The following is a 280,737-nucleotide window of genomic DNA, read 5'->3' as shown; positions in this document are numbered from 1 at the left end:
TGATGTATTGTTAAGTAAAACACCCAGTATGAAACAATCCAATTAGAGGCCATAGCCCATGAGTCTTCGTAGGATTGGAGCGTATTTCCCATTAAAGGGGTGGTTCCCCTTTAAGGTAACTATTAGTATGTTATAGAATGGCCAGTTCCAATGAATTTTTCAGTTGGTCTATGTTATTTATTCTTTATGGTTTTTTATTATTTGCCTTCTCTTTGCAGCTGTCAAATGAGAGTCTCTGACCCCAGCAGCCAAAAACATATTGCTCTGTGAGGCTACAATTGTATTAGTATTTTTGCTTTTAATACAGTATTCTTCTATTCATGTCCTACTATTCATTTTCCAGTCTCTAATTCATACCACTTCCTGGTTGCTAAGGTAATTTAGATCCTAGCAACCAGATAGCTGCTGCAGCTCCAAACAGGAATGCTGCTGAACAAACAGTGAAGTTACTAGAAAACTACACATACTAAAAAATGAAGAACAATTGCAAATTGTCTCAGAATACTATTCTCTACATCCTACTAAAAGGTAACTCAAAGGTGAATAACCCCTTTAACAGCTTGTTTCTGAAAGATATATATATATATATATATATATATAGCAGAATAAAACTGAAACCTTTATATTCCTCTTGTCCAACTGTTTTTATTTAATTGTGTGATACAGTTACTTATTAAGGATTTAGCTAAGGTTACAGTCTATGTTATAGTGACACAGACAAACAAACGTGTAGAGGAACAGTGAAACGCAGTACATTGCTTTAATTCAGACGGGACATGTTTTTTCTCTTTATGTAGCATAGAGTATTAGCATTAGTATTCCCTGCACAGTGAGTGCAGAAATTATTGAAGAGGAGAGAGTGGTGAAGTCAGAACCTTGGACTTTGATTCAGCAGGGCGCAGCACAAAAACAAGATTGGGAAGCCCCTATCCCATCTGCTTCTTCATATAGTTACATCCCATGTGCCTAACAATGCAATGTTTAGGCAAGGCGTAAAAGAAAAAGTTTCTGCTTTGGATACAAAAACAAGAATATCAAAACAAGAATATCAAACAGCTTAAATTCCATTCACATCTAATGAGCAAAGGATGGCGAGGGCCCCACTGGCATAGCTGATATCTAATGTAGATAGCTACCTGGAGCACCTTGGTTTTATCAGCTTGGTACTGCTCTAGGCAACACCCCATGGAAATCACAGCTGATCTTGGGCAGGATTTGTATTCTATGCAACAATAAGCTATTCAGCATGTGATCTGCAGTGTTGGCTTACTGCTCAGTATTTTCCCAGCAGCAAACAAGTTTTGGGGACAAGAGCCTGCAACATCTACCACCCAGACATTTTTTTATGTACAAGGTTGAGCAAAGTAAGCTGACTCTTCAGAATTTCTCCTACTACTAACAAATATAGGGCTCACAAATTAGGGAACTGCATCCACTGTATATCACCAAGTAGCTGCTGGGTGCAAGACAGCAATTCCCTTGCCAGGGGTCTGTAAAATTTTGCAACACTGATGCAGCACTACTTTTGCCAAGTAAAAAAAACTGTATTTATTAATATCACTAAATGGCAATGTTTTGAGCCTTATATCACACTTTCTCAAGACTTACGTTCCTTCACAGAGGCTACTCTCTGCATCACCACGGGTATTGACAGCCAATGTGAAAACTTCTACTGCCATGTTGAGCTTTCCCATACTATTTCTACCAATAAGCTAAGCTGTTTTGCTGTGCCTTGGGAACCCCCAAAGCCAACTCTGTCTTTTAGAGAACTGCCTATTCTGTATGCTGTTCTCAAGCCAGAAAACCAACAAAGGCAGCTGTATTTTGTATTAATATGTTTTTTCCTGAAATATTTTGATGTGGCTCTGTTATTTAAGAGGACTGTTTGAGATTGCTCCCTATGAGGCAGGTCTGGGATTGCATTATATAACTAGAGAGGTACATTTCCTGAAGAAAATGTGAGTGGTGCTTGCCGTGGCAAAACTCGTGCCCCAATATTACAATGTTTCCTTCAGTTCTCTGTGACAATTGCCCCTGCTGGGGCAATTAACCGTCCACCCCTCAGAAAAGTCATAGCACCCCATTCCCGAATAAGCCGCACGGTTTGACACCTCATTCATGGGTCTACGACAAACGGTGCGGGACTCAGTCAAAGTTGGTCTCAATGTTAAGTCTACGGGCGGATATTTGCCCCCTGCTGGGGCAATTAACCGCCCACCCCTCAGAAAAGTCACAGTACCCAATTCCCGAATAAGTCGCACGGTTTGACACCTCATTCATGGGTCTACAACAAACGGTGCGGGAATCAGTCAAAGTTGGTCTCAATGTTAAGTCTGCAGGCGGATAATTTCCCCCTGCTGGGGCAATTAACCGCCCACCCTTCAGAAAAGTCATAGCACCCCATTCCTGAATAAGCCGCACAGTTTGACACCTCATTCATGGGTCTACGACAAACGGTGGTTAATTGCCCCCTTCTGGGGCAATTAACCTCCCAACCCTCAGAAAAGTCATTGCACCCCATTCCCGAATAGGCCGCACAGTTTGACACCTCATTCATGGGTCTACGACAAACAGTGCGGGACTCAGTCAAAGTTGGTCTCAATGTTAAGTCTATGGGTGGATAATTGCCCCCTGCTGGGGCAATTAACCGCCCAGCCCTCAGAAAAGTCATAGCACCCCATTCCCGAATAAGCCGCACGGTTTGACACCTCATTCATGGGTCTACGACAAACGGTGGTTAATTGTTCCCTGCTGGGGCAATTAACCTCCCACCCCTCAGAAAAGTCATAGCACCCCATTCCCGAATAAGCCGCACGGTTTGACACCTCATTCATGGGTCTATGGCAAAAAGTGGTTAATTGCCCCCTGCTGGGGCAATTAACCGCCCACCCCTAAGAAAAGTCATAGCACCCCATTCCCGAATAAGCCGCACGGTTTGACACCTCATTAATGCGTCTACAACAAACTAGTTATTTGCCAAAATCCCCATTATAAGTCAATAGGGCAAATTTGGGGACCTCTCTTGCCCCGGGGGTAAACTTATACCCTTGTGCGGGGTATCTTCTGACACAGGTTGCAAACCTCTTCAAATGTGGTAAATTTCACGTTTCTAAAAAATTCCCTCTCTGCGCTAAAATCATTCATTTCATTCAGTCGATTAGGATAGGCCAACTGCCAATATGACGCTGACAAGCGGACGAAAAAAACATCCTACAAGCGGGAGGAGCAAGCGTAGCCTAGTGGTCAAGGCACCCGCCTTAAGCCAGCCAGCCAGTAGTTCTAATCCCCCCATAGCTAGAAATATGCCTCACCACAGGTTACGCCCTTGTGACCCCTGGACAGAAGTCACTTAACCTCCCTATGTCCCGGTGACCGCTTGGCCCAGAAATGGGCTGATGCGGTTGTCGTTATGACTTTTTCAATGGCTACATTTCCCCACAAATCCTCTGTTTTGCACTTTCAAGGGCAGATCACGATTTATGATACAGGTTTGGGACCTGTTATCCAGAATGCTCGGGACCTGGAGTTTCTTTCTGTAATTTGGATCTCCATACCTTAAGTCAACTAAAAATAATTTAAACATTAATGAAACCCAATGGGATTATTTTGCCTCCAGTATGGATTAATGGTATCTTAGTTGGGATCAAGTACAAACTCACTGTTTTATTGATACAGAGAAAAAGGAAATTATTTAAAAAAAATTAGAATTATTTGCTTATAATGGAGTCTATGGGAGATGGCCTCTCCGTAATTTGGAACTTTCTGGATAATGGGAGAGTAATAGAGATATTCTCTGAGCCGTATAATAGTGCCCAGCTGGTATGTAATACATGAGATATCCTGTGAGCGCTCTCTGTTATCCCCAGCTGGTATATGGTACAGGAGATTCACCCTACTTCTATGCATAATCAGGAACTCTTCAGCCAGTATATAATTCAGCAGGGGGTACGCTAACCATTTAGCTGTTTTGCCTAGACAACTGCCCCAGTATTGAGTATGTTGCAGACTACACTGATTCCCAAGCAGCCACGGCTCATGTATCTAAATGGATTACTAATGAACTCTGAGCAGCGAATTGCCTTTGTGTCTTTATACAAAATGAATAATAAAGTGGTCAGGTTCCATTTGCCAAAACACTTAACCGCCCACCCCTCAGAAAAGTCATAGCACCCCATTCCTGAATGGGTCTACAACAAACGATATGGGACTCAGTCAAAGTTGGTCTCAATGTTAAGTCTATGGGTGGATAATTGCCCCCTGCTGGGGCAATTAACCGCCAACCCCTCAGAAAAGTCATAGCACCCCATTCCCGAATAAGCCGCACGGTTTGACACCTCATTCATGGGTCTACGACAAACGGTGGTTAATTGCCCCCTGCTGGGGCAATTAACCGCCCACCCCTCAGAAAAGTCATAGCACCCCATTCCCGAATAAACTGCATGGTTTGGCACCTCATTTATGGGTCTACGACAAACGGTGCGGGACTCAGTCAAAGTTGGTCTCAATGTTAAGTCTATGGGCGGATAATTGCCCCCTGCTGGGGCGATTAACCGCCCGGCCCTCAGAAAAGTCATAGTACCCCATTCCTGAATAAGCCGCACGGTTTGACACCTCATTCATGGGTCTACGACAAACGGTGGTTAATTGCCCCCTGCTGGGGCAATTAACCTCCTACCCCTCAGAAAAGTCATAGCACCCCATTCCCGAATAAGCTGCACGGTTTGACACCTCATTCATGGGTCTACGACAAATGGTGCGGGACTCAGTTAAAGTTGGTCTCAATGTTAAGTCTATGGGCGGATAATTGCCCCCTGCTGGGGCAATTAACCGCCCACCCCTCAGAAAAGTCATAGCACCCCATTCCCAAATAAGCCACGCGGTTTGACACCTCATTCATGGGTCTACGACAAACGGTGCGGGAATCAGTCAAAGTTGGTCTCAATGTTAAGTCTATGGGTGGATAATTGCCCCCTGCTGGGGCAATTAACCGCCCACCCCTCAGAAAAGTCATAGCACCCCATTCCCGAATAAGCCGCACAGTTTGACACATAACTAGTTTGTCGTAGACCCATGAATGAGGTGTCAAACCGTGCGGCTTATTCTTCCTAGAATAAAAAAGAAGTTGAGGCTCTCGTCGTGGTAAGCAGAGAAGAACTGGTTGACACAATATAATGATCACAATGTGCTCACTATTTGTGCTATTCCAGCCATTGGATTTACAATAATAATTTGCCATTTTTGCTCATTTATATTTGCAATAATACACGTTTTTATTCTTTCTAGAAACACCAAGACGAGAACATCGACAACATCATTGTGGTAAGCAGCAATTTGGGCAAAACTAAATTAAAAAACAAAATTCTCCTATTTGTGTTATTGAAACCTTATTATTTACTGACCTGTAGATTTATATGTGGCGTTGTCCAAAGACCTTGATGACGCTGAGTATTTACTAGTACATTCACTACTGACCACATTCTCCCGTCATCTCTCCTTTCCCACTTTTAGACCTATAATTAAAAAACAAAATCATTCATTACCACAAGCCATATATGGCACATTCTATAACATATGAATATATATAATAGATTTTTTATTGTTGAAACCTTTTTAAATCTGTTCTTTTTCCCTGGCAAGAGATAGTCCCTTCACCTTTGAATTGATATCAGAATAAATAGATGCCTATCTTCTATCAATAATAATTCTATAAAATAACATCACTTTTTTTTTAATCTCATACCCAGGCTCTTCCAGAGACCACAACAATCTGCCTGCCCCCTGGTATTAACATCAGCCAGGTAAGTAGTAAAGAAACAATTGTTTTATTTTCTGAAACTGAGTAAATTTTCTTTAGTAAAGGGAATGAACTACAGAACTAAAGGAAGTTGATCACATAACTAATTGTATCCCTCTTTATCAGGAGGAGCAAGAGCAGATTATCCCTGGCAATGAGGAGCGCCCAATGACATCTGGTACGGAGACCTGCCAGGTAAGAAGAAATAATATGATAAAAACACCAAAAATAATTTTAGGGAATGTCTAAAAATCCTCATTACTACATTGAATTGATCTGATATGGGCCCTTTTCATGTCTTCACTAGGAGGAACCCGAAGAACCCTCAAACTGTAACATCTGTCACGTAAGTAAAAGGGAAGGGAGACAAATATTGAAACCGCCATCTCTACGTATTGTGTATTGCGAATGTACTACTTTCTTTTATAGAAGTTTTGTTTCAGAATGTTTCATGGGGCTAAGTTAATACAATATCATTCTTTTTTATCTCCAAAACTAGGAGGGTCCAGGTGAAGCTCAGACCCAGGTAAGCAGCAATGGGCAAATGATGTTACTTTTATATGTTGTGTTGCACTGCAATACTCCGTCCATGTTTTAATCATTTTAACGGAGCTGAGTTTAATCCCCTCTTTCTGTATTTTCATTAGGAGTGTCAAGATCAAACAGAGGAGCTCCCTGATGATGTAAGCAGAAAAAAAACCTTTTACAAACTTTGCATTCAGTTGTGCTGTGAAATATTTGTTTCTGATCTTCTCTCTGTTTTCACCAGGATTCATCATCTTCATCAGTTCACTCGTGTCACTGCGAGGTAAGCAGAAAATAATCAGTGAGCCGAAAAGTCTCATTAAAGAAATGTTTAAGATTTGTTTTATCATATTCTCTACTGATCTGAGTTGATCTCATAAAATGATGTTTTCTTATCTTAACCAGGAAAACAGGCGGGACATGCCACCGTTCCAGCCTGCCTTTGAGGTAACCAGCAACGACAATTATATTATAACTTCGAATAGTTTTTATATGTTGTGTTAGACTGTAATATACAGACTGTAGTCTAAAGATTTTAATATTTGAATCCCCTTTTCCTGTCTTTTCAACAGGACTCAGAGGAGTACGGCAGTAATACGAGTGTAAGCAGAAAAAAGACTTTTACAAACTTTGCATTCATTTGCCCTGTGAAATATTCATTTTTGATCTTCTCTCTTTTATAAACAGGATGAGGACAGCGAGGACTACTGTTGGGGCTTGATGGACATTGATTTTGGTTTTTTCTAAAGCCAGGTCCAGAGAGCCCCTGGCAATAAGATCAGCCAGCCTGAGGTAGGGATAATATTACATATTTTATTGTATCCATTATATATATCAGCGCTGTCCAACTGGCGGCCCCCCTCTGTGTGGCCCCCCACCTGTCTGGCTGCTTTGATGGCTTACTCTTGTGTAAGCTTTAAATGGTATCAGTACTGTGATTAACTGTCCCCCCCTGCATGGTTCTCACCTCAGATTCAGGCTGTAATCAGGCTGTATTGTTTAAATATGTAATCCCCTGTGTTGTTCACACCTTTTAATCTCTGCATTGTTCACCCCCTGCAGTGTTCACACCTCAGGATCAGGCTGTAATCACCCCCATTGTTACCCTGTTCACACCTCAGGAGCAGTAGAAACCCACAAATAATCCCTGCATACTACAAAAAGAACATATACTGAGGTGGTACTGCAATTAAAAAGTTTTTTAATATATAGTTATTGTGCAGACTGTAGGAGCAGTGCCAGCATTGTGTCACTGTAGGCTGCCTGTGTGTGCCATACAGTATGGCACACACAGGCAGAGTAGGGAAGGCTGAGTATGGCACACACAGGCAGAGTAGGGCAGGCAGAGTATGGCACACACAGGCCAAGTTTGGCACAAACCAGCCAAGAATGGCACACACAGTGAAAGTATGGCACACGCAGGCAGGGTAGGGAAGGCAGAGTATGGCACACACAGGCAGGGTAGGGCAGGCAGAGTATGGCACACACAGGCCAAGTATGGCACAAACCAGCCAAGAATGGCACACACAGTGAAAGTATGGCACGCAGGCAGGGTAGGGCAGGCAGAGTATGGCACACACAGGCAGGGTAGGGTAGGCAGAGTATGGCACACAGGCAGGGTAGGGCAGGCAGAGTATGGCAGGTTTTTGCTGTACTACAACCATTAATATGGGTATGGTCATGTGATAACATGGGTGTGGTTTCAAGTGGGTGCGGTTTCAAAAAGGGGAGTGGTCAAAACTGGCTTCCATTATCGGCCCTCCACCACGTAGGTCGGAAAAATTCCGGCCCTCGGTACAACAGAAGTTGGACAGCACTGATATATATCATTGGCTAATTTCTTTGTTTTTCTACATTTAATAAACTCACATATCGAAAGCTCTTATTTATTAATGAGTAAAACTCAAATACCTCAAAATTTTATATATACTATACTAATTTGAAAATAACATGGCATGACTTTGCCTAGGACAACTCCCATTTACTTCTATATAAACTCACATTTAGATGGTGACGTTTCACAATTGTGTTTCAGGTCTTTTTGCACTTAGTAAATAACAGACATCATCAAAATCAAACTCAAACTATTTATATATTTCCCCCTAGATGTGAGAACCCAACTAAAATTTTACCTAAGATAATGATACACCAACAGTGATTTAACCATTCCTTGGTCTTTATATATTTATTGTAACACTTTACCTAATACACTGAATTCATATAATAAAACCCTTTTCTCTTCCTCAGGTTGAGCAACATCTGGAGGCAGAATGTAGTAGAATTATGTCTAAAGCAACTGGACTTTTCGGAGTTCATCTTGGAAACTTTTCACCAACTCATCCCAGTGGCTTCTTCAGTTCAGATGACTGGTAGGGAATTCCCCGGCATTTGAACCCTTGAGGGCAATACACTCACAGACATCCAATCACAACGGTTCCATTGAATTTGTTCAGTTAGGTGTAGATAGATTGCGGAGTCTTCTCCTTTTTGTTCCAGTCACAACGGTACCAGGATTCTTTTTGATGCAGGCGTTAACCCTTCAATGAACATAACTGGAAGTGTGAACTGTTGTGAAACCACCGCGGTAAAGACGTCAAAGCGGCATTGTATGTTGATGCCAAGCGGTGTCTCAGGGCCCCTCTTCTGCTAAGGGATGTTTTCTCCAGCCTGGTGTACTGTGTTCCCTAAGTTCAGGTTCGGACTGGAGGGTGCAGGGCCCACCGGGGCTTCTGCCTTAGAGCCAAGACACACGGGGAGATAAGTCGCGACTAATCTCCCCGCAATGCCATCCCGGCTAGAATGTAAATTGCAATGGGATGGAATACGCTGCGTCAAGTTTTGCCAAAGTAGCCGAAGTTTCCCCCGAAGGCAGTACACCCCATTCAGAACTCAATGGGCTTTGTCAAAAACATGCAGGAGATAAAGCTGGAAATTGATGAAACAATGGTGTCCTACGACGTTACCCCTCTGTTCACACACATGCCCACTACAGAGGCAATTAAACCAGCGATGAAATGGCTGAAACAAGACTCCACCCTCAGCAGCAGAACAAAGCTGAATTGAGAACAAGTTTGAGCTGTATCTCAATACCACTTACTCCAAGCACAAGGAAGTTTCCTATAGGCAAAAACATGGCTGTGCCATGGGTTTGCCTGTTTCTCCAGTTGTAGCGAACCCTTACATGGAAAAAGTGGAAAAGAAAGCCGTAGACACCTTCAAGGGAACAATACCAAGATATGTGGATGACACCTGGACAAAAACATCAGGTTGACAAGAGAAGATGTGAAAGACAGGAAACTGGCATTTTTGGGCTGTGTAATAGTCACCAAAGAGGGGAGGAACCTGGATATTGAAGTGTACAGGAAACAAAAAGGAGAAGACTCAGCAATCTATCTACACCTAACTGAATAAGTCCAATGGAACCATTGCGATTGGATGTCTGTGACTGTACTACCCTCAAGGGTTTGAGTGCCGAGAATGTCCCTACCAGTCATCCCAAGATAGATTCAGATAAGTCCAGTTGTTTAAAACTAAATTCTACTACAGGGCAGCCATCGGGGGGGGGGGGGGGTAGGGGCACAGGGGCCCATTTGTCATCCTTGGGCCCCACAATAACATCTGGTCCCCGATGGCTAGCCTCTTCTGCAACAAAGGAAAGAAATATGGAATTCAGAAAACACTTGCCAAGTGCATCTGATGCTAAATCAAATAAAAGCCTGACAAGAATATTACATATTTTCTCTTTTTTTATTTTATGTATACAATAAATGTTCCATTGTTGTGTGACATTGAGCAGCTCTGTTTGCTTATTAGAGAGACAGGGAAAGGTTGGTGGAACAGGGAAGGGGGACTGGAGTTTTAGTTGCTGAGACAACCGAGAAACTATGGGGGGCCATTTGCTAACCGGCTTTTTCGGGTCAGGTTTTTGACACAAAAATGTCTCAAACCTCTCAAAATTTAGATTTTTTTGAGACTGTGACTTTCTATTACAGAGAAATCTTATAGGCCCTTGTCTAGAAAAATTGTGCATTTTTTTTTTAATTCAATTTTATAAGTGTTTAAATATCCATTCTATTATTAACCTTTATTTATATAGTGCTGACACATTCACATTCACTATGGTCAGTTCTATCAGGAACCATAGATAGACGGACAGACAGACAGACATACCCTAGGGCTGCTAAAAAATAATTCAAACATTAATTAAACTCTATTATTGTCCAGTAAGGATTAATTACATCTTAGTTAGAATCTTATTATTGTATTTTATAATTACAGATTAAAAGGAAATCAATTTAGAATTATTTGATTAAATTGAGTCTATTAGAGATGACCTTTCCTTAATTCTGAATTTTCTGGATAACAGATCCCATACCTGTATAATGTAGAGAATGCTATTTTAAGACAATTTGAAATTGGTCTATATTTGTTACTATTTGTGCTCTTTGGATGTTTAGCTTGATGTTCAAGAGCTCACTAGTTTGGAATTTCATTAGCTATCTGGTTGCTAGGGTGCAATTTAACCCAGCAACAAGGCAGTGGTTTGATATAGAGATAGGAATATGATTAAAGAAGGTCCTAAATAGAAGTATAAGTAATAACAAGAAACAATGACAATTAGCTGCCGGGTCCCCCATTTAAAAGATGAAAAGAGTCAGAAGATGATGCATTGCCTTGATATATAAAAAAAAAAAAAAAAATGCCCCCCCTTGCCCCTGTGTATCTCTGCCAGCCAGCATCCAGTGCAGCCACATAAAATATTTAGTCCCCCTCTCTTATTGCCCTCTTAACCTGTGCCACTATCCAGGGCAGCCACATAAAATATTTAGCCCCCTCCTTGCAGCCACTTAATTAACCAGTACCTTCCCTTGCTCCCCCGTGTACCTGTGCCAGCATCCAGCATTAGTGTGTAGCCATATATTTTTTTAGCCCCCACTTTTCCCTGCTTTATAACTTTTAAAGCTGTCAAAATGGGCAGAATCCCTATATTCTTTGCAACAGGATTTTATTGGAGCAATAATAATAACTAGAGAGGTACATTTCCTGAAGAAAATGTGAGTGGTGCTTGCCGTGGCAAAACTCGTGCCCAATATTACAATGTTTCCTTCAGTGCCCCAATATTACAATGTTTCCTGTTGGGGCAATTAACCGCCCACCCCCTAGAAAAGTCATTGCACCCCATTCCCGAATAAGCCGCACGGTTTGACAGCTCATTCATGGGTCTACGACAAACGGTGGTTAATTGCCCCCTGCTGGGGCAATTAACCGCCCACCCCTCAGAAAAGTCATAGCACCCCATTCCCGAAAGAGTCGCACGGTTTGACACCTCATTCATGGGTCTATGACAAACTAGTTATTTGCAAAAATCCCCATTATAAGTCAATGGGGCAAATTTGGGGACCTCTCTTGCCCCGGGGGTAAAACTTATACCCTTGTGCGGGGTATCTTCTGACACAGGTTGCAAACCTCTTCAAATGTGGTAAATTTCACGTTTCTAAAAAAATCCCTTATGCGCTACAATCCTGCGGGGGCAATTAACCGCCCACCCCTTAGAAAAGTCATAGCACCCCATTCCCGAATAGGCCGCACGATTTGACACCTCACTCATGGGTCTACGACAAATGGTGCGGGACAAGTAGCGTGCCGAACTTTTGTACGGAAGAAGAAGAAAAAGAAGAAGAAGAAGAAGAAGAAGAAGAAGAAAAATAAGCCTGTGAGATAACAGTAGTGACGCTTTGCTTCGCAAGCACCACTAATAATAAGGCTATGAGATAACAATAGTGATGCTTTGCTTCGCAAGCACCCCTAAAAATAAGCCTGTGAGATAACAGTAGTGACGCTTTGCTTCGCAAGCACCACTAATTATTTACAGCGGTGCTTGATTCTGAGGTGTTGACCAATGGATTATTTATCATGTAGCTCAGTGCTGTCCAACTTCTACGGTGCCGAGGGCCGGAATTTCTCTAGCATACATGGTGGAGGGCCGCTAATGGAAGCCAGTTTTGACCACTCCCCTTTTTGAAACCACACCCACTTCAAACCACACCTATTTTATCACAGTGGTGGTAGCACAGCAAAATCATAAATGCTTGGTCCTTACTGTGGGGATATCAACCATCATTCATATGTGAAAGAATTATGTCATATTAAGATATACCTTTAAATTCCATATGCCTCCTTCTCCCCTGTGGATAGCACAGCAACCCCCAGTACATAATTACACACCTTAGGGTCCATTTAATGGCTATTTCCAACTGCTAACAAACTCCCACAACAAACCCCTGCCAGGTTCACCTCCCACAAGCAGCATAGGGCAAGCAGAGTATGGCACACACAGGCAGCACTCTGCCTGTCCTATGCTGTCTGTGTGTGCCATACTCTGCCTGTCCTACCCTGCCTGTGTGTGCCATACTCTGCCTTCTCTATGCTGCCTCTGTGTGCCACACTCTGCCTGCCCTACCCTGCCTGTGTGTGCCATACTCTGCCTGCCCTACCCTGACTGTGTGTGCCAAACTCTGCCTGCCCTACCCTGACTGTGTGTGCCATACTCTGCCTGCCCTACCCTTCCTGTGTGTGCCATACCCTCCCTGACCTATGCTGCCTGTGTGTGCCATACTCTACCTGCCCTATGCTGGCTGTATGTGCCATACTCTACCTGCCCTATGCTGGCTGTATGTGCCATACTCTGCCTACAGTACCTATGTCTGAGGTGTGAAGAAGTGAACAATGGGAGTGATTACAGTCTGAGCCTAAGGTGTGAACACTGCAGGGGTTGAACAATGCAGGTATTAAAAGGTGTGAAAAACACAGGGGATTACATATTTAAACAATACAGCCCGATTACAGCCTGAATCTGAGGTGAGAACCATGCAGGGGGCCAGTTAATCTCAGTACTGATACCATTTAATGCTTACTCAAAGGTAAGCCATCAAAGCAGCCAGACAGGTGGGGGGCCACACAGAGGGCGGGCCGCCAGTTGGACAGCACTGATGTAGCTCATGGTGATTCAATGCACAGAACAGAGGACTATTTGTGGGGTTTGATTCCAGCCAAGGTGCTATCTGCAAGGAGTTAGTATGTTCTCCCTGTGGGTTTCCTCCAGATACATACAGACAGGTTAATTGGCTCCTTATAAAATTGTCCATAAGTGCTAGGGACCTTTGATTGTAAATTCCATTGGGGCAGTGAATGATATATAATCTCTCTGCGTCCTCTCTGTGTAAATGTGTCAGTGCTATGTAAATATTAGATAATGAATTAAATAAATCTCAGCAACTGATTTATACATTTGAACAACTGACAGTAGTGAAATGTTGCCATGTCAACCTCTAATTCTCTTGACAACTACTGTTGCAATTTCCCTTTTAGCCTTTGTCATCTGTCGCTCAGATAATCTACATTAATTCACTATCTTAACTTCTATATAAAACTCATTATCAGTGCTTGCTACTTTTGAGATAACCTGGAATTCTGTGTAGGGATTGACTTGCTAAGGAAATGAAGGCTAAAATACCTTTAAATATTTGATCTAGAGTAATATATTAGTGATATTTTTCCCATGCTTAATAATTAAAAACTCAACATTGCTCCATAGTTATATTTCCCTGTATCAGTGGACCTCCATCATGGCCTCAGTGTATTGGTAGTTTAAATCTGGCCATACTCTTAAAGATCCACTAGTCTGGCATTCCCACCAAAAGAATATTCATTGCCTGATTCCACCCAATCAGACAGATCCAATTTAGCCAACGATCAGATTATACTGTGGGCCTACGGCGACCCAGTCGATGAGGACTGTATTAATATTTTTATGTGGTTTCTGTGTGCCAGATATCAGTCAGGCAGCCTATCGAGGGGCCTCGGTTCAGAGGAACCAGGTCACCAGTTTTTATTAGGGTTTTGGAAAAGCTGAATGTGGTGGATGTATGTTTTTTTCGTTTATATACGTCTGTTTTATGTATATAAACGTATATTTTACTTTAATATTACCCCTGTAAGCTCTATATTTGTCTAGTACCCTCCATTTCTTGATCCTATTAGTGTGGCCGTAAATAATGGCTTAGGCAGTTGGTCAATTTCAGCCTTACTTCTAAACCATTATGTTAGGCACTTAGCATTACAGGACTGAGACCTGATGAACATTGCCACAGTGTAACCAAACAAAGGCATGCATGCAATATATCTGCTTTTCCAATCCAATCATAAATAGTTATTTTTGCTACAGAACGGAATGTTTAATTACTAAGCTCCATCTGCCTTACAACTTCGACCTACTGCAAAAATGAATGCACGCTATGAATCCCATACTGACTGCTGATAGTACTAGAAGAAAAAGATCATTAACCAGTGGGTGGTTTGCCTGCTGTTGAAATCTAAGTCTGCCATACAACAGAGAATCATAATTCACGATCACTGAATGAACACCTATCCCTTCTTCAGGTGTAACATATACAGCCATTTATCAAAGCAGATAGCTGTGTCACTTTGTCCGAATGGCTTCCACTGTTTTGAAGACAAACTCCTTCATTTTAAATGGGTGCTGAGCACTAACACCCACCTGAAACGATCATCTCATGGCAAATCATATGTTGGCATTAACAAATCTGACAATGGTTTTTCCCATAGTAAAGAATCATTTCAGCACAGAAAATAAAATGTTATTTTAATAAATTGGCATCTGAATAGCAGAAAAATATGAAATATGTTAATATACTGTATATGTTAATATGTTTGATTTTTCTAGTTCTTTCATTGTTTATTCTATTTTCTATAAACCTTTCAATAAACCTACAGTTCCATAGCCTGTATAATATTTTGTATAAGCCTCATACATTTATGTGGTCATGGGTCACGGTGGGACTGGACAGCGGGGTCCTCACCAGCTTTCAGGTAGGAGAGCAGGGATATATATGCAAGGGTGGGGGGAATGGGCCCTAGTAGCGTTTGCTGCTCTGAGCTGGGCCCCTCTGAAGATTTTTTGCAGGGGGAGCAGTTTAGAGTAGTTACACCACCGGTCATGGAGCTCCACAATGACTTCTAATATTGGTTTACTTTACAATAAGGAGTTCTCTGATAGAAATATATATGTAGTGCCAACATTACACACATCAATTGTTCATCATTCACATGCATCCCTGGTCCTAATACATACACACATACTCACTAAGGTCAGCGTTACCTACCTGTATGGTTTTGGAGGAAACTAGACAACCCCAAGAAAACCTACAAAGTCTCCAAGACATACAAATTACTTAAGTTGAGTCAAACCCAGGCTTCTAGCATAGAGCGGTGCACACTTCATTAATTAAAATAGTGGCAAACATTTATTTTTCCTAAATCCATATAAAAAATCTTCAAGAATTTTGTGGTCTCACAACATTCCTTTATGGTAAAAAAATGTACCAGCCCAGGATACTTAACCTAAACACTGAGCACCATGTAACCATGTAATCTTCGGTCCCTCCATAGAGATACAGTATACTGCAGTTGTCCTGGAACATTTGCAGTTAAGTAATATTTGCTACTTTAATTTACTGCGCAGGAGACTAAAGTGACTCAAGATATTCTGATGCAGGCCACAGCCAAGAGAATTTTTAAAGCTTCTGAACAGATATCTGGCAATTCCCAGATCAGATACACTCTCACACACAGACTAATAAGATGCCAGAGGGGCAGAGTAGGAACCAGATATCTTTCTCTGTACTTTGCCTCTGCTGCTTTGCCCCCAGGGACATGGCGGCTGCCCCTACCTGCACTCCCTACAGACAGGTCTGCTAGCTCCACAGCAGTAACAAGTGGGCAGAAAGCTAGGCAATGTCTCCTGTAGAGCGCTTACTAATAATCCTATTCCCTGCGAGTGCCATTTCACACTCAGGTTGTTCTTTCCTGCAGAAAAACATTTTGTTCTGTCACACAGCACCGGGCTATAGGCACCGAGAGAATTGTACTGTAATGATGTCTGCTGTTTGCTGTGACTTGTAATCTCCTTCTCTGTACTTACAGCCATGCCTCGTATTCATTAGGCGAACGTATTTATTTCTGCTTCTTCTTGCTTGTAATTGTTATTCCAATTGATCAACATGTTTGAGATCCCTGCAGAGAGGTTATGTAAGGCCTGTAAATATTAGCCACGAGATCCCTGCCACATACTGTAACAGTAATTACAAAGACAGCTATATTTCAGTCAGCATGTAGTGACATGGGACTCGTATGTCTTCGCAAACCAATTAACCTGGCGCAATAGCCTTGAACAGCGGGGTGATTGGGTTTGCTAACAAAAATATTTACTTTCACACAATGGCTTGTTGTAAATACAGATATGCAGAACAATAAATCATTATTGGCATTACTGAAAAGCAATGCAGGAAGAAGAAAATATGAAAATTCAGTGTAAAGAAATTGGCCCATACCCACAGCACCATAACTGTAATACAATTTATTGTATAATTTACTTTTTTGAGTTACTGAAAGGAAATAGAAGATCACGGGGATCCCATTTATTATTTAGTTACTAAGAAGGGAAATACTTTAATGTGTAAACTGGTAGAAACGATTCCACTGTGTGTGTTCACATATCAGTATCATACTGTGATTTTTATTATTTTATGATACTGATATGTAAAGTGGCAATATCTTTTAGGTGCCATAAGTCAGGGATCAAGCCTGGAACTGGGATTAAAAAGAGTCCCTGGCATTTGAAGTACACAGAGGCCCAAACAGCCTCCACCAGCCCTCTAAATAGTGACTGTCTATGGCATCTTACAGCAGCCCCTCTGGCATTTGCCAGAATCCACAGATTGCCAGTCTGGGCCTGGCAGGTAGTAAGGACAGGGCCCTGTTGCAACTTGCATCCCCTCCTGTTCCCTGACTTGTGTATCTGCATGATGTGCAACTTACGGGACCTATGTGCTCCCCCCCCACACTTTTAAATAGAGTTCTATTGAACACAGAAAATGTTCTACAATGTATTCAAGAGAGAAGCCATAGGTCTCTGTGCTCTGCAGTAGCAGCATGCAGCGTGCAAAGTACAAAAAAATGCATAGGGGTCATTTATGACCATTTGGTCAATGTGCAAAGTGCAAAAAATGGACCAGATAAGACAATTTTTGCACAATACCTTCTACACTGACCTTCACTTGCTTGTTGGTAAGAGTATGGCTTAAAAGGCCATTCCCTTAAGTTCTTAAGAATCATGGTCAGTGCTGTATGTAGGTCCAGTGCCTAGGGTGGCTCCCAGTGTGTGGAAGTGATGCATGCATGCTTGTGACAACACTTCTGGCTATCCATGATGTCACGTCCTGTTATGCGTGATGTCACTTCTGCTGCAGACAAGCTATAACACACCTGATGCCCCTAACCCCCCAGCTCCACAGCTGGGGAGAGTTTTATTTTTCTTCTAAAAAAATGAATCTATTATATAGGCACCCAAGCGCAGTCCTCCAAAGCTGCCGCCCTAAGCATTGTTCCTTGCCTCTGTATATTAATACAGCCCTGATCATGCTCGGAACAGGTAGACACATGATGGCATAGTTACCAATTACCTTTGTGTTATCACATTCCCAGTCAAAAGATACAATGGCTTTAAGTTCTAAGTAAAGGTCCCCATACACAGGCCGATAGTAGCTGCCAATATCAGTCCCTTGGATGCCCGTGTATGGGCACTACCGACGGGCCTGCCCGACCGATATCTGGCCTGAAATCGGACAGATCTCGATCAGGCAGGTTAGAAAATCTAGTCGGATCGGGGACCACATCGACTCATTGATGCGGTCCCCGGACCGACTTTACCTATGCCCGTCTTTATAATTAATATAATTACCCTGGATTCTCCCGATATTGCCCACACGTAGGTCGGGGATATCGGGAGAAGATCCGCTCGCTTGGCAACATCGCCAAGCGAATGGATCTGCCAGTGTATGGGGACCTTTAGCATAAGGTCGCCCAACCTGAGACCATGGCTACTAAAGCAATGTTCAGTCTACAAGCTGAGCAGCTAAAATATCTATAAATTCACCTCTTAATGTTTCCAACAGATGAATTAAAAAATGAAAATAAAGAAGGTAGGGTGGTCCTTCTAAGGCCTGGGGTTGGAACAAAATCCAATCTAAATACCAGGGCAGTGGTAAAACCATAGCAATAAAATGTTGCAGTTATGTGAACTATAACTCTCACAAGCACACCCTGGCCCTTCCACTAATATTTCACCTGGTGCTCAGTATTTGGTGAGGGATCGGCACCCTCCAAATTTGCAAAAATACTGGCACAACAGTTATGTGAAGCAACATTGAGAATGAGGTATATAAAAGCCCCACTATATTTAAGATAATCAATAAACTTTTGAATGAGTCAGTTACTGCTGACCAAACCTAAGGAACAACTGTGGACACGAAGACAAAAAAAAATAATAATGATATATGTAATATATACCCTTTTATGTCAAACAAAACCTCAATATCTGTGAGAATGACAAAAGGAAAGCACTTAGGAAAGGTCGCCAAGTGAACAGCTTGATCCCCATTATGTTTCAGGCAGTCGGCATCAGTGATATTTAATCCCAGCTGTTGGACACTGCTTCTCCCAGCATGCCCAGGGCTCCAGCAAAAACACTTTGTAGGATGTAGCTGCACTGAGAAACCTTTTATTTACATGGAATCTTTCCTAACACAAAACCAGTGCTGCACTTTTAGAAATATTAACGTCCAACAACTTCACCACTCACACAGGACATGGTTTAGTTGCCAGTGGATGTTTAAGGAGAAGATTAAAGAACAGAACAGTCCTCTCATACTGTGACATTAAAATGTAAAGTGCAACACAATTATTGTAGTTAGAAACAGAATCAAGTAAACTCATTTTACAAAGAAATTTACCCAAATCGATGCTGAGAGACTGCAGTAGTTGATCTTGTACAGTACAGGTATGGGACCTGTTATCCAGAATGCTCAGGACCTGGGGTTTTCCAGAAAAGGGATCTTTCCACAATTTGGATCTCTATAACGTAAGTCTGCTAAGAATAATTGAAATATTGAATAAACCCAATAGGCTTGTTTTACCTCCAATAGGGATTAATTATATCTTAGTTGGGATCAAGTACAAGGTACTGTTTTATTATTACAGAGAAAAATAATTATTTTCTTATAATGCAGTCTATGGAACATGGCCTTTCCGTAATTCAGAACTTTCTGGATAACGGGTTTGTGATCCCATACCTGTATAAGATAATATTATAAGGGCCTATATATATATTATATATATATTATAAGGGCTTTTAAGTTTTATCATTTTGTAGAATGGCCAATTCTAAACAACTTTTTAACTGGTCTTCATTATTTATTTTGTATAGTTTTTGAATTATTTGCCTCCTTCTTCTGGACACTTTCCTACTTCCCAATGGGGGTCACTGACCCTAGCGGCCAAAAACTATTGCTCTGTGAGGCTACAATTTTATTGTTCATTTTTATTACTGGTTTTTCTATTCAGACCCTCTCCTATTCATATTCCAATTTCTCATTGCAACTCTACCTTAGCAAGTCCTTCATTGCTAAGGTAATTTGGACCCTAGTAAACAGGTAACGGCTAAAATTCCAAACTGGAGAGTTGCTAAACAAAAAAACAATAATAAAAAAACACAAATAATAAAAAATGAAGACCAACTGCAAATTGTCCCACTCTCTACACTACTAACTCAAAGGTGAACATCCCCTTTAAGGTGGCCATACACGGCAGATTTAAGATGCCAATTTGTATCCTTCAGACTGATTTGGCAGTTTATATGCCCATTTATTTGGTCCTTCGTCAGGCCTCCCAGAAGTGAGAATCACATTGTTCCATTTATTTTTAATGAGGCCGAAAAACTCGAATGTTAATAAACTGTTAATAAGTTAAAGGAGAAGGAAAGGCTAATAAAGAGTTAATCTCAAGCTGCAGGCATACCTTCAGTTGTCTCAATAGTGCCCTTAAGTCTCCCCATATTTCTCCTCTTCAGATGATCAGAAGCCAAACAGGAAGAAAAAATGCTGTGTAAAGAAAGTTCCCATAATGCCTTGCTCCTGCACAGACAGCAGGACCAAGTGAACATGCTCAGTTAGTAAGACTATGAGTCAGCTTCCTGCTGATTGGCTCAGATCCACATTCCTAAGGGGGGGAGTGAGTTCTTAGCATTCTTGAGGGGGGGGTGGGAGAGAGGAGACAGCAGAGAGCTGGTGTCTGTGGCACAGGAATTACAGACACAAGAAATCTTTTGACAGAGAAGTCAGTGCAGCGTTTCTGTGAATGCTTATGGCTGTATTTACATAGACCTTTCTGATAAAGCTTACTTAGTTTTTACCTTTCCTTCTCCTTTAATAAACTGGAAAAATAAATTAGCAAAGTTGTTAGGGAATATTCCCATTGACGTCTATACCACCACGCCAGCTTTTACTTTCCTGATTCTTTCTGGAAAGTTTTTTTGATAAATCAGCCCGTAAGAATTTTATTCTTTTATACTTGAAATATCTTATTCATGGTATCAAACAGAAAGAGATGGTTTCAGAGTTACTAGACACTTACAGCAGGGCAATTATTTCACTGGCCATGCCTGGTGATATCAGGCCATAGCATTTGACTGTATTGCCACTCTGGCTCCTGGTTTCCATTGGAACATTATCAGCAGGGTCAGACTGGGCCACCGGGACACTGGGAAAAACCAGCTGCTCCCCAGGCCGCCGGTGTCCTCCCCTGACGTGTTTCACTTATGCACGCTCAGGGGAGGACGTTGGGAGGGGGCACCTGCGGGGGGTTAGGGGGGGCGTGTGGGGGGACAGAGCACGGCTGGGACACCAAGTTTGACCCTGATTATCAGACTGAAAGGAAGCTTTTGGGCAAAGATAAAGAGGATTGTGGAGAAACAAGTTAACAGCACAATAATAACCATATAAATGGCAGGACAACCCTCAAACATATGTATATTTATAAATTAATCTCTTAACTGTTTAACTGCTATTGGCAAACAAAAGGGACACTAAAAACATAAGTGGTTCATTAAAATTAAACACACTTTGCTGTTGGTCATGGCTAATTCTGAAATACTTTGCCTGTAACTAAATTTTCTCCAAACAATGTTTTCACTTGGGATGTACTAAATCCATCATATTTTAGTTTGACTAAATACAGAATGCTCTGCTTGATCAAAAATCTGCCACTTGGTGCATTGACCAGAGGGCACTGTAGGCTGTCTAGGCTGTGCCTCCTGATGCTCCCTAACATTCCCATCTGAATAAGTTCAACATTCCCATCTAAAGTGAGGGGACCTTATCCTTACCGCCCTTCCCTGCTCCTCACCAATACAGAGCAAAACACATTGTGCAAATTGCACAAAACTAGCCACTGTAAATGACAACCAAGACGTGCACAAGAAATGTACTGGGATTGTGCCAAATCCCAAACTGAATCCCTTAAGTTTAATGCTAATAATAAGGCCCCACATGATGCTGTGGACTCTAAGTCCACATAAGACTGTGATCCTTCCTTAAATATTAAGGCTCATCTGTAAATACCGCTACTAGTTTCTTAGAATTAAAGTTACTATAACCATCAGAGCAAACCTTTTCCTAACTCACTGAATTTTTGTTGCTGCAAATGTTTGTGTCAGTTTTGTGAAATATGCCAAAATGCAAAATTTTGCTGCAAATCCATGCCTGGCAAAAAAAAAAATAGCTCATGGTTATTTAAGAAAGATGGTGGGATTTGATTCCATTCAGTCACAAAAGCATTGGGGAAACTGGCAAATGATGTTGGTAATCAAGCCTGGTTTGCATTCGCCATTCCAATTCTGTTTGTGGGCTAAAACAGAAAAGCATTTGCAAAATTGGAAAACTTTATCACTGCCATGATGCACTGAGGCATGTAGTGTTCTTCTGGCAACTGCCAAATCCAGGTTTTTTATCAGAATACCAGATGGTGAAATGCTATTTATCACTCCAGAGGGCTTGTTTCCTCTGTTCCAGAGTTTAGTGTGACCTTTACACCACTCCAGGTGCCGCTTGTTATTGTACAGGGTGTTGTTAGGTCTGTCACCCATAAAAACCACATGCTCCCTACAAATTATTCTTGTGCTGACACTGCTTCCCCAGACAGCTTGGAACTCAGCAGTGAGGGTTTCAGCTGAGGAGATGTCTTTTTAGACAGTGTCTGGGTACTTTTTACTAAGAATTATTCTGGGTGATTTTGACTATACATCAGGTGGCACACTGTGAAATATGGAGAGGTGAATTCACCTCACTATACATACCGCACTTTGACACAAAGTCTTTACTTTTTAAAAATATACAGGTATGGGATGCGTCAAGAAAACTCAGAATATGGGAAGGCCATCTAGACTCCATATTAATCAAATATTTACATTTTAAACAATAATGTATTTTTTCTCTGTAACAATAAAAGAGTACATTGCACTTGAATATGATTAAGATGTAATCAATACTTAATGAAGGCAAGGCAATCCTTTTTTGTTTAAATCATACTCAGTTATTTTTCATGGTATGGAAGTATGGAAATCCAAATTTCAGAAAGACCCCTTATCCAGATCACATATCTGTAATATGATGTTACATATTGAAACCAGGAGATGCTGCCCACTGCAGTAGAGGCTCTTTATAATATTTTATTCACATCAGTTTTATTGCAAATATTTTCAAATCACAAGTAGAAAACAGGTTTCTATTTCAATTAGTTAGATGAAATAAAGCCAAGAGAAGGTGCCAGAACATATATTGTCTTTTTTCTTCCATTAAAATGAGAAGAGATATAGCATAAATGTTCTTGAGAATTCGTATAATGTTCTTGAGAATGCATATAATGCTCCATACTGTATCTGTATTACTCTAGACTACGAATTGGGTTTCTTTCTTCCTGTACTGCATAATGGATAAAGCCACACAACATGTTTATGTCCATTACTCTGTATTTGGAATCTTTATATTGGCAGTCAGCAGGGATTTTCAGATGCCTTCAGGCAGTTCTTACAATATAAATTCAGCCGTCCGCTTGGAAGGATTTGCTCACAGAATATAAATATACTTCATGCAACATGAAGGGACTTCTAAAAACTTGTGATTAATAAGTTCTGCGTCAGCATCCCTATGGAACGTGGAGTAGATATAACTAGGGTTGTCCCAGCTCAGCTCATACTAGAGATGTCTCTTGTAGGACATGGAATTTGGTTCCCCATAACAGACTCATTTAAACAAATCATGGATTATTTCAGATTATATAATATTATTTTAATATTCTATGGATATTGTCCTATGTAGTTAGTGCTTATGATCCTGATACTATTGGTCTATTGTCCATTATAAGATAAAGCCAACAATAACGCTCAACCCCATTTTTCACCTGCATCTAAATTCACTCTTGGTCAAATACAGTGTTGAAATGATATGTTTTCCTCCCAGAAAGATCTCTGCATCCACCTTAAAGCTAACAAGAGAAAATCAGTCATAAAAATGCACGGCAAACATTGCTGTGAGCACAGAAATAAAGTAATATTGTTCTTGTAGGCGCATAGGCTGCTGAAGATTTCTGAAGAAATCGATGACTTTCATCTGCTTAGAGTTTTTTTGCCCTTGCTTAGAGCTGGAATAATTAATCTGCTATACTATTTTACATCCTGTGTATAACTAGAATGTTTTATAGAATAAATATAAAAAAAACAAGTTTAATAGGTCCAACAAAATGTAATGTATATTGTATAATGTAATTAGAGGCCTTAGTTTAGAAATGATAAAAAGTGATACTGACAACTAAAAATGTGTCTTCAAAATATGAATGTACTTTAACAGTTACTGTCCCTATAGGTCATGTTGATTGTTTTTCTCTGATAGGGCTGCTTTTGTAAGTAATTGTTACTTCGAGTTCCTAAACCTGACTGATTGCCAACCTGACTGTCCCTTCTCAGTCTGTCAGTTATAGCTTCTAATGCTAACGGCCTCTGGCAGCCCCCTCATAGAGGAACATGGGGGATCAGAGAGACAATGTAAGAACATCAAGCAAAACTTATAAGAAACCTTTATAAAGTGCATGCAAAGATAATTTTACATTAGATTTAAAAAAGGTTTAATTTCTGGCATCAGTATCTCTTTAAGGAAAGTTATTTTGGCATTTTACTGCCAATAGATTCACCACATTAGTGCCACCTAGAATGCTATATTTAATCTGCAGAAAGCATTATCATACTGACTAAGCCTAATGCCAGACGAGGCGTAGGGAGGATATTTTTGGCAAGTGGAAAAGCGCTTGACAAAAATACCACCCTACCCTCCTACCTGTGACTGCACCCGAATGAATGGAATACGCTCGAGTGCAGGCACATGTAGCTGAAATACACATAAAAATGCGAGAGAATGCAGGGAGCCCTAGAAGCTCCCTCCGTTTGTTTAAAATAGCAGCTGCCATTTTAGCTTGGTCTCCGTAGCTTCCTGCTGTAGCTCTAGCTGTTGGGAGCTCAGATCACACATTCTGATGGGAGGGGGGGGGGAGTAAATTCTAGTGAATTCTTATGGGAGCGGGGGCAGGAGAAGGGAGAGAGGAGAGAGCTGCGCAGACTGAGAGATGATGTCAGATACCCAAAAACATGTTTACGAAAAAGGAGACAAGAAATCCTGTGTTTCTTTTGATAGAGGACTCAGTGTAGCGTTTCTGTGAGTGCTTATGGACGTTTTTACATAGACCTTTCTGATAAAGCTAACTTTGTTTTTACTTTTCCTTCTTCTTTAAGGCACTAAAAATTCAGGGTATATTTTACATTTTCATAATTTTAACACTTTACAAACCAATGCCCAAATCCCATAGTAACCTTCTTGAGCAAATAAGTATATAACAATATAATATAATGTTAGGCTGAAAAAGACCTGTCTATTAATTTTTAACCTATATATAACCTGCCTAACTGCTTGCTGATCCAGAGGAAGGCAAAAAACCCTTCTGAAGCCTCTCCAATTTGCCTCAGAGGGGGAAAATTCCTTTTTGACTCCAAGATGGCAATTGGACCAGTACTAAATACTGTTTTCAACAACCCTGTTTTTTCTCACTTTCTTAAGTAGGTGGCTTAATTGGGGGTTAATTGAAGGTTCCATATTTCAGTACTTAAGACATGTAGGGCTTATTTATGACTACAAGTACAGTGAACAAAGGGGCGTATTTATTAACATTGGAAACAAACATCACCTGTGACGTTGCCCATAGCAACCAATCAGATCTTTGCTTAGATTTTTTAGCTTGTAGGGGGCTTTTCAAATCAAACTGTTGATTAGTTGCTATGGTCAACATCACTGGTCATGTGTCTCCGCTGTTAATAAATACTCAACAAAGTGTAATTTTGAGTGCAATCACAATGTTTTTTTTCCCACAATGCAGTCGATTCCTTAAACATTAGTCCTTTTGGTATCCCAAAACAAATGGTATATATAATACCAAAACTCAGCGCTCTCTGTGGAAAATCTTGGAAAAGCCAAACTCTTCCGTGCTGTTTTGAAAAATTCAAATCGATATGCAGCTCCCTCTTTAGCCAACCCCTTTGATTGGGTCTCAGAAGTGTAGACAAAAGTAGTGATGGAAGCGCATGAAAGAAATAAAAATAAAAAACATCTGGTGCAATACATATATGAATTAACCGCAGTGCAAAGTGTGAACAGTGAATCCACTCCCACTTATACTGTCACTCTATCAGCTTACCAGATGGCAGCGAATAAGGGCCAAATATAAATGGAATGACTTTTGCTTGAATGGAACGCCAGGATCCTCAATGCAGTGAAATAGAAAGGGAAAGCAGCGAATAGTGTAATAACATTTATTAAAAATAAATATAAATACAACCAGCTACTCACAATTTGAAGTAATAAAGCAGGCAAAAATAGAGTGTAACGCGACGCGTTTCGCGTGCTGAACAGCAAGCTTCCTCAGGAGCAAAAAATTGTACACAGTCCCCCAACAGATATATATAGGGTAAATACAATTGAAACCCAGCCCCCAAACGCCCAGCCTACAAGAAGTGATTGTATGCACCGCATGTGTACGTATAACCGTAAGTTACACATTTGCTGCTATGCTACTATTGAACACGCCTTTCTATGCACTACCCTTCTTGTGATGTTATGCCATTACTGAACACACCCTCCTTCTCACTTCTGGTTATCTGTACACATGCGGTGCATACAATCACTTCCTGTTGGCCGGGCGTTTGGGGGCTGAGTTTCAATTGTATTTACCCTATATATATATCTGTTGGGGGACTGTGCACAACTTTTTGCTCCTGAGGAAGCGTGCCATTCAGCACGCGAAACGCGTCGAGCTACATTCTATTTTTGCCTGGTTTATTACTTTAAATTGTGAGTAGCTGGTTGTATTTATATTTATTTTTAATAAATGTTATCACACTATTCGCTGCTTTCCCTTTCTATTTCACTGTAATTAATTGTATTAATTCTCGCGCAGAAATAATACTAACGCATGATTCACAAACACATAGACACGCTAAATATCGTATTACTCTGTGCGAAAATTAACACCTACTTGGGGCAGGCGGTAATTATAGAAAATTGTGGTTTGTGAGCTTTTGGCAACACAACATGGACTTGGCAGTGGGATTTTTTCAAGTATGGGGGACAATTATTTATATATGAATGCTCCTAGCATATTTTCTACGATATTTCGTACTTTTCGCGACAATTTCGTACTTTGCGACAAAATTTGTGGGAAAAAATCGTATTGTTGCGCCGAGTACGAAAGTTTCGGATTCATTCAAGCTTCGGTATCGTGACTTTCCATTGGCCAGGTTGGAGCTGCAGAGTGCCATTGAGCCCTATGGGAGGCTTTCCTTGGGCCAGGTTGGAGCTGCAGAGTGCCATTGAGCCCTATGGGACACTTTCCTTGGGCCAGGTTGGAGCTGCAGAGTGCCATTGAGCCCTATGGGAGACTTTCCTTGGGCCGGGTTGGAGCTGCAGAGTGCCATTGAGCCCTATGGGAGACTTTCCTTGGGCCAGGTTGGAGCTGCAGAGTGCCATTGAGCCCTATGGGAGACTTTCCTTGGGCCAGGTTGGAGCTGCAGAGTGCCATTGAGCCCTATGGGAGGCTTTCCTTGGGCCAGGTTGGAGCTGCAGAGTGCCATTGAGCCCTATGGGAGACTTTCCTTGGGCCAGGTTGGAGCTGCAGAGTGCCATTGAGCCCTATGGGAGTCTTTCCTTGGGCCACGTTGGAGCTGCAGAGTGCCATTGAGCCCTATGGGAGACTTTCCTTGGGCCGGGTTGGAGCTGCAGAGTACCATTGAGCCCTATGGGAGGCTTTCCTTGGGCCAGGTTGGAGCTGCAGAGTGCCATTGAGCCCTATGGGAGACTTTCCTTGGGCCAGGTTGGAGCTGCAGAGTGCCATTGAGCCCTATGGGAGGCTTTCCTTGGGCCAGGTTGGAGCTGCAGAGTGCCATTGAGCCCTATGGGAGGCTTTCCTTGGGCCAGGTTGGAGCTGCAGAGTGCCATTGAGCCCTATGGGAGACTTTCCTTGGGCCAGGTTGGAGCTGCAGAGTGCCATTGAGCCCTATGGGAGTCTTTCCTTGGGCCAGGTTGGAGCTGCAGAGTGCCATTGAGCCCTATGGGAGACTTTCCTTGGGCCGGGTTGGAGCTGCAGAGTACCATTGAGCCCTATGGGAGACTTTCCTTGGGCCGGGTGGAGCTGCAGAGTGCCATTGAGCCCTATGGGAGACTTTCCTTGGGCCGGGTTGGAGCTGCAGAGTGCCACTGAGCCCTATGGGAGACTTTCCTTGGGCCAGGTTGGAGCTGCAGAGCGCCATTGAGTCCTATGGGAGACTTTCCTTGGGCCGGGTTGGAGCTGCAGAGTGCCATTGAGCCCTATGGGAGACTTTCCTTGGGCCAGGTTGGAGCTGCAGAGTGCCATTGAGCCCTATGGGAGACTTTCCTTGGGCCAGGTTGGAGCTGCAGAGTGCCATTGAGCCCTATGGGAGACTTTCCTTGGGCCGGGTTGGAGCTGCAGAGTGCCATTGAGCCCTATGGGAGACTTTCCTTGGGCCAGGTTGGAGCTGCAGAGTGCCATTGAGCCCTATGGGAGACTTTCCTTGGGCCGGGTTGGAGCTGCAGAGCGCCATTGAGTCCTATGGGAGGCTTCCAAAATCATGCACCGAAGGATCAAAGTCGAAATCCAGGATCCAGCCGTTTATGATCGTTAAATACGAAAATTTTGTGATTTTCGGATCGCCAATACGATATTATCGTGACTAAACCGCTCATCGTGAGTATCCTTTTAGTGAATCGTGCGTTAAGTCGCAAAAATAAGAAGCAATAAAATTTTTAACGCATAGTATAAATAGCGCTCGTTTTATCAAACTTTAGTGAATCAACCCTTTTGTTTCTTATTGGAAATCTATTCCCATGAACAGTGTTGGTCTCTATAGAAATAAATTACATAAAACAGCTCATATGTAAAAACCCTGCTTCATCTCAATAAACCATTTTTATTAAAATATACTTTTCTCTAGTAATATGTGCAATTGGGTGATCCTAAACAGAAAATTGCCATTGTAAGTACTAAGGCCCCCCTTCCCCCCTTAACATACATTAGGTCACATCAGCCAATTAATCGACACAGTGTTTTCCAATAAAATCTAGGACAGAGTGTATGGGCTGATGCCTAATGCCACCCTAGATGCTCTTAAGGGCCAGTGCTTTGGGCCCCACTAGGGGGGCAGCTGCAAATGTTGGGAAACTATGTAAGGGTGAAGTTTGCAGGGCACGCTATCTATTTTTCTGAATGACACTAAGCTCCTAAGGCATCACGTCTTAATGGTTAGAGTTTGAATTTTCTCTTTTAATTGTTCATTGTGAGAAAGATACAGATGTGACTTTTGACTGCAAGGGCAATGCTCTGTGATGCCTCTCCGTGTCTCATTTGCAATTGCCAGCCCTTAGGACCGCCCTTCTGTGCTTTCCAGATCCCTAACTGTAACATTATGCAAATGCATCAGATCTGACTGGTAAATAGAGGCTTTAAAGCAAAACAATAATTTTTCTTACCCTATGTAACATGTTGTAAATGTTATTTCTTGTGTTTTATCCTAAAGGTTTAGTGGCTCAGTTCATCTGTTCTTCATCAGCTCCTCATTTCTTTCTATATTCTAAACTTTTCACAGTGTAATACACAAACAAACTATCTCAACTATGCACAACCAAGCTTTGGTCAGCCTCAGCCCCCTTTATTGAATCATGGCCCAACAAGATGGTGCTGCCAGGTCTCATCCCATTTTGGCTCTCGTATATGCCTGTTCTTGCCAATGCCCCTATGAGATGCAAATCTTTGTGCCTTTGGTGTGGGCACCTAGTGCACATTTAATTCAAATACCAGTCACCTCAGCCCCCTTTATTGGGCAAGTCAGTCTGTGTAAGGCCTAACCAATATGAATCTGCTTGCTCTCCTACCATTTTGGTCTTTGTAAGATGTAAATTACAAGGACCAGGTATCATCCCATTTTGGTCCCTATGAGGTGCAAATCTTTTGCCTCTGGTATGGACAACCCCTATAATGCTGGGGTGCTCAAGTAAAAAACCAGCCCCCTTTATTGAACCATGGCTTGAGTCAGCCTGTGGAAGGCCTAACCAATTTGGTGCTGCCAGGTCGCACCCCATTTTGGTTTATGTGAGGTGCAAATCACAAGGACCAGGTTTCATCCCTAGGTTTGATCCCTAACCTTGTGCCTTTGGTATGGGCAACCCCTGTGATGCTGGGGTGCTCAAGTCAAATACTAGCTCATTTTATTAGACCAAGTTCCAACAGTCAGCCTGCCAGATCTTATAACATTTTAGTCCTTGTGTTTGCCTGGGTTTTGCCTATGCCCCTATGAGGTACAAACTTGTGGCTTTGATAGGGGCATCCCTGATGTATATACTGAGAGTATGCTTTGCACTTTTATCTTCTCCCCCTAATGGACTCCTGTGTTGCTGCAATAATACCCTCACTAAAACCAGCCCTGCACCGATGCTGTGATCAACTGAGCCCACCTATACGGTGTATGTTTCTGGCATTCCTAATGAGGCTATTGCATTTAGGAAAAAAATTAATATTGGCTTGAGCTGAAATAGGCTATGCATTTATAATGTGATTTTATACTGATATCTGTCAGTGCTGCCAGAACCAGGGGAAAGAGGGATTGTTTAATCACATAAGCATTTGCATGGCCTCAATCCACGTTCCACCAGAAAACTCCATTCTCTGCAGTAAAGATCATTTGTTGCTGTTAATCATGAAATCTTCTTGGTGCCTTCACAGGTTTTTCTTTCAATCCCATCTACTATCTATTAGATATTTATTTTTCCTTATGACACGCTGGCAATGTTCTGGACGTGATGTACTTGCCTTGGTCACTGACATGTTACTATGGATACTGCTGCTGATGTGAACAGAATTAGGATTCTTTAAATGTTTTTTTTTTTTTTTTTGGTTCAGTTGCTTTTAATAAAGATTTCAGTCATTTGTTCCAAAGCCTGGGAAATAAACTTTTCTTAAATCAGACAACTTATATTTTAAGCAGACGTATAGCTAGTCAGGCACTGCCTCTCAAGCAGGCATATTTGGTACATTTTAAGGGATATAATTGCATGTGATGAAGGGTAAACACATTTGCATTGATTAGACATGATTACTTCAATGCAAAATCCCAGCCTTGTCTATACATTGAGTGATGCATCTTGGCTTATTCTAGCGGCTGCAGGACTAGTGATGATTCATGAATGATGTATTTAGAACAGCAAAACAAACCGCATGATAAATGCTTTTCATCTGCTCTCAGCGACTGATAGATCCCACTGTTTGGCATCAGGGAACTCGGGCCTTGCACTTAATGGGTACATATTGCATTTAATTACTGGGTGCTCATTCCTGCCTGTCACAGGCAATTCTACCTGACCATCCTGACCAGCATTTACATGACCATACTAGGATTTTTTTTCTTTTGCAAAAATTTACTTAATTGCCATTTTTTTCCCTTCGGTGCCTAATCACTTTTAGAGGAAGCGTGTGTCGTAAAAATTGGTGTATAGAAAGTAATCATGGATTAATGGGAGATGGGTGTTGGCTTATAGGAGAAGGAAAGGTAAACACTAAGGGGTATATTGATCACGCAGTGTAAAACGTAGAGTGAAGTTGCCCAGGGCAACCAATCAGCAATTAGATTTCCACAGTTAGAAATCCAAAGCAAAGCATCTGATTGGCTGCTATTAGCAACATCACCGGTAATGTTTTACTCCACTTTTTACACAGCATGATAAATGTACCCTAAGTAAGCTTTATCAGAATGGTCTATGCAAATACAGCCATAAGCACTCACAGAGAGTCCTCTAGCAAAAGAAACACAGGATTTCTTATCTCCTTTTTTGTAAATATGTTGTTTGGATGTCTGACTTCCTTTCTCAGAAAAATCATTAAATCCCTGGGCCAGAGTCTGAGCAGTTCTCTCCCCTCTCCTGCTTCCCCCTTCCCATGAGAATGCTAAGAACTCCCTGCCCCCTCCCTTAGCAATGTGTGATCTAAGCTATAACAGCTAGACTGCAAACAGGAAGCTACTTAAAATGGCAGCTGCTGTCTTAGGAGAACGCTTCTAGGGCTTTTTACTCAGATATGGTAATGGTTTCTACAGAATAAATATATTGTTCTAGTTGGCAATAATGTGGCAAATCTATTGGCAGTAAAATGCCAAAATGACTTTCCCTCTCTTTGAAAAAATAGGTATTATAGGCATTAGGTAAAGCCTAACCCTTTTCTAAGCTCTGCAGTATATATGAAAATATGAATATATAGACTACAAGAGCCCCTCTGCTCTCACCCATTATTAATAGATACAGTATAAGACATTACAATATATTAAGCTACCAAAAATGCCCTTCCCTATAAGCAAAACAGGGACAAATATTGCAATATATTCGAGCTGACCAACTACGTCAAAGTCATCCCCAGTCTGGCCAGTCCTATACTCACTTTTTATCTGATTCATTAAGAATTCTACCTGCAATCTGTTTGCTTTCAGGGTTAAAACTCCTAAATGGTTGAATCTTGTACTGCAGTTCCCTACAGGTATCTATCAAAGCCAGGTGCAGAACTGTAGAGGAAACGGACACAGCAACTGCTAATGAAACAGTCACGACAAAGGGTGAATGGAGGGTTTGTACACTGGAAATCTAATTATCTTCCATGTCCCTGTTTAGCTCAAGAAATAACAGCAGCCATGGTCAAAAAAATAGACAAAAAGTCTGTGCAACGCAAGCCCCATTTGAGCAAGGAGATATACTTCCCCTAAGAGAAGATGGAGTAGTCTGGGGAATTAGGAACAGAAGATGTGAGTGAGACTGAGATATAATGCTTTCTTGCATTTAAAGTTTGGACAAGTAAACTCTGTTCTTTTCCTCATTATAGAATACTGTGCTTGGCGGGTTATTTAATATAAAATGTTTAATTGACTATTGTATATGGATGGTTTGAGATAATGTCTTATTTACACTCCAGTGCTGTGTACTTTAGTGTACATACAATTAATAACATTTAATTGTGCTTTGAAAAATAATATTATTGTTGTGAACAATTCCTCCATTATATCACCAACTGGTTAGATAATCATCATTACTTTATTTCAATTAAATTTGTTTTGTTTCTGCTTGGCTGGCAAAGCCATCTTCATTGCTAGTCTTATTTAAATGTTAATCTTGTAGCGAGTAATTAGATGGAAAAAGTCAGAGTGGCTTCGCAGTGGGAGATAATACTTAACAACCTTGTATGCGGATTTCACATTTGGATGGGTAGTAACATGGGAATCCTAAAACCTTACCTGAAAATTCTTTGTATTGGTGATTGTGTAATATCTCAGTCTGGGCCTAAAGCTGGCCAGTAACCCAGTAGAATCTCATTGTAAGGTTGTGTATATGGGGAGTGGAAAGGGTTTGTAGGGTGGGGTTGCTAATGGGAAGGAATAGGACGGAAGCTTTAGGGGGGCAGCCCTTGGATGCCTATATGGTAAATAGAATTTTTTGTGAAAAAAACCTCTTTCTACTACCAGTGGATTCTTTCCTATGAAATCCGGTGTCAGAGGTGGGGGGCACCTGTCTGGCACTGCTCTGAGATTGATGTTACGTGCCCAAAAGTTACATCAGACGCAGCACATTGCAGGATGATGTTGGCACTTTAAAGGGCGCAGTGGTGGTCCGGTGCCTAGGGCAGCAGCAGAACGGAATACAGGCTTGGCTGGATGACTGAAAAGTAAGCTATTCAGATGCAGGTTACATGGATGTCTAGAAATTAGTTCAGCCTGCAACATGCATGTGTGTGTATTACTAATTAGGCACATAACATGTGGATTTTATATGTTGCTGATATGAGGAGGCAGCCACATTCATGCTGCAGTATTATAGCATAGATGCTTACTTAGAAAACAGTGCAGTCTGCAGTATTCATTTACTGTATGCTGAATACTAATTAGACTTATACCATGAAGATTGTATATGTTTCTGATGTAGAAACTAAGTGCACATTGCAGCATATATATATTTATATAATTATGGCTATTCCAAAATACTTTGTAGAGATATGGGATCTATTATATTTAGGGTTGCCATGTTGTGGTTGGGTCCTGAGAGCTGTGGAGCGGGACTAAAGGTGGCCATACACGGGCGATTTCAGCTGCCGATATTGTTCCTTAGACTGATTCAGCAGCTTGTGTGCCCGGGCACTTATGGGCCCCACTGATGGGCCTCCCTGATTGACATCTGGCCTAAAATTGGGCAGATTTCGATTGGGCAGGTTTGATTTTTCCGTTGCAATGGGAACCAAAATGGCTTGTTAACCATAACTATAGGGCCTAACGACCTATATATACGTTACTGGGCACTTTTGTACAGGTCATGGAATCCCTCGATGACTTATAATATCCACATCTTTTACAACAGGGGGACATTATTTATTACAATACAGAAGTTTCAGTGAGTCATGTGACAGAAATTGCATCACTAAGCTCTGATTATAGCTGATGACATCACCAAACACCAATTATAAGGATATAATCTACAGAATATTCACGGCTCTTGTGTATGAGAAACTCCTTAATAAAAACATTTGCACCATTTCATTTCACATTGGTTTAACTGGAATTAAAGTGTCATGTGAACAATGATTCAATTTCAGAATTTGTGGTGTGTGCCCTCGGTGCTTGAATCACTTTAGCGCGCAGCATACAATCAGTGCTCACATTTCTGGGCTGCTCACGTTTTAAAATGCCATTTCTGTACAGTACATGGGTAGCATGCTAAGCAAGGGCACTGCTGAAAAGAATAGAGTTCTGTTTCATGCAAATCAATGTCCCGCTCTTCTGCCAGTCAGATCAGAAGCTTTGCGGAATATCAATAGACATAAGTCAAATGTTTTCAAGGCTGCCGCCTTCAGTCTCCTGTGGAATACAATTCCCAGCATCCCCAGCCAGCCGCCAGATGATGGAATTAGTAGTTCACAGCAGCTGCAAGCCTGTTATATGTGATATTGAAATCCCAGCCTTGCACCGAGCACTGTTATCCAGCTCCGTGTCTGAATTACTTTCACAGTTCTACAGTTCCGTGGCATTCATGTCTTCATCACGAGGTGATATTAAGAGTGCGCAGATGGGACAGAAATGATGGATTACATAACACTTTGCTAAAAGGCTTTCCGTGAAACCTTATCAAACTAAATGGAAGTGACTTGCCTTTTCTTGTTTATCTCTGGCTGCATTCTGCCTGCCATTTGTATTGTATGTATGCATGAAAGGAAGAAGCAAGAGCCACATTCTTTTCCTTTATAGGTTAACAGTTGGCAGGTTCAGCTTTGGGATAGGAGAGAGGGAGGTTTATGGCTCCCAATCCAAAAAAGGGGCAGAAAATATGCCTTGTAAATATGCCTATTCCTATTCCTTTCCATTTCATCCAAGTCATGATATCCAGTAGTAGTCATAAGTCTAAAGCAAGTTCAATTACTATAGACTTATCACTACTAGACATTTTCTTACCATGGGGCACAAGTGCAAGAGCCCACCCCTTAGTGCTAATTTACAGGGTCTTTGCACTGAGTGCCAGATCAAAAATCTGATGCTCGGTACATAAAGCGGCATCAGGAGGCACAGCTAGCCCTGCCCTTACGCCTGCCTTTGGGCATTGGAAGCAGCCTAACAACACCGGGTTGGGCCCTCCCACAAAAAATATTTGGAACGGCTGAGTGGGAGGGATTTCTTACAGCTAGAGAGAACTCAGACCCCATGGTCTACCCCTCACATCTGTGGGCTCTGCTTCGTCTATAGTTACCCCATAGAGAATATATAAAAAAATATATGAAATTTGAGTTTGTGAATTTTTAGGTTTTTTTAATCAAAGAAAAAAAAAAAAAATCACAAAACTTAAAAAGTGGGAATTTTAATTAAATCTCAAATTTAGAAAACCTCAAAGATGCAGTACAATTGCATTCTACTTGAAAACTGAAATTGAATAAATCGCTTCCATTACCCTAGGACAACTCCCATAGAATTGTACAGCTTTTAGATGCAGATTTTTTCCATGATATCACTCAGACAGGTTTCCCCTACTTTATAGATATTATTATTGCCTCAGCTTTAAAAAGAAAAAAATAGTGAAATTATCGTTTTTTTATAAGAAATGTTAAAATTCACAGCTCAGATTCACCTGGATATATGTGTGTTTGTGAGAAGGTGATGGCTCATCTTGAAATTCTTACATTTTCAGCACAAATATTTTGGAAGACAATAAATCCATATAAAGTGTCATTTTACCCGGCATTATTTTTTAAAAACTTAAGGAAAGAGATTCCATTGGTTGAGGGTTCCTGCCTTTCTCTCTTCTGACATCTGCTCGGAATGGTAAACTGATAGAAATGTGCTTAATAATATGATACTATGTAAGACACCTGCTTAACATGGAAAGGATAAGGGGACCGTTTATTTACGTGACACTCTGTCCAGTCCCTGCTCAGTAGCACAATGCTAGGATGTGGTTGAGTGATATTATTGTTTGGCTATGAAGTCTTCCTTACTGCTTCATTTACCAGGATAATTCATTTTCTTCTCTACTGCCATATCCTCTACCTAAGTAAGCTTGTATCTCCTCCTTGTCTTTTATTATATATAAATATGTTGTGCCATGTTGGACTTTAATTTCATTCGATTACCGACATTTCAATCAATGTATGAATGGCTTAGACATGGCTTTGATGTCTGCAGGGATTAATGTGTGATTTGCAAGCAGAGATAGGATTCCCTGATCATGGCTTCAAATGAGTGAAATCAGTTTGTAGTCCAAACATGGACAGTATGCTCACTAGTATTACTGACTGGGACCCTAGAGCTAGCTGTACTGAAGGATAACTTCAGCTTCTGTTCAGACTAATGACAATCTATTTGTAGAAGCAGTACTGCACCTGGCAGACTAGGAACTGGTTGCAGTCCATTCACTGTTTTTCTACATGATTTTGGCACAGTTGTTGCCTATAAGGATGTGATGCACAAAGTCACACACAGGTTATTAATATACTTTGGAGCGTTGGACTGTTATTTGAGCGTTGGACTGTATTAGATAATGAGTTTCTGCATTTCATGACCTTTTCGCCTTGACTTGTCTTTCTTCCTTGAGCAGCAACCAATTTGATTTTCTAAGCAAGTTAAAAACATCCAAACTTTTCTTTCAAGTACTTATCATCCTTATTTATATTCTGCTATGATTTCTTCAGTGCATCTTTGAGCATCATTACTCTTTCATCTTCCTCCCTTTTATCTTCTTAATGACCTTATCTCTTCACAAGAAGTCCCATTATTATTTACCCTAGAGTTTTCTCTTTTGTGATGTATATGAGATAGTATGTTCCCCGGTCACCTGAAACAATTACTGCCCTTGCTTTTCAATATTCTGTCTCCTTATTTGCTTTAATAACTATATTAGAAATTCATCCAACGGAATTAAGGTGCTCTTCTAAATGAATTTTCTATTGATATAGCTCCCTTGAGAGGCTTGTGAATGCCACTGCTATGGTGATTGTACCGTAGCCTAATACACAGGTTTATGTAATTGTACAAACCAGAGAGATGAAAATCTGTCCCACTTCCAATTTACAGAAGTGACTTTGAATGCTTAAAATAAATTGCAAAACAAGAGGCTGCAGTGAGTAATTGAGCCAGTGGGGAAATGCCTGTCATCTTTTGCTAAAATAATCAAATCTTATGCTGCGGTCTCTGCGGCCTACTAGAAGATATTCGATTTTGGGAACCAAAATTAAGGAAATACATTATTCATTTCTGAGCACAGGAAAAGGAAATGCAGGTTAACAGAGGTGAGTTGGAAATGTTTTACAGGGTGACGTTTTAATGTATAGGTGTAATAGTATGAGCTTGCCTTGGGTGGGAGGAGTTGAACATGCATCACTGATGGGCCATCATAGCAGCTTTTATATATATATACATGGGGCTACAGTGATGTTGGGAATGATAATCCTCTGGGGGGTGGGGGGAAGTCACATTGTTGTGGTTAAAAAGGAAAGGTTCAACAAAATCTATCTAATTGATCATAAATCTATTTTGATAATCTACCATTTTTTATTTGTTGCATCACCCATGATTTGTCTGTGAACTATTTTCCCCCATCTCAGCTTCTAAATGAAAATCTGTGTTAATGTTATGTCATTTGGCAACATCAGTAAGTCCAAAAGGACTCTAGAAGTCAAAGTGAGAATCCTGGCAAATAATAACCTTTTTTATCAGAGGCTAAAGAAAATGTTGAAATTATGAAACAATTGGGATAGCACACGTTCAAAATGGAATAGATTTTTCTATTTTTCTATTATAGAAGTACTGAGTAAATATAAATGTATGTATGCTGGGTAATTACAGCCCGTTAATTAAGATCTGCACCAGTCTTTTTTCAATCAAATGTTAAAAGAAAAAAATAATGAAAATTTGTGAAAATATGGCAGCTTATATTCCGCTAATGTTATATGGTTTCAAAGTTGTATTGATTTTTATATTGTCATTTACTGTACTGTGGTATTTTTTTCTTTATCTTTTCACATTTAGAAAAATCAATAAAAAAAAAACACAGCCTAGGTTTTAGTATTTCAGTTTTTCTTTATTTCTGTGATGTGTAAAAAAATGTAAAGAAAGTGGAAATAAAAATATCCATAAAACGTATAATTGATAGCGCAACACCGTTCACTCAGTTCCTATGAACGTGTTTTTTTGTCACGTAAAACACAAGCTACCGTTGCATTCAAATTAAAGGAACAGAATCATTTGGGTTAAAATCAGCAGTTGACAAACCTTTTTTTTTTTTACCCCCACTTTCATTATTAAAGCAATGATGTTTAATTTCCTATATACAATATTTCCCTATACACAGAATGCATTTCAAATCTTAGCGCACCCCAGAACAAGAGCAGTTTTTCAAATATATACAGAAATGTACAGAAATGTTTACAGTTCCTGATGTCTGCCCCCTTGCACTAACCCAGACCTGCCGGAGAGGCCAGCAACACGCTGTACACTTCTCTGCCTATGATCAGAATAATGATACAGAGACATGGAAACATTCACACATACAATACCCGCAACCACTGCAGAATGACTGTGTCTGGGCACAAAACTCTGCTTGTAGTACAATCCTTATAGCAGTTTTGTTCAAACTCAGACCCTCCATCTGTTGTTGGGTTACCATCCCAAGCCTACCGTGACCTTCTGAGAGCTGCTGGAAGTTACAGGTCAGCAATAGCTAGAAAATCATAGAACAGCTCGTATTGTAGCTTTTGGCAGAATAGTGTGGCACTTTTTGGAGTTTAGTCGAACATTGGCAAGTTTTTTCCTTTTTTATCTTTAAACAATACAGGTATGGGATCCCATATCCTGAAACCCGTTATCCAGAAAGTTCCAAATTACGGAAAGGCCGTCTCCAATAGACTCTATTATAAGCAAATAATTCTAATTTTTAAAAATAATTTCCTTTTTCTCTGTAATAATAAAACAGTGCTTTGTACTTGATCCCAACTAAGATATAATTAATCCTTATTGGAGGCAAAACACTCTTATTGAGTTTATTCAATATTGAAATGATTTTTAATAGACTTAAGTTATGGAGATCCAAATTACAGAAAGATCCCTTATTCGAAAAACCCCAAGTCCCTAGCATTCTGGATAACAGGTCCCATACCTGTACAGGTATAGGACCCGTTATCCAGAATGCTCGGGACCAAGGGTATTCCGGATAAGTTGTCTTTCTGTAATTAGGATCTTCATACCTTAAGTCTACTAAGAAATCAATAAAACATTAATTAAACCCAATAGGATAATTTTGCATCCAGTAAGGATTAATTATATCTTAGTTGGGATCAAATACAAAGCACTGTTTTATTTTTATAGAGAAAAGGGAAATCAATTTTAAAATTATTTGAGTCAAATGGAGTCTATGGGAGACAGGCTTTCCGTAGTTCGGAGCTTTCTGGATATCGGGTTTCCGGATAACGGATCCCATACCTGTACTATAAAACCCATGTACTACCTGGGTTAAACCATTCTAGCTATTGTGCCCTACAACTTCTATGCCCTGCACAACAACCTTAGGGCTTTGAGTCAATCCTGTTTCAGACAAACATTCTGCATTGAAATATTCAAGACAAGTATTTGGCACAATTTACAAACAATTACAAAAGCTAGATACAAATAATTAACAGACAGAACAAACTGTTTTTTTTTTAATGGGATATAAAATTGTATAGTCCAGTTTCAGACTCGAAAAGATCTTTTACACATTCCGTTATCTCAATTAAATATAAAAAATATTAAAATCCTTTATATGTGTACAAAGGGTAGAAATTTGTCTCTAGCTAGAACATACCTTAAAGACAGCAGCATTAAATGCGTTTCCCTTACACCGTGATATTTATTTTTAGATTTGTTTAGTGCGTGAAACTATAACATCAGCATTGTGTATTTAAGAAAAATGCTTCTTTTTCAGTTTCTGCAGTGAACAATGAACACCTTGTGTCCTTCCGGAACTGAAATTACTGACTCAGTGTCCTTGCTTGATCCAGTTGGAGCACATTGTAAGCCATGGATCAAACACATTCTCTCTCTTGGACTGACTTTTGTGTCTCTGATATCTATACATATCTTTATATCTATCTATTGATCTATCTATAGATATCTATAGAGAGAGAGAGAGAGAGAGAGAGAGAGAGAGAGAGAATTCCCAATATGTAATAAGAAGACTATAGTTGAATTTGTTTAGAATACATGTCTGGAGCAGCCCCAAGTGATAACTTTTGGTCTCCTATTTGCCTGTGTATACTCTATATGCCCAATATAGAAATTATAGGCAGATTAGTGGACAATAATTCTGAAGACATGACTCCACCAAGAAGCTTCTATGGAAGATCAATGGGGCTGTAATCATTGAGACCACGCTGGAACCACAGGCAGCATCCATACTTTCCACTTGCGTAGTACATTGATCGGAATTAACCTGAATAAAAGTCACCTCGCTATCTCTCATTACAAAAATTAGATACATCCAGCAATGCTTTTAATTGTCCCCAAAAGATACAGGTACAGTACTGTGCAGTGTTGGATACAAATCTCTATGCTCTATTGCAAAGTGGGCATGCACCCATGCATTAGTGCTTTATGTTATGCCTTGTGTCTTCTAAAAGATGTCGTCATAGTATATGGTTGTCTGACTTACACAATAAGCCAGCTTTGGCATGTAACCAAAATATGGGTTGCATTAGAAATATGATACATTCTTGTACTAACTTTAACCATAACATTGGTTTTCTACCTCTGGCAAATTGGGGGTAATTTTATATGTGCTACAGTTTGGCCAGTTTCAGTAACCTTTAGTATCTAGTCAGATGATTAACTTGATTATTCTTAGTTATTTGTTGGTTGCTAGGCTTATCTACATCAACAAAACAGGTTTGGGGGCACTGAGAGCAACATCCAAGGGGTTGGGGAGCAACATGTTGCCCCAAGACATTGGTTGGGGATCACTGTGCTAGGTGGACTGGCAGCCTACAGGAGACTCTGTTTGACAGTACATCTGGTTTTTATGCAACCAAAACTTGCCTCCAAGCCAGGAATTCAAAAATAAGCACTTGCTTTGAGCCCTCTGGGAGCAACATCCAAAGGGTTGGGGAGCTGGTCGGGGATCACTTGGATAAGGTATCCACTGAATTTGGATAAGGTATCCATTGATAGAATCTAGGTTGACAGCGTAATGTGCATTAAAATGTAAGTTTTTGATTTATTTAGCACTAATTGGCTGTTTGCTACAGTGCATTGTGTCAGTATATTCACAATACAGTTTGTAAGAGAGTGATTACTGACTGCGGCACCGGCATTCACATGGAGCACTGCAATGTATCCGCTCAGTTTTCTGACTGCTGCTCATGTTTCTTGGCAGCACATCATACTCTATGTGTTTGCATTTTGCAGGACAATGTAGGGACTCTTTATCTTGTAATTATGACAAGCTGTAATGCAAGCAATTATACACCCTGTGAAAAACATATGAAAATGATCAAATTGTACATTACGTTGTATATGGAGAAGACCAACACTGACAATACACGTTTCATGGAAAAGGATGAATTTCAACATATACTGTATCAGTCAGTAAAAGGCTTTTTAAAAGGGCAACATACAACTTTACCTTACTTTTACCTTACTATTAATCAGTGATACTGGTACCATGAAGGATAATGATAATCCATTCAAACCTTTACTTAACATACATAATTCCTTTCTTTTACAGAATCTAGCATTTATTTCAGTCTACACTGAGTTAGAAACTAATTATCCAATTCTGTTTATATAAAAAAAATAGTGCTCCCCTTCATTTGGCTGCAAACAAACCATTCCCTGGTTCCTTCACACACTGCAGTATATGATCCTTTGTTTGGGCCTACCCTGTCAATTGTATTCATATCCTACCTGTCAGGGAACAACTATTGTAAAGTAATTGTAAATACTATAATTTGGCAGTGGATGGGAATTCAACCTTAATAATTGCAGAATAAATGAAAAGCTTAGGGCCTAAACCACTGCCTATTCTCAGCAGGCTCTCCTAAATAGTGGGTTCAATAGAGTATGCACATTGAGCTACACAATAATTATGTCTCCATTTTAGACTAGTGTCTTTATTGCACATCATTTATATAGACCTCACACAGTATGACTGACTATGTGCCGGCACTTGAAAAAAAAACCAATTACAAAATGATAGGTCTGTGATGTTTCAGTTCATCTACATCATGATATACATTAGCTACTAAAGGGAAGTCTAAAACAACTGCATATCCTGAGTGATTTTGAAAACATTTCACAACATGTAATTGATTCAATCAAATTTATTCAGGAAGGTTTTAGTTGAAACCTATTAAGGTGTAAAGGTTTACAAAGACTACCGTAATCTGGTCACAATTATGCCTTCAAAGTCATTGAGGCAGGTGTCAATAGTTGCTGTTATATGACTGTAGGTGTGAAATGTCTACCATCATAGATCCCTTGGTACCAGACAGTGTCCTGTGATATTACATAACTGTAAACAAACATACCCACTACAGAGGGGCTCATCTGAGACATGGAGGGAACAACTATAACAAGGCAACACCCTTTGGAGCTGGACAGAGCTCAACTAAACTGGACCTGGGCTTAAGTTCAAATACTACTTTCTGTAGTTCAAGCAGAAGGATAACTTTTATAGGCAAATCATGGCTGTGGCAAGTGTTGACTTGTGTCTCTCAACATGACCAACCTTCATCTGAAAGAAGTGGAGAAGAGAACCTTGAACACATTTATGGGAACATCACAAAAACATCTAGCCATAACTGGGCTAAAAAACTCATCTGAGAGCTTCACAACAAGGGAAAATGTACGAGACAATAATATGACGTGGTGGAGAACCTTGAATACATTTAAGGGAACAAAATCAAGACATGGGTTCAGATATATAGATGACACCTGGATAAAACTCGAACTGGCTCATTCGATAAGTTCACAAGGAAAATGTACAATAAGTAAAATTACCTTTTTGGACAGTGATATATATCAATTTGGTAACATAATCATAAAATGATACAGGAAACCAACTCATACCCATCAGTATTTGCTGTTTAATTCCAGCCACCCACCAAAACAAACACTTGGGTCATAAGAAATTTATTGTAGCAGGCTAAAACTGTGGCAATCAATACAAAGTCTAAGAACATGCAAGCATCAGAAGCTTTTAAAGGTTTTGCCATCCAGATTGGGGTTTTTGGTCAAGCAGGAACACCGTACTATCATGAAGAATGAAGAGGAACATCTAAGGAAATAATATATAATATAATTGGGGACAATGTAGACAACTGGTTTAAAAGAGGTGTGAAGGAGAACATTTATTTCAAGCTAGAACAACCATCCCTAAACAGAGGGGAGGTGGGCTTGTGGCACGACCCGTTGGCCACATACAGTGCCATTCTAACACATTTTCTTTAGCTTTACAACATTTCAAACCTACAGTCATGTAACTAGACTTACAACAAGCAAAACAATGACTGCATGGGCAAGGTTAAAACTACAAGCTGAGTCAGTTATACATTCTCAAAAGAATGAGAGAATACACCAAACAGAGAATACATATACTTTCAGCTCCTACTAAATACATTAGGGAAACAAAAAATGGTATATTAGCCCTTTAACCTCAGGGTTGGGACTAAAAATCAAGTTGCCATATTAAGGGTAGTTCAACATAATCCCCATAATACAGTGAAATATCTTGCTACAATAGACAACAGAAATTACAATGAGTTAAATATAAATATCTAAATTAATTATTGCATCACAAAATGGACTGGGAGTTTATCAGTGTCTCTTGAGAAAGAGGCACCAATGAATTATTACTACCATTTATATGTTGACACAATATGTATAATATTTGTATTTACATGCACTCCTGGGTAAAATACAACTGTAAAGTACTGATCTATTTCACGGACAGGTACCATGTATTTTATACTCCCTGTTCAAGGTGACTAAGGAGAGCTAATAGAGGTATGTGGAGCAGGTAGGGTGTAAATACAGTCACTCTCCATCCCTCTGTAACATACAGGCTCCAGTACAATGGACTATGTGAAGTACTATACTCGGTTAACTCAGATGAAGTACTGTAACCCTTCATAAGGCACTATGTTCAGCCATAAGCTTGGTTATTATGATACATTATGATCATTTAGTAGAAAAAGAAATGTTCAGCTTTTTATTGGTGCATATATAGAGAAACTATCTTTACACACACAAATTTGGCAACATGAATGTATTGGTTTGGAATCATGGACACTTGATCAATTTTTTTGGCAGGTACCTTAAATGGTTTTGTAATACACATGTTAAAGAGCTACTGACACCAGAAATTAAATCTTTTTTTTTACATCTATCATAACATTGTCTTGGCAAGAACTTTATAATTTTGCCATAAAACTATTTGCCTGATGCTTTTACATTACCTGTCTGATCCCCCATGTTGCATTAGAAGCTATAACTGACAGGTTGGGAAGGGACAGTCAGGAACTTCAAGTAACAATTACTTACAACAGCAAACATGTCAGCAAAAAACCGTCAACACGACCTATAGGTAACTTTTTATGTATATTCATATTTAAAAAGTAGTTTTTTTCGTGTCAGTATCACTTTAAACAAATGAAGACCATTGTTATATATTCTATGAAATGAAAGTATGGCATATGTTTCTGTGATGTGCTTTAAAGAAAACAATTTTGGCTTATTATCAGTAGACTGTACAGTAGTTTCATATAGACTATGAAATAAGTATTTATTGGGTGTTCTCTGTATAAAAAATTGGTGATGCTATATTCTTTTTCTTAGCACAGACATTATATTCTTTTGGATGTATTCCTGCAGGTTGGAGAACATGCCTCAGCTGAGGCTAGCAGTGTGGCACCCTCAAATGATAGAATGTATCATACAAATAAAAAACTTTAGTATATCCACCATTTGCCACACTGCTAGCCTCAGCTGAGGTATATTCTGCAACCTGCAGGAATACATCCAAAAAGATATAATGCCTCGGCTCATAGAATGCAGAGGACAACTAATAAAAACTCTCTTTATACATTATATTCTATTGCCAATAGATCAAATGCTAAAATGATTCCTTCATAACACTGGTATTTAATATTTAACCCCCTTGAGTTTCCTGTCTCAAAAACAAGCACCACTGCAGTTATTCCTCCTATTTACAGCCCTATTTTTCTTTCTTAGTGCAGACATTTTATATGAAACCAACAGATATCACAATTTTTTTTTCATAATTCTACTGTTCTCATTTGAGCATTTTGTAAACTTTGTGAATTCAGTATTTAAGTTTCCATTTCATTCAGCAATATCTGATAATGCAAGGTAGCAAATGTTTCATATTATATGGGGCCGATTTTCGATTCTGTGGTTAAAACTCAGTTAGACAATACTTCTATGCCTCTGTTACAATTCACAAAAAGTTGAACAACTCAAAGACTCGCCAATAGACTTGCAATAAAATATTATTTTTTATGCAGGCTGTTGATAAATTGGTTAAATGCATCTGCTGAACTCACAGTCTGATTAATTTCAGACTGCTGGAAATCCCTAGTTTGAATTTGTAACACATCTGCCCCTATGTGACTAATCCCCAAGTCAACATTTTTGGACATCAGCAGAAACAGAAATGTAGCTAAAATAATTTGTGGTTAAAATAATGAATATTATTCTCTAAGACCATAACATGTACAGCTTAGACATAAGAAAGTTGATATGTGATATGAAGGAATTAAAGGGATTTTGTCACAGGAAAACGTGTTTTGTTTTGTTTTTTTATACAAAACTCATCAGTTAATAGAGCTTCTCCAACAGAATCTTTCATTGAAATCGGGTTTTCAAAAGAGCAAACAGATTTTTTTATATTTAATTTTGAAATGTGATATGTGGATAGCCATATTCTGAGTTTCCCTGGTGCCCTCAGCCATGTGACTTGTAGCAGCCTATCAGAACAGTGAGAAAGTAGCAAGGGTGCAGCTTTCTGAGCTCCCTGACACCTGTATTGCTAAGAATGCTCCAATGACCTAGTGGTAGGTATGATAATAGCACTCAATAGTAAAAACCCAAGTCCAGCTCACCCAATTCATGACGCCTCCAGTTACAATAAATAGGAGAAACAATACCTTATCTGAAAGCAGTTCTATTGCGTAGTGCTTTCTCTGTCTAAGAGCTCGGAAACAAGTACAATGACCTAAGATGGCTGCCTACACACCAACATTACAGCTAAAAAAATATATTTTTTGGTAAACAGTAGAATGAATTATTGGTAATACATACAGTGTAGTTGAGTAATAAAAACTACACCATAAAAATCATGAGAGAATCCCTTTAAGAAGGCTGTGGAAGGAAGCATTTTCCCCACTTCAGATCTTGGAGAGTAAGGAACATTAAAAGGTAACGTAAGGAAGCACTTATTTACAGAAAGGAAATAGCCAGTCTCCTGGTATGGTGGGAAGTAACTCAGCATGCTATGTATATATTTATTAAACAATTTATGTTTTTAAAACCAACTTTGTGAATGATGCCAAATGGGCTAGTTGATTATTTTCTGCCTTTAAATTGTATATTCCTATCTCTTACAGAGCTAAACAAAATATATAATTTTTAGGTCAAGGTCATATAAGGTTCCTTGCATTAGTGATCAAACACCAAAGGACTGGCAATAAAGGTCTGATGTACTAGAAGGTTTATTTCTGGCCTGGCTAGCCACGAGACTCTCCAGCTTTCAATGCACAAGGAAAGACAATATATGCAGACCTTGGCTCATGTAAGTCATTCTTATTATTTCCCATTGACTATTTTGATTGACACCCTTGTTCCCTATTAGAATCCTATAGTAAAAAGATCATTCTGGCTCCCTCATTGCGGCACCATATTAGAGGAGATGGGGAAAGCAGCAGTGTGATTTAATATTGGCTGCATGAAATCTGCTCCAGTCCTAGGTGGTCCTTTTGTGGAGTTTCCAAACAATAATCAATGCATAATATATAGTTATCAGCCTCTTTATATTAGGTAGTCAGAGTTGTAATATGCTTGTTGCTGACGTCTGTACTAGGGCATTAGTGGAACTTGATTGTCTCACTCATGATGACTTTTTTAATGTGCTGGCGCCATGAATCGATGTACTATGACTAGCACCTCAGGAATATTCATGTGTTTTCACCTGACTCTTTAGGTTTACCAGTTAGCGATTGTCAGAGCAAGAGAAGCACCACTTTACAAGTTAGCTGCTTGTGGCCAGAAACTTCATTCTTGACCCTTTAAGGCCTCATTGATAAATGTCCTCATTGTAACATGTCTGGATTATTTGATTTTAAGAAAGCAGATCTGTGTTATTTGCATGGACTGTGCTAATACTATGTATTTACACTTATCTTGTTTGAATCTTGCCAGCAATGTATAACCAATGCATGAAGATGGCTGGAACAAGCTAACAATCCCTCAGGACTGATTTTGTTATGGTTACAAATAAACTCTAGTTCTCCACCAAGGCTTTACATGCTTATCATAGCCAACAACTGAGGGTCACCCACCTTAAATATCCCTATACTGCATTACAATCAGGGTCACAGGTGTCTGTCAGACATTTGTGACATTGCAGCCACAGAAAACAAACCAGAGCAATGTAATGCAATGTTTCTCACTCTAGAACTTGCAGCAGCTCCTGCCATGTATATGAAACGGGGAGTCGACTTGTGCTTGATTAGATTTGCAAATATGTCTCATGGGTGAGGCTTTGGCTATGTACCCTCAGGTCCCTACTTCTTTCTGTCACTTTGCTTGTTGGGAGCACATTCTGAATCTAAAGACAGGATTTAAGGATCAGGATTGCTTTTTTCCACTAAATCCAGAACCATAAGAAATAGTTATGAGATGCAAGTTATACTGAAAAGTCCCTCTCTTTATTAGGCAATACTGACTTATTCGGTGTGCCCTGAGACACTGTTGGTCAAGGCTGAAATTTATAGCAGGATTACATCCTAAGAGCAATAATAACTTGGCTCACATACCTGTAAAATGTAGCCTTAAAAATGGTGCTGGTGATGCCACTACTGCCACACAAATCATAGAAACTTTGATTAATGTACTCCCAATTGTAATATATAAGGATGCTTGAAGTCATGGTGGAGTTTGGTGTTAAAGCTCTCAGTCTGCTGCCTCTTGCCTTCCGAACTTCTTGAAAATGTCTGATATCCTTACACTTTACGATAGGGGGTGCACTATTTCCTATACCTTTGTATGAAAGGGGACAGAAGTCCAAAGTACTAGAGGGCTCTCATTCAGCAAGCACTTTTCCCCCAGTCTGGCTGTGGTCTGAACCTCGCTCTAGATTTAAAAATCCGGTGTGCGGTGCAGACCTATCAAAGACTTATCACCCTTTATCAAAGGGTGAACTTTCACTTTCCCTCACTGATTAATACTCCCACTAGTGGACTGTGGTGAGCTCTAATTTAACTCTTTGAAAAACATACTCCTAAGAGAGAAAATAAACAAGCTGCTCTGTAGCCCACCCTAGGGCCAATATGAGAAGCCTGACTGCCATATTAGTGAGTATTGGACACTCACATACAATATGATGGAAAAGGCACTGAGTTTGCCCAGTAGTAGTAACCCATTGCAACCAATTAGATGTTTGCTATCCAACAGGTGACCAGTAAATTCTACCAGCTGATTGGTAGCTATGGGTTGCTGTATATGGCAAACATAATGCCTTTTATTACATAACCCCTCATGTCTCTTATTCGGAAGAAAGAGAAGGTGCCAGTAGGTAAGACTGTTTTGTTCACTTCTCCCTGATTGCAATCTCAAAAACCAACAGTATTGCCTTTATGCAGTAGCATACAAACATCACACCATTCATATATTTGTACACGTCCCAATCACTGCAGTGCCATTACAATTGTAACCTATACTGTACTGAAGGCGAATATCTAATATCTCAACAACCATTTTATGTTGTATATGAAAAAACAAAGCTCATTTAGAGGCAATTACCTTGTAGCGCTTGTGTTAGTGCTGAATGAGGATTTCAGTGGCTGGGAGATCCAATTAGCACAGATAATAAGACACCAACTTGGGGATTTTTAAAATCCAAGGTTTGTAACTTTTGTTCTCTGTACCAAACTATCATCTCACTGCTGAGCTACTGACTGAAAAGCCCAAATTAGATTAGATCTTACGGACAATATATCAGGGGATAATCACATTTATTTTTATAAACATATGGTGTTACTTGGTGGGGGTGGGTATTGGATGTTTAAAAAAAAAAAAATAAATAAAAAAAAGTATATATATATATATATATATATACACACATTTATATATATATATATATATATATATATATATATATATATATTTTTTATTTTTTTTCATATCTATTATATACACACACACACACATTCCTTTAAAGGTTACGGTAATGAAGGATTACTCAATCCTTCTGTGAAGAACTTGTATAGGGCGTTATATTCAGTGAGGCAGGTGTCACTGCTCTGATACAGTGCTACATTGCTATTATCATTTATAATAATGTATAAAAAATGTATTGATCTATTAGTCAACAGAAACAAAAATATTTTTTTAATAAAAATAGACATTTCATATTTTCTTCAAAATTATAACATCTCTGCCAAAGTAAATAAACATTGTAGCTATATGAATGATGCAAAACAAGTGGACAATTAATATGTATATAACACCATCACTTGCAACAGACTTTTTGGTCCTTGCTTGGACCTGTAGTACTGGTTTTCCTGGATTTGACATAAAAATATACTTGAACAGATGGAGATCCACACCCAGAGTACTTTATTATAAAATCATGGCTTTACACAATATTTCAGGTCACTACTTAAGAAAGTGTCCTGATGATCGGTTATGCAGGTCATGATATTATAATAAAGTGAACACAGGCTGGGACTGGCAATCTGTGGGTTCTGGCAAATGCCAGAGGGGCTGCTGTAAGACTCCATAGACACTCACTATTTATTTATTGAAACCCCAGCAAATCCCTTTATCTAAAACTAGCTTTGGTTACTGGGCTATAACATCTAGCATCTGTTATTATGTACTGGTGGTGGGAATATACATCAATATCATTCTACCTCTGCTTTTACACTGGCGAGCTGAGACCCGAGCAGGACACTTACTCAGGCTGTAGGATCATTGCTGGGAAGGTGCTGAAGTCATTAGGAAAGATGATTGATTTCTGTACATAATTTTACCTTTTCATTCAAAATATATCCAGACAAATATCCTTCTATGTTGCATGTTCATCACACGGCTCTTTAAGACTATTATGGCAACAATCAGTCAATTACAATCAATCAGACCCATAAATCTGTTCATGTATTTGGTGTGAAGTTCACAGAAAAACGCGTTACTGTGTATTGTAAACTTTTCAGTTTCTTCCGAAGGAACTTGTATTAGCAATGTGTTTCGTTATACACCAAAAAAAGAACAAAATAGTCTAAGGACAAAGTATCCTGCGACATCAGATATACCCCCCCCGTGATATAGGAGTTCAGTGTAACCACTTCTATGCACGGTATTGCTGGCCACTCCGGCAGAGAAGGGGTTAAGAGATACATACACTGCCAACACAGTTATAAAGCTTTTTTTCTTACCTTGATGTATTGGAATAATTGTTGTTTTTCACTCTCTCAAGCCCCAGATGGAACCCCCCAAGGGTACCCCCTGGCACTCAAGAAGTCAAAAACGTTAAATCTGGAAAGAGAGTAAAGCTTTATCTTTCTAGAAACGGTCGTCTCAGAAAATGCTGTGTGCAGAACACTGAAATCAGTTTGATGGCTGAATACCTTACCTTGCAGCATTATTGCTAATGCAGTCCTTTCAGCATCAGAAAAATAGACCTAAGATTCTCAGGAAGGTGCCAACTGCATCATTTAGTGTATATAGTAAAGCCAATAGACAACATTAAAAAAAGCAAAAGCAACAGGGAATATCATCCTCGACCATCTGTCTATGCCATTCACATCAGTCAAATCAGGAATCTTAATTTTAATCTGAGATGCCCTTCTCCTTAAGCGCCCCTTTTTGTGAACCACGTGCCTATCTAAAGTGCTTCTGCTGTACATATCTCTGTTGGCCACCGGCTTGCGGTACTGGATGCTTGCGCTGTCGTATGAGAACATGGTGGCTCTTGGGTCGCTGATGCTTGTTAGCACTTCCGAGCCGCTGACTTCATTTCTTAGTTCGAGAGTTGTAAGGAGAATGTTTCCGTGAGCGTCGACCTGCAGAACAAAATAAAAAGGGCATTGTTCATGACAATTATTTTTATTACGTTATGTGTTTAGGACCCATTCAACAGCTTCAATGAAAGTATACAGTAGACTTAGTTGCAGTGTGATACTAGTGTTAGTGGTGTAATATGCATCACAATGGGGGTTATGTAATAAAAGGCACTATGTTTGCCCAGGAACAGTAACCCATTGCAACCAATCAGTAGGCAGCATTTACTGGTCACCTGTTTAAAAGCAAACATCTTATTGATTGTTATGGGTTTCAACTCCTGGACAAAATGCTTTTTATTACATATGGGGGAATGTTTTGGGGGAAAATTTCCCCCTTGTACCCCTAAAATATTGTCTTTCACCAGTGTGTCTAGGAAAGCTTGTATCAAACACTTAAGCAATGTAAAGCCTACTACAGGTATGGGACCTGTTATCCATAATGCTCGGGACTTGGGGTTTTTCCCAGATTGTGCATGGGGCACAGGTGAAGACGGAAAAGAAAGCGCAGGACAGCGGAAGGGTTTAATCAGTAAATCCTAAAATGCAAAACAAAGTTTCATGCCCTCACACAGTTCCCAACAAAAACAGCTTTAGTGTTCAAAAATGCTACAATTTAGATGATAATACACCATACGAATAATTTAGCATTCTCGCCTGAAGCAATGAAGGTGTTTCTATCACTGAGTTGGGAATTACATCTTAAACTATGAGCATGAAACACAGCCATAAACATAATAGCTCTGGCACAACAGTTGTTTCATTTTGAATATTTGCTGTTAAGGTTATTATTAGCTTTGCTAAACTACAAGAAGTCTTTTTCTCAATTGTTTTAGCCTCTAAATGCTATCCTGGCGTTCCAATCCTATAATGTGTTTTTCCTCATTAACAGATATTGTTTGCCCAAATGGCAAATATGAAAGATCTACTGATTATATCAGTTATTATTATTATAGAAAGTCACTATCCACAAGAGAACTAGCAGTCAGAACAATTACATGAGCTAAGGACACAGTTCCCTCAAAGAAGAGCAAAGTATTAGTGATAGGGATTAGGCAGCTCCTTATTAGTTACACATTCTGCTGAGAGTCATTACCAATCAGTTTCCCTTGAACAGTATGAGCGATAAAAGGAAAACGCCACCCAAATAAAGAAAAAATGACATTAACATAATGACAGACAAATGTAACTCCAAGTAAATTTGCAATATTCTCATTCATTACAATCATGTCAGATGTGTACAGTATGTGCTATGGAGCAGCATCCTACAATTATCTGCACTGATTGCCCTTACAGGTATGGGATCTATTACACCAAATGCTTGGAACCGGGGTTTTTAAGGGATGTTCCTGTAATTTAGATCGGCATACCATAAGTCTCCTAAAAAAAACATTTATTCATTAAATAAACCCAGTAGTTTGCCTCCAATATGGATTGTTGCAGCCCAGTTACTATCAAGTACAAGCTACTGCTTTATTATTACAGAGAAAATGTAGTAATTTTTCAAAATTAATTGCTTCAAATAAACTCTATGGCAGATGGCCTTCCCGTATTTTGGAGCTTTCTGGATAACAGGGTTCCGGATAGGGGATTCCAAACCTGTACTACTGAAATTTGAAACATTGGGTTCTATTATTGATAGTGAGCTCTTTTAAAGGGCTTAGATGGCAATCCTATTTATGACAGACCTAAGGAAAAAAAACTCCAACAATATAAGTAGAATATGTAAAAATAATATGTAGTTGTGATGAATAACATATTGGATTAGTATGTAAGGGGGTGAAAAGGATTTCGCAAAAGTTATTTTGGGGCAATTACCGAGTTCTGCCACTAGACGGTAGTGTAGAGTTTACAAACTCAAATTCAAAATCTCAAACTTAAAATCTCAAATTCAAAATATGGCTTGACTTTGCCTTGGACAACTCACATTGACTTCTATATAAACCCACAAGCTTTTAGATGCTGAAGTTTTACATTTGAGCTTCTAGGTTTTTTGCACTTAAAAAATACCAGAAATTTGAGTAGTTGAACCATATTTCGAACTGTGCCAATTTTAGCTCTAAAAAAAATCATTCGAATGTTGATAAATCACCTCCTTACTGTGTGAACCAGATCAGGACAGTGAGCATGGGCAGCTAAAAGCCCCACTGATTAGTGGGTGGGTACCCTGCCAGTTAGGGTTGACATGAATAGGAAAGGGTATTGTTAGGCCCAGCAGAATCCTGTATTGAAATCTGTTTTTCAAAAACACAAACAGATTTTTCAATATTTAATTTTGAAACTTCACATGGGGCCAACCATATTCTTCATTTCCCAGGGTGCCACAGCCATGTGACTTGTGCTCTGATAAACTTCAGTCACACTTTACTGCTGAGCTGCAAATTATAGTGATCTCACTCTCCTCCCTGCAGCCAATCAGCAGAACAATGGGAAGGGAGCAAGATAGCAGCTCCCAGTAGGTATCAGAATAGCACTCAATAGTAAGAAATCCAAGTCCGGTTATTCACTAAACACAGGAAACAATACTACCAACATGGCCTAGAAACTATAAATAAAACACTACCCTTATGGTCAGGATCTCAGTTAGTGACTTGCTGGGCTCCTGATAACATTGTTTCATAAGAACCAAAAACTGCCACAGACAGGTTCTGTTGAAAGATTCGCAAATTTTTCGGCGAAGCGAAACGGGATAATTTCGCTCATCACTAGTTTTGGCCAGTCAGTTAACTGGGTTGCTTTCCAAGGTTTTCTGGGCTACAAATATAATTGCCAGATCTGAGTTCATCCATAGATCTAATAATATTTAGAATCTACTGTACAGCGCTGTGTACATAAGTAGCGCTTTATAAATAAAGATATACATACATACAATCAGTCATAATAATATACGAAATTCTCTATACCTGAACTTTGTTCATTTCCAGCTTTGTCTTTTCATTATTTGCTTTTTCAGCCTTTTCTGCTGCTTTCTTCTGAAGCTGAGGACCTTTACCAAAGAATATATAGTTGACAAAGGCATATTCCAGCAAAGCTAAGAACACAAATACGAAACATCCCATCAGATAGATATCTATAGCTTTCACATAGGGGATTTTGGGCAGAGTCTCTCTGAGATGAGTGCTGATCGTTGTCATGGTCAGTACAGTTGTTATCCCTGTGAAGGCAATCACATGAGCATTATTATAAATGTTAACACACATAATAATATATCACTTTATTAATAAATAACACATAGTAATACAACAGTGTAAGTATAGGTATTATAAAGTCTTTATAAAGCACCAACATATTATTTCCTATTTCTGAAAATTACAAAATACAGTGGTAAAAATATAGACAATAAGGACATAGATGTCTCGAAGGTAACTGGCACAATCTAGGCAACTAACGCCTGGCACAAAAGGGATTGGATGATTACAATACAATTCTAAGGGGTGTGATTTTAGCAACAACGGCACACATTGCTCAAAGCTCCAAAATGTGATCTTTATGATCTGTATCAGTGGCTCAGGAGCAACAGGGTGCTCGCTAACTAGTGAAGGGCGAAATGTTTCACCAGGCATGGATTCGCGGCGAATTTCTGCGTTTCGCCATTGGCGGATTGTTTGGCGAAACGGATAAAAAAATTCGCCATAGAAAAATTCGCCACATGTCCAAAAATTGTCGCGCGACAAAATAATAGCCGGGGGCGACACAATAATAGCTGCGGGCGACAAAAGAATAGTGGGCGACATTTTTTTTGATGTGTGACATTTTCGCCGTTTCGCGAATTTTCCGCTGTTTCATGAATCTTTTGAAAGATTCGCTCAACACTATCTTTAACCATTTGGATGTTGCTTCCAGTGGCCTCAAAGCAGGTGCTTTTTTAAATTTCTGGCTTAGATGCAAGTTTTAGTTGCAAAAAAACAAAATGTACTGCCAAACAGAGTCTCCTGTAGGCTGCCAGTCCATATAGGGCTACCAAATAGCCAATCACAACCCTTTTTGGCACCCCCAGGTACATTTTTTCGTACTTGTGTTGCTCCCCAACTGTTTTTAAATTTGAATGTGGTTCTCGGATAAAAAAAAGGATGAGGACCCCTGATCTAAGTGTTAACAACATTATCAAGGACAAAATGTATGGGGAGGGGGAGAGGAGTATGGTATATAATTATTCATAATGCAGAATGGAACTTGTCTTTAGTTTTCTGCAATGGTTAATAAAGTGGCACATAAAAGGATTTTGGGGGGCTGAGGAACCTTCCCAAGATGGCTTATTTCAATCACCAGAGACAGACCTGTAAGTATGTATGAGTGAGCATATGTAATAGAATACAATACCTAAAGCAACTCTTGCAGCCGACGCATCGTAATTGATCCAGAAGGAGACCCATGACAGGATAGTAATCAATGTAGAAGGCATATAGGTTTGCAAAATGAAGTATCCAATATTTCTTTTCAGGCGAAAACTAAGCGACAGCCGAGGATAGGCACCTGTGGTAGAAAGAAAAGCGCTGTAAGCAAAGCATGGCAGCCGGCCCCAGAATGAGTTCCGCCGCGCAGGATGCTTACCAGTGGAGAAAATGACGTTCCTTGAAACCATTTTATAGTCGATAATAGAAAACTGAGGCAGCTCAATCTTTTCAACTCCTGTGATGGCTTTGTCCCCTCCGTTCCAGTAAAACTTGATGTCATCTGTCGTGTAGCCATCTGGTATGAGAGAACACAAGGTAGGGGTTAAACTTTCATTCACTTTTAGGCAGGGAAGAGTCAGCTGATGTGTTTTTTTCTGGTCAGTTCTAAGCAAAGCAACATAACACGACTTTCCTAATTTCGCTTAAATGGGTGGTTTATTCCTGGCAACTTTTCAATCAGTCTTTTTTAATTTCTTATAATTTTAAAATTGTCTTTTTAATCTCCCTCTTTCCAGTTGTCGGATGGACCCTTAGCAGCCAAAAAAACTATTGTTCTATTAGGCTACAATTTTATTGTTGTTGCTCATTCGTCTTCCTTTCTATTAAGGACCTGTCCCGTTCATCTATCAGCCTCTTATTCAAACCACTGCCAGGTTGCTGGGCCCTAGCAACCAGTTTGCTGCTAAAATTGCAGAGCTGCCAAAGAAAAAGCTAAATAATTTAAAAAACCATAAAAAATATAAAATGAAAACTACAATCACAATTTGGAATAGGAATGTCTACATCACACTAAGGGACACATTTACTAATCAATTTTAAGAAAAAGTTGATTTTTTTTTACTTCTAGATATTTTCCAGATTTACGATCTCACCGCCCCCGGACCCGCTCCTGCGCTCAGAAGGTAAGCGCTGGGGAGCGGGGGGGGGGGGGGGGGGGCATCCAGGAGCCGCCTCAGGCGGCGATATGTCCAGAATCGCCCCTGAAGGTAATCACCTCATTGTTTTCTGTTTCACCCAGTTTCAAAGGGAAGGTAATCACCTCATTGTTTTCTGTTTGAACCAGTTTCAAGGGGAACTTAATCCCATCATTGTTTTCTATTTTACCCAGTTTCAAGTGAAACTTAAATACATTATTGTTTTCCAAGAATGAGTGCCAGTGCTCCTAAAATGGCTGCTGGAGCAATTCCTGTTTGGGAAAAATAAAGAGGATTCATGGAAACAAAAGTTTGTTTAATATAAATACAATGATCTCATTTAATTCGAATTTATACCATGTAGAGTTTATACAACTTTTAAGGCCAGGAAAAAACTAATTTTAGTAAATCAGCCCCTAAACGTTAATTTTCTTACAACTGAAGCCAATTGGCCGACTGAGCAGCAGGTAGTACTATTGTTTTAATGGCAGTGTAAATCTGCTAATATCTTGATTATGAAAATGATTGTAAATTGTAAAGGTGCTTAGAAAAAAAAGCACTGAGCAATATTACATTCATTTGTTTTCAGAGTTCCCATTTCCTTTATGGCATGATCTTGAAGGCAGTTTTCTATGTATAGTATGTATAGTTGTCATGTACTGTTGCACCATCAAATTGCTGTCATCATCTATATTTTGTGAGTTGTAGTCACATTCTACCTCTTAGCCTGTTCATCTGGAGGTCTGGATACTCTTAAATTAGACTGATGTTGTTAAGAAGACAAATGGAGTTACATAGTAACATTGGCAGATCTTTCCTTGTTCCAGTACCTCATAACAACAAACCATCAGTTAGCTTTAGTTGCTTTAGTTGGCACACTGTGGTCAGATTAGTGGCAGAAAACATCTCATAAGTGATGGGACAGAGGTAAACATTTGGATCTCCATACCTTAAGTATACTAAGAAATCATTTAAACATTGAGAATAAACCCAATAAAATTGTTTTGCTTCTTTTGCTTCCAAAAAGGATTAATTCTATTTTAGTTGGAATCAAGTACAAGGTACTATTTTATTATTACAGAAAAAAAGGAAATAATTTTGAAATCAAATTTTAATTATTTGATTAAAATGGAGTCTATGGGAGATGGCCTTCCTGTAATCTGGAGCTTACTGGATAATGGGTTTCCAGATAATAGATGCCATACCTGTATATGCACTATATGGAAGAAGTGGATCAGTTTAGCTCTAAGGAGTTATGTGGAACGTTATGTGAATTATTTATATTATTTTCCAGTAAAAGAGAAGAAGGAACACGTTTCAGAAGTAAAATTGTGAGATGACATTTTCCTCTCGCGCTAACATGGACTTCCCAGCAACGTGTAGGCACTCAGTAGCAATTTGATGCTTTTGCTTGCATGGCTAGTGATGTGTAATGACACTTTGGCTTACAAGGATGTGTGCAACAGAAGCCATCGATGGCAATCAACATATTGTTACAGACAGATGGGTGTCTCAGGTAAATCTGTCCTGTCTTCTTCATCTTCTTCCTCTGGGTGTCACAAAACACATCATTTGTGCCTGCTTAGCCCCATGATAAATAAGCACCTGCTGCTGCCTGCTAGATAAGATCAAGCGACATCAAGAGCTTTTTCTGTTGTAGAGTTGTTACTATATTGTTTATTAGCATTATTATAACTGAGGAATAAAGGAGCACCTAAAGCCCGAATTTGAGATGCAAATGTCACTTTTATTGACCAGGGAAGATGTGTAGGGAACACTTTCCGAGTGGGGTTGCCTCACCTTCAAAATGCATCCAAATCGGGGGGCGCAACTCTGTTGCATCTATTGATACATCCCGCTGTGAAAGCTCTTGAGCTACCTTCAGGTCCAAGGTGGCAGTAGCTTCAGGGTTCCCCAGTATTAATATGGGTAGTTGCACACCAAAGGGGTTGTTCACCAATATTTTAAGACAATTTGCAATTTTTTTTTTTATTATTTGTGGTATTTTAATGATCTTCACTTTTTGTTCAGCAACTCTCCAGTTTGGAATTTTAGCAGTTATCTGGTTGCTAAGGTTTAAAATATCTTAGCAACCAGGGAGTGGCTTGAAAGAGAGAGCAGCAGCTGCAAGGGCAAACAAGGTTTTGAGCTGTATTAAAAGGGGCATAGATTCACGGGAGGAGGGGGTTATTCTTCCCCTTTACAGAGCGCTGGTAAGGCCCCATCTAGAATATGCTGTTCAGTTTTGGTCTCCAGTGCTCAAACGGGACATTATTGAGTTAGAGAGGGTCCAGAGAAGGGCAACTAAGCTGGTAAAGGGTATGGAAAGTCTCAGTTATGAAGAAAGACTGGCCAAGTTGGGTTTGTTTACACGGGAGAAGAGGCGCTTAAGGGGTGACATGATAACTATGTATAAATATATAAGGGGATCATATAATAACCTTTCTAATGTTTTATTTACCAGTAGGTCCTTCCAACGGACACGAGGGCACCCACTCCGTTTAGAAGAAGGGAGGTTCCATTTAAATGTTCGGAAAGGATTTTTTTACTGTGAGAGCTGTGAAGTTGTGGAATTCCCTCCCCGAATCAGTCGTACTGGCTGATACATTATATACTGTAGCTTTAAGAAGGGGCTGGATGGATTCTTAGCAAGTGAGGGAATACAGGGTTATGGGAGATAGCTCTCAGTACAAGTGAGGGAATACAGGGTTATGGGAGATAGCTCTCAGTACAAGTGAGGGAATACAGGGTTATGGGAGATAGCTCTCAGTACAAGTGAGGGAATACAGGGTTATGGGAGATAGCTCTCAGTACTAGTTGATCCAGGGACTGGTCTGATTGCCATCTTGGAGTCAGGAAGGAATTTTTTCCCAAATTAGAGAGGCTTTAGATGGGGTTTTTTGCCTTCCTCTGGATCAACTTGTAGTTAGGCAGGTTATATATAGGCATTATGGTTGAACGTGATGGACGTACGTCTTTTTTCAACCTAACTTACTATGTTACTATGAATAAGAGCAGGCCTGAATATAAAAATAAGTATTAAAAAGCAACAATAACAATAAAATCGTCTCACATAGTTGGGGTTGCTGGGGTTCAAATTACCTTAGCAACCAGGGAGTGGTTTGAAATAGAGACTGGAATATGAAGAGGAGAGCGAGGGCCTGAATATAAAAATATGTAGTAAAATGTAACAATAACAATAAAAACATCAGTGACCCCCATATGAAAGGAGAGAGTCAAAAGAGTTAAAAAAAAAAAACTATAAAAAAAAATAAATACCAGCTGAAAATTGCTTAGAATTGGCCATTCTACAACATAGTAAAAGATAAGCTTTAATCAGAAAGAGCAGGATGGAGGCTTTTGCAGCCATGTGGAAGTTCAGGAGTGTCTTTTGAAAGTACCTTTATGCACCTCAATATACACTTTACTTTGGGTCTATTTTTTAGCACCTACACTTGTGGGCGTGTCCATATATGACCCCTTTAGATTTGGGGGAGAGACTAGTTTGGGGTCCAAGATATTCTTGAAACTACAGCTAGATGACTGATGTAAGTATTTCTATATAATTTCTATGCCCTTTTATTTGCTGGTTTCTGTTATGAAATGCATCCAATTCTAACTTTGTTTTAGGGGGTAGGGAAGTACTGTTTTGTTTCTTTTGCCTTTCTAAGCATTATTTCAATCACTCAACTCATTAAACCATAATATAACAATAATAACATAAGATAAAGCCTTTTTAGCAGAATATGTGTAAAACACTGAAGGCATCAGAGTACGACAGTAAAGGCATAATAATAATTTCTATGCTCATCTCTCCCAGCTATACACAAAGCAGAATCATAAGTGGGTTATAGGAGTTTATGTTCCTACAAAGTATTGTTCTCACTGCCAAAGTAGACAGAAAAACTCAGGGTGTCATTAAATGTGATTCCCTAACAATACATCTGGCAGGATAACAGAGAAAATCAAAGCTCAATCCTTTCTCTCTGTATGCGGCCAGCAACAAAGCTCTGCAGGACAGAATCTATTTCCCTGAGGCATACATACCATTGTGTAGTACCAGAATCCCCCTACAGTGCCTGTGTACTTTATATAATGCAGAGAAAGCTTGATTAAAACGCAAGGCCTGACGTCAGGCCGAGCTGCTCGCTTGAAATCGCCAATTGTGCACTCAGGAGCGAAATTAAATAATCTATACAAGATGTGTTGGAAATACATCTCAGGCAATGGATTTGCAATGGGTTGAGTATGGGATGAACTACTCTAAACAAAAAAGTTAGGAACATTTGACTGAAAATATACTGAAAGCACATTCTATTATAGATAACACAAGGTAATTGTAGGCTGAAAGAAAAATATAGATTTCTAGCACATTTCAAGAACAGAGTTGCCTTTAGTGGTGGTGATGCCAGGGGCAACAGTCTGTTCAAGGCAGCATTATTTATACAAAGCAGCATTATGTATACTGGAAGTATTATTTATACAAAGCAGCATTATTTATACTGGCAGTATTATTTATACAAAGCAGCATTATTTATACTGGCAGTATTATTTACACTGTGCAGGCTTATGACCATTTAGCAGTTGCTTACCCCCAACTTTCCCCTTAAAAAACTGATGGTTAATAGCACCTCCCTATGTTAAGAAGCCAGATATAAAGCTAGCACCGTCTTCAAAAATCAGCAATAACTGTTGTTAATATATCTGTATGCAAGTATAGAAATGATGCCTTCTCTAATGTTCCCTACAAGTAGTCCATATAGAAAATATACAGTAAGGACTTGCAATTTTAAGACAGTAACATACTTTATTTTTACAAAGATATGACGGTTTTTTGCCAGAGGTTGTAGGCAGAATTTCTAGGTGGTGGTCTATTTTGGGGCAGTTTCCAGTTCATAAGTAGAATTCAGTTGTATACATACAGTTCTCTGTTTAGGTCAATCTTGAATTTCTCTGTCTTAAAATAACAAACAAATAAAAAGCTAAATGTGAGCTTAGAACATTCTATCATTGTAAATTTGTATTCAAGCACATTTTTCTGTACGGTTTATCTATGATACTAGAGCCTTCCTGCCTTCCTTCCTCCCTCACTCCCTCTCTCCATCTTTACCTTTTTATTTCTAGTTCGTTGTTTCTTTTTTTGTTCTCTTTCTTCTCTTGTTTATTCATATCTGACTACTTATAACAAGACTGTGCAATAGCAGATTTGTTTTTTAGAAGGCCCAGCCCTTACATGAATAAAAATTCTAAGGATAAACAGAATAATCTCCTCTGACACATTAATACTTGCTTCCTTCTGCCTCAATGAAAATGATTGTTGGGGATAACTCCGTTGCCAAGAGGAGAGCTGCAAGCTCAGATCAGTGATCTTCAAAATTGATTATTTACATAATCTCCATGAGACAAACTTGCATTTGGTTAGATTTCATCTGGTTTTCTGCTAGGTTGGGTAACAGAAATTAATGTCTTAACGTTATAAATATTTAGCTTTCTAGGTATATGCAAACAACATTTAAATGTGCAAAAGAATAAAAGTAATTGAGTTAGGGTATCTTCACAGATCTATATCAAATCTGATTTCCTTTTTTGAAGCGTAACATCAGGATGTTTACATTTCCATTATGATTGATAAAAGTATCCAGTAGTAAAACCTACCGTCGGGAGTAGGAGAAGGCACCTATGTGCCTCCTTCAGTTTGGTGCAAGAGAAAAACTAATAATGTCTAACGTAATAACAGATGTCTAACATAATAACCAGAACACTACTTACTCCTTTCAGCTCTCTAAGCTGTTAGCAGTCAGTAATCAATCAGTGACTTGAGAGGGGGGTGGGGCATTTGGGACATAACTGTTAAGTTAGTTTGCTTTTGAATCTGACCTGAGTGCTCACAAACTAACTGAACAGTTATATCCCATGTGCCCCCCCCCCCAAAGTAACCAACTAACTAAGAAGTTAGAGAGCTGAAAGTAGGAAGTAGTGTTCTGGCTATTATGTTAGACAATGTAGGACCAGTATGCATAATTTATCAGTCCAGTTAATTAATTGTACACGCAGTATTAAGATGACCTGCTGTGGGAACTTCTACTAATGTTATAGAAAAGTAATCAAGATCCATATAGCCATAGACACCAGTATGACCACTATTTATCTCTATCACTATAATACCACTAGTACAGTAGGGTTGGCTTGATAAAGCCAATAAATAAATGGCACTGGTTGCATTTAAATTTACACATGATCTGTACAGTAGATATTCTCATCTATATAGGGCATCTCAAAGCTCCCTCAAGTCATTGTTATTCAGCAGCTGAACAGATGTCCATGGTCACTTGCAAAATTAAGCTATTGGATCGATTATAGCATTTATCCATGTTATTAGTAGACTTAAGACACGGCGAGAGAGACCCTTATCTGGAATACCCCAGGTTTGCACCATTCTGGCCAGGATTCTATACTTAATAAAACTTTTTAGTACCTTTACAATTCACCTTCAATTTGATATTAAAACCTCTCCTTGCAGAACAAGTAATGACATAGGAACCAGTTGTATCTGCGCACGCATTTAGAAATCTCATCTTTCATTTATTGGAATGTAGGTCTGTTGCATTTGGCTAATGTGTAATGACTTATTTATGCAGAACACTTGTATCCACGACCTGTTCTTTCATCAGCCGTCATATTTTCAAGAGCTCTCCAGCTCTATTAGTTGCAATTAGATGGTGATTTTGGTGCTATTATGGATAGGGCACTGCACATCTAAAGAAAGCTGGATATCATCACACTTTTTGTAGTCTTTATAATGCTAACTTATATGCTAACTTATAATTTATCTTTAATGAAGCACCAAAGTACTAAAGCTATGTAATATCTGAACTTCATCCATATTACACATGCCAGAGGGATTCAGTGACACATGAAGCCTAAATCCTAGCAACCATAGTAGATAAATAAAAGTTCTTCATAGAAAGGGTATTTCCATTCCACAGATATGGTTACAAGAGCTTTGGTTGCTGTTTCAGACCAAAGGATAGCATATATACTAAAAACTGGTTTACTGGCTGACCATTTCACTTTATTTAATTTCTCCAAACAAAAGGGCTATGGTGAAAATAAATAGACATCGATCACATACTGCACCTTACAGAAAATCAATACACATTTTATCTCTTCTGTTAAAATGTTCATACAGGGATTTTTCTTTTTGCTCCATTTTTCCCGCTGACCCACGGCTCAATGGACCTCTCATGTTCTCTGGGTGGTAAACGGTGTATTGGGCAAACCGTAAACCTCATTAATGGTTCAATTCAACTCCCTTAAAGGAACAGTAACACCAAAAAATGAAAGTGTATAAAAGTAATTACTATATAATATAATGCTGCCCTGCACTGGTACAACTGGTGTGTTTTCCTTAGAAATACTACTATAGTTTATATAAATAAAGCTTCTGTGTAGCCATGGAGGCAGCCATTTACAGGAGAAAAGGCACAGGTTACTTAGCAGATAACGGATAAAACCCCATTATATTCTACAGAGCTTATCTGTTATCTGCTATGTGTCTGTGCCTTTTCTCCTTTTTCCCAGCTTCAATGGCTGCCCCCGTGTTGACAGAGCGGCTCATTTATATAAACTATAGTAGCATTTCTGTTGCAAACTTACCAGTTTTACCAGCGCAGGGCAACTGTACATTATATTTTAATTACTTTAAAACACTTTCATTTTTTGGTGTTACTGTTCCTTTAATGATAGGCCATTAATGAGGTTTAAGGTTTGCCCAATAGCCATTTACCACCCAAAGAACATAGCCTATGAGAGGTCCGTTGAGCCGTGGGTCAGCGGGTGGGGGTGCAGTGACTGAGCTGGGAACCAGCAGTTAGGCTCACCTCACTGGTATTTAGCGCTTGACCTACGGTGGTCAACAGATAGTTGAACCTTGGCTCGGGTTTGTACCCATTATATACATATTGTATATAGTGTATATATAGATGAATTGGGGCCCCCCCCCCTTGTGTTACCCTTATTTTTCCGGTTTTAGTTAGAATTGGGACACTAAAGCACTGAGTGATTAATTGTGAAAGTAATTAAAAAGAGTGTCAACCGGAAACAATTTATTGATTTTAGTCTTATTATTTTTTTAGAATTGAGTGACGTTTAATGAATTGGTTATTTGATTAAATATTAGTTTTTTTAATTTATGAATTGTATCAATAAAATAAATTTTAAGGTAAAGCACAAAGGGCCTGATTCACTAAAGGGCGATAAAACGTGCGCTATTTTTATTGTGCGCTAAAATTTTTACCGCGGCTTAATTTTGGCGATTTTTCACACGATTCACTATAAGCATACTTGCGCTTTTTTACGCGCGATATCGCGCGCAAATTATTTTGCGTTTTTTAACGCGAAAAAGCGTGCGATAATTTTTATCGCCCTTTAGTGAATCAGGCCCAAAATCTCTTATTTTTGGACGTGCGTTGAATTTTTTCATGCGTTTTGCAAAACAATCCGCCAATGGCAAAACGCATGAAAAAATTCGCCACGCAAAAATTCAACGCACATCCAAAAATTTATACAAGCGTCAAAAACTAAACAGCACAACATTTTTGCCGTTTCGTGGATCTTTCAAAAGATTTGCTAATTTTTCACTAAAGATAACCAGAACACATTTGCTCATCACTAGTGGCTACTATTTATAAGCATCTACTATTTATATGCTACCATTTATATGCTACTATTTATATGTGGCTAATATTTATATACACCATTTATATGCAGCGACAATTTTTATACACTATTTCTAAGCTACCATTCATATGCGGCGACTATTCGCGTGTGTAATTTAGTGCATGTACCGGCAAATACTGCATTGAAATAGTCTTCGCGAGTTAAATACCGCATGCAATATCGCGCGTAAAAAAGCGCAAGTATGCTTATAGTGAATCGTGCGAAAAATCGCCAAAATTAAGACGGGGTAAAATTTATAGCGCACACTAAAAATAGCGCACATTTTATCGCACTTTAGTGAATCAGGCCCAATACGGCACATGGATTTAGTAATATGTCTATGAAGATACTCATTCATCCAGGTCATGATATACAGTATCTAGTAGAATTAAGTCTAACACAACTGGACTTTTCTGAGTTTTTCTTGAAAACATTTCGCCACTCATCCAAATGGCTTCTTCAGTTCAAATGCATTTAGTAATGTTGCTTGGAAACACTGTCTGCTGGCCACAAATTGTACACATAAAAGTTTGGCTTTATGGTATATGAGAGAATCTATAATGTGTTGTATGTTGCAAAACAAGTTAAGGTTGAGTACTAGTAAGATAGTTAAGTGATAGGTGTGTAAAGGGCTGCTACAATTGTGTTGTCCTGAGAGGAGAATGTGAGACTTTCTGGTCTTTCTGAGTGTGTAAGAGAGAACATTAGATGTAGAGAACGGCCTTGGTTGAGAAGGTGTTGTCTGAAAAGAAGACTTGGATTCTGGCTGTATGTCCTGTCTGATTAAGAACGGGGAGAAGCTAATGACTGTCATGTTGAACTGTAAGTAATGGTGTTCCAGTTCCAGGTGATGTTTGCATCACAATGAGGGATAAACAAACTTTATCACCTGGTACAGTTTATGGCAAAATTCACGTTTTCGCTACCAGCAAATATTGTAGCAAATCTGTGTCCAAATCTGTTTCTCCATGCATTTTGCTTAGCTGTATTTTGTTTTCTCCAGAAAAAAAATGTTGACCTGCGAAATAACTAAAGAACTAAAGAAGAGTATGTGAGCAACTGGTATCTATTTTCAATATTCCTATAATAATTTGTTATCAGTGCATGTAGTTATTTATTTTGCTGTATGAGTTTCCATTAAAGAAATAATACTCTGGATATAGTTCATAAGGAATATGAAGCCCCTCTATCTATACTGTGTAGAGTATTGAATACTGGTGGTCCAACAGCTTGCCATGATACACTAACCTCAAAATATTTAGTAAAAAGCTCATTGTGCATTCTCTACCTCGAAAGCCCCAAGATTCAGGTCCTGCCATGCCTAGTGGTACACATTGCTTTATTCATTTCTGTGATTGTCTTTGGGGGCAACCCATCACCTCAGCACTGTTTACTGAAATGACCATGGAACAATAGAATGGTTTTTCATTGGAAACCACACATCAATAGTCTCTTCTGAAACCAATGAATATTTTCATGCACATTTCAGTGATGTACATACTGGGAGGCATACTGATTGTTTCATTTCCAGCAATGTCAGTTGCTATGTTATGTGTTGCATTAGCAGATAGGCATGCCTTTTCCTGCTCGCCTGTTACTGTGTAAAATCCCTTTAGGCAAAACTATGTGACTATGATGTTTGCACTTGTGGCATACTGCACTTTGTAAATGTCAATTGTTATCACATCTAAGGTTTCTTCCACAACCATAACAAATCCTTTGGAATGTGTACATCTGCTTAGACTGTTGCTTTACATCAGGCTCTTTATTTGCTCTTGATGGACATTTGGTGTACGCAGTTTACTGGTAGATGTCTTTGGGATGCTGCCTGTTAGACCGGTGCATCTTCTTGAGTCATGGGAAGAAAACATTTAGCCCTGCAAGCATCCATGTCTATGCTTCACAACTGACCAAGCATGCAATTTGGTTCCTGGGCAAGGACTTTGCTTCCAAAGCTGGACATTTCACCGTGTAAACTGCTATGTTTTTACAACAATAACTCACACACAACACAATAAGTCTCTTCTATTGAAATGGAAAACCTTGTGTACGGAGGTTGTGAATATCATTGTTTTCCATTTGGTTTAAGAAATAATACCAAAGAGCAAACTGTATATATGATATCATGTGCCCTTTTACAGTCCATGTTAAAAATACTACATGCCATATAAGAGTTTTGTGTGCATATAGAGACTATGTTATAATATTACAAATTATATATGATGTTGTATTACATTGTCAGCACATTATTTCATTTATATTTGTAGTTATTAATGGCTAAAATTTAATTTTGGGATAAATGACTCCAAATATTTCATATATTTTATATTATTAAGATTTAACTTCATCCCATCCAACTGTCCTGATGTACTGCTTATCCTCTAATAGCTGAAGAAGAAGGAACCTGCTCACACTCAGCTCCAGTACGGGATTTAGCAGCAAGATTCTTTCTGTGCATTTATGTACTATATAGGTTCCTGGTGTCTACTGCTAAAACTGTAGCCCTATGGATAGGCCCTCAAGGCCCTACATGGTACATACGGCCCTGGAAGTCTCAAACAGCTAATCCAGAAATGAGCAGAGCTGAGTTACATTTGACTGAATTGAAAAGTCAAGAAGGAAGATGGCCTGGTCTTATCTCTGCTAATTACAGATACAAAAGGCCACTCCATTACATTTATTTTAAAAACTTTCAGAATACAGAAGAACTGAAGGCCCAGAAGAGGACAACTAAAAGTCCTAAGGCAAATATATTTTCTAATTAAATATAATCATTAGTATGCTCATTTTAATGGAAGCAGGAAGAACAGTAATTACTCTTGATGTCTGGAGCTGTTCAGTTTGTATGTTCCGGACATTTGTATGTTTATCATCCATACATTTGAATGTTGTTATCATTAAAAAAACAGCAAATTAAAGTATTGCATGTAAAATTATAAAGAGAAAATCAACTGTGCAATGCTTGGAGATTTCTGACGCCTGAAGGGAAGATGCACTCATCAAGGATGGTTGAGCTTTATGCATAGATAATAAAATCACTAACCAAGACACAAACATAGCAGGATCATTCCACTGGCACTAATATAAAATCACACGGCAATAAAAATCCAGCCATAATGCCAAGGTTTCCTAAAAGAAAAAGTCATCCCTTTATCTCTGGACAACAATAGTTTCTCATCCTGAGGTTATATATGTCACTTACTTTAATAATCTTGAATGACAGATAATATTACATTAGACATTGAGTATTCCTACTAAAATACATAGCAGGCTTTCTGTCTTCATAATCATGGAAATCGTGCAAGAATACGCAGTAGCCTACAGAAACTGTAGGGGGCAGTCATGAACTTTGCTTGATTACTAAGCTTCTAGCAACGCGTAGTGCTTACAGATCAGTTTTAAACTGTTTTTCATCTCTTTTTCTTTATTCAAGTGATTCGTGGACAAGGATTTTTCCCTATGTAACCACCAAGGTGCTCAAATTGCAGTCTTCAAAGTCGCGGCCAGAGCAACACTCTAGAGACAGCAGTCTAAACAATGACTGGAACACAGTTCAAGAAATACTACTGAGCCTGTCAAGCACTGGAGGAGTCTACACGGCTGCAAACCAAATCAAGATAGATGGTGACATTCAGAATGGGATTTGATAAGTTACTGGGCATAGGGTAAAATCCTCTTATAAAATATCTAATGCCGATGTCTCCAGAGTAGAGCTGGTCTGAACTAAAGCGATATGAAAAATTCAAGAATGAAAACAATGCATGCACTTTATTGAAACCCTGTACCTTTGCCAGTGTCTTCTAAAATATTAATCTTCTTAAAGCTTAAATCATGGCCTAAACGCTCAGATACGCTGTTGTACTCCTGAGGGCCTCTTTCTACAGTGTGTATTAGTACACTGGCTAACTGGCTTTCATAAAGCCTCACGTAATATAACTTTTATACCTGTTCTATAGGGTTGTCCAAGGCGGTGTTCAGGCTGACTTTATATCTGAGTAAGACTTGCAGATTATGATGTCTTGTCAAAGTATGAATTAATGAAGTCTGAGCATGGGTTGCTGTTGTTGGTTCTGGGGCAGATAGGAGGTGGGGGAGGATAGTATTGATGATATAGAACTGCTTTTCACCCCCAGAATGATACAGCAATCCTGTGCCAGAAGTACTGAAAGGCAGCTTAGGCCACCAATTGGTGATCGGGCCCTTTTTGTTAAGGCAAGCTTCCAAAGTACAATCCAGGGACAGAAGTGGACAGCAAATAGTTTATATGCCACTTTTTGGCCACTCCCCCATTGCATCCACCTAATTATTTCCCTGTTAAAGCTCCAAATTAATTTAATACATATTGCCAGACCTAAAATCATAATGGAAGCAATATTTTCAAAGTACAGAACTGAAGGTTCAGTAAGAGCCAATGATCAAAAGCAGTTTCTTTAGTGCAGATTGTGTCGGGCAGTTTTCTTAGTGCAGAATACTTACCTGTCAGATGTAGTGGTGCAGAGCAAAATGCAATGGAGAAAGAGCGGTTCCTTCAGCAACATAAATGATGGCAAGGGAAGTTTGGAAGATGTAGGAAGAGGAAAGGGGTTCAGGTGACCAGAAGATCGCTACTTTCTTCCTTCTGTCCTGAAATAGCAACGATTGGCTGTGGGGGTGGCTCTGTTGCCACAAGGAAAGCCATGAACAGCTTTCAGATGTGGGGAATGCATGCCGGGGTCAATTTTTCATGGGGACAGGGAATCTAAAATGGGTTCAGTCCCCTTATAAGAAGAACTCAGCACATGGATTAACACGTATGAATCCTCAGCTTCGCTTAGGATACCAGAGGAACACAGCAGAACACTGCACAGATCGTGGGTGAAACTAGCAGAAATTATATCTGCCACATGAAATGACAGATACACAAACACACCATTACCTTAGCAAAAAAGAAAGGCTGGCAGCATGCCTAACAATTCCCACCCCTTCAGTAGCACCATCTAGGGAAGTAATCCCCAACCAGTGGCTTGTGAGAAACATGGTGCTCCCCCTTGGATGTTGTTCTCAGTGGCCTCAAAGTAGGTGCTTATTTTTCAATTCTTGACTTGGAGACAAGTTTTGGTTGCATAGACGCCTGAGGGCTGATTCACTAAAGTGCATTAAAACGAGCGCTACTTATAGCATGCGTTAAAAATTTTATTGCGTCTTATTTTTCTCGTCTTAACGCACGATTCACTAAAAGGATATTTGCGTTAATTTAGATGCAATGCTGTTTGCGAAGACTATTTTCGTGTGGTATTCGACGCAACGCGCGCTAATTAACGCAGCGTGCTACTTATCGTGCGCACGCCATATTAGCCATACACGGCATTACGTTCGGAAAACGACTTTTTTTGAAAATGCCCATTTCCCTGCAAACTGGCGGCTGCATCACTCTAGGGCCAACACAGACTTGAATAAATCACACTGCAAAGTCCATATTGTGTTGCCAAAAGCTCATTAACTGCACTTTTCTATAATTACCGCCTGCCCCAAGTAGGTGTTAATTTTCGCATAGACAAATGCGATATTTAGCGCGTGCAAGTGTTTGTGAATCATGCATTAGTGTTATTTCTGCGCGAGAATTAACGCAATGCGGTAAAATGAACGCATTCGGTTGAAGCCATATGCGACTTAACGCATGCGATAATACTTTAGCAAATCGCGTTTTTTTTCACGTCAATTTTAACTCAAAAAAGCATGCAATAACGCTTATTGCACTTTAGTGAATCAACCCTCTGGTGTCTGTAAAGCCAAACAGAGCCATGTGTATGCTGCCAGTGCACATAGGGGCTACCGAATAATTAATCATAGCTTTTCATAGAGTTAAAAGCATGGGTGCAATGGAATGCACATGAGAAGTTCTGAGCTTACTCAGAAGTTCTCAGCAAGGCACTGAGGCTGATAGTATGTCTATCATGTCAACTCCCCCTTCAGAATTACCAAAGAGTAAGAGAAAACCTAGTGTGGAAGGTTTTGTAAATACAAAGAGCATGCACATCACATTTGTAGAATAAACCCAGGATACTTCTTCAGTACTCAGTCTCAGAGTGCACAATTTCTTAAACCTCAAATTCTTGATGACCATCAGCCAGAACATGGAGAATGAAAGGAATTCAAGATACCAAGGTTGGGAAGAAGAGCCAACTGAACAGATACAGGATTGAGTTTCCTGGTGATCGTGAGTGGCCTAAAGTAGCAAGGTCCTATTTTAGGATACAGTGAATATGTTTGAGGTGCTTGGTGAAAAAAAATTAAACAGAATGCCAAACCTAATATTCATATGGATGCTGACTGCAATTTCCAAACCAGAGATTCTGCCTAAGCAGAATAGACGGAAGCTTTAAACAAATATCAAATCCAAGGATGTTGGAAATTATTACTTGCAAATGAAGCCCATGGCACAACCTGAACCCAATTGTTGTGATTAATGGAACTGAAAATCCACAATTGATCAGGAACAGGGAGCAGCTAAAGTAAACAAGGCAAGGTATGTTGGGCACAGAACCTGCAGTTAGAGACAAAGTCTAAGACTGATTAAGACAAGGAAGGTGGTTAAAAGTAAAGTTTAAATAGAACAAAAGTTTTTTTTCACAGCTAGTTTGATGCCAGGTGGGCCCTATCCTCGTACTGGAAAAATAACAGATCCAGATATAGGCAGTCCAGGCAGGAAGGTGCCATGCAATGGATAAACAGAGTCTTCTTGAACACATAGCAATGTGGTAATGACTTAGAGGAATAAACCCCTGTCTGCAGACGGTTTCTGCAGCCTAGGCATAACTAACATACGTAACATCTACCACAACTTGAATGGTATCTACTGATGTGTAAGCAAATTAGTGGCTGCTAAACAAAAGCAAGTTGCGGCACAATGTTTCCTACTGTGTGGTCATGCTGTTCCTGATGGCCAGAGAGCCCCAGTGACATGTCACAACATAATGACACTGAGGATGTAATGATGGCAATGTAGTGACATGACTATCAAGACGGCTTTTTTCTTGCCAAATTCAAAATTAAAAGCCCATCCAAACCTGGGCTCAGTGCCTATGTGCAGGGTATACAGTATATATTGTCTTTATTGACTATACAACCCTGTGTATGAACTGACTATGAATCTGCTTAACCCTCCCCACCATTGGATACTGGATGCCCAATCTGCCTCTGCCCCAGCTCCAGCTTTTTCCTTAGTATTCCGCTGAATAGCAAAATGGCAGTAACAAAAGATACAGAGGGAGAAATGCACCTTGGAACAGGGCACATAATAGGGTTGACTCACTAAAGTGCGTTAAAACGAGAGCTATTTATAGCATGCGTTAAAAATGTTATTGCGTCTAATTTTTCGTGTCAACGCACAATTCACTAAAAGGATATTTGCGTTAATTTAGACGCGATGCTGTTTGCGTTTGCTGTCGTGAAGACTATTTTCATGTGGTATTTGATGCAATGCACGCTACTTGCTGTGCATGCTAATTAATGCACATGCGCTACTTATCGCACGCACGCCATATTAGCCATACACACCATTACGTTCGTAAAACGACTTTTTTTTAAAATGCCCATTTCCCTGCAAACTGGAGGCTGCATCACTCTAGGGACAACACAGACTTGAATAAATCCCACTGCAAAGTCCATATTGTGTTGCCAAAAGCTCATTAACTGTACTTTTCTATAATTACCGCCTGCCTCAAGTAGGTGTTCATTTTCGCACAGACAAATGCGATATTTAGCGCGTCTAAGTGTTTGTGAATCATGCGTTAGTATTATTTCTGCGTGAGAATTAATGCGATGCGGTAAAATTAACGCATGCGGTTGCGCGATATTTAACGCACGCGATATGCGACTTAACACATGCGATAATACTTTAGCGAATCGTGCGTTTTTTTGAGCGTCAATTGTAACCCAAAAAAGCATGCGATAAGCGTTATCGCACTTTAGTGAATCAACCCTAATGAGATATAGATTTTCAAGGATGCTAACATGTAATCACAGAGGTATAAACACAAACCATAAAAAGGACTGTGAAATTCCCCACAGTGACATCTCATGATTGGTGTAACCAACAAATAATGTAAGTAATTCAGGAGGGTTATCATTTGAACTTTACCTGCAATTTAGATTTTTATGTGCTTTTAAATTAATTGCATTAGTACTGGCAGCCTCTTCTGTTAATTTAACTAAATCAGAATGTAATTGGCCTAAATGCTAAAAACAGAATTTATTAATGGAAAACTGAAATTTATTATGCACAGATTAAATACAGTTACTGGTGAAAGATGTTCATTATTAGAATTTGCTAAACAAATGAAGTGAAAATGTAACATATGGCAACTGCATTCAGGTGCAGGCAGTCTAAAAGCAAGGTAATACCCAGGGCTAGGGCCGCTAAAAAGTGAGGAAAAATTCATTTATAAAAGCTTAGTTGTGGCAGCTATTTAGGGGATGCCATTTTAAAAGCTTGAGCAGAGCCAATATGGTGGATAATAACAAAGGGAAATAGGGTATGAGCTGATGGAAGGAAAAGGGAATAAAACTTGCACAATTGGACGCAATTGCATCTGGTGTCATATATGGTGTTCGACGTGCGAGTGACATGTGTGCCCTATTCTTTTGGTGGAACTGTACTGTGGTGATTGACCCACAGTGTGAAGGAACCTTGGAGATGGTCAGGGGTGGCAGTTTATCCCCCGTGCCAATAGGCGCAGCACCATACGATTCAGAAGTGAAGGCAGAAAGGACTGAGGTGCAGAGTGCACCTATATGGGACTGCAAGGAGCACATTCTGACACTGCAAGTATCTGGAGCTTTCTTGATAATAGGTTTCCTGGTGGCCTGCTGTGTGAACAGAAGTTTTGTAAAGTGGGCATTCATAATTCCAAATCTCTTGGCTCCTGGCTATCAGCGCTGGATTTGTCCACTGGGTGCCCAGAGGCCACCCCCCTTCAGCTGCCCCCCTTACTCCACCCCCCCCACATCCATTTACGGTATCTTGCATACAGAGCACTGGAGACAGGACACACAGAAATCTCCAGCATGTCTGGACCCCAGTGTTCCATATGTGAGTGAAGTTCAGGTGTGGTTGGGCGCCATGCCACACCTAAATTTGTGCCACCCTAGGCCTTTGTGGCCTTGTCATAAATCTGGGCCTGCTGGTTATGGGAAACAGCCTGACATATAACATCATAAAGTACTCGTCTGTAGTGATGAGCAAATCTGTCCCATTTCACTTCGCCATAAAATTTGCGAAACGGCAAGAAAATTCACGTAATGGCGGAAAATTCGCGAAACGCATTTGTTGTGTGATTTTTTTTTTGTCGCTGCAGCAATTTTTTTGGAGCCCACACTTATTTTGCCGCGGGCGCGCCCAATTCTGACACGACTGCGCCCATTTTGACGTGCAGCGAATTTTTCCGCAGCAAATTTTTGCTGAAGTTTCGCAAAACAATTCGCCAATGGCAAAATGCTGCGAATCCATGCCTGGCGAAAAAATTCGCTCATCACTACTCATCTGTATAGAGAGCTACACTGTAATACAAAATGTACAGAGATTATTCATTCACATCAGTCCATATACCAGTGGAAATTACAATCTAAGGTCTCTATGACATCCTCACACTCAGTCACAGTCAATTTCATCAGGAGCCAATCATCCTGCCTGTAAGTTTGTAGCATGAGAAGGAACCTGGGTGACCCCAATGCAGACACGGACATGGGGAGAACATGCAAACTCACTGCAGATAGATCCCAAGCTGGAATCAAGCTACATGACCACTAAAGTAATATTGCTACCTAGAGAAGCTTACAGAAAAGACATACTGTATATATAAACAATTTTAAAATGAAAAAATATTTCAAATATGTAAAAATTATTTTATGGAGCTCTGCAAATCATGGGAAGAATTCATGGGTCAATAGCATGTGAGAATAGGCCAGACTGTTTGATATCTTTCTTATTAGATAAAATTCCTTCTAAAGAAACCCTCCATATAATCCTACTTTATCTAATTCTATTTGATATCTACTTTATATAGAATATTATTTATTAGAATTTTAAACATATTAATAATTAGATTTATATATATATTTATATACTCTGACTTTACATTACCCCTTGGGACTTCTCCATTGTAGAACATTTCAGCAAATACATCTGTCAAGCTTTTTAAAATGATACAGAGCAGCTTTGATTCCTCTACAATAACTCGTAATTCTGTTGTATGAAATAGTTCAGTGCTTTAAATTGTAACCTTTACATTTTTCTGAAACTCAAATCTTTTATGACAGCGAGATAAAAATATATGAGTAATGGCATCCTTAGGATATTGCATGTCAAAGTTTGATTTGTTTCAAGATAAGAAAGTTACCTAAGAAAATGTTCAGAAAGGAGGATGAGATTTTTAAATTATCCAGCACATCTAAAGGTGGCTTTGCCAAGGAAAAGCTATTTTTGTTTATAGGAATAAATTGCTATAGAATATAACTGAGGCCTTGGTTTGAATGCTTGAGCTGGACAATACGTATATACACATTTATATACAGTATGCATGTGTAGGAGTTAATGTTACGTTATCAAGTCAATACAGTCATCACCATTAAGAACACAAGAACACAAGGACCCCAGGAGGCCATTTTTTCCCATTGATGTTTGAAAAAATTAAGGAAAACATCTCAAACACCTCATTAGGGTCATCAAAGTCGAAGAGAGAAGGAGAGCTTAGAAAGGAAAAGGGGCAGAGCTTCAAGCCACGCAAGGAAATCAGTAAAAGATCTGCATTTTAGCTACTTGTAATAAAGGTAGGTTATTCTACAGACTGTATAGAGCCATTTTAGCGGATTTTAAAATAAATGGCTTACATATCCTTTAATATAAAAGTGGAATAGTAATCAAATCCCTTGTTTCAGCATCATTTTATTGACTCTCATATATACAAGGCTGTATGTGGGTACAGTGTTACCCTAGGTACAGGACCTCATCCCATCCCCTGATATTTCTACTGCAAACTACCAAACCAAAGTTTACTAAATGTAGCCATTTCTATTATATTTGTCAAAAACCCCTTACTGCTTGCAATTTACAGCATCTTATCAGCCACGTGTCTTTAGAAACTAAGGTGAAACATTGTTTCCCCGGTTACTATGGCAGCCTTCACACCTCTGGGTAATTCCCCGCCCTCGCTTAATGATAGGACAGAAATTAATTAATTCAATTAACCACTCTATAAGGTTCCCCCCCCTACCTCAGCCCCTTGTCTTTTTTCTGTCCTCGCTTTAGGATACAGAGGCCTCTGTGGATTTGGTTCGTTCTTCCTCTAGAGCAGTGCTGTCCAACTGGCGGCCCCCCTCTGTGTGGCCCCCCACCTGTCTGGCTGCTTTGATGGCTTACCTTTGAGTAAGCATTAAATGGTATCAGTACTGAGATTAACTGGCCCCCTGCATTGTTCTCACCTCAGATTCAGGCTGTAATCCTTCTGTATTGTTTAAAAATGTAATCCCCTGTGTTTTTCACACCTTTTAATACCTGCATTGTTCAACCCCTGCAGTGTTCACACCTCAGACTGTGTTCAATTCTTCACACCTTAGACATAGGTACTGTAGGCAGAGTATGGCACATACAGCCAGCATAGGGCAGGTAGAGTATGGCACACACAGGCAGCATAGGTCAGGGAGGGTATGGCACACACAGGAAGGGTAGGGCAGGCAGAGTATGGCACACACAGTCAGGGTAGGGCAGGCAGAGTATGGCACACACAGGCAGGGTAGGGCAGGCAGAGTATGGCACACAGAGGCAGCATAGGGAAGGCAGAGTATGGCACACAGAGGCAGGGTAGGACAGGCAGAGTATGGCACACACAGAAAGCATAGGACGGGCAGAGTGCTGCCTGTGTGTGCCATACTCTGCTTGCCCTATGCTGCTTGTGGGAGGTGAACCTGGCAGGGGTTTGTTGTGGGAGTTTGTTAGCAGTTGAAAATAGCCATTAAATGGTCCCAAAGGTGTGTAATTATGTACTGGGGGTTTCTCTGCTATCCACAGGGGAGGAGGAGGCATATGGAATTTAAGGGTATATCTTAATATGACATAATTCTTTCACATATGAATGATGGTTGATATCCCCACAGTAAGGACCAAGCATTTGGGATTTTGCTGTGCTACCACCATTGTGATAAAATAGGTGTGGTTTGAAGTGGGTGTGGTTTCAAAAAGGGGAGTGGTCAAAACTGGCTTCCATTAGCGGCCCTCCACCATGTATGCTAGAGAAATTCCGGCCCTCGGCACCGTAGAAGTTGGACAGCACTGCTCTAGAGCAATGGCTCTTTCGGTGGCAGCAAGAAGAGCCCTGTGGCTGAGAGCATGGGATGCTGATAAAGCGTCCAAGATGAATCTGTGTAATTTGCCTTTTGAAGGTAGAATGCTCTTTGGAGAAAAGCTAGACGACATTATTAAAAGAGTGACGGGAGGTAAAAGTGTTTTTCTGCCTCAAGAGAAGAAACCAGTTGCTGAGCACAGACAGTTTAGACCTTCGAGACAATATAATCAGCCAACTCAATGGAGAGGAGGTCAGCTATAACTCCATCTCATCAAAGATTTTTGAGGTTTGCGATAAGTCAAGATCTGCATTTTCAGTTCACCTGCCTTCCGTTCGGATTAGCAACGTCACCTCGAGTATTTTCGAAGATTCTTCAGACGTTGATAGCAGAAATCAGGAAGTTGGGGATTCAGATATATCATTATCTGGACGATATCCTGTTGATAGCTCAAGATCAGAAGCTTTTGATTCGGCACAGAGATCGGGTTATCCGGATCCTTTCAGAACATGGATGGATTTTGGACGTAGAGAAGAGTCAGATGGTGCCTTCACAGGATCTAATATATCTGGGAGCCAGATTTATGACGAATCAGAACCTGGTGACTCTTCCAGAAGAAAAGAAAGACAAGTTAAAGAGGCGCTTACAAAGAAACCTTTTGAACCTATTGAAAGTATTTCAGATATGATGTTATCATTAAAAGCGTTTTTTCTGACAGCCGTCACATCTTCCAGACGAGTCAGTGATCTGCAGGCGCTCTCATCAGAGGCCCCGTTTACGGTTATCCAACCGCATCAGGTCTTACTAAGGCCAGTACCAGGATACCTTCCAAAGGTGGTCTCGGCTCTGCACATGAATCATGAATCAGTGTTGCCAGCTTTTTTCCCGTAACCTACATCGGAGGTAGAAAGGGCTTGGCATACTCTAGATCTTGTCAGGTGTCTCTCAACCTATTTGGCAAGATCCAAAGAATGGAGAAATTCTGACAGATTGTTTATTATCCCAGAAGGTAATAAGAGAGGCCAGGCAGCCTCAGTATCCACAATAAGCAGATGGATTGTGAGATGCATCCAGATAGCTTACAAGACAGAAGGACACCAAATTCCAAAGGGGGTTAAGGCACATTCCACAAGGGCGTTGAGTGCTTCTTGGGCGTTTCAGGCAGATGTCACACTAGACCAGGTGTGCAAATCGGCTTCGTGGAGCTCAGCTAAAACATTTTTGAAAGATTATCATGTTAACCTTGTCTCCTCAAAAGACGTTAATTTTGGGAGAAAAATTTTGGAAGCGGTGCAATGCGCTAAAGAATAAAAATATTAAGCATGATTGTGGTTAATTATTCCCATCCCTTCTAATTGCTAGGGTACGAACCCAGAGGTGTGAAGGCTGCCATAGTAACCGGGGAAAACGGAAAATTTTTACCATACTTACCGTAATTTTCGTTTCCTGGTTACTATGGGCAGCATTCACACCGAACCCTCCCCTGAGTTAGCTCGGACATAAAGACAAGGGGCTGAGGTAGGGGGGGGAACCTTATAGAGTGGTTAATTGAATTAATTCATTTCTGTCCTATCATTAAGCGAGGGCGGGGAATTACCCAGAGGTGTGAATGCTGCCCATAGTAACCAGGAAACGAAAATTACGGTAAGTATGGTAAAAATTTTCCGTTATATATATGAGTTCCAGGGTTCTTCTGAACGCTTAATACATAAAGGATTTTCAGCAAGAAGAGACCCCAAAATGAAAACAGTGCATATGAATTATCATGGCTGTCAGTTACTAATAAATAAACACATTATACGATTATTATGTGCCCCAAAAATTAGGTTGACTCCAGAAAACCATGTCTTTTTGGTTATAAGCTGGGCTGCTTATTCTAAAAAAATCCAGATTGATTAAATATGTAATTCTACTTCAACTTACCAAACTACAAAGACTTTTTAAATTAATTTCCTGAAAGCTGCCTCAAAGTTTGCATTTTTCATCATCTTATCATATCCAATATATCTTGAGGTACAAGGTAATGCTTCATAATTCTGAAAGCCAGAGGTCTGGATAGTTTTAGGTGCAATGTGCAAAGGATAAGTGCAAATAGTCATGGCTGACACATACTGTAAGCAACACTCTATCTGTATTTTAGGTCATAACAGGCTCTATATATATATATATATATATCTATATATAATTGGAATGGATACATTGTGATAAAAAAAGGGTAACAATATGTCTTTCTACTCCAAAATCTATGCTTAAATTTGCCTTTTTGCTCTGACAATTGCTCCATCAGGTAAAAGGATAACACATCATAAGAATGAACACCAGGATGCTTCTAAACAGTTTGATATACAGAGGATTACAATACTATGCGGCATGTAAAGCCCACAAATTGAAAGTATATCACACAATATGGTTACAGACAACAAAAGGTATCAAGAACATCACCAAATGCAATAAAATCACTAAAAATCCAATTAAAATCAAGCAAAGCAATTAAAAAATGATCACACAGTGAGATCAGTCATCCATATATAAATCTTACCATGCACCGAATGCTTTACAGGCACAAACAGCCAATCAAAACAGCAAATAATTAAAAATGCAATAAACGTAGGTTGGTAGGCAAGAGATGCAGCAGGAATAAGTGAAGCCCTAAGATGTTGGGGGTTCAGGATGCATGCAGGTATAATTTCCATGTAAGCTGGGAGCAAACACTTCCCAGGGGCCATTTAACCCCCCCTTTGCCTATTGCCTACAGGTGGGCAAACAAGGATACAAAGGAGTGTCTTTAAATGCCACCCCTCTGCTCACTGACCCAGAAGTGCTGGAAATCATCAAACCTAAGCTCTGTGGCACTGTGCCACTATCATCCACCATTTGTGGGATTTGAAGGGTTAAAGGTTTGCAGAGCCTGAGAGGGAAGGAAGCCTTGACAAATTGTTTGTTTTCATTAAATGTGCCCTCTATTGCATATGATTAATCTGCACAAATGCAGCAAAGGTCAGTGAAGGGAATTCTCCAGGGAATTTTTATTTTTATGCAGTTGACACGAGGCCCTCCCTTGCTACTGAAGGAAAGGATGATTAGGTATGAGTAAAGGAAGGCGTTCTTTATGACAAAGTCATTAATGTGGGGGCATGTTTTGCCTAGAGAGTTAGTAATGGCTTATCCCGTGGAAACATTTGAGACTTTATTAGCTGGTTTTAGCTATAGAAGGCGTGTAAGAATACTGATCAAGACAGACAGATTATGATTGCTTTATGTTTTAGTGGGTGTGCAAGTGGGGATGGGGGGTTTCTGTCTGGATCAGTACAATAAGAACTGGATCTGCATGAGGCTGAACCCAATAAAGCTCTGTGTTTATTCAGTTGCAGTTCCCATGATAATATTTTACAGTGCTACTAAAGAGTAATGATATGAGTTTATGGCAATACTCTTGACTATTCTCTAAACTGTGTGTGTTCTGTATTTGTTCAACACCTGAACCAAGGAACCGACTCTTTCCCCTTGTCTGTTATAATGAAGGCCTTTTCATCTCACATGTTTCCTTTATTCTGTATTGTCAGGTCCCCCCCAGCAGAGACCTTCTTTATTCGAGAGCCAGCTCTGCTAACACTTTCATATAAGAAAGCTACTAATATTACTTCTTAGCCACTTCCTTAGTGCCTGGCTAATTTGTTTATGAATCCCGGTTCTTGTGATTTCATGATTTTTTTATGTCTTCTAGCACTTATCATCATCATAACATTTTCCTATTAATGCAGGAGCAATCCATTAACAAATACAATTTATCCGGCGTGTGGTATCTAAAATAGTTCATTAAAATTCAGCGTATGCATAATACACTGTAGAGTGCATTATACTGAATTCATTAACCTTCTCTGTGTCCTCATTTGTAGCGTGGCAATGCATTATTCTTTATACGTAGCTGTTTATATAAGACTTTGCTAAAAGGGAGACCTACAGCAGAACTTACTATTTTTTTTTCCTTACAAAGTCAATGACACAGGGCTGAATTTTTAGCATGGCATTCCTGATACTCTCTAGAACACATCTCCTAATAAAGATTGGCGCAAGCCTTAGGTTATATTGTTTACTTTCTGATCTGTTCAGACAAACGTGTTTTGAGGTTTAATAGAGGACACAAGAAGAGTCTTTCTTGATTAGTTTTATCATCTCATAGATTATTGTGTCCAAACATGAAACCAGATTTTATGGGGGTTGTAGATTACACCACAGAATTTCTCATTTTTGTTTTAAAGTAGAACTGTCATTGATATAAACGTGTAATGGAGGCTTAACAATTCCTTTTCACATATACATTTTTTAGCAAAGGGCATTTGTGGAAATAGTACCGAAGGGCTGTCCAAAGCTACTGAGGAGTAGCAATCAAAACAACTCATATACTGTACAGTGGCCATAATATCACACAAGCAACATTTGGTGTCTCAAGCTTCATTTATGAGCAAAAGAGCAAAGGTACTTGTGCCCATACATTCTCCTAGCAGCTTCAAAATAGGCTGAAAAACAGCCCCCCACCAGCCCACTAAATAGTGACTGCAACTTACAGCAGCCCCTCTGGCATTTGCCAGAACCCACAGATTGCTAGTCTGGGCCTAGTTGACACCAGCTTGCAAGTGAATCAGATGCTTAGGCCATGTTATTGCTGAGAGCCAGAAGTGATCCCAATCCAATATAAATACAAGGGAAACGGCATGTGTCATATATCTACAGTTATGATGAAATTCAGGGGACAATTTGCATTGTGCATTAAAAAAAAGTCTGCGTGTAAAAAAGAAAATAACATCTAAAATGGCCTTTTACTATGTGCTGGGTTTGTAAATGAGATTTCTTCTGTGGTGCATTCCACTTTTGCTTGCTTTGGTTAAGGTCAGTTATATAATGTGCCTGCATTTTTGTACAGTCAAGAAATTCCCTAGAGCATCCTTGCCGAGGCTTGATATTGTTGGGTAATAGTTTTGCCAGAATAATACACTATATGCTAAAAGTATATGTACACCCCTTCAAATTATTGGAATTGGCAGTCTCGGCAGCATAATAACTTTGTGTACAAAGTAGTATCCATACAGGATGGGTCTACAAACTAGATAGCATGTAGACAGAGGAAAGCTTTCCCAGAAGAGTAGAGGGTGAAAGAAAGTTTTTGAAGCAAAGAAAAGAGAAGACCAACTTCATATGAATACCGCTGGTAGCTATTGGTTGGTTGGTAGGTGCCCACGTACTTTTCAGAATATAGTGTATTGGACCTACTGTTCTTGGAAGGGGTGCTCCTATTTCAAAAGCATATACAACACACAAGGCCAAAGAGAATAAAACAAAGAAAAGAACTCTAATGACCAAAATGGTATGATCTCTATATAAAAGCAGTGATAGCACATGGGTTGAGACTCTGCTGAATCACTAAAGGACTAGTTTCACAATATTCAGTTATGGGCTATACAAGGGTAAGGTTGTGGCCAGATGAATTCACTTTGTTTAAAGTAATAAATGAATCCATTTTTACAAAGAAAGCTGGCAAATTGTCATTGCTTCAACCACTGATCACTACTTCATGTAAAACTTAAAAAGAGCAATGAAAACATCCAGACTGTTGTCGACTATTCTAAAAAGGAGAATGTATTAAAATTCATTTAACAGAGTAGTGATTACCTAGTAGTGTTAATCCTAGTGTTATTTCATTTTTCATCTTTGGAACTAAGGTGCCTAAGTTTAACCTTTTCTACTTAAGGATTTTTTTATGCTTTAAGAAGGCCACTGATTTCAAGTCTACTCCTACTATATATATATGCTGGGTAATTATGATTGTGTATGAAATCCATTATTGTATAAACTGTCTTATCAGGTTTCCTCCTAATCATGGTTGGATAGTTGGCCACTGAATATGAGATTACTCAATGTAAATTTGAATATTCAGGATATACAAACAATATCCACTAATGGTAGTGCATGACAAATGTCTGTGAAGGTTCTCATTCTTCCAGGTTGTGGTATATCTGTAGTAATAAGTCAACTGGACTCACTGTGTTTTTCTTAAAGATGTTTTGTTAGTCATCCAACTGCCTTTCTCAATTCAGAATGACTAGCAAAACAGCTTCTAGAAAACCACAGCAAGTCCAGTTGATTTGACTTATTACTACTGACATATGATAAATGCTTATTAGCATCTGCTAATACTGTTGTTTATTTGCCCAATGTGATTGTGTCTATTTATGAATTAATGTGGACAAGCTACCAATACCAGACACTGGAGATTTAATCCAGTTTGGTCATCCAGAAAGGTTCCTACCTAATGGTTGCCACATTTTTTTGTGAATTAAGTTTCTTTTCATTCAGTGCAGTGTGCAGTATTTTTCCCCGTGTCTCCATGCGGTGTGCCAGAATTATTCAAACTGAAAGGCACAAAGACTAATAACGTACGGAGCCATCACTGTGATTTTCTTCAAAGAATAACTGTAAATTGATTTTCATTGTTGCAAGTAGGAAGCTCTGGTTAACAGGAGCACTGGTGGCCGGCTAATGGGAGCCCTGAATGTTCTATGAATACTCGTGTGACTGCCATGGGAAGTAATCTGCTGCAATTTTCCATTCTACAACCACATTTTTCTAAAGGAGTTTATAAAAGGGAATTAGATTTTTCCCCCAGCTTTACATTAGTTATACATTTGAGTATAATTTAATATTTTTTGTATATATTTTGAATTGTTTAATTGACAAAACAAATCATTTTCCTGTTGTTCTCTTTGCTTTAGGTTAAAGGAAAGGAAACTGCACCTTCAGCAATGACCTCTTGTTCTATTACAGATATACAGTGTGAGTGACAAGATCCCCATAGAGTTCTGTGTAATGACCTTCAGTGTGATTATATACAGGTATCCTTTCCAATAGAGACTACCTTGTTTCCAGTTAGAACAAAAGCAGATATAGAAACACAGCAAAATGTTCTCTAAAACATTTATTTTTCTAATTCTGACTCCAAATTTCATATACATAAAATAAAAATAATAAATAAATAAAAATTAAGTGACTATAGTATCATTTTAATGAGCAACCTTCCCCTCCAATAGTCCACAGCATGGCAACCACAGCGATGAATGATGAGGATCAAATTGGTATTTACCCATCATTTTTAATGGGTCTACAAACTCTCAATAAAACTCAAAAAACTCAAACTCAAACTACATAAAGTCTGCATAAACTCCCATTACAGCCTGATGCCATTGAGATCATGTCTGTGCCATGTGTTTTCATGCAATAGCCACTGATATCAATAGGAGGAGTTTGGGGGAATTAGTAACATTTATTTACATTTAATTTTATCATGAAAAAACATACCAGACAAAAGGGTCGAAATTTTTTTTGTTTTACTTTTTTTATATTTTTTCACTGGAGAAGCAATGAGGAAAGCCTTCTGCTGCCTTGCCTTTTATCCGCCTGACTACGCACAGCTATGGAATATATTGCTTGGAAAAGAAAGTATAATATGGTGACTAATAGACTATACTAATCGGCTATACAGAGTTTATGATTAATGTGTTTAGAGATGTCTCAAGGGAACTCTTTATGCCAAAAACAATGCAAGTAATGCAGGGCCACCCCACATGGGCAGCGGGATGGAGAAATATGCATCAGCAGAGGAAGGCAGGGTCAGAAAAGCTAGATAAATGTAAGAAATTATCTGTGTTTTTTTTCTGGTGAAAGTGTCAACAGTTATTGATCCAGGGACAAGTCTGATTATTGATCCAAAGAGAAATCTCATTGTCATGTTGGGATCAGAATGGAATTTATTCCCCTCTAGTTTCTAAATTGGCTAAAGCCTCATTGGCGGTTTTGTTTGCCTTCCTTTCCATTCCAATAAATGTATGGCCCAAACAGATGCAATATCAGTGTCTGTAAATTACAGGATACCTTGTTCTGCTCTGGGTCATCAGTCATGATCTGCTACAGCAGATGTACAGCCATGGAAAATCAATAGAAAGTGTGTGGCTGGGATTACACTGAAACAAACATCTCCACATTATATATATATATATTCAGTTGTTTGATTTGATAGAGAAAGCATGCTTTTTACCATTAAATATGTGATAAACGTTGAAACGCTGTAAGAAAGCATAGCTGTATTCAGAGTAAATAGCACTCTGTCCGGAATAACACATTGGGGCAATTTTCTGTAAGTTTCAAAATGAAGCTGGCACCTGCGTGTACACTGAATACAGCACTACCTGCGATTGGCAGCACTGTATTCATGAGGGGAGGAACGTAGGCATCCCTCTTCCTGATCCCCTTTTTTTGCATGCCTGAATGACACACAAATTATGGAATGGCAAGCTCAGGGGGCAAAGGAGTCCTGTTCTTACTGCCTGTCCTCTAGTGCTGTATGTAGTGTTTTTTTTGCCGCTTTTTTTCTGACACCAAATGCATTGGATTCAATGAGCATTTCTTGCACCAAATGCATTGGACAGTGACATAACTAGATGTTACTGCCCCCCCCCCCAGCAAATTCAATTTGGGGCCCCTAAAGTTGACCTATTCTACCAAGCTTTAGTAAAAGTGCTCTATAATTAGGGCCTTACTGGGCCAGGGAGTCATTGGAGTCTGGGCATTTTTTTTTGCCAAATGCATTAAAGTCAATGGTCTTTTTTCACGCCAAACGCATTGGGTGTTTTTTCGGCATGTTTTTTTTCTTCCCGTGTGATAAAACACCATTTTTTCCCAGTGAAAAAAACACATGGCAAAATTCTATAATTCTGTCAAATTCTATTCTGTTTATTCTATAACTTTGCTCAGATGCAGTTAGCCATAACAACCAATAAGATGTTTTCATTTAAACTAGTAACTAGTAAATGCTACCTGCTAACTGGTTACTATAGGTAATTAGACCTGTGGCACCTTTCATCACATAGACCCAATGAATGCTTCCAAAAAGGGCTTACATGGCATTTGTACCCATATTACAGATTAAAGCAATCCTTGTATGTAAATTCCCCCTAAGAAATGCTATCATTAAATATCTTATTTCCTTTGTTTTTGTACGTATTTTTTGTTAATTCCACACAGACGTACTTACTATTCTGATGGCACACATGGGGCAGAAGGCTGAGACACACCGCAGAAGAGAGGATTGGGAGGGCACGCCACACAGAAGATTAATATTACTGACACAGGAGCACAATGCCAATTACAGCTAAGTTTTCATATGCAATGTACTTGGGAGCCTCAAAGGATAATTGTAAACGAAGAAACATTTTTTTTTCCCCGCAAAGCCACAATACTAGATGCAATTCTATCCAACAGATATTACTTTTTCCTAACGCAGAAAATTAATTTCTGTTATCCTATAGTAAATGGGCTGTTATTTTTCATACATTGTGCTTTCAACTATTATTGATTTTCATCTCGATTGTCTGTTTACAATGTGCCGAGAGAAATTCCAGCACTGTGCATGATTCCTTTCATTCTTTTTTTTAATAATGAAGCTAAAACTCTATTATCACTTCTCAGCATATAACAGCGGATGGATGAATTTAAAGCAGAGGCCGAAGCCTATTTCTTTTATATGAGGAATTGACTAGTTTGGGTTATGGCAGTGCTACCGTGAATACTAACAAGGCACACCAGGAGGACTGGTTCAGTCCTGCAATTTAATGTCAGGGAAAACATGCTGGATTAAGGGAAATTAAGTTGTTAAAAAGCACAAAAGTAACCTTGTGCCCCTGTTGCCAAATCAAAAAAAGCAATTTTCTGTCCTTTGGCACCTGAAAGGATTACGTTTAGCGATCAGGACAAGTATTAGGCAAAGGTTTCCAAAACAGGAGCCTAATTAAGCCCAACAGAGTCTGAGACAATAGCAGATTTACCTTCATTAAAGCAAATGGCGTAATTGTAGAATTACTCTCTCTTTATCTCAGATTTGTCCCTTTAACCATTAAACACGGCTTTCTTAATGGTCGATTGGAGATTTGTGCTATGACTGTTCAATTACAGACTCCATGGTTTAAAACTACCTGCCAGTCCTCAAGGAGGGAGGACGATCAGTTTAACAAAGTTCAAAACATTGAATATTGTATATTATTCAATACAGTACTTCTGTATCAAAGGACTACTTTGTTAAAGAGACAATAAAGCATATTCATAACGTGTCTGATGTAGCACATTGCTTTACTGGAGTCTATTTTATTGTTTCTCTGACCTATCTATCCACTCACATACAGACCCATACTGACCTATCTATCCACTCACATACAGACCCATACTGACCTATCTATCCACTCACATACAGACCCATACTGACCTATCTATCCACTCACATACAGACCCATACTGACCTATCTATCCACTCACATACAGACCCATACTGACCTATCTATCCACTCACATACAGACCCATACTGACCTATCTATCCACTCACATACAGACCCATACTGACCTATCTATCCACTCACATACAGACCCATACTGACCTATCTATCCACTCACATACAGACCCATACTGACCTATCTATCCACTCACATACAGACCCATACTGACCTATCTATCCACTCACATACAGACCCATACTGACCTATCTATCAGGGGCGCTTCTGCCATGAGGCGAGTTGAGAAACTCGCCTCAGGCGGCAGAAGCGCCCCAGTTACAAGGGGCGGCAAAAAGCCGCTCCTGGTAACTTTAAGAGCCAAATTTCCGTTTTTTAAACCGGAAATTCGGCTCTTCTAGTGCAGAGAGCGCAATTGCGCTCTCTGCACTAGTGATCAGACCGCCCCCGGACCCGCTCCTGTGCTGGAGAGGTAAGCGCTGGGGAGCGGGGGGGGGGGCGGCATCCAGGAGCCGCCTCAGGCGGCAAGAGGGGCCCAAACGCCCCTGCTATCTATCCACTCACATACAGACCCATACTGACCTATCTATACACTCACATACAGACCCATACTGACCTATCTATACACTCACATACAGACCCATACTGACCTATCTATCCACTCACATACAGACCCATACTGACCTATCTATCCACTCACATACAGACCCATACTGACCTATCTATCCACTCACATACAGACCCACACTGACCTATCTATCCACTCACATACAGACCCATATTATGACCTATCTATACACTCACATACAGACCCACACTGACCTATCTATCCACTCACATACAGACCCATATTATGACCTATCTATCCACTCACATACAGACCCATACTGACCTATCTATCCACTCACATACAGACCCATACTGACCTATCTATCCACTCACATACAGACCCATATTATGACCTATCTATCCACTCACATACAGACCCATACTGACCTATCTATACACTCACATACAGACCCACACTGACCTATCTATCCACTCACATACAGACCCATATTATGACCTATCTATCCACTCACATACAGACCCATACTGACCTATCTATCCACTCACATACAGACCCATACTGACCTATCTATCCACTCACATACAGACCCATACTGACCTATCTATACACTCACATACAGACCCATACTATGACCTATCTATCCACTCACATACAGACCCATACTGACCTATCTATCCACTCACATACAGACCCATACTGACCTATCTATCCACTCACATACAGACCCATACTGACCTATCTATCCACTCACATACAGACCCATACTGACCTATCTATCCACTCACATACAGACCCATACTGACCTATCTATCCACTCACATACAGACCCATACTGACCTATCTATCCACTCAAACACAGACCCATACTGACCTATCTATCCACTCACATACAGACCCATACTGACCTATCTATCCACTCACATACAGACCCATACTGACCTATCTATCAGGGGCGCTTCTGCCATGAGGCGAGTTGAGAAACTCGCCTCAGGCGGCAGAAGCGCCCCAGTTACAAGGGGCGGCAAAAAGCCGCTCCTGGTAACTTTAAGAGCCAAATTTCCGTTTTTTAAACCGGAAATTCGGCTCTTCTAGTGCAGAGAGCGCAATTGCGCTCTCTGCACTAGTGATCAGACCGCCCCCGGACCCGCTCCTGTGCTGGAGAGGTAAGCGCTGGGGAGCGGGGGGGGGGCGGCATCCAGGAGCCGCCTCAGGCGGCAAGAGGGGCCCAAACGCCCCTGCTATCTATCCACTCACATACAGACCCATACTGACCTATCTATCCACTCACATACAGACCCACACTGACCTATCTATCCACTCACATACAGACCCACACTGACCTATCTATACACTCACATACAGACCCACACTGACCTATCTATCCACTCACATACAGACCCATATTATGACCTATCTATCCACTCACATACAGACCCATACTGACCTATCTATACACTCACATACAGACCCATACTGACCTATCTATCCACTCACATACAGACCCATACTATGACCTATCTATCCACTCACATACAGACCCATATTATGACCTATCTATCCACTCACATACAGACCCATACTGACCTATCTATACACTCACATACAGACCCATACTGACCTATCTATCCACTCACATACAGACCCATACTATGACCTATCTATCCACTCACATACAGACCCATACTGACCTATCTATCCACTCACATACAGACCCATACTGACCTATCTATCCACTCACATACAGACCCATACTGACCTATCTATCCACTCACATACAGACCCATACTGACCTATCTATCCACTCACATACAGACCCATACTGACCTATCTATCCACTCACATACAGACCCACACTGACCTATCTATACACTCACATACAGACCCATACTGACCTATCTATACACTCACATAAAGACCCATACTGACCTATCTATCCACTCACATACAGACCCATACTATGACCTATCTATCCACTCACATACAGACCCATACTGACCTATCTATCCACTCACATACAGACCCATACTGACCTATCTATAAACTCACATATATAACTATAATAGCATTTCTAAAGCAAACACACTAGTGTTATCAGTGCAGTGGTCTTACTCAAGGTTAATTCCACACCACTGAATAGAATGGCTGTAATGGAAAATGGCTTGACTTTCACACAGTGCAGATTACAGAGCTGAGCTGACTCCTTCCTAGTAAGTCCATTTGAAGTAGTAATTCACAGCTATTTTAGGCAGTCATCTAAAGTGCAGTATACAGTATCTTCAACTTTGAGCAAGACTTCTAATAGGATCCCAGCTTGTGTAATGTGAGCTTCAGTATCTTAAAATTCAATTCTGTTGCTTATTGAGCTTTTTATTCAGACTAATAAAGGTAGGGGACCTGTTATCCCAGAATGCTTTTGACCTGTAGTTTTCCAGATAAGGGGTCTTTCTGTTATTCAGATCTTCACACTTTAAGCCAACTAAAAAATAATTTAAACATTAAATAAACCCAATAGGATTGTTTTGCCTCCAATAAGGATTAATTAGATCTTTGTTGGGATCAAGTACAGGTACTGTTTTATTATTACAGTGAAAAAGAAATTATTTTTACAAATTAGAATAATTTGTTATGGAGTCTATGGGAGATGGCCTTTCCTTAGTTCGGAACTTGATAACGGGTTTCCGGATAAGGGATCCCAAATCTGTATAGCCTTATATTTAGTGATGAGCGAATTTTTTTGCGTGGAAATTTTTGTCTCATGTCAAATTGGGTGCGGTTGCGGCAAAATAGACGCGGGCAACAAAAAATAGACGCGGGCGACAAAAGAACACACAGGCGACAAAAAAAATCGCATGACAAATGTGTTTTGCAAATTTTTTGCCGTTTTGCAAATTTTTTTGCTGTTTTGCAAATTTTATGGCGAAACAAAACGGGACAGATTCGCTCATCACTACTTATATTTCAATTGCATGTTACAATAGTCTTCACTGAATTGCATACAATTACAGCTCTTCCAATTATATTCAGAACATTTGATCTCATATTTCCGACCCATAACAAATGCTATGTTACTCCAATAAATTCCTTAGAGACTTCCCTAAATCTTGCATTCATCTTGCTACAGTCAATGAAAATCAAGATGTCTTTTCCAATATGACACAAACAGTCATTAAAAAAAAGAAGTTTCAAGGTCATGGTCCTCTAGAGGTTCCCTTATGTGTATGGTGGGATTCAATAGATTCCATGTAATGACTGTATAAGAAACCAGGTCTGTAATAAATGCTTGATCTCCTTTGCAGTAAGACCTTCCCCATCACAGTTTGTGCAGATGCAGATTTATTAAAATGAACACTTTCCTGACTGTCAGGGGCTGATTTATTATGCGTTGAGGTTCAGGTTTGGAGGAAATGATGTAAAAATAAAATAAAAATGATAACGTGTTCTTTAACTTACTTGGTTTTTCTTGCATTGATTGCTTTTTTTTGCCCAAGCTTATTTTTTTTTTTCACAAAATACAAAGATCAACAGGTTTTTAATTTTTGAAAAAAAATAAATCATAATCATAGAAAAAAAGTTTACTGTGCGGGTTCAGCCAGCAGGTGTCGCCAAGCCACCTTATGGTAGCCTGTATAAGTTTGGGCTTGAGGCAGGACCAAAAACCAATTGAGAGACTAACTCTTTAGGGCTAGCAAGTGGATAGCAGTGGAATGTGAGTTCACCCTAGAAGTGAAAGGTAGGTAGGCTAGTGAGAAAGAGCAGTTTCATTCGTTTGATGGGTTGCTCTTGAAAAAGCATGATGATATCACGTGAAACGCGCAGAGCTTTACTCTAATGTGCCAGCTTATGGAGCTCTATTTTAATATGACTGCTTAACACTTCATACAATTGTGAGTAGCCTGTAATGTACAGGATTTTTATTCCAAATATACAGTGTTACACTATCATGTGTTCCCTTTATCTTTCCACTGCTGCTGGGTTGGATAACCCCAATGCACCCAGCCCAGAAAGCACATTATTGTTTGGCGTTTGTTACTGTAAGTTTGGTGAGTGCATTTACTTACCATATTGTGTTGGTGGAGTCAGCACATTGCACTCGACATTAATAATTATTGTGTTTGCACTTTACACTCAGGGTAAACTATGCTCTTCCGACACGTCCTGTATTGAGAAAGAATAGTCTGGTGTCCCTATGAGGAGTGAGTATTTTGGGTTAGAGCCCCAGAGGCTATTGTTCGCCAGGTAGGGAGTGTATAGTTGTAGGTAAGTGGAGAACCTATGCGAGTCAAGCTTGGACACTGTAAGGAGACAGGGGTCTTGGAGGCTTTGGTGAGAAACATTGTGAGAGTGTGAGAACTTGCAGAAGTATTGTGTTGTGTAACTATCATGCTTGAGTTGTCATCCAGTGCCCTGGTCTGTAACCTGCCTCTCCAGAAGAAGCTGTTCAATAAAGTGTGCCTGGTTCACCACATGATAAGGGCAGCGTCAATTCTGTGACCCTCTCTGCCAACCCTTACCATTCCGCCTACCTCCTTTGTCCCCACCAAGACTATCACACGACAACCTATTGGGTAGAAAAAAAGGCCGCAGCCTTTTTATTTGCAACAGTATCAAATTTGTTTAACAATAGCACTCATATCATTAAATAATATAACTTAGTCTTTTGGTAACATAATAACAATAATAACAATAAGCCGCTGAAGGCTGCTTTGTGGCAGCTGTATCTGCCCCCACCGTAAACAGTTCCCTGAGGTTAGAAACCCCTTTCTCTATCCACCACAGCCCCATTTTCCACCGACCTATGGCTGTAATCCCTAGCCTCCGTCTAACCTTCCTCCCAGCTCCGCTTAGTTCTGACCACCCCCCGGCTGCGACTATGTTCCTTTTGTTCCCCTGCACCCTATGACCCCCCTTTTCTTTCTCCCAAAGCTAAGGGAGGGAGGGTGGGAGCTGCTGCAATCAAAATGGCTGCTCTCCTCCACGCTCCTCCCTGTTTGTCTTGCTCCTTCATTCTCTCCGCCAATCACCTTCTGGACTACATCCCCCACAATGCCTCGCACGAAACACTTTTTTCCCCGGGCCTTTTCCTAGCCTTATCATGGCCCCGTGCCCTCACTCCTGCCTTGTTTATTACGGGGCCCCTTTCTTGTGCATCATGCCTGCTTCTTACAGTAGGGCCATACACACACAGCTGATTTTAGAGCGTGGCTGCTAGCCATGAGTAGCCCCATTACATGCGACTGGCTGAGATGCACATCAATCAGGGAAGAATCCTGTCCAGGTCTTAGACTTCTGAAATCCAACCACAAAGCCAGTGTAAAAACCAGACTGCTACGCAGTAATGGTACTATTTACGGTTTTTAATTCTACTGTGCAAGTCATTTCACCCTAGGGAGTGGTCAGTGCAACTCAGCCGCAATGTGCTAATCCTGTAAAAGACTTTCTCTTCCCAGAGAAGATGTGACCTAATCCCCACAGGAGAATGTATCAATAACCAAATCATAATTTACAATTTATCTCTGCATTTTCTATAGAGTACAGTGGAATTTATAAAGAAAAAAAATATTCCCTAAATGAGTCTAGTAGAGGATTACAAGAGAAAGGATCAGGTCTGGTGGGAAACAAAACAAATGTGCTTTCATTTGAACTAATTGCACAAGCAAAGGTTAATGTTATGTCAGGAATCCAATGCTGCCATTTGTTTCAAAGTGTCAGTATGGCATTAAGGAATGAAGAATCTGGGTGTTAGAAAGCGCCTTGTAATTCTTTATAATGAAACTCGGCCGGTGACCTTGTGCCTTCATACATCCACACAACTCCTTGGTGACTCTTAATATCCCTGCAATTTACAGCAGGTGCTACATTACTGTGTATGATACACTACTGGGCTCAGCATCATGTATTCTGATCCCCTTGCTCTGCTGGTGTACATCATTCCCTTATGCAACATTCTTTACTAACCCCTCTATATTACTCAAAGCTCAAAACAATATATCAGGAATGAGTTGTAAGAACCCAGATGTCATTAAAAACCCTAACAAACTAAGAAAAAGCAAATAATGTTCAGCTGTGTCAGTCACAAAGGCAAGCTTTAATGTGAACTACATTAGAGATCATTAAATGGAGAGAAACATTATAGCTTTCAAGCAACATGTTAATACAAAGGATTATTTTAGAGAAATGATCTGTAACTTGCCCCATACATATGCCATGGATGTTTGATAACATCTGAAGCCATACATCAATAGTTGCATAACTACAGAATGCACAGTAGTAAAAGTCTTACCAGGTCTAGAAGCGCATATCAACCAATCAGATGTTTAGTTTAAGATCAGTAACAAGTAAATGGCAATTGCAGATTGGTTGCTATGGGTTACTAGACCTAGTGCACACTTAGCCACTGTTATTATATTAACCCCACAGCCATTGGTTAAGGCTACTGTAGTTGCACAGTAAGTCTGCTGTTTATATGAGCAGTAGAAGTCCTTAAACCCATGGGCGATGGGGAATGGAATAGGTATTTATAAGAGTTATGACCTGAAAAAACAGATGCAAGCAGTGGGATTAAAAGTTAACAAAAACACATTAAAAATATAAATATTCATTTGTGGAAGAAAATGTTTTCAATTTTCCTTCTGTAATACCCTTCCAAAACTGCTGAGTACTGGTTTAAAGTGTAGGAGGGTTTTAATCAAAACAGTAGTCATGAATTTTGCAGGGGCTTGGTTTGAAACCATTAGGAACCATTAGGAAAGCAGTTAGAAAGCAAAACGTGGTATATCAGCCATAGAGAAGAAACAACCCCTGATATTTTTTAGTCTTAGATATACCCCATAAATGCTCTTGGAATTTTCCTTTTCAGGTGTGGAATCCAGAAACCGGTTATCCAGAAAGCTCCAAATTATGGGCAGGTCATCTTCCATAGACTTCATTTTAATAAAATAATTAAATAAAGATTTTCTTTCCCTCTGTAATAATAAAGCAGTAGCTTGAACAAAAAAGTATATAGAATACTGTCGTGGTAAAACATGTTTATTTCAAAACCCATCAGTTAATAGAGCTTCTCCAGCAGAATCCTGCATTGTAATCTGTTTTTCAAAAATTAAAACAGATTTTTTTATATTTAATTTTGAAATTTCACATGGGGCTAGCCATATTCTTCATTTTCCAGGGTGCCACAGTCATGTGACCTGTGCTCTGATAAACTTCAGTCACACTTTACTGCTGAGCTGCAAGTTGGAGTGATATCACCCCCCTCCCAGCAGCCAATCAGCAGAACAATGGGAAGGGAGCAAGATAGCAGCTCCCAGTAGGTATCAGAATAGCACTCAATAGTAAGAAATCCAAGTCCGTCTTGGGACTCATGGGAGTAGGAGAAACAATAGGATACCTGAAAGCAGTTCTTATGTGTAGCGCTGGCTCCTTCTGAAAGCTCAGACTCAGGCACAATGCACTGAGATGGCGCCTACACACCAATATTACAGCTAAAAAAAATACATTTGTTGTTTAAAAATAAAATGTTAAAAAGCAGAGTGAATTATTTGCTATGTAGTGTAATTTAGAAATAAAAAGTATACCATAAAAATGACGACAGTATCCCTTTAACCCAAACTAAGATAGAATCATTTATCCTTATGAGTGAACTTTATGAGTGAACTTTTTCATCTGGCAAAATATGTGGTTTAGGCATGAGTGAACATGTGCATTAAAATTTCTCCATGCAGACTGTTTTGCAGGAAAAAAAAATGCTCCCATCCCATGCCTTACATCAACCAATGGGATCAGAGTCCTCCCAAGCCCCCCGTCTATATAAGGATCTATATTCTTTTGTAGAGCTAAGAATCCCTTAAAGGAAAAATAAAGTCAAAGTCACTTGGGGGTGCCAAAATGTTAGGCACCCCCAAGTGACTTTGACCGCCTACCTTTTACCCCGGGCTAGTGCCCCTGTGAGGAAGGAACAGCACCAGCCCGGGGTAGCTGCCGGCGCTTCCTTGCTGCTGATTCGCTGCGCGCGCATGCGCAGTAGAGTGAAAAGCCGAACTTAAATGTTAAAGTCGGCTTTTCACTCTACTGCGCATGCGCCCACCGCTGGCACTCAGGAAAAGGAAGCGAGGAAGACGGAAGCGCTGCGCTCCAGGTGCCCCGGGCTGGTGCTGTTTTCTCCTAACAGGGGCACCAGCCCGAGGTACGAGGTAAGCGATTAAAGTCACTTGGGGGTGCCTAACATTTTGGCACCCCCAAGTGACTTTGACTTTCGTTTCCCTTTAACTACAATGTGATTTTGCCTTCCCAATGCATTTTGGCAACATTTTCTGCAGTTTTGCTATCTTTTATGTGAAGCCAAACACTCATCGCTATTAGTAAATGAATGTAAGAATTGTTTTTCAGATAGATAAAGGGATTCCTTACTGCACTACTAGTCAGCATGGTGTGATGCATGTGTATAGAGAGGGATAGCACAGATAAAATCCAAGCCCAGTTCATACTCTATGTAGGTCTTCTAGGGGAGCAAGAGATCCATGTAAAGGCAACATGAGTCCATGCATTGTTGCCCATGTATTTGGAACAAGCAGCTGTGGAAAGGCACTGCCTCAGGCTAATATTTCTTTTTGTAAAGTAGATTAGCTATGGTAGGGATGACATGGTCCCTTGGTGTCTCTAACTGGATTTGTGTGGAGAAGTTATTAATTAATGTGACCCTCTGTGTCATTTTTAATTTTTAAAATATTGGTTATTGAGAAGAAGAAAAACTTCAGTGTTTATCGGTTAACGTGATGGTGAGCAATAGTGTAGAATTTGTGATTTTTAATTCAGAAATTTCATTGGATTTTTTGGTAAAACATGTTCACAGTTAAACTGCTGCACACTGGTCTACAGTCATCTTTTACAGGTATGGGACCTGTTATCCAGAATGCCCGGGACCTGGGGTTTTCCGGATAAGGGATCTTTCCGTAATTTGGATCTCCATAACTTAAGTCTGCTAAAAATCATTTAAATATTGAATAAGCCCAATAGGTTTGTTTTGACTCCAATAAGGATTAATTATATCTTAGTTGGGATCAAGTACAAGGTACTGTTTTATTATTACAGAGAAAAAGGAAATAATTTTTTAACATTAGAATTATTTGCTTGTAATGGAGTCTATGGGAGCCTTTCTGTAATTCAGAACTTTCTGGATAATGGGTTTCCTGATTAGGGATCACATACCTGTACAGCAAACTAGCAGAAACAACCAGTTAAACACATTAAAACAAGCTTAAACAAACAGAGACACGGGGGGACTCATTTAACAAATCCCTGGACACAAGTGCTAGAGAACAAAAGGGTAGAAATTGTGCCATTATGTGATTTGCTATAGAGCCATTGCTTCCAGAGATGTCACTGCAGCCAACTCTCTGCACCGGAGCAATAAGGGTGCAACCAGGCCCTCTGCTGTACTTTACACACGTCTACTGCATCTTGTGCCTGATGGAACTCCCTGTGGGTCATTCAAGGAAATCCCCAGCAAAGGTCTAAAGCACAAAGGGGCAGGGTGCAAAGTGCAAAAAACATGGCAGTTTGTGCAAATTTTTTGCACTTTGCCCCCTGCCCCAGTAGAGCATACAAAGTGGGTAAGTAACTGAAGACACACATAGGTAGTGATCACATTTACAATTTACCTTACTTTGTATTTCACCCTTTCATTAGTTTTGTATAAGCAGAAGTGTAGTCACCCAATCAGCAACCAATCAGCAAATAGTTTGGACAAGTCTTCTTTCAAGATGCAAAGTCTGACTGGTTACTAGAGGCAACTACACTTGTGGAATGTAGTGTGTATGTTTGCAAATCAACCAGTCAAGTAATGACTGATGATATATTGCTACAGCTAATGTACATTTCATTAGATGACTAAATAAGCAGTCTGTGTCTTTGAATTTGCAAAACATACAATACCTTGTAAGTAAATTATCCCTAACAGGACTCCCTTAATTGTACACAAGTAGTCGATGGAGACAAGAGTTATTGTTCTGAGGGAGAAAGAGATATTGCAAATTTAGACCAGAGTGGTTCTCGTGAGTAATCTAATCATTTTAATGGCTTTGAATTATTTGATTGGCTCTGTGTGTATGCATCACCCCCATTTATGTGTGATCTGCACCTTGCCTAGAGACAGCTGCAGCTAAAGGCTAATATGTCCAGTGCATGCTCAATGAACAGCTTAGAATCAGCTATTTAGTGTCTCAGTGATGGGACAGTCAAACCCCCCCCCCGGCCAAGACGTGCACTTCCATGTAGGATGCATGGTTAGATGTGAGTGGAGACTTACTACTATAACGACGTTAATGTGCAACTGTTCACCATTAATAGGGTCTAGAAAATATCTAGGATATATCACAACATCACTTAAGGTGGAATGAACATACTGCTTCCCACATGCAAACAGATGGCAAATGCAAAACACTCTAATAGGGAGGATATATACACTGACAATTCCGCTGTCTAAAGTTCTATGTTTAAACTGCTTGCTGGATATAAATATATGGGAGTGACATTTACTGCTAGCTGCTGTCTCCTTATCAATTACTAGAAAGCCTATTACTTCACTTAATGACATATTGATATACTTTACCGCTGGCTACATACAAACAGATTGCCAGACCAAGCATTTGAGGCACATTTACACTGAGAATACAACTTCTTAATCCTAACTATTTATACTTGTGCTTATTGCCTTGGAAGAAACAGCTGGGATGCTAAAATATGTCGCAATATTCATTTGTGCTTAGTAACAGATAAAATGTATTGATGACAGTTACGCTTCATTTACTTTACAAATTGATGAAACACAATGCAACAGATGCACTATGTTTAATATAATACACAAGAGCCATTAATATCTTGTAAATTATATCCTTATAAATGGAGCTTAGTGATGTCATCAGTTATAATCGGTGCTTTGTGATGTCATTTTTGTCATATGACTGAATTAAACTTGTTGATATACCCCCTGTTGTAAAATATAAGGATATTAGAAGTCATTTGCCTCCTCCTCACTCCTCAGTGACTTATAAAATTCTTATATTTTACAACAAGGGGTACACTATTGACTACATAATCATATGTTAAAAGGTGAATTAACTGTACCAGCCCATAGCTTCAGTGGCCCTATAACTGTAATAATACATTTATTGTCAGTAGCTGACATCTTTAGATCTTGGTTGTCCATCTTTTAAGTGCCAGAGGCACAGCACGTGCTTAGTTTGTTCTGCCATTCTACCATCAAAACATTAGTGGAAAATGAAAGTATATCTGTCATTGAAGGTGATTGTAATGATGCAGAATGTATTGGTTGTCATGTAATGTGAATCAGAATAAATTACTTATCATTAATTAAAGTATAATCTCCGGTAAAGTTTGGGATAAATCCCTCATCACATGAACAGGAGTCGCACTATAGACAGGAAAGTGTTGATAAACAGAGAATATATTGTTGAGCTATGGTTATTATTTTATTACTATTAGCATTTATTTATAAAGCGCCAACATATTCCGCAGCGCTGTACAATAAGTGGGTTTCATACATTGGACATACAGAGTAACATATAAAGCAATCAATAACCGATACAAGAGGTGAAGAGAGCCCTGCCCAAAAGAGCTTACAATCTACAAGGAAAAAGAGTTGAGACACAAGGTGTGGGAAAGACACAAGGTGTGTTATTCTTTAAGGATTTCAGGGATTCTCATTGTAAGAACGGCAGTGATCAAAAACCTGTGCCCCACAAGCAGCTGCTTTCCGTTTGTGCTCTGTGGCACACCTGAACCACATTGGCCATAGAAACCAGGCATTTGCTAGAATGTCAGAATGATGTGTGAATAGGAGACAAGCCCCCCCAGAGAAGGGTGAACACCAACATGCATCCCCCCTCCCATCCATCATGAATACATTGCTGCTTTACCTAGGTAGCACAAATTCTAAATGTGTCTGATTGATGCAAGAAAACCCTGGAGTTACTGCCACCTACCCAGTGTCTACAGTGTCAATACACACAGTAAAACTGCACTTAAAGAATCTGGAACAGATGTTATTTTGCCGCTGAGCTCCAGATATGACACCATTCAGCTCAATTTTGGGCGATTCTCATCAAAAAGTGAATGCAGTTATGTGACATTTAATACAGCATCTCCCCTATAAGTTGCATTGTGGGTAACAAAATATAAATGAGTAATTGCGTCCAATATTGCACACTGCACATGTAGTCATAAATGACCCTTGCAGCCTCTTGCTTTGGCGCCTTAATGGGAAGGCAACATTCCAAACACAATATAAGGGGAACTTTAACATAAAACAGATTTGAGTGTTTGTTGCGAGAATGCCATAATAATATAAATAGATATTCTGCAACATGGGTACCGTAATTCCTAATTTTTATATTTATACCTCTGCATTTCTCTTTTTTACTTTCATTTGGTAATGTGACACCAAGGATAGCGGCAGCCAGACTGCCATGTCTGCAAACTTTCAAATCTAAAAATACTTTGAAGAATGTCAGGCAATGTGAAACTAATCATCTGCGCAGATTAGGTGATTTAGCTGCACTTCACATTTCCTATGAGAATGTCTGCCCAGGCCAATTTTAAACAGTATCTCTCCTGGTAGGCAATAATATATTCAAGTAATGAAATAAGAAATTATTTCTTCAAATAAAAAAGGGAAAAAAAATCACTAGTAGAGTTTGGAATTGATATTAATAATCATCATATTTTAAGAGCAGTAATAGAACCACCAGCAGAATTTAAGGTATTGTACAATAAAGCACCATTCGATGGTACTTAAACTTTTTATAGGTTCTTACTTACTAGTAACAGCCTCCCATTCAGCACTGCCAAAGTCATCTTCATACTTATTAAATGTATAAAGGCTGCCTGATATCGGCAAAGATGGGAAAAGTAAAGAGATTTTCAAATCTGCCCAAGTGCAGAAGGTTTTATATTATTCTGCAGGGGGAACAGAGATATCCTGGGGCAGGATAACCAATAGGAGAATGGTGGAATGGTAGAAAAACAAAATAGGAGTAAAGACTGTGGAGACTTGTTCCCTCCCATTATCACTCTGGCCCCATTGCACCTAGCTGACAAAAGATGCAATGACACCATTGTGTGGGTGGAGTTCGGCCACAGCTTTATTATCAAAAACAACGTCCAAAATTAGTCCTTGCCATGTATATTCAAACTTTTCCAAACAATAAACCATTTTGTTAACGAATGCCGGCCACTGCGAACGCAGTGGACATGTAGAAGCCATAAGACAACATCAGAACTTAAATGGCCAAGGACTACCCCCGCCATTTGCTGTGACAAACCACAAATTTATATTGATATGATGGTTTTTTGTTTTTTTTATAATTTTAATTTTTATAAACAGAGTGTGCTTAAACAGGGAGGGTGGGAGGGGTATGCCGCTCGGTGGAATCCAGGAAGCAGAGTGGCGGCAGCAGAGCGGGAATGCAGGCACAGAGGAGGGAGGAGGAGCGAGCAAGGGGGGCTGCCCTTTCCTGACTGCACTGGTAAGTTAACCCCTTCCAAGCACAGAGGGAACTGGGCCACAGCTGGCTCCACAGTCCCTCCGCGCTTTCATTATTTATTTCAGCGCTCTCTAGAAAAGTAGGGAGAAGAGGAGAGGAGAGATGTGAAACGTGATAAAAATAAGGTTAAAGAAGAAGAACAGACAATGTTGATGTGGAAAGTGGGGTGGAGAGAAAAGAAGAGTTGAAAGGAATGGATAATATAGAATATAGAAAAGAAAAATACTCTGGTGCAGATCGCTGGGGGTTCCTCTTGTCATACATGTCCTAAAACTCAGTGACAGTAAGGCAATAGCATGTGGCACAACATTTCTAGCTCACAGGTAGTTGGCAAAAGATACCACTATAGCAACTATAATACTAATCACAGCTCAACACAATGTAGCCTGAGAATGCTTACTGCCCATTTCCCAGCAATGCCTGGCTTAAATTTGTACTGGCAAGGTCATCTAAGTTTGTTGTAAAGCAAAGCTCTTTGTGCAGGGTTTGGAGGGGATGCATAAGAGATATATAGAATGGGTAAGAAGGAACGGAAAAAGAATAGAGAGAGAGAGACAAGGGGCAAAAGTGGAAAACACAATGAAGAAGAAAGCAGTGAAGAAATGATATAATGACAGGAGACTAAGGTATGAAAGGTAAGGCAAGGCTAACTGTGACCTTTTTTGCACTTTGCATGCTGTGTTTGACTTTGCAAATGAGGCCCTATTATGTACTGTGGCTCTGTACCAGCCCAACGCAACCACAGTCCTTAAGAATGATCTGTGCTTCCAAAGATGCCCCCATCTTTTTTCTGTTGATTCACTGCACATCATTCACTGCTTCTCTGTGCTTCTGTCACTAACCTAAACTTAGTGGCCAAATATATATAGAATATAAAAGTAACATTCTTTTGGCCTTCTCCATAATCCCATTCTGCTTTGGAGATACTGTAATCTTCTTTCTGCAAGCTTAAAGCATGTCTTTGTGCCTATTTCGGCAATAGACAAAATATTTGATTTTCTGCACCTTTTACACTACTAAAATATTCAACAAAAAGCATGACTCTCATAAACATTGTTATATAATAAAGACAACGGTCCAAGATGGACTGGTTTTCCCAGTTTTAATATTGAAAGAAAAGAAAACCAAAATATCAATATGACGTGTTGGAGAAGGAAAAAAAAGAGAAGAAATCTGTAGCGTTAGGACTCTCCCACCTTTGGGTTTTTGGGATTTTATTGCAGCAATCGGTCATGTATTTTAGCCCGACAGGGGCTTATTTTTATCTAAAGGTTCTAAAATGTTACTTGGCAGTTGAAAGATGCATGAACCCAAAACCCTAACAAACCATAGCTGGGGAATGTTACAATAAAGGGCCTTTTTCTCTATTCATCTTGCATTATATTCCAGAGTATTCTTATATTTATAATTTCTCCTGTCATTTCTCAGGGCCAAAGACGGCAAGGAAAATTCTATTGAACGGACTGACTAATCCAACTTAAGAACTGATAAACAGGTCCACTGATAACATTGTTCCACAAAAGAAATGCTGGTGTGCCCTACTGGACAGAATGGTTCTCGGTACTTCTATTATTTAGGTGAGAAAGAGCCAGCAGAAAAATGAAAGGAATCCTTTTTTTGTTGAGATAAGTGAGATGTCCTAACATTTGATAAATCTGACCAGTTCACTACATATTCTACCCCGTAGGGCTCATTTATGGAGGCAGCCTTAAGTGCTAAAATAGATGCAGTAGTTGTGCATATTAATGCTCTCTCTTATCCAAATATGTCCCTTGCACTTTTGCATACTTATCCCAGTCGCCACTGCAACTGTCTAATGAATCAGAACAGATTTAAATAAAAAATATCAGTCATGCCTTGCTCCTGTTATACAGACGCCTATAGAAACCCTATGACTGGAAGAAGAAGGTATAAAAGATATACTCACTAGAAAATGTGGCAATATAATATAAGAAATATACAAATCCTTTTATTCAACACTAATTACATTAACATTGAGTTAGACATTGTTTTCAGTTATAAATCCCATCCTTTTTCAGATGTGCAGCGCCTGTGTTGATTCAATGTGACACTGCCAAATTTTAGTCATTTTACTTGTACTTATAAGAGCAGACTGATGTGCCAGGTGAAGCGGTTTGTAGCTTCTGAATTCCCAAAAGAGCCATTATAAAGTTCACGGGATGTCCTTGTCAAAGACTTGCAAGCTTGTGTGTGAATCAGTGTGTTCTACATCCACATTTCTGCGTATATAAGCTCTATTCCTCATATGTAATAAAAGGTACAGCAGCAGTAACCTATAGCAACCAATAAGATGTTTGCTTTTAAACAGGTGACCAGTAAATTCTACCTACTGATTGGTTGCTATACAGTAGGTTACTGCTCCTAGACAAACTTTTATTACATAACCCCCATATATATTTATTGCTGCCTGTACGTGACTGCACACATGTCACACAGGTGGTCTTGCAGCCTGTGAGTGCCAGTATACTGTATATGCCTTGTTGGCTAAAGCTGTATGTATGTATGCTTGAGAGTTTTTCAGTATGTATCTTGAAATCTGTAAAGCAACAGAAATTGCAGGGTGGGGCAAATGCCTCATGTCCCATTAGCCAATATGTCAACCTGTAGCCCTGGCAAGTATTCAAAAAAGTGCTCATCTGCATTGGGACCAAAGGTGGAGTTTATTTATTTGATGCAGTTCTTCTATTTGTGCCTTTTCATTGTTAGGGTTTTTTTAAAAAATGTTGGCCAGTTGACCATAAAATAATTTAAGCAGTTACAAGTATGGGACCTGTTATCCAAAATCCGTGGGACCTGTGGCTTTCTGAATAAGGGATCTTTCTGTAATGTGAATCTCTATACCTTATGTCAGGGGTCCCCAATTTTTTTGATCTGTGAGCCACATTCAAATGTAAAAAGAGTTGGGGAGCAACACAAGGATGCAGAAAAAAAAGCCCTCGTGCTGACTGGTAGCCTACATGGGACTCTGTTTTTATGCAAAGTTTTCCAAGCCAGGAGTTCAAAATTAAGCACCTGCTTTAAGGCCACTGGGAGTAACATACAGTATTGCTCATGAGCCACTGGTTGGGGATCACTGCCTAAAGTCCGCTAAAAAATCATTAAACATTAATAGGATTCTTTTGCCTCAAATATCATAAGCAGGGATTAAGTACAAGGTTATGCTTTATTATTGCAAAGAAAAAGGTAACAATTTTTAAAAATGTTATTTTTTTGATTAAAAAGAAGTCTATGGGAGATGGCCTTACTATAATTCAGAGCTTTTTGGATAACGGGTTTCCAGATAATATCCCATACCTGTTCTAATATGTGATGAAATCAACATATAGTCACCAAGGTTGACAGGGGCCCCGGTGCAAAAACCTTAGGGGACAGATATAACCCTTCCAGGTTATGCACTGATTTATTTTGGCTTTTTATTAACCATCGCCATGCAAACACATACATAAAGTGCATTTGTGCTCTTTCAGCATTGGACAACATTTCAAAACCCAAGATGTTAAAAAAAAAAGAGTATGCGTTTTTGCTAAAGCTCCAACCACTTGTCTCCCTGGATCACATGAAAAGCGTCATTGGAATGACTCATGCACACTGTTTGGCATTAGCTTCCACTGCGAACAAGCCGACTGCACTGATTACCGAGCAGGCTTTGGGAATTAGTTTGCACTCCCAGGTAGTGTGAATAGATTCAGACACAACACTTTTCATGTGTCTTCAATTTACTTGTTTTAAAGCGAATGAACAAATGCTGTGTGAAAGCTATAGACTCTAACAAAGCAAGAAACTGGCAGAAGAAGTGGCAGCTTGCTTGTAGGAAATGGAGCAACAGAAAGCGAACAGATCTGCATTTAGAGGTTTCACTGGAATAAAATAACTTGACAAGATAATCCTTTTACCTGAAGGCACAAGTCATATATATATATATATATATATATACATAGGAACATCATTTTAACACAAGTTCATTTCATGCACCTCTCTCTCTCTGTCACTGCTATAGATGGGCAAAGGCAAGTCAACGTTCACCTTCTGTTTTATGCATGTATTCCCAGGGAAGGGTGGGTGCATTATAAGATGTATAGTTGTCCTACAATTTCATATAGATCTAGCGTGGTGATACCCTACATGAGATAGTGGGCAGCGACAAACAATAATTTAGGATTTAGGTATGTATATTGCACTTCAAAATATGCAGCTGACCTACTCTTTCATTTAGATCTAGAGTGCTCATATCCAAATGTGAGAGTGGACAATAACAAAAAAAACAATAATTTTGTGTTTAGATATGGGTTATTATACCTCTATCATATTTCATTTCAAGACAAGCAGTTATATACTTACTGGTTTAGATCTAGGGTGGCCATACGTATATGTGATAGAGGACAATCGTAAAAAAAAAAAATTACAATTTAGGATATTGGTGTGGTGTTTTTGCCTTTTTCCATTTAATAATGATCACATTTAAAATCCCTTCTTCTTACCATGCTCAAGCATAAATATGGACACGAGCCCATAGACAAGTGTTTATCTTTGAAAAGAAAATATAAGGCAATGTCTTCACTGTGTAGTATACTTAGAAGTTTCCTTTCCTGTTATTGATTAAAAGTGGGATATTACCTTGCTCTGAGGGCAGTGAAGAAAAACCTAATAAATCTTAAAGCAACTGAAAAACTCACAGAGAGAAAAAAACTGACCACTCAAAATTCTATATGAAGAAAAGAAAGGTTGGAGTCTGACTGACCTGGCAGGGTACCATGACTTTGCAAAGGCAAAGTGGTCGTGCAGATTATTAACTCTTTTTGTACCTTTTCCAGGTTCTACTTGTGTTAAAAAAAAAAAAATAGGAAAGAGTTAGTTTGGGAGTCTGTGATGGCCACATTTATTGCCACAGGTAAGCAGGATAGTCCTGGGAGGCTGTTAATTATATAGAGTTGGCAGAAGAGTTTTCAGTAAGAATTAGTACAGTATAAGTGGGAGAGCAACAGCTAATAGATACCTCAACAACCATATAATCTGGGCTGTAAACAGCACGGGGATAGAGATAGTCAACCTATATCTGCTTTATTTCTCTGTCCTCTCACACAGCTTGTACTAGCCATAATGTAACAAACAGAACACACAGGGGAGCACAGATACCCACATAGAATAAGACCTGAATGTGTTTTCGGAAAGCAGCGATACTGTGATATTTATATCTATGAAAAGGGTTTCTCATAGACTTTAGTCTGTGACATCTACTTGGCAAAAAACAGTCTAGTCTAGGCTCTATTAATCTGTTACATTTAGTTTTTTATTTTGTAATAATAATAATAATAAATTGAACAATGAACTTCCCAAACACAGGGATTCCAGGGCTTTTCTCAATAAGAATAAAAGGTTTTAGGGATCTGGCTGGTGGGCCCTTGGTGAATCAGTCTAACACTGAGAGAGGTCTTGTACAGAAGGGAATCTAAATTGCAAGTTATTGTGAGAGTGTCACAATCCCTTAGCACACAGCTTCACATTTAGAAACATGTTATGTCTGCTCTTTTCTACATCATTTGTCTGGGTTTAGTGGGGTCATAAAAGGTGACAAATTGATAAAATAGTCCCATTATTGAAAGTTCTGCTTAGACTGGGAAATGCCAAAATAAATATTTCTGAATAATTTATAATACTTAGTACTGTAGAGGAGTGAGTTAGTAGCAGAGGATAATGATAGGAATTATTATGAAAGTGGCTCAGTTCCCTGCCATTTATTTTCATCTGATCCTCCTGGAGTAGGAAACCGAAAACATATGCGACACTGGCACTGGAGAGTTGGAGAAACTTCATTCTATCACAACCAGTACAAAATATTTAATTGATAGTACAGGTATAGGACCCATTATCCAGAATGCTCGGTACCAAGGGTATTCCGGATAAGGGGTCTTTCCGTAATTTGGATCTTCATACCTTAAGTCTACAAAAATCAATAAAACATTAATTAAACCCAATTGGATTATTTGGCATCCAGTAAGGATTATTTATATCTTAGTTGGAATCAAATACAAAGCACTGTTTTATTATTACAGAGAAAAAGGAAATCCATTTTAAAAATCTAAATTACTTGATTAAAATGGAGTCTATGGGAGACAGGCTTTCGGTAATTCGGAGCTTTCTGGATATCGGGTTTCCGGATAAGGGATCCCATACCTGTATAAAGACTAATTATTTATGTGCATGAGATGAAGCTCCTATTCCTGTAAATATACATTTTCATTATAGTTCCATGCAAATATGTAACCTTGTGTTGGGCTATACATCATAGCAAAGTTTAATTCAATGAACAACAAATTTAATTTGCCAAGACAAGTAGCCTTTCTCATAGGCCAATATTTAAATACCGCCATGATCAACTTGGTTGCAGACAGCAGGTAGAAATAGGAAATTATTGATGCCTAGAAGTATCCTCATTGGTAAGAGCAACTTCCAAGCTATGTAAATGGATAGGGGCTGTAGCCTAAGGCTATCTATGGAACATGGATGTTTATGTTCTACTGAACTGTAAGTATGATGCAGACATTAATATTCTAAATACCTTCTAAATGATACTTATGTCACAAATAAAGTCAGTGCCCTCCACATAAAGCAATACTGTATATAACGCTATGACTTAGTAGGGGTTGGTTCAGCTCTAATATAGAGAATTGCACATTCTCTATATTAAAGGAGTAGGAGCAAAAGAACAGCCAATTACTGGGTGTTTGTAGCCCAACAAAAACTGGATGACTAAGACTGGACATGTTCTCTTTAGATGTTTATTTTATATTGGTTTTTCAGTGCTGTGGGTGATTCATTTATACCCATCAGTTAATGTGATTTTAGGTTCAATGGGTACAAGAGCTTCTTGGTATTTGCATGCACTTATATTTGTTCAAGTACTGTAACTGAAAACCTGTCAATAGCATAAAATGCTGCAAGCTCAAGGGAGGGAAAAAATATTCATTTCAAAAGCCATGTACTGTATGAGTCATTGTGGAATATTTTATATTTGAAGGAACCAGAAGTGCCTGTCATCCTTTGTTCTGAGTATAATTTCAATGTCTGATGGACACTGAGAGTGGGAATATAATGTTCTCTGTGAACAACCCTCAGGCTTGTATCTTTCTATGAAGTAGGTAAATATGCAACATATAAACATAAATGGCAAGTAACTAATCACATACATTGGCTACACCAGTTATTTCAACTTGCGCCCCTCAGCTATGCTTAAATGATATTTCCCAGCATTCTCTGACAGCTAAAGGTTACTAGTTGGCTATAGAACACATGTGCTACACACACATTTAAACACAGTTTCACAGCAATAGCCAGACTGATATTTTGTCTTTTACCTGTTTCGGCTTATTTCCCCATGATGTTGTTTAAAAATACATTTTACTTGCATGTCTTTATCAAGTGTAATTGGCAAGGGAGCTTCTTGAACAGACTGCTGATTTCAGATGTAAGGTGGCCATACAACATACTGTACCTCCCAACATTTGCAAAATGAAAAGAGGGCCACGCCCACTTTTGTGGCCATGCCCCAATTAACACACCCCATTTTTTTCTAAAAATACTCCTTTTATATAGTTGAAATGGTGGGATCAGATGCAAATGTGCTATAACCTCATACTGTACTACCTAAGGAAAACAATATAGCAACTCCTACATATAAAATACAAATATAGAGAGAAGGCAGTAAGTTATAACTATGTACTAACTTTGCCCCCCCATACACAGTGCCCCCAATGACCCAATAGACAGTACCCCCCATACACAGTGTTCCCCATTGCCCCCATAGAAAGTGCCCCCCCATAGAATGTACCCCCATAGAAAGTGCCCCCAATTGACCCCATAGACAGTGCCTCTAATTGACCCCATAGAAAGTACCCCCCATACACAATTCCCCCATAGAAAGTGCACTCAATTGCCCCATAGACAGTACCCCCCCATAGAAAGTGCCCCCAATTGACCCCATAGACAGTGCCTCCAATTGACCCCATAGACACTGCCCCAATTGACCCAATAGTGCCCCCATACACAATGCCCCATAGACAGTACCCCCCATACTCAATACCCACAATTGCCCCCATACACACTCCTTCTTTAGCGGCTCCTGCTCCTTATGCGATGGCGACAGGCCCTTTTATAAGGCTGTGCCCCATACGTACGTGTGACGTCAGTACGCACAAGGAGCAACCTTATAAAAGGGCCTGTCACTGCCGTATAAGAAGCCGCATAAGGAACAGAGGCGCGCAAGAAGCAAAAGCACCCAGCTTCAGCCAGCGCATTCCGCTATTGCGGATAGTTCAATGAGTGTCCCGCATTTCCGTAATCTATTACAGAAATGCAGGACATTCATGGAACTATCCGGGACAGCGGGATGCGCTATTAAAAGCGGGACAGTTGGGGGGTATGATACAATACAATACCATCTGCTTGGGCAGTATTGTCAAAAACAGCCATATTCCCAAACCAAAACATGTATGTATGGCCAGCTTTGATAGCTTCAAAGCTTTGATTGCTCATTGTTGAGTTGTACAGCAAGTCTTAGGGGCCATCTGAATATTTAAAACTTTGGGCCCACAAATGACAGCAGAACGAAATACATATTGTAAATAAGAGTAATTCTATTATAAAATAATGCAACTTTACATGCCCAGAACCTTGGATAACAATTTGCAGTTTCAGTGCTCATCTTTTCAATCTAACCAGGGTATGAGCTCAGTGTGGAAGGTCATTTACCAATAAAACATCTACATTGTTCAGGTTAAAAAAAAAATCATATCTGTATGTGCATAGATTTAGATAAAAGGCACATTCTTATAACAAGACAAGCAGAGCCAGCCGCCCTCTTGTATTGAATTCACCATGAAGCAAATTATAGCAGTATGTATTCAAAGGCTAACAGTCTGACTCAATATAATAATGGTTGGAAGTTGAATATTTTAAAAAGAGAAAGGTTAGAAAGTGGTTATACAAAGGGTCAGGGTTGTTGCAAAAAGAATTGTAGCAGAATGTATTCATGGAGAAGCAAAATGTTATTATCACATCTGTATGGAAATGGCATTGCAACAAAATACAAAACAAAACTGATATAAACCAAGCGTATTTTAAAAATAAACCACCCAGGGAGAGAAGAGTCATAGTGAAAGTACACTCTCAATTTTAGCTTAAGCAACAATGGGAAACACTTCTAAACAAAATAAAAGTGGAAAGTGAGAATCAACAAGAACTTGTTTGCTTGGGACACCCTCAGAGCTAAAGTAGGACCCATGAGCAGGGGACAAACACGTGACCCAGTTATGGTCTCCAGTCACTGCTTTCCTTTGAAAACAATAGGGAAAAGCTCTGCCTGTAGCAGATGCTGGTGGTCAGAGATAGACAATGCTTTAGATATAACATTACAACCTATCACCTCTATGTACTAGAGTTGTGATCCCCAACCAGCCACTGTTGCTCCCAGTGGCCTCAAAGTAGGTGCCCATTTTCAAATTTCTGGCTTGGGGGCGAGTTTTGGAAGTTTGGTTTTGTGTTTTATCCCAAGCAGAGCCTCCTGCAGGCTAGCAGTCACATGGGGATACCAAATAATAAAGAACTTTTTTCATGCTTCTGTGGCTCACCAATAATTTTTATATCTGAGTTTGGCTCATGAGTAAAAAAAGGTTGAGGATCCCTGTACTAAAGGCTTATGTCAACTAGCTCCAGCCAATGATGGCCAATCAGATAGGGATATGGTGGGACGTTTTACTTTTGAACAAAAACTTTAAACTGTAACGTAAGGAAACCTTTGGGTTTTTACCGTTGCTTGCTTAGAGGTTTAATGGTAACTTAAACAAAAATGGAAATAGACAGCAATAGAGAGAAAGTAGCAAATATCATATAATTTACAATGTGAAAAAATAATTGCCCTGATAATTATTAGGTGAATACTGAATATTTACTTTACCTTGTTTTTCTATGATTATGCAACTAGAAAGTGGCGTCCATATTAATTAACATGGAGCTGTTTGCTGAAGTTAATACATGGGATTAATGCCAAAGGTAAATCTTTTGTATTCACACACCAGCCAGCGCACATCACAGTATCAAGTTATGTAACTGTTCCTGAGAAAGCCTCGAGCAAAAGTTAGACGTGAATGGATTTTCAAAAACATTTAATAACAGGAAACTCTGGAATAAATCTTGAATAAAACACTGCTTATAAAACAGGCATCTGTATTGTTTTCATCCTGCAAAGATTATGACAATGAAAGACAGCTATATGTTTCATTCTGGGACAGTGGATAGGTCAGTGAAATTGATACTGACACTATCATAGTTCTGAAAGACAAAATAAACAGAGATACTTTGGAAGCCAAAAGACACCTGCAGTGATGCCGGACACCCTCGCCAGAACTGGTCTTCTAGTTTGGTAGAAGATGGAAGGTATGGGACCCGTTATCCACAATGCTCAGGACCTGGGGTTTTCCGGATAAGGGATCTTTCGGTAATTCGGATCACCTACCTGAAGTCAGCTAATAAAATTATTTAAACAGTAATTAAACCCAATAGGATTGTTTTGGCTCCAATAAGGATTAATTATATCTTAGTTGGGATCAAGTACAAGCTACTGTTTTATTATTAGAGAGAAAAAGGAAATAATTTTAAAAAAATGTGAATTATTTGATAAAATGGAGTCTATGGGAGATGGCCTTTCCATAATTCGGAACTTTCTGGATAATGGGTTTCCGGATAAGGGGTCCGATACCTGTATGAAGACGGTTTAAATGGAATACAGGCAATATATGTGGAAGCTATAAGTAAAATGGCCACTACTACCTATAAGGTGGGATAAAGACATGAGAGAATATTAACCTACCACTTAGGTAATAATACACATTCAATATCACCAAATTTTATCAGTAAATGACTCTGTGGAAGTGAATCGGGATTTTTAATTAGAGTTTATAGTCATAAAATTACAAAGCCATCATAACCATGTCCAGATAACTCCATATGGTCATAACTATGTTCCTTCAGTCATAATTGTGTGGGAAAAGTAACGTCAGACACACGCACTGCTCCAACAGGCTGACCCTAAGCCACAGTGACTGTTTATAAGGGAGAGATCTCCAAGACCAACACACATCTTATTGATATAAGACCACCAATAAAGGGGATGCTAGAAAAAAATGTAGTAATAAGAAGGTTCTTTACTTTTCTGGCCATAGAAGATCATACCAAGGCCCCATTTTCCCTGGGCTACAATTATGAACTTGTGTCCCTTTAGCTTTCATTTTTTCATTATTTTATAATCTACTGACTTGTCAAAAGTTATCTGCTGATCTGTGTACATGCATAATGATAGCAATAACCTTTATTTCTATGGAAATGAACACAAAAATGTGACACATATTTAAAATGAAATAAAGGACAGATGGGTGTTTTCATCCTCAAATGTCAGTATTGTCACTCATTATTTGTGTCATCAGACAATGCTGTGCATTATATAAGTCTGAATTTTCTTTTTTTTCATTACTAATTTAGCTGAAGTAGCCTTACTGATAACAAAGGTTCCAATTTATGCCTTCAAATAGAAGAACCTTTCTCATAAAAGAAAACTTCATTTAATTCTGTGCTCTGTGCTGAGTAGGAGCAGGAGTATTGATAAAGTTCCTCCTCTACCCTTTGCATTGGCACTATTGTTAACCTTGCTGACTAAGGACTTCAGTTCAGCTTTGACCAGGGAATCCCCCACAGTTTTGCCAATGGCATTAATAGAACTTGGTCCCGGATGATAGAAAACACTCCAGATTGTTCTGTAATCACATCAGATCACAGTTGTGTGGCTATACGGAAAATTTGGTACCCCCCATGCTTTCCATCGGTGCTTGTGAGGGTCACTTGTATGTTATAGGTGGAAAATATCTCTGCAAGAGCCACTTGTTTGACCAATGGCTAAATGAGAATATACTGCATGTGCAATCTACATTTATGGAAAAAAATCACAAATAATTTGTTTGTTGGCCCACAGAGGATTGGCCCACAGAGGATTGACCCACTGTGTAGCTAGCTTAATGCTGCCACTTGGTATTTATATTGATAAACAATAAATTCTGTGTGTGCAGATTCACCCAGAGACCCCCTGACTCGGATGGATTCTGTTCTCAAGCTAGTCTTAGTTACGTTAACTATAGCCTTAAGGAGAGAACCACCTATTTGGCAAAATCTGCTCCCTGTTTTCTGTGCTGTGATCAGATATTTCTATGCATGTACACTGGTAACACTTATGCTCATACGTTTCTTATGACATATGCGACTATGTCACAAAGTCTATATAAACCCTGTGCTGTCTTTGTTCTGTAGTTCTGACTCTCGGCTTTGTTCAGAACCCATATACGTGTTAAATAAATCTTACCTATTTACCTCAAACGACTTTTGGTATCTGAAATTTCTATAACATTACACGTTATAGAGTAGTTTAATATAAATCACAAGCTGCAACTTCATTTTCATATTATCAGAAAATTATACAAATACACAGCCAGTGTACTCACAACTTTCAATTTCAAGTGTGCAGTTTTGTTCATCCAACGGATATCGCCGCAGATCCATCATACAAGCAGCCGTGGTTGTTATCCTATAAAAAAACAAATAAGCAGTGTCAAAGGCAAGGAGCATATTCACCTGTGGCCCTTGGAAGCAGGCGTTGCACAGCAACAAACAAGCTAACAGTGTTTCACTTTTCTATGTGTGTACCTGACACTTTTTAGCAATTACTGTCACATAAAGGCAGAGGCCACAAAGAAAATAATTTAAAACCACTGACTTGGCTGATTAGACACCCCATGGCAGAGGAGTCGACTGTGTGTAGCGCTGAGCACAACTATATGGTAGTGCAAGAAACACATTTTGACACAAGAACCTTTAATGAAAGTGAAAATATTATTATATGGAAAATACTTTGCATGCATGTCAACTAACATTCCATGGTGAAAACTCAGTTGTTTTGGTTCACCTATTGCAAGACAGGCAATTCCAGTATCTATAACACAGCTTAATCCATTTTATAAATGTATAAAATGATGTAACCCAGAAGGGCATTAGTGGATGCCATGTTTATGGTTTAGTAAATGTATCTGAAATCCTTCCATTGTGCCCAGTGGATTAATGGACTGGGCAAAAGATGAGGCTGGACCACAAAGGGGGATCTGAACCAAAATTCAGTCGGAAGAGCACACAAATCATTAGGAAGTAAAGACTGCTGCAGTCAGTCACTTCCATTGCTGTATTTTACCATTTGCTAATTATTCAGTACAACACAATTAGTCATTCATTTAGGTTATTTGCAAGGTGAAGGGGTAAGAGGCAATGTTGCAAGTGACTTATTTATCCAAGTGATACTGCAACAACAAAAAAAACCTGAACAAACAACTTCAAAATATATTCATTTAATTACACAACGCTTTACCTCTTGAAGAATGTAATACTCTTTTGGCAAACCAAAACCCTCTAATGTGCACAATAAGTGCATTTTTCCCTTCTAGAACTCTATCTGCAGTATTTATATGTGGTCACATGTGTACAGATTTGTTTGGCAGACTTTGCCCTAAAGCCCGAGCACCAAAACTGGGCCACAAATGTGGATTTTTTGTTTGTTTAAACCATAAAATAATTTACTCCATCCTTTTTGCATGACAAATACTGCAGACAGAATAGGAAACAATTCCCTAGGTGCCTTAGAAATATCAATCCTTAAGAAAACTCTGGTTTCAGATTTCCATTGGCAGAAAAACTGGACTGTCCTAAGAACACCAGGATAATGCAGGAGCTTAATACCAGTCTGATCAGAAATCCTGATCTACAGATACCTTTGGGCATGCACGGCGCAGATCTGAAGTACGAGGCGTCACATCTTCCCCTTATCTGTTCAGATCCATTTTTCAGGACTTCTGAGTAAACAGATTAGTGTTAACTGGCATTCATCTGTACTGCCTAATTAGACATATCTGTTCTTCATCCCTGTAACATTATGGGACATAGAGGATCAGGTCAATGTAGCAACTGCTCCATCTTGAGCACTAACTGCTCTGGTTGGTTTACCATAGTCTAAATGAATGGAATTTGTGCCCACACAGACTGTATAATTACCCCCCTCCGCCCCAGTCTCAAGTCTTTTGCAGACTCCAAGAGGTTTTCTTCCAAGATTGCCCTGTATTTGGCTCCATCCATCTTCCCATCAACTCTGACCAGCTTCCCTGTCCCTGCTGAAGAGAAGCACCCCCAGAGCATGATGCTGCCACCACCATATTTGACAGTGGGGATGGTGTGTTCAGAGTGATGTGCAGTGTTAGTTTTCTGCCACACATAGCGTTTTCCATTTTGGTCTCATCTGACCAGAGCACCTTCTTCCACATGTTTGCTGTGTCCCCCACATGGCTTGTGGCAAACTGCAAACGGGACTTCTTATGGTTTTCTGTTAACAATGGCTTTCTTCTTGCCACTCTTCCATAAAGGCCAACTTTGTGCAGTGCACGACTAATAGTTGTCCTATGGACAGATTCCCCCACCTGAGCTGTAGATCTCTGCAGCTCGTCCAGAGTCACCATGGGCCTCTTGGCTGCATTTCTGATCAGCGCTCTCCTTGTTCGGCCTGTGAGTTTAGGTGGACGGCCTTGTCTTGGTAGGTTTACAGTTGTGCCATACTCCTTCCATTTCTGAATGATCGCTTGAACAGTGCTCCGTGGGATGTTCAAGGCTTTGGAAATCTTTTTGTAGCCTAAACCTGCTTTAAATTTCTCAATAACTTTATCCCTGACCTGTCTGGTGTGTTCTTTGGACTTCATGGTGTTGTTGCTCCCAATATTCTCTTAGACAACCTCTGAGGCCGTCACAGAGCAGCTGTATTTGTACTGACATTAGATTACACACAGGTGCACTCTATTTAGTCATTAGCACTCATCAGGCAATGTCTATGGGCAACTGACTGCACTCAGACCAAAGGGGGCTAAAATGTTTGGAATCATGTATGATTTTCGTTCCACTTCTCACGTGTACACCACTTTGTATTGGTCTTTCACGTGGAATTCCAATAAAATTGATTCATGCTTGTGGCTGTAATGTGACAAAATGTGGAAAAGTTCAAGGGGGCCGAATACTTTTGCAAGCCGCTGTAACTATCTGATCTTAAATCATTTTTCATTTCATTCAAACATTTTGGAATAATTGCAAGTTTTCAGCCTATTGAGTAAATTATTTAATGTACTGAACTTTTTGTTCTCTCTTTCAGAGATACACGTATTTTCTGTGCGTTTGCATAAGAATATACCCGGAGAGCTCTCCCACCATGTTCTAAGAATTACTCAAAAGCAGGAGATTAAAGAAAAGACAGTAATGGTTTACAGCAGGGGTGGGCAAACTACGGCCCGCGGGCCACATCCGGCCCCTTGGCCTTTTTAATCCGGCCCGCCGACGACGCCAAGTCTCATCACGCGAGACTTGGTGTCATTGGAGGGCTGGAATTAAAGAGACAAAGGAGGGCTTAACGCTGGCCTGGCCCTGCCCGCCCTGGTCCGGTCCGGCCCGGGGGTAAGTAAATGTGGCCCGTGAGCCCAAAAGTTTGCCCACCCCTGGTTTACAGTCAAGTGGTGACTATGTCTTACTATAATAAAGTCAGTTTGTCTATCCTCTTATCTACAGTATGTATAACTTTCAACATCATTTGTAGTTAGCACTAAATTACATCCGTTTCCAACTGGCAGTTTGGGTTAGATGGATCCCCAATGTTATTGTCTATTGCAATCAGTGTTTTTTGAGATAAAACTCAGTGGTTTCTTCAACTCCAGAGGTCAAAACTGTATTGGCTGATAATTCTGGTTTCTATTTGTATCTGTATATATTCTGAGAATGATTATGTATTTTGGTTTAGGAGGTGGGTGTTTCCGAAATCTCCTTTTGGACATGAAATTAATTGTTTTCATTGTTTTTCTGTGGATACCAATTTGCATGCAGCTGTTGGTTCTACTGCATCGATTTGCATGATGCGTAATGATCTCTACGCGGGTCACTGAATGTCAGCAACTGAAACTGATACAATATGATAATGCTCAGCACTAGAGCCACAAAGAGGAGAGGAGTAAAACATTACTGTAAAGCATAATGTTATTTATTAAACATGAAACAATATACAGCATAGGTACTAGCAAATACATAAACAGCATAGGTACTAGCAAATACCATAAACAGCATAGGTACTAGCAAATACATAAACAGCATAGGTACTAGCAAATACCATAAACAGCATAGGTACTAGCAAATACATAAACAGCATAGGTACTAGCAAATACCATAAACAGCATAGGTACTAGCAAATACCATAAACAGCATAGGTACTAGCAAATACCATATACAGCATAGGTACTAGCAAATACCATAAACAGCATAGGTACTAGCAAATACATAAACAGCATAGGTACTAGCAAATACATAAACAGCATAGGTACTAGCAAATACATAAACAGCATAGGTACTAGCAAATACCATAAACAGCATAGGTACTAGCAAATACCATAAACAGCATAGGTACTAGCAAATACCATATACAGCATAGGTACTAGCAAATACCATAAACAGCATAGGTACTAGCAAATACCATAAACAGCATAGGTACTAGCAAATACATAAACAGCATAGGTACTAGCAAATACATAAACAGCATAGGTACTAGCAAATACCATAAACAGTATAGGTACTAGCAATTACCACTTACCACATTTAATTTAATGCACTCTCCCATGTGTCATTTTATATTCTACTGACTGTACTAAACCATTACGGAAGGAAGTGTACAAATGTGTTGCTGAATTAGAAAATGTAAAAAATATGAACCTTTTATGATATCTGCAGAGCCGATGGGGCACCAATTTTGCATCTTAATACAGATCCAATGCCAGCATACACAGAGCCTTGCATGGAAAGAGGTCTTCGAGCAGATTTTTAGTAGAGCCTTATGCACTTCTGGTATTATACCCACCTTCTCTAAAATTGTACACATCCTAGATTACATTCTAAATTAGAGCCCAGTTTGAAATTAAAGAGATTCAAACCAATTACTGACAATTCTTTGAACTGAATAATCAGCCCCTGAATCATCTGCCCGCCCCCTGATCTCCGGCCCCACCCCACTACCCTGACTCCCAAGCTACAAAAGGTGGCAACCCTACCGTGAATAAGGGACTTTCATGTTTGTTATCAGGCAGTAATGAGCACCAGGTATACTGGTTTAGTACAGGGATCCCCAACCTTTCTTACTCATGAGCCACAGTCAGATGTAAAAAGACTCGGAGAGCAACACAAGCACCATAAAAGTTCATGGAGGTGCCAAATAAGGGCTAAGATTGGCTATTAGGCAGCCTCTATGCACACTATCAGTTTACAGGAGGCTTTATTTGGTAGTAAATCTTGTTTTTATTCAACCAAAACTTGCCCCCAAGTCAGGAATTCAAAAATAACTACCTGGTTTGGGGGCACTGAGAGCAACATCCAAGGGGTTGGGGAGCAACATGTTGCCCCGAGACACTGGTTGGGGATCCCTGGCTTAGGGGAGCCAGAACTGCACATTGGATTTTGCACTGGAAACCTTTATATTGTTTGTCTTGGATGAAACTGGCTTGCCTCAAAGTGCTGGATAATGGGCTTGAGACCTTGAGAAGGCTGGGTGCAATATATTCTGTAGTTTTAGAATATGTTATTTACTTAAATTTTGCCTTAAAGTTCCCAAGCTGCTGCTGCTGTGCAGCAATGTTTATACTGACTTTCATGCCGCCTTTCATTTATCATGAATATTTCTCTCTCTCTGTTCAGTGGGCCTTGTGTTTGTTACTTTTTCATCATTTTTGTTTTCTGTTCAAGTGGTTAGAGTTGATAATGTGTCTCTCTCCCTGGCCCTCAGGAAACTGTTTATTATGAACCAGTCAAAGTGACTAGAAAAAAAAAGCTGCAGGCTAAAAGAAAAGCAATGCTTTTAAGTTGAGATTGTAGGGAAACAAAGCTGGAAAGGTTATGGGGGTTATAAAACAGATACTGAGTACAGAAAAAAATACCCTTTTGAAGTTATATAACATTTATACTCACATTGTTTGCCACATGTTGTGTTAAAATCATAGTTTCAGTCTCATTTAATACGCTACGATACTTTTCATAGTGTGATTTTATTTTAGAAATTACACTGTTTACATAGCAAATAATTCACTCCTGTCATTTAAAATTTTATTGTTGAACCAACAAATGTATTTTTTTTAAATTGTAATTTTGGTGTGTAGGCGCCATCTCAGTGCATTGTGCCTGAGTCTGAGCTTTCAGAAGGAGCCAGCGCTACACATTAGAACTGCTTTCAGGTAACCTATTGTTTCTCCTACTCCCATGTAACTGGAGGAGTCCCAAGCCGGACTTGGATTTCTTACTATTGAGTGCTATTCTGATATCTACTGGGAGCTGCTATCTTGCCCCCTTCCCATTGTTCTGCTGATCAGCTGCTGGGAGGGGGGTGATATCACTCCAACTTGCAGCGCAGCAGTAAAGCGTGACTGAAGTTTATCACAGCACAGGTGACATGGCTGTGGCACCCTGGGAAATGAAGAATATGGCAAGCTTCATGTGAAATTTCTAAATGAAATATAAAAAAAATCTGTTTGCATTTTTGAAAAACTGATTTCAATGCAGGATTCTGCTAGAGACGCTCTATGATAACTGATGGGTTTTGAAAAAAACATGTTTTCCCATGACAGTATTCTTTTAAACTCAGAATATAAGAACATTAAACCTATAATAAGGTTAATTTCTAGAGAAAGTATAAAACATATAGGGGTCCTTTACAACTGCAAGTGCAGTTGCAGTAGTGCAGCTTTCCCCGCACTCAGTTGCACATAAAACCCCATTCATTAAAGGTACTTGCATGAAAATGCACTCTTTGCAGTTCTGTACAGTTGCACTTGGCGCCTCTCAGTCCTTTGGCGTCTCCTGTTTAGAATTTAGTGCAGTTGCACCTATTGAAACAGGGGGACCCTGGAGCTACCACCACATCTGAATTGGCCAATAGGTTCAGCACATTTGTGTCTATAGAATTGGGCGCACGTGTCATTCTTGCAGAAATTATACCAACCTGAATTCAGCACATTTGCATCTGGTTTATGTCAAATGGTGAGCTCTATTGCGTTATATTGACACATTGGCCGATTACACCCTTTGTTTGCGCTTTGCACACTGCGTGGGGCATTTCAAATGTGCCCTGTGTTGTTTGAAAATGGTTCATTTGTAAATAAAGCAGATTTGACTGATCAGATTTGTATTTTGTATTACCTTTGCCTTGCCTTGGCTGCTATTCTCTAATGGGTCACAAGCTTCCTTATTAATTCCCGCTGTCCTCCTATTGTGTTACAGTCAGGGCTGGAACTAGGGGTAGACAGAAGAGGCATATACCTGACAGAAGAAGCATATACCTTTTTTTTTTTTTTTTAAAGCTTTGTTAAGAAAGCTCACTCTTTACACTAGTGATCCCCTCGCCCCAGTCTGAACACACGAGTGGTATAGGCAGGGAGAAGGGGATGGGAGGCACCAACAGGGCCAGATGCCCCACTGGGCATTTTAAAATTGTATTAAATCCTTTTTAGAATTTGTTTCTTATGTACAAACATACTGGCATTTAACACTGACACCAACATAGAGAACGTATCTTCATTTTTATTTACAAGTTGTTAAAATCGGCTTTGCCAAAAATTTGCCAAGTTCATTGGAGTTAGATGGCAGAGGTTAGATAACCAATCCAATTTGGTGATGTGGAAGGCAAGGGATGCACAATAATGACATCAGTGAAATAAAACACTTGCCAAAATTTTAATGTGTTTTTTTTCTTGGCAAAACTAAACACCAGAAAATTCTAGCACAGATTTATAAATATTTTCACCACTGGCGAAAGCTCCAATTCGCCACAAAACATACCAGGCAAAAAGGTTTACCCATAAAGCTTGTGGACAAACGAGCAGATATACTGGCCATATACGCACACACAAATAAATATATATACATTTCTAGAATTGTGTAATTTTTTTTATAGAAGTTCTGATGAAGAATGTTCTCTATTCCTTTGAGTTTACTGTGGGAAGCAACATGAATGATGAATATATGGCTACATGGCACAATAGCATCCTTGTCATGGAATGTTCAATCCCCTGTGACTGAAAAAGAAATGAAACGTTAATCTGTCCTTCTCGTTAACTGACATAGAATATAAATTCTACCGGCGCCACATTTAGAATTGGGGATAAGCCAACCTTTAAGAAATCTTAAGCACACAGAAAGCTCAACGCTTCTAAAGTGTGTTTTGGAAATGCCACGAGAAGATTGCTTAACTTTTTATAGACTGGGCCAGATAATCCTCTCTCTTTATGTTACTTATGTCTGGGGGCTTTGGAGGCACTGTTATATATTTTTAGATTCCTATCAGAAGGATTGAGGAATGGCACTGGAATAACTGAAGGATGAGCTGCACATCTCTCAACAAATGCAGTGCTTCGGGAGTCATAAAAGACTCCAACGGAAATGGTTAAAACTAAATTCTACAACAGAATGAAATTGAAATTCTTACCATAAGGTACTATTGCAGCCACTGGGTATAAATCCTTTTATTATAATATCACTTGCAAGCATTAGCATTTATAGCTTGGTGCTCTTCTTCACATTTCCATTTATTATACTACTCAAAAAACAGTAAAGCAAACAAGAGCACTTCCGAATATCTTATGAAGAAGAATATATATGAAGCATATTGTGGAAAAGTTGAGTTTATACTTTTTACAAAAATACACTATGCCCAGGGTCAGACTACGCCAGTGGGGCACCAGGAAAAACCTAGTGGGCCCTGCTGACCCAGACCCAATCCCCACCGGTGCTCCCTGCTGATCTCCCTCTCCTAATTGTGCGGAAGATAAGTCTGACCCTGACTATACCTTGGGGCTGATTCACTAAAGGTCGATAAAACGAGTGCTATTTATAGCATGCGCTAAAAATTTTATCACTTCTCTTTTTTTGCAACTTAATGCTCGATTCACTATTCACTTCGATGTTCTTTGCGTTATTTAACTCGCAATGAGCGATTTTCTTGCATTATTTTCTGCTGCGTGTGCTATTTCCTGCCGGGTGCAATATTACCACACAATATTACGCACGGAACCATTACTTTGTAAAACTACTGTTCTGAAAATTACCATTTCCCTGAAAACTGGAGGCTGCATCACTCTAGGGCCAACATATACTTGAAAAAATCCAACTGCAAAGTCCATATTGTGTTGCCAAAAGCTCACAAACCGCAATGTTCTTTAAGTACCGCCTGCCCCAAGTAGGTGTTAATATTCGCACAGATTTAAGTGATATTTTGTGCATTTAACGCTTCATATGTATTTGTGAATCATGCATTAGTATTTTTTCTATTCACTAATTAACGCAATGCGTTATATTAAATAACATTAATATTAAATAACACTTTGCGATGATGCGGTTTTTTGTGAATGCAATATGCGGATTAACGCATGCGAATGACTTGGGATGAATTGGGACTTGTTTATCGCATGTTTTTTAATGCAAAAAAGCATGCGATAAGCGTTATTGACCTTTAGTGAATCTGCCCCCTTGTGCGTAAGACCCCTATGTGGTCTGATTCTGTAGTAGAGTAGAAACTAAAGGGCTAAAGTTATTTTAACTTTAGACCAAAAGGGTAATTTGCAAAATGCAGCCCCATCAGAGTTACATTCCAGAAGTAAAAAGCCATGACTGCTAAAAGATTGTAGTCACTTCAAGGGTGAGAAGGGACTTCCATTAGCTGAGATATGTACTAATGAGGTTATGAAGGTGTAAAATGGATATCCAGTGAGTGGTACACAAGCATTAGACAAAAAAAGTGTATGGTTGGTGGGGTCACCTAAGATGATTAATAAGATAAGGAGGAAAATAAGTCAAAATCTTTAACTGAAGGTTTTTCAACTGCTCAAAAACAACACAGGGTGGCAGCAAGTGTAAGTGCCTGCTGCATTGTGTCACAAACTGCCTCATACTAATGAAGTTGTAGCAGCTGGCTGCACAGTCAGGATAAAATATTTAATTGTGGTAGGTTTTTTAATCACCCAGAACACTGCCTAGTTTGGCACTGAGAACACATCAAAGGGATGAGCGTTCCTGCATTTCAGAAAAGCATTTTTATGTCTCGCTTGCTTGAACTGCCAACAACATATAATCTGTTTGTATTTGGGGATCTCAAATAACATAGTGCTTCTAACAAATGTTCAACCAAGACTGAGTTTGCATAATAATATGATATAATCTCAGGTTTGGAAAGAATATGTGCCCAGGATCATCAAGATTCACTTTAAGGGAAGATTTTGTCATTTTCATATAGAGTAGGCCCCACATGAATCCCCCCATAGTACAGGCTGGTTAGTAGTAAGAAAAACACATCTTATCAAACACATACTGGTAGCGAATATACAGGTGAGGTTCATTATGGTCAAAATTAAGCCAAACACCTAGACCACGAGTTCCCCAACCTTTTTTACCCATAAGCCACATTTAAATGTAAAAAAATTTGGAGAGCAACACAAGCATGCACAAAATACCTGGGGGGTGCCAATTACAGACTGTGATTGGCTACTGGTAGCCCCTACGTAAACTGGCAACCTACAGGAGGCTCTGTTTAGCAGTACATATGGTTTTTAGGCAACTTAAGCTTGCCAAGTATTCAATAAAAACGCACCTGCTTTGAAGCCTCTTTGAGCAACATCCAGTAGGTTGGCCAGCTACTGGCCGGGGGTCAATGACCTAGATCCTGGTGATATGAAAGTTTAGTATATATTCTACACTTTTATATTATTCACTGTACATTTGCAGTGTATAAGTATATATTCTACACTTTTATATTATTCACTGTACATTTGCAGTGTATAAGTATATATTCTACACTTTTATATTATTCACTGTACATTTGCAGTGTATAAGTATATATTCTACACTTTTATATTATTCACTGTACATTTGCAGTGTATAAGTAGGGCGACTGGATTAATGGCAACAATAATACATTACAAACACTTGGTTTAAATCATATGAAATATAAGGTTTAACAGTTTACCATTAAAATCAAACCACAGAGGGATAGCCTTTAAAACCAATTAAAGTAAGGAAATTTAGAAACATTTTCAGCACAAAAAAAAGCAAAAAAGCAGGTTATGGGATAAATATGACAAATTTCACCAAATGCATTGGCGTCAATGGGGAATCGTCTGTGTTTTTTTCCCAGTACAAAAAACATGTATTTTTCCTGGCTAAACAAACCGTACGGAGAAAAAAGTGAATTTTGAAACTGTGATGGTAGCACATCCCTGTTTATTATGGAAAAAATGTAATTACCACTTGGACAGTGGCACCATTGGTACAGAATGGTTAACTGAATTGCATATCCTTGTATCCTTGAGAAGTGTGGCTAAAAATATTGTTTTTCTTCTACAATAAAATCAGTATGACTGATCAAGTCCTGAGGGTGCTAAGCATCCTGTTTTCAAGCACTTTATCAAATGTCTCAGTCCTTATTTATGCACTTAGAAAGGAGATCCCTTTGAGATGCCTGATGCTGTTGACGCATCACATCTTCTTCATAGGCTTATCAGATTGACAAAAGAGCTCTTGGAGAAATAGAAGGAGGTCATGAAAAGAAAAAGAATAAGAGAAAGATAGCAGAAAGCAGAGCAGAGTTGGAGACAGCTTTAGATTATCCAGGAAAGCCCTTTAACATGATAAATATAGTTGATTCATCACTTGATATTACGATTGGGTAAACACAAACAAAACATAAGAAAAGTTCAGAGCTTAGCTTAAATTATTCATTATGTATTAATATCAGTACAGGTATGGGATCCCTTATCCGGAAACCTGTTATCAAGAAAGTTCCAAATTATGGAAAGGTCATCTCCCATAGACTTCATTATAAGCAAATAATTCAAATTTTTAAAAATGATTTCCTTTTTCTCTGTAGTAATAAAACAGTCCCTTGTAATTGATCCCAACTATGATATAATTACCCCTATTGGGGGCAGAACAGCCCTATTGGGTTTATTTAATGGTTAAATGATTCCCTTTTCTCTGTAATAATAAAACAGTACCTGTACTTGATCCCAACTAAGATATAATTACCCCTATTGGGGGCAGAACAGCCCTATTGGGTTTATTTAATGGTTAAATGATTCCCTTTTCTCTATAATAATAAAACAGTACCTGTACTTGATCCCAACTAAGATATAATTACCCCTATTGGGGGCAGAACAGCCCTATTGGGTTTATTTAATGGTTAAATGATTCCCTTTTCTCTGTAATAATAAAACAGTACCTGTACTTGATCCCAACTAAGATATAATTACCCCTATTGGGGGCAGAACAGCCCTATTGGGTTTATTTAATGGTTAAATGATTCCCTTTTCTCTATAATAATAAAACAGTACCTGTACTTGATCCCAACTAAGATATAATTACCCCTATTGGGGGCAGAACAGCCCTATTGGGTTTATTTAATGGTTAAATGATTCCCTTTTCTCTGTAATAATAAAACAGTACCTGTACTTGATCCCAACTAAGATATAATTACCCCTATTGGGGGCAGAACAGCCCTATTGGGTTTATTTAATGGTTAAATGATTCCCTTTTCTCTATAATAATAAAACAGTACCTGTACTTGATCCCAACTAAGATATAATTACCCCTATTGGGGGCAGAACAGCCCTATTGGGTTTATTTAATGGTTAAATGATTCCCTTTTCTCTGTAATAATAAAACAGTACCTGTACTTGATCCCAACTAAGATATAATTAATCCTTATTGGGGGAAAAACCATCCCATTGGGTTTATTTAATGCTTAAATGATTTCGCAGACTTAAGTTATGGAGATCCAAACTACGGAAAGATCCCTTATCCGGAAAACTCCAGGTCCCGAGCATTTTGGATAATAGGTCCCATACCTGTAGTACTACTATTATAATATAAAAATATATATTTTCATAATGAACTATATGCAATAAGTATCAACTGAATCTGACCCATATTTTGTCTACAGAGTCTACTTTGACTAGAACATAAAGGATCAAATTAAATTCCTTAAGAGAGCTTTATTTTATAGTTTATCACGTCCGGGTGAGATATAATTTGAGAAAAAAAAACTTTTCTCCTAATTCAGTTCCAGTTTTCCCAACTTCAATAGAGTTTCTATAAGAGACAGTGAGCTAAGTTTTTCTCCTCTGACAAGATCATATGGAAATCTAGTGTGATATATATAATATAAAAAGGGTTTCAGAAAATAGCCTGAACCTACACTTCACTTAATGATGAGAACAGATTTCTTTATTCAGTTGTAGGCTTCCCCATGTACTATTATGTATAGCTTTCATTGTGATAAACCATGAGATTTGTTTTTTCTTTTTGAAGTAAAGTTCATAACACCACAAATGGGTCTGACTGATGTGGCAGAATCTTAAGAGGATTGTAATGGGTTTTAATAAATAATTGTGCAACCACAAATTTAGTGCTGGTAGGACCTGTTAAAGAGCTTTTCTTTCACGAGAAAGATGTAGTGAGTGTGAAGCCAGCAGTAATTATATACTATTTCTTGTATTAGTAGAGTAACTAAGCAATTGGCTGGAAACAATTCCTAGTTTATCTCACAGATATATTTGTTTCATAAACACTTCGTAAAAAAATTTCATAATACCAAGCAATGGTTACAACCTGACCATCAAGCATCTGTTAGCTACAGTATAAACTATAGCAAAAAAGGGAAAATTGTGCTTACCACTAAATTGTAAATCTTAGGGGCTGATTTACTAACCCACGAATCCGACCCGAATTGGAAAAGTTCCGACTTGAAAACGAACATTTTGTGACTTTTTCGTATGTTTTGCGATTTTTTCGGATTCTTTACGAATTTTTCGTTACCAATACGATTTTTGCGTAAAAACGCGAGTTTTTCGTATCCATTACGAAAGTTGCGTAAAAAGTTGCGCATTTTTCGTAGCGTTAAAACTTACGCGAAAAATGCGCAACTTTTCGCGTAAGTTTTAACGCTACGAAAAATGCGCAACTTTTCGCGTAAGTTTTAACGCTACGAAAAATGCGCAACTTTTTACGCAACTTTCGTAATGGATACGAAAAACTCGCGTTTTTACGCAAAAATCGTATTGGTAACGAAAAATTCGTAAAGAATCCGAAAAAATCGCAAAACATACGAAAAAATCGCAAAATACCGATCATTACGAAAAAAACGCAATCGGACTCATTTCGACCCGTTCGTGGGTAAGTAAATCAGCCCCATAGTGTAATAATGCTGTGACCACAAAATTCATATAGACGGCAACACGAGATCCTCTGCACTCACCCATTATCAGTATATATAGGACATTAAGACTTTCCTTGCATTTAGCTACCAAGAAATGCCCTCCCCAACCATTTGGGGGTTTAACCTTGAAAGCAAGTTAGTTGCAAGTAAAACTCAGTCCCTTTGTTAAATGTATATTGAAGCAGTAGAATTCTTTATGACACAGATAAAACGTGTGTAGGACTGGCCAGAACAGGGATAACTTTGATGTAGTTGGCCAGCTTGAAATATGATGTCTTATTATATATATTGATAATGGGTGAGTGCAGAAGATCTCTTGTTTCTGTCTATTTGAATTTTGTGGCCACGGCTTCATTGCACCCCCGCCTAATGGTTTAAAATTTAGTGCTGGAGCACAACTTCCGTTTTCTTGCTATAGTTTATACAGGAGAAATGTGTTTGTAGCTGTGAGCTATTTTAGGGCTACAAGTTAGTGCCCCATGTTTAACATAAAGCAATGACTCACTGTATATAGTGGAGTGTTATGTAACTACACTGATTGGGCATAGTAAAAGGGAAAGGGAGCTCCACCATCTTGTTTTTGGTTCCTGTGATCCTCGCTGCGATCCTGGGCATGACGGGATTTAGAAACTCAAGGTTTTTTTTTTTTAATACATGGGCACAACCCAGAGCAGAAGTGAGAACTGCAGAGATAGGAATCTAAATGGTGGCATGGTAGATGGTAATACCTCTGGGGTGCCTAAACCTATTGGTAACCAACAGTGATTGAGTTTTTATTTTTTATTCAAAGGAAAACTAAAACTTAACTAAAGAAGTAGGGCAGAAATGCTGCACATAATGTTTTGGGCTTCTGTACCAGCCCAAGGCAACCACAGCCCTTTAGCAGGGAAGATCTGTGCCCCCAAAGATGCCCCAGTAGCCCCCCATCTTCTTTTCTGCTCCCTGCACCTGCTCTGAGCTGCTGGCACTTACTGAGCTTAGGGGCCCACTAACAATATACTATATATATAGAATATATGCACTATACTGAATAAAAATGCCACAATATAAGGCAGATTAGTAATTAATTCTGCTTCTGATTACACGGCAACTCTGAAACTAGTGTAATTAGTATCCAAATGTAATAATCAGCCCTGTGGCATCACCCTCTATGACAGGCCAACCTCACTGTCTACTTCATGATTTGCAATGATTCCTAAGCTTAGTTTCTCAACATCTGCCCAGAGCACACCGAGCATGTGCGGTGTCACTGACACTTAACAAAATCCAGGATGGGGAGCTCCTGTGTACAGCTTTGAAGGCCTGGATCGTTATTGTTATAGAGATGCTGAAGCTTTAAGGTGGCCACACACGTGGCGATTTGCGATCTTTCGTGCGAACATCGGTCGCACGAAAGATCGCTAAATTCGCCACTAACGTTCAGGGCTGAAACGGCAGATAAGGAGGTAGAAACAATAGGATTTCTACCTCCTTCTGCCGATTCAGCCCTGACGACAGATTTTGCACAGGCGCCTTCGACCGATATCGGTCGATTCGCCGACTTGCCATACACGCACCGAATATCGTACGAAACGGGGTTTCGTATGATATTATCGGTGCGTGTATGGCCAGCTTTAAGTTTTAGTATATAAAATATGATATCTCTTGCCATATTCATGTTTAGGGTTTCCTTTTGTTTACAATTTACTATAGTAACCAGTGCATTTAAAGATTAGCTTATGCTTGTCCCGACCCTTTTAATTTTCGTTGCAGAAGGAGAAAAAAAATTAATGGATTCCCCTTCCCATTTAAACCCTATGTAAAATCTTCCTTACTCATAAGAATTGGGGGCAGGCAGAAAGTACAGTAAAGGAAGGACTGATTGTACACACACTCCTTGTCTGGCTTTAAACTTCATCTTTTTATCTCTGTTGTTTTTTAGTAAAGGGTGTATTTAAGGGTTAAAGCAAAACTATATTTTATTGGCAAATGATACAAAATAAAATAAAGTATGCTAATAGGCAGACACATGTTCAACAGAAGATGAATATGTGTGGCTTGTACTGAACATAGGTATTTGTTGTATTGCCTCATTAATAAAACAACCTTTAGCTAAATGAAAAAAAATCCAGATAAATTGATAAATCCTAAAGTAAAATGAATAGAGCTGTCTTTTATTATTTTATCCCTATTCTTTCCTGGGTATAGTAACTTCCTTTTGCTAGGTAATAAAAATAAAAGTGAGTAGAAATGCCAATCGCTGCTCAGGAATCTCCATCCATATTCATGGGCACTAAGCAAGCTGTTCTACAGAGCCTTGGGATTTCAATGCTCCGCTGGTTCATATTCCTCATATATTCAGGGCAAGTAGCGAAAGTTCCTTTTTGCATGTATCTTTTTGTGTGTGTGTGTGTCAGGATCAGCCAGGATTCGAACGCCACTTGGGGTGTTCCTGGCGGCATGCATTTGCCTCTGTAGCCACTGGAGGCATTTTGGGCTGTCTGATTCTCCTCTTGTCTGTCTGCTGCTTTCTGTCTGCTCCCTTTCCTCCGCCCACCTCATTAACCTCATGTGTTTCCCATCTCCTAATCTTTATCCTTTATAAGCCTTTCCCTGACCATTGCCCCTTGCTTGGTCATTAATTGTTTCTCGTGACCCTGCCTCCGTGTTCCCTGTTCCTGTGACTATTCTTGCTCTTGCTGGTTCCAAGCTCCAGTTCCGTGTCCTGATCCTGCTTTCTGCCTTGTTCCTGTGCCCTTCCTAGTTCTGCCTTGATTTCCCGGTTTTGACCTTGGCCTGTCCTCGACTTCGCTTGACTGCCGCTTGCCCTGACCTTTTGCCTGTTTTGGATTCCGCCTCTGCCTGCCGTGTTATATATGCAGTGTGTATTTCCATTGTGTGCACTGTTCAGTCACTAGTTATTAAAGTTCTTCATTATCATCATGGCCTCTGACACCAGTTCTGTGATCTATGGTTACACTCCGGGTTACTCAGTCTTCAGGCTCCCACCTTCCTGGTACTCCACGGCGTCTCCTCAGGGAGATCGTGACAGTGAGCCTTTCCTCTAAGCCATGAACTTGTGGGCTTATTTACCTCCTCAAGTGCAGTGGGCAACTTGCCCTTTTCCCTGCAGTGTCTTGAACATAAAACCACTTTCATTAATGGTACTAAATTAATCCCTGGGCCCGAATTGTAAACTAAAATGTGTGTGTGCTCTCCTTGTTGCCCTTACCTCCCTCTCCTTTGTCCCATTACTAACTCGTTAGTTTGCAGCATGCAAAGGAAGCGTAATGGTTGGATCTGAGAAGAGACAACCATAAAGCAGACTTCACAACTGCTCTGGTCCCCTTGTTCCCAATGCCTTCTCCTGTGGGGCTGCTGCACCAATAATAATTTTATTCATGATATAATTAATTATATATATATATGCCACCTTTCTTCCCATATGCCAGCTCTAGTCCGAGGGTTGCACTGAGTAGTATAAAAGCTGTTCTTGGCATTTGAAGAATGAAAATCTGGGCTATGGGAACACAATTCCTCCTTTGACTGGACGGCAACGGGGCACCTGGACTCTTCTCCATATTTACAAAGGAAGAATCTTTGAGCTCCTAAGCTGGCAGGGACATTTTTCTCTCATCTTCTTACACATAAAAGCTACTGTTAAATTGCCAGTGAAGAAGAATGCAGTAATTATCATCTCCTGAAGAGACTCTAGCAAATACTGGCACATCTGTGTTATAATTAAATTGTAGATTGTTGCAGATGTCAACCTTATACCATTTGATCTAGTAATGTCTCTGTGATGCTGATTATAGTTGAGCTAAAAAGCAATTTAAAGCCTAACAAATCAGTTTATGTTACCTCACAATATCTTATACTGACTTTAGAATGCACCTCTATACATTTAATTAATTCCTGACTATTTGTTACCTGTTTCTGGGCACACTTCAGGCATGTGCTTTGGCACAATTCAGACACCTGGATATTTTACAGCCTGGCCTTCATGCCAAATATTTGTCCTTCTATTGTACTGATACACATGCAGATTATAATGTAAGGTCTGTGATATGTGGGGCCCCAGGGATCCAGCTGTCCTGTGGTTACTAAAGCAAATAAACTGTTGTCTTGTATGAAAAGGAGGCATTAACTTGAGGGATTAAAATATAATTTTGCCCCTTTATAGGTCCCTGGTAAGGCCTCACCTTGAGTATGCGGTGCAGTTTTGGGCTCCAGTCCTTAAGAAGGATATTAATGAGCTGGAGAGAGTGCAGAGACTGCAACTAAACTGGTAAAGGGGATGGAAGATTTAAACTATGAGGTGAGACTGTCGAGGTTGGGGTTGTTTTCTCTGGAAAAGAGGCGCTTGCGAGGGGACATAATTACTCTGTACAAGTACATTAGAGGGGATTATAGGCAGTTGGGGGATGTTCTTTTTTCCCATAAAAACAATCAGCGCACCAGAGGTCACCCCTATAGATTAGAGGAACGGAGCTTCCATTTGAAGCAGCGTAGGGGGTTCCTCACGGTGAGGGCAGTGAGGTTGGGGAATGCCCTTCCTAGTGATGTGGTGATGGCAGATTCTGTTAATGCCTATAAGAGGGGCTTGGATGACTTATTGAACAAGCATGATATCAAAGGCTACAGTGATCTTAAAGGAGAAAGAAAAGGCAAAATATATACAGGTCCTTTTCAAAAAATTAGCATATTGTGATAAAGTTCATTATTTTCTGTAATGTACTGATAAACATTAGACTTTCATATATTTTAGATTCATTACACACAACTGAAGTAGTTCAAGCCTTTTCTTGTTTTAATATTGATGATTGTGGCATACAGCTCATGAAAACCCAAAATTCCTATCTCAAAAAATTAGCATATCATGAAAAGGTTCTCTAAATGAGCTATTAACCTAATCATCTGAATCAACTAATTAACTCTAAAAACCTTAAAAAGATTCCTGAGGCTTTTAGAAACTCCCAGCCTGGTTCATTACTCAAAACCGCAATCATGGGTAAGACTGCCAACCTGACTGCTGTCCAGAAGGCCATCATTGACACCCTCAAGCAAGAGGGTAAGACACAGAAAGAAATTTCTGAACGAATAGGCTGTTCCCAGAGTGCTGTATCAAGGCACCTTAGTGGGAAGTCTGTGGGAAGGAAAAAGTGTGGCAGAAAATGCTGCACAACAAGAAGAGGTGACCGGGCCCTGAGGAAGATTGTGGAGAAGGACCGATTCCTGACCTTGGGGGACCTGCGGAAGCAGTGGACTGAGTCTGGAGTAGAAACATCCAGAGCCACCGTGTACAGGCGCGTGCAGGAAATGGGCTACAGGTGCTGCATTCCCCAGGTCAAGCCACTTTTGAACCAGAAACAGCGGCAGAAGCGCCTGACCTGGGCTACAGAGAAGCAGCACTGGACTGTTGCTCAGTGGTGAAATACCAAAATGCCTGAAGTCCAGTGTCAAGTACCCACAGTCAGTGATGGTCTGGGGTGCCATGTCAGCTGCTGGTGTTGGTCCACTGTGTTTTATCAAGGGCAGGGTCAATGCAGCTAGCTATCAGGAGATTCTGGAGCACTTCATGCTTCCATCTGCTGAAAAGCTTTATGGAGATGAAGATTTCATTTTTCAGCACAACCTGGCACCTGCTCACAGTGCCAAAACCACTGGTAAATGGTTTACTGACCATGGTATTACTGTGCTCAATTGGCCTGCCAACTCTCCTGACCTGAACCCCATAGAGAATCTGTGGGATATTGTGAAGAGAAAGTTGAGAGACACAAGACCCAACACTCTGGATGAGCTTAAGGCCGCTATTGAAGCATCCTGGGCCTCCATAACACCTGAGCAGTGCCACAGGCTGATTGCCTCCATGCCACGCCGCATTGAAGCAGTCATTTCTGCAAAAGGATTCCCGACCAAGTATTGAGTGCATAACTGAACATAATTATTTGAAGGTTGACTTTTTTTGTATTAAAAACACTTTTCTTTTATTGGTCGGATGAAATATGCTAATTTTTTGAGATAGGAATTTTGGGTTTTCATGAGCTGTATGCCACAATCATCAATATTAAAACAAGAAAAGGCTTGAACTACTTCAGTTGTGTGTAATGAATCTAAAATATATGAAAGTCTAATGTTTATCAGTACATTACAGAAAATAATGAACTTTATCACAATATGCTAATTTTTTGAAAAGGACCTGTAAATGGTAGCATTCAATAGTGCTACTATTGTCAAAGAAAAACGCTATACTTTGGGATCGATTATTGCAAGAATAACTTTATAAAACTTACTTGAAAGTTTCAGTGCGCTGTATAGAATGGCGCCGCCATCTTGGAAGTGGTATGCCCACTTCCTTTTCTTCAGCGCAATACACCCCAGAGGGTATAATGAATGGGAATGAATGGGGAGCGCGCCTGCTTGTGCATGCGTCGGCTCAGTTCCTGGTCGTAGTGTCTGTGCAGGAGCGATGCATCATGGGAACTTTCTTCACACAGCTCAGCGGTTTTTTTTCCTGTTTGGCTTCTGAACTTAGCCTTTCCTTCTCCTTTTAGATCTACTGTTAGTATTGTTATGTATAGTTTATGTATGTGTGTATATAGGTCTGTATGGGTGTGAGTACATGTGTTGTGCACTGGGAGGTGATTTGAAGGGATTGAACTTTTGATGGACTTTTGTCATTTTTCAACACGAGCTATGATGATTTGTTCACCAATTTTAATTTTTCAGGCATTTACTATTTTTAGCATCAACTTTATTCTCATGTGATAACTGTGAAAACATTTTTTCATTAAGCAGAAATGTATGAATGGCAATGTTTTTGCTTTACATGATGTTGGAGTGGAGGGATAATAACGCTGCTGTCAGGAGAAGCTGAGAATGGCAGTTCAACAGCGGCTGGTAAGACGGCAGTATGGGAATCACTGTTGTCGAATCTAATGAATTAAACGGTGCCTTTAGCCCAATAAAGCACCAAACAATGTAGCCATTTTCTGCTGGGCTTTTACAGTACAGAATTCACACAATCTGCTGAGTAAATCAATTTCTTTACTAAATAAGTGTGGCTTACTGAAATGATAGGCTTCAGTGGATTTAATGGTTTTATTCTGTACTGCTCAATCCCCCATCTTCCTCACCCCTAACTCTGAAAGTCTGACTTTTTAGAAAGTCTAATTATTTATTTTCCTGTAACAACAGAGATTATTGTAAAGTTCCTTTCACAAACAGATAAAAAAAAAGCCTTGATATTTAGAGAAGCTGCTGGAAAGAATAAAACAAAGCAGGAGTCTATAAATTTAATGTGACTACTTTATGTGTGGAGAGAGCGGCCAATTTGTAAGTATTCATTATTGGCTTGTTTTAGCACCTGCTTCTGTCAGTGCTTTACTTACCCTCAATTGTAACCTTGCAAACAGGCAGAGGAAACAGAGAAGATCATTTAAGCTTCTCAAATACACCCCGGAATGTCTGGATAAAGCAATACAGGTGAGAGCTCTTGGCTGGTATAAGTATGAAAAGGTAACACGTTTTACTGTATGAACTCTTCCCTGTATATGTAATTAATAAAGATTTGCTACATTATGGTATTTCCATTGTTATTGATCTTATTACCTGAACCCTCCTGGATTTTCTGGGAGTTGCTGGGAGAGTAGTTATCAAAGGACATGACTGGGTATGGTAGGGGGGTGAGAAAGTGTGCTCTAGATTTACTTTGACTGTGCCAGAAATTTGGATCCTGACATCTACGGATTGTCAAGTTAGGCTGATGGCAGACGAGGCGTAGGGAGGATATTTTCAGCGGCTTGCGTTTTTATGCGTATATCGGCTACATGTGCCTGCCCCAAGCGTATCGCATTCATTCGGGTGCAGGCACATGTAGGAGGCGTAGGGCCGTATTTTCAGTAAGCGCTTTTCCGCTTGCCAAAAATATTCGCCCTATGCCTCGTCTGCAATCAGCCTAAGACAACATGACACTTATATAAAGTACACCAGAATGGCTATGATCAGAAGTGCAGTTACACTCAAATACACAGAAATGTGCTGCACAACGATGCCACTCATTAGAGGTATTTGCCTCCAAACACATCAACATATCTGCCCTAAGCACCTCTGTATCTATCCTGCCTCTTTTTATCAAGTGTACCCATTGACAATATTGAACCCTCGGGCTAACACCACCCTGATGTGGCCGAAATTCCATGGTTCCAACAGTGGGTTAACAGACACACTAGTGAGTCAATAGACACACCAGACTTGCACCACAAAAATCACACACATTTTAACACCAAGCACTGGAAACCACAACTGAGATCTGTCATATGCACTGAGATTAGGTTTCCAGGTGGATGTTTATTTGGACTCCTATATAGTTACAAAAGCCTGGCTTTAGGTTCAGTTAGGGTATGATTTGGCTTAAAGGCTTTTTTCCTACTTTAGATGTTGTTAAAACTAGAGAAGAATGATAGTTAATGCCAATTATTTTGCATATAAGAGAGTTGTTTATAAGGAATTGGGGCCTGATCAAATGATGACCCCTAAATGAGAATCCAAGCCCAAAATATCTGAACTTCTATGACCTTGTTGTAAGGACCCTGTGATGTGCCTACAGGCAACTAACTCTGAGGGTGCATGTAAGTCACGAGCACGGTATGCACTGTGGGGTGAGCAGGGGAGTTGCAGGGGATGGTGCCTGATTCTGTACCTTATGTCCAGACTACATTATGAGTAAAGGTTCCATAGAGAAATTACATTGGTGTAACTACAAATATTCTAAACCCCCAATAGACAAGACAGTGCCAGTTCTTAAAGGAGAAGGAAAGGTAAAAACTAAGTAAGCTTTATCAGAAAGGTCTATGTAAAGACAGCCATAAGCACTCACAGAAACGCTGCACTGACTTCTCTGTCAAAAGAAACAGGATTTGTTGTCTCTATGTTTTCCTGTGCCAGAGAAATGCAGCTCTCTTCTCTCTCCCCTCTCCTGCCCCCCTCCCTCAAGAATGCTAAGAACTCACCCCCCCACCTCAGGAATGTGGATCTGAGCCAGTCAGCAGGAATCTGACTCATAGTCTAACTGAGCATGTACACTAGTCTTGGCCTTGGTGCAGGAGCGAGGCATTATGGGAACTTTCTTTACACAGCTCAGCATTTTTTTTCCTATGAGGCTTCTGATAATCTGAATGGGAGAAATATGGGGAGACTTTAGGGCACTATTGAGAGAACTGAAGGTATGCCTGCAGCTTGAGATTAACTCTTTATTAGCCTTTAATTGGTAGCAGTTCTCCTCTAGGAAGTGACACAAATCTCATTCAGGACCTAGTACATAGTGGTCTATATGAAGTCTTGGTATTATTTTTTGATCTTCCAGCTGCACATTTTCTTATTTTAAGGGGGAGAGGAGTAATCACAGCAAAGTGATCAACAATGTAGAAACCATGAGCAGCAGGAATAGGGGGAGTCACTGGTGGTGCTCCTACCTGGAGGGCACTTGTCTGTCTTGCAAACAACTTTTTTCTCCTACTGCTCAAATCTCATTCCTTTTTTCGCTGGTTCTGAGGATTAATATTCGATCATCTGATTCTCTGTCTGTTGTGCCATTCAACCACTGAAATAGATCCATCTGCCATATGGACCATATGCCTTTTGCACATTTCCTTATTTTTTTCTGTGTGTTGGACATTTTCATGAAAATCACAGCTTTCTTTATGGAATTCCTGGAGAAACACGCACATTTAGAATAATTAGACACAACTGGGTCCAAACTTTCTTTCAGTGGGGATTGCAAGATTTCCCACGTTCGCCTTTATTGTGACATTTGTGTGAGGTTCCTGAAGCACAAGTCTGTGCCCTTATTGACGCAGAGACATTACTGCCAGCTTTAAGGTGGCGGTTGCTCCAGGGCACACCCGTTAAATAAGTACATTTGCACATGATTGTGAAGAAGACTCAATTATAGGGAAGTACAGGAATTGCCTTTGGACACAAATATCTTTAATGGATGACGTCAATGCGTGCAACATGTTGTGTGCATTTTAGTGGAACCACAGTTACAGGGGTGTGCATAAATAAGCCCAAAAATGTTGTTTTGAAAATATACAGAACAATCTTTAGGAAAACTCAGTTTGATGAAAGAACCTTTAAGAGCTTGCCAGCTATATGAATCCTGTTTATAGTTCTATGCAAGATTTCGATATATGAGGTGGAAAGGTTGCCTTCCTTAGAATTCTATTGCCTGCACGAAAAGGAATGAATATTAAGCTTTCACGCTGAATAGTCCATCACGGAATGCTGCGGTTACCATGGATATTTGTACTGATGACTGACTGGCTCAACACAGTTTTTTACTATTTCTCTGTTTGGCAAATTGTAGAGGGAAAAAAATGACCATTGTTTGAATGCCTAATCGCATTAGCGTTATTCATCTTGGCAGCTGTTTATGAGGAGCCATTTTTGTTTTACGTTCCCTCACTTTAGCTAATATATCGAAAACAACATGTCATTTTGTTACCTTCAATGCATCTAATTTAAAAACAATTTACTTCGCCAGTACAAAGCACCTTTCTTGCTTAACACGACTTAATTAACTGTGCTAAATAATTCATACGCGTGGTTTTCTTTATAACACATCCAATAACTGTTTACTTTGCCGATCGTTTTTCCAAGGGTGCTTTATACAACCCATGTTTGAAAAAAAAGTACTTAGGTGACATCCCTTTGCTACTGTTTTATTACTTTACATTTTGCTCCGATATTTTGCATATATTTGCACCGTTTATTTGTATGTATTAGTTCCAAGGAGCTTTGCAGATGTTATCCAAATGCATCATAATGAACAATATAAAGATCAATTAAGCTCTGCTTCTGGATTAGATTTCTAAGCTTTTGGTTCAAACCCATGTTCGGGCCAAACCCCAACTGCAGAACAAGTTCCTTCATCTAATCATGCCATACAAAAAAGTGGATTGATTGGACAGGCTGCAGGACATAAAAGGGGTCATTTACAATGTAAGAGGCCTCTAAAAATGGTTGTCGTCAGGAGTCATGGAACCCCATATTCTAGCCATTCCATTAATCCACCCAAACCTCATCGTTTAGTGCAAAGGCTTGTCCCTTAAGTGGCAATATGGGCCAAATATTAAGTATATGTTTAATCAGGTAAAATATAGTTAATGAGGTAGACAATGTTATGTTGAGAAATTGCCTAACTGTAATTGTAAGATATACAGCGAAAACTGGAGCAAAACAGGTAAGGCAGACTAATGGGTAAATTGACATTATATAATGAAAACAAGTTTCTCTGGGCCCATTAAAGTCCATAAGATCCAGTAAAATCAGAAAAAAATGCATTTTGCGCAAATGCATTTGCCGTAAGTACCTGAATTCATAATTTCACACATACATAATAAATACCATAATTGGTCCCACACTTAATGTGCCATTTATGCATGTAATTCCTCTAAAATTATTAATTATTGATTAACAATACGACAATCATTGACATCATCATGGCTTTAACAACTTTAGGGATGCAAAAGTGTTCTGTAACTCATTGCTGCCTATTACCCAATCAGCTGACTATGTCCATTGCAATACAGACAAGTATAAGGAAATGTGTCACTGGCTGCAGTGGGTTATTATGGGAAATTTTAACCCTATTTAGACACATCAACAGAGGAAATAGGAGAGGCAGATAGTGATGAGCTAATTTGTCCTGTTTTGCTTTGCCGAAAAATTTGCGAAACTGCTGAAAAATTTGCAACATGCAATGAAGTCAGTAGGTGTTTTTTTGCGGCTACTGCATGCAACTTTTTTAAGCATGATGTTTTTTCTCACTCCAAATTGAAGTGCGTTGAAGTGAATGAGTGTTTTTGTGGCATTTTTCTTGGGAAATTTCAGAAAAAAAAATGTTCACCAATGGCTAAATGCAACATTTTACCATGAATCCACGCGTGTCGAAAAAATTTGCACTAGAGTAAGACCACAGAACAAATGGTACCAAACTTTTTATTAAAGGCTTTTGGGAAAGAGTTGTTATGGTGCTACCACATACCCCAGAATTATCCCTGTGCCCATAATCAACTCTTTTATTGGTTTTCCATGAAGAAGAGAAAGACTGGTGTGTAGTGATGAGCGAATCTGTCCCGTTTCGCTTCGCCAAAAAATTCACGAATCTTTCAAAAGATTCGAGAAACGGCGAAGTGTTGCGCGTTAAAAAAAAAATTGTCGTCTGCGGCTATTCTTTCGTCACCTGCGGCTATTCTTTCATCACCTGCGGCTATTTTTTCGTCCAGCGGCTATTCTTTTGACGAACTGCGAATTTTTCCATCTGTTTCGCAAAACAATCCGCCAATGGCGAAACACGGAAATTCGCCGCGAATCCATGCCTGGCGAAACATTTCGCCCATCTCTAGTTACAAATAACTATAAACCGCAAACATTTTTAGTTTCTTAGAATTACAGTTTCCTTCATAATACAAACGATAGTTTTAGGATTCCCTTTAATACCCACATGAAATCATTACCTGTTTGTGGGAACAGATCAGTAATAAACGTGTCTAAGGCCTAACTGCTCTTGCTGGAGCTGACTCCTCTTCTGCTGGGAGCCAGAGATGCAGCCAAGTGCCAAAGAACATTAATGCACAGAGGAATGCCATTTGGAAGAACATTTCTAACAGACCACAGTGACTGCGCTGACCCCATTTCTTGTTTTATTAAAGTCTACGAGCCTTGGGAGAAATGAGATATTTTTATTCTTGTGTGAAGCCCCAATCACGATCACAATTTCCTGTGCTGAATTTTTAATAAATATTGAGCACAATATATATTTATGATTGCCATACACTGCAGGTATTCAATTAGCCTTAGTGCAGAGCCCAGAAAATGAAAGTCGCATTGAGCACAATGCGTATTATTCTCATACCTGATCAATATGCTGCTAGTGCATATGAAGCTGTGAGGTACATAATGAAGGATTCCGTCTCAGGTATTGTGGTTTTATGTCTAACTACATCACTCCAAGTAGGAATTATTTGCTATACCTTTTTAGTTACAGAGTAGAGACAGCGAGGACCATTCCCATACTTTATTGAGAGTACACGGAGTCGTTTCTGACATTTACACCAAGCTTTATCTGGCAGTCCCATTTTCTTCACCCTGTTATATGATACTATTGTGGAAATTTCAGATACCGAAAGTCATTTGGGGTAAAGGAAGGTATGTGGGTGAATCTGCACACACAGATCAACACTGAAGAGTATGACCTCATGGCATGATACATTAATATATATCAATATTGGAGCACATTAAGAATTGATCCTTGATCCAAGTCACTCAGTCATATATAAGGTTTCTCAGGAAGAAGTGAGGGAGTAAAAGACAGAACTGTGTCCATTAATTGGCTGATGTAGCCTAACATGTATGTGTGTACTTGGCTTGTGTGCACCATGAATCATAAGATCTCAGGAGGCAGCCCTGAATTTTAAAAATGACAATTTTCTATTTAGTACCCAAAGGAATGTAAAAGTCTTGCATACTCTACAGATAATGGCAAATATAATGTGGAAATACCCCTTTAAAAGATCGGCTATGTCTGGACAATATCCCATATAATAGATCCTATACCTGTATACACTATAAATGTCTCACTAGAATACCCCGCTCTATATAGATATTGATACCAACCATCACATTTTAAGCCATTTGGCTGGTTTCTGTGATCTACCCCTTCTCTCTCTACTTCACCAATGTTACCTGCAAATTCTTCTCTTTTTTTCCTTTTCATTTCCTAACTCACTTAATTACTTCCCTATGGCCCACCCTTGTACTCTGATTATTGTTACCAATACAGACATATGGGCATTATGGTTGTTATAAATAAAATAGCTAAACTTTTCTCTAACATGCTGTTAAAATAATTGCACAAGTCATCTTTTGATCATGTCACCTTTAATAACTGTCAAGTGTGATGTAGGCTGGATTGGATTGGCTGATTTCATCTCAGTTTATGAAATGACAAACCAGAAAAGCAATACATTATAGAGGTATAAAAAAAGAAGTGGTGTGTTGCACAGTAGTGCTGGATTGACAGCTTAAAGGACCTGGCACTATAACATATAATGTGTCAATTTACTGGACTGTTTCTACCTAGCCATCATTTTATTTATTTATTTTCACTATATGTGAACTAAGACAGAAATATGACTGTACTATAGAGCAACGTTGGCACGGGTTTCTGAAGTTAGGCACATTTGGAGAAAGCTTGCAATCACCCTACAGTTAAAAGGGCCTTAGGAAACTGTGATCTGCACTGCATAGGGTAGTTCAAGAGAATAAAAGTGGACATTAATTGACTGATATGCATCTGTATCCAGCCACTTGGCCCTCAGGCAAAAAGGACAGCTACCATATTATTGGCCATATACATTATGGTGGCCAAAGGATCAGAACTATAGAAAGTGAAGATGGGCTGTGACTCAGTCCAACTCACCTCATCCACTGCTGCACCATTTACATGGAAAGAGGACGAAAATGATCCTACAGTATATATTTACATTTGCGTTTGCAGGGCTGAGTGGGCCCCTGAGTTCAATTCCACTCAGAGCACTAACATAGTAAATTAGGTAAAAAAAAAAAAAAGACACACGTCCATCAAGTTGAAAGGCAAAAACCCCATTCTACAGCCTCTCAGATTTGCCATAGAGGGGGAAAAAAATCCTTCCCAACTCCAAGATAGCAATTAGAACAGTCCCTGGATCAACTTGTACTGAGAGCTATCTCCCATAACCCTGTATTCCCTCACTTGTACTGAAAGCTATCTCCCATACCCCTGTATTCCCTTCACTTGTACTGAGAGCTATCCCCCCTACCCCTGTATTCCCTCACTTGTACTGAGAGCTATCTCCCCTACCCCTGTATTCCCTCACTTGTACTGAGAGCTATCTCCCATACCCCTGTATTCCCTTCACTTGTACTGAGAGCTATCCCCCCTACCCCTGTATTCCCTCACTTGTACTGAGAGCTATCTCCCCTACCCCTGTATTCCCTCACTTGTACTGAGAGCTATCTCCCATACCCCTGTATTCCCTCACTTGTACTGAGAGCTATCTCCCCTACCCCTGTATTCCCTCACTTGTACTGAGAGCTATCTCCCATACCCCTGTATTCCCTCACTTGTACTGAGAGCTATCTCCCATACCCCTGTATTCCCTCACTTGTACTGAGAGCTATCTCCCCTACCCCTGTATTCCCTCACTTGTATTGAGAGCTATCTCCCATACCCCTGTATTCCCTCACTTGTACTGAGAGCTATCTCCCATACCCCTGTATTCCCTCACTTGTACTGAGAGCTATCTCCCCTACCCCTGTATTCCCTCACTTGTACTGAGAGCTATCTCCCATAACCCTGTATTCCCTCACTTGTACTGAGAGCTATCTCCCATAACCCTGTATTTCCTCACTTGTACTGAGAGCTATCTCCCCTACCCCTGTATTCCCTCACTTGTACTGAGAGCTATCTCCCATACCCCTGTATTCCCTCACTTGTACTGAGAGCTATCTCCCATACCCCTGTATTCCCTCACTTGTACTGAGAGCTATCTCCCATACCCCTGTATTCCCTCACTTGTACTGAGAGCTATCTCCCATAACCCTGTATTCCCTCACTTGTACTGAGAGCTATCTCCCATAACCCTGTATTCCCTCACTTGTACTGAGAGCTATCTCCCATACCCCTGTATTCCCTCACTTGCTAAAAAGCCATCCAACCCCTTCTTAAAGCTATATAATGTATCAGCCAGTACAAGTGATTCAGGGAGGAATTTCCACAACTTCACAGCTCTCACAATAAAAAACCCTTTCTGAATATTTAGACGGAACCTCCTTTCTTCTAATCAGAGTTGGTGCCCTTCTGTCTGATGGAAAGACCTTCTCGTACGTAAAGCATTAGAAAGATTGTTATATGATCCCCATTTATACATAGTTATCATAACACCCCTTAAATGCCTTTTTTTCATAAAAACAACCCCAACTTGGCCAGAGTTTCCCCATACCTGAGATTTTACCCTTTACCAGCTTAGTTGCTCTTCACCGGGTCCTCTCCAACTCAATAATGTCCCGTTTGAGCACTGGAGACCAAAACTGCATGGAATATTCTAGATGGGGCCTTACCAGTGCTCTGTAAAGGGGAAGAATAACCCCCTCCTCCCGTGAATCTATACCCCTTTTAATACAGCTCAAAACCTTGTCTGCCCTTGCAGCTGCTGCCTGGCATTGCTTGCTACAGCCAAGTTTATTATCTACAAGGACTCCAAGGTCCTTCTCCATTATGGATTTATGTTGTGGTTTGGGTTTGTATGTTCTCTTGGGTTTCCATGGGTTTTTTTGCTCTCAGGATAACTAATTCTAGTGTGTGTGTGTGTGTGTGTGTGTGTGTGAAATCATACAGACTTGTAATCTGTTCTAGGGCAGGGACTAATCTGAATAATGAAAATCTTTGGAAAACACCAGGTACCATGGTAGTGCTATTAAACAAATATAAATATTTTAGCACAAGATGGTGCATACATTGCATTTTGCCCAACAGATTATCAACAAAACTAACTTGACAAAACACAAATTATTTAGATCAGGGCTGTCCAACTGGCAGCCAATTGGCCAGATGTGGCCCTCCAAGGTACTTTTATGGCCCTCTGCCTGCCTATGGGCTCCATAAATTGCTGTGTATGACATCATCAATTTGACATAATTTGCCCAACACACATGTAGTTTGTCAACAAACTGGCCCACTACATGGATAGAGTTGGACAGCAATAATTTAGATAATGATGATGTTTTAACCCTTTGCTTCCTTTATACCTGTTAAGGTGTTATTGTCAAATAAGGGCCTAGATCCAAAGTTCTTACATTTTCAGATGACTTTAAAGCTACAGAGACATCCACCTCATGGTCCCTTCAGCTGTCAGTGCAGTGTAGGAAGTTATAATCCAACAATACCAACTGAAAAGTCCTATATGGCCAAAACTGATAATCTGTAATAAAATGAGCAATGTGTTGGGTAAATAAGCTGTTACTAAGGTGAAAGAAAGCCTGCTCTGGGCAAGAACAGCCTATTCTTTTCATCTGCATCAGTAGATACTGTAGCTCGGTAGTGAAAACACTCATATTTAATAAGCCTGACATCAAGCATCAATATATAATTTATTCTGTTCTGCAACAGTCTTCTATGCTGCTGCTTATTTACAGGTAATGCTCTCCTAAAGTGCTACAGGATCTGCCAGTTCTTTATTCTGTTTTGTAATGAAAGAACTCCCAAGCAATGCCAATACACTTGGCTGCACAGCCAACATATTGTATACTGTCAGTGATCTACACTGTATGTAATGTATCGGAAGAGAACCGCAACCCCTCCAGGGCCTACAATTATATAATAAAGTCTAATTTTAGATAACAGAAAAATGTTCAGCTTTAATGCACAGAACTTTTATGCTGGACATGGGGGCTCTAGGGCTCCTAATCTGAGTGCTTCTTTCTGCTTGACTTACTGGGCCATGCAGGAAACAATTGCTAATGTTCAGGGAAACCCGAAAACACTGTATAATCAAGAATTCTGTAAACATGTTTTTGTTGTGCATTCTATACATGATTGTGTACCATTTTGAGAAGTCATCTGCTAGAATGGTAATAGGGCCAGACAGAAACTAATAGGACAAGCTACAGATGAGTGGTGGAAACAGAAAACTGACATCCTGAATACTTTCAAGTATTTTTGTAACAGATAAAAGTGACTGTGAGCTACTGCAGCATGGAGGCTGCAATGGAACAGAACATCAAGGTACACTAAAAGCTATAACAGAATAGAAAGAACCAGGTGAAATATATAAGGTTACCCAACTACAAAATGATTCAGCATTTATAGATTTCAACTTTTTAATTTTCTTTAAAGAAAATGTTTAAAATAAAGATTTGGACTTTTCTGGTTCAAGCCATGATTTGAGGGTTCAGTATTTGTTAGGGACTTGCTATGTAAACAGTGTTATTTAGAAATAAATAAAAGTACACCATAAAAATCATGACAGTATTTCATTAACCCAAGCTTCAACAGAATCTTCTCCTTAACAAAGTACAATACAATCATATTATTAAAAAATTGTAAAACATCACAATCAATACATGGCAAAACGTATGTGGACTTCTACCTGGTGGACCCCTAATGGTTTTAATACAAAGTTGGTCCTCTCTTTTCTGCTAAAACAGCCTTTGCCCTCTACTCTTCTGGGAATTCTTTCCACTAGATGTTGGAACATAGTTGGCTGGGATTTGTTTCTATTCATATGCAAGAAGTTGGGCACAAATGTTGGACAATAATGGGACTCCTATTTATGTTCCAAATTCTTATACAGATGTTCATTTGGGTTGATAGTAGGGCTCTGTGCCAGCCAGTCAAGTTCTTCAACTCCTATCTTAGTAAACAATTCTGCATGGCCCTTACTTTGTACATAAAAGCATTAAAGTGTTGATCACCCACCCCCAAAAAAATGTTGTAACATAGTAAGAAGCACAAAATTCAAAAATTGTAATGGTAGGATGTGGTGGTACCTGTACTGGCATAGTAAGTGTGGCTTAAATAGTCAATCATAATAAGGATTGTCCATGTGCTTTTGGCCACATAGTCTATATTTTTTCTACATAAATAGCATTTACTTTAACTTTCATTTCCTAACAATTTTAAAGAGGACCTGTCACCCAGACATAAGATTTGGAAGAATGTGCATTTGTTTTTGTAGAACATGCCCAGCTTGAAGTTCATAAAGGCGAGATTCTGGATGGAAACTACTTGGCTGTCCTACATATTCTTGGAACTGTGGATAAATGGCACCATTAATTTCCTTATCCGCAATCTTGTCATGGTTCCTGCCCCCTACAAGAAAGCTTGAACTGAAGAAATTTGAAAACCACTGTCCCTGTCCCAGTGATCAAACTATAAATGTATAAACAATAACTTCTACACCAAACCAAATCTTTGGGAGTTGCCTAACTCATTATTCAAACTTTCCATCATTGGTCAATATAATGGCAATTTCAGTTAGCGTGTATTTGTTCCATTTTCTGATTTGTATACTCTTATGAAGATGGATAAATGATTACTATTTATCTAGCAGGGCACATCCCCAGACACCACTCAGCATATAGCTTGCTCTGTTTAACTTTTGGATTTAAAATAGAAATGGCTAATTAAGAAAATAAAGAGCATCTAAAACTGAGAGTTATGGAAGTGAATTCTTCAACAAAAGGTCACTTTTGTCTTAAACCAACTCCATGCCAACTTCTCTTATGTTTTATACCCCATTCTGGGGAAGAACACAGTAAATTGTGGGCAAGGTGCTCCTCTGGGGACTGTATACAGTTTGAAAGATTTTTTAAACTACGCAGCATTTACTTTAGTGCCACTTATTTGTCATCTGGGATGTTGTCCTATGGCCTCAGTCCAGTTTCAACTCTGGGTTAATACTTGTCTGACAGATCTGTGGTGCACCCTGTCTGCCTATCTCTAAAATTAAAAGAAGAAAGGCAAAATACAAAAATGTTTTAATTTTTTTAATAAAAATTTTATTTTTTAAGAAAACAGGAAATTGTTGCAATATTAACTATAATTGCAGTTTCCCAGCCACCTTTTATGACATCATACCCTACAGGCTAATGGACAGGAATTACCCCCAACATGTTAAAAGGTTCCGCAGGTACCTCTCCTCTCCAGTCTACATTGCCAAGCTGTCCTGCTAAGAGGAAGTGATATACAGATGAAGCGCAGGTTTTCCCAAAACGTAACTAGTTACAAGATAACACAGGCTATCCTGTTGTGTTATCTCGTGCCATCTCCCTGCTGTGTCAGGGGAAAAAAAGCCTTCTTAGGCTGTTATTCTGTTTTTAGACAGCAGGTGGTGCCTGGAAAGTAACGTGAACGTGCACAGTAGGGGGTCCATTTTGACACCAGACTTCTCCAGCCTTATCTTTTTTCTGGAATGTGGGAAGTGCTAAGAGTGATTAAGATTACCCCCTGGTAAAAGCAAATAGAGCACTAGTCTCTCCTGTGGGTAATTACACACTGGGCTGTTTCTGGGCAAATCCAGTTGGTACAACGTATATCAGGCGCATAATCATATATTTTTAATACTGTAGTTTGGCATTTTTCCCTCCTCTTTTCACATTATGCAATTTTGTTTTCCTCAATCATTTAACTATTAGAGTTCCCAGATCCCTGCAAAGAATGGGCCCAGACAATAAATAAGTTCCCTTTTCTCTGTAATAATAAAACAGTACCTTGTACTTGATCCCAACTAAGATATAATTACCCCTTATTGGGGGCAGAACAGCCCTATTGGGTTTATTTCATGCTTAAATGATTCCCTTTTCTCTGTAATAATAAAATAGTACCTGTATTTTATACTGGGTTTTTTTTTGTGGTTAGGATGGTTTTGAGAGAGGGCCATTTGTATAACTCTGCCTGCAGCCTTGTGCTTTATATGGGCACAGAACCCCTCAGTGACTGCTAATATCCTTATCATTTACAGTAGGGGGTACATTATCCCTTATAATACATGAGTGATACTCAGAGTTCCTGTATAACTCAGCCTGCAGCCTTGTGCCTTTATATGGGCACAGAGCCCCTCAGTGACTGCTAATATCCTTATCATTTACAGTAGGGGGTACATTATCCCTTATAATATACGAGGCCTGCAGCTTTGTACCTTTATCACAGAATGCCTCCAATATCCCTTTTAATACATAAGAGATTATTACAGCCATGTTTTTCATTTATAGTTATTAAGGTTAAGGCCACAGGCAGTGACAGCAGCTTTGGACAAGTATAAATGATAAATAAAGCAGACATTATCAATAGTTAAGAAATATATCTTTCCACAACTTGGGACAACCTATCTGTACTGAACCCAGTGAGTTTCTTACGCCCTGTAGGCAACACTGACACCCAACACTGCACCACACCATACCTCCCAACATTTAAAAATTAAAAAGAGGGACAAAAGTATATGCCGCCCTAAGTGATGCGATATTTTTTGACCATACCCCTCTGACCACACCCACATTACAAAACACCCCCATTGTCCATGGTTGGAATGGCAGCATCAGACACACCAAGTGCACTAGTGTTAACTCTTTTACTGCCAACGACGTATGGCATACGTCGTGGCAGTAAAAGGGCTTAAATGCCAACGACGTGTCCCATACGTCGTTGGCATTTAAGCGCAGCTCTCTGCAGCGGCGGCATGTGCCGCTGCTGCAGAGAGCTTCTATCCATGACAGCCCCCCTGGGCAACGTGCCAGGGGGGCTGTCATGAGGGTCCTGCAAGACGTTCGCTTGCAGGACCCTCCAGGAAGCAGCAGACGCGATCCCGTCTGCTGCTTCCTGCTTCCTCCTTCCCCCCCCTGCCGGCCGGCCCACTGAAGAGGAGGCGATCGGGTCTTCAGGACAGGTAAGAACTTTTTTTTTTTTTTATTTACACACTTACACACACACTTACATACATTTATACACACTTACATACATTTACACACACTTACAGCACACATTTTAGCAGTTTTTTTTTCATTTTTCACACTTTTATACACTTATTTACACTCATATACACACTTACACACTATAACAAAACTTTTACACATGTACACACATGTATACACAAACACTTTGGTTTTTGTTTTGTTTTTTTTTTTCATTTTGCCACTTTGTTTTTAGTTTCTTTTACCCAAAAACTGTTTATTTTGACAGCGTGACTATTGGATCAGATATTCTGACCACTAATTACACTGTCATGTGACTTATTTTGTTGTTTCACTGATTTGCACAATTTTTGTGGTTTTATCGCATTTTATCCCTGTATAAGTGTTCCTAATCTGCTTTTAGCGTAGCTTTGCCAGGTGTAACTTTGGTGTACAAAAATAACTTTGCCTATTTTGAATTCATCAGAATGTGTACTTTCCAAAAATATATGGTTTCCTGGGGCTCTTTGTATAGTTAGGGGGGAGGTTACTGCACATAATACGCTGTCAGGGGGCTCTGTGTGCAAAAGCTGAGTTGGCAGGCGAGAAATCCTTATGCGCTATTTTCATTTTGGGGTCAGTACACACCGCAGACTTTGGTATATCTATGCATATTGGGCATCAAACTGTTCAGTAGGCCTCTGGTGTTCCTATTTGGGGTGACTTGCCTTTGTATGCAAGAAATTGTGTGAGATAAATGCGGCAAATTGCAACATTTTTAGGCGATTTTCTGAAATGTCATAAAAACCAATAACTTTAGGAAAGCTTTGCAGATTGGTACTTTGGTGTAGAAAGGACTCTTTACCCTTGTTGGATTTGTCAGAATGTGTACTTTCCAAAAATATATGGTTTTGTGGGGGTCTGTGTATAGTTAGGGGAAGTTTCGGCACATAATACACTGGCAGGGGGCTCTGTGTGCAAAAGCTGAGCTGGCAGGCGAGAAATCCTTATGCGCTATTTTCATTTCGGGGTCAGTACATACCGCAGACTTTGGTATATCTATGCATATTGGGCATCAAACTGTTCAGTAGGCCTCTGGTGTTCCTATTTGGGGGGATTTGCCTTTATCTGATCTTTATCAAGAAATTGTGAGAGATAAATGCGGCAAATTGCAACATTTTTATGCGATTTTCTAAATGTCATATAAATCTGCAAACTTAGGAAAGCTTTACAGCTTGGTACTTTGGAGCAAAAAGAAATGTTTACCCATTACAGATTCGGGGGTACTTTCCAAAAATATATGGCTTTCTGGGGTGAGCGTACTTTTTTTGTAGCATTATCCCACATAAAGGATGTAAATGTGTTGATTTTGCAGGAGCTGAAATGATACATCATATGGGGGTATGTTCCCATTGGGGCCCCTACATGCCACATACTTAGCTAAACCTATACATATTGGGCATCAAACTGTTCAGTGGACCCCTGGCGTTCATATTTAGGGTGTTTTATTTGATTGCTTTATGACCTGTAGGAGATAAGATACTATAGACTGGAAGTTTTGAAACAATTTTTAAAAAAAATCACAAATTTTGATAAAAACCAATAACTTTAGGAAAGCATTGCGACTTGATAGTTTGGAGTAGACAGACAGTTCTGCCTATTCTGTATTCCCCAGAATCTGTTCTTTCCAAAAATGTACAATTTTCTGGGATAAACCTTCTGTTAGTGGAAATGTTGTCCTTGAAATCTAAGGTATGCCGCTTTCTGGAGCAGTGCTTTGGAAATTGGGTAATGTACTGCTGGGAGTTTTTGAGAAATCTCCATAAAACTATATATATTTGGTATTGGCACGTTCAGGAGACATGGGACTTTCCAAATCAGTTGTATATTCATGCATAAAATAATTTTTGTTTCTAGTATGTGTGTTTATATTATGGAAAATTAGATTTTTTTTTGCATTTTTAGACATTTAGAAGCCTATATCTTGTTACAGAATTGGAATTACACAAAAATTCTACCATATTTTGAAAGCTTAGGTTGTTCTGAAAAAAACAATATATTGTTTTCCTGGGTAAACTAAAAGTCCCCCCGAGGAAAGGCCCCTAAAGTGAAACAGTGCAAAATGTTCAAAAACTGTCTGGCAATACAAGTTCCGCTTTGACCAAAACAGCTGGCAGTAAAAGGGTTAATAGCTGGCATCATAAATCATGAGCTGCCCTTGAAAATACAAAAAGGAGGAGGCCAGGACGCGCCTGTGGCCATCAATGGTCCTTCATAGTTCAATTCCCTTGGTGCGTCTGCCTCTATCAATGGGGCTCAATGCTGATACCATTTCTGATACATGCCCTACCTAAGGCATCAGCTTTGAGACCCAAGGAAGCTCAGCTGCCAGGGCGGGACTCGAACTCCAAACCTTACGGGGTAGGAATTGAACTCCAAAGCCAACGGGGCAGGAATCGAACTCCACACCCGGCGATGTAAGGGCGTGCGCTCTACCACTTCGCTATCCTTCCTCCTCCCACTTGTAACATGTCTCTTCGTAATCTTGTCTTCTGCATATTGGCGGTTGGTGTATCCTAACCGACTGACTGAAACACTCAGGGTTAGAGCCTGCTGCTTGCCCCAAGCCCTATATAACTAGGGGGGCTGTTATAGTAGGGGGGAATGAATCTTCCATTTATCAACATTCTCTGGGGGGAAATGAATACAAGGGTATAAGTTTTACCCCCGGGGCAAGAGAGGTCCCCAAATTTGCCCCACTGACTTATGATGGGGATTTTGGCAAATAACTAGTTTGTCGTAGACCCATGAATAAGGTGTTAAACTGTGCGGCTAATTCGAGAATGGGGTGCAATGACTTTTCTGAAGGGTGGGCAGTTAATTGCCCCAGCAGGGGGCAATTATCCGCCCATAGACTTAACATTGAGACCAACTTTGACTGAGTCCCGCACCGTTTGTCGTAGACCCATGAATGAGGTGTCAAACCGTTCGGCTTATTCGGGAGTGGGGTGCTATGACTTTTCTGAGGGGTGGGCAGTTAATTGCCCCAGCAGGGGGCAATTATCCGCCCATAGACTTAACATTGAGACCAACTTTGACTGAGTCCCGCACCGTTTTTCGTAGACCCATGAATGAGGTGTCAAACCGTGCAGCTTATTCGGGAATGGGGTGCTATGCCTTTTCTGAGGGGTGGGCGGTTAATTGCCCCAGCAGGGGGCAATTAACCACCGTTTGTCGTAGACCCATGAATGAGGTGTCAAACTGTGCTGCTTATTTGGGAATAGGGTGCTATGCCTCTTTTGAGGGGTGGGCGGTTAATTGCCCCAGCAGGGGGCAATTAACCACCGTTTGTCGTAGACCCATGAATGAGGTGTCAAACTGTGCGGCTTATTCGGGAATAGGGTGCTATGACTTTTCTGAGGGGTGGGCAGTTAATTGCCCCAGCAGGGGGCAATTATCCACCCATAGACTTAACATTGAAAACAACTTTGACTGGGTCCCGCACCGTTACTCGTAGACCCATGAATGAGGTGTAAAACTGTGCGGCTTATTCGGAAATAGGGTGCTATGACTTTTCTGAGGGGTGGGCAGTTAATTGCCCCAGCAGGGGGCAATTAACCACCGTTTGTCGGTGCTGGGGCAATTAACTGCCACCCCTCACAAAAGTCATAGCACCCTATTCCCAAATAAGCCGCACGGTTTGACACCTCATTCATGGGTCTACGACAAACGTTGGTTAATTGCCCCCTGCTGGGGCAATTAACCGCCCACCCCCTAGAAAAGTCATAGCACCCCATTCCCGAATAAGCCGCACAGTTTGACACCTCATTCATGGGTCTACGACAAATGGTGGTTAATTGCCCCCTGCTGGGGCAATTAACCACCCACCCCCTAGAAAAGTCATAGCACCCCATTCCCAAATAAGCCGCACAGTTTAACACCTCATTCATGGGTATATGACAAATGGTGGTTAATTGCCCCCTGCTGGGGCAATTAACCTCCCACCCCTCAGAAAGGTCATAGCACCCCATTCCCGAATAAGCCGCACAGTTTGACACCTCATTCATGGGTCTATGACAAACGGTGCGGGACTCAGTCAAAGTTGGTCTCAATGTTAAGTCTATGGGCGGATAATTGCCCCCATCTGGGGCAATTAACCGCCCACCCCTCAGAAAAGTCATAGCACCCCATTACCGAAGCAGCCGCACAGTTTGACACCTCATTCATGGGTCTACGACAAACGGTGGTTAATTGCCCCCTGCTGGGGCAATTAACCGCCCACCCCTCAGAAAAGTCATAGCACCCCATTCCCGAATAAGCCGCACAGTTTGACACCTCATTCATGGGTCTATGACAAACGGTGCGGGACTCAGTCAAAGTTGGTCTCAATGTTAAGTCTATGGGCGGATAATTGCCCCCATCTGGGGCAATTAACCGCCCACCCCTCAGAAAAGGCATAGCACCCCATTCCCGAATAAGCTGCACGGTTTGACACCTCATTCATGGGTCAAAGTTGTTTTCAATGTTAAGTCTATGGGTGGATAATTGCCCCCTGCTGGGGCAATTAACTGCCCACCCCTCAGAAAAGTCATAGCACCCTATTCCCGAATAAGCCGCACAGTTTGACACCTCATTTATGGGTCTACGACAAACGGTGGTTAATTGCCCCCTGCTGGGGCAATTAACCGCCCACCCCTCAAAAGAGGCATAGCACCCCATTCCCGAATAAGCCACACAGTTTGACACCTCATTCATGGGTCTACGACAAACGGTGGTTAATTGCCCCCTGCTGGGGCAATTAACCGCCCACCCCTCAAAAGAGGCATAGCACCCTATTCCCAAATAAGCAGCACAGTTTGACACCTCATTCATGGGTCTACGAAAAACGGTACGGGACTCAGTCAAAGTTGGTCTCAATGTTAAGTCTATGGGCGGATAATTGCCCCCATCTGGGGCAATTAACCGCCCACCCCTCAGAAAAGTCATAGCACCCCATTACCGAAGCAGCCGCACAGTTTGACACCTCATTCATGGGTCTACGACAAACGGTGGTTAATTGCCCCCTGCTGGGGCAATTAACCGCCCACCCCTCAGAAAAGGCATAGCACCCCATTCCCGAATAAGCTGCACGGTTTGACACCTCATTCATGGGTCTACGAAAAACGGTGCGGGACTCAGTCAAAGTTGGTCTCAATGTTAAGTCTATGGGCGGATAATTGCCCCCTGCTGGGGCAATTAACTGCCCACCCCTCAGAAAAGTCATAGCACCCCACTCCCGAATAAGCCGCACGGTTTGACACCTCATTCATGGGTCTACGACAAACGGTGCGGGACTCAGTCAAAGTTGGTCTCAATGTTAAGTCTATGGGCGGATAATTGCCCCCTGCTGGGGCAATTAACTGCCCACCCTTCAGAAAAGTCATTGCACCCCATTCTCGAATTAGCCGCACAGTTTAACACCTTATTCATGGGTCTACGACAAACTAGTTATTTGCCAAAATCCCCATCATAAGTCAGTGGGGCAAATTTGGGGACCTCTCTTGCCCCGGGGGTAAAACTTATACCCTTGTATTCATTTCCCCCCAGAGAATGTTGATAAATGGAAGATTCATTCCCCCCTACTATAACAGCCCCCCTAGTTATATAGGGCTTGGGGCAAGCAGCAGGCTCTAACCCTGAGTGTTTCAGTCAGTCGGTTAGGATACACCAACCGCCAATATGCAGAAGACAAGATTACGAAGAGACATGTTACAAGTGGGAGGAGGAAGGATAGCAAAGTGGTAGAGCGCACGCCCTTACATCGCCGGGTGTGGAGTTCGATTCCTGCCCCGTTGGCTTTGGAGTTCAATTCCTACCCCGTAAGGTTTGGAGTTCGAGTCCCGCCCTGGCAGCCGAGCTTCCTTGGGTCTCAAAGCTGATGCCTTAGGTAGGGCATGTATCAGAAATGGTATCAGCATTGAGCCCCATTGATAGAGGCAGACGCACCAAGGGAATTGAACTATGAAGGACCATTGATGGCCACAGGCGCGTCCTGGCCTCCTCCTTTTTGTATTTTCAAGGGCAGCTCATGATTTATGATGCCAGCTATTAACCCTTTTACTGCCAGCTGTTTTGGTCAAAGCGGAACTTGTATTGCCAGACAGTTTTTGAACATTTTGCACTGTTTCACTTTAGGGGCCTTTCCTCGGGGGGACTTTTAGTTTACCCAGGAAAACAATATATTGTTTTTTTCAGAACAACCTAAGCTTTCAAAATATGGTAGAATTTTTGTGTAATTCCAATTCTGTAACAAGATATAGGCTTCTAAATGTCTAAAAATGCAAAAAAAAATCTAATTTTCCATAATATAAACACACATACTAGAAACAAAAATTATTTTATGCATGAATATACAACTGATTTGGAAAGTCCCATGTCTCCTGAACGTGCCAATACCAAATATATATAGTTTTATGGAGATTTCTCAAAAACTCCCAGCAGTACATTACCCAATTTCCAAAGCACTGCTCCAGAAAGCGGCATACCTTAGATTTCAAGGACAACATTTCCACTAACAGAAGGTTTATCCCAGAAAATTGTACATTTTTGGAAAGAACAGATTCTGGGGAATACAGAATAGGCAGAACTGTCTGTCTACTCCAAACTATCAAGTCGCAATGCTTTCCTAAAGTTATTGGTTTTTATCAAAATTTGTGATTTTTTTTAAAAATTGTTTCAAAACTTCCAGTCTATAGTATCTTATCTCCTACAGGTCATAAAGCAATCAAATAAAACACCCTAAATATGAACGCCAGGGGTCCACTGAACAGTTTGATGCCCAATATGTATAGGTTTAGCTAAGTATGTGGCATGTAGGGGCCCCAATGGGAACATACCCCCATATGATGTATCATTTCAGCTCCTGCAAAATCAACACATTTACATCCTTTATGTGGGATAATGCTACAAAAAAAGTACGCTCACCCCAGAAAGCCATATATTTTTGGAAAGTACCCCCGAATCTGTAATGGGTAAACATTTCTTTTTGCTCCAAAGTACCAAGCTGTAAAGCTTTCCTAAGTTTGCAGATTTATATGACATTTAGAAAATCGCATAAAAATGTTGCAATTTGCCGCATTTATCTCTCACAATTTCTTGATAAAGATCAGATAAAGGCAAATCCCCCCAAATAGGAACACCAGAGGCCTACTGAACAGTTTGATGCCCAATATGCATAGATATACCAAAGTCTGCGGTATGTACTGACCCCGAAATGAAAATAGCGCATAAGGATTTCTCGCCTGCCAGCTCAGCTTTTGCACACAGAGCCCCCTGCCAGTGTATTATGTGCCGAAACTTCCCCTAACTATACACAGACCCCCACAAAACCATATATTTTTGGAAAGTACACATTCTGACAAATCCAACAAGGGTAAAGAGTCCTTTCTACACCAAAGTACCAATCTGCAAAGCTTTCCTAAAGTTATTGGTTTTTATGACATTTCAGAAAATCGCCTAAAAATGTTGCAATTTGCCGCATTTATCTCACACAATTTCTTGCATACAAAGGCAAGTCACCCCAAATAGGAACACCAGAGGCCTACTGAACAGTTTGATGCCCAATATGCATAGATATACCAAAGTCTGCGGTGTGTACTGACCCCAAAATGAAAATAGCGCATAAGGATTTCTCGCCTGCCAACTCAGCTTTTGCACACAGAGCCCCCTGACAGCGTATTATGTGCAGTAACCTCCCCCCTAACTATACAAAGAGCCCCAGGAAACCATATATTTTTGGAAAGTACACATTCTGATGAATTCAAAATAGGCAAAGTTATTTTTGTACACCAAAGTTACACCTGGCAAAGCTACGCTAAAAGCAGATTAGGAACACTTATACAGGGATAAAATGCGATAAAACCACAAAAATTGTGCAAATCAGTGAAACAACAAAATAAGTCACATGACAGTGTAATTAGTGGTCAGAATATCTGATCCAATAGTCACGCTGTCAAAATAAACAGTTTTTGGGTAAAAGAAACTAAAAACAAAGTGGCAAAATGAAAAAAAAACAAAACAAAACAAAAACCAAAGTGTTTGTGTATACATGTGTGTACATGTGTAAAAGTTTTGTTATAGTGTGTAAGTGTGTATATGAGTATAAATAAGTGTATAAAAGTGTGAAAAATGAAAAAAAAACTGCTAAAATGTGTGCTGTAAGTGTGTGTAAATGTATGTAAGTGTGTATAAATGTATGTAAGTGTGTGTGTAAGTGTGTAAATAAAAAAAAAAAAAAAGTTCTTACCTGTCCTGAAGACCCGATCGCCTCCTCTTCAGTGGGCCGGCCGGCAAGGGGGGGAAGGAGGAAGCAGGAAGCAGCAGACGCGATGCGATCGCGTCTGCTGCTTCCTGGAGGGTCCTGCGAGCAAACGTCTTGCAGGACCCTCATGACAGCCCCCCTGGCACGTTGCCCAGGGGGGCTGTCATGGATAGAAGCTCTCTGCAGCGGCGGCACATGCCGCCGCTGCAGAGAGCTGCGCTTAAATGCCAACGACGTATGGGACACGTCGTTGGCATTTAAGCCCTTTTACTGCCACGACGTATGCCATACGTCGTTGGCAGTAAAAGAGTTAAAACACTAGTGCACTTGGTGTGTCTGATGCTGCCATTCCAACCATGGACAATGGGGGTGTTTTGTAATGTGGGTGTGGTCAAAAAATATCGCATCACTTAGGGCGGCATATACTTTTGTCCCTCTTTTTAATTTTTAAATGTTGGGAGGTATGGTGTGGTGCAGTGTTGGGTGTCAGTGTTGCCTACAGGGCGTAAGAAACTCACTGGGTTCAGTACAGATAGGTTGTCCCAAGTTGTGGAAAGATATATTTCTTAACTATTGATAATGTCTGCTTTATTTATCATTTATACTTGTCCAAAGCTGCTGTCACTGCCTGTGGCCTTAACCTTAATAACTATAAATGAAAAACATGGCTGTAATAATCTCTTATGTATTAAAAGGGATATTGGAGGCATTCTGTGATAAAGGTACAAAGCTGCAGGCCTCGTATATTATAAGGGATAATGTACCCCCTACTGTAAATGATAAGGATATTAGCAGTCACTGAGGGGCTCTGTGACCATATAAAGGCACAAGGCTGCAGGCAGAGTTATACAGGAACTCTGAGTATCACTCATGTATTATAAGGGATAATGTACCCCCTACTGTAAATGATAAGGATTTTAGAATTCACTGAGGGGTTCTGTGCCCATATAAAGGTACAAGGCTGCAGGCTGAGTTATACAAATGGCTCTCTCTCAAAACCATCCTAACCACAAAAAAAACCCAGTATAAAATACAGGTACTATTTTATTATTACAGAGAAAAGGGAATCTTTTAAGCATGAAATAAACCCAATAGGGCTGTTCTGCCCCCAATAAGGGGTAATTATATCTTAGTTGGGATCAAGTACAGGTACTGTTTTATTATTACAGAGAAAACTGGAATCATTTAACCATGAAATAAACCCAATAGGGCTGTTCTGCCCCCAATAAGGGGTAATTATACCTTAGTTGGGATCAATTACAGGTACTGTTTTATTATTACAGAGAAAAGGGAATCATTTAACCATGAAATAAACCCAATAGGGCTGTTCTGCCCCCAATAAGGGGTAATTATACCTTAGTTGGGATCAAGTACAGGTACTGTTTTATTATTACAGAGAAAAGGGAATCATTTAACCATTAAATAAACCCAATAGGGCTGTTCTGCCCCCAATAAGGGGTAATTATATCTTAGTTGGGATCAAGTACAGGTACTGTTTTATTATTACAGAGAAAAGGGAACTTATTTATTGTCTGGGCCCATTCTTTGCAGGGATCTGGGAACTCTAATAGTTAAATGATTGAGGAAAACAAAATTGCATAATGTGAAAAGAGGAGGGAAAAATGATTATGCGCCTGATATACGTTGTACCAACTGGATTTGCCCAGAAACAGCCCAGTGTGTAATTACCCACAGGAGAGACTAGTGCTCTATTTGCTTTTACCAGGGGGTAATCTTAATCACTCTTAGCACTTCCCACATTCCAGAAAAAAGATAAGGCTGGAGAAGTCTGGTGTCAAAATGGACCCCCTACTGTGCACGTTCACGTTACTTTCCAGGCACCACCTGCTGTCTAAAAACAGAATAACAGCCTAAGAAGGCTTTTTTTCCCCTGACACAGCAGGGAGATGGCACGAGATAACACAACAGGATAGCCTGTGTTATCTTGTAACTAGTTAAGTTTTGGGAAAACCTGCGCTTCATCTGTACTTGGTGAATGTCAACATGGACGGTGGCCAGGAAACAGAAATTAACTTTAGTATTCAAATAAGTATTCCTGTCGTGCCTAGTCAACCATGGCAGTTATTCACCAATGGGAACTCACAAAGCTTACAAAAAATATTAGGTCAACAAAAAAAGATAATTTTATTCAGATGATGACACAACAGACTGTAAAACTTGATGGACTACTGTATGAGGCTCCATTGACGACAATGCAGCCAGTTTCCACACTCTACAAATAGATGTTACTGCAACCAAATATGTAGGGGCTTGGTATCAACCATCAAGAAAGCATTATTTACCTGTATGTGACTAATGTGTATTTACTTTATAAATGTATAATCTGCTTGATAAAGTCACTAGAAATTGGTAGAAGCTTTGGGCAGTACTGAAGGAATCATAGTAATAATAAGTTAATAACATGAAAAGTTAAAGAGAGGTTCTAAGTTATCTGTAAATGTAAATATTCATTTTACTGTGCCTAATTGTGAAGAACAGCAGAGGGGTAGTGGAAGGTATATTTAAGATCCTTGATCCCAGAGGTGTACTGAACAATATGCCATCCTACTAATACAGCTGATCTGAGTACTAGTGCTGTGGACACTGCAGGGGATCAGCCTATGGAAGGAGCACATGGGCAGACTCAGGAACAGCACGTGCAGAGGAAGTGTCAGGGTGATGACAGGAGAGCTGAGAGGCTATCAGGGGAGTTACATGTACCTGGGGAGAGGGTCTCTCTCTGGAACAGCTAACAGGAAGCAGCAGAGGGAGGACACGCCCACCAGTTGCTTTGCAGGAAATAGAGCAGAACGGACCAGCTAAGAACGGGGACACGCCCACCAGCTGCTTGTGAAGGAGACAGGGGAGAACCGGAACAGCTGAGCAGCAGAAAGAGGAGAACGGACTGCATTGCCTAACCAGTAGAGGGCCCTCCAGCACCAGGAGCAGGTAGAGAAAAGAGAATTATTCCAGTCTATCTGGGGAATGTTGATCCTGAGGAGCCCTGCTAGCAGGTGAACAACTAAACCAAAGTTGTATCAACAGACTGCAATAGCTTACTGCATTAACCCTTGCTGCCCAAAGCTGCACCAAGGCTTCAAGCCTAGTTTATTTGCATTTGTTTAAGGGCATTAACTTCAGTTCTGGCCAGAACATTAAACTGCCCCATCAGCAGCATCCCTCCTTCCTGTTCTTCAATAATTTCATCCTGACTTATCCATGTACTGGGAACCAATTTATGGGCCAATTCCATAAAACCATTTTTTTGTTGGCAAAAAGTTTTTCAAGAAGCTTACCTGGATATACAAATTCCCTAGGCACTATTTAAGGAATTCCTTGCGGACTCCAGACTTCATAAGTGCCTTCTTCAAATGCTCCATAAACATAAACCTCTGCTGTTCTGATCCCATAACTGGAGCCTGCTACATCCAGTGAGTTTGGTCCTATAGTACACACGGTGAACACCAGGTTCCTGAGTAGTGTTATGTAAAGGTAAATTTATAGGTAACACTTCTGTTAAGGTACATTAGGTTTACTCTGTATTATTGTGATGTTGTACATTGCTATTTGTTAAACAAAAGAAAAGGTTACTCAAAATTCTCACTTTAACCAAGTGTAATGACAAAGAGAAGTTAATTGCTTTGGGATACTAAGTGTGATGTATAGAGTGTCTAAATATCAAACATAATTTATGTAAAATGGTCAGAGAGTACTGTGAATGTTAACAGTAAAGGTCCTGTCTATGTGCTATAAAGGTAAAGAGTTACTTATTTTGTTTTGTGGAAACCTAGTAAACTACAGTTAAGCTTCCAGTGTTCTGTTTTATTTGTAAACCTATCCATCACCTGGTATATCAGCAGTTTTGACCCTAATATATTGAGAACTCCATGTTGCAATACTGCATCCATATGTAAGACTTCACAAGGGCATTTGGGTTACCCATGTTCATAATTTAGGGTGCTAATACTTTCCACCAAGGGATAAAGCTTGGCAAGACAAACAGCAACCAAAACTGAGTGCCTGGTGAAATAGGCCTTACACAATTTGGCGCTGCGAGCAGGGTATATCACTTGCATTGCCTTTTAACCATATAAAAAGATGGAAAGCTCTGTCAGTTCCCAAGGTGAACCAGCTAGTGGAGCCACCATGACCATGTTACCTATGCCTATTATTGGAGTTACAAAGTATAACGGCACTAATATGGATATCAGTGAATGGGCAGAACAACTGAAAAGTACAGCCCGTTTATATCGTATACCATCAGAGTTTCATGCAGATTTAGCCCTGAATTCTCTTGAAGGAGATGCAAGAAAAACGGTTCTCCTTATCCCAGCAGAGGATCGGGGTACTCTTGGAGAGATTTTAGGGCACCTTGAAACACTGTACGGTGATACAACATCAGCAACTGCTCTGAGGAAAAAACTTTTTACCCGGGCTCAGTGGGAAGGGGAGTCATTACAACAATTTGCTCTAGCGTTGCAGGAAATTTGGGAAAAGCTAAGAAGGAAAGAAAACCGAGGCCTTGGTGAAGAAGATAAATTGCTGCGAGATCAATTTGTTGCTGGGCTACGAAGTGTTCCATTAAGACAAGCCTTAAAAGAGAGAGTCAGGGCTCAGCCTGACATTACATTTCTTCGAACACAAAAAGAGGCCATAGAGCGGGTGCAAGAAGATGATGTTAGGGCCTATGCGGTTATGCAACAAATGACAGTATTGTCACCTCAAGCAACAGTTACAGCACCCCCTACAAATATAGAACTTCAAGTTCAAATTCAAAACTAAGACTCTTTCCAGAAGTTTAAACGGAGATCCCAACCATCTTTTGTCCACTGAAACACTGGAGCTGCCTCTCTCAACAGTCTCAAACTTGTTGTGTCTCCTGTGACATTGTCTGAAATGATCTACACATTTGCACCTTTTAGGTGATCTTCAAAATCCTTCACTTTTTGCCTTCTGCTCCAGAATGCCTAAGCTGACTTGAACAAAAATACTCAATATGGGCAACCTGCACTAAATGCATCATGGTTACCCAGTCACCCAGTCAGATTCCTCTAGTAAAACCAAAAACACTTTGGGTTTCACTAGGGGAATATGCCAGTTATTTATTGTACTTTAGATAGGATTCTATACTATGTAAGACTTTATTAACAAAAATGTTGCATAGAATACTCACTTTGCACTGGAAAGACCAGGCACCCCCAAAAACCCAAGAATGGAAAAAGGCCATGGATGAAACTGCTGCTCTAAAAAAAACCCATTCTGGACAAGAGAGGACAGACTGCCTTGGCACCCCAGTTCCCTTTCCCCCAGGAGACCCCCCCACCGGTGGCAATTGCTCCCCAGTAACAACTCCTTAGTTCTCAGCACCAACAGGAGTGCCCATGGACAATACCTTAATAAGCAGGCCCGGATTTGTGGAAAGGCCACAAAGGCCTGGGCCTAGGGCGGCACAAATTGGGGGGCGGCATGCCGCCCCGCCACACCAAAATATGAAAGTTTTTTGTTGTATACGGAGCAATGGGGACCTCTCCCCCACTGCTCCGTATGCGATTGAAAAGACAGCGCATGCACGATCGCGAGTGTGCGCATGCGCGGGCGGTGGTGCATGCGCCGGTCACGCATGCGCACGCGAGGGGGGTGGGAATGGCGACGGACAGGGGCGCCCGGCTTATAAATCCGGCCCTGTTAACAAGTACTAACTCCCAACATATACCAATGCACAATGTAAATATGTCTTCTTTTTCCTAGTTGTTCAATAAATATATTTTATTATAATTTATTATTATAAATTATAATCTATTTATAAAATGATTTATTATTATGAACAATTGTGCATTGTATGCCTAAACCCAGATTTTCCCACAGTTTTTCCTTGAAAAGAGAAAAATAGACACCGGGAATGCTTCAAAATCCTTTCTCACATTCTAAATAATAGTTTTATGGGAGACTGCTATCTAGGACCATGTTTCATACTGTAAGATTACATAATGTTTTTATTCAGTAGCAGATCAATTTTAAGAGACCTTTAAAAGCATCTGGGCTAAACCAAAAGCTGATGGGTTCAAACTAGAAATGCTCGAGCTGGTCTGAATAAAATGTAAATGCTCGTCATCTGTAAATAATTCTTGAGCTTACCAACTGTGAATAATATCCAGACTCAACATGAAGCAGCAAAAAAATGCACAAAAGTCACAAGTGAGTTATGTTCGTCTTTCTCATATGATGTCTGCAGAATTTTAATCACTTTAACCTTTTCCATTGTGACTATATTTGGTAGGAAGGTTCCTTGATGTGACAACTCATTTAAATGGCTTGCATATTCATTAGTTATATGCAAAAGAGGTGCTTAAGTGGACATGTTTGACAAGCTACTTTAAAAAAATGCCATTAAGTACGGAAAAGGCAAAAATGTTGAGCAGTTTAGGTGTTTCACGTTATCCCTGTAATTGTACAAATTGATCAGAAGGAATTAGATGAAAGGATAACTAGAATGTTTCATGGAAATTACTTTTCTTGCCACTGGCTGGATTCAATTCCAACATGTTTAGCACGTATGGCAAGTTTGACACCGCTCCGTGAATGATAAAAGAGCATGTTACCATACACAAGCTATTAGCGAAATCCACACGTTACATTCGAATATCCAGCTTTAGGAAATCCTTTTATAAAAAGGCTCACAGAGGACTTTCATGCACACCTTTCATGTGACAAACAGTATCTGCAAGGACTGGGTAACACATGGAGATTAAAATGGAGATTTTTATATGAGGGCTCATTTACAAGTGCAATTTCCTCCTCCAGAGAAATGAACCCACCCCAATTATTACAGTTATGGTCCAGGTCTTTTGCATCTTGGGTTTTTTTTTGGCTCTTTATCCCATCTTTTGAGGGTCAGTGACGCTGCACATGCTCAATATGCTCTGAATATCTTTATCATAGAAGCTGATGCTATATTCCAATGTGGGTTTGGTCAGCTAAATCCAGACCCTCCTAACTACCTGACCTGGTCTACAGGGAGATAACCTAATACCAACAAACCAGGACATCACCGTGGACCGGATATGGATCAACCAGGTTAGAAAAAAAAAAATTCCTCAAGAGGAAGTGGGGGGGCAATTCCAGATTAAAGCCTGTGTTTTACCCAGGTATTCATGGTCAGGCTATGGGGGATTCATATGAGACACCTGACCGCTTTGTGGGGTTATTCCACAGATGGAATGCTCTGATTCCTTAGCTGCCATGTGATGTGGGTATGGCTATGCACACCATCTGTAAAATTCCTCCCCCGCAAAACAGTCCCAAACCTTTTTTAGACCAGGATGATTTAAGATTCTATTCCCGCTCCTATCTCTGGGTCTGGTCTATGAACAGAACATGCTCAGAACATCCAGGCTTTTCTCCAACCAAGTGAATTGCCTACCCAGTTTTTTATCTGAACTCCCAGCATGCTCCTGCTAGTTATTACCATCACCATAGCTGGCAGTGCTGTTATCCAAGGTGGCAGTTAGGAAGATGACAGTTGGGGAAAGCTTATGGAATATAAAGGAAACTGCAAACTAGCTTTACTAATACATTGGATTCTCAAATGTGCCTGTTTTCCTTCTTGAATCTTGCCTTGTAGCCTTCAGGCAAGTTCCCAGTACGGGGCTCCCAGAATTTATGGAGAGATTTTACATTGTGTGATAAATATTTAACAGCTACTTCATTATCTTCTCTCATTTGGGGATATATTTAAAACTTCAGTGCATGTGCGGCATTGTACACTTGGCAGATCTTGAAAAATTAATTTTACATATATCTGCTGGGAAGCAAGTTATTCTGTTGCAGAACCTTTTGCTACAATGATTTCTCTTTTCCATCATATTATTTTGCTGCCGGAGCAAAGCCATGCCTGCTATGTGAATGCTGGACATTCTTATTTATAGTCAATATGGCGCAAGTCGATCAATCACACTTGTACAACATATTGATTATTTCACTGTTTTTTTTTTCTAAATAACCTTTAGATTTAACTAATTATGCAAACACCTAAGGCAGAAGAATAGAAAAGACAGTGAATATATGAATTTTTTAAGAAGAAAGCTGCCATGAATATAGAGGAAGATAAAAGCTATGATGAATAAAAAGCAGGCAAATAGTGAAGATTACAAAGCAATTTAGGGGTATTGCTACACAGCTGAACCAATATTTTTTTCATAGATCAAAAATTATTTGAACTGAATTGGAAAAACAGTCAAATAGTTTTAAACAAAATTGCTCATTTATGAAGGGGGGAAAGGTGCATATTGCATTTATATTTCAATTGTAGGAGTGCTATATAAGTAATGTATTTTAGGAGCCCCATACAGTACATAGATCCTTTTCAAGGCAGGCGTTAATTAAAGGGCTTCTTTGTTACTACCTAGGTATTGGGGCCTTGGTAAAAGCATAAGATTATACTATCTGTTTGCCTGTATTGAGGTTCCCATGTTGATGATTTCGCTGGGTGGAACTTCAGGAAAAGCACGTCGCTAGAGAATGAGTTTTTCCCATAACCTAAACTTGGGCGTAGAAATACATGTGCTAAGTCGTTGGCTGGACGCCACTTTATAGCACAAATGCTGACGGCAGGAAAAAGGATAACAATCTTTGCCACAGTGGCGGGTTTGGAATTTTTCTCTTCCCTGAATATACTGTAGGGTTTAAACTCTAACCACACCAACTTTTCTTTCCTTCTCTTCCTTTGACATCCACAGCATATGCTAATTTTCCCCAATCTCTCCACATGCAGTTATATATTATATATTACCCCCCCCCCGCCCCCAAACCATAGTCTACTTTGCTGGTTCGCTTCCACACTTAGCCATGCACTCGCCCTCCTATTTACCCTTTCACTTTTATTGGTACTTTTCCATCTTCATACAAACAAGCACCAATCATTCTCATCCTCAAAAAACCCTTCCCTTGATGCCAGCTCTCCCACCAACTATCTTCCAGTCTCCCTATTTCTGTTTGCCTTCAAATTGTTGGATAGGCTTCTTTACAACTGCCTGTTCCAGTGCCTCACTCATAACTTCATTCTTGACCAACAGAAAGCATGCTTACAAAAGTATATAATGACCTTCTCTAAAGGCCACCCATACTCATCTTTCTAGATCTCTCGACAGCTTTTGACCACCTACTCCTCCTAGACATTTTATACTTAGTCGACATTCGTGTCACTGCTTTTCATGGTTTACATTTATCTATGATCTCTTTGATCGTTCCTAGTTACCTTTAAAGTTTTTTTCTCACTCCAAATACAATACAAGTAAAGGCAGTGTGCATTTTTTCTCACGCTAAATGCTTTAAAGTTTTGGGAGTTTTATTATCACTCCAAATGCATTAAAATCAGCAAATTTTTGCCTCAGTTTTGTAAGAAATATTCTCTGATGCCAAAATGTGGATTATTGCCACAAATCCGCTCTATATGACTTTTCTAGGACACCATATTCAGCCATTTGGACTTCAGTACTGTTGTAACCTCTGCTTGTGTGGACATTTTGGTTGGTTGGTTGGTTAAGGGCACCCCTACTGGTTTCACCATCTATCTTATGATTCATTATCCTGTTCCTTTTTCCCACTTTCTGTCTAAGTTTAGAGCAAGTATGTAACTGCCATGCCTAAAGGGAGGCTGATTACATAGGCTTTGTGAACATAAATTTAGATTCAAATATACGGAAAACTTTTTTTGTAAACATTTTTTTTCATACTTAGTATTGCATTTATCTCATTGTGCTTCCATCAGAATAACCAGTCAGTGTGTTATTTTAAGATGCAATTATCATCCAAGAACAAATGACCTGTGGTTTGCAGAATATAAATTAAGGAAAGGCTATTTGAATCAAGTGATCAGCATTTCCTTAACGGCCATTAATAGTTGTGGAGTCAGGAATAAAAAGAATGAATACAAATCTCCTTGGCATGCAGCAGCAGGTATTTGGCAATGAGAACATGCCATTACCTGTTGTAAGAAGCATAACATGCATAGCCAATAAGATTGGACCCCAAAAGTGGATAACTAGCAAGAAAAATGCAATCCAATGGCATTTTGTTTTGCCAGAAAATATACTGGGTTTTATTGCACCAGAAAAATGGCAACAACGGTATTAGAATTTCTCTTTGCGTTTTCTCTAAAAAAAAAACAGGAAAAAAAATGCCTACTGCTTCAATGCATTTGCTGAATTGTCACCATTTTGCAAACTTTTTTAATGAATCAGAATGGGGCAGTTTTGCTCATAACTAGTCATATTAACTTTCATCATCATTTGTGCATATTATGCTGGTCATGACCTTGTACAAATAACCACAGGTTAACAAGCAGCTCTACTAAGACATATTCCATGCCATGAGAGTTCTATAATTTGTATAGAGATAGAAGTAAGCTTGTACTTCTAGATGATTACAATAAAGAAGGAAAGTCTAAATCACTGGGGGGGAGGTGCAAATGTTAGACACCTCCCAGTGATTGTAATCACTTACATGATATCTCAGGTCGGTTCTTCTGTTAGCAGAAAACTGCACTGGCCAGGGTTCTACCAGTGAGTACCACAGAGCAATCCTCTTACTGCTTCTTTCTTCACATCGGTGCCAATGCACAGCAGAGTGAAAATGAAATGGCCAGGGGACAAAAAAGAAGGGAAGAAGAGGATCACTCCTTGGTGCTCACTATGAACCGGGGCCAGAGCAGTTTTTTGCAAAAGCAGCGCCGGCCCAGGGTATAAGGTAAGTGATTCTAATCATTGGGGGTGTCTAACATTTGCCTCCCCCCTAGTGATTTAGATTTTACTTTAAGAATACTCAACCATATTATACAATCATATGTCTGTCTAATGTGACTTAAGTGTCATCTAACCTGGGTCTGATGTTAAAGGAGAAGGAAAAGGTAAAAACTAAGTAAGCTTTATCAGAAAGGTCTATGTAAATACAGCCATAAGCACTTAATGCTGCACTGAGTCCTCTATAAAAAACACAGGATTTCTTGTCTTCTTTTTTGTAAACATGTTCTTTGGTCTTTGATCTGACTTCCTCTCTCAGAAAACATTCCCAAGGGCCAGAGTCTGCGCAGTTATCTCCTCTCTCCCTTCTCCTGCTCCCCCCCTCCCATAAGAATTCTTAAGAATTCACTCCCCCTCCCATCAGAATGTGTAATCTATGCTACCAATGGCTAGAGCTCCTGCTACAGAGACCAAGACAAAATGGCAGCTGCAATCTTAAACAAACAGAGAAAGATTCTAGAGCTCTTTACTCAGGTATGGTAATGCTTTCTGCAGAATAAATATATTGTTCTAGGTGGCACTAATGTGGCTATTCTATTAGCAGTAAAATGCCAAAATGACTTTCCTTCTCTTTTAATGTTAAATAATGAATATTTTTAGTTTACAATGGTGCCCTACATAAAGTAGCTGAATATGAACTTGGCATCTGGCCACTAAAGGAAGATGTGAGGACGTATCGGGGAGGGCACTTTGTTTACATTAGAAAAGATATGGTACACCTCCAAGGGTGTACACAACATAGGTTTTACAGCTGGACTCTGGCAAGCACAATGGATTCAACATCATCATGTGTGAACTCCTCATATGTATGAAATTAATACACACTACTTGTCAGGACATGGTATTGGTATTAGTAGAAGCTGTAATCTCTAGAATTCTCAGTCTAAGTTACAATCCCATTTATGATATAAATACATATGCACTGCAAAGGCATCGGCAAAGCATCTTTTTACCTAATCATACATATCTGTGTCACAAATCAGTGCAATTTGTTATCTTGTGACATTTCATTTGCATAAAATAAAGACAACAAGCTGCAGTTTGCTACTAGAACATGGAAGCATTGTACAAGCTAAGTATTCAATTGCCCATGACAGTCAATTAAGGGAATAATTAGCCCTCTGTCTGAACACAGTAGGAAGTAACAGGTATTGCAATAAATCATATTAGGATCATTGTTAGTACCATGAAAACATTCCGCTTTGAGAGTGTATGTTATTAACTAGCTGCTAAAATTTTAACAGATGATTTATTTAAGGTTATTTTATTTTACCACTGTTGGATACAATAATGCTATTAAGGTTCATCAGAAGCAGAATTAGAGCCTTATCTTTGTAACACAACACCATAAATTCCCTTTAAAAGGTTAGTAGTGCAAATTAGGGATTTTGCTATTTCATGAATTCAGTTTAAAGTGATAATTAGATTTTTAGCTATAACTTCCTCCCCTATGAGTCATGTAGAGTTGATCAGTACTTGCTTCACGGAGAACTGAAATATTTGCTTTACCTCTAATGAGCTTGGTGCCTCATTACCCATCTTTCCAAACAGCTCAGTTCAGCGATTCTCCTGTGTCTGAGTGCTATCAAGGAAATGTAAAATCTGCAATAACCAGTATCATTTCCAGGTCAACAGATATCAGAAACAGACCAAGTCAACTGAGAATGTGTCAATTTAAATAAAAAACATACAATAACGCAGATGATTTTTCTGTGATGATAGCCCTCCTACATCCAAGTGCTCAAACAGGAAAACAATTGAAATGCAAAGCCTCCTAAAACATTTAGGCTGATGTCAGACGAGGCGTAGGGCGGATATTTTTGGCAAGCGGAAAAACGCTTGCTGAAAATTCCACCCTACACCTCCTACTTGTGCCTGCACCCGAATGAATGAGATACGCTCAGGTGCAGGCACATGTAGCCGATATACGCATGAAAACGCGTGAGTTTGAAAGTCTCGCGTTTGTATGCATTTTTCGGCTACATGTGCCTGCACCCGAGCGTATCCCATTCATTCAGATGCAGGCACATGTAGAAGGCGTAGGGCGGTATTTTCGGCAAGCACTTTTCCTCTTGCTGAAAATATCCGCCCCACGCCTCGTCTGGCATTAGCCTTAGGGGCATATTAATTACAATCTGTAAGCCATCACTGGAGTTGTTGTCCATAGCAACCTATAAAGGGGTAAAATAAAGAAATATTTAGAGCTATGTCTAGTGATGAGTTTTTTTGACGCAACCACATCTTTTTTTGATGCAACCCCAACTTTTTTTATGCGGACAATTCGCAAAAAAAATTGCAGATGGTGAAATGCTGAATTTTGCTGCAAATCCATGGCTGGCGAAAAAATTCACTCATCACTAGTAGGGGCGTATTCCGGCTTGCTGATACGGTACACGTGGCATTGGCTTAAACAAGCCGTAGACAGCTGCCATTACCTACAAATGCAATTGGTTTGTACCTAATAAATCCAATGCATATTTGCATGACTAGCAATTCACACCCACCTTAATGCCAGTATAATGCTTACACCACATGCCCAGTTTAACAATGTGGGCACAGTGTCTGCAATGGTAAATCACATGCAAGTTACTGTGCAGGCTGCTTTGCAGATATCTGAAATTATGTTGGAATTCTGGGGAAATAACACCATTGTGAATGCAAAGCAAGGCAGCCTGTATATGAATGTTGAGCTTTTCACATTTTGTAAATAAGCCCTTATCTCTGAAATGGATAATTCAACATCCACTATTGGTTAGTAGTTGCTTTACAAGAGCAGTCATTGCCTGGAATGAAGAATGACTTTCTATTGCACTGACAAAACACCGTCAGCATTACCTATAGTCTGATTGCAGTAAATTAGCTGTCAGGTTGATGCAGCTGTTAATGGTTTGGACATTGAAAATCAATGTTTATATCTTGGGTAAGATTGGTGATGGTGTCACAGATTAGAATTTCCCTATCAATGAAAGAAAAGCATAATTTGTTTCATTTATGAAAACAGTTAAAAGGTTGCATTTTATTGGTTCCTGTAAGATCTCTGTAATCATTAATTAATATGTTTTCATTTTAAGATAAAGCTGTGCCAAATTCATCAACTCAATGAAGTTAAAATAGCAATGACTTTCTAAGCCAGTGCTGCAAGTGTCACTGACGTGCTATGATGGCCCCACAGGCACTAGGGGCTGATTTATCTAAATTCAAGTTTGTTTTTTTTCAAGTCAAATCAATTCTTAAGAAACCTTAAACAGTTGAGATTTGCAAAAAAAAAGAAATGCAAGAAAAAAATCAGTACGTAAAACCTGATGAGTTTCTATAGTCAATGGGAATGGTCCCTAACAACATTGTTTATTTATTTCCCAGTTTATTTAAATATTCAAGTTTTCAGCCTCATTGAAAATGAATGGAAAATGTGATTTTCACTTTTGTGCAATTCTAAGTTTTTTCTTAAATAAGCTCATGTTTCATTAAAACTGCATTGCATCTTTGTTCAAATATATTTTCTATATTAAAATACAAAAAAAGTGTGATGTGATTGGTCAACCCAGACTTAAGGTAGAATCTGCTCGCTTGGCAAGGTCGCCAAGTGAGCGGATCTTCTCCCAATATCCCCATGGGTGGGCTATATCGGACTAATTCAGTCGTTTGGCCCTGGGGCCAAACAATTGAATTAGAACAGTGGAGATAGGCACCTCCATTTTGGGGACCGCATCCCGATCTGATGGAAAAATCTAACCTGCCCATTCGAGGTCTGCCCTATTTTAGGCCAGAGGTCGGTCGGGCAGGCTCATCATTGGGGCCCATACATGGGCAGATTAGCTGCTGAATTGGTCTAAAAGACTGATATCGGCAGCTAGAATCGGCCCGTGCCACCTTTAGTGGCAGAACCTGCATTAGTTGAAATGCTTTATTATTTTAAAGTTTACTATTGTTGTTTTAGTTACTGTTATGTTGCATGTAATAATCAATCTGAAAAATGCTTTGATTCCTAAATAATAATAGAGGTATCGGACCCCTGATCCAGAAACCCATTATCCAGAAAGTTCTGAATTATGGAAAGGCCATCTCCCATAGACTCCATTGTAATCAAATAATTCACAGATTTAAAAATGGTTTCCTTTTTCTCTGTAATAATAAAACAGTACCTTGTACTTTATCTAAACTAAGATTTAATTAACACTTATTGGAGACAAAATGATCTTATTGGGTTTAATTACTGTTTAAATAATTTTTTTAGTAGACTTAAAGTAAGAGATCCGAATTATGGAAAATCCCCTTATCCAGAAAACCCCAGGTCCAGAGCATTCTGGATAATGGGTCCCATACCTGTATTGGGTATAACTATTTTTAAAAATGATATATGCATGTAAAAATGCATTTCAAAGAAAACATAATAAGCAGGTACATGGCAGAAACAACATATCTTATTAAAGGGGACCTGTCACCCTAAGAAATAAGTCCAAATGATTTTCTATATTGTTAGTTGAGCAAAATAAACTTTACTTACTCTGTATAAATAATATAAATCTTGTTTCCTTCCGTCTTGGAATTACTCAGTCACAGCAAGCAGGCAGGCACCATTTTGTGGACACTGTTATGAAGACAAGCTTTGTATCATGCCAAAATCTTGTTTATGTGCCTGAATGGGGGACCTGATGCCCATGCCCATGCCCTTGCTGATGCACTGGCTACACAGTTAGATGAGGAGGAGGGAGGGGAAAGTGAGATGTGCTAGGTAGTGCTGAATGGAAAGCTAAAGTTATTGTCTGCCCCGCCTCTATGCCTAAGGCATAGAGGCGGGGCAAGCAATATATGATTGACAGCTGGGATTTTTAAATGCCTTTATAATGGGTTTGGATGTGTTAATATAAAAATGAATTTGGGTTTCATGTTTAGTTTAAAAAGGACTTTTATTATACAGTATTTTATGTCTGGGTGACAGGTCCGCTAGCTGCCCAAAGGTGACTTGAATTAAAAAAAACAACTCATTGAGTTTGCCCAGTAGCAGTAGTTCATAGCAGCCAATAATATGTTTGCTTTTAAACAGGTGACCAGTAAATTGTACCTGCTAATTGGTTGCTATGGTTTCTGCTCCTGAGCGAACTTAGTGCCATTTATTACATAACCCCAAAAATGTTGGACAGAGTTCCCCGTCTATTCAACAATGACCTCAGCAGTTTGCAAACATTCCTTCCCACATTAACTGACAAGCAATGGAAAGCTACAAACAGACTCCATAAATGGGGACTTAAATCTGACTACAAATGAATCAATAAAATTAAAAAAAAAATTCATAGAACCTAAGTTTCCTAGTTAAGACTTCACCAGAACATTCAATGCACAAAAAAAATTGTTGGTTAAAAAAAACACATTGACTCCAACATATTCTGGGTGAAAAAGTTGCCACAAAAAAAACTGCCTATAGACTTAAATGTAATTCGCACTTAAAAGTCACAGTGAAAAAAAATTGCTAATTTTTGTTGGGACAGATTAGCTCCTCACTAGAAATAAACCGTATCGCTTTTTGCTTCTTGAAATCACTGGGCAAATTTTCACCGGAGCAGTCACCCATAGCAACCAATCTATGATTAGATTTTTCCAGCCAGCTGCATGTAGAACCATGAAAGCAAACTTTTGATTGGTTGCCATAGGAAACTGCCTAGGTGTAAATTTGCCCACTTTAACGTTATATAAGAATCTAGTAAAATGAAAGTAGTATTTCTCAGTTATAGATTAGACACACGTATAACTCCTCATCACATTTAAATCTCTTATATACAGGTTTTTTTCAGGCATTTAGCATGCAGTTGTAATTGTAAACATAAAGAAGCCTTACACAAAAACATCATCACACAAAATGGTAAGGGTAAATCATTTAATATGTGACCGCCTTATTATAAGCACCTTGGAGAAATCTATTATAGGTATGGGACCTGTTATCCAGAATGCTCAGGACCTGGGGTTTTCCAGATAAGGGATCTTTCCATAATTTGGATCTCCATAATTTGAGTCTGTCAAAAATAACTTAAGAATTGAATAAACCCAATAGGCTTGTTTTTCCTCCAATAGGGATTAATTATATCTTAGTTGAGATCAAGTACAAGGTACTATTTTATTATTGTAGAGAAAAATGAAATTATTTTAAACAATTAGAAATATTTACTTATATTGGAGTCTATGGGAGGTGGCCTTCCCATAATTCGGAATTTTCTGGATAACTGGTTTCCGGATAAGGGATCCCATATCTGTACTATGGTCTGTACTTTATCTGATTTTTATATTTCTTTCCTAATTTCTTCATTTTACAATAGCATTTCACTGAAATAAATAACAGAAAGGACTGTAGTTTAAATTCATTAAGTACAGCAAGAAAAAATGTCTATTCGACTGTTTCAGTATCCCTGGTTCAAAGGCAGATAGTAGTAATAATTATAAGAGCCTAACAGAAATAAAATATAGGAATATTAAGGAAATACACACAATGATGCCTCTCTTGCATTATATAAATCCAATCATGCCCAGTATCACAAGTTAATGATATAACACAAAACTGGATTATTTCTCATGTACTTGTAAAGATTAAGGGACTGATTTATGAACTATCGTTAACTTTTTACAAGTGGTTCCTATGCAGGTTTAACGATTCATTTTCTGTGCTGGAATGATTTCTTTGCATAGAAAAGAATTGTCCACAATGTTAATTCCTGCATGTGATCTGCATGAGAATGAAACATTTAAATAGAGGTCAATATACAGTGCTGCTGTTGGGCGCCCACTTAGAATGAATGACTTTAAGAAGGCGAATATCTTCAGATAAATTGACACATCTGACGGGAAAAGTGCTGTTAAAACCCCCAAAAGATCTACAGCACACAATGGAATCCTTCTAAATTCCTCAGTCTGATCCACAGAAAATCACCCCCTAAAATACTGCTGTTATTTCTTACTATTTACAGTTTATACTCTGCATGGTAATCCTTTAAATATTACATAAAGATAATTCCAGATATACTCCTGCACGTTTGCCAAAAACATAACAAGGGTTCAATATAAGTATCTGTAAGTTCTTCATTAAAACATATGCAAACCATTCAGTATGTGTATTCCTTATGATGGGGCAGGGGGCGGCTAAGTGACATGTGCAAGGTGACCTACAGCCGAAGCTGTCACTGTATCTGAAGCAGGGAGAATCATGGCTTCCTGATTAAACTCCAGTGTCAGGGACAGGACATTTAGAGACTTGTTAGCACACAATATATACAAGGCTTATGGGCCCTCTACAAAAAAGAAATAATTAGAAATACACAGTATATAAACCAGCCATTACTGAAATGTCTAACATAAAAATCTTGAGTCAAAAAATGCAATATATGAACTAGGCCTTAGCTCAACAATATATGCAATGCAATATACGTATTAGCAAATAAGAAATCAGGGAATTAGGGAAAAAAAATAGCTAAAATAATACATGAAGAATGGCAACCCACTTATAAGAATTTCATCATCATTTGTTTATATATCTACACAAGGTAATTTATCCTAAAAGACCTTGTCTCAATGAGATATTAATTAAAATAAGATTCAAAATATTTAATATTTTTTAATATTGCGAACTTTTGTGTATATATAAAATATAATTCCATTGTCTTTCTCAGTAAAATTATAGGTTGGGTCTAAATTTACTAAGAAAAAGAAAAAAAATAGACTGTATACCCTATAAGGGGTATAAGGTATATGACCTGGAAGGCACAGTGTAAAGTGCAAAAAATAAAAACAAATGGGTGCAAGCAGCCACCGTCCCCTATGAATATGGCTCTGCCTAATTTTAGTGGTGCTGTAATTATGGGGGAAGGGGGCAATGGGTGCCCCTCCACCCAAAGCTGTGCTCATCACCTTGCACAGGATATTTTATCTAGCATGAGGTGCAAAATGCAGCCAGACTCTGAGCAGCAGTGCTCTGTGCATCAGCACTAGGGAGCACACTCCTGTCAGGGTCACTGCATGACTGTGGCAACAAAGGCCCCTTATCCAGTTGTGATGTTGCCATCAAGTGCTCTATAAATCTTATCTTTGGAAAAGCACACAGAGTAGTGATAGATTGCAGCCCATGGAGTACATGTCACTTTAAATACAAACACCTGCATTTAAGCCAGGATTTGAGTTCTTATTAATGAAAGAAAGGATAAGTAGTGATGAGCGAATATGTCCCATTTCACCCAAAAATATGGGAATCTTTTTTTGATGGGGAAATTCGCTCATTACTAGGGGGCCCATTTATTAATGTATGATTGGTTCCGAATTGAAAAAAATCATATTTTGCACACTGTGCGTATTTTCCGTGACGTTTTCATTAATTTCCGTGACTTTTACGCGCTTTGTGACAATTTGTGAAACAAAATCGTATTTGTCTCAACGAGTACAAAAGTTTTGGATTCATTCAAGCTTCAGTATCGTGACTTTCCTTGGGCCAGGTTGGAGCTGCAGGGTGCCATTGAGCCCTATGGGAGACTTTCCTTGGGACAGGTTGGAGCTGCAGAGTGCCATTGAGCCCTATGGGAGACTTTCCTTGGGCCAGGTTGGAGCTGCAGGGTGCCATTGAGCCCTATGGGAGACTTTCCTTGGGCCGGGTTGGAGCTGCAGAGTGCCATTGAGTCCTATGGGAGACTTTCCTTGGGCCAGGTTGGAGCTGCAGAGCGCCATTGATTGCTATGGAAAGCTGCCCAAATCATGCACTGAAGTTTCAAAGTCAGAAGGGGTTTTACGCTATTTACGACCGTTGGTATACGAAAATTTTGGGACTTTCGGATCGCCAATATGTATACGATCATTTCAATATGAAAATTTTAGAACTTTTGGATCGGAAGTACGAAATTTTCGTATTGAAACGAAAAGATTCGTACCTTAGTGAATGAGCCCCTAGGTATAATTGAATGTTTATAAGGTTGAATAAGTCCCTGTTTTACAGAAAATCAGATATACAAATGTGTAGAAGAGTATTTGGTAGAACATTGCTATAAAAATGAATGATTAGATTGTTGGGTAGATACATTTAATCTTATAACCATTGGCAATAGCAGCTAACACTGCACTGGGCAGCATGTTTCCAGCCACTATATAAGTCCCATGAGCATCATTTGTTCTCCTCAAACTTCTTTTAGTTAAACATAGAGGCCATGCTTGGAATAATACACTGCCCTTAATCAGAAAGGAAACATAGTAATAAGTGGAAAAACTGCAAAACTTGCAATGATTCCGATTTAAGGATTTTTTTAATGCACTTTAGTACTTATGTTCAACACAACAAATTCCCATTAGGTTATACATACAGAGATAACAGCTAAAATTGTTCAGAGGTTAAAATAGGTTACGAATACTCAAAGTGTAATCACATTAGTTGGTATAAACTGGCATTTGGGGATGTCAGGGTTTATTAAATATTAATTCTACATGAGTAAGCTTGTGGGATCCAACACAGAAAGTTACTTCAATTTAAGGACAAATTTTCAAACACAGTGTGCCCAGCTCAGCATATAAATAGATGAGTAAATCGTAAAAATAACTCTTGCTCTCTGGGCACTACTAACAGATTCGGTGGGTTCACCCACACTAGTCTTGTAGACTACCAGCAAACACATTGAGATGTTTGGAGTCCCCCCCCCCACCACTAATTATTTAATCTTTGGGACACTGCTCAGCCTTCTGGTTTTATACCCAATTTCTCAACTGAAATCTTAGTTGCTCCCTCTGCTCATTGCAGCAGCAGATGGCCCCTCTGGGACTTCCTTTCACAGGTATGGGTAGGTGCATATAAATAAAAGCCGAAGGTGAAAGCCAGGCACAATAAGGTCATGGGTGGGGAGGGCAGAAGGAAGAGCTCAGCCTGAACCCACCCACAGCCCTCAAATCCTGTACAATTATTCTCCTGATGAACAAGTAAACCCATGGGTCCCGCAAGGTTTAGGCTGGCTCGCACATCACCCGTCTCCTCCATGCATGTTAGGACCATGCTTTCGCCCCTCGCTGACCTTGTCTTCCCCAAACCATTCTCCAAGGATTGAATATTGCAGGAACTAACCTCTGCCATAGCATGTCTTGAATGAGCTTACATCAAAAGAGTGGGTATTTTTATAATCTGTGGTACCCCATCCTTATTTCAATTTTATTTACACTTTCTGCAAAAGACAAAACTGTTCTTCACACTGGGATGTTAGAATTAAGCAGGTGTATCTGCTGCGCTGACTTTGCTTCCTAATAGGTTCCTGTACATTTATTCACATTCAAGACTGCAAATACATGTATAAGTGTTTATCTAGCCTCAATATCAACCCAAGATACTTTCCTATTGACTCCCCCTTATCATTTCAGCACGGGTCACACTGTTGCCATTATTTTGTGCTTGGCACTTCTGGAACAATTGTGGATATGCATTGGTGAAGAGAAACTCGTAAAAACATCTATAATACCAAGCATTCTGTGCCACAAATTGAGGTGGAACACAATGGCTTATTACACTGAATCTAAACTGAATACATTCATAGGCCTAATTTATAAAATAATCGGCTTCCTTAAATTACAATTTTATTCTTTAAATTGCCTTTTTTTTTATCAGTTAAGAGCAACCTTAATTGGTTGTTTTCAATTTGTGACCAAAATGTACTGCTTTAATTGTATTCTCTTTAACTTCACTTTTGGGAAAGCAGCATCCATGTTTAGGGGCAATAAGTGATTTTATAAATGTGCTATAAAACTATTTACTGGTATTCCTTAACCAGTTTTAAACTTACATTTACGAGAGAAATTGGCCTGGAGTGTGAATGCTCTAAAATCTCCCTGCACTAGAAATAAAGAGAACTGAACATTTATTGTCTTTGGGGAGAAAATGGATCCTTAAGCAACTGCTTTTAGTGCTTCCCCAAAATACTTGTTTAATCTACTTTGCAAAGTTTTGTTCATTAAAGCTGTGGTTTATTCCTTCTGGTAACAGTTTTACAGCATTTTGTAGTTTAAGTATACTTAGGGCCAGACTGACTAAGCATTATGTGAATCGATCAGTTCTATAGATCCTTAACAATTATTGGATCTAGCATTTCTACTAAAGAATTCAATTTAACTATGTCAGTCTAATGTGGCTGTGCTTTATATCAATCGATTGAATGAAAAACGAGGAAAACAAACAAGCAATAAATGAAACATTGCACATAGTCTGCACATAATCTGTTATGGCTTAAACTGCCAAAAATGCATGCAGCACAGCACTGTATTCATGTATTCACAGCTCAATACATGTATAATTCTAGTGGCAAGCTATTCTTGTCATTAGGCTATATGCACTATAAATGCAACTTTTTCATATTCAGAATTCATATAACACCTAAAGACCCATGCTATATATATATTGCGCTTTGGTATAAAGTTCAATTTCTATATTCCAGAAAGGAACATGGGCTTTCCCTCTCCCACTCCAAACCTATCCCCTAACTTGCATGCCATTCAGAAGCGAATGTTAGGAAACACTGGCAGTAGGGTTGCCACCTTTTCAGAAGAAAAAAATGGTGTGGCTTCCTTATGTTTTTATTTTTCTTCTCTATCATATGACTGGTGGTAGCACTGGTACCAAGCATCATTTTACCAGGCTAGTAAAATACTGGTCAGATGCTATCTCTAGCTGGCAAGTGAAGGGAGCAAATTAGCCCTTTCGGATGGCATTTCCATGTCCTGCTGAAGTCAAGCCTGTCTTGTGTATGATAACTGCATCATGAATGCAGTCAGAATGATTTTCTGGTATTTATATTATGTTCAGCCACTGACACATTTCTGCAGCACTTTTTTATACATCATTTACAATGGTCCCTGTCCCAGTGAAGTTTACAATCTAAGTTCCCTATCACACACACTATGGGCAATTTTATTAGGAGCCAATTAACCTGCCTGTATGTGTTTGGAGTGTGGAAGGAAACTGGAGTACAATAGGAAAAATATTTACACCAGCACACCCTTACCTCCTCCAGAGAATTACTACTTGGTGCACAGCCTAGAGAGTCGGCATTCTCCACACAGTCCGGTCAAAATATTTCAGCCAGCACAACAAGTAAAGTGCAAGCAGGGCTTAGCCCTTGCGTGTTTATTCAAAATGCAACGTTTCGGGGGCGTACCGCTTTGTCAGGCCTGATGAAGGGGTACGCCCCCGAAACGTTGCATTTTGAATAAACACGCAAGGGCTAAGCCCTGCTTGCACTTTACTTGTTGTGCTGGCTGAAATATTTTGACAGGAAACTGGAGTACCCATGCAGACATACAAAAAAAAAAAAATACAAAGAGTCCATGTTAAACCAATATCTGTCTATTAAATGCATAAAGCTGTCTGTACAGGTATGGGACCCGTTATCCAGAATGCTCGTGACCAGGGGTTTTCTGGATAAGGGATCTTTCCGTAATTAGGATTTCCATAACTTAAGTCTGCTAAAAATCATTTAAATATTAAATAAACCCAATAGACTTGTGTTGCCTCCAATAATGATTAATTATATCTTAGTGAGATCAAGTACAAGGTACTGTTTTATTATTACAGAGAAAAAGGAAATCTTTAAAAATTATAATTATTTGCTTATAATGGGAGTCTATGGGAGATGGCCTTTCTGTAATTCGGAATTTTCTGGATAACAGGTTTCCGGATAAGGGATCCCATTCTTGTACACCTTATGTTTTTGTAATAAAGTAATACCTTTGATCCATACACTTGTCTGTGGCTCTGTGAGTGCCTGCTGCAATCTTTTGGTCTGAGTTACCTTGTCGAGCTGCAGGTTTGAGGGATGTGCACTTGGACACCAGGTTTCTAGTGGTGAGCTTTTCTTGTCATTAGGCTATATGCACAATGAATGCATATTTTTCATTTTCAGAATTCATATTACACCTAACAACCCATGCTATAGATGGAGGTATGGTTAAAAGTTCCAATTCTATATTCCACTGAAGCCAGGGGTGTTACCTCCTCCCAATTCAAAACAACATATGGAACAGAGCTGATAAATAATCACCAAAGCAACATTTGAATTATATGGGTGTTTGGTTTTAAAGGTTCAAACTTGTAGTACACAGTCCCAGACTGGCAATCTGTGGATTCTAGCAAATGCCAGAGGGGCTGCTGTAAGATGCCATAGACACTCACTATTTATTGGGCTGCTGGGGGGCTGTGTGGGCCACTGTGTACTTGAAATGCCAGGGCCTATTTTAAATCCCAGTCCGTGCCGTATATACTACATTGTATGTAAAAAAAAAAAAAAAAAAAATGCTTAATAAACTGTTCATTATTTGAAATGGTTTACCCAACAAACAGCTTAACCTGGCAATGTAAAAGAAGTAGAAAACTTCAAATACCTTCACATTTTTTTTCCTCTATGTGAATGCAGGTATACTACATTAAATAATTTAATCATCCTCATTAAAAAGGATCTTGCCGGAAGTTGTTTTCTTCTTTTATAATCTAATTGCAATGTGATCCAATCCCTGTTTAGAAGGAATGTATAGCAGGGTATAAACATGTAATAAAACGGGTATAATTATATCAATAATCTAATACTGCGGTATACACTGAGAATGATACTAATAGACTGACATGGGAATTCCTATTAGAACACCTAGAGCAATGTACAGTACTGTATAATTAACACATACACATCATTTAGTGCTAGAAGGAACTTTCCAACCATCCCCGCAAAGGAATATCGAGGGCAAGTTAATGACTGCTTTCCATAACAGCTAAAAACGCAACTAAAACACAAAATCTTTAAAGAGCGCATTTGCTTAATTATTATGTAACTACAGGGAATTTAACCAAGATATTTTCATTATGGTTTTGTAAACAAACAACAAGAAGAAAGCAATAAAATGCTGGATGCTAAAAGCAGTACAATGGGCCTCATGAGTACCAACTCATATCAAACCACAATGTTTGTGTCAGCTACCAACAGATACTGTATACAATACACCTGGACACCATGCCGCTTGTTTGAAATATCTTTACGTTTAGATAAAAAATAACTGGATGAGATCTAAATAGGAGCCCCCTAGCTTTATTTTGTTCTAGGCTCATAAAAGAACAGCACCTGGTTTCTAACATTCTTTAACGTTTCTTTTAAATTACCGTAGAATCCCAGTAGGGAGACGGAGCATCTTGCTTTTGGAAATCTTCCAGATGCCACGAGAACCTTTATTACTGCAAAGCTGAATAAAACTTAATAAATGTCTTATTATTTCTGCAGAAGTGTGAATCACCACCGGTATAAATACACATTACTTTAAGTTCTAATATGTTCCAATCTTTTCCCATTTCTGCGCTGTTGCTTATTGCTTTCAGTGAGTTTGTTTTGCCATGTAAATTAATTTGCTGCCATGGTTTATAGACCAAGCGTCGTCCAATGCAATGTTATCAAATATCTGCTGATTTAATTACACATCATAGATACAAAGGTGTCCCAATAGCAAACAAGGGTTTCTAGGGAGTGAGCGCCTATTGTATTTCCCTTTAATAGCTTCACTGAGATAGATCAGCGTATAGTGAATTAAAGCTTTCAGATAGTTACAGAGTCATGGCCACCATGTAACAAATTAGGGGCCCAGACAGCCTCTACCAATAAATAGCACAAGTAACTTTAGGGAAAGAAGGACAGGGCTTTAATAATAAATAAATATAAACGCACACATTATGCCAAGATCAAAGGAACATACAATTCAAATACAATAAAAACATGACTTAAAGTAAATAAGAACAAAGTAGCAGAATGGAGAAGGTGGATACGATGAAGCTGCCCTGAGGCAATGAGAAGAAAATAGAATCATTTTTATCCAGTTTATACTTTATACTAGCCAATAGAGCACCAAACAACAATACACAGGTAACCTGATTGGTCCACTGACCAAGGCCCACACTAGAAACTGGGGATAGTAAGTGGCAGAAATTTTAAGGGTGTATGTAATCTAATATCATCCATACTTGCAATGAGTTTATGTAAATAAATAGTGGATTATAAAATTCTGGTACAAAAATAGGTGTTCATGGTGAGTGCCATTGTATTTTGACAGCATTATAATTCTTTTTTCCATGAACCAAACTAGTACACCTAATACATCTTTGAGTATACCATATAATTTCATCCCTCCCTCAGTAAATCACAAAATTCCCCATTTCGTACCTTGGATATTATATCCTTTTCCAAATTTTTGCGGATTGTGCCATTTTTCAGACTTATAATAATCAGTACTAATCAGTTCTACACGACGTACTGTATCTGTTAATGTAACTACTCTACTTTCACTCACCTTTACGCAAATATTTCGAGTTTATTAACATTTTTCAAACCTCTTTGCCAATTAGATATTTTGTAAATGTGAATGTCATCCCTGTTTCTCACATGACCTACTTCTTCCAACATTCCATTCCACAAATGACAGTACTTTTCCTTTGCATTCAATTCTACTCCCTTCAAATTACCCTTTATAAGCTACCTGAATAATTAACTCCTACTTATCTATTAACTTGAGACATAAGCAGCTACTGGGGGAAGGGAAAGGTTTGTTTATATAAAACTCTTTCCCCCTTTTGTAATAAAAGGCACTAAGTTTGCCCAGGAGCAGTAACCCATAGCAACAAATAAAATGTTTGATTTTAAACAGGTGACCAGTAAATTCTACCTGCTGATTGGTTGCTACCAGCTCCTGGGAAAACTTAGTGCCTTTTATTACATAAAGGCAAATATAAAATATTATTTTATTAATGGTCTATAATAAAAAAAAGAATGCTATAGCATGATATGTTTTTCAGCTTAATATTTCTTTAGGCATCTTCCAGAAAATATACATAATTTTCTTGAATTTCTCTGTAATGGAAATTATGGGCACTTGGGCACATGTAAATACTTATGTTTTTTAATAAATGCTGGAACGGGTACATTTTAAATCCAGGCAATTTCAGTATAGTAACAGGATGTGGCACAGTGTACACAGTTACAAAAATGAAAGGCCTGATTTAAAGGAGAAGGAAAGTCAAAATCTAATAAGCACACTATTAAATAGTACTACTATTGCTGTGTAAAACGCTATATTCCTGGCTTGCCTAATGATTTACAGAGATACACTTACTAGAACCTACATACTTGTTTCAGTGAACGGCGCCGCCATCTTGTCCAGCGTGTCTGTATGGGCTGAAAAGCACAAGCCAGCACCCCCCTCCTGCCACAACCCCCCCCTGCTCCCTGCTCCTGCCACAAACCCCCCCGCTCCTGCCACAAACCCTCTGCCCCTCGCCGCACCTGCCCCCCCCGCTCCCCCCACCTGCTTGTCACAGAGTTCTCCGACGCTGAATCGCCATGGCAACCGGACGCTCCTGCTGTGTGCGCATGCACCACCTGCAGTAACAAGTCGCCAAGTCTTGAAGGAGTGATGCATTATGGGAATCTTCTCTACACTGTTCAGCGTTTTTTTTTCCTGTTTGGCTTCTAATCATCTGAACAGGTGAAATATAGGGAGACTTAAGGGCACTATTGAGACAACTGAAGGTATGCCTGCAGCTTGAGATTAACTCTTTATTAGCCTTTCCTTCTCCTTTAAGGTTAAGATGAAAATATATTTACATTTTTGAAAAGAAATAGCTTTCTTTCCCACAGATTGAAATTTTGCTTTATTTCACCAAAAAGAATACAGGCACCCAAACCTTCCAAGATCCACTGAAACCAATGAGCACATTAGTGTGCACTTCACTTATTGAGAATTCTCAGAATTCTGAGAAGTTGCTTCATCATTAAAGTCTATGGGAGGCTTAGGCACGTCAAGGGACAAATTATAAATAGCCAAGAACATTAAAAAAGATACATGTTGTGCAAAATTTCTTACTTGTGAGATATGCTGAGAAAAAAAAGCAGGATATATTTTTTTATTCTTAGAATTTTGATAAACATCCCCCACCTTAAGTACCACAGGTTTATAGATGTAGATCCGGTCTCAAGCTAAGTGTTTACTGGTGTCCTTTTCTATTTCCCAGGATGAAAGTGCAAGAGAAATAAGAGGAGCAAAACCGAGTAGTCTATATAGGCTGCTCTTTGAACCTTTTGCAACATTTTTAATCCGGCCCAAAGATCAGAGCACAGTGCTGCTGGTTGCAAGGCAGCCCTGTGCTTAACACCCTCTATAACCAGTTGACTAACCCCCTACTAGAGTAAACAAGTATTATCCATTTGGTACCATTCTCTTATGAGGTTGTGCTAGATATACAGTATTGTGCTCGAATTGCATAAAGTGTTAGTTTGAAAGGAAATAACACATAAGGGGTAATTTACAAACACTAAGAGCCACTGCACATCTATACCACCAGTGCCTTCTGCAGGCCATTAATTAACCATTAACTACAATAATAACTACATGCTAAATACGATAACTACCATATGCATACAGGCCCCTAAAACTAAAGTTACACGAAGTGCTCTCTGGGCTCGTTTTAGAGATATAGATACACTAAAGGAATGGAAATACATTCCCTACACACTCTCCTTTGGTGACCACTGCAAAATATCAGGCACCCTATAGCATCTCCCAATTGTGTACGTGCACACTGCTTGTGAAAAACATTTCAAAGCACAGTAATAGGAAATATCAAAGTAATATCACGTAAGCTTAGAAAAAAATGCTATATTAAAGAAGTTTAAGAATGGAGTACATAGTAATATTCATAAAGGAGCACATTTGTGGCGTGAAGTTATCTGCATTGGACTGATCTGAATAGCTGGTTTTAAAAACCTAAATACAAGCTCCAAGTGCATTTTTTTAAAAAATATACAGCCATTTTTTTAAACCTTGCTTATTTCTCCTACTTTGTGACCAAATTCATTATTACTTATACTGTGGTAACATAACAGAGGACACTAATACAGTACTTGCTGTGTGGTTATCCAATAGGCCTTTCAGAAACATAATAGGTTTGCTGAGTCGTCAAAGCAAAGATATGTAAATGCATAACCCTAAATGGAAATTAAATTTAAAACATATAATTGCACAGATAACAAACCACTTGTATATTTATTGGATTTGTATGATTTTTTGCATATTTTATCTTGAGCATTTAATGCAATTTTTCTCAGGTGTGATTTCCTTCAGCTCTTGTGATCTCTTCAGCTAAATGTAATAACTGAATTTTGTTCAGTAACTAATACCTGTATTTACCCAATATATTTATGTTACCTGTTATAAAGTAAGTAACAGCTGTAAATATAGCCTTTTGTGGCTTATGCTTTTATCTTTGCCTCGCATGCCAAATAAACCTACAGGACAATTTTTCTGGACTTCCAACCCATTTCTGGCTCATTGCACCTCTTTCATTTACAAACCTTAGATGTACTGGGCACATTGTTATTTATATTCCATTTCAGATGGCTAGATATAGAGTGTTTAACTTACCAAAGAACATCACAGTAGTTTATGTGCCATTACTAACAGTGTCGGACTGAGATGGCAGGGGCCCACCAGAAAACCCTGGACCATGGGCCGACTCTCAAAACTTTATTTCCTCCCACAAACTCTTAATCTCCTAGTCTCTTTTCTCTACATACTATACTATATTCTTCTATCAAGCTTCCTTGTTCCCATGCAGAAATAGGGAATGACCACTAACACCTGGGCCCACTGGGAGTTTTCCTGGTATCCTGGTGGGCCAGTCCGACACTGATTACTAAAGCTCCATGAAAAAGTTGTGGTTCCTAAGGCATAAATACACTTGGAAGCGTGGGCAACCACACTGTTGGTTTAAATGTTGCTTAGTACTATTGCCCCATTACTGCAGCTACACACGAAAATCAATAAGCCTTTCCATAGTGGTTCTCACTAGCTGAGCCATCAATAAACTATGGATGGCTCCATTGCTGTTAGATTAGACTTGGGCATGGTCTTTCTTAGCAATATACTGCACCTCAGGATCACCATTGCACACTGGGGCATCATCAGTTAAGCCTGCCAGTATGCCTACATACCCGAACATATCAACATTGCACACTCGGGCATCATCAGTTAAGCCTGCCAGTATGCCTACATACCCCAACATATCAACTTTGCACACTGGGTCATCACCAGTGAGGCTGCCAGTATGCCTACATACCCCAGCATATCAACTTTGCACACTGGGGCATCACCAGTTAATCCTGCCAGTATGCCTACATACCCAAACATATCAACTTTGCACACTGGGTCATCACCAGTGAGGCTGCCAGTATGCCCACTTACCCCAGCATATTTATATAAGCAGCTCTCATTTGGTTGCCTTAGCCGTGCATATAGCAGAGACTAAGGAAAGTTAATGTCATTATATTTCCAATGAGTCATTTTGCACCAAATGGTTAAGGCATGTATGCATTTTACATGTTTATAAATATAATAAAAGCAAACTTGAAACAGCACATATTTACAAATAAATATATGGGTATTTAGTTCTTACCCCCCAGAGAGCTGTTGTTAGAAAGCAATACCCTTATTATGATAAGTAAGATGGGGAATAAATTCCTCCAGATGTTCCTTATTGACAACACATGAAACCACACTGGATAAAGAAGGTAATATTGGTTTTATGAAAGAGTTCTTAGAGTCTTGTCAAATGTCATTATGTGGTTAAATATCAAGTGCTTAGCATTGTGTTAATTAAAAGAAGACACTTATCGACACTCAAGTTCAACTTATCAATTTTTAAAGTTTTATCCAGAGAATGTCAAATCACTTTCTCGCTGTACCATGCCAAATGTGTAAACATCCTAAGATTTTGACTGATTAAGAGGCCAAATTCATTGGTCTTACAGCAGGAAGAAAAAAATAACATATATCTTTTTTTAGCTGAAGCACCTCTTGAAATTGCAGGAGAAAATTATGTTTAAGGCTTGTTACATTTGATTTCCGTCTTGGCTTCCTTATGCAAATTATAATGAATTTGATTGCATTTATCTCCTGTAACTTCAGCAAGCACATAAGGCAAATCATAATTTCCATCTTGCACTGAACTGTCACATGACTAATTACCTAGAACATGGATACTCAGTCATTCTATTTATTTCTCGCTTCTAACAGTTACAGAATTCATTTCCCTTTCATCAACATCTCATGTACTAACAACACTGCTAATTCAGCGAACGTCAAGCTTTTCACCTTCCCGACTAATTTTAACTGTGTGGGCTTAAAGGTTCACCATGCTAGAAAAAAAAATCATTCTCAGGTCGTTTATGATATCAGTGCATTAGGAAAGAAGAGAAAAAACTTAGTGTCCTACCTAAGGCCATAAAGAACCGTTCCGTCAGGGTGAAGTCGAATCATTCTGTTTTTCACTGTGACACCGTGAACAAAAGATCTTTTATCGTTTAGAAAATATGTATCTGGCACCCACAGTTGATCGGCGACCCTGTTGTCCAATGTTAGATTTAATGGAATCCCAGAGTATGATAGTCTTTTGTCTCTCCATGATTGCTGGAAGTACATTGTTAGTGTGTAATCCTGTAAAAAAACATACAATCATAATATAAATATTAATATTGTTTAAACTTGAAGTGACAATGGTGTCTTGCATACAACACTGACTCATATAAAACTATATTAGCTGGAGCCATTGTAAGGCAGTTGGACCATATCTGATGTGGTTTTCTGGAATTGCTTATTCCTTGCTCCGAAGCTGCAATAAAGGGGTCCCTGGGACAGAGCAAGGCACGAAGGGATGGGGCCCGGGGAAGTTTAGATTTTAGGGATTGTGGATAGTGTAGTCCTATTGTTTGATTGGTTTGGGGGTGAAAGTTAGGTTTTAAATTAGGTATATTGGAAAGGAAGGGCTCCATTTTACCTTAGCAGCTCCCACCTCACCTCCCTATTTTAACAAGCCTGTGGGGGTTGTGCTTGCCAGGATATTGCCAGGAGGAGCTAAGTCACAGCCAGGAACTTTTTTGGGTGGTTTCCATTAAAGGGAGCGGGAGGTTAGGTTTAAGGCTAGGGATTATGTCTATAGGCTGGTGGTAAGTTGGGGGGTGTGGTGGATAGAAAAAAAGGGCATGTATAGCCTCGGGCCCAATTCGGGGCGGGCTAAGTATAGCTCCCACAAATACAGCCCTCATTGGCTCCTTGTTATTAAGTTATGTAACAATGTTACAATTGTTATTGGTAAATGATGTTGCTTATAATGATATCAAATTTTGTACTGTTGGAAATAAATAGGTTGCGGCCTTTTCTATATATTAAAGATTGGAGTTTTGTGTTTGTCTAACATAAGAGTACATAGTAAGGGTTTAGGGATAAAGGAGGGTTTAAGAGGGCAATACATTGATGCTGCCCTTGTCATATAATAGAAAGAATTACAAATATATACAGTAGATGTTGCATAGATACCTCTACTTGAAAGGAAGTACATGTGAATATTCAGTGCCTTTGTGCCTTTAAGATTTAAATGTACAGTAATGCACCATGACAGGCTTTCTTCCCTAACTCCCACTCATACATATAAGTGCAAATAAGCAACCAATTACAGTTTAATAGATACAGTATATTAAACAATTTATAAAACAAATGGGATTGATAGTCTAATTGCAGTTTGCTATTTAAACTGGACTAGGGGTCACTACATGTGAAATCCAGCAGCAGAGTTTGGAGTAGAGTTAAATCCCCATTAATGACGTACATGTAGAGCACCTATATTTCCCTTCCTTATACAGGTTCAATCATTTCATAAACAATCATAGATGCATTGGTTAATTTCAATTCAATATTAACTGCATGCATATAATACAAATCAACACATATACAGAACATAATAATACAAGAAGAGAGGGCGGAGGGAACAAGAAAAACACAACAATTGGGTTAAGATGCACATTCATAGGAGGAACTTGACTGTTGGCTTCCTATCTTGATCAAGTCAGCAGTCTATTTGCCCATTGATAGGAAACAATTTGCTCTCTATGTGATGTCTGATCATTTCTTATTTAGTTATCGAGCAAACAAGAATCCCATTGGACAAGGCATAGCGTCACAGATAACTAGTCTGCCCTCTGTGTGTTTTTGTATTTATTCACATCTGCCCAGTTCAGCCCTACACCAGTTATCCGCTTGTTGTGTGACTTGACCAGATGAGCTGGTCTTCATGTATATGACTTTAAGCCAACTGACTTAGCTGGTGCATAAAGAGATATATGGGATAAGCTAGTAAAGCACTATTTTATCAGCTCAGTTCTAAGCATATTTTATTAGTTAGCATTAGCTTGTTCCCTCTTTCCCCATCATCCTCCCTTATAACATACCACATTCCCTTTTAAATCCAGATAAATCCAGAAAATACAACATTTTGGCTGAAGCACCACCTGCCAGACACTCTACATTGCTCCACTTTAGAAATAAAGAGCTTTACTTAATCCAATCTTGAATACAACCAAAAAGATGTTTAAATATTCCTAGCAAATCCCAACCTTAAGTCTGATGCTACTCAATTATACCTACTGTCACATAAATGAGTTAGAAGGCATTAGACTTGAGTTACCTTTGCTCACAAATGTGTCATTTACTAAGCCATTGCAAATGAACTTTTCCCCACCTCAATTCCTGTGCATGATGTATGTCAGTCATTTAGTGTAACCATTCTGTGAAGCATGAGAGTGTTCTACCCAAGCTGGTTAAAGATCTTTATTGTTCTTTCTTTCAAGCTATCAGACCAAAATGCAAAAGAAATTCAGTCGGTCAGATCTACTTTTTGCCATCATTTTCTTAATTGTAGTAGTCTTACCCAATCCAGTTGCTAATTGCTTGCTATTGGTAACTTACTAGTGCAATGTTCTGCCTAATTTATGTAAGATTATCAGCCAATATCAGTTATGGCTGTATCGTTTTGCCATTTTGCTGCTGACCTTATCTTTGGCCCTAAAAAAAGCCCCACAAAAATTGAAAAAGGAAAATCCCCACTGTGGAAATATATAGAAAAAGCAACAGTAGCATACTGTCATTGCACTGGGCCCCCAACAAAAGATATTTGGGGGGGGCAACCCACACCTGCAGGCCCCCAACCCACTACCATGGGGGAGCAGGCAGCCTGCAAATTTGAATCAGAAGCAGCTACAGAGGGGGAACAACCATACAGCAGACCCCACGATCCAGGCCCCCTTGTACCCCAAGCAGGGTCAGACTGAGCTGGTGGGACACAGAGAAAAAACCCGGTGTTCCCCAGTCCTCGTGGGCCCCATGATACCAGCCTGCCCTGCCCCATTGCCCTCCCCCAATTGCAGCAAAAGTAAGGTGCGGGGGGTGTTGGGGCCCCTGGGGGAGCAGTACGGGTGGAACTAGCACACACCATTCCGACCATGATCCTGGGGTCTTCTGCATCTGCTGTATTGTAGTTACACCACTTGAAAGAAATGAAACTGATATCTACAGCAAACCACTATTCATGCTATAAATAACATAAACATTGTCTGTACATTCTAGATTACGTGCATGCTACACACACTACTATAAACACTGATGCAAGTGGTATAAAATCATTGACCAAAAGATTTCAGACACCTTTCAGTACCTTCCTTGCTGTATTACACTTACAGGCAAACATATATATTGTGGGGATTTAGCTGGTAGCGGATGGTAATCTGGGCTTCACAGACGAGACAGACAACTCTGGTTTGCAACCAAAATGCTCAGGCTCCTGCCTGTGCTTTATTTTCCACAGTAAAGCAGTACATCACAACTGGGTATTTGCAAGTAAACAGTTCAAGAAAACATAAGTCTCACCAGACTGTAGTCTCAACAAACGGGATACCCAAATCCTCACTGCCAATGCCCGGCAGTCCTTTTCTGGAGTCCCAGAATCAGGGGACTTTGTCGTCAGTCCAGCCTGCCCCTCTCAGTCTCTCTCAGAAACTGAACTATCTGGTCGCGACTCCCACTGCTCCCTCACAGTGGCAGGTGGCACCCCCAGCTCCTCTAGGGGTTCCCAACACAGGCAGCGCTCCTGCTCTGTGCCCTGCTCGGAGAGTGACCTTCAATTAGGCTCAACCTCCAAGTCTCTCAGAAAACTGACCTCCTGCTGCACACCCAGGCTCACCTTAAATGCTTCAGCTGTTGCCTAATTGGCTCCAGCATTCCCTAATTGGCTCCAGCATTCTCTAACCATACTGCAGGGCACTAGCCTCTCCTGCCCTGGAGATTTAAAGGAGCCAGTACCTCAGCCTGGGTGCTATATACCTGCCATCCAACCGACAAGTCTCACTGAGACAAGCCTTTTTGTCACATACCTTCCCCCTCTGTTCGAGCCCGTGGGTTCGGCCACTGATTCCCTGGTGGAAACACACCAAATAACGATATTTCCCATTGCCTCTCTCACAATATATATATATATATATATATATATATATATATATATATATATATATATATATATATATATATATTTATTTATTTATTTATTTATAACCAAGGTCCAGGAACCGCTCACACAGGTCTTAAGTAACTTTAAATTAATTTTTTAGAGGTGAACAGACAACTAACGTTTTGGCTGACATACCAGCCTTTGTCAAAGTTATATATATTTATTTATATACATTTACTCTAATAGAGACCCGGCACAAGCACAAGCTTCAGTGATTCTGAGCAAAGGAATGGAAGCAGTTAAGAGATGCAGGACTGTACAATTCATGCACATAGAAATATCAGCCATTGACTAGTACAGTTACATATCAGCTAAGGAAGGACTTTTTATCCCATGCTACATCTACCTTATCATTCACATTGAGCATTTGTTGTAAATGACATTGGAAAACAACATGCTGCCAAGGTCTGTTTCTTGAATATATTGCTAGATGCTGAGAAATCAGGGGAAGTAGTTTTCATTGGAAATTTCATCAATAACAATGCAAGACTTTAACCTCCAAGTTAATTATTCTATTACTGTGTCTCACTTATTTATTCAAGGGAACAATATCTGGGAAAGAATCTAGGACAGTCTGTAATTTGTAAACATTGTTTATTGTCAACATTCCAATGCAACAAATTTAGTGAATGACTTATGTATAGATATAGGAATAATGTATTGATAATCACCCCCCCAGTGAGTAGAATTGATCAGCTCAGACCCTTTTCTGGCTGCTCCTCTTTGCTAAATAACACGTTGGCGTGGGGCACTACTCAAGTGACACAACCCTGCCATCTTGCTTCCTATCCCCAGGTCTGTGTCCATGCAAAGCAGAGCAAAAGTTTGACTTTTTGCATCTAAGTTTGGATATTATTCTACTGCACATGGGACCAGCTTCGAGTAGTCACAAGGGATTCCTGGGACAGGAAAGAAGATGGCAGCTCTCACTAGAACTGTGCCCCAGGGTCTGAGATATGTGATTATAATCACTAGGGGGTGCCTATCAGTTTGGTAATTATCCCTTTCCTTCTCCTTTAATTTAAAAAGCCCATGACAATAAGTATGTATGCGCTTGTTCAGTTCAGACAACCATAATGAATATGTAATGTAATATGTACTGGCCATTTATATTGGACCTCAAAGAAACTTTATAGAAATCTGTATTTAATATCATTTTAATATAATCTTGACCTTCAAACCTGCAGTATGACTAATAATTGTTTCACTAAATGTAAAAAGTTGCACTGCACTATTTTTTTTATTAAGAGATGCCTATTCTGAAGGCTCAGTCACCTAAACCAAACTTGAACAAATATAGATCCATTGCTCATTTTATGTTTATATTATATTATACAGTAAGTATGGCCAACTTCTATTTCTTTAACTGTTGTGGATTCTGAGCGGCCAGTGTGATCTCTTGTTTGAGTGACAGTCTAGTGCAATGGTCCCCAACCAGTGGCATTAGGAGTAACATGTTGCTCCCCAACCATTGGTTGCTTCCCAGCGGCCTCAAAGCAGGTCTTCATTTTGAAATTTCTGACTTGGAGGCAAGGAGCATGGGTACTGCCAAAGAGAATCTCCTGTATTCTGTCAATTCACACTGGGCTACCAAATAACCAATCACAGCCTTTATTAGTCACCCCTGAAGGACTTTCTTCATGCCTGCATTGCTCTCTGACTTTTTTTTATACTTAAATGTTACTCAAAGGTAAAAAATATTTGGGCCCCTGGTCTAGTGCCTTTGGGAGGTGAAACCATAATTGAAGGAACCAGTAATAAAAGGGAGTGGCTATATGAAAACCTAGACAAATCCATCTATCTATGCTCACAGCTTGTGCAGAGATTCATCATAAAGCAATATCTAGAACACGCATTTCACTGTACTGTACTTGCCACAGTAAAGAAAATGCAGAATTCCCAGGTTAGAGTATCTATAAGAGAAACTGGTTCAGAAGGTTGAAAACGAATACTTATTAAACCTCTTCTTATGACAACACTTGACAAAATATCCCTGGAGACTGAGTTCAAGATATGTGATAGGATTTGAACCCATTCTCATCTGTAAGTTCTCTTTTAATCTTGCTTAACTGCATCCAATATAACACAGCTAATGAGATATAGTCCTTTAGGGTCTCTCTGACTGTGTCTAGTCTGAGCCAACATAGCACAACCAATGAAATATGTCTCTCCATTCCCTTATGTGAAAGGAATACTTAGCACTGACAATCCAGGTATTTGTAATATCAGTTGTCTCTTTCCTACTGGTATAGCCAAGATCCTTTCATTTGCCTGAGGATTATTTTGCATTAGGTCTAGTCTGGCATGTGTGCATTTACTTTATCTTCCTTCGTTTATGTGTGCTTATTCTGATTCTTTTGGTTTATATAAAAATATATAAACGTGTGTGTGTGTGTGTGTGTGTGTGTGTGTGTGTGTGTGTGTGTGTGTGTGTGTGTGTGTGTGTGAAAAAGCATTAGAAAACACACACAGAATAAACTGTATTTCCAATCCGCATTACAAGGACCAATGTACAATCTTTCACTGATTACAGAAAATAAAAAAAAAAAAATTAGACTAGATTATACGGTTTCTTAAATATCTAACTATTTGTATAAATATATGAAATATATTTATGATGAAAAACTAGTGGCATATAAGATTAATAGAGCAGGGTGACATTGCTCTGGCCTTTGCATTGCCTACTCTACATCTAATTACAGTCAGGTGATCTCTACTGATCCCAGGAACTAAAGGTGAGCGAAGCATTTCTGAAGATTCCCACATACAAATGAATTGTAACTCAAGTACAGCTCATCTTTCTCCGACATCTTAAGTCAAGTAATTTGCAAGTAATTCCTATGGTTTCAATTTCAGGCAATTGGTTTGGGGCTGAAAATAAGAAAAAAAAGGAAAGACATGGAGGCAGATTTATCAATATTCACGTTTTTAGATGTTGGAAACCATAAATAAACTTATTTCCACTAATATAATGAATGTTTAGTCATTTATTAAAAGATCCAAAATTTAGAAACCATGAACGAATTAAAATGCAGTATTATTCAATTTTTCTTATTCAGATACCTTGTACTGTACCGTCAACATATGGATAGGTTAATCTCTGTTCTGCATATGTTTGTATACGGTATACAGTCCCTCATGGGATGCTCTGTTACACTAACAGGAATGGTGTAAATTGGGGAAGCCAATTTAACAAAAATGAATTTTCAAGTTTTTGTTTGAAAAAAATTCAAAAGCTTGAGAGCTCGCCAAATTTGAATGTGTGCTTATTAAAAAGAAGTTGCTTTAAAACTCAGTTGTGTCAAAATAGTGATGAGTGAATTTGCCCTGTTTCACATTGCCAAAAAATTGCAAAATGCGAAAATTCGAAACGTGGAAATTCGCTGCGAACCCATGCCTGCCGAAAAAAAAATCACTCATCACTAGTGTTAAAGCAAAACTCTTAAAGGGGACCTGTCACCCTAAGAAATAATTCCATATTGTTTTCACTTGTGTTTGTCAAGCAAATAAACTTAATTAACACCATATAACTTAGTTTAATCTTATTTTTCTCAGTCTTGGAATTCACAGTTGCAGCATGCAGGCAGGTACCATTTTGTGGACACTGTTATTAAGGCAAACTTTGTATCCTGTCAAAATCTTATTTCTATGCCAGTATAGGGGGTTACCTGATGCCCATGTATATGCACTGGTTACACAATTAGATTGTGAGGAGGTAGGGGGAATGTGAGCAGTGCAGCAACATCTGAATAGAAAGTGAAAGTAACTGCCAGCCTAAGGCATAGAGGCGGGGCAGGCAATATATGATTGACAGTTGGGGTTTTTAAATGCTTTTATAATGGGTATGCATGTGTTAATAAAAAAAAGAGTTTGGGGTTCATATTTAATTTAAAAAGGACTTTTATTATACAGCTTTTTATGTCTGGGTGACAGGTCCACTTTAACACAGCAAAATCACATCCTACCCATCATTTTTAAAGTTTCTGCCTATTTTCTAATAAGTTTAGAAATATACATTATTATAGATATTCAGATTATCAAGCTTACTAAATCTCGAAAATTCAAGTTTCGGAAACTCAGTAACTTAACACAAGAATTTACTCTTAGCTCCATATTCATATATAAAAAATCCCATTTACTGGTATTTAAGTTTAAATATATGTGTTTATAATTTCTTAATTTCTTAATATTCCTTCTGTTCTCACTATGGTATTTAAATAATTTTTTTTTTACTATTTCATTGAGGTTTCTTTTCTAAATCTACATACACCCAGTATTTCAGATTTAAAAAAAAAAATCTGTTTTTATTTAGTTAAACAGTGAACTCTTTTCATGGTCTCTTTTTCCTCTAACATATAAAACCATATATACATTTTGTAGAGAAACAAAGAAGCTAAAAAATGCCCATGTATAGCATCTATGCAACTCATTTTACTGCATGGTGGCCGACTGGAATGAACCATATGACCTGAGGTCAAGCTGCCATACAATCTCATCATTCCTGGCACTGTAAATATTGATTCATGATCATAAAGCCATTATGCTATGTCTAGAAGGCACATGATAAAATCACTCTATTTAACACAGATTTTAAATGATGTAGCAAATGATCCAGATATTGATATTAGTAGATGCTAAAAATAAACTGTAAATATCACATGTATCTCCAAAAAATACAATATTTATAATTTTAGAATTCTAGGCTCACAACCAATTAGATTTCAAATTGCCCAGTCATTGAAGCTAGCATGCATTTTAACCGCCATATATAATATAAGGCACTAAGTTGTTTAGTAAATGTTGCCTGCTGATTGGTTGGCTTAGACTTTCGATTTGGACCACTTCATAGACATTTTTCAAAATATGGTATGTTGTTAAACTGATAAATTAAGCTAATTATTTGCCTTATATTGTTGCACCTTACACTGCTTTGGAAGAAGAGACGTGCCTCTGAAAACATACACAGGTGTTCAGCATGTTGTAGATAGGTCAGTATGGGTCTGTATGTGAGTGTATAGATAGGTCAGTATGGGTCTGTATGTGAGTGTATAGATAGGTCAGTATGGGTCTGTATGTGAGTGTATAGATAGGTCAGTATGGGTCTGTATGTGAGTGTATAGATAGGTCAGTATGGGTCTGTATGTGAGTGTATAGATAGGTCAGTATGGGTCTGTATGTGAGTGGATAGATAGGTCAGTGTGGGTCTGTATGTGAGTGGATAGATAGGTCAGTATGGGTCTGTATGTGAGTGTATAGATAGGTCAGTATGGGTCTGTATGTGAGTGGATAGATAGGTCAGTGTGGGTCTGTATGTGAGTGGATAGATAGGTCAGTATGGGTCTGTATGTGAGTGTATAGATAGGTCAGTGTGGGTCTGTATGTGAGTGGATAGATAGGTCAGTATGGGTCTGTATGTGAGTGGATAGATAGGTCAGTGTGGGTCTGTATGTGAGTGGATAGATAGGTCAGTGTGGGTCTGTATGTGAGTGTATAGATAGGTCAGTATGGGTCTGTATGTGAGTGGATAGATAGGTCAGTGTGGGTCTGTATGTGAGTGGATAGATAGGTCAGTATGGGTCTGTATGTGAGTGTATAGATAGGTCAGTGTGGGTCTGTATGTGAGTGTATAGATAGGTCAGTATGGGTATGTATGTGAGTGGATAGATAGGTCAGTGTGGGTCTGTATGTGAGTGGATAGATAGGTCAGTGTGGGTCTGTATGTGAGTGGATAGATAGGTCAGTATGGTCTGTATGTGAGTGGATAGATAGGTCAGTATGGGTCTGTATGTGAGTGGATAGATAGGTCAGTATGGGTCTGTATGTGAGTGGATAGATAGGTCAGTGTGGGTCTGTATGTGAGTGGATAGATAGGTCAGTGTGGGTCTGTATGTGAGTGGATAGATAGGTCAGTATGGTCTGTATGTGAGTGGATAGATAGGTCAGTATGGGTCTGTATGTGAGTGGATAGATAGGTCAGTGTGGGTCTGTATGTGAGTGGATAGATAGGTCAGTATGGGTCTGTATGTGAGTGGATAGATAGGTCAGTATGGGTCTGTATGTGAGTGTATAGATAGGTCAGTGTGGGTCTGTATGTGAGTGGATAGATAGGTCAGTATGGGTCTGTATGTGAGTGGATAGATAGGTCAGTATGGGTCTGTATGTGAGTGGATAGATAGGTCAGTATGGGTCTGTATGTGAGTGGATAGATAGGTCAGTGTGGGTCTGTATGTGAGTGGATAGATAGGTCAGTGTGGGTCTGTATGTGAGTGGATAGATAGGTCAGTGTGGGTCTGTATGTGAGTGGATAGATAGGTCAGTATGGGTCTGTATGTGAGTGGATAGATAGGTCAGTATGGGTCTGTATGTGAGTGTATAGATAGGTCAGTATGGGTCTGTATGTGAGTGGATAGATAGGTCAGTATGGGTCTGTATGTGAGTGGATAGATAGGTCAGTATGGGTCTGTACGTGAGTGGATAGATAGGTCAGTGTGGGTCTGTATGTGAGTGGATAGATAGGTCAGTATGGGTCTGTATGTGAGTGGATAGATAGGTCAGTATGGGTCTGTATGTGAGTGTATAGATAGGTCAGTGTGGGTCTGTATGTGAGTGGATAGATAGGTCAGTATGGGTCTGTATGTGAGTGGATAGATAGGTCAGTGCGTCAAAAAAGGTGCGGATGTGTCAAAGAAGACATAGTCACATATACAAAAGAGCGCGGTCGCATCAAAAAGGCATGGCTTGCGTAAAAGAGGTTGCACGGTACCTGCATTGAGCACAGATAGGCAAGTAATAACTATGGGTTAGAGTCCCTGACACTATAAAGAACCAAGTGCCATAAGAGAACAATTAAAAACTCCACTCTAAACCCATCTTTTTTCATGGCTCCATACTGTACCAAGTACATTGCAGTGTCATAAAGTTACCGACTCTAATTTTATGAAAAATGGAACTATCAGGCAAATTAATGGCTAAAACGTTGCCAAAACTTTACCTTTTTCACAATTTGTTTGGCAAAACATGCTAGTTTGCTCATTGCTAGCAAATATCTATATCATAAAGTCACAACACAAATTTAATAACAAAAAAAAACCCAAGAGCTTCTTTAGTTAAAATATTCATACCATATGGTACTTGAAGCTGTGTCTGATGCTTAATTAAAATAATCTGCATGTATTTAAAACAAAATAGAAATATTAATTTTAAGTTTAACTTACATATACTGTATATATTTCAAGTCAAATGAAGTAACATTTGGCAACTTATTGTGATAGTGTGACGCACAAAACACCCTGCTTTAATGGAGACAAATGTAAAATAAAAAGTGGAGAAAAAGTGAAATAAAAAAAAGAACAGGATTTCCAATGTACAAAACTGTCAGTAACAGTTTATATTTTAAACTTATTTTTAACGCAGAAGCATATGGGCTGTTGGATGAATCAGTCAACAGTAAAGGGCTAACGGAGCTCTGAGTAGTTTTTATTTTATTTATGGGCACACTTATTTCTAGGTATTGTAAGGAGGTAGTGCTGGGTCCCCTTCTGTAGGTGTTTCCTGTAGGGGAGCAGGCACTGAGACTGTCTGTCTCTTGTGAGCAGCTGCCTAGCAACCAGCTGAACAGCATGTTCAGGGCTGCAGGAAGTTGCAAAGCAGCCTGGGAGCCACCAAAAGGAAAAGGAAGCTGGAAAACCTGGCAGAGGAAGTCAGGAGGAAGAGAAAGAAAGCTGCACGTGGGCTCAGAGAGCTGAGCAGCACAAGAAGAAGCTGTCCTTTGGAACAGTCTGGTACAGGGAAGGCAGATCCTGTACCTAGAGACATACCTCCCAACTTTTTGAAAGTGGAAAAAAATAAATGCAAGTGCAGCTCAGCTAATTTTTTTTAACACACCCATTTTTGTGACCACGTCAAAGAGGTATGATTAAGATAATCTAATTTATATAGAAGGTCAACTTCTCGAAACTTCAATGATATAATATGCAGTGGTGAGCAAAATTTTTCAGCAGGCATGGATTTACTGTGAAGTTCTACATTCCACCATTGGTGGATTTTACACAAAATGGGCACAAAAATTCACTGCGGAAAAAAATTGTCAACTGAGGAAAAAGTCAAAAAAGTTGTGCTCTCGTCAAAAAAAACTCTAAGGTTGCGTGGTAGCCACGTTTTGCTAATATTTCACTGTCTCACTCATTTTTTACAGATACCTGTATAGCACACACAAAGCATGGAATTAAGTTTGTTAAATATTAGAAGATAATTTTCAGGAGCCTGTGCTGTGAATTTGATTGTTCTTATACCTGTACCCAGATACCTGGATATCAGTGCTATATTTTCATGTGCAGTTTAGTTCTATTACTCCTTATGTCAAAATATTGAAAATTCTTACAAAGCAAAAGATCTGCTAAGTCACAAGGGAACAAACTATACTCTTTCATCCAACGGAATAAAATACTCTCATTTGAACACAAGCAACTTATCAGCTCTGACATTTCATTTTGTTTCCGAATTCCTTGTTACCAATGGGCGCACTACTATTTCAAACTAGTGAAAACATTTTTCAGCTCCTAAGTTGACTATTCAGAGTTTATTAACAGTCAATCACTTTCAATCCAGGTTCATTATATGTCATTTTTTGAGGTGTGAAACTGGCTTTTAAGGTGGCTTTTCATCCTAATTTTGCTTAATGCAGCTCTAAATCCTGAGGTTTTATTATGCAAACTGGCAATATTTGTTAAATGTTTGCACCTTTTATTCTGCAGAAAGAGAATAACTGCAGGCAGTGTAATACACGTGTAAATGTAGGAACTAATAACTGAATCAGGGTTTTATTTATGTCAGGAACTCAATGCTGTCATCAGTTAGTTTGAATTTATATTCCTTTTTATCTCTATAACAGTGATCCCCAACTAGTAGCTTGTGAGCAACGTGTTACTCACCAACCCCTTGGATGTTGCTCCCAATGGTCTCAAAGAAGGAGCCCATTTTTAAATCCCTGGCTTGGAGGCAAGTTTTGGAAGCACGGAGACACAGTTTTACTCCATGCAGAGCCTCCTGCAGGTCAGAAGCCCACATGGGGCCACCTAAAAGCTAATCACAGCCCTTATTTGGCATCCACAAGGAACTTTTTTTAATGCTTTTGTGGCTTACCCACACTTTTTACATCCACCAAGCTTTGAATAGCAAAAAGAACATAAAAGCAGGTTCTCGGGATGAGGGAATTACCTCAATGTTTCGGCTTGAATGGCTTTGTCAAGGGAACAAAGCATAATAATCTGTCCAGTTCATCCACCACATGCCGAACCAGGCAAACAGCACACTGTCCTGGTGACCAATTAAACTATAAATCTTTCTAATAATTAAATACCCCATTACCAGAAAATGTTTTGCCGCCTTATTGTTCTTCTCCCCTTGAGTGACAGACTCAGCACATTCTAAAGGTGGCTATACACATTAAGATCTGCTCATTTGGCAAGACTGCACGAGGAGCGGATCTTCTCCTGATATGTCCACCTCATGTGGGTGATATGTGGCTAATTAGATCGAATTACAATGATGGGCATAGGAACCGCTGGACCAAGGACTGTATCAATGAGCCGACGTGGCCCCCAATCCTACAGGAAAATCAAACCTGTCCAATCGGCACCTGGCCAATTTTTGGATCAGGAAGGCCCATCGAAGGTCCCCATACACAGGCAGATAAGCTGCTGAATCCATCTAAAGGACTCGAAATGGCAGCTTAAATCTGCCTCTGTATGGCAACCTTAAGACAAGTTCGTTACTGCTGTTCAACAAGCTTGGTTTGTTCATTGTCATTGTATAATGCATTTTAGTTTCCAACACTTAGGGGCATATTTATCAAAGTACGACAGGTCTGAATACAAATAAATTTGTATTTTTTCTAAAATTGACAACTTTTGCGTATTCTGCAATATTTTCTTACATTTGTGCAACTTTTCCGTAATTTGCGACAAAATGCGCGAAAAGTTTCGGATTCATTCAAGCTTTGGTATCGTGACTTTCCTTGGGCCAGGTTGGAGCTGCAGAGTGCCATTGAGCCCTATGGGAGACTTTCCTTGGGTCAGGTTGGAGCTGCAGAGTGCCATTGAGCCCTATGGGAGACTTTCCTTGGGTCAGGTTGGAGCTGCAGAGTGCCATTGAGCCCTATGGGAGACTTTCCTTGGGCCGGGTTGGAGCTGCAGAGTGCCATTGAGCCCTATGGGAGACTTTCCTTGGGCCGGGTTGGAGCTGCAGAGTGCCATTGAGCCCTATGGGAGACTTTCCTTGGGCCGGGTTGGAGCTGCAGAGTGCCATTGAGCCCTATGGGAGACTTTCCTTGGGCCAGGTTGGAGCTGCAGAGTGCCATTGAGCCCTATGGGAGACTTTCCTTGGGCCGGGTTGGAGCTGCAGAGTGCCATTGAGCCCTATGGGAGACTTTCCTTGGGCCGGGTTGGAGCTGCAGAGTGCCATTGAGCCCTATCGGAGACTTTCCTTGGGCCGGGTTGGAGCTGCAGAGTGCCATTGAGCCCTATGGGACACTTTCCTTGGGCCAGGTTGGAGCTGCAGAGTGCCATTGAGCCCTATGGGACACTTTCCTTGGGCCAGGTTGGAGCTGCAGAGTGCCATTGAGCCCTATGGGACACTTTCCTTGGGCCAGGTTGGAGCTGCAGAGTGCCATTGAGCCCTATGGGACACTTTCCTTGGGCCAGGTTGGAGCTGCAGAGTGCCATTGAGCCCTATGGGAGACTTTCCTTGGGCCAGGTTGGAGCTGCTGAGTGCCATTGAGCCCTATGGGAGACTTTCCTTGGGCCAGGTTGGAGCTGCAGAGTGCCATTGAGCCCTATGGGAGACTTTCCTTGGGCCAGGTTGGAGCTGCAGAGTGCCATTGAGCCCTATGGGAGACTTTCCTTGGGCCAGGTTGGAGCTGCTGAGTGCCATTGAGCCCTATGGGAGACTTTCCTTGGGCCAGGTTGGAGCTGCAGAGTGCCATTGAGCCCTATGGGAGACTTTCCTTGGGCCAGGTTGGAGCTGCAGAGTGCCATTGAGCCCTATGGGAGACTTTCCTTGGGCCAGGTTGGAGCTGCAGAGTGCCATTGAGCCCTATGGGACACTTTCCTTGGGCCAGGTTGGAGCTGCAGAGTGCCATTGAGCCCTATGGGACACTTTCCTTGGGCCAGGTTGGAGCTGCTGAGTGCCATTGAGCCCTATGGGAGACTTTCCTTGGGCCAGGTTGGAGCTGCAGAGTGCCATTGAGCCCTATGGGAGACTTTCCTTGGGCCGGGTTGGAGCTGCAGAGTGCCATTGAGCCCTATGGGAGACTTTCCTTGGGCCAGGTTGGAGCTGCAGAGTGCCATTGAGCCCTATGGGAGACTTTCCTTGGGCCAGGTTGGAGCTGCAGAGTGCCATTGAGCCCTATGGGAGACTTTCCTTGGGCCGGGTTGGAGTTGCAGAGTGCCATTGAGCCCTATGGGAGACTTTCCTTGGGCCGGGTTGGAGTTGCAGAGTGCCATTGAGCCCTATGGGAGACTTTCCTTGGGCTGGGTTGGAGCTGCAGAGTGCCATTGAGTCCTATGGGAGACTTTCCTTGGGCCAGGTTGGAGCTGCAGAGTGCCATTGAGCCCTATGGGAGACTTTCCTTGGGCCAGGTTGGAGCTGCAGAGTGCCATTGAGCCCTATGGGAGACTTTCCTTGGGCCCGGTTGGAGCTGCAGAGTGCCATTGAGCCCTATGGGAGACTTTCCTTGGGCCGGGTTGGAGCTGCAGAGTGCCATTGAGCCCTATGGGAGACTTTCCTTGGGCCAGGCTGGAGCTGGAGAGTGCCATTGAGCCCTATGGGAGACTTTCCTTGGGCCGGGTTGGAGCTGCAGAGTGCCATTGAGCCCTATGGGAGACTTTCCTTGGGCCAGGTTGGAGCTGCAGAGTGCCATTGAGCCCTATGGGAGACTTTCCTTGGGCCGGGTTGGAGCTGCAGAGTGCCATTGAGCCCTATGGGAGACTTTCCTTGGGCCAGGCTGGAGCTGCAGAGTGCCATTGAGCCCTATGGGAGACTTTCCTTGGGCCGGGTTGGAGCTGCAGAGTGCCATTGAGCCCTATGGGAGACTTTCCTTGGGCCGGGTTGGAGCTGCAGAGTGCCATTGAGCCCTATGGGAGACTTTCCTTGGGCCAGGTTGGAGCTGCAGAGTGCCATTGAGCCCTATGGGAGACTTTCCTTGGGCCAGGCTGGAGCTGCAGAGTGCCATTGAGCCCTATCGGAGACTTTCCTTGGGCCGGGTTGGAGCTGCAGAGTGCCATTGAGCCCTATGGGACACTTTCCTTGGGCCAGGTTGGAGCTGCAGAGTGCCATTGAGCCCTATGGGACACTTTCCTTGGGCCAGGTTGGAGCTGCAGAGTGCCATTGAGCCCTATGGGACACTTTCCTTGGGCCAGGTTGGAGCTGCAGAGTGCCATTGAGCCCTATGGGACACTTTCCTTGGGCCAGGTTGGAGCTGCAGAGTGCCATTGAGCCCTATGGGAGACTTTCCTTGGGCCAGGTTGGAGCTGCTGAGTGCCATTGAGCCCTATGGGAGACTTTCCTTGGGCCAGGTTGGAGCTGCAGAGTGCCATTGAGCCCTATGGGAGACTTTCCTTGGGCCAGGTTGGAGCTGCAGAGTGCCATTGAGCCCTATGGGAGACTTTCCTTGGGCCAGGTTGGAGCTGCTGAGTGCCATTGAGCCCTATGGGAGACTTTCCTTGGGCCAGGTTGGAGCTGCAGAGTGCCATTGAGCCCTATGGGAGACTTTCCTTGGGCCAGGTTGGAGCTGCAGAGTGCCATTGAGCCCTATGGGAGACTTTCCTTGGGCCAGGTTGGAGCTGCAGAGTGCCATTGAGCCCTATGGGACACTTTCCTTGGGCCAGGTTGGAGCTGCAGAGTGCCATTGAGCCCTATGGGACACTTTCCTTGGGCCAGGTTGGAGCTGCTGAGTGCCATTGAGCCCTATGGGAGACTTTCCTTGGGCCAGGTTGGAGCTGCAGAGTGCCATTGAGCCCTATGGGAGACTTTCCTTGGGCCGGGTTGGAGCTGCAGAGTGCCATTGAGCCCTATGGGAGACTTTCCTTGGGCCAGGTTGGAGCTGCAGAGTGCCATTGAGCCCTATGGGAGACTTTCCTTGGGCCAGGTTGGAGCTGCAGAGTGCCATTGAGCCCTATGGGAGACTTTCCTTGGGCCGGGTTGGAGTTGCAGAGTGCCATTGAGCCCTATGGGAGACTTTCCTTGGGCCGGGTTGGAGTTGCAGAGTGCCATTGAGCCCTATGGGAGACTTTCCTTGGGCTGGGTTGGAGCTGCAGAGTGCCATTGAGTCCTATGGGAGACTTTCCTTGGGCCAGGTTGGAGCTGCAGAGTGCCATTGAGCCCTATGGGAGACTTTCCTTGGGCCAGGTTGGAGCTGCAGAGTGCCATTGAGCCCTATGGGAGACTTTCCTTGGGCCCGGTTGGAGCTGCAGAGTGCCATTGAGCCCTATGGGAGACTTTCCTTGGGCCGGGTTGGAGCTGCAGAGTGCCATTGAGCCCTATGGGAGACTTTCCTTGGGCCAGGCTGGAGCTGGAGAGTGCCATTGAGCCCTATGGGAGACTTTCCTTGGGCCGGGTTGGAGCTGCAGAGTGCCATTGAGCCCTATGGGAGACTTTCCTTGGGCCAGGTTGGAGCTGCAGAGTGCCATTGAGCCCTATGGGAGACTTTCCTTGGGCCGGGTTGGAGCTGCAGAGTGCCATTGAGCCCTATGGGAGACTTTCCTTGGGCCAGGCTGGAGCTGCAGAGTGCCATTGAGCCCTATGGGAGACTTCCCTTGGGCCGGGTTGGAGCTGCAGAGTGCCATTGAGCCCTATGGGAGACTTTCCTTGGGCCAGGCTGGAGCTGCAGAGTGCCATTGAGCCCTATGGGAGACTTTCCTTGGGCCAGGCTGGAGCTGCAGAGTGCCATTGAGCCCTATGGGAGACTTTCCTTGGGCCAGGTTGGAGCTGCAGAGTGCCATTGAGCCCTATGGGAGACTTTCCTTGGGCCGGGTTGGAGCTGCAGAGTGCCATTGAGCCCTATGGGAGACTTTCCTTGGGCCAGGTTGGAGCTGCAGAGTGCCATTGAGCCCTATGGGAGACTTTCCTTGGGCCAGGCTGGAGCTGCAGAGTGCCATTGAGCCCTATGGGAGACTTTCCTTGGGCCGGGTTGGAGCTGCAGAGTGCCATTGAGCCCTATGGGAGACTTTCCTTGGGCCGGGTTGGAGCTGCAGAGTGCCATTGAGTCCTATGGGAGATCATGCACAGTAGGATCAAAGTCAAAAAACGTTTTCCCGCCGTTTATGATCCTTCGAATACGAAAAATGTTTACTTTTCGGACATTATACAATATTATACAATATTTTCGTATTTCCAGATACAAATTTTTCGTACTTTAAAAAGCACGATACAAAGGTAGGAAATTTGTACTTTGATAAATGTGCCCCTATGGGGCAGATTTTTCAGAATTCAGGGACTTCGTGTGACTTTTCTTTTTGAATGCTATCTTATTTAAGAAAAAAACACAATATGCCCATGTATGTTTTGTCTCACATTCTGGTGAGAATCACATTTTCCATTCATTTTCAATGAGGCTAAAAACTGAAATATTTTAATAAACTGGGACAATAAAGTAAATAAATAATTTTCATTGACTTCTATTGAACCTCGCCAGCTTATACTTTTTTTCTAAATACCGATAATTTGTGGTTCTTGAGAATATTCACATTTGCTTTTTTAGCTGCAAATTTTTTTCTCGAATCTTAAAAAAAAGCAAACTTTATGTTTGATAAATTGGTCCTTTAGGGAACTATTTACCAAAATCTTAACATAAATAAATGTGGGAATAAGTGCCAGTATATTCTGAAACCTCACATAGTAGTGAACGGTCACCAGAAACAACTTGGGAAAGTAAAAGCTGGCGAGTTTCTATAGAAATCAATGTGAATACTCTCTGAAATGCTCTCTAGAAACTTTATTTATTTTCCCAGTTTATTAAAACATTCAAGATGTGATTCTTGCTGGTGTGTGACAAAATGCAACTGTTCGCAATTTGTCTTTTGCGCTCTCAAATTTTAATCATTTGTCCTCGACTCTGCAACAATCACTGTGCGGCTGCAGCCTTCAACCTATAGTCTTGGTGAGTTTTCAAAACCCACGGTGGTCTATTACTATACGTTTCCACCTTCAGATTCCGAGTATTCTATTTTTATGTATGCATTGGCTTTTTTTTTTAATGTACTTATATATCTGACTGCTAATAATGTACTGTATTTTATAGTGTTGCCAGGGATACCATCATAATGTTCATGCAATAACATCAGCTAAGCTGGACATTTGTTGCTAAGGTTACCTTCATAAATTCTTCTACACTGATGTTCACTTACGTAAAACTAGATGTGCGGTTATGACACCAAGCCTCACATACTGGGATTGTTGCTGAATGACTGAGCTTATTAAATGATCTAACAACCTGCTTGTTGCGCTACATGGTGCAGAGTAAAAGTCATTACAATATGTATGGATCCTTTGCAGAGGCCTACAAAAACAAAAAAATAATAAAATAAAATGATGTTAATCCTGTACCCTTAAAAGGAACTTATACCCCCAAAATGAATACTTAACCAACAGATAGTTTATATCATATTAAGTGACCTATAACAAACTGGAATATATTTTATATATATATATATATATATATATATATATAGTATATATTGCCCTTTTACATCCTTTCCTTTGAGCCGCCATTTAGTGATGGGCTGTGTGCTCCCTCAGAGATCACCTGACAGGAAATAATGCAGCTCTAACTGTAACAGGAAGTAGTGTGGGAGCAAAAGGCAGAACTCTGTCCATTTATTGGCTAATGTGGTCTAATATATATGTGTGCCCTTGTGTTGTTTGTGTGCACTGTGAATTGTTTGATTCCAGGGGGCAGCCCTTAGTACTTAAAATTACAATTTTCCATTTAGGATTACCCAATAGCACATACAGGTATGGGACCCGTTATCCAGAATGCTTGGGAACTGGATGTTTCTGGATAAGGGATCTTTCCGTAATTTGGATCTCCTGCCGTAAGTTTGGTAAAAAAAATATTTAAACAGTAATTAAACCCAACAGGATTGTTTTGGCTCCAATAAGGATTAATTATATCTTAGTTGGGATCAAGTACAATGTACTGTTTTATTATTACAGAGAAAAAGGAAATCATTTTTTAAAATCAGAATTATTTGATTAAAATGGAGTCTATGGGAGACGGCCTTTCCGTAATTCGGAACTTTCTGGATAATGGGTTTCCGGATAAGTGGTCCGATACCTGTACTACTAAAAAAGTATGTTTTTATGAAAATGCTTTATTTAGATGAAGCAAGTTTCACATATGAGCTGTTTTATGCAATATATTTTTATACGGTAAAAACATAATTTGAAAAGAAGAGCACACTCATGGTGTAAAACTGTATGATGAATACATTACTAACATTAGGTAAAAGCCACCCACAAACACAGAGGCTATCAGTGTCAGTGCCTGATAAATTGTGCTTGTGACAAAGCCCCCCCAGTACTGCAGATTTCTTCACAGCTTTCCTTCCAGCAATAGAACTTGTGTTTGCTGTTGCGAAGATCTTAAATACTTACACATAGGGGGAGATTTACTAATCCACGAACGGACCGAAAGCGACCGAATGCTTTTTTTCGTAATGATCGGTATTTTTGCGACTTTTTCGTACATTTTCCGTGACTTTTTCAACACCGCCGCAAAAATATTGGATTGGTTTTTCTGCCGTTAACAATCGCTCAATACGAAAAAAATTGCGGCGGCGACGAAAAAGTCTCGACAAATACGAAAAATTGTGACGGCGACGAAAAAGTTGCAAAATTTTCGTTTACAATCCGATTTTTTCCCTTTCGGGATTCGGATTCGTGGATTTGTAAATCTCCCCCATAGTTAGTATTCAGTTCTGCTCTAATGTCTATCAGGTCTGTTTCCCCTGAAAATTGGAGGTGCGCTCCCAAATTGCTTAGGGATATTTTACCCCCTTTCCTTTGAGTCCCACGCAAGTTACTGGAACGAACACAGCTGAGATTTACAGACGCTAGGACCAAGTCCTACCTAAGCCGCTAAGAAAGAAGGATCAACCTATGCCAAGGTAATTGGACCTGATGGACATTAGAGCAGAATTGAATACTTGCTACGTGTAAGCATTTACATAAGTGAGGGGGCATTTACTAAGACACAACTTTTTCGGTTCAGGATTTTGGTCCCAGAAAACCAAAAAAGTCACGGAAAAAAAGTTTTGACTTTTCCGAGATTTATTATGCAGCAAAACCGACAATTCTGAATCCATCCATCTATCTAAAACCTGTCAAGATCATGTAGAAGTCAATGGCAGATGTCCCCTTTACAACTGGAAGATCTTTTTTTTGCTTCATAGTTTTAGAGGTTTTTGTTCTTTTTTGACCCATATTGTGATTGTGCGACAATACGAAAAAGTTGCGGTCGAAGTGCCACCATACATTGTAAAAGACATATTTCATCATTTTATTTAGACATTATGGTTTTAAAATACGACAAATATAAATTTGTTGTGTTTCACATGACACATCCATAATATGCTAATTTAATTAGGAATTTCAGTGCATTCTCAGACAAAAAACTTCTTTAAACCAGTCCAATCAGCTTTAACTTGGATTGTTTTGTCTCTGTTCAAATTAGAATGCAGTAATGAATTTTTCCTTCAAATTAAACTTGATCAATTTTCTTAACTAATCAAATGACACAGACTCTAGTTTTCATTTAAATGCTAATGAATGAATATTCAGTTCTGATAAAGAGGCCTACCTGATACTTTGCCGTATTGTCTCATTTGGGTTCCATCATTTACCTATTACGTTTATTAAAGTGGATAAAACAAGCTGCTAAATAAAGAGGGAAAGCAATACCAATTCTGAAAACTCTCAACAAAGATATAAATGGTATGTCATATGTTGTTTGTCTATGCAACATAAATTATATTGCCCAGGCAATAGAGACTGTGCATGTTATTGCAGTGCTTTATATAAATTAATTAATGTATAAGAAAAGTTGCTGAGAGATACATTAATTATGCAAAAAAAAACCCAACCAATTATTTTGCAGAGAAAATACTGTCAGTATTCCAGTTCCCCTTGGAAACAGGAAAAAATATTGCAACAATTTCATATCAATATAACCTTTATCTCATGGGAAAAAAACCTTTCTAAATATAATCAGTGAAAAAAAAAATATTTTATATATATATAATGTTGCCGGAAGGAACCGCTCACGCAGGACTTAGTGATCCATTAAAGAACTTTATTTAGATAGGCACGACAACTGACGTTTCGGCTGTACCACCAGCCTTTGACACTACTTATCATCTCTTATCTCTGTACATGCAGGTTTTATGTTGGAGTTTTATTGCATTACCTGTGAAAGGGAACACTATCATGCATCTAAGGCTGATGCCACACGAGGCGTAGGGCTGATATTTTCGACAAGCGGAAAAACGCTTGGCAAAAATTCAGCCCTACGCCTACTTGTGATACGCTCGGGTGCAGGCACATGTAGCCGATATACGCATGAAAACGCGAGAGAATGCAAAGTCTCGCGTTTTCATGCGTATATCAGCTACATGTGCCTGCACCCGAGCATATCTCATTCATTTGGGTGCAGGCATAAGTAGCAGGTGTAGGGCTGAATTTTCACCAAGCGTTTTTCCTCTTGCCGAAAATATCAGCCCTACGCCTCATGTGGCATCAGCCTAAGCTGTCTTTCAAATCAGCTCTGACACAAAATTCAGCATGTACAGAGACAGATTGCTAAAAAGGGCATAGTGTAGAGCAACATGATTTTCGGCACAGCATTTTTAATTGGTTATACAGTATTTAGAACGTTTGTTTCCATGACATGGAGCTTATAGTAAATGTTGGTTTTCAGGAAGGTTCTCTTTAACCCAAGTAACCGTGGGGGTTACACAGGGCCGGAAGTAGGGGTAGGCAGAATAGGCACCTGCCTAGGTTGCAACAATGGGGGGTGCCAGACAGGTACCTCTCCTGCCTACCCCTAGTCTGCGCTCCCTTTTCATTTTAATGAGGGGGGTGGGTGCAGGGGTGAGGTGGCCAACTGAGTTGCCCAGGATGCCTGGTCGGCTTGGCCTGCCCCTGGGGTTACATGTATGTTAGCATTTTACTCCTAACATTGTTTTTTATATCCTTTATTTCTGCATTTAAAAATATCCATCGTGCTGTAAGTTTCAAGTGGCAAATGTATGATTATGTGCAATTGTACTCAAGCTCATATTTTTAAGTACAGTGGATATAAAAAGTCTACACACCCCTGGTAAAATGTCAGATTCCTGTGCTGTACAAAAATGAGACAAAGATAAATCATTTCAGAACTTTTTCCACCTTTAATGTGACCTATAAACTGTACCACTCAATTGAAAAACAAACTGAAATCTTTTAGGCGGAGGGAAGAAAACCAAAAAAACTGTGCACACCCTTAAACTAATACTTTGTTGAAGCCCCTTTTGATTTTATTACAGTCTATCAGCATGGCACATTTTGACTTTTCAAGATTTGCCCACTCTTCTTTGCAGAAACACTTTAAATCTGTCAGATTGCGAGGGCATCTCCTGGGCACTGCCCTCTTCAGATCACCCCACAGATTTTCAATCAGATTCAGGTCTGGGCTCTGGCTGGGCCATTCCAAAACTTTAATCTTCTTCCGGTGAAGCCATTCCTTTGTTGCTTTGGATGTATGCTTTGGGTCGTTGTCATGCTGAAAGATGAAGTTCCTCCTCATGTTCAGCTTTCTAGCAGAACTGTTCATAATTCCCTCTATCTTAACTAAGGCCCCAGTTCCAGCTGAAGAAAAACAGCCCCAAAGCATGATGCTGCCACCACCATGCTTCACTGTGGGTATGGTGTTCTTTTGGTGATGTGCAGTATTGTTTTTGCGCCAAACATATTTTTTGGAATTATGGCCAAAAAGTTCAACCTTGGTTTCATCAGACCATAACACCTTTTCCCACATGCTTTTGGGAGACTTCAGATGTGTTTTTGCAAAATGTAGCCTGGCTTGGATGTTTTTCTTTGTAAGAAAAGGCTTTCGCCTTTCCACTCTACCCCATAGCCCAGACATATGAGGAATATGGGAGATTGTTGTCACATGTACCACACAGCCAGTACTTGCCAGATATCCCTGCAGCTCCTTTAATGTTGCTGTAGGCGTCTTGGTAGCCTCCCTGACCAGTTTTCTTCTCGTCTTTTCATCAATTTTGGAGGGACGTCCAGTTCTTGGTAATGTCACTGTTGTGCCATATTTTCTCCACTTGATGATGACGTCTTCACTGTGTTCCATGGTATATCTAATGCCTTGGAAACTCTTTTGTACCCTTCTCCTGACTGATATCTTTTAACAATGAGATCCCTCTGATGCTTTGGAAGCTCTCTGGGAACCATGGCTTTTGCTGTGGTATGCGACTAAAAAAATGTCAGTAAAGACCAACTAGAGCAGCTGAACTTTATTTGGGGTTAATCAGAGGCACTTTAAATGATGGCAGGTGTATGCTGACTCCTATTTAACATGATTTTGAATGTGATTGCTTAATTCTGAACACAGCTACATCCCCAGTTAGAAGAGGGTGTGCACACTTATGCAACCACATTATTTTATTTTTTTTGGTTTTCTTTCCTCCACCTAAAAGTTTTCAGTTTGTTTTTCAATTGAGTGGTACAGTTTATAGGTCACATTAATGGTGGAAAAAGTTCTGAAATGATTTATCTTTGTCTCATTTTTGTACAGCACAGGAACCTGACATTTTACCAGGGGTGTGTAGACTTTTTATATCCACTGTAAGAACCAGTGATTCATTTTTAAATTAGACTTCTAGATATATTACACATTCTTCTGTTATATATAAATATATAAAATATACAAACAGTTGTAGAAATTAGAGAAGCGTTCCATACTACATTGGTCCAATATAAACTGTGGTTAACGTTGCTGCTTTCCAGCACAAGGGTACTAGGTACAATTCCAACAAGGGCATTGCAAGGAACTTGTATGTTCACTGTGTTGTGTGGGTTTCCCACTGGGTTCCCTAAACTTCAAAAACAGGCAGGTTAATTGTCTCCTAATAAAGCTGCCCATAGTGTGTGTGTATGATACGGACTTTGTTTATAAGCTTCACTGGGGCAGCAACTAATGTGAATGATGTATAATTTCTGTAAAGTGCTGCAGAATGTGCCAGCACTATATATATATATATATATATATATATATATATATATATATATATGATAATAATAAATAATTGGGTAAAGTAAATGGGTAAAGTAAATCTTTACTTACACTACAAAATGACAATGGAATAAAAACACATATTATTACAAGAATTCATATCAATAATCTTGTATGTTATTTTTTTTACTACCCCAGACAACCGTACAGGCTTATAATAGCAATTATTATATTATTGTACAAGTGAGACAGCAGCATAACATTTACACCCGTATTGGTGCTTTGCTTGTGCTTACTTGGCAAGTGTCGCGTTTTGCAGCATGTCTGGGGATAATATAGCAAATGGCTGCTTGCAATTTACACCTCCTCATAGCTCAGAAATGAATGTCAAAGGCTGCAGAGAGTACATTGCAGGTTGAGCGCCCTTGATTTATTAAACCCTTTTATGATCTGAAATTGGCAAGGGCTTCCCATATTGCTGGGACCCCTCATGCTCTATCAATAGCAAGTTATCTTTAGCACCCAAATTATTCTTTAATAGTCTGTATATGGTAGTTAATTAAACTAGATTATTCTTGGTCATTTAGTGTACAGAGTTCTTCTATTCTGAAAATAAACATACATTTTATCATTCTAAGCATAAATACTGGTATGGGATCCCTTATCCGGAAACCTGTTATCCAGAAAGCTCCAAATTAAGGAAAGCCTGTCTCCCATAGACTCCATTTTAATGAAATAATTCAGAATTTTAAAACTCATTTCCTTTTTCTCCATAATAATAAAACAGTACCTTGTACTTGATCCCAACTAAGATATAAATATTCATTATTGGATGCAAAACAATCCTATTGGGTTTAATTAATGTTTTATTGATTTATTAGTAGACTTAAGGTATGGAGATCCAAATTACAGAAAGACCCCTTATCCAGAATACCATTTGTCCCGATCATTCTGGATAATGGGTTCTATGCCTTTACTTTACTTATGCTATGCATAACAAGACTTGGGAACATTTTCATTATATTAAAACCAGATAAAACATTGGAAATATTTTTCAACTGTCCTAGGATTTCCTTGTAAAAATTCTAATCTCTATGTCTGTATCACAGATGTTTTACAACAGATAATCTTATTCCTTTGATCCTTTAGTAACTTCTGATCTCCACGTATGGCAGGTGTATTGTAATGCCTTCATATGGTGACAGACGACGTTCTTCCTTTTCAGATATATTCCATATTGCTTTTACAGATCAGAGCTACTTTTTATCATTTCAAGTGTTCTGCATTCTAGAGATTGTAGAGAATTTGTTTCTCTATGCTTTATTTCTTAATTGCTTAAAAACAGCCCACTGATCAAACAACTGTCTTTTAGACATAAAAATGTATTGAAATTTAAATATATTATTTATTATATATTATTGATATTATTATTATGACAAAGCGCCCCTGTTAAATTATATAGAAATATTGTCACTGACGCTTGCTTATCAAAAGTCTTGCTACTTCTATAGCCCTTAAGAAGGATGCTCCAGGCAGTGGTGATGTCAACAATTTGTCAAGTTTTACATTTTATTATACAGATATATCACGGGTGCATGTAAATAAATAAATACATATGAAAATTACTGCACTCAATTGGACTTAAATGAACACTTAGGGGCTGATTTATTAGTCATAAATCTGCTCCTTATTTAAATCATGAGAAATTCAACATTTTGGTGACATATAGGTGAGCTTATCTTCCAGTCTGCATATTAGAACGCCCACAAAAAATGAGTTAACAGTCTAAGGGTCAGATTGATTAAAATGTAAAATTAGTGCTCACCATAGAAAAATCCACCCACTCTCTATTCATTCCTATGGGATTTTTAGAAGCATATTCAGGGTCGGCCTGCAAAGGTGCCCCCACTGCGTCCTCCGCAACCCCCCACAGGGGCCACCTGCCCAACGCCCTCCCCTGAGCGTGTATAAGTTAAACTTACTTTCAGTGCATCAGGGGAGGGAGACTGGTGGCCGGGGGAGCACCGACAGGTATTGGGTCTGGGCCAGCCCTGAGCATAGTTATCAATGGGTGAAATAGATGAAAGAAGGATGCCCCCAGCAGTGGTGATGTCAACAATTTGACAATTTTTATATTTCATAGATACAGATATATGATAATATACCATGGGTGCATGTAAATAAATAAATACATATGAACTATGAGGTTAGAGCTTGCCACCGAAAAAATTCACACACTCTCCAGTCATTTTTATCTGACGCAAGACAAGGCAGAAGTAAAGTGACTTCAGCACCCATCAAGTTAACATATCATGAAACAGAACAGAATTTGAATTCAAGATCCAAGGCCACATTTCCCTATTTCCCTTAGTAAAAGTACAGTCAAAAGTTTATTGGCAAACTTCACCCTTCCTGAAATAGTAGCAGTTTTCAAACCACTTATTTGACAAAACCCAAGCGTTAGCATTTGGTATGAGTCAAATGTGCTGCCATTTACTGTTAAAGACTGCAAGAAAGCCTTATTCACGGAAGATTCCCAGCTTGAATTTTACAGTTGCAGTGGGAGATATTATGTGAAGAAATAGCCGTATGGTATAGGCAACAGTGCGTAGAGTCAACAGTCAGACATGGTAGTGGAAATATTTAGGAGTTGGTGCCTTGCTGTGATCAACTGTGAACTACAATACAGAGGCATGGCACTTGATCTGGTGTCAATTTATGTGGGTAAGGATCCATTTTCCAGCAGGACAATGATTCTAAACCTGCATTAAAGCTGTGCCAGGCCTATCTGAAATCCTAGAAAGAGCAAGAGCCTACCAACTGGCATGGCTTTCCCTCATTTCTTTCTCAGCACTTGAAAAGGAGAAATAGATTATGAATGCAAAGCAGCAATTCACGCAAATGGTGGACATAGTATTTAATAACAATAAAATATTAACACTTTGGTTGACAGTGGGGGAAAAGTTCTTCAAAAAAGTAGAGTAAAAACTTCTATTATGTTTGCAAAAAATGACTAAATGTAAAAACAATTCTCTGTGGCAGATGCAGATTCTTTTGGATACTGGATAGTTCTGTTTAGAAATCTTGACTTTCGTTTATTTGTCTATAAATGCATTGAACAGAGAAATTACTAGTCTTTCTAATTTACAGTAAAGACTGAAATTAGCTGCTGCCAAATAAACTTGGCATTCGGCCTTTAAGAAAATTAGATTTGCAGAGTAGAATAGGATTTAAATGAAAGGGTGGCAGAGGCGCCTATGAAAAACCTTACACTGTACATTCAAACATGTTTTACAGAGCAAACCAATATGATGGTAAAGGGAGCCTAAAGATATAGGTATGAGACTTGTTATATAGAATGACTGAGACTTGAGGATTTTCCAGGTAAGGAAGCTTTTCATAATTTGGATCCCCATACCATAAGACTACTAACAATGATTTGAACATTTTATAAACCCAATAGGATTGTTTTGCCACTAATGTGGATTCATTATATCTTAGTTGGGACAAGTACAAGGCACTGTTTTATTATTACAGAGAAAAGGGAATCATTTAACCATTAAATAAACCCAATAGGGCTGTTCTGCCCCAATAAGGGGTAATTATATCTTAGTTGGGACAAGTACAAGGCACTGTTTTATTATTACAGAGAAAAGGGAATCATTTAACCATTAAATAAACCCAATAGGGCTGTTCTGCCCCAATAAGGGGTAATTATATCTTAGTTGGGACAAGTACAAGGCACTGTTTTATTATTACTGAGAAAAAGGAAATCATTTTTAAAAATGTGAATTATTTGATTAAATTGGGGTTTATGGGAGACAGGCTTCCCATAAGCTGGAGCTAAATGGATGATGATTTTATTGATATCGCATCCCATACCTGTATAATAAACACCTGCCAAAAATATATACATTGACGGAAGAAACTTAGGAAACAACAAAGAAAGACACATTGCAAACAGATCCTTTAATCCAAAGAGAAAGAACATTTCTGGACAGTTTTGATAGACACAATGGCGGAATATGGGACATTAGGGTAGCAAGTTGCATCTTGTATTGCAGATATTTTAAAGGGAATTCTCATTCTCATGCAAATTTTTCTAAACAGGCTTATATTTATTTATTTTTTCCCCATTGTTCTTTTATTTAAGATTAAAGAGATGCCACAAACCGCTGACAGTTTTTGCCTGGTCATAATGAGTTGAAGTGACAAAAGCCAGTTGTGTTGTTTGTAGAAGGATAAAAATGATGAATTAGGAAACAAAATTATTTCTATCTTAGAAAGTATATGCAAAAAGAATAAAGCCTAATTGTTAACAAAAATGAAGAAACATTTGCTACAACATGGATGCATACTATACTTTAGCAAGGAAATCTTTAAATGTGTATGTGTTGAATGGATATACAACAGAAACAGATAAAGCAGTGTTTATTGGAACTATTGCCGTATGCTATGAGACTTTGATGATCGCTAAACCTTAGAGCCCAGTTAACAGATATCTGGCAGATATCATTAACAAAGAAACAGATGGAGCAGTGCTTTTCTGGACTAAAGCCATTCTGCCTGAGACTTATCTGATTGTTAACCGTTAGAGACCAGTGAGCCAAGTAGGTATCAAGATGGATGAAAAGACATATGGAACCAGAATTTATGATCAACAGGAGCCAAATGTGATGTAGTTGTGGAGAAAGTGACCTTAATATACAAATTACGTTATGGTAGACACTCTGTCTAATGAGTAGTGGCATCCAATTAATAGGGAACGGAGATTGTTCTACCAAACTATAAGTATACCAGCAAAAAATAATTAGGTAACTACTTCCTTAATATAAAATGCCAATATCCATACATGCAAAGAACTCTAATGCCTATATATTAGCTCTGTGAACAGAGACAGACAAATGCTGACCATACAATGCATGTTATTTTTTGTCTCTAATATAAAGGGATTGAAATCTAATATTAACTGGAACTGATCAGCAACCAGATTTGGGTTTCAAATGCAGGATATAAAAACCACAGTGTATATCCATCTCAAACTTCCTTTCGTACTTATTTGGTATTTATTTACACTACTTAATTTCATTATATCATGATAAATAATTATTCCCTGTGGGACTCAGGAAACAATCAGATGTAATTTCTAAAGCAGTAGACAGTGTGTTATAGGCATCTTTACTGCAGACCATGCACTGCACGAGCCACGGGTAAATCTATTCAGGAAACACCCGATGCTTACAAACTCTGATTCTGCCTACTGAGTAGATGAAATTACACGCAGGCATGCATACCAAACAACTTATTATCTGCTTAGAATTAAATATTTATTGCTTTGATGAGTATCAGGAAGGATGCCATCAGATGCTAGTTTTAACAGTTTTAGAAATCATGCGTAATTCGTTTCCAGTGCAATCCAAAGCTGAATTATGTACATAATTATATACATGATTCACCTTATTAAATGCTTTCTCTGTTACTGAACTGTACGGAATCTCATGGCAACTGTTAACACCCAGTGTTTCACAGCTCACAATTGTGATATGGTTGTCTTGGAGACTTCAGTTTCTCAACTGGGGCCACACTTTTAGACTGGCAAGTTACCAGTCATCAGGGCCATAAACATCAATAGCTCCCTTCACAGGAGTGATAAATCCTTGGTATCACAGCACAAACAAAAGCCAAGTTGTGCAGAAAAATGGTCTAGTGGCCCTTTTATAGGATTTTTTTGGATAAGGGGTCTTTCCGTAATTTGGATCTCCATACCATAAGTCTACCAAAAAATGATTTAAATGTTTAATATACCATATAGGAATGTTTGCCTCTTATATCTTAGTAGTACATCTTAGTATATCTTAGTTGGCATCAAGTACAAGGTACTGTTTTATTATTACAGAGAAAAAAATGAATCCCTATAATTCAGAACTTTCTGGATAACGGGTTTCTGGAGAATGGATCCTATACCAGTATTTAGATAAGGAGGTCCCTGACCAAATGCCAGACCAAAATATGGGACTTGAATATAAAAATAGTGTGAAAAGTACTGATACAGAAGTTAAAGCAGCAACAGATACCATTGGGTTGCCATAACAATTTGAGAAACTTTGGATTTTTGTATCTTTGGAGGCACAGATCTTCCCTGCTAAAGAGCTGTGGGTTCCATGGGTTGGTACAGAATCTACGCCAATTATTTGTTAAAGGGGCTGTTCACCTTTAAATTAACTTTTATTATTATCTAGAGAGTGCTATTCTGAGACAATTTGCAACTGATCTTCATTTTTTATTATTTGCATTTTTTTTCAAAAGATTTAGGTTTTTGGTTAGCTGCTCTCCAGTTTAAAATTTCAGGAGCTATTTTGTTGCTAGGATCCAATTTAAACTAGCAACCAGGCAGTGGTTTAAAAAGAGAGACATGAATATGAATAGAGAAGGACTTAAACAGAAAGATAAGTAATAAAAAGTAACAATATGGGGCACATTTATCAAAGCACGATTGTTTTCGACTGTGCAAGAAAACCGCATTTGTCGAGCCGAGTACGAAAGTTTCGGATTCATTAAAGCTTCGGTATTGTGACTTTCCTTGTGTCAGGTTGGAGCTGCACAGTGCCATTGAGCCTTATGGGAGATTTTCCTTGGGCCGGGTTGGAGCTGCAGAGTGCCATTGAGCCCTATGGGAGACTTTCCTTGGGCCGGGTTGGAGCTGCAGAGTTCCATTGAGCCCTATGGGAGACTTTCCTTGGGCCGGGTTGGAGCTGCAGAGTGCCATTGAGCCCTATGGGAGACTTTCCTTGGGCCGGGTTGGAGTTGCAGAGTGCCATTGAGCCCTATGGGAGACTTTCCTTGGGTCAGGTTGGAGCTGCAGAGTGCCATTGAGCCCTATGGGAGACTTTCCTTGGGCCAGGTTGGAGCTGCAGAGTGCCATTGAGCCCTATGGGAGACTTTCCTTGGGTCAGGTTGGAGCTGCAGAGTGCCATTGAGCCCTATGGGAGACTTTCCTTGGGCCGGGTTGGAGCTGCAGAGTGCCATTGAGCCCTATGGGAGACTTTCCTTGGGCCGGGTTGGAGCTGCAGAGTGCCATTGAGCCCTATGGGAGACTTTCCTTGGGCCAGGTTGAAGCTGCAGAGTGCCATTGAGCCCTATGGGAGACTTTCCTTGGGCCAGGTTGAAGCTGCAGAGTGCCATTGAGCCCTATGGGAGACTTTCCTTGGGCCGGGTTGGAGCTGCAGAGTGCCATTGAGCCCTATGGGAGACTTTCCTTGGGCCGGGTTGGAGCTGCAGTGTGCCATTGAGCCCTATGGGAGACTTTCCTTGGGTCGGGTTGGAGCTGCAGAGTGCCATTGAGCCCTATGGGAGACTTCCAAAAGGATCAAAGTCAGAAAGTTTTTCCCACCCTTTACAATCATCGCTATTACGATATTATCGTGACTATTACGATTTTTTCATAAGCATTTTCGTGACATTTCCGATCATCAGAAATTCGTATTTAATCCGAATTTTACCCATTTTGGGATTCGAACACTTACTTTGATGAATGTGCCCCTATAACTGTAGCCTAACATAGCAATCATTTTTTAGCAGCTGGGAAAAGTCAAAAGAGAAAGGCAAATAATTAAAAACTATGATAAATTAAAAATGAAGACCAGCTGAAAAGTTAATAAGAATAGGGCATTCTATAACATACTAAAAATTTACCTGAAGTCAAATCACCCTTTTAAGCTTTAGTTCTCCTTCAAAGGGATACTAAAGCTTCCAGTCAATACTAACTAGGCAAATAAAATACCATCAGACAGCTATTCATTTGGTGTTTACTTAGATACGAGTTCTTGAACAAGCATAGTATCCAAGGCTATTGTGATACTAATATCTAAAGTTAGTATTAGTGGTTGTATACAGTATATAGTTTATGTATGTGAGTGTATAGATTGGTAAGAATAGGCTGTGGGTGCTGGTTTTACTTGGAAGGGTTGAACTTGAAGGACTCTGGTCTTTTTTCAACTCTATGTAACTATGGACTGTAACTATGTAACTTCTAAACAAGGTGGGACCTCCTCTGCTTAAGGTATTGTAAGGCTTGATGGATACCAAGGTTGTGCAACACATGGAGTCTCACTCCTGTTACACTATAGAGCAAACTGCACACCGCAGGAGGTTTCTAATCTGAGAGTATCCCCTAAGGGCCAGGAATACAAAGCCACCATTTAGTCAATATTTTAGCATCTACGCTATAGGTATATCTTGAAATCCTCCATAAAAAGCTGCAGCTCTTCAACATAGAAAAGAAAAAGTTCTGACAAAGATAGTTTTGTACAAATGATTTGGCAGGAATTAGTTCAGGTGCATGCTGATTTCCACTGTAAATGTGTTATCTGCTGAAAAATTCAATGAACTCTTCAACCCTTATGGAATTAGGTTTTGAGTGTTTGTGGAATTTCATCTGGAGAGAGCCTGATATGCAAGGCAGCGGTGCAAAGACATAAAAGATTGATTGCATGCTTTGAATAGAAAATTAGGCAAGTTAGACGTGTCAAAAAGGGAGTCATTTGAACGGAGGAAAGGATAGCGATCCTGTATTAGATGAAGTAAAATAATTAGTTTCCAGGTCAGGGAGCGCAGTCAAAAGATTAATTAATCTATGACGCATCAGATTTTAGACAGCCAATGCATTTACATATATTCCCTTTCCTTCTCCCCACAAGTGCCAAATATTCATTTATGCACTTTTTTTTTTTGAAAATTAAACTCTGAACTCATCTCAGTTGCCTGCAATGCCAACAGAATAAAAATAAAGCTGCCAAGTCTTGTCAGTAGTGCCAATATGAATAGATTTTAATGTTCTGCTCTTTTATCTTTACGCTTTGTTGGCTCTCTTATGTATTTCTAACTTTGAAGTTCTCCCTTGAAGAGCCATGACTTGACTCGCAAAGTAGTCAAGAAAAAGAAATGACAAAATTATACAAGAAGTGACAATTTTAATATATTAAAATGAAATCAATATTCAGCCTCACCTCAGCGTGTCATTAGGTAGGTAGATTATTTATTGTCTAACAGAAATACTAAGGCTAAGAGATTACAGTTCAGCCACAGATTCATGCTTCCCCTTCGGGCTCCTTTCCTTTATCATTGGAGACTATCTTCCATGCAAGAGAGTTTCTTGGCTGCCAAGTCAAGCAATTCACAGGGGGTATTATCTAAATCAGTTATCCCCAACCAATGGCTGGTGAGTTCATTTTGACGTTGCTCCCAGTGGCCTCAAAGTAGGTAGTTTTACTCCAAGCAGAGCCTCCTGCAGGCTAGCAGTCCACATGGGACTACCAAATAGCCAATCACAGCCCTTATTTGTCACCCCCAAAGAACTTTTTTCATGCTTGTGTGGCTCACAAGTAAAAAAGGTTGGAGATCCCTGATCTAAATGTATGTACCACTGTGAATTTCATTTTTTTTCAGGTTGAGAGTTCCATCAATTCTCTTAACAGAATTTTACCATAGTTTGCAGATCTGTGCTTCACCCCATAGTGCAAATACTATTCACACATTCTAACTGGTCAAATGGCGTTGATTAATTGACATCTCCTGCCTGCTGAGTTTGTAGCTTCCTTAGTACTCAATTAGTCATTGAGATACAGCATAGGCTACAGCAGCTTTCTGTTGTTCTAACCAAATGGTGCATCTTAAACAACAGATATCATACAAGTGTTTATCAGTGAATCAAAGAAAAATCACATTTTCCGTATACCTAATACCAAAGCTGGTAAAATGTCCAAGCTCACTAGAAAAACAATAATAATAGTTTTTTTTAACATTGTACAAAAGTCAAACTCTGCTGAAGACCAATGGCCAGTTGATGTCCGCTATTACTGCCCTCAGCCATAGGGCTCCAGGTTCTTCTTCTTGTGACATCAAAATTCCATTATAATCCAGCCCACAAAGATATAATACATTGTTCATAAGTTCATATGGATATAAATGATAGTTTTTATGCACAGCAATTGCCAAGGGATAATATTCTTTGCATATCTTGCATCTACAACAGTAGTTAGCCCAATGTGTTCTATTGACATATTTGCAGGCCCAGGATAGCAGTCTATAGAGAGGCTGCTTTAAGATGCATTAGACAGTCACTCTAAATTGGCCCAATGGGGCTGCATGTGCCTCTGTGTACTTGAAATGCCAGGGCCTTTTAGGAATCTCAGTCCTGACCTGCATACATGCTCAGTACATCCTGACTGGAACTGTCAGGGTTGGGGTGGTTTTCTCTGGAAAAAAAAGTGCTTGCGAGGGGACATGATTACTCTGTACAAGTACATTAGAGGGAATTATAGGCAGATAGGTGGGTGTTCTTTTTTCCCATAAAGCTCACCATCAGCACACTATCAGCACATCAGCACCATCAGCACACCAGAGACCGCTCCTTTAGATTAGAGGAACGGAGCTTCCATTTGAAGCAGCGTAGGGGGTTTTTCACAGTGAGGGCAGTGAGGTTGGGGAATGCCCTTCCTAGAGATGTTGTAATGGCAGATTCTGTTAATGCCTATAAGAGGGGCCTGGATGAGTTCTTGAACAAGCAGAATATCCAAGGCTATTGTGGTACTAATATCTACAGTTGTATTAGTGGTTGTACATATAGTTTATGTATGTGAGTGTATAGATAGGTCAGTATGGGTCTGTATGTGAGTGTATAGATAGGTCAGTGTGGGTCTGTATGTGAGTGTATAGATAGGTCAGTATGGGTCTGTATGTGAGTGTATAGATAGGTCAGTATGGGTCTGTATGTGAGTGTATAGATAGGTCAGTATGGGTCTGTATGTGAGTGTATAGATAGGTCAGTATGGGTCTGTATGTGAGTGGATAGATAGGTCAGTGTGGGTCTGTATGTGAGTGGATAGATAGGTCAGTGTGGGTCTGTATGTGAGTGGATAGATAGGTCAGTATGGGTCTGTATGTGAGTGGATAGATAGGTCAGTGTGGGTCTGTATGTGAGTGGATAGATAGGTCAGTATGGGTCTGTATGTGAGTGGATAGATAGGTCAGTATGGGTCTGTATGTGAGTGGATAGATAGGTCAGTATGGGTCTGTATGTGAGTGGATAGATAGGTCAGTATGGGTCTGTATGTGAGTGGATAGATAGGTCAGTATGGGTCTGTATGTGAGTATATAGATAGGTCAGTGTGGGTCTGTATGTGAGTGGATAGATAGGTTAGTATGGGTCTGTATGTGAGTATATAGATAGGTCAGTATGGGTCTGTATGTGAGTGGATAGATAGGTCAGTATGGGTCTGTATGTGAGTGTATAGATAGGTCAGTGTGGGTCTGTATGTGAGTGGATAGATAGGTCAGTATGGGTCTGTATGTGAGTGGATAGATAGGTCAGTGTGGGTCTGTATGTGAGTGTATAGATAGGTCATTGTGGGTCTGTATGTGAGTGGATAGATAGGTCAGTATGGGTCTGTATGTGAGTATATAGATAGGTTAGTATGGATCTGTATGTGAGTGTATAGATAGGTCAGTATAGGTTGCGTATGCTGGGTTTACTTGGATGGGGTTTTTTGGATTTGGAATTTTGAGGTTCTAAATCTCAAAATGTGTCCAAAAATGAAATATACTCAAGTTGCTTAACAGGATCACTTGGTTGTGCCAAGTTATGGGCCCTTATGTGCCCACACTACATAACAATGGCTGCCACAATAATTAATTTACTAAGGTTATAATGACAAGCAGAGTAGGCTTTGACATAGTTGGCCAGCTTGAATTTATAACAATATACTGTATGGACACACAATCCCTGATTTGTGTAAAGGGGAGGGCATTTCTAAGTTGCTTATTTTATTACTTGTGCAATTTATAGAAATAAGAGGCAAAAGCACTGTCAGTATATAAGAACTTATTTGATGTTGCTGTAGGAAAAAATTGTGCTGCTTAGGGCACTGAGCACTGGGGTCCAGGAAAATAGCCTGTACAGGCTTTCCCTGTACCTTGCAGCACCAAAATCTTCTTTCAATGTACAGTACACAAGACCTTACAGCCCTAAACTACATGTCTGAATGTTGCACGAGTAAGGGGATATTTCAGGGGATGGCATTGGCGTTAGTCTGTGCCCCAGGTTGCCCCTGAAGCAGACTTTCTGATGCCAACCCCTGAGCCTACCATTCAGAGCTTCAGCATGGGTGGAGGAGGTCAGTTGCATTGCACTGGCAGAGACACACACAAGTTTACTTCCACTTATACACATACAATACAGATTTATACTTGAGACTTTAACCAAATGCTACAGTTTACATTTCCAGTTCTCGAAACTGCCTTCAGTATTTCTTTTACCTATCATTAAAATATACAAAGGCCACTTGCTTATTTTAATAAAATAATTAATTAAATAGCCACCAAAGAAATAAATCACCTGCCATTGTGGTCAATGTTGCTGATCATAACCCTTAAGTGAGACAGAAACTCCTAATTACTGCAACTTTCACCAAGTCATTTTCTATCTGGGAGAAAGTCTTCTGCTTAATTTACTAAAACGAGGAGCTTAATCAAACACGTGTTACCTGTCAAAGCATCTAAATTTATGAGGCAGTTTTAAAGGCATTAATATACCAAACACATTACCTTTAGTTTAATAATCCATGAACAAACCGTAAAGACTGTGTTTAAATGAATGGCCTGAGATGATTAGAAATATACGTTGTGTAAACAGCACTTAATATAATTCTATAAAATTGTTGCCTGCACTGATTTTACATGTACATTATTAAGTTTGATATTTATTTGGAAAGACACATGTATAGGACTGGCACACCTATAATTAATAAAATTTAACCTTTAATATAGAAATACTAAAACATATAAGGTTTAAAAAAGATAGGAAAGCAAGAAAAGAAGTTTCTAAAATCATTACCCTATGCTTTATTTATAACTCGTACTGACATATCTGTGATCACTGTCACATGACTGCTCTCTCGGGGTTTTTTTAATTAAATTCCTCAGATCAGTATAGCAAATGTAACAAATGCATTAAGTGTAAGCAGTTCTGCTGATGATATCCTGATCTCTACTTTGTTGCAATTTGACCAGCAATTGTATCAGAATCGTGTGGTACGCATCGCATCTAATAAGTGGAGTACTATTTACAAAACTCACTCTAATCAGGGGGGACTAAGTCCCGATTGCATGTGCACAATAAAGACCGACTGCTCCTCACCCAATAAGCGTTGTAGATTATAATGGAAGCAGAAACTCTCCCTTACTTAAACAATATGTGGGAGTTATAGTTCAGGTCAACTGCTAATGACCACCGGACTAATCTGTGTTGATTTTGGTGCAGCGATCTAGATTTATGTCTATGCCACAACTAAACTCTTAACTTATATCAATAACGCTTTGAGTGACATAACCTAGACGGTTGGGGAACCTTGAAACAAACAGGTTAGAAACTTACCGTATGTTCCTGTCCCTGCGTGCTACATACGAATCAGGTACATTTGTCGGCTAATTGCAAAGTATATACAAATGAATAAAGAAACGCGAATGTGCCAAGAGGTAGTATTTCTTTATTAACTACAAATCCGAACGTAACAGTTTGGGAGGTCAGGAGGTCATAGAACCCTGTGAAATAAACAGGTTAGAAACTTACCTTGTACTTCGGCTCCGATGCATAGAATCCTGTGAAATAAACAGGTTAAAAACTTACCCTGTACTCCGGCTCCGATGCGTACCACACGATTCTGATACAATTGCTGGTCAAATTGCAACAAAGTAGAGATCAGGATATCATCAGCAGAACTGCTTACACTTAATGCATTTGTTACATTTGCTATACTGATCTGAGGAATTTAATTAAAAAAACCCCGAGAGAGCAGTCATGTGACAGTGATCACAGATATGTCAGTACGAGTTATAAATAAAGCATAGGGTAATGATTTTAGAAACTTCTTTTCTTGCTTTCCTATCTTTTTTAAACCTTATATGTTTTAGTATTTCTATATTAAAGGTTAAATTTTATTAATTATAGGTGTGCCAGTCCTATACATGTGTCTTTCCAAATAAATACAAAATTCCTATCACACATCTGTGCACCCTATAATAGAGCTGTAGTGCGAGGTCTTCTCTAAATTTACCATTATTAAGTTTGAGACATTCTGGTTCATCTATGAAGGGGTAGGTGCTATGTAGGAGCGCTATGAGCCACAAAATCATATCTATTAGATTATTTTGGCTTTGAGACAAGTTTTGGAAGCAGAGAGACACAGTGACTCCAAGCAAAGCCTCCTGCAGGCTAGCAGTCACATGGGGCTACGAAATAGCCAATCACATTATTTGGCATCACCAAAGAACTTTTTTCATGTTTGTGTTGCTCAACAGCACTTTTTACATCTAAGTATGGCTAACAAGTAAATAAGGTTGGGGATCCCTGCATTAGAGCCTCCTGCACAAACCACTTGTAAAATGCGCTGAATTAAACATCCACAAAGGAGAGCTAAAGTTAACTCCTGCACAAACATAAAAATGACATTGATAGTAGAGTATACTTTTACAAAGTTGACACCAAAGTGGCCATTTCTCCTGTAGCTTATTCATTTGGTAAATTTGTATTAGAAAAAAGTTGTAGGGGCGAAAAAGTAGTGAAAGGCTTACCCAACTGAGTATGAATTGGCTTTTTGGACTGTGTAGCATATCTAGAACTATTTGGCCTATTCATAGAGGTGTCAGAGAAAAATTACATAGAAAAAATACAGGGAATATTTTGATGTTTTTCCACACTAGATGTACCAGCTAGAATTTATTTAATTCTGCAATGTTGACAGAAAAGGCACCATGATTTTTTTTGCCACCCTAGATGATGTACAATACACTAAGGGGCAGATTTATCAAAACACGAGTTTGAATCCCGAATGGGAAAAATTCGGATTGGAAACAAAAATTTCTGAAGATCGCAAATATCGCGAAAATGCTTACGAAAAAATCGTATTAGTCACGGTAATATCGTATTGGCGATCCGAAAGTCACAACATTTTCGGACCGAACGATTGTAAACTGCGGCAAAACTGATCCGGTTTTTCCACGCTAAAAAAATACGAAAAAGTTGCACAATCGCTGAAAAAGTTGCACAAGTGCCAAAAAAGTTGTGCAAGGTACGAAAAAGTCGCGGGAAATACGGTTGGACCGATCGAACGAACGCTCGGAGCGTTCGTGGATAAGTAAATGTGCCCCTAAGTTTAGAGACAGATTATTAGCCAGTTATATTTTGAGGGATAATGTTTAACCAAAGTGGGTTCTTGTACTTTTTTCTCAGTGGATCCAAATTGTGTTTTAGAATCAACTTGGTGGCCCAAACATCAACATAGAAACATTTATTCATCACTATGTTTAAGTGCAGAAAAACATTTTACATTATTTAGAAGAGACATCAAATTCATATATTGGCAAACAAAAGAAATACTCGCCTGATCAGCCAACAATAAGGGAAAAACCAATCAGCTTTATTAGAAATCACTAAAAACAATTCAATGAAGGGGCAGGGGACCAGCTGACCTAACCCATTTCATGGAAAACTTTTGCCACTTCCTCAGAAGCCTATAGCGCCACCTTCACACCAACAACCTTTGCAGAAACATACAGTACTTATGTAGCACGGAGACCCAAACCTAAACACCTTGGAGACTTATTTTTGGGTCCTCACCCAAAGGTGAAGAATCTCTGTTTTAAAGTAGTTCTAGCATTAACTGATCCTTCTTTTTCTAATTCAGAAGCCACACAAATGATAATCCACTGACAAAATATTTCCCTATTTAGTTAATTCCAACCTTCTAGCCTATTCATTTTCCAGTTATTCAAGGAAAGAGTTGGATTAGACGCTGTAATGGCTGGCTTGATTGCTGTAAAGTGCCTTGCATTCCACAGGAAAAAAAGCTCTATATAAAAATAATTTCCCTTTCCCCCATTTCCCTGAGAGAGTAAAAGGGTAAGGTTTGTAGGCAGTCGGTCAGGATTAAATAAAGAGCTAGAACTTTTGCTGTAGATACTTTGAGAATTGGGACCCAAAGGCTCAGGGGGCAGCACGGTAATAAGAAAAAGCAGGAGAATGAAAATGGGAATTTTTAGAGAAAGCAGAAAAAGCTTCTATAGCTGAAGTGGAAATACTGATGTTTTAATAAACTGATGACCTCGTTTAGTTGAAGAGAAGTTAAATAAGGTGAGGGCTTGTGGCACCCAATCACACTCTAATACTGTGCATGTAAAAACTTATATAAATGGAATGTTAAAGGGAGCATCCAGTCTTGAATAATGCAACTGAAATCTTCCATTTACTGAATGAATTTATTATAAAACAGGAACAGAAATAAGAATCAAGTCCATAATCCTTGCTAAGAAAACCAGTGATAGTTCAGACAAACTTAGAAAACAGTACAGTTATATACTCTTCTATATTTCAGCTCAACTTGCAAGAAAAAAAATATAGACAAAAACAGATTAATACTTACATTTCAATATATTGGGTGGTCTTGAATGTTATCTATTGGTATATGTATTCTCATTCAATATATACTATATTAACTTGAGCGCTAAATCAGTGCTAGCACTCACCATATTCCATGTTGGGTTCGGGTACTTATGCCCCAAAACCTTTGCTTGAACATTCAACATCAATCCATTTAAATCATGTGTTTCTCATTGCATTTTGTGCTGAACTCCCAAGTAGCGATGAGCAAATTGTTTCGCTAGGCATAGATTTGGCAATTTTTTTGCATGAAACAGGCGAAAAACTTTGCCAGCGAAAATTTGCGTTTGCTTCAAAAACATGTTGTGCACGTTACGGGGGGAGGGGGGGTTGATACTGCCATTTGTAAGAAAATATGCAAAAGTTGTGGTTATCATATTTTTTAAAATATTTTTTCCCTTTCATGGTTTTTTTAATTCGGATAAATGACTGACATTCGTCCAAATGAGTTTAGTTGTGGTTTCAAAGACCTCTAAAACCACAAAATCTGAATGTTGATAAATGATCCTCATAGTCATACAGATATTATCTGTATGGCTATTTCTATCCTCTATATCATATGAGACAATGTAGCAAAAGATAGCTAGGGGAAACTGAACCAACTGAATCTGACTGAATCAACTGAACAGAGATAAACAGGGCCGCTGCTCCCTATAAGCAGAGTATGCAGTCTGCATAGGGCACCAACTCCCAGGGGGGCACCATCCCAATATATTATAACATACCCCCCAACACTGTCCCGCCGGTTTTTATAGCGCATCCCACTGTCCCGGATAGTTCAATCTATGGGGGCTATTGGGGCACTTCCTATGGGGGCATTGTCTATGCGGGCAATTGGGGGCACTTACTATGGGGGCATTGTCTATGGGGGCTATTGGGGGCACTTACTATGGGGGTATTGTCTATGGGGGCAATTGGGGGCACTGTGTGTGGGGCCCCTATAGTAGGTGGTTTTTTTTTATTATTTTATTTTTACTTCCGTGATATTTGGGGGAGGGGGCACAAAAGTAAATTTCTGCTTAGGGCACCCATTTGGCCAGCAGCGGCCCTGGAGATAAACACTGCCTTTAACTGTAATTACACTTACACATCACTAAAACCACAAAACTTATTTTAATTACTGTATGTTCAAGAGTTGCTTAAAACTACATTATGTAAAAACCACTTTAGGGGGCACATTTACTAATCCACGAACGTCCGAAAGCGTCCGAATGCGTTTTTTAGTAATGATCTGTATTTTTGCGATTTTTTTCCGTCGCCGTCGTTTTGTTTTTTGCGCGACTTTTTCGTTGTCGTTACGACTTTATCATATATTTTCCGCGACTTTTTTGTAGAATTTGTTGGAAAAATTCGGATTGGTTTTTCCGCCATTTACAATTGCTCAATATGAAAAAATCACGCCGGCGACGAAAAAATCGCACAAAATAAGATAAAGTTGTGGAGGCGATGAAAAAGTCGCGCAAAATACAAAACAATCGCAACGGCGAAGAAAAAAAATCGCAAAATTTTCGTTTCCAATCCGTTTTTTTCCCATTCGGGATTCGGATTCGAGGATTAGCAAATGTGCCCCTAGGTGTGGAAAATGTCTTTAATACTCATATCATTTGGCTTTGGAGCACACACACAATCATACAGTTGGAGCACACACACAATCATACAATCTGTGATGGAGAGAAGCATGCAGAACACTAACAAGGTCAGAGCACTACAAGGAGTACTCCAGCAACTTGCCACTTATTACATTTTCTGGCTTCCCTTTTATTATATAGTCTGGGCTAGAGCTGAGCAAAATGTTTTTGCCAGGTTTTCCTGCGTAAAAAACCCCATAGACTGCAATGGCTGCAAAAAAAAAGTTGCCCATGTATTTTGTGAATTTTTGCGGTTTTGCAAATTTGTGGTTGAATCAAAATAGGACAGATTCACTCATCACTAGTCTGGGCCACTTCTGAAACCTCCATTCAGACACTCTATTGTTGTGCAGCATTTAGTTAATGAATTTGAATTCATTGCTGTTGCTATGGTTATGTGAATCAAATAATTTTAAACTAGGAAAACTAATTGGTTCTCTTGTTTTAGTGAATGTGATGTGGCAGCTTACCTCAAAAAGTAAAAAAAAAAAAAGCACTTTACTGATTGTTGACGTGTCAAAATGGGCACGGTTTCGACTAAATGGATGTGGTCACGGCAAAATAGGCGCAGTCATGTAAAAGAAAAAAAAACAGACGCATACAACAAAAAAAGTTGCACGACAAGCTCCGTTATTTTTGCGCTTTTTTGACGAAACCAGACAGATCCGCTCATCACTAATGAAATCTTCTCCCAAATGAAGTATGTGTATTTGTTTTGATAGATCCTTGTGACCACTACCTAAATGCATCATAAGACTGGATTTCTACCCCATACAGTTTCCAAACCCTTGAAGAATTCTCATTTCACTGAATAATACACCAGAATTGTGTACTAGGTGATATTAATTCAAGGCACTGAAACTTATTCAGGGTTATTTCCTACAGACTGGGGGGAGAAGTGCAAGAAACACCAAAGGGTGCAAGGCCCTATTACTTGCAACATTACAACATATCACTTTGTCTAGAAATGCCTAGTTGTCAAGCATCCCGGATAATGATTCCCTCACTTGTAAAGTAACAATGGCAAGAAACATTATGATTCTAGAACATCCAATTCTGGAATGAATGATTGGTACTTAATTATCACTGACATGCTGAAGCCATACCACTGAGAGAATCCATTAGCATTAGATGGTCCCTGTACTGAATATTATATAGAGAACAATTTTAGTATGACGCAGCTGATTACATTCAACAATCCTGTTAAAAACAACCCACTGTGCATAACAGCACCAATTATTGCAAATGGGCCTGTTGAAGAGGTACTGTTCAATAACCTACTGTCCAGATAAACAACAGAAAGTCAAGTATTATTCTTTTTCATATATTTTCTGTTTTACTTAAAAGAATGGAATGCACACAGGGAGGCACAAGCACTTAAATAAACGATGGAACAAATAGATCTAAGAAAGTCCCTCATATGCCACTATAGCTGTTTGTAGTGAATTTTTCAAACTAGTGCAAAACCCTTGTTAACAATCACAAAAAATAGATCTGTATTTACTTTATCTAAATAATCATTAATCCCTGTGTGCAATTTGATTTGGGGAATAAAAAAAGGATGTTATTGCTCAGTGCTGATGGTGCACCCACTGAAAATGATTGAATATATGTGGCCAAACTGATACACTTATCTGCTTTAATACTGTTAGCTCTGTTGCTGTTCCCCATAAAACTTGCCATACATAGGCAGACATTGCCTGTACACTTGGAACTTTGATGGTGTATGAAGCCAAAACCATTACATAAGGTTTAAAATCCAATTAAAGGAGACATATCATATAAAAATTAAGAATGTACCAGTAAATTATACACCTCTAAATAGATTTATTGAGAAATTCTACGAAAACCCCACTAGTCCCGCCCATCTGTTCCACTTCCTGTTGGCTGAATTCTCTGGATGTGCAGGGGAGCCGGCGGCACTCAGCACACTGCATTGTAGGATAGGAACCAATCAGCAGCTAGGCTGGCCTAATAGGGAACTAAAGCCTGTCTTTGCTTGTGTGAGTGCAAGGCTGTGATTGGCTATCCCTCTCCTGCTGTGCTTCTGGCAGGAACAGTTAGTACACGCCCACTCTTTATTTGAAACAGGGACAGAGACCTGAGAGGATCTATAGGGAGCTCCAATAAAGGGGCCATTTTTGCAGACAATATTCAATTTTAGCCCAAAGTGAAACCAGCACCGTATATTATTCATAACTGCCTACAGGATTAGGGTTTTTTTTCCATTTATCCAATATGTCTCCTTTAAGGTAGGACTGCACTGGCCAATGGATGCAGTATTTTCCTTAAACGTTGTATCCTACCCCCTCTATGTGATACATTTATACCATTATATATACCACTTGGGTGTCCAATTTACAGATTTGCTAGTTTAGCAACTTTGCCAAATGAGCAGTGAATATCCACTTTAATTATAAACTAATTCAAAGAGTCAGGGGAGAATGAGGAAACTAAGGGGGGCTGACTTATTTTTTTTTGTCATTCAATTATTTTGTGCTAAAACTCTTGAATTTGAATTAGGGCTTCCAAAACTCAAATGTGTGATATTTATTAAGCACAACAAACACAAACTCAAATGTAAAACTGTTGCATTTAAAAACCAAAAAAAATACAAATTCAATGCATTTTTTTCAGTGCAAGTTTTTTTTCATGGTATAATTTGACAGAATATTTTCATTTATTTTTATTTTATTTTATTATTAATATTTAGTTTATTCAAATTACAATTTTGATAAATAAGCCTCCCCTTCACTTTCATAGTTTCATTAACAAACAGTAGTTACTTGTTCATTCCTTTGGAGACTCTGTAAATGTTCTTTTTAAAATGTTTACTGAGTCACAGAATACATTTTAACCATCATGACTACAAATGTTCCACCTTTCCATAAAGTCATCCAACCATTACCCAGAAATGAATCCACTGCCCTCAGCAAGTAATTTCAAATAGGTCCAAAAAAACCATCAGTGGATATCCTCTTGTCACCTGCAAAGTAACTAGATGGGTCTTTCTCCTTTCTAATTTACACAAATCCAATCTGTCATGCCTTTATAAGTTAAACCACCATTCTTTAATTAATTTGGTATTCTGTCTGTGAAACCCCGTCACTTTATAAACCCTGTGTATTCCACTTAGTCTAAACCTAAAAATATTGCTTTACCTTCTATTCATTCCTATGGGATTTATAGAAGTGTATTTATCAATGGGGGAAAGTTACAGTTCACTAATTGATTAATATGCTTTTTAAAATCCCATAGGAATGAATAGAACGTGAGTTTTCATGTATTAAGCTCTAAACTTACATTTGGATAAATCTGCCCCAAAGAACATCCTAATTCTAGGTATGTATGTCAGGGAACTACTGAACAGTGTGATGCCCAATATGCAAAGATAGTGGCCGGTAGGGACCCCAAAATAAAAATAAAACAAATTAATTTTCTCAGCTAGCAATTTAACTTCTGCAGATAAAGCACCATGTCTGCTTATTATGTATCATAAGACCCCCAAACAGTACAAAGACCCTTGAAAGCCATATTGTTGTCAGAAAGTACACACTCTGATGAATCCAAAATGGGTATATCTTTTTACTCTAAACTACTAAACTGCAAAGTTTTGCTAAAAAAACATGAAACAAACAATAATCCAGGGATAACTGCACATGCATCTATTGTCTCGCACATTAGAAAGTGCATGAGTGGAGACAATCTCTGATGATGAACAAAAGCATCTGCAACATGTCTGCTGGTCTATGGTTGGTTCCGTAGCAATGCTGTCTCAGGACCAACATGCCCCCTTGACTCATTGATTGCTGACGGGGTTGTGGACAAAGAATACCTCTAACAATGTATTATATACATTCTACGTGAGGCAGAACCGGCACCTAGCATGGGCAGTTAGGAAGTAGTTTGGAGAAGTCTCCCATCAGTCAAGGAACAGAGAAGTAGCGTAGGGTAGTGAGAAACCAGGAGTGTGCTTCTGGGGAAAGAAGTCAGTGTGGACCCAGTGTGAGGGCAGGCAAGGTTTTGGGTCATAGGGGGAGAGAAAGGCTTCCTAGTGTAGGGCCCTGGAGGCTAGGCCATTGATAGGGTGACTGCAATTAGAGAAATGTTTGTAAGTACAGGTATAGGACCTCTTATCCAGAATGCTCGGGACCAAGGGTATTCCGGATAAGGGTTCTTTCCGTAATTTGGATCTCCATACCTTAAGTCTACTAAAGAATCAATAAAACTTTAATTAAACCCTATGGGATTGTTTTGCATCAAATAAGGATTATTTATATATTAGTTGGGATCAAGTACAAGGTACTGTTTTATTTCTACTGAGAAAAATTCTAAATTATTTGATTAAAATGAAGTCTATGGGAGACAGGCATTCCGTAATTCGGAGCTTTCTGGATAACATGTTTCCGGATAAGGGATCCCATACCTGTATGACATAAGAGAACACTACTGAAACTTAACTGTGCTTGGAAAGCTGTATCTATGCCCTGAACCTGGAGGTAACTGTGGATATTTCTTACAAGGCAAAGTAATGGGTAGTGATGAGTGAAATGTTTCGCCAGGCATGGATTCGCGGTGAATTTCCGCGTTTCGCCATTGGCGGATTGTTTCGCGAAATGAATGAAAAAATTAGCCACGGAAAAATTTGCCGCATGTCCAAAAATTGTCGCCGGCATCAAAAAATAAGTCACGGGCGACGAAATAACATTTCGCCGTTTCTCGGATCTTTTGGAAGATTTGCGAATTTTACAGCAAAGCGAAACGGAACAGATTCGCTCATCACTAGTAACGAGGTATTCCAATTACTGATATAGGTCTGTGGACACACTTAACGGTGCTTATATGTGGTTTCTTCGTGCTCCAGGGGAGCCACAACACTCATCATGTACAGTAAGCCGCTAACATTAGGTACAAGGGCAGATATGTTGTAGTAGCCGCAGCACAGGATACCAGCATGCCTTGTGCTACCAGAAGTGACATTAAAAGCACCAGTCCTATTCTGTACAATTACACAGTGGCCACAACGACTTGATTCCATTAGTTTTTCACTTATAGCTGTATTATTATATTACTATAAGCAAAAATCATTGGGAGATCAACTGCTGCTTTAAAAATACCCCTAAACTTACTTTATAATGCCAGCAAATTGCAGAGCTTTACAAAGACATGAGTTAAGTCAAGTAAAATACATAACAGATGCATGTCCTTTAACCCGAAACATAATGTTTTCTGCACACTCCCATTTAACTGTATTAGGCACCCAGAAGAAAATGTTCGACTTTCAATTCATGTCACATTCATGTTTCTGAGACACTGCGGTTTGTATTCATTGCACTCTACAACTCTGTCCTGCTCCGACTTCAAGGCATGCAGGAAAATCAATTGAACTTGGTGACAAATAGAGACCTTGTATGTGTTTCCAATAGCGATCTGGAAAAAGAAATGTCAAAAAAATGACTTTGTCCTCACCTTCTTACAGAAAACAACATAGCCTTGGAAATACAGTATGAGTAAAATAACATTTTTCTTTTAGCTGTTGGATTTTTCCCACATAAAGAGCACTTTATAAAAATCTTGGCATGGAGAATGTGCATTTAAATGAAATATTGTATACTTTAATTTTCCTTCTTATCATACAGATAAATAAATATAGATATACTGTAGAATACATTATGCAAAATGCTCGGGACCTTGGGTTTTCTGGAACAGGGATCTTTGCGTAATGAATCGCCATACCATACCTTAAGTGTTCTAAAAAAAAATTAAAGAAAACCCATTATTTTGCCACCAATATGGATTCATACAGTTTAGTTAGAGTCAAGTACATGTATGGGACATTTTATTCCCAAAGGCGTTATCCAGAAAGCTCCAAATTATGGGAAGGCCATTTACCATAGACTCCATTTTAAGCAAATATTTCTCATTTTTAAAAATGATTTTCTTTTTCTCTGTAATAATAAAGCAATAGCTTGTTCTTGATAATAACTAAGCTGCATGAATCCATATTTGTGTGTTTATTTAATCTTTAAATGCTTTTTAGGAGACATAGGTTAATGTCCCATGGAGAGATTAGTTGTCAGAGACAGATCTCTGCTACAGCAGGTGACTAACCTCTCCAAAATGCCATTCCTCCGGCAAAAAAGGGAATTGCTGGTGGAAAGGCCTACGAATCACTTTGGTTTTCCAAAATAGCAAAAAATTTCCTGCAGGAGTAAACTTTGTGCAACAATTTAAATTTAATTCTGCACCCCTGTCCTGAATTCTATTCTTTGCATGTAATGTTCTGCAATCACAACTGTATACATAACAAGCAGCAAACAAATAAAACTGCCATCTTGCACACTAACCCCTTTCATTTGGCGCCACCCCCCTACCCCACCCAAGAGATAAGGATAAAACAGGCTACAGATTTATTACCAAAATGAAAAATATATAAACCAGTTATATAATAATGATAAAGTGAAAAAACATAAATAATATTTACTGACTTCTGGAATGCTTTCCAACCATAATGGACTAGTCCCTTCCACAACAGTGTCAGATGAGCAAGGGAGAGTAGAAAACCATAATAGCTCGTCCTAGGGCTCCTTGCCCAAGAAGACATTACAACACCATTGAAACATTTTACACATTTACCCTTTAACCAACCCATTTTACCTTGTATTTACTAATCGCTTTTCCTAGTCCAGTCAGAAGCCCAGCCCTTCTCCTTACATTGTCCTTCCGGTTGGAGCCCCATTATAGGAAATAGTAGCAAAAATCCACACTGGGGAGCTCATTTATTAAAATTCCAATTTAAGTTTGCTTCACAGTTTGAGAAAAAATGTGGCAAAAACATGACTGCAAGTTTGCGTTTTAAAGTGCAAATAGTCACAATTTATTACTGAAGCTGCTAGTCTTTAGAAATCCATGGAAGTGTATCTGGAGATTAAGCTTATTCAAACATTCAAGATTTTCCAGCCTCAATGCAAAATTCATTTTTGATTTTTGTTTGTGGTTAACTTTATTTCAGTCTACAGGGCCCCAAGCATTGAATTACCCCTGTTCCAAAGAACTACCCCTGACCCAAAGCACATTTAAAGGCTAAATAAATCTAAAAACTGATTACAAAATTACAAAGCAGATAACCAGCCTAAATGTCACCCTAGCTTAGGCACCATGTACTACAAATATGGAATTTCTGATGTACGACATGAGAATAGTCTCGGACTGGAACACCAGGGGCCCACCAGAAAACCTATATAGACCCACTCTCTTACATATTTTTCCTCCTTTCCTTACTCAACATCTTTATTTTCCTATTATTTTTATTTACATGCTAGCATTCTTCCATCTATTTTTCCTCTTTGTTCCCATTCAGAAATAGGGAATGACCATGAAATAGGCCAAATGGTTAGGAGCAGGAGGGCCCACTGACACCTGGGCCCACCGGGAGTTTTCCTGGTATTCTGATGGGTCAGTCCAACACTGAATGAGAAAGAATTTATAAGACAGTTAGAGAACTTGACTGGATGGCCCTATAATTTCCAATCCAACATTAAGGGGCACATTTACTAATCCACAAACGTCCGAAAAGCGTCCGAATGCATTTTTTTCTTAATGATCAGTATTTTGCGATTTTTTCGTAAATTGTTGCGACTTTTTCGTAGCCATTACGACTTGCTCATAAATTGACGTGACTTTTTCGTAGCCATTACTACTTGCTCGTAAATTGTAGCAACTTTTTCGTAGCCGTCGTGCCTAGTACGAAAGTTTCGGAATCGTTCAAGCTTCAGTATCGTGACTTTCCTTGGGCCAGGTTGGAGCTGCAGAGTGCCATTGAGTCCTATGGGAGACTTTCCTTGGGCCGGGTTGGAGCTGCAGAGTGCCATTGAGTCCTATGGGAGACTTTCCTTGGGCCGGGTTGGAGCTGCACAGTGCCATTGAGCCCTATGGGAGACTTTCCTTGGGCCAGGTTGGAGCTGCAGAGTGCCATTGAGTCCTATGGGAGGCTTTCCTTGGGGCGGATTGGAGCTGCAGAGTGCCATTGAGCCCTATGGGAGACTTTCCTTGGGCCGGGTTGGAGCTGCAGAGTGCCATTGAGCCCTATGGGAGACTTTCCTTGGGCCGGGTTGAGCTGCAGAGTGCCATTGAGTCCTATGGGAGACTTTCCTTGGGCCGGGTTGGAGCTGCAGAGTGCCATTGAGCCCTATGGGAGACTTTCCTTGGGCCAGGTTGGAGCTGCAGAGTGCCATTGAGCCCTATGGGAGACTTTCCTTGGGCCGGGTTGGAGCTGCAGAGTGCCATTGAGCCCTATGGGAGACTTTCCTTGGGCCGGGTTGGAGCTGCAGAGTGCCATTGAGCCCTATGGGAGACTTTCCTTGGGCCGGGTTGGAGCTGCAGAGTGCAATTGAGCCCTATGGGAGACTTTCCTTGGGCCAGGTTGGAGCTGCAGAGTGCAATTGAGCCCTATGGGAGACTTTCCTTGGGCCGGGTTGGAGCTGCAGAGTGCCATTGAGCCCTATGGGAGACTTTCCTTGGGCCGGGTTGGAGCTGCAGAGTGCCATTGAGCCCTATGGGAGACTTTCCTTGGGCCAGGCTGGAGCTGCAGAGTGCCATTGAGTCCTATGGGAGGCTTCCAAAATCATGCAAAGTCGCAAAGGTTTGCCCGCCGTTTACGAGCACTCAATACGAAAAAAAGTCGCAACAGTATACGAGCAAGTCATAATGGCTATGAAAAAGTCGCGACAATTTACGAGCAAGTCGTAATGGCTATAAAAAAAGTCGCGACAATTTACGAAAAATCACAAAATGTTCGTTTCCACTCCGATTTTTTCCCATTCGGGATTCGGATTTGTGGATTAGTAAATCAGCCCCTAACAATTAATATGAGAGGTGATCTTTCCCTGTAGTAAATAACAACACATATACATTTTACTCATGATCATTTCTTCTGCACCTTGCATAACCGCAGCATTGATGGTAAAGTGCCAAGATCACTTAGATGTATTTTTGCCTTTCCATTGGCTGCTTTCCATCATAAAAAGTAATAACTAGGCTTTTTATTAAAGGGACTTGGACCTGAACATTATTCTGTTTATGAAATCGTCCAAGTATTCAAAATCATTGCTGATGTGTTGGTCAGGGAATATCTCCATCCCTGCTCGGCTCTTGTTTTATGGTTATGGCCCCACTCTACCCTGTTTTGCTGAAATGGTTTTTAAAGCTTTTGCTCTGTTCATGTTCATTCCATTTGGTGCCATTTTAAAATGTCATCATCTTCTCCCTAGGGCTACATGAAATAACAGAATGTCATCTAAAATGTTTTCTGCTGTGGAGGCTAGCTGCGGCACGTATGAAACAGCAATCTCTTTTATTTTTTATACGTTTCTAGATTTCCACTTCACTTATTCGACTTTGGTTTTTAATAAAACATACTACTTTAAAAATGCACATTTGCAGTGACTAAAGAACAACTGGCATGTATTATTTGTTTGGATCTTTTTCACTCTGCAGATGTTGAACTGCTAGTCTGACAATGCACAGCAACAGGATTCTGAGAAATGGAGGTAAACAAGTACCGGGGGGCTAGTTACAGTAACTGCTTCTAACGATGCTTTCATGTACATTTGGGGCACCATGTGAAGCCTCAAACATTTGGGTGTAGAAACTGCTGTGTGCTGTTTTTCCTCTCCATTTCTGAAATATGCAATTGATACCAGTGGTGTAAACAAGGCTCCCAGTGGGCCTGGGTCTTCAGGGGTCCCCCAGTCTACTGAATCGCCATACAAGCTGCAGGATAACAGGCCCACTCAGCTCGGCCACTCAGGGCTCAGGCCACACTAGCCTGCATGGAGACAGGTAAGTCTTTTTTCAAACTAATATAAGTAATGGGGACTATTGATGAGCAAATCTGTCCCATTTTGCTTCGCTGGAAAGTGTTCAAAGATTCGCAAACTAAATTGTTGTGCACCAAAAAAAAATTAGTTGCTTGTCATTTTTTTCGTGCAGCTAATTATTTGCTTATTTCATGAAACAATGGAAACTCACCGCAAATCCATGCCTGCTGAATAATTTCACTCATCACTAGGGGAGACCCCTGAAGTTCCTTTGCAAAGGGACAAATATTGTAGTTATGCCACTAACTGATACCAATGTAACAGCTCATGAACTGGCAACACGTGCAGCTGTAACTGACTGTATAGAGAATTATTTTGCACCAGAATTCTTTATCAAAGATGTTGCTGGAGCTGAGTGGAATAAAGTATTTTCCACATTATACAGTATTGATTATTGATTGTATATAGCACTTCCACTAAGGAGCTTGCAATCTACGGTTCCTTTTGTCTGTATGCTTTGGGAACATGGAAGATAACTGGAGTACCAAGAGAAAACCCACACAAGCACTGAGAGAATTTACAAGCTTTTTGCAAAATGTATTAATTTAACACGTAGATTTCTATAGAAATATGTGAGAGATGGGTTTGAACAGATGATGCCAAGACTGCAGGTTTGTCAATTATTACATGTGTTGAATGCAGAGGTTTCAAACAGGGTCATGGAAAATTCAGTGCCAGTCAAGTTTCACTCTAAAGACTAGAAAATTATATTTGTAACATGAATATTTTACAGGAACAAAAAAAACAGCAATGTGAAAATGTAATAAAATTACTATAAATGCAGTAAAACTACAAATAGAATCAATATATATATATAATCAGTAAATGTGTGTGTTTATTTGTCATCTTGTGAGCATGTGTGTGAATGTGCAAAAGACCATTAGTGTCTGTTAGTGTAAAATTGTGTGTTTGTGTGTCACTACCAGGATGCACAGGCAGCTGATGCTGGAGAACAACTGAATCCAATCAAGGTTACCATGTGACCCAAGATGGGGGCTATGGTGTTCAGGGCTCAGGGGAAACTGCAGACATGTGAGACAATCCTATATCTCACCCCACCCTGCTCACTGTCTAGGAGTGAGGGGAAAGGAAGATGAAACATAGCAGCAGTTGCAGAAGCCACTGATCCACATCTGCATCCACAAGTGCTGAAGATATAGGAATTTACAATCTGAGCAGTTCTGTACTTTTATACACATGTTCCATGACCATTAGTGTCTCTATTCAGCCTCCTCTCCCCCCCCCCCCCCCCCCCATATGCCCTGACGCCTGAACTGGACATGCTATATTGCCCTTTTCAGTTTGCAGTTCACTCTTCTGTTGCACATAGGAATTCAAATTTGTATTAATTTTTATTTAATCTTACTTGAAGGGCAGCATTTGTGTTTATGCATTACCATTATTCACTGAATGGATCACATTATTTGGAGTAACACAAAGTAACACAAAGTTTGGGCATAATAATAAGTTAAGAAGAATGGTATGGCCTGACTGTGGATTATTCCAGTGACCAGTGACCCGTAGTAAAAGTGTAGGGAACAAGGGGCATGACAGAGCCGTAAGGGAAGCCACTCCCAGTTAGCAGGGGATTGGTTCTTTCGAATGTGGCAGGCAGGGGATATAAATAGGCAGAGTGGAGTTTCCCGCTTTCTGTTCTATCTTAGGCAGTACAGGAAAACGCCCACCCAGTTGGTATTGGAGTTTTGTTGGCGGGGTGGTTGAGTCCGGGAACCAATGGTTGCACGGTGATTGATGGTTGGCACACGTAGCATCTCAGGGGTAAGGAGGTATCAGGAAGTGATTGTGTTGAGGGGTATGTGGTTCCGGGTTAGGATGGCAGCGCTAATGGTGTTGCGCAGTTATTGGATTGTTGCGGTTGTTTTTTATACAAACGTTCAAGTTATGTTTATCATATGTTCATGATATGTTTATATATTTTCATATTATGTTTTGATATGTTATCATATGTTCATGTATGTTCATGGTATGTTTTAAATTATAACTTAAGATGTTAATAAATGTTCTGCGGCCCTTTTCATCCAAACCGGTGTATGTGTAATTTGTTTGGGATTTGAGGGATAGGAAGGGGGTGTGGTAGGTTGTTAAGAGGCGGGGCAAGTCCCAACGGTGCGCATGTCATGTTTCTACTGTATCTGTATGAGTTCTTCTGCTACTAATTTAGCAGCCAAGCCTGATTTAAAAAGGGTTTCAATGCTGAGAATCATGTCAGAACTATGTATGTCTATTACAGTTTCTCTGAGGTTTAGGTGTCTTTAGGCTTGTGAGAAAATCTGCCAAATTTAGGAGCTAGTGTGAGTGAAGCGGAAAGACACATCTTGAACACATAGCATGTTTAATTTATTGGTGCTAAAAATACCAGCGGGCTTCTTTTCAACAGAAATAGCAGCTTTGTCCACCAAAAAACCTATAAACAATTCTTGTTATAAAATAAAAACAGACAATTGTACTTATGATCATTCCCACACCCATTCATTCTGCCAAACATTTATTCACACAAACTTCTGCTTTGCTAAATTATTTATGTGGTTTATTATTTTTATGACATGTGCCCAATTTACAACAATTTCCAGTATTTCCCATATATTTTCAGAATGTGTTTAACAGGCATTTAGCAGTTGAATGCCATTCTGTTCTATGTAGTGCTGCTTAGTTGTCTGAACCTATCCGAATCCTTGTCTGAATCCTTTCTCCCATCATACCAATTGCCCTAGAATTCAGGAAAGTTTTTTTATTAATTGTAAAAACAACAGAACTACTGTGAATCTTTTTGGAATAAATCTTCCCCTAAATGCAGGTAACAAAGCAGGAAAAAATATATTTTTGTTGGTATTATTTTTATGGTTAAAAATGCACAAAGTCGTGGGAAAAAAAATTAAATAGTGACATTTTGCAAATTGGAGTCATTGGGCGTTTTTAATGCAGCAAATAAATTGGAGTCAATGGACATTTTCTCGCGTATTTTTGAAAATTGTGACTTCTGAAAATTCTAGCATATATTTATAAAAATGGTCACCAAATTTATTTCAGTCAAGTAATGAAATTCCTTGGCAAGAATATGGTGATGAGTTTATTATTGGTTTTGATGACTTCTTTAGCAAGAAAAAAACCTTTGCAGTTACGATGTTTCCCCTTGAGATTAAACTGGAGCTGTTGAGTTTTAAATGATAGACATTTTTTACCAACTAGGCTGAGACTCCCTGTGAAAAAAGAGACCCTCTTAACCAGGGCTGCCATTGGTATTCATATTGCACCATACTAAGAAGTTTCCTTTAGGCTCTAATTATAAGCCTAGCAGTCACCCTGCCTACTGGGTGGTGGACCTTGCCCTCAAATCACATAGAATGAAAAAACATCCTTATAATCATGCCCTGATTCAGCCCATCCATGCCTTATTATGCAAATACCCTGCCTACTCCCCACAAGCCCCACCCCTTGCACCTCTACCATGTGACTGGAATAACACCTTGTAACACTCCTTAAACCAGGGGCGGGCCAAGCCGACCGGGCGTCCTAGGCAACCCGGTCGGCCAACTCCGCCCACCTCCCCGCCCCCCCCGAACAGCGCATGCGCGCCAAATCACAGGAGGAGGGGCAGGGGGGGTGGTGCGATTCGATTGGTCATTGTCTCCACCGCTAATGTTAAGCGGCGGAGGCAATGACAAAGTAGCACTAGGGGTAGGCAGGAGAGGCTCCTCCATGGTGCCCCTCAATCATTGCGCCCTAGGCAGCTGCCTCTTCTGCCTACCTCTAGTTCCGGCCCTGCCTTAAACTAGAGGTAGAATAGAGCAGTAACATTTGGGAAGTTGTTGCCTCAAGCCTATGAACCTCATTCTGCAGAGCTAACAATTTCATTGTGAACAAAATTGCCAGTAGTAAAAAAAAATCAACTTGGCTGCAAATATAACACCAAATCTAATATAACTCCTATCTATTCGTCATGTTTCTTATAGAAATAATCTCTTTCTCTCACAACTCCTAACAATCTGCATCACAATAAAGCTGAAAGGAACAGAATTGCATTATATTGGTGCCGGTATGTATTGTTCTGTTCTACCTGCTGCTAAGCCACATTCAGCTGCATGTTATGTACTATATACACATTCTAGTGTCTATACACAGAAAAGCAATCGGTTATAAGAAGTGCACTGAACAAAATCTGTTAGTACAGGTATCGGATCCCTTATCCAGAAACGCATTATCCAGAATGTTCCGAATTACGGAAAGCTTGTCTCCCATAGACTCCATTATAAGCAAATAACTCTGTTTTTTGAAAATGATTTCCTTTTTCTCTGTAATAATAAAACAGAACCTTGTACTTGATCCCAACTAAGATATAATTACCCCTTATTGGAGGAAAAACAATCCTATTGGGTTTATTCAATATTTAAATGATTTTTAGCAGACTTAAGTTATAGAGATCCAAATTACGGAAAGATCCTTTATCTGGATCTTTAAACTGTAAATAAGCCCAATAGGCTTGTTTTGCCTCCAATAAGGATTAATTATATCTTAGTTGGGATCAAGTACAAGGTACTGTTTTATTATTACAGGGAAAAAGGAATCATTTTTTAAAATTTTAATTATTTGCTTATAATGGAGTCTATGGGAGATGGCCTTTCCGTATTTCGGAACTTTCTGGATAATGGGTTTCTGGATAAGGGGTCCGATACCTTTACTACAAATAATGTTTTTGTTTTCCAATTTTGTCCAGTTCTCTAAAGTAAATTTTAAAAATGTTTTCCAGTAGCAGCTCAGTAATGCAGTTCTAGCTGACTTTTTGAGGGGTTACATTGTGATACATTAGTTGATACACTGCTAAGATTACAGAATTTACATAAGGGAGATGATTAATTCCATGATCATCTTAAAAACTTAAATTTGAGAAAAAATGACAAGGCAATAAGCAAATTAATACATTTTTATTTTTTATATTTCACCTCTGAGAAGGTAAACTGGCACTTAAAGATTATTTCCTTCCTAAACTATGGGCTGTATAGTTTGTGATGGCACAATACAGAAGGCATGTTTGATAGACTAGGGGCAGATTTATTTTATATCAAATTGAAGAATTCATGAGGATCTATATGACAATGTAAAGCCGACAGTTTATAAAGCCAGGAATATCCTGTCCTTTGAACAGTTGAACTCCATTCTGCCCTACTGATTGGTAGTAGGGAGTCACCCAAAAGCAGGATTTGGATTGCGGATTTTTTTTTTTTCTTATCAAATGGCAATCCTAATAAATAAAAATGTTCCACCTAAAACCTAAAGATGCCACAGAAGTCAATGAGAAGTGTATTTTCAGAGCAAATTGAACTTTTAAGCACAATCGCCATGTTTTTTCCCCAGAATTCAAGTGTCATTGAGGTTGCAGGAGGGCAATGCACTTTATAAAATTACACTGCCAGAATTGCATCCAGTTCAAAATCAAAGTTACCAGAACTGCATGCAGTCCATCCGGTATCATTCCAGGCGTTTGTGTGTAATTGTTTAGTGCGCTGCGCCTGTTGCTGCTGGCATGAAGGGAACCCTGGAGATGGCAGGAGGTGGCAGTAGCTCCAGGGTTCCCCTGTGTCAGTAGAAGCAGCACTGCTCGAGTACCCTTAATGAAAGTGATGTTATGCACAATTGGCTGCAGGAAAATTGCAGGGAACTGCAACTGTACTTGTGTATATTAGTGATTAGTGAACCTGTCCCCTTTTGCTTCGCTGAAAAATTTGCGAATGTTTGAAAAGATTCGCAAAATGGTGAAAAAATCGTGAAATGGCGAAAATGTAGCGCGTCAAAAAAAATTGTCGCCCGCGACAATTCTTTTGACACTAACAACAATTTTTGGATGCACAGCAAATTTTTCCAGTGAATTTTTTCAGCCGTTTCGCGAAACAATCAGCCAATGGCGAAACATGGAAATTCACCGCAAACATTTTGCCCACAATCCGCCAATGGCGAAACGTGGAAATTCACCATGAATCCATGCCTGGCAAAACATTTTGCCCATCACTAGTGTATGTACATGAGCCCTGTATGTACTGTAATTGCTAAACACACCCTTATTAAAAGAAGACGACCTTTCTTTAAATGATTAAATGAAAAAGACAGATTCTGATTGGCGGATTTTCAGCCAAGCAGAAAGCTCAAGAGGGGCACCTTAAAATAAATGGCTCTCAATCTTACCTGCTGGGCCTGAGGCAGGTCATTCAATGTTATTAGCAGAGAGAGGAAATGTGACAAGGTTATGTCTCTATCCAGAAGAAATACTGTTAATAGGTGTCTGCAAGTGCTTAGTGGCCAGTTAGCGGCTCGTCGTATCTTTGTCCTTAGGGCATTTTTCTATAAAGCTGCAAAGAAACCCACTGAATACTGGTTACAAAGATGATTTCCTATGCTAAGATTGGTTAAAGTAACTACCAATTAACATGACATTTAATGCCCAATAGGTTGTTAAAAAGTCAAACAAAAATAACGCTGATCTTCCCGTATACAGTAGCTAACAGTACCCATTAGTTCTACTTACAACTACATACACTAATGCTTTCTTATTTATACTAAATTCTTATATAGAAGTCAGTATAGGAGTCAATATAGTCAGTTTAGGAAGAAATCTCTCTGCTACCACAATGTTTACTAATGTACAAAAGTCAATAAAACTTGACTTGTCTGCTTGATGCACACAGTTTGCCTTCCCATTGATTCATTCACATTTATCCCTGTACATACCATGCGCAAACAGAAGGGGTGCTGTTGCATTGCCCATTCTTTGCCACTTTCAGCCACTTATACTTAGTCATGTCTTCATGACACTGAGAATGAATATGAATCACAAAATCATTACCTCAATAAATTTCTCAATGTTCTGAGCTAAGGAATACTAACAATCATCTGCAACAACTCCAGCCTGAACTAAAGTGTATGATTACAATTACTTATCTCAGTTACACTCAAATATTTGTCCACTGTGATAATGGCCCTAAGTCTATCACATATTGAAGTAATACGTAATTGTTTCTAATACACTTTGCACTTGTGTGCTATTGGTTATGTTAATAGGCTATGATTAAGTGTGATTTGGACACATAATGTGTAAGGCTTGTGAGATGAATGTACAGGTATAGGACCCCTTATCGGAACCCATTACTGGAAAGTTCCTAATTACGGGAGGACCATCTCCAATAGACAGTGTCGGACTGGAAAGCCAGGGGCCCACCAGAAACCTTAAACCATGGGCCCACTCTCAAAAATATTTTTCCTCCTTTTCTGATTTAACATCTTTATTCTCCTATTATTTTTAATTACATGCTAGCATCTATCTTTCCATTTATTTTTACCCTTTGTTCCCATTCAGAAATAGGGAATGACCATGAAGTAGGCCAAATAGTCAGGAGCAGGAGGGCCCACTGACACCTGGGCCCACCGGGAGTTTTCCTGGTATCCTGGTGGCCAGTCCGACACTGCCAATAGACTCCATTATGAACAAATAATTCACATTTTTAAAAATCATTTCCTTTTTCTTTCTAATAATAAAACAGTACCTTGTACTTGATCCCAACTTAGATATAAAGAACCCTTATTGGAAGCAAAACAATCCTATTGGGTTTATTTAATGTTTAAATTATTTTTTACTAGACTTAAAATATAAGTTCCTTATCCGGAAAACCCCAGTTCCCGAGCATTTTGGATAACAGGTCCCATACCTGTATAAATAAAGATTCTTTTTTATTTTTAGTACTCTTTTTGTTGGCCTGTTTGGAGTGCCCAACACAAGTGATGAGCAAATCTGTCCTGTTTCTAAAATTTTGTGAAACAACAGTAAAATTTGCGAAACATGCGCAACTGCGCCAAATTTGAAGCAACAGCGCCCATTTTGATGCCAAGGGCAAAATGCAGAAATTTGCTACAAATCCATACCTGCCAAAAAAATTTGCTCATCACTACCCAACACCCATATTTTTTCAATTCTGTAACTAGTATTTTCATGATATGTTGTGCCCATCGCCCATTGCCATGCTGTCAAGTATTAAAAAAAAGGAGCAGAACCTGATCCATACCAGTGACTCCTGACATGCGCATCCTATACTCTGTTTTAAGTGCACAGAAGGGGAAGGGAAGCAGAAAGGTCATGGAATTAACCTAAAGTTGCTAAAGTTGGAAATTTACCTATGTGAACTGGTTCCTAACACTGCCTGAAACTAAGAGGTGGGAAAGCAGAGAGTCGTGAGCTACAAGCGAACCAATTGGATGCCATATAAACCCAAGGGGGTCTGTAAGTAGATTGGCAATCGGAAAGGGATATCACAACTGGGCACAAAAGGGTGATATAAGTAAAAGTCATCACTGGTGTTAAAAAGCACATGAGAGTGCACATTGTGAAGTAATAACAGTATTACACTATATATTTTTTTTTAATTTATTTATTTATTTCTTTCTTCTTTTCCTCATAAGACCTCATCGCTAAGTCTAAAGCAGAAGAGGGCACTTTGGAGTTATTTATTGAATTTTATTTGACCTGGGACACGAGGTATCTGAAGTGAGGAGCATACACTGAGAATTGCACTTATTTATATTTGTAAAAGTATTAAAAAGCAATGTTCGCTGCTACGATCCTCAAGGTCTTTCTTCACATAGACTTTATTTTAAGTACTGGTAATGGAGGGACAAACACAATATTTAACTGCCTCTTTATCAAAATAATGAGCAATTAAGTCTGGAAATGTTGCTATTGTCTTTCCATGTCATAATTAAAATAAAGATTTTTTTATTGTTCAGTGAAGTTTTGTCATCTCAAGATACACTTTGTCTCACAGGAGATGTTGAGAAAAGTAGTCCAATACAATGTAGAACAGTAGAAATGTAGAAAAGTAGGTCAATAGAACGTCTTTAAAAGGAAATAATGATTATGGGGACATTAAATTGGCAATGAAATATTTATGCATGGCAGAATCTGCAAAAAGAGACAAGTATTTGTTTATAGAAATATGGTGAGCCCCATGGCAACAATATTTATCATGTGTTAATCTCTAAAATGTCCATTAGACGAATACAAAGGGAAAATAAAAATGTTATCTGTCCCAACAGAAGCTTTCTCTACTTGTAATTAAAGACTGGCTGATGCCACACGGGGCTGATTCTCTGTTTTTTAACATCAGTCTTATACACAAACTTTATATGTGACCCACATCAGAAAGAGGGAATAGAAATGTATCAATTTGCAGTAAAAATGTACAAACGTTACATTAAAGTTAACTAATGAACCATAGCCTATATGTTTTGGCTTCTGGTATCTCTTTTTGATATCATACTTTCATTTTTGTGTCAGGGAATCTTTTATGTCTACTTTAATTCACTTTTCACCAAACTTCAAATCCAGTCAGACTGCAGGAAGAACCCCTGAGAACCAGTTAAAATGTGAGAAGCCTCATTTGGATCATAGGGAGAGTAAAGACTACTTTTTTCAACATCTGCTGTAAACCAAAAGAGCTATAACTGATTGGTAAGATAGAGAGGCTTGAGGAACCATTGCCCTTTGAAAAATCAAGTCTTACTGAAACAGACAAAAAGTGAGCACATTGCCAAGAAGATAAATATTAGGTTTTGATATATTGTTGGTGGATTGCATGTCGCATGGCAGATGTAAGGTATTTAAGTTTACAAACTGCAGACAGACAGAGGGCCAATTTTTCAATGTACGATTGGTTACGATTACAAAAAATGTGTATTTTTTTCTAACTTTTAGAACTGTGCGTATTTTCTGTGATTTTTTTCATTAATTTCTGCAACTTTTTCATGCTTTGCGACAATTTGTGCAACAAAATCGTATTTATCACAACAAGTACGAAAGTTTCACAATTCATTCAAGCTTTGGTATCGTAACTTTCTTTTGGCCAGGTTGGAGCTGCAGAGTGCCATTGAGTCCTATGGAAAGTTTCCTAAATAATGTACTGAAGGATCAAAGTCAGCAAGGGTTTTTGCGCCGCTTACGATCGTTGGGATACGAAAATTTTGTGACTTTCGGATCACCAATACGTTTACTAGGGATGTAGCGAACATCGCCAAAAATGTTCGCGAACCCGTTCGCGGACTTTCGCCAAAACTCGCGAATATTCGCGAACTTTGCGAACCCCATAGACTTCAATGGGAAGGCGAACTTTAAAACCTAGAAAAGCCATTTCTGGCCAGAAAACTGATTTTAAAGTTGTTTAAAGGGTGCCACGACCTGGACAGTGGCATGCAGGAGGGGGATCAAGGGCAAAAATTTATCTGAAAAATACTTTGTAAAAAAAAACGCCAAAAAATAACGCCAAAAAAAAAACCCGCAAGCTATTCCTATGTATACGCAAAGGCGAAAAACCGAAGCGAAAAAACGCGGCGGAAAAAACCGAGGCGAAAAAACGCGGTGCAAAAAAAAACGCGGCGAACCCAAAATGGCGAACATCGCCAAAAGTTCACGAATTTGCGGACTTGCGAACAAACGATGTTTGCGTGAATTAGTTCGCCGGCGAACAGTTCGCTACATCTCTAACGTTTACCATCATTTCAATGCGAAAATTTTTGAACTTTCGGATTGAAAGTATGAAATTTTTGTACGTCAACAAAAAGAATTTTCATGACATTTTCAATCATCAGAAATGATCGTATTTCGTGATTCGGATTCGTACATTGATGAATGGGCCCCTTTGTTGCAACAAAATAATATGGTGTCCTATTGCCTGGACCTATATGCTTTTAAAGAGCATCTATGCAGAATATGGTCAGGGGCACAATACAAGAGCTCATACGGTTAAGAACTGAAGGTGAGAGAGCATCTTCAAAAGTATAATCTCACTTTCAAAGAAGCTAAGCCCCTCATCCCCTTAATGCTTTGCTTGGTGGCAGGAAAGCAGAAATATCAAAATCACTTCATGATATTCATGAGACTTGCACATTATTATCATCATTAGTGGCAGTGGCATGTTTGACTTTGACTTTTGGCATTGGTGCAATATGGAGTTATAGAATATAGAGTTCCACTGAGACCTTATAATATAAGAACAACCACGATGCTTCCATAGGTTGTGTCTACATCATTTATATATTTCTTTTTCATTATGTGCTTTGGTACCACAACTTGTCACTATGCTTCTGGTACTTTGCGCATAAAGAGAAAATTGAACATTCTAATTATATCTGCCTGTAAAAAGCTCTCATTTAAGGGCCACTATATCTTCATTGAAATTCCCCTTGTGAATTTGCTTAATTAAATTAAGAGCTGGCAGTATATTTATTTTTAATTTGCTTTATTTCTTGAAGCTTCTATTAAAAAAATCATTGTCTCGGCTTGCAATGTTCGCCTGTTTAAGCAGCCAATTTCCTCTGGCAGGCTCTCCCCAAGCTCCATATCTCCTCTTACAGGGATTGTATTGTGTTTGTAATATCACAACAATAAACCAGAATAGGGTGTGGCTTATTAGTTCACTGTGCATGGCACAAGTTACTTGGCTGTAGTCCTCAGAGTTGCTCTATAGATGGCAGTTTCCTCAGGGGGGCAGCATGTACTATGTTCTACTAACATATTTAAAGGACAACTAAAGCTTAAACTAAAAAGTAGAGCAAAAATTGTACATAATATTTTGGGTTTCTGTACCAGCCCAAGGCAACCACAGCCCTTTAGCAGGGAAGATCTGTGCCCCAAAGATGCCCCAGTAGCCCCCCATCTTTTCTGCTGATTCACTGCCCATGCTCTGTGCTGCTGGCACTTACCTGAGCTTAAGGATCATTTGATTAAATAATTGAGTGATTGATAAATAATACAGATTATTAGTACATGGCAGCTCTGAAAGTGAAATTTGCATTAAGATTTAATAATTAGCCCTGTAGCATCTGCTTATATAATAGAGGAACCCCATTTTCTGCTTGATAAGTTACGATGACCCCTGAGCCTATCTTCTAACCAGCTGCTCAAAGCCCACTGAGCATGTGCAGTGTCACTAACACTCCAAACAAAATCCAAGATGGTGAGTTCCCATGACTACTTTGAAGGCCTGGATTATTACTATTATAGAGATGCTGAACCTTTAGGCTGGTACAGTAAGTTTAGTATATGAAACATGGCATTTCTAGCCATATTCATTTTTAGAGTTTAGAGTCTTGTCTACACTTGGCCTTGACATATGTATCCAGCTGTAAGAACCATAGACTTTTGCAACCAACAGCGATTGGTTTAATCGTTAAAGAAATCCCCAACACAAGATACTGCTCAAGTTCCCTGTTCTTCATTGCAATTAACATATATACTTATACCATCTTAAGTAGCTCATACCTACTGTATATTTCACTATTTATATTTACCCTTTACAAAAAAGTCGCCCAGTGCCCTTGTCTCCAGTGTGCCCAATGGTGTGGAGAGGAGGTGAAGCTTGGAGGGATTGGGGCAGCCCCTGGATAGCAGATTCGACTTTTGGCATTGGGGCAACTAATGCCTGGAACTCTCAATGCTTTGTTACAACTATTACAGAATCCAAATCAGAGCAGGTGCAAAGATGCAATTTCAGTGACATGTAAATGTGTAAATTGCAAAAGATCAAATGCAAAGGATGGATCACTAGACGGGCTCGTGGGTTTTCATCCCCAGATAGAGTCGCTGGTGGTTCCAGTGGTCCATCAGTGTTTGGTTTGGCTGTCAGATCAATAGTCTACAAACAATTATTAATTACACTCACAAAAAGAGCAAACTATATAAAGAGTTTAGGTAAACCAGCAGCAGATGGGTTGAAGGGTTAAAAGAAATAATTGGCATAAATTACCCCAGGAGCCACATATCAGGACCTTAATATTTTGGGGCCTAGGGGCCACATGTCATGATCTTGATATTCTTAATGTTGCCCATTACTTATATATCGCAAAGGAAGCTGTAAAAGGCTTCCCCATGTAACACAATGAAAAAGGAAGGAAGCAAAATGAAAAGTAAGGGCAACATTCTTGAACCTATTTATTTGGGCTATGGATGATAAGCGAGGGGGTAAATAGCAAAACATGTCAGGCTCAGTTTGAAGCAGCTTTAGGAGACATGCAGGCAAACATAATACAAATGAAGCCATAATCCCATTTTGAATTCTCATGGCTCATAGTGTGCTTGATACAGTCTCCTAAATTAGATTAGCACCAAAAAAGGAATAAATGGCTAATACCATTATGTAGATTCTTTTTCTCTAATAAAATTAGAAAAGTGGAAAATGCATAGGTAAAAAGATGTAATGTAAGCTGTGATCACTTCTGTCCTTATGAGATAGGGATTTATATTGCTCAGCTATTTATAGAGCATTGACTTTTAATAAATAAAATAAAAATAATGAGTTATACATATGATTAACTAATGTCACAAGAGAAGATAGATAAACTTAACCGGTGAGATACTGCCAACTCTGAATCCCTGTGCAGCACAGCTAAACAAACAGTATCTGGAGTTTTTCCCATTTACATCTGTTTGTACTTGATTCCAAGGTCGCACTACTGTACACACCACTGTAAAATACACTCACCATACTGAAAGGATGGTCTAGGGACACCAGCCCCAGACCCTAGGCCCCTAGGCCCCCAGACCCCTTGACTAAGTGCCCTTGGGGCATGAAACACATAGGGCCACTGGAGATTCTGAACTTTTAAATCTGATTTTTAGTTTGTGTGGGCTCATCGCTGAGTTCCTCTCTGTAGAATCCTGCTCATCAGGGTTTAGCAGCAGGAAAGCATATCCCTGTCAGTGAATGTCCCTGCTTCAGGCACTGTTTAAAATAAAATAATGTATACCATGCCTGAACACAGTAACTGTATTATAGTATGTCTGAAGGAGGGAACTAAGGTGTCTTTATACTCTACTAAGTTATTCAATTCCCTTGCATGCGTGGAGGCAGGCTGCACTACTGTCTCTATCCCACCCTGTGGCCCTAGGGAAGCACAGAGCAAGGCAATGGGTTGGGATTTGGGGAAAGGCTGCTAAAGCATGAGGAGTAGGTTGAAGGACGCTGTGAGCAGAATACACTTTAAAGAGTCCATTTTACTAAATGAAATAATATATATGTTAATTACACATTTTTCATGGTTTTAAAGTTATTTGTAGGTATAATTGCTACTGAAAGCAAGATATGTTCTGTACTAAACTTCTATACATTTGCACAAATACCGCAGCAGTCAGCTGTGTTCCAGCCAAGACCCTTTCCCTTAGGGCTTGTACTCATGAGCGTTCCTCCCTCTGGCCCCTGTGGTACATTCACGTGTTCCACCCCAGAGGAGTGCAGGAAGGAACGCATCCCTTACTTCTATATGTTCCAGTTCTTACACAGGCGTATGTAAGCGACGAACGCAGGTGGAATGCAACATGCTGCGATAAGCTCAGGAGTCATTTACCACAACTTAAGTTTTTTTGCTGCTGAACTCATGAATTTGAATTTGTTTCCGAAACTCAATGTTACAAGATTTATTAAGCCCACAATAACTTGATTATAAAAATTGAGCTTTTGAAAGCTGGTGCATTCATGTAGAAGTCAAGCCCAATTTGAGTTTTCATGATTGATTTTGAAATGGAGCAGATGATGGGTTGAATGTGTGTTTTTCATGTTTTTACGCAATCATGTTTTTGAAATTCAATTTTTTGCTAAATACACACACATTCAATATTTTGAGTTTTTTCTAATTAGGAAAGAAACTTGAAAATTCAATTTGTGATAAATCTGCCTTCGTATAATTGGGGATATTAGTTTTGTTTTAGTGCCCTAGGTAATTATTGGATGAGGGGCCAAGAGGTTACTTTACAACTAGTGATAAGCAACATTTTTCGCTAGAGATGGATTCGTGACTACGTCCAATTGCGTGCGGTCACATCAAAAAAGTCAAGTATCATGAATTTATCAGTAAAGCGAAACGGGACAGATTTGCTCATCACTAGTGATGGGTGAGATAATTTGGCAGGCATGGATTCACGTCAAATTTTAGCTTTTCACCATTGCCGGATTGTATTGCGAAACAGGCGGAAAAATTTGCTGCGAAAAAAATTGTCACCCACGTCAACAAAAATTGTTGCGTGTCAAAAAAATGATGTGCATCAAAAAAATTGTCAGACTTGCAACATTTTCGCCGTTTCGTGAATTTTCCGCTGTTTCGCAAATCTTTTAATAGGCTCGCAAATTTCTCAGTGAAGCAAAATGAGAGAGATTCACTCATCGTTAGTGATGGGCGAAATAGTTCGGCAGGCATGGATTCGTGTTGGACTTCTGCGTTTCACCATTAGCAAATTGTTTTGCGAAATTCACTTAGAAAAAAATTGTTGCCCCTGTTAACAAAAATTGTTGCACTCGAAAAAATTGTCGAAACAAATGTTTTATTTTTTTTTTGTCGCGCAGCATTTCCGCCATTTCGTGAATTTTTCACTGTTTCGCGAATCTTTGCTTCTCGGTGAAGCAATATGAGAGCGATTCGCTCATTCCTACTCATCACTATTTACAATATAAACGAATTAAATCGTTTCCACTCCAGCTTGCATCAGTACAGGCTCCTCTACACTTGCACATTGCACTAAGGTCTATTTCTTCTGCTTTACTGAATAAGTAGCTCAGTAACACAGTGGAACCTTAAGGAGATGTTCCTTCCAGGGTTCCATTTGCATGTTGCACCTACTGTACACACAGCTGATTTGCACCTAATGAATTGCATTGTTTTGCCACAGTGCACATCCACAAACCAATTACCCCCAATGATGCACAAAAAAACCTGGAGGCAACTTTCTGAAATTTACCAACTATACATTGTGCGTAAAAAAACATGATGACTTGCCCTTTACACACTGAATTTGTGTTGGTTAATTACCCCTTGAGTTTCTGAAGAAAAAGCAAATAATTATTTTGTCATTGTGTTTGACTACATTTGGTAATGGAATCTTTTTTTATTCAGCCTTTGCTGTTGGAATATCTATTGCTGTATTTATTTATCTCCCTGCCGCTCAGGTGCTAAATTTAGTATCTCTGTCTCGAATGCTGCCTTCGTTAAAGTGACGTGACATGTAGATTTGGTGACACCTCCTCAGAGCTGCCGAGCAAAAATGACTGGTACAGTTACAGCAGGAAGCCTCTCCAATGCAGCTGTGGGGAAAGATTCACAATCCTCATACAATTTAAGGCACTTTGTAGTCACTTTTTTAAGATTAGTTCATAGTTTATAATAGGATTATTATTGTTTTTTCCCCTGCTCCCCTTCCCTTTCTGTGAACTGCATCGGAGGCTAAATGTGAACCGGTCCCAGCTGAAGCTGCAGGGCTAGGGGCAGGGGTCTGGAGCCTGCAAGTTCCTGTTGCTTAGGGGGGAATCAAGCTAAAGCTGAATAACTAATGGGAGCTCGTGCAGCCCGAGTACACGGGGGAATTAAGAACACACACGCACGCACTGCCCATGAACACATTTCAAAGCGGAATGGCTGGAGTGGAATACAGAAATAGAGAAACTAGCAGGGCTCCTTTCTATTAGGATTTAGAAGAAAATGACTTCTGTATATTAGTATAAATGTTGTTTTTTTCCCATAAGGAAATAATTACAGCATCTGCTAATACTGACCAATCTGTGGGAATGGAAAGTATCCACAGGCAACTGTGTCTTGAAATGTAATCTTTTATATTTATACAGTATGAACATTCCCTTTTATACAGGCCTCAGAGTTGCACTGAGTTTTATTTAAAAAGTGCAGAGCACTTAATAGATACAAAACTGAGTGCACATTGATGCTATTCCAAAGCTCTCCATACATTAATAATTGCTCTTTATATAGTGTCCACATAGTCTGTTGCCCTTTACAGAGATTATACATAATGTAAAACACTCCCTGCCACAGTGGAGCTTACAATCTAAGGTTCCTATCACCAGGGTACAGGGCACACCAGGGCTTCTGCCTCAGGGGCCCCTGCACCCCCTAATGACCCCCGCCGCCTTCACACATCCCTCAGAGGCCCCCAACACCCTCTGACCCCTCCCCCGAGCACTCCTAAAAGAAACCTGTGGTGCTTCAGGGGAGGGAGACAGCGGATCACAGGAGCGCCCTGGGGGGGATCGGATCTGGGCCGCCGGGGCCCACCGGGTTTTTTCCCAGTACCCCAGCGGCCCAGTCCAATGCTGCCTATCACATCAACACAAACATGATGGTCAGTTTTATTGGAAGCTTCTTATTCTGCTTGTGTGTTTTAATAAGTGAGGGAGAAAAATGGAGTACCCAGAGGAAACCCACACACATTTGCAATTTGTGGTGAGCACCAATATGTCTGCCCAGTCTTCCCTGGTGAGAATTATTAGCAGCCTGGCAGTAATTCCAGGTTCCTTCACTGCTCACAGCTATTGCTGCAACTGACTTACACCAAATAAACTGTACTTTAATATCCTAAAGCCCTATTATCCAGAATGCTTGGGATCTGGGGTTTTCCTAATAAGGGATCTTTCCATGATTTGGATCACCATACCTCGAGTCTGCTAAAAATCATTTTAACATAAAATAAACCCATTAGGATCATTTTGTTTCCAATAAGGAGTTATATCTTAGTTACCAGCATACAAGCTACTGGTTTATTATTACAGAGAAAAAGAAAATTAGAAAAAATAGAATTTATAGCTTAAAATGGACCCTATGGGTGATGGCCTCCCCATAATTTGAAGCTTGTATATAACAGGTTTCCTAATAAGAAATCCCATACCTGAGCAACATGAGATCTAATTTAATCATAAACACATGGGGGGGGGGCACAATTCCACTGAAAAGCCAATAGTCCTTAGTTATGAAAGCAAACTATTCTATTGATTACTCTGGATATGGTTTGTTTTGTACATACATACAACCCAGTTACCTGTCTAATACACCATACTGTGCTATTATGTGGTAATATAATGAGTTATTTAGGATTTAAATAGACACATCCATTAAAATAATGGAAAAAATCAATTTTGAATCCCGTAAAGCAATGTTATCAGCCCCTGTTTTAATAAGCTAAAGCAACAATTTTAAATAATAGAATGTTTGGATTATCATGAATAGACACTTATATCCTTAATATAAACTATTGTACAGGTATGGGACCTCTTATCCAGAATGCTTGGGACCTGGGGCTTTCTGGATAAGGGACCTTTCTGTAATTTGGATCTCCATAACTTGACTCTGCTAAAAAATAATTTAAACATTAATTAAACCCAATAGGATTGTTTTGCCTCCAATAAGGATTAATCATATTTTAGTTGGGATCAAGTACAAAGTTCTGTTTTTTACTACAGAGAAAAAGGAAATCATTTTTAAAAATTAGAATTATTTGAATTAATTGGAGTCTCTAGTAGATGGCCTTTCAATAATTCCTAGCTTTATGGATAATGGGTTTCTAGATAACAGGTTCTATATGTACCTGCCAGCCAAGCCCTAACTAATATTCTCTCACTGTAAAATACCAAGAACCCTCCTTTCCTCCAGTCATAATGGATAATTACATTTAATATAAAATATTCCAGCATTTTCAATGATGCAGCAGCCTTGAATCAACCGTCAACAAGTTGATTTATGAATAACTGCACATAAATAATACATGTAGGTAGAAACAGAGGAGCATTTTGGTGCAAGGAAGGGTAGTTGTGCCATTTGTTCAAAGTAGAAAGCCTTTGTTTCCTACTATGGCAATGACAGCCATATATAAACTGGACTCATTTCATAAGGCTCACATTGCCAACACAACCCTGTAAATACACGGGGGCTCATTTACTAACTATGCGCCATTATTTGATACTTCTAACTGCACAAAATAAATGAAATCTGATTTACAGTTGGTTTAAAGGGGTTGTTTACTTGTTTCCCAAGTATAATCAAAAGAATAAAATAAATTCTCAGTCTCAACAGACACCTGTAACTAAATAAGGGTCATGGTACATGGGGATATTAGTAACCTGTGATAAATCTACCGCAGGCAACTATTCTCCCAAAAATGCTTTCCCACTAGCAATAATGTAAATCCCCAGTGGTAAAACACATGCATTACTTCATTTTTACGAAATCGCCTGAAGTTACTTGCAAAGAAACTTGGGTGACTTCAGAAAAACAAAGTAATGCATATGTTTTCCCACTAGTAATTCATATTATTGCCATTGGGAAAGGATTTTTGGAAAATTTGTTGACCGCAGATTTATCGTGGGCGACAGGTCTTCCTGTGTGCCATGGCCCTAAAAGCATATGTTTAAACCTCGCCAATCTACCCAAATGAAGAGAGGGAGGAGCATCATTTGAGTGTGTTTGAGTGTAAATATGTACATTCAATCATCAATACGCACATTTGCGTCCATTTTTGAGCAATTACATTTGCAGCTTAATTAGCAATTTACCCTTTCAATCCACTGTTATCCCTAAGCACACTCTTACAGACTGACTAATCACGACAGCTGTACCAGCCTTGGGCCATCTATGTTATAGCATTTAGCCCTTTCTAGAGATAAATGGAAGAGTTTTGAAGTCTGAAGAGTTTTGAAATCCAGGAATTTCAGTGGCTATAAAGAATGTGCAATGATGCAGCAAACAGGTATCATGTCCTTTTCTAAAATGAAGAGATTTAACAAAGAATCTCTGATTTCAGAGGACGCTGCTTTCACTTTATGGAAGTTGCTGTTTGTTGGACACAGTCAAGGGACGTGGAAAGGTGTTACATGAGCAGGATGGTCTGTTGGTAGGTTTGACAAAAGAGGATGGAAACAAGGGACTGAGATATATAGAAATGTTAAAAGGGTTACTCCCAATTCATGTAGAGATTTAGTGACAATAGAATTAATAGGTCCTATATAATAAAAAACAGTATTGCATACTACAGAAATTAGACAAAGACAAAGAAAACAAAAGTTTGTTCTAACTTCATCAGAGATGTTATGATCATTGATGATAAAGGTCACAGGGGTGCCCTAAATGTTATTACATACTATAACGTATTAATAAACTGTTGCTCGCCTTTCCATCAAGCCCTATCCTATGTACTACCGATTTATAATAATTTTAAATTGTTCCTTGCACCAGGGCATTTTATTCCAGAATAAATCTTTATTTGCAAGGATATATGGCAAAACATACTGTATGGGGCTGATTTACTTACCCACGAACGGGTCGAATGGAGTCCGATTGCGTTTTTTTCGTAATGATCGGTATTTTGCGATTTTTTCGTATGTTTTGCGATTTTTTCGGATTCTTTACGAATTTTTCGTTACCAATACGATTTTTGCGTAAAAACGCGAGTTTTCCTATCCATTACGAAAGTTGCGTAAAAAGTTGCGCATTTTTCGTAGCGTTAAAACTTACGCGAAAAATGCGCAACTTTTCGCGGAAGTTTTAACGCTACGAAAAATGCGCAACTTTTTACGCAACTTTCGTAATGGATACGAAAAACTCGCGTTTTTACGCAAAAATCGTATTGGTAACGAAAAATTCGTACAGAATCCGAAAAAATCGCAAAACATACGAAAAAGTCGCAAAATGTTCGTTTTCAAGTCGGAACTTTTCCAATTCGGGTCGGATTCGTGGGTTAGTAAATCAGCCCCTTAATGTTGAGAGGTTACACAACAGAAAAATACAGACATCTACATTCACAACCAGTGGAGGCGAGGTTACCATTTATTATAAAGATTATAAAGGCCTAAGTAGGTTCAGAGAGGTCCTATCTAGTCTCTGCAGTGCTCGTAGCATATTCACAATATACTAACCTTAGAGTAATTTTAATTATTATACTTTTTTTTCAGCAGCTCTCCAGTTTGGAATTTCATCAGCTATCTGGTTGCCAGGGTCCAAATTACTTTAGCAACCGGTGAGAGACTAAGATATGAATAGAGGAGGGCCTAAATATACGTAATGAAAAGCAACAATAACAGTAACATTGTAGCCTCACAGAGCAATAGTTTTTTGGCTTCTAACGTCAGTAGCCCCCATCACAAAGAAAGCATTCAAAAACCCAAAACAAAAAATAATAAAGACCAGTAGAAAAGTTGCTTAGAATTTGCCATTATATAACATACTAAAAGGTAATTTAAAGGTGAACAGCCCCTTTAGACCTCAAGCTTCAATCAGAGAAAGGGTTCAAACTGAAAAATAAAAAGCAGTGGAGCAAACTTGTTACTGTTGGCGTCCTCCTGCAAAACAATCTGAAGATTAATTAATATGACACAATATAAACACAATTTCATCAGATCTCACCCGTAGTAGAGTTGGGCCCAGGTGCTCATGCCCCAGACCTTCAGCTAGAGGGAGCCATCATGGATACATCACAAACATCAAGATAGGCAGGCACTCCGGGTTTTCAATAGAAAAAATGGCAGAAGTTCACGAAAAAGTGAAGTAAAATCACAGTATATTTATTAAGCTAACACATGATACAGCAAGCCTTACGCGTTTCGTACCCTGCGGTACTTAATCATAGGCTCTATATATTTTTTATATATGCACATATATTGTGATATCTACACTTTATTTTCTCATTGCTTACAAGTATAACTCTATAGTCTGTGAGACAAACTCTAAAAGTTTTGGAATCCCTGAGCATAACTTCTCTGAAAAAGCTCATTTAGGAATTCTCTTCTATCTGTCTATTATACATGAATAATACAATTCTGATGTGATTAAAATTCTCTATATCAATGTACCAACAATACATCCATTTTTTGAGAATACTTTCCTGATTATATATATTTGGGACATATACTGTTTCTAACACATGTGCTTTCTTTATTTTTTGTCCTTTGGAATTATATGTGATTTTACTTAATGAACGCAGTTCTGTGATTGGCTAATTACAACTAAGTAACCATTGGCCCCTCATGCTTTAAATACCCTCTGTATGTAACCGTTCATTCAGTCTATGATTAAGTACCGCAGGGTACGAAACGCGTAAGGCTTGCTGTATCATGTGTTAGCTTAATAAATATACAGTGATTTTATTTCACTTTTTCATGAACTTCTGCCATTTTTTCTATTGAAATCCCGGAGTGCCTGCCTATCTTGATATTTGTGAAGATTAATTAACCCTCTAAATGCTCAGGCTATCTGGGTACTCAAGCTGAATGCCAGAGTAACAACGTGCCTACACTCATGCCATCACTCAGGGGAGTGTTGGAGTCAAGGACTCTGAGGGCACAACCCATATCTCAGTACTTCAGTACAGCACACAGACTTGCCTTTTCAGATAGTACATCCTCCTTTTTCCTTAATTAATTGCTCTTAAAGAGGAAAAGTTATATTATGTACATGGAGTGCCCCAATAGCATTTAAATATTTTTGAAATGATGATGTGTTATATTGATTGGGTTAAAATAAATGTGTTTTTTTCAATAAAACATCAGTTTTGCTATTTCCTCTGGTTATTAAATAGCCACTTGGATACATGTTCCTTAAATATATGGAACAGGCAGTATACAATTTAGGGCTAAAGAACATTTTCTAACATGGGATTACTTGCAGCCTAAGTCTTTCTAGAGGTCATAAAACCTCAATAAGACCTATCTCAGGGCTGTCTAACCAACAGTACTCCAGCTGTGGCCAAATGACAGTTACCAGTAGTTCTGAGCTACATAAGGTTATGGAATTTTTAGCTACAAAGTCACCAAATGGATATTACTGCCATAATGAGTTAACACCTCCATAGCAAAATACAGTCTCAAATTAAATGTAAAATGCTACACAAGATCCATGAATATCTTGTATAGCCTTATAAATTGTGTGTCATGATGCAATTTGTCACGACTTAATGAAACATGCGGATTATGAAATATTTACACCATTAGGATATTAAAAGTCACTTCAGAGTTTTATGACCTGTAAAAAAACACTTGAGAGGGCATTTAAGCAAAATACAATTTCAAGTGCAATTGGCATGTTTTCTAAAATGCAGCAATCCCCCCAGAATGTTTGCAGCATTGCAGACACAAGGGGGCATTGCATTTAATGCAGTTTCAGCTGATGCATCAATATTAATGCAATTGTAGCAATTGTGCTTGCACTTTACTGTAAATCATACTCAGTTGTGCTGAAAGTTTCCCATTTCCAGTGTTCAGAATGGGAGGACACTGCAGCCTTTGACACACATCATTAAGGGACCCCTAGAGATACCTCATGGAGCAGAGGTTGCAGTAGTGCCAGGGTTTCGTCTGTGTCAGTAGGTGCAACCAACGTTGGACTGGGCCACCGGGAAAAAACCCAGTGGGGCCCAGCCCTAGTGGGCCCTGGTGGTCCAGACCCGAACCCCTCAGGGCGCTCCCGTGATCCACCAGTCTCCCTCCTCCAACACGCCGCAGGTGAGTTTCATTTAGGCTCCCTCGGGGGCGAGGGTTGGAGGGTGTTGGGGGTTCCTGCGGGGTTGGAGGGGGGGGCGGTGTGTGAAGGTGGCGGGGCCATTTGAGCAGAAGCCCTGGTGGGCCCTGCACCTCCCAGTCCGATCCTGAGTGCAATTGTGCTTGATTTGGGACAGGATGGAGGGGCAGAGCAGTGCCATACACAACTATACAGAAGTGCAAGGAGCACATATTTATGTAAGTTTGTTAAAGAAATGTGGCTTTATATGTAACTGACTGCGGGGAAATTGGTGGGACCACAACTGCTTTGGCAGTCGTAAATCACCCCTTTAGTCTGCTGCCTTTATATAGTCAAGAAACTCTCTGGTGACTTATTCTAATATCCTTATATTCTATACATTATTTCCTATATAAAAGATAATTAGTGAATTAGGAATTTTAATCATGTGGCAATTTTAAGGTAGTTCAAGTCATATCAAAGTGCAACGCAACTCAGTGCACAACAGTTATGCTCAGTTGCAATTTACAGTGCAAGACTCCACACTGTGCATGCCCTGCATGCATTCCCAACCTCCAAGGTGCTACAAATTCCTCAACCATTAGTGCCATTGCAAGTACCTTTGGCATACCAAGTGCCTATTTTTAAATCACCTATTTATGCAGTAGACAAACAGTTAAGATCACATTTTCCATGGCTTAAAGGGGAACTCTAAAATAAAAAAAAAAGTTGAAACTGAAACTATATTTTGAATCTTGCCACACAGGCTTAAGTGATAACATCTGATCGACTACATGTGACATTGGCAATCATACATTTTAAGTTAAAATAGATTGAACTAAAAAAAAAAATTGTGAAAAGTGTGGTCATCAGTAGAGACCATAATAATCTCTATTTGCTTAAAGGAGACATATTGGATAAATTGGAAAAACCCTAATATTGTAGGCAATCATGAATAATATACGGTGCTGGTTTCCCTTTGTGCTTAAAATTAATCCTTTCTGTAAAAATAGCCCCTTTATTGGAGCTCCCTATAGATCCTCTCTCTTCTCTGACCATGTTTAAAATGAAGAGTGGGCGTGTCCTAACGGTCCCTGCCAGAAGAACAGTAGGAGAGCCAATCACAGCCCTGCACTCACACAAGCAAAGACAGGCTTCAGTTCCCTATCAGGTCAGCCTAGCTGCTGATTGGTTCCTATCCTACAGTGCAGTGTACTGAGAGCCGCCCCCCCCCCCCCCCATGCACATCCAGAGGATTCAGCCAGCAGGAAGTGGAACATATGGGCAGGACTAGTGAGGTTTTGGGGGAATTTCTCAATAAATCAGCCTGAAACACAACTTTTTAAGCACAATCCTTCTATATCTAGAGGAGTACATTTCACTGGTACATTCACAATTTTTATAGAATATGTCTCCTTTAATATACACTCCCCAATAGAGAGTCTCCCTGATGGATGGGGAACCTTGGTCACTCTAGATATCATCAACTACATCTTGCATTATTCTTTTAAATAACTGTGGAAGAACTTCTTAGAGTTGTAGTACAGGTATGGGATCCCTCAACCGGAAAACCGTTATCCAGAAAGTTCCGAATTACGGAAAGCCCGTCTCCCATTGACTCCATTATAAGCAAATAATTCTAATTTTTAAAATGATTTCCTTTTTCTCTGTAATAATAAAACAGTACCTGTACTTGATCCCAGCTAAGATATAATTAATCCTTATTGGGGGCAGAACAAGCCTATTTTGTTTATTCAATATTTAAATTATTTTTAGCAGGCTTAAATTGACCCAAATTACGGAAAGACCCCTTATCCGGAAAACCCCCAGGTCCCATACCTGTATCATCATATTTGCTGTGTCAAGTATTACCTATTCCATTTACCTGTAAATGATCTTTCCATCTATCTGAAGTTCTGTCTGTATAGGTCAGTGATTCAGAACTAAAACCTCTTGTCCACCATTTAGTCAGGGCCCCTCATACCAATGTTACAGATATATGGCTATATCCTTATTATATTATAGCTGTTCTAGGTGCAGGCCACAATGGCCACTAAGGCTTTCAGTACACGCACAGTACTTATATCTATCTAACTACAATGTCTGGTGGCCAACAGGGATTTTTTTTATATATATATACTGTATATATATATATATATATATATATATATATATAGCCAACTCCCCTAAAGCTACCACCCTGGGCATGGGCCCACAAGTCCATATACGTAAATACAGGCCTAGCTGCAAGAATATCAGAATAACATTATGCCAAATGTTACCCTAAGATTTCTGCTGACTGATCTTCCATAAACATAAAAAGTCATTTCAACTGTATGTACTACACATCTTTCTACAAACTTTTGATTGGCAAAACAGAAATAAAACTATATTAATTAAAATCATTTCTCTAAAACATTTCTCTAAATTCTATAGGTATATTTCTTACTCCTTCATCCTTACCTATGGTCATGTCTCGAAAATTCACTCCTTTGGGCCCCTGGGAGGCCTCTCACTTAAATAGAAATTGCATATAGACAGACATATAATGGATTCCAACCAGTGCCTCTTTATCTGTTTATAAACTACCCCAACCAGTCTGTCATTTACCAAAATTTACTGAAACGACAGCTAGAAGGGGCCTAGGGTTGGATTTGCCTAAGATGCATACTAGACAGCTGGTGTGATCAGTGGATTTATAAAATAGCAATTATATCAATAACGTTGTAGGACAAAAATCTATAAACACATTAAACCAGCAAAATCAGCTGAGCCTCAAGTACTTTTACACCCCCCATAAAGTAACATTTGCCGGATACAAGAGCTCAGGTGCCGGGAGAATGTGGCTGTCGCTGGCCAAGGTGCTGAAGGCGAATCCCAGGCACTGGCCTCACACGCCCTCTGTTCAAGTATATACAGTATATATAGATATATAGATATATATGAGCCTGGCAGCACTGGCCTCACACGCCCTTTGTACAAGTATATACAGTATATATAGATATATAGATATATATGAGCCTGGCAGCACTGGCCTCACACGCCCTTTGTACAAGTATATACAGTATATATAGATATATAGATATATATGAGCCTGGCAGCACTGGCCTCACACACCCTCTGTACCAGTATATACAGTATATACAGTATATATAGATATATATGAGCCCGGCAGCAGCAGCAATGGCCCAGTAGGGGGAGGGGGCGCACACTCCTGGGGGGAACAAGTTGATAGAAAGTTGCCAGAACAAAGGTCCGCACCGTAAGCCGAAACCTTCCTCTGCTCTGGGCACTTTCCCTAGGGTTCCTTTGAGAAGATCAAGTACTCACCATGTTGACTTCAGAGACCATATCTATACTAGCAACGTCAATTCGCATCCCAACCTCCACCGAAGGGCCTGCAAAAACAAAAACACCTCAGATTTGGGATGTACTAAGGAAAGGCAGGATTTACACACCTTGCCAACGTTACTGCAGCTCTTACTCAAGGGATGTCCCTGCTCCCGGCCTCCAGGTGAGGTTTAACTACATGCTGACTGGGGAACCTGGGAAATGTAGTTAAGCTGTAGCAGGAGGGCTGCAGGATAGACACCAGCGGATCATACCATGAGCATAGAGAGGGGTGTTTGTGGGGTTATTACCTCCGAAATCTGGCCTGAGGCGAATGTCATATCCCTTGAGCAATCTATCCACTGTTTCCTTCACATATGACATGTTGCTGGGCTCGTTAACGCTGAGGGAAGAAGCAGGAATGAGAATCAGTGTCTGCACTGAGTCGCAGCAACAAGACATCAGACATATGAACCCCCCGGCCCCCCCTGCAATCCCCCCGTCCCCCCAATACCGGGGGCCAATCCATCACTGCAGCCACTCATCTCACCTCTGAGCGCAGCACACCATGGCAATCATCACGGGCAGCGACAGCATCCCGAAATATCCCCTGCCCCGGAGAGTCCACATGGTCAACTTGTAATTATGAAACGTTGGTTAATGAGCAGCAGGTTCCAGGAATGCGAGTAAAAGTCTCCGGCAAGAGCCTAATTCCCAATAGCGCTGCGCATGCGCGGAGCGGCCAGCCTCACACACACCGCTTGCTCAACACATCAAACTGCTTTTCTTAAAAAAAAAAAAATGTCCGCAGATCCAGAATGAAAGTTCCAGCGCTGGTCAGTCCTTTAGCAGCTTATGGTAGGGGGGAGCCGGGGGCCGGGGGACTAGTTCAGCCAGACCTTCCTCACTTGGCCGGAGCATTGATGCAGGCGGCTAGCGATTGTGCTGCTGCTACAGTCTGGGCAAAGCGATCTGCCCCTCTACGTGATGCTGTACAACTGCTGCCTGGCGACCGCGATCGAATCCAGTCTCCCACTAGCACAGCTTCCCCTCCATGTCCCGCTTCTTCCCTACATGCGTCTAGTCGGTGCGCCTCAGTAGCAACAGACAGCAGCCATTCCTAGGGAAGCAGTTCTGGGAGATACGTACCTGATCACGATTTCTCTGATTATGGGAGGGGGCATAAAAAGGCAAACCAATTACTTCTGCTCTGATATGTGCATGGGAAGAAGAGATGAAAACAGCATAGATACAGCCGCCGTCTATTTATTAGCCCTTATAATAAAGCGCTGCACTTCAGGCTTGAGATGCAGCAGAAACTTCCCCCCTGCAAAGTGCACAGAGGATTTCTCATTGCCATGGCTAGGAGTTAATGGTAGCCACTCTGCTGGGCACTTGGTTCTGCTGCTACATACTAGCTGGCCTAGGGCTTCCTACAAACCAGGGGATTTGTTTAACTCAGCTAAATACAGGCCAGTATTCCTGTAAGAATAAGGTGTGTGGGTGTTTAAACAGGTAAGAGGCTCAAGCCACTCCCAGGGTATAAGTCTGTCCCTAGCCCTATGTTTGGCTAATGGAGTTTTTTTTGGATGTGGTGCTCACTATAGACTGATTAGGGGTCTGAAGCAAGAATATCAGCAACAGGTGGATCCAGATTTATCTCAATATACAGTATATTACAGATTTCTCATAGCCTTAGCTTCTAAAAGAAACAGGCCCACTCGCAGTGACCTCCAGCTTGAGGACAGATCTGGTGCCTTCCCAATGTTCCACAGAGTTCATATGCACAGCTGGGACTATACCCAAGGCTAACAGGGAACATACCTATGTCTAACAGGGCTAACAGGGAACATACCTATGTCTAACAGGGAATATACCTATGTATAACAGGGCTAACAGGGAGCATACCTATGTCTAACAGGGCTAACAGGAAACACACCTATGTCTAACAGGGAACATACCTATGTCTAACAGGGCTAACAGGGAACATACCTATGTCTAACAGGGCTAACAGGGAACATACCCATGTCTAACAGGGAATATACCTATGTATAACAGGGCTAACAGGGAGCATACCTATGTCTAACAGGGCTAACAGGAAACACACCTATGTCTAACAGGGAACATACCTATGTCTAACAGGGCTAACAGGGAACATACCTATGTCTAACAGGGCTAACAGGGAACATACCCATGTCTAACAGGGAATATACCTATGTATAACAGGGCTAACAGGGAGCATACCTATGTCTAACAGGGCTAACAGGAAACACACCTATGTCTAACAGGGAACATACCTATGTATAACAGGGCTAACAGGGAACATACCTATGTCTAACAGGGAACACGCCTATGTCTAACAGGGAACAAACCTATGTCTAACAGGGAGCATACATATGTCTAACAGGGAACACACATATGTCTAACAGAGAACATACCTATGTCTAATAAAATGTATAGATGGTTGATGATGGATTATTGCACTGTGGCACCTCTGTGTTCAAATAAGCCTGAAGCTGTAGTTCAGTTCTAACATGGGGCAATACTGATAAAAAGTTTTCATGTCATCATCTTGCCCTGCTATACATGCCCAGGGCTGTTGTCCCTATATAGACCCTTTAAAAACAACTCTACTCTCCAGCTTTGACAGACATGTATCTACTAGTAGGAGAACAGAACCCAAGATGCTTCTTTTTTTTCTGCAGTTTGAAAACACACACCATCCACCGTAATTCCAGAACACTGTAGGAATGAGGCAGAAAACAGCAGTAATTTACCCCTTATTGGTGCTTATCCCAACATGTTTTGGGAGCTGGTCTTTCTTTTTAAAGAGATCACTTGTAAAAGGGACCAACTCCCGAAACATGTCAGGATAAGCACCAATAAAGGGTGAATTGCAGACTAAAGTACTGCTGTTTTCTGCCTTATTCCTACATTGTGCTCTGATATGTATCTAGATATTGCTGATTTACTCTCGACATCCCTACAGCTTAAACTCCAAAAGTTTCCTAATTCCCCTTTAGACAGTTGAACACAGGTGCCAGTTCTTTAAACTGCAGGTATGACCCATAACCCTGTCAAAAAATGGGGATTTGTTTGTTTGTTTTATCCTTTCCCTAAAATAGGTTGGTTATGGTTTTAAGAGAGAAGGATCCAAAGTCAAAGAGCATCAACATAAGTATTAATAAGACCCACAGTTTTTGTGGGTTTCCTACAATTAGTAGTATAGTATACAGTATACCTATAGAAAGTAACTTTATGGCCAAATTTTACTATCACATAATGTCAAGGTGGATGTTATGCCCTAATTTTTATTTTTCTTATAAGCCCCTCTGGGTTTAAACGTGTTCCTCTGGCAGCTGAATATGTGTAAATGTGTATTTCTCTGTTTCTTTATATCCTACCCAGGTACCCACAGTCCTGCTACAGTAACCATGTGTGAAGTCTTATAGAGGCCCACAAAGGAACAGACTATGGCCTGAAAGTCATGCAAAATGGATATCAGGTGAAGGAAACCACTTAACAATTGTATAATCTCACTATGACTGGCATTTTATTTTCATTTGCTGTCTAAACACTGAGCACTTTATTAGTACAGACTCATTAAAAGCACTAGCAGCTTTGGCTTTGGATTCAGAATTTGACTCAGCTCACTTGTATCTCTTTTCAGTTTCTAATGGAGGATAATCCTTATGAGCCTCACAAAATAAATGGTGTTCCTATGAGGTAGTATAAGAATGAAGACATGGGGAACTGTGTGTAGGTTTAAGTATAGTTAAACCAGACAAGTGCAGCATTGTAACTACAGTAAACTGACCAGATCAGCTCTTTAATGAGACACTAATAAAAATGCATGCTCTCTAGGGTTTCCACTTACAAACACTACTGTATAAATCCAGAGGATTTGCTCAATCTCAGTTAGGGTATACCAGAGAGAACCAATACATAAATATTACTGCAGTTTACTGAAATAACCGCTCCAAGGTATATTAGCAAGATTTTGATGAATGACTCTAAGGCCACCCACAGCAGCATCTGTAGGTACAGAGCATAATTGCTATTAAAGAGAGTACCTTTTTATTCCTATAATAGAGCATTTACCATATCAACACTTTGGTATTCTGAGCATTGATATCAGCATTGTGAGAAACAATCTGCATAATTAGGAAAACAGGTTATATTTACGCAGAAAAAAGTGCCCATGGAAAGTAAGTTATATAATAGTGTTTGTAAATGGAAAGTCTGGCACATTAGTATTAATTTACAATGTTTCTGGCTTTGTAGTTATTACAGAATAGGGATCTGGGGTTCCATTTGGTTAAAGTTCAGATTCAAATTATGTTGTTTATAAAGCAGAAATATAGGTATAGGACCTGTTATCCAGGAGCCTATTATCCAGAAAGCTCTGAATTACAGAAAGGCCATCTACCATAGAAATAAAACACACGTTTTTATGCTTAAAATGTTATTGTCTCTTTCTTGTTTACACGAAGGGACCCATTTCCAGGTACATGTGTGTATATGTATGTATTGGACTCTACGTATTAAAGCAGAATCAGTTATTATTATTAACATTTATTTATAAAGTGCCAACATATTCCACAGCGCTGTACAATAAGTGGGTTTCATATATTGAACATACAGAGTAACATATAAATCAATAACCGATACAAGAGGTAAAGAGAGCCCTTCCCAAAAGAGCTTACAATCTACAAGGAGAAAGGGTTGAGACACAAGGTGTGGGAATGGGCATGACCAGAGTTGTGAGAGGTGTGGCACAGGGTATTGCTAAACTAGATTAGGGGAAGCTTCTCTGAATAAATGTGATTTTAGAGATCTCTTGAAGGCAGAGAGATTGGGAGAAAGTCTAATAGTTTGTGGGAGCGAATTCCAGAGAAGGGGGGCAGCCCTTGCAAAGTCTTGAATGCGAGCGTGTGAGGAGGGAATGAGAGAGGAGTTGAGGAGCAGGTCAGTAGAGGAGCGTAACAAGCGGGTTGGATGGTACCTAGAGATGAGTTCAGAGAGTATTTTGTAGATGTAGGTGGGGCAGAGTTATGGACTAAATTACAATTTAGTGACTATCTAACATGTATTACATAGTGGTTGTTATAACAGAATCCCTTTAAATCATATACAACTATTTATCAATGTGCAAGGCTGTGCGCCCCAGCTAAGCTTTGCTATGTTCCTCTTGCTGAATTGAAATAAGTGCTGCATCCCACCTGAGCAGGCAGCACTGTATTCATGAGGAAAGCCGCAAGAGTCTGAGCTCCAAGACATATCCCAAAAAGCAATTTGCACACAACAAAATGCAGTGTAACTGTACCACAATCTGCAATTAGTCTTCTTTTAAATGTGTTTGATTGACTTTTGCTTGCACCTCCCCAGCATAGAATATAAATGATTAACTTGTTGTTAGGGATCCACTAAGTCTACCTTTCCTTTAGTGCTTTTAAATGGATTCTGTCATGGGAACCATGTTTTTTTTACAAAATGCATCAGTTAATAGTGCTCCTCCAGCAGAATCCTGCATTGAACATTTTTCTTTTACATTTCATTTTTAAATTTGACATTTTTAATCTTACATAATACAGTATTAGAGTTTCTTTGTGGCATTGTGTTTATTTGTTTGTTCTGTGCTTAGAGATAGTATGGCTAGTGTCACACATGGCGTTTTATCCGCTGACAGAGAAAACACCTATATGCCTCAAAACACCCCTTTATGTATTACAAGTCCCGCTGCAAATGTGCTTGGTGGTGTTTGAGGTGTTGAATTGTTTGGTGCTATGCACCCACCTCTCACCTGAGATCAGCAGTATACTGTATACATATTTTCAAATGTGCCAAGCTTTAATCTGCATCTTTTTACCCACAAAGGTCTGTCTATCTGACCAATGAAGAGCTTCATTCATTTGTATCTGAGAACTACTCAGCAGCTCATTACAGTTCTGCAAAGTACTGAAAATAAACCTGTACCTATACTTGTACCTGTACCTATACCTGTACCTGTACCTATACCTGTACCTATACCTGTACCTACTGTATACCTGTACCTATACCTATACCTGCACCTATACCTGTACCTATACCTGTACCTATGGGCCATATAGATGGGCTGTAATTTATTCAGCATTGGCTACTTTGACAGCTGTAAATTGCATTGAGTGCAAGTAGAAGTTGATGAAAATGCCCTACATAATCAATTTCTACAAAGATGTGACATTGGGAAAGTCTGCTCCTCAGCTAAAGATCCCAGACCCTTGGCCATAAGTTGGGGTACCTCGCACCTCATTCGACTTCTTAATCTATAAGGGCCCACACTCTCATTCCCATGTATATTGTAACTGTTGTGATTTATTTGAGTGTCTCAGAGAAGGATCATTTTCAATTCTTATTATTTTCAAATAATAAGAATAACATTTTCCATAATGAAAGAAAGTCATTCTAACATTTCCGATATACTTTGATTGTAGACTCCACGGATTTGCCTTTCTGTTTTTACCACTGCTTGTCCTACATTTATCAATGAAACTTATAGCAATAGATAACTCTAGTTCAGTCAAGACTCCAGTCACAGAAGGCATTGCAGGCTGCACCTTCTGTGATTAACAGACCTGCAAGAAAAAAGAGAGTAACAGAAGCCAAATTATAGTACAAAGTAGTACAAAGTTTCGGAACAGTAGTGTAACTAGATGTTACTGGGACCCACAGCAAATTCCATTTAGGACCCCAAGACCTGTTCTTACAAGATGTATTAAATATATTAATTAATCATTAATTAGGGCCTTACTGGGCCCTGTATAATTCTGGGTCCCCCTGCAACCACAGGGTCTGCTTCCTCTGTAGTTACGCCCCTGTTTCAGAATGTACCTGATCCTTTTAAGTCACAGTGTTTCAGAATTCCCCATCAGTGGCTCTAAATGCAGGAGTAAAAATGAGTTGACCAAAGCTGTTATAAGCCTCCAGGCACTTTTATTGTGAATGGCCACAACATGTTTCAGGATACCTCACTTTATCAAGTGAACAACATCCAGTGTGGTTTATATCTTCAAATATCCAAAAGTAAAACATGAGATCTCCAAAGGACAATAACTGAGAGCTAAAAGAATATGTACTAGAGAGGAAACATAACATTAAGCAGCAAAAGAACTTAAACAGAGAGGTTCACATAGAAAGGCTACAACACTAAACAGATTGGATGTGTAACCAATGAAGTTAAAGAAATTCCAAGAGAAATGCTATTAGGGTGCAAGGTAGCCAGGAAAATAATTGCCTTATCCTTATTGATAACAGAAATATAAAAATGAAACAGGTGATAAAAAGATAATAGCTGGAGCTTCAAAGGGATAATATCTGTATCTGAAATTTTAAGGAATTGACACTTTTATCCTATAAAAAGATAGGTTTTGGGGAGTCGATGTATTGAAGCCAAAAGACACAAGGTTATTTGTTAAACCAAATGTTTAAAAGTTTAAATTGTAATGTAATTCTATCATAAAAGGTGACAAGGTTAGAGAAAGAGGGATACCAGTAAAACTGTTCAAATCTACATTCAAAACTACATGTAATATACATGTAATATACATGTAATATACATGTTGAAGTGTCTTGTGGATTAGCATTTATAGGGCAGATATCAAGAGCTATATGGGTAAGTATAGTTAAACATTAATAATTTTGACCCTTAAAAGCGACATCATTTATAGCAATACACATCTATGCAAAGCACAATGTATACCAATGAAAATGGAGTGTTTGATGTAGTAGTGTAAAGTCAGTGCTACAAAAAGGGGACACATGGATTAGAATTCTAAACACAATAGGGCTCAATTTCAATGAGCACAGTGGACAAAATTAAAAAAATGCTGCACTCCGGTACTCGGTGCAGAGTTCAACTAGCAGGGGGCTCAGCTGCCTTCCCAAGTGAGCACTATGGGGCATGCTCTTGCACTTGTGCCCCCCCCCAAGAAAGTCAAGAAAGACCCCTTATATTTCCAAAAGAGTTTAATGATAAGTTAAACTTGATTTCTTTTCTGTAACATACTAACAGATATGTTCTATCTTAGGATATTTCAATAAAGATGGATCCTGCCACCTGAAAAAATGATATTTAGAAAATACAAGTAATGATACAGGAAACCAGTAAGTAGTCCACAATTATGTTCTTGTTACACTCTCTTTGATAGGCTAATAAATTGCAATTTCAGGTTCTGGTGTAGATAGGCAACTGGGAATTTCCAAGCACTATCTATATACCCTGTTTCCCCGAAAATAGGACATCCTCCGAAAGTAAGGCACCCCCCCGATTTTTCACCCCCCTCGGAAAATAAGGCACCCCCCCGAAAATAAGACACCCACCTAGGGTGGGCGATAAATCTCGCCCAAACGATGGAATAAATGTGTACCGTATTCTTCTTCATGGAAAAATAAGACATCCCCTGAAAATAAGACCTAGTGCATATTTTGGAGCTTAAAAAAATATAAGACAGTGTCTTATTTTCGGGGAAACACAGCAGCTATGGACTATGATGGTCTTATCAAGGACTTGTATGGACTCTTGAGATATCACATGCATTTTGTAGTCATAGGTGTTTGAACATCAAGCATATATACTAAAGGGTGGAGCTTGAAAGGACCTATGGGTATTTAAAGATATGTACCACATTGACATTGTTCACTTGATAAAGGGCGTTTCCCAAACATGTTGTGACTATTCATAATAAAACCTGTCTGCGAGTTTATAACTGCATTTTGCCAGCAGAAGCCATTTATCTCTCATTGAACCAATGGCCATCAGTATTTTGAATAACAACATTATGCATTAGAATATTTAATCTTTTATTATTACATCATCAAATATTGATGGAGCATTCAATGAGACTTGATTTGTTTGTTGATTAGAATGTCTTCATATTAATATTTGATAAAAACCAATTATATATGACATAAAAAGTAGCTACAATTTACGATACTGTTCTTGTTGTCCGAATGTTGAATATGTTAAAGTAACTGGTGATGAGTTTTACTGCCATTTCCATTATTTAGTCAAGTACCAATAAGAAAATGTAATAATGGAAATGATAATGTTTCTCATTCCCCAGGTGATTTTGAACTTCCATAGGAAATAACAACAATCAAAGGGATCAACAGTGGTATTTTAGAGAACACCATACTGCTAGAATGCTTTGAAAGTCTAATTTGAATATTTGTTTCCTAGCAACACTGCCCAGTGCAGAGGGTCCTTTAATTGTAAAAATCTTGCTTAACGTGAGCTAGCGTAAAAATATTTCATAGGCTCATTTATCCAAGCAGTATTATCACAGAAGAAGAAAATGGTCTGTATTGCTTTTACATCATCCTTTATCCCTTGCCCTAAACTCATAGTTACATAGTTACATAGTTACATAGGGTTGAAAAAAGACCATTGTCCATCAAGTTCAACCCATCCGAGTAAACCCAGCACACAACCTATACTAACCAATCTATACACTCACATACATAAACTATATATACAAATATAAACTCCTCTTCTTTAAGATGGGGACCATTCGGTGATGAGCGAATCTGTCCCGTTTCGCTTCGCCAAAAAATTCACTAATCTTTCAAAAGATTCATGAAACGAGGAAAATGTTGTGCATCAAAAAAAAAATTGTTGTACGTGTCAAAAAATAAAGCGACAGTTCTTTTGACGTGTGACAATTCTTTTTGACGTGCAACAATTCTTTTGACGTGCAGCAAATTTTTCCATGGTGACTTTTGTCACCCGTTTCGCAAAAAAACCCACCAATGATATCTACTGGGAGCTGCTACCTTGCTCCCTTCCCATTGTTCTGCTGATCGGCTGCTGGAAGGGGGGCATTACTCCAACTTGCAGCTCAACAGTAAAGTGTAACTGAGGGAAACTAAGAATATGGTAGCCCCAAGTCCAATTTCAGATTTAAATTTAAAGATATCTGTTTGCTCTTTTGAAAAATGGATTTCAGTGCAAGATTCTGCTAGAGGAGCGCTATTAACTGATGCATTTTGTAAAAAAGAAAAAATGGGGTCCACCAAGACATGGTTCCACTAAAAGATCTTTCATTTTATTATAAAACAAATATTCTGATAGATCTTTTGTAAAAAAAAAAAAAACTGGTATCTTCAATGGAGATGTATATTTCTAGCATACTGGGATTAGGTTATATCCAGCCCCATAGTGGTTAGCACAGACTATTTTATTATTCAAGTTTACTTGCCTGATGGTGATACAGACACAAATGTCGTGGAGTGGCTTTGGGGCCCAACCATACAATCTTTGCCATGGGCCCGCTGGAACCTTAAAGAAGATGTTCACCTTCAAATGTACTTTTAGTGCGGTGTAGACAGTGGTGTTCTGAGCAATAGGTCTTTATTTTTTTATTTTTTGTGGTCTTAGATTTATTTAGCTTTTGTTTAGCAGCTATCCAGGTCCAAATTTAAGCAGTTATCTGGTTGCCAGTATACAATTTACTCTAGCAACCAGGCAATGGTGTGAAGACATGACTGGGGATAAATAGGAGAGGGCCTAAATAAGTAATAAAAGTAGCAATAAGAATATAAAAGTACAAAAAGCCAATTTCGAAGGACTCCAATAATCAGCTAAACTTTCTAAAAGCTCCTATAGGGCTTTTAAAAACACTACATTCCCAGCTTTGTCATACATTAATAAATGGCTCAAATTGAAAAGCCAAAAACTTACCTATTTTCATGTTGATGGGCAGAAGTTTAGCAAGTTTAGGGTCATATTGACCCCCTTCCTCCCCCAAAAAATAGATAGCAGTCAAGGAGCTCTGAGAACTCTATTCTCTAGTATACTTTTGCTGGAACAAGTGTATTTCATACAGGTTTTACAGGTAGGGAACATACAGTAGGGAGGATAGGAAATGAATTATAG

At 39.6% G+C, this 280,737-nt stretch overlaps 1 protein-coding gene across 1 annotated transcript; it reads right to left on the bottom strand.

Annotated features, from left to right (window-relative positions):
* Nucleotides 1–50,045: 50,045 nt before the first annotated feature.
* Nucleotides 50,046–271,272, bottom strand: gabrb1 (gamma-aminobutyric acid (GABA) A receptor, beta 1). The gene is made up of 9 exons (XM_012955692.3): nucleotides 270,376–271,272; nucleotides 270,137–270,228; nucleotides 269,826–269,893; nucleotides 189,798–190,018; nucleotides 115,089–115,171; nucleotides 56,282–56,419; nucleotides 56,051–56,203; nucleotides 54,634–54,884; nucleotides 50,046–51,733 (listed from the first exon to the last, which is right to left on the bottom strand). Exons 1-9 carry the CDS (start codon nucleotides 270,453–270,455, stop codon nucleotides 51,386–51,388), a joined length of 1,434 nt encoding a protein of 477 aa, XP_012811146.2. The 5' UTR covers nucleotides 270,456–271,272; the 3' UTR covers nucleotides 50,046–51,385.
* Nucleotides 271,273–280,737: the final 9,465 nt, after the last annotated feature.

This window comes from Xenopus tropicalis, chromosome 1, assembly GCF_000004195.4.
Source record: "Xenopus tropicalis strain Nigerian chromosome 1, UCB_Xtro_10.0, whole genome shotgun sequence".
NCBI classification, from domain to species: Eukaryota; Metazoa; Chordata; class Amphibia; order Anura; family Pipidae; genus Xenopus; species Xenopus tropicalis.
The sequence above is the reverse complement of the archived record's forward strand: the minus strand, read 5'-3'. Positions and strand labels throughout refer to the sequence as shown.

Excerpts from the sequence above, each read along its gene's own strand:
- gabrb1 (XM_012955692.3), bottom strand. The coding sequence starts at position 270,455 with ATGTGGACTCTCCGGGGCAGGGGATATTTCGGGATGCTGTCGCTGCCC. Across the intron at positions 270,229-270,375 it reads ATGGTGTGCTGCGCTCAGAG|CGTTAACGAGCCCAGCAACA; the intron begins GTGAGATGAGTG and ends TTCTTCCCTCAG. Across the intron at positions 56,204-56,281 it reads GAACGTCATTTTCTCCACTG|GTGCCTATCCTCGGCTGTCG; the intron begins GTAAGCATCCTG and ends TTTCTACCACAG.